General features: G+C 44.1%; 1 protein-coding gene across 5 annotated transcripts; it reads left to right on the forward strand.

Moving 5' to 3' along the window:
- The first annotated feature begins 69,196 nt into the window (after nucleotides 1–69,196).
- On the forward strand, nucleotides 69,197–203,343 carry FBXW11 (F-box and WD repeat domain containing 11). Of its 5 annotated transcripts, XM_014606561.3 has the most exons (15): nucleotides 69,201–69,341; nucleotides 79,827–79,906; nucleotides 93,281–93,382; nucleotides 143,940–144,002; nucleotides 147,893–148,118; nucleotides 170,246–170,432; nucleotides 171,639–171,729; nucleotides 187,452–187,589; nucleotides 188,128–188,246; nucleotides 189,880–190,129; nucleotides 191,373–191,491; nucleotides 192,708–192,818; nucleotides 194,047–194,125; nucleotides 197,282–197,470; nucleotides 200,845–203,343. In XM_014606561.3, the coding sequence occupies exons 3-14, from the start codon at nucleotides 93,332–93,334 to the stop codon at nucleotides 197,441–197,443; spliced, it is 1,596 nt and encodes a 531-aa protein (XP_014462047.1). In that variant the 5' UTR covers nucleotides 69,201–69,341; nucleotides 79,827–79,906; nucleotides 93,281–93,331; the 3' UTR covers nucleotides 197,444–197,470; nucleotides 200,845–203,343. The 5 variants fall into 5 exon arrangements, with proteins under 5 accessions (XP_014462046.1, XP_014462049.1, XP_014462047.1 ...); XM_014606560.3 differs by lacking the exon at nucleotides 79,827–79,906 and having other exon boundaries at nucleotides 69,197–69,341; XM_014606565.3 differs by lacking the exon at nucleotides 93,281–93,382.
- The last annotated feature ends 85,015 nt before the right edge of the window (nucleotides 203,344–288,358 follow it).

Raw genomic sequence — 288,358 nt, forward strand, 5'->3', positions numbered from 1 at the left:
GCCTCATGAAGACTCTTGTGTCTTTCTTAATAGCCTGTTTTTCTTTATGCAAGAGGCAAGGATTTCTTAAGGTAATGTCTTTTATTGAACCAACTGTGGTACAGTTAGACAAGCCTACCAGGCCTCCCTACCCTGGCAAGGTACAGTTTTAGTGGTCATGCCCAGGACATGGGGCTTCCTCCTTCCCCATAGCCCCAATTCCATACCTCCAAGTTTGTCCTGGCAGGGGAATGAACTCAGCAGAGACATGTTCCCCTGCTGGCTGGTGATGCAGTTGGTGCCCCCTCCAGCTGAGAGTGGGGCATTACTTGGCTTTTCAAAACCTCTAAAAAGGAAATTGGTGCAGACGGAGTGAGGAGGGTGGCGCTCAGTCTGTCTGCAGGTAGATCTTGGGGAACCCTAGTAGCAGGAGGTTCACCTTTAGGAACACCAGCTGCTCCATCAACATAGGATCCAAGCAGGTGCAGTGGGGTGTCACAACATCCCCAGCAATGCTGAACACACTCTTGCTTGGAAGACTGGTCAGTGGACAGGACAGCTATTGCCGGGCAACTGTGGCCAGATCCTGCCACATCTGGCTGCGGTTTGCCCAGTAGGCCAAGGGGTCGCAGTCCAGGGGCTCTACATCCTCAGCAAGATAGGTAGCCACTGAAGCCTCGGAGCTATGTGCCTGAGGCTGGGGTTTGCTGCATTTGGACCCCAGCATTGAAGCCATGCCTATGGCCCACATTAGCAGTGGCTGGCGTGGAGGAGACTAGCTGGTGCTGGGAGTGCTGGCACAGGAATGTGGATCCCCCTCTTCCACATCCCCTTGCCTCTGCACTTTGGCCTCCCTGACTTTGTTCACCAGCACCTGTGTCTAGTGATCAAGGGTTTTGGGGCTGCCAGTGCACATGCTCCCTTTCATCCTCGGGTTGCACATGCCCGCCATCATGTGGACCATACTGGGTCACAAGAAATCCAGCCATCTCCTGATGCCCTCCTTCAGCTGCCTCACCAGTGCCTGCACATCTGGTGACAGCGGTCTGCCCCAGCCAGGAACACTGATACCCTGGAACTTCTCCATTTAGTTCTCAAGTTCCCTTGCTAGGGGGATCACCTGCCTGAAAAGGGCATCGCCAGCACTAAGGGTCTCAGTGGCCTCGAGGAAGGTCTTGAGGACCACCAAGATCTGGGAGATGGTACCCCACTCAGCTCTGTTCAGTGGGGCACTGATCCCTATCTCCCCAAGCAAGGCCATCTCATGGATGGCCTTCTGTTGCTCCACCAGGCTCTCAAGCATCAGGCATGTGGAGTTCTACTGAGTCTCCACATCCTGCATGATTTTGTGCTGCGGGATGCTGAGCTCTGCCTGTTTCTCCCACAGCATCTTGCCCCCCTTGATGCTGCAGTGGAAGTAGCCTGCCACTTTCCTGCATTTCAAAATCAGCAGGCTTGTAGCAGTGCTGGTGGCTGCGCCGTCACCAGCAGCCCTGTCCCCCTCCAAGGCATCCCTCACTATTAGGTGCAGCCTGTGTGCCACACAGCAGATGCCAACAAAGTTGGCATCGTGGACAGCCTTCACCATATTGGCCCTGTTGTTGGTGACCATGAACCCACAGGTGAGCTCGGCCTGCCCAGTGAGCCATCCCTGCACCATGCGGTTCATGACCACCATGATCTCCCTTGCCATGTGGGACTCATCCAGCACCTTGGCTTGCAGTAGAGCCCACTGATGGCCTGACTGATTGCACCAGTGCCCCGTGAGGGAGAGGTAGGCACGATCGCCACCCTGGCTGCTCCAGATGTCAAAGGTGAAGTGCAAGGCTACCTGTGGCCCTGTCTTGTGCAGCTCCTCCCTCAAGTACTCCCTGCATGCCTGGTACAGGGAGGGCACCACCACTCTGCTGAAGGTGGTGCATGCAGGCATTTTGTAAAATGGGGCCAGAAGTGCTACGAACTGCCTGAACCCTGGTCGCTCAACTAGGGAGAGGGGCTGGCTATCCAGAGCAAGCATCTCCCCAATGCTCTGGGTGATCTTGTGCGCCTTGGGAACGTGCCCCCCTTTCTGTCCACCTTTCCCCCACTGGTCCAGGGTGGCCTGCCTCTGCTTTGGGGGGAAGGGGGCTTTGGAGTGAGCGGGGGACTTCCCTTTCAGCACACTCACACTGGTGCCAGGCTGAGCAGCAGGAGGACGAGCATGGGGGCAGTGCCTCCTCAGATGCAGCAGCATGGCTGTGGTGGAGAAGTGTCTCACGTCCTTGCCACGGCTCATGTGCAGTGCTGGCAGTGTTGGCAGATGGCAAACCTGGGATCATCTGCCACCTCAAAATGATCCCACACTACACTACTCCCCCACTTCTGGGTTGAGGGTGAGGATCCTGCCTTTTCCCCCTTCTCAGCAGGCTGATGCTGAACAGCAGGAGCAGCTGCCTCAGCTGAGCCACTTGCCTCCACAACCTCCTCCTCCTCCAAGGTGCTGCTTTCTAGAGGAGACATGTGTCTAAGGGAAATGTGAGGGGTGTGGAGCACAAACTCTGATTCCCCATCAGTCCCCAGAACTGCCTGAACCAGCGCACTCAGCATCCCTGGTTCCAGCTCCAGCTCCTCCTCTGGCAGTGGGAGGCTCACGCTGAGAGATGACATTGGGGTGGAAGAGGCAGTGATTCCACTGCTGGAGCCCACTTCTGGACTGAGAGGAGGTGGTGCAGGTGCAGGGACGTCAGGTGCAGACACTGCTCCCACCACCTGGCTTCCACTGGCAGCACTGATGTCATGGCTGCTTGGGAATAGAATGTGTCTGTGTTTGGGATGGGGGGAGGGGGGCTTGCAGCTCTAGCTCTCCCCGTACCCCCTCTCCCTCCCCTGCCAGCAGACCTGGCACCTGCCTTTCCAGCACGCTTCATATTGATCTTTCCTGTGCTGCAAAAGGTCTGTGTGTGTGTGAATCCTTTTGTATATCTGTCTGTCTTGTTCTGCTGTGAATATCTGTATCTATCTTCTGCTGTGAATGAAATTATTTGTGTGTCTTCTTTCTGGCTCTCACCATATTGTCTATCTTGTGGTGTGAATGAAATTATTTGCGCGTGTTCCTGTGTCTCAGTATATTATCTGTCTTAATCTTCTGTAAATATCTGTCTATCTTCTTCTGCTGTGATCTTTTTCTATATTCTGGGTCTCTGTGTATGTGCATGTGTGTGTGTGCGTGCGTGCATGCATGCGTGTGTGCAAGCAAGCAATCTGTGCCTCCCTGCACAGTGATAGATAACACTGGTTGGGAAAACACAACTGTCTTTTTGCAAAGTTTCCAAAACAAGTTCCCCAAAAAATAATTCAAAGAAATAAATTGAATTGTAATACTACTAATAATTTAATTGAATAGCTAAGCTAAGCTAAGCTAAATCCTAACCAGTCCTTTATAACATGAAAAAGCAGGAGGCAGGTCTCAGTCACAGCGTTCCTCTCTCTCTCAGCTGCTGACAGGGAAGGAGCTGCCAAAGGCACGGAAGGGCTGGAAACAGGGGCTTTTATACTTCTTTTAGTCCCACCCCACCAATGCTGCCTTTGGAAAGGTAGCCAGGGAGAAATCCTACTCACTGGCTACTTACAGATGTCAGTCTCTTCCCCCCCCCCCCCCCCCCCGCGCTCCTCCTCCCTCCCCCACTCCCACTCTCCATCCCTCCCCCACTCCCCTTTCCTCTTCTAATTGCCTCAAAATGGCTGAAGCGGCTCCAAAGCATCTGAAGCGGGTCCAAACCACTTTGGATGCCCCCAACCCGCTCCAGACACCATTACTGGTATCCTGCTTCAACCCAGAAGTGCCGTTTCAGATGCTGAAGCATCCAAAGCGGGTCCAGATCCGAAGCGGGATCTGAAGATTTGCACAGCCCTACTGACTAAATGGCACTCAGGGTGCTCTTCAAGGAGGAGTTCCTGACCAATCAAGGCTGGGATCTGTAATCCTGCTTCACGAATTTAACTCATCAAATCTATTTTATCTTTTCAATTGTGTAATTAGGTCTTACACAGTTCTTCTGGCTCTGAGCCCTAGAAGAACCCATGCATTTGAATTCACACAGTCTCTCTACTTCTGCTAAGACCTTTCCAGTATGAAGAACTCTACATCTGGTAATCAGTGCAGTTTGAATAATTAAAACAAATGAATGGCTTCAATGATACAGAACAAAAGTTAGACTCCTTATGGAACTCTTTAATTTGCATTGCATATATGGGCTATCACAGCACTCAGAACATGGGTCCTTTTCTTGGCTGAGAGGTGCAGGTTCTCTGCTTAAGCAGATATGCAAGAAGGTAACCCACCTGAAGAGACTGCGCTCAGACTGGATGCAGGACAGGCTGCTCAGAAACACCATTGCACTTGTAAACTGCACACACTCTAGAATTGCTTAAAGGCAAATGCAGGTGAAAAAGCTTTACAAATCCCAATCTTCAGGGAAAAATTGCACTTCAAACATTTAATTACTGACAACGCTTGACGTGACTTCAGTTCAAACTTCTTGGTATTCTAATCTATTTTTAAACTGAAATTTTGCAGGAAAGATGTGTGTGAATAATAGAAACGAGCATAGTGCTGGTAAGTTTAGAGGTACTAGACTGGTGGCATGTGTAATAAATGATAATTGAGGGAGGGCAGAAAGCAGTTAATTCTTCTTTTGGGGGGATGAAGGGGGGAAAGCATATTACAATTAAGAATTATAGCATTGCTGTACAGGTGGCTGAAATGTTGGCAGCCCATGACTGGTACCCAGGCACTGATTCCTTGCAGGCAGAGTGGGATGGTAAACAACACCTCACTTCTGACTACCTGGTCTTTTCAGCTGCCTTCCCTTCAAGTTATGGGCCATTTCCCCACTCCTGCTATGTGCTCATATGGTATTTCTTGCTTTTGAGACTATGCAGGACTGGAACTCAAAACTCATATCAATGGTGATTACCTCAGCAAACCTTATGTGTTCTGCACCAACGAGTGAGGCTGTATAACAGATTCTCTGGCTATATGGACTGGGGTAATTAGGTAACAGCTACAGTCTTTGTGCTGAGTTATGACCAGGATCAGTAAAAGTTTGGTGTCTTTAAATCTTTCTGAAATTCTTTCAGCAGCAATAAATGGTGGCAGTCCTGCTCTGGTCCTACATATAAACTGTTTCTGCTTCTGTACCCACTCTGAGATTGTAAGAAAACCCAAATCAACAACAACATTTACATTACAACCTCTGCCCTGCAGCAAAGAAAGCCATACCCAGACTCACAAATAACCAAGATATAATCATACATAGGCTGATAGTGTGGGTCTTGCCATTGTTGCCTCAGACAAAGCAGCATACATACAGGAAGCCAAAAGACACCTTTCCAACACAGAGTTTTGCAAACTCCTGACAGGGGACCTTGTGGCACAATGCCAGATAGAAATGGGTAAACTCTTACAGGATCAACCTTGAGAAATATAAGAGTGGACTACTGCTTCTACCTCCCAGGTGCTCAGGCCAGGAAACTTTTACTTATTACCCAAGACCCAGAACCATGGCAACTCAGGAGACCCAATTGTCCCTGGCATTGGCACCATCACGGGGGGAGTTTCTGGCTACATTGACTCTACCCTATTCCCATATGCCACTTAAGCTGCCATCTATTTGAAAGACATCATAATTTTCTTAAAGAAATTGGCCTCCATTGATAAGCAGCTAGCTAACAGCATATTCACTACCATGGATGTCATGTCTCTGTACATAAATGTCCCCTTGGTGACACATTACAAACCAAAAAGAACACTATCCCCAGCAAGAAAACTGCTTGTTTCCATTACAGTCTCCTGCTTTGTCCTCACATACAGCTATTTCAGGTTTGGGGATTCCCTACAAATGAACGGCACTGCCATGGGCACATACGTGCCCTCCCCTTATTCTCGGTGTACCACCAACATATTTATAACATGCAACTGCATTCATCTGCGATGGCCCCCTCATCCGCTCGATCTACCTGAGGTACACTGATGACATCTTCACTATATGGATACATGAGAAGGCATCTCTGGAGAAATTCCACCAGGACACTAACAATGTCCACTCCTCCATCAAGCTAACTCTGGGACACTACACTCAACAAATTTATTTCTCGGACACTGCACTGAAGGTATGCAGTGGCTACATTGCCACTACATTATATTGGAGACCGACTGACTGCCACAACTACATTCACCACACCAGCTTTCACCTTAAGCACATGACTAGATTCGTCCTCTACAGGCAAATTGTATGTTACAACTGTATCTGCTCTGATCCCGCTGACTGGGATATATGCTTTAAGGATCTGGAGCAGAGATTCCTGCAATTACAATACAATCCCAAAACTGTAGCCACTCAAATCAACAGAAACAGACTCAGACACCACTCCTATCTGCTATAATACCAACCCTGGGACAAGGACAACAGAGTGCCTTTGGCTGTCACCTACAACACCCAGCTTGAACACCTTAGACACATCATTAATGACCTCCAACCCCTCCTGTAAAAGTAGTCATGGGGGACAAACTTGTCCTGACTTATAGGCAGCACCCCAACCTCAAATGGTGCCTCTTGAGCACTAGACTACCTACCTTCCAGTTTCATTTGAGACACCAGACCTTGCAATGGATGCAAATGGCTTCTGTGCACCAACATCAATACAGACCACATCATCACTGGACCAAATAACATAGATTATAATTTGAGGTCCATTCACTTGCAATTCTACTAATGTTAGCCACTATCACCTGCTTGCAGTGCCTGTCTGCTGTCTGCATTGGACAGACTGGATAATACATGAGAAAATGAATTAATACAATTCTGACATCAGCAGCAAAAAGACACTTGGGCCTGTGACAGAACACTTTAATCTCCCTGGACATCTCATTGTCAACCTAAGGGCAGTAGCCACTTAAAACATGATTTGAATGGGAAACTGCTGAACAAGAAAGCATCTACTGACTGCATTGTGTTAAGTACAGTTTAAATAGGGACTACGGATTCTTATCACGTTACCTGGCTAAGCTTTTGTGATTCCTTGTGCTATATATATGTATGTATATAATTGCATACATACACGTACATACACTTTGGTTAGTCCATAAGGTACAAATCTACCCTGCCTCCTACTTGACTTCAGACTAACACAGCTAACTAGATCTCTTTGCCCATTTATTAAGAACTCGAGAGGAGTGGGTTTACATGGCCTGCTTTAACACCCGCTATTTAACGTCCAGATAACCTGCTTCTCTGAGCAGTAAGAAGCCTGTTGGGATGCTGATCTCTACTGGATTTGCTTTGCATAGATTCATAGATGATAGGGTCGGAAGGGACCTCAACAGATTATGGAGTCCGACCCCCTGCCTAGGCAGGAAAGAGTGCTGGGGTCAGATGACCCCAGCCAGATGCCTATCCAGCCTTCTCTTAAAGACCCCCAAGGTAGGGAAGAGCACCACCTCCCTTGGAAGCCCATTCCAAATATTGGCCACCCTTACCGTGAAGAAGTTTTTCCTGATATGTCGCCTAAATCTACTCTCTGTCAGTTTGTGACCATTGTTCCCTGTTACCCCAAGAGGCGCCCTGGTGAACAGAGCAGCTCTGATCCCTTGCTGCATCCCCCTAATGAATTTGTAGGCGGCCACAAGATCACCTCTCAGCCTTCTCTTGCGGAGGCTGAAGAGGTCCAGGTCCCTCAGTCTCTCCTCATAGGGCTTGTCCTGTAAGCCCCTAACCATATGAGTGGCCCTCATCTGGACCCTCTCAAATCTGTCAACATCCTTCTTGAAGTATGGTGCCCAAAACTGTACGCAGTACTCCAACTGCAGTCTTACCAATGCCTCATAGAGGGGAAGTATCACCTCCTTGGTTCTATTTGTCATGCATCTGCTAATGCATGATAAAGTGCGGTTAGCTTTGCTGATGATTTTGTCACACTGACGACTCACACTGGCTGCTAGGGACTGAGCCCCGGTGGTAAGGACATGGAGGGCGGCCACTGGGGACCCTGCCCCAGTGGTGCCACCTGCCCTGGGCTCCTCTGAGGTCTCCACCCAGACAGAGCCTGTGGTGGGGTTGGTGGCCCCCTGCCCCCCTGTCTGTAGGGGCTGTCTGGAGGGGACCCAGAGGCCATGGGTGGGGGAGGGGTCTGGAGTTTCCCTTGCCTGTCCCTCATGTGCCTGACTTTGGGCCCTGGAGGAGCAGGTGAGGGAACTTCAGGCTGAGGTAAGCAGGCTACAAGGGATCAGGGCTGTGGAGGACAAAATTGACACACATTCCCATTCTCTGCAGGATCAGTCTTCCAGCAGACAGACCTCCTGGGAAGGATGCACAGCAGAGGAATGGCAGAAGGTGACCACCAGAACCAAGGCTGCTTAGGCTAATGTGGTGGCAGCTCCCCAGGTACAACTGGGGAACAGATTCGAGGCCTTGGCAGCCTTGGAGGAGAAGGTCGAAGTGGATGCCTCCAGCAGGGGATGGTGCCACTCTACGCATGGCACAGTCTGAGCAAGGACCAAACACCGTGAGGAAGAAAAACCGAGTCCTCATCATCGGAGACTCCATCCTGAGGGGAACAGAGGGTCCCATCTGCCTACCTGACCCCATGGCACGTGAGGTCTGCTGCCTACCTGGGACTCGGATTCAGGATGTTACAGGCATGATCCCAGACCTCATTCGACCCTCAGACCAGTACCCCATGGTCCTAATCCATATGGGAACAAATGACATGGTAGGGGGCAGTCCAGACCACATCATGAAGGACTACGAGGCCCTGGGGGCCAAGCTCAAGGAGACGGGGCGGGGGGCAGGTGGTATTCTCCTCAATTCTCCCAGTAAGTAGATGTGGATGGTGCCATGAGGCCTGCATCAGAGTGGTCAACTGGCGGCTTCGGAGTTGGTGCCACCAGGCAGGCCTTGGGTTCCTTGACAATGACCCACATTTTCACACAGGTGGCATGCTTGGGTGGGATGGGCTTCACCTTTCCCTTAAAGGCAAGCTTGTCTTCTCTTCCATGTTGGCTGATCTCATACGGCATGCTTTAAACTAGCTTCACCAGGAGATGGGGCTACAGGGGGACACGAAGACACTTCCCAGCCAAGACAGGTGACAAGCACAAGAAGTACCCAGGTAAGTGACAGGGGTCTAGATAGACCTGGGATCGGGGGGAGGTGCATGCACCCATAGGAGGCCTTAAATGCCTCTACACTGATGCTCATAGTATGGGGAACAAGCAGAAGGAACTTGCCCTCCTGCTAGCTAACACAAAACTGGACATAGTGGAGCTCACTGAAACCTGGTGGGATTCAACCCATGATTGGGCAGTAAGCATCAAGGGCTACAGACTGTTTAGGTGGGATAGAACAGGGAGGAAAGGCAGGGGTGTGGCGCCCTACATTAAAGAGCAATACACGTCCTCAACAAACAGCACTGGGTCAGAGGAGGGGCAGACTGAAGTGCTTTGGATTAGAATACAAAGGGGTTCGGGGGAAAGAGACTCAATGGTGGGGGTCTACTACGGACCACCCAACCAGGGGGAAGAGCTGGACCGGGAATTCTCAGGTCAGTTTCCAGAGGCAGTTAGGTCAAGGGACGTAGTCATCATGGGTGACCTAAACTACCTGGACATCTGCTGGGATGAGCAGTCAGTCAGGTCTGACTGCTCGTGTAGGCTCCTAGCTGAGATACAGGACCTCCACCTAACCCAGGAGGGGCACAGTCTCTCCAGGGGAATTGCCTTGCTGGATCTGGTCCTGGCCACAAGCGACGACCTGGTGAGGGGACTGGGTTCTCGACCACCTGGGTGATCATCGCCTACTGGAATTCACCATCCAGCACAGGGTGTCAAAGGCCTGCAGGAAGGCAGCAGCCCTTGACTTCAGAAGGGCTGATTTCAATGAGCTAAGGAGATTAGTTGGGAAGGCACTGATGTCCCGGAGGGTAGAGGAGTTGGGAGTCCAAGACAAGTGGTCATTCCTTAAGGAGATGATCCTCCAAGCCCAAAGGGTGACAGTCCCAATGTGAATCAAAGGGGGCAAGAGTGCTCAAAAGCCCCCATGGTTCACCAAAGGCATTCAGGAATGCCTGAGAGCTGAAAAGGAGGCATATACCCAATGGAAGGGAGGGGCCATCACCAAGGAGGACTATACCTCCATTGCTCAAGACTGTAGGGGGGCTGTTAGAAAGGCTAAGGTGGAGACTAGCAACCAGGATCAAAGATAACAAGAACTCTTTTTTTAAATACATAGGGAGTAAAATGAAAGCACTGGGTAACGTGGGGCCCCTGCAGGACACACTTGGCAATCTGGTGGTTGCGCAAAGCTAACCTATTTAACAATTTCTTTACCTCCATTTTTCTGAGCAGGGACCAGGACATCCCCCCCACCGGGATTCCAGACAGATTCAGGAGAGGCACAGCCAGCCCTGGGGTCAGAGACAACCTAGTTAGGGAACTTCTGGTGAGGCTAAACGTGTTCATATCAGCAGGTCCAGATGATCTCTATCCAAGGGTGCTGAGGGAATTGGCAGGGGTCATTGCAGGACCCCTGGCATGACTTTACGAGCACTCATGGTGCTCTGGCCAGGTGCCAGAGGACTGGAAAAGGGCCAATGTGGTCCCCATTTTCAAAAAATGGAGGAAGGAGCACCCAGGAAACTATAGGCCCATTAATTTTACCTTGGTTCTGGGGAAGCTCTTAGAGAAAATTATCCAGGAGCACATATCTCCAAGGGACCAGCAGGGGAGATTATGCTTAGGAGCAATCAACACAGGTTCATTAGGGGCAGGTCCTGTCAGACCAACCTGGTTGCCTTCTATGATCAGGTCACAAAATCCTTAGATGTAGGTGTTGTGGTAGACAGTCTTTCTGGGCTTTAGGAAGGCCTTTGACACTGTCTCTCACCCCATTCACATTAAAAAATTAGGCGACTATGGCATTGATGCCTACACAGTCAGATGGGTTGCAAATTGGCTGGAGGGCCGCTCCCAGAGAGTGGTAGTGGACGAGTCACTTTCAACCTGGAGGGACATGGGCAGTGGGGTGCCCTAGGGCTCAGTCCTCAGGCCTGCACTGTTTAACATCTTCATCAGTGACTTGGATGAGGGGGTGAAAAGCACCTTGTTCAAATTCACAGATGACACTAAGATGTGGGGAGAGATGGGCACACTAGAAAGGAAGGACAGGCTACAACTAGATCTGGACAGGTTACAGGGGTGGGTGGATGAGAATAGGATGGGATTCAATACTGACAAGTGCAAGGTGCTGCACCTGGGGAGGAAGAACCAGCAGCATACCTACAGGCTGGGGAACTCCCTTCTTGTCAGCACGGAGGCAGAAAGGGATCTTGGAGTCATTATTGATTCCAAGATGAACATGGGATGCCAAACCGAGGACGCAGTCAGTAAGGCTAACCGCACCTTGTCATGCATCCACAGATGCATCACAAGCAGGTCCAAGGAGGTGATCCTCCCTCTCTATGCAACATTGGTCAGGCCGCAGTTGGAGTACTGTGTTCAGTTCTGGGCACTGCACTTCAGGAGGCATGTGGACAGCATTGAGAGGGTCCAAAGGAGGGCCACTCACATGGTCAGGGGGCAGCACGGCAGGCCCTACGAAGAGAGGCTATGGAACCTGAACCTGTTCAGCCTCCACAAGAGAAGGCTGAGAGGGGTTATGGTGGCCATCTATAAACTTACCCAGGGACCAGCAGGGAACAGGAGAGTCCCTGTTCCCCCAAGCACTACCAGGAGTAACTAGGAATAATGGCCACAAGTTGACTGACACAAGTAGGTTCAGGCTAGACATCAGGAAGCACTACTTCACAGTCAGGGCAGCTAGGATCTGGAACCAACTTCCAAGGGAAGTGGTACTCACCCCTACCCTGGGGGACTTCAAAAGGAGGCTAGATAATCACCGAGCCAGGGTCATTTGACCCCAGCATTCTTTCCTGACATGGCAGGGGGTTAGACTTGATGATCTGCTCAGGTCCCTTCTGACCCTACCAACTATGAAACTATGACTCATGTTCATCTTGGAATCCATTATAACTCCAAGATCCCTTTCCGCTTCTGTGCTGCTGAGAGGGTCACTTCCTAGCCAGTAGATGTGCTGGATATTTTTGTGCCCTAGGTGCAGCACTCTGCACTTGTCCTTGTTGTTTTGCATCCTGTTGTGTACTGCCCGCTTTTCTAACCTGTCCAGTTCTGCCTGCAATCATCCCCTACCCTCCACAGTGTGCACTTCACCCCACAATTTAGTATCATCTGCAAACTTGGACAGAGTATACTTCACACCCACATCCAAGTCACTGATGAAGATATTGAAGAGTACAGGTCCAAGGACCAAACCCTGAGGGACCCCACTACCCGCATCCTTACAGGTCAATACCAACCTGTCTACTACCACTCTGGGTGCAACCGCTAAGCCAATTTGCCACGCACCAGACAGTGTAAACATCTATGTCACAGCCTTTTAATTTATTTATGAGAATGGGATGAGATACTATATCGAAGGCCTTGCTAAAGTCCAAGAAAATTACATCCACCTCTACTCCTGAGTCTAAACATTATGTGACCCTGTCATAAAACGAAACCAGATTGGTCAGGCATGATCTACCTGCTATGAATCCATGCTGGTTTCCCTGCTGCATTATTTTTCCTGCTGAACTCCCACAAATATGATCTTTCATAATCTTTTCATGGAGGTGAGACTGACTGGCCTATGATTACTCAGATCCTCCTTCCTCCCCTTCTTGAGAATAGGGACCACATTGGCCTTTTTCCAGTCCTCTGAGCGCTCAAACAGCCGTGCCAGTTGTTCTGCTATGACACCGGCCAATTCCTTCAGTACTCTCAAACGCAGATCATCTGGGCCTGCTGACTTGAACACATCCAGTCCATCCAAGTGACTCTGCACCAAGTCAGCATCAACAGTTGGTGGGCTGGTGTCCCTCTGATGCCCATTTAAGAACCCATTAGAAGACTTACCTTGAGCCCTATTCAGGAACACCAAGGCAAAAAACTCATTGAATAGCTCAGCCTTGTCCCCCCTGTCAGTCAGTAATTTCTCCTTCTTGTTCAGTAGGGGTCCTATGCTGCCCTGCACCTTCCTTTTACTCCCTACATACATAAAAAAAAAGACTTTTTGTTGTCTTTAATTTGTGTTGCCAGCTTTAGCTCTGTAGTCGCTTTGGCTTTTCTAACTGCTTCCCTGAAAGCATGGGCCAAGTAGGTATAACTCCTCCTTGGTAGCTTCCCTTTGCTTCCACTGCCTATATGCCTTCTTTTTTGCCCTTAGGCTTCTCTGGATTTCCCTGTTTAGCCAAGGAAGTTTGTTGGCTCCTTTCCCTCTTTTCCCTCGTACTGGGATAGTCTCCCTCTGTCCCCGAAGGATTGCTTCCTTTAGAAACGACCACCCTTCCTGAACTCCAATCTCGCAAATACTGTTCTCCTGCAGTGCGTCATTGACTAAACTCCTAAACACACTGAAATTAGCCTTCCTAAAGTCAAGCACTTCCACCCTACTAGTTATCTTACCCATCCTATGCCATATGGTACATTCGATTGATTGGTGGTCACTGTCCCCAAGGTGACCATGAATCTGCAGCTCCCCTACCAGGTCCTCCCCTGTAGCCAACACCAAGTCCAGTAAGGCATTTGCTGTAGTTGGACCGTATACCTCCTGCATTAGGTGAAGGTCCCACGTGCAGGTTAAGAACCTATGTGAACGGTTGGATTTGGCTGACTGCTCCCAGCAAATGTCAGGGTAGTTTATGTCTCCCGTGGCAACCACGTCCCTAGACTGTATGGCCTCTGAGAGCTGCCTCAAGAATTCCAAGTCTAGCTCTTCTTCTTCGTGGGGTGGTCTGTAGCAGACCCCCACTGCCAAGTCCCTTTCCCCTTAACCTGTATCCTAAACCACAATGCCTCAACTTTCTCCTCCTCTGATCCCATTTTGATTAGGGTAGATGTATAATGCTCCTTTACATAGAGAGCAACCCCACCTCCTTTTCTCCCTACTCTGTCCCTTCTGTACAACCTGTAGCCCTCAATGTGTACTGCCCAGTCATGGGTAGGGTCCCACCAGGTTTCCGTTAGCCCCACTAAATCAAAGTTATTATCTGCAAGCAGAAGTGCGAGTTCTTCCTGCTTGTTCCCCATTCTCCTAGCATTAGTATAGAGGCACTTGAGCCCTCCAAATGGGTGCCTTTTGTTCCCCCTGTTCTGATGCCCAAAGGGCTCCTTGGTACTTACCGGGGGCGTACTGCTGCATCTGAAGATGTTCACTGCCTTGTGTGTTGGTTGGAGAAACGGAGAAATTTAAGATGGTGAAAATAAATGGTAAATCCATGAATCAGACCTGTTTCTGGACAGCTAGGATATGCCAGGTTGCAGTATAATTTAGTCCATTCCTAAAACAGATCCCTGTTACAACACTGAAGTGGTGTGATATTGCACCAGGGGAATTGTGTCTCATTCATAGGCTGGGGAGAGTAAGCAACCATGGAAATGAAAGAAAAACTCCTAGAGGCAGAGACAAAAGTGCCTATGTAAGGCTTCATCATTCCTCCTACCCCCAATTCCAGCCTCACAGAAATTATCTCACGCTGATTCGTCTGTCTGAGCTGCCTACAGTTGCCATAAACTGATCTTTCCTCAAATACTTCTTCTCACTCAACAGCAAGTGCCCAGTGCTGACTAGCAACCACCAAGCTCATGCAGTTAGTGATAATGATATGAACCTCCAAAACCAGAGCAGGTATCCAGGCCATGGCCTTCTCACCAGAAGAGGGTTTGCTTAGCATATAGGGAAAAAGGTCAGGGCAGTACTGGGGTAAAACTCCTAGTTGTCACGTTTATCCACAGCTAGCTAAGTGGAGGGGACTTCTCATTTGTTATCCAGGTTGACTCTGGACAAACATCTCTCTGTGGCCTCTGCACTCAGGCGTAAAACTGAATTTCTGCTTGCTTGTGCATTCAAAGCTCCTAACAAGCTATCCACCTGAGAAAATGACATGTATCCCCATCTAGATTAGGAGCTACAAGAGCACTCAGTGCTAACCAGAGAGTCGCAACAGATACATCCCTGGGTGAAGGGTAGATACGTGCTTCAGTTTAAAACACAAGCCCTAGGTACCTGTGCCATGACTGATAGCTAAAACTAGCACAGAATTCATCATTGCAGGAAAAACAAACCCAAGGCATCTAGTTAAAAAAAAAGTCTATATTTTCAGCAAAACCACAACCAATAAGTTGAAAAACCTCCTGTAGTTTAGGACCCCTGGTTTGGGTAGTAGGGTATTTGGGTATCTGAGGCATCCTGTGAGAACCAACTAAAATAGAGAGCATGAAGCCAAATTCAGTTTATAATCTATAGTAATTACTTATGTACACCTGTAGTACAGTAACTCCATGAGTGAACTCAGGGCCCTCTCATGTAAGGTGCTATACAAACACTATAAAAAGTATAGTTGGTACCCTGAGGGCTTCAACTGTTTGTGTTGCCATTTGTGAAATTAATCATCCCCTTATTAGTGATCTGCTATTGTATCTCTGATTGCTGCCAGTGCTTTCATGTTATAATTTAATAGGTGATCCATTGAATTTGGCCATTATGTAAAATTGTAAATAAACTATTGTTCACTGGAACATACTTGAAATGTAGCCTGCAAGGCACCAGAGGGAGTGCTTTATGTGTGTAGGAACATTCAGAACTACAATGTTCCCTGCAATTCACTGGAAGGACATATTACCACCTGATTATTTTCCTTAATTCTAGTAATCATCTATGTAAGTTTTTAATGCTGGTGTTTCAATTGAGTCTAACTCTTTAACCCTCTGTGCCTCTTTTCCATGTCTCCTATAGATAGATTAGCTATCTGTAGGTACTGATTAGTTGGGTTTTGTTTTAGTCTCATTTCTAAAGCAGCTTAGCAAACATACTGTACCAAGCAGAACAGATAGGAAGCTTATAGGTTCCTTGCTCATATTAAGCTGGCACATGGCAGGATGCACAAGTGATACTTTTTACTATCCTCAGTAGGTCAGATGACTGCTCCCTTTTGTGGACAATGACTCCTCACCTCCTGGTCAGACTGGAGCTATGCAGTCAGCTATCCCGAATAGATATTTTTCAGTCTGTAAGAAACTCAAAACTAGCGCAGAATATTGCAACATATCTCCTCAACAACCTGGGCTACTTGTCCTCTCTACCCCACATCTCTGTTTGATCTTGATTGTTATACCACCCTCATCATAATGTTCTCTGAGTAGTCAGAGTGCTAGGTGCACTTCCTCGACTTGCCATCCCCACTACAAATATGTAATATGATCCTACACTGCCAAAAACACCTACACTACAATATATATTTCTTCCTGATGAAAGACTGCAAGTCACTCTTATGCTTGGCTCTTTTTTGCTCTAAAATTCAAAATGATGAGCAAGAAGATACGTTATCAACATTAACAGAATATGAAGGCTGAGTTCTCTCTGCAAAGAAACAAAACCAATTTAGGAATAGACAAAACCAAATTAACAAATGAAGATCAGGCTGTTAATGTTGTCTTTCTAGCAGGAAAAGTTATTACAGGAAAATTTGAATCTGGGTCCTGCAGTACTGACAGGCTGTTCAGATTCTGGCATGTTGGTAAAATGGATCACTGGCTCTGGAGTGATGCTTTTCAGAGCAAATCAAAGAACTTTGATGCTCTACTGACTCTTTAATCCTCATAAAAACATGCTCCCAGTCCCCACAGGGGAAGAGAAGGGAATGGACAGAAGGACACTTTAAACTGAAATTTAACTCAGCACTTCAGTTTTGACACGACCAAGCAGCTGAGGGCCTATATCAAACCACAGCTTGATCTGGATTCAGAAATGAGGTGGTCTTCCTCCTGACTCTCCTGTGTGGCTCAAGCTGGTAGTTCTCAGCGTACATTCACCGGACAGGATCATGCTCCTTCCTCACCACTGTCCTTCAAAAGGGTGGTGGTGGGGATCCTAATCATTACAGCACTTGTCCCAGGTGTGAGGGGAGAGTGTGAGATCTGGATTCAGTTTTTTCCTCAGCTTGAAGAGGCTCAAATCCATATCTCCTGCATCAAATGTTTTATCTGCCAGGTTACAACATAGCCTGGGTGAGGGCATGCTACAGCCTCCAGCTGAAGCTTGGTGACTATGCAAGAAAGAACTCAAGATTCCTTGGAGCAGAGAGAGTACACATAAGAGAGACCCTAACTGTAGCTTACTGGATAGGGCACTCAACAAGGACACTGTTGGTAATTTTTACAGGAGTCATTAAATAAAACGCTAGTGCCACCTCCTCTATCACTGTCACATCCTCCTCTTCTTGCTGTACTGTAACAAATGAGACTGAATGATGCTGAGAGACTGGGCATCTGGGTACTCATCAGGAAAGGGTTCCAGCTTTTGGATCCTCCCTGCAGCTCTGACGGAGGCACTTGGTTAGTAGTATTTAAAATTCATCCTTAGAATTTCCTGTCTGCAGGTGTGAGGTGGCTCCTGTTCAGTAGGCCTGTGTGAATTGGCAGGGATCTGATCTGGCTTTGGATCCAGCCACTTCGGGTGGCCGCGATCCGATCCAGCTCTGGGTCGGGTTTCCACCTTGATCTGTCCGGCCCAAGCGGCTCCGAAGCTTCGCAGCCGCCTGAGAGATCCGGCCATAGGGTATAATGGGGAATCAATTAAATATCTATAACTTTGTTGTTTCTTGTCCGATTTGGATGAAACTTGCAGGGGTGGCAGCCTCTGCTGAGAGTATAAAACCTGCCAAGCTTCAAGAAGATCAGTGCAGGGGTTTGGGGGGAACTGTACCCCAAATTCTTGAAAACCAAACTCATGTCACGGCTGTGTGTTACACCACAGGGGGGTGAAAACTGCAGGGCTCGTAGCTCTTACTGAGGACACAATGCCTGCCAAGTTTCAAGAAGATCGGTGCAGGGGTTTGGGGGGAACAAGCAAAACCCATGCAATGGGTGACACTGTGTGTTAAGGCACAGCGGGGTGACAGCTGCAGGGATGGTGGCCCCTGCTGCGGCCACGAGCCTGCCAGCTGTTGAGGAGATCGGTGCAGGGGGCTTCTGGGGCCCTGTATCCCTAGCTGCTGACAAGCAAAACTCCTGCCAAGACTGTCTGTCTTGATTCTTTTAGCCTGGTTTTGTAGGTGCTAATTGATGCTCGTTAAGTCGTTATGTAGTAGCTAGGTCCGGTGTATTGAGCTGGTCCCTGAGTCCCTGGTTCCTGAGTGAATCATGATTGATTGATTGGTAACTGGTAACACAGTAGCTTAGCAGCCCGGCCTGCAGCAGTGTCTCCCCTCCCGCCCCAAGACAGTCCCACAGCACCAGCTTTGCTTGTCCGCAGCTTGAGGGGCAGTTGCCCCCAAGCCCCTGCACCGATCTTCTTGAAACTTGGCAGGCTGTGTGGCCTCAGCAAGAACTACCAGCCCTGCCGTTTTCACTCCGCTATGTTGTAACACATAGATGTGACAGGAGTTTTGCTTTCAAGAATTTTGGGTACAGTTGCCCCCAAACCGCTGCACCGATCTTCTTGAAACTTGGCAGGCTTTGTGGCGTCAGTAAGAGCCACCATCTCTGCAGTTTTCACCTTGCTATGTTGTAACGCCTAGACTTGACATGAGTTTTGCTTTCAAGAATTTGGGGTGCTGTTCCCCTCAAGCCCCTGCACCGATTTTCTTGAAACTTGGCAGACTTCATTCTCTCTACAGAGTCTACTACCCCTGAAAATTTCATCCAAATCGGACAAAAAAACAACAACATTATAGCTATTTAATTGTTTCCCCATTATACCTTATAGCCGGATCTCCGAGGCGGCTCCGACGCGCTGCGGGAAGCCGAACGAGGCGGCGCTTGGACCCGGACGTGCTGCTTCCGACCCCGAAGCGTCCGAAGCATCTCCGGATCCGAAGCTCTGTCCGAAGCCTCGCACAGCCCTACTGGTCAGTCTTCCTGGCTGCTTCCGACGCCGTGCTGAGGTGCCAACCCCCCCCACCCCCACTCCGCGCTGTGCGGGGAGCCCGAGTGCCTAGCACTGAGTTCTGGGCTCCACTCAGGACCAGCCACTGTGCAGTTAGGCTCTGGAAACCCATTAGTCCTTTGTTACAGTTAACCCTTACTGCTAGTCAACATCTGGGAAAAAGGATGGGGTTCACATGGTTGATTAGTTTGTTCTCTGAAGATTACCAGTGAATGAATGCTGCACCGGCCACCAGTTGCTCATGAAATCCTTGTGCAGCAGAGTGCAAGCAGATCACTTGCAGGTTCAGGAAAGCCTTTCCTCCCTCTTGTTTCTAATTGTACTGCTGACTAGCCACAGCATGGGTTATTGCTGTTTTTTGCCTTCTCCTGAAGCAACAGACACTGAATCTGTGTGGTAAATCTGAGGTTCCTATGTAACAGAATTGTTTTTAGATTGAATGGTTTCCATTAGCTGGTCTCACAGAGGAAGCATTTCTTGTGCTAGTAGGCAATTTTTGAGCACTTAATTCATTATACTGCATTCCCTAGGGTTGCTAAATTGGTCCTGGACTCTTCGCTGAGATGTAAAATTAGAGGCTGTATGACTGGTAGATTTTGATGGATTAAGCCACTTTAGAAAGGCTCCGTGACGAGCAGCAGCAAGAATACAATTAAATGAAGGGGCACACAGACAGCTGAGGCCAAAACTCGCACTCTGAAAACAAGGTAAATGTGTAATAGGAATGCAGAAGACAACCAAAGAAGCCCCTCCTTCCCCAGAAGTGAATGCCAGTCCTACAAGGTTCCCATATATTTCTATGGTGTTGTAGTTTCTTTGGCTTTGCAAATATGGAGCAAGCTGAACCCTCCAAAAAGCAGGTGCAGCTCCTCTGAAATCAATCAAGAAGAAAGAAGGCACAACTTTTTAGCCTATTTGGCTACAGCTTGTGTTAATATGATAAATGAGGTGACCTCCTTACTGACCTTCCTTTTGCTAACTGCTCTTCTGACAGCTTTCGAAAAGGCAGGGGTCCCTTGTGTACTGGTGAGGAGATTGGTTGTTCATGTAAGAGATCTCACTTTGGGGTAAGATACCTAAGCAGGTCTGGGCTTGGGGTTTGTGTTGTGTTGTGGCCCCTTTGTGTGATTTCAGGGGTGGAAAGGGACCAGGTAACTAGTGGCAATATTCTTGGTGCCAGGAGCTTTCCTGGATGGTGAGAGCTGCAGGAATTCAGTCTTTGGTGTGTGATTGCAGGGAGCAGGTGACTGGAGCATATTGTACTCTGGCTTTCCTTGGCCAGTTTGACAGCCCCTAGGCCCAGGGGTTGAATAACTTTAATCCCCATCCCTTATTAGTAATAAGACTGCTTCAAATGTCTCTGGGTAGCACCTTTATCACTGGCAGTCCCTCATGATTGAGGATGACCACTCCCATGCATCAAGTAAAGGGTTGTAAATGAGTCTGTTGATGGCTAAGGCCTATCCTAGAGCCACAGATTCTCTGGCAAATGCCACAGGTAGTAGTTAAAAGAACAGACATCTCTCGGTTGTGTTACCTTCCTTTTAGTTTCTGTCATTTTTCTGCCTCCAGGGCAAGATGGTTTCCCTCAAAGTAAGATGCACTTTCTCTCACAAGGTGTCGCCATGTAGCCCTGTCCTGGGCTAGCTTTTCCTAACGTGCGGTGTCAATGCCACACTTCTTAATGTTTGCCTATGTACGTATTCCTCAGGTGTACTGAAAACATGAATCACTGCTTAACTGGCATAGTGGCACTAGACCATCTGTAATGAGGCTAGGCCCGGTGAAGTACAGCGTGGGGAATTTAGGATGCTTTCCTATGTAAGCAGACCCAATCCTACCAGCTTCTGCAGAATCTTTGCTTTAATTATTCCTTACTTATGGTTGCAAACTAAAACTAATCATGTGACCCAAGTATAATCCAGGCTGTACCTTCTGGGCTGATAAGGGAGCTAAGCGGCTGGGCAGCGTAGCTATAGGGTAGCTGGGAAGCAGCTGCTCTTTGGGGATCCTGTTTTCTCCAAACTCATGCTGGTGTGTGGTGAGGTAAAGGTCAGAGTGCTTGTTTGCTCTGAGCTCCACTCCTCTGACCAGGCCTGTTTTCTCCATGACCCCTGCCCAGAAGAATTTAAAATCCAGATCATGGGCATCCTGCCATACTACAGCCTCCTCCTCCAGCCTAGCCCCAGGGACAAAGAAGAAGAGATCCTACCAACTTCAGTGGGTCCTTCCTTGAGCAAGGGAGTGGTTGAGTAGCAGAACCCACAGCTTCTCAGAAGCATTGTAGGCCTGGTGCATAAGGAGGACCTCTCAAAAGGGGAGTTGGGGGAAGATTTAAGGCCTGATAGGGGAGAGGAACTGAGGCAGCTAGAAGGCAGACCTGTGATAAGATGCAATAGTGTGCGGTACTAAGGAGAAGTTGAGGAATTGAGACCAGGAGATAACTGGTGAATTGGATCCCAAATCTCATGTTATTCACCCCCCTGCTCCCCAATTCAACTGCAAGGAGTATAAAATGAGCATACGTGACCAAGTGGGTTTGTCATGAAGTGTACAACAACAGAAATGTAAGCATCAGGCAATATTCTGTGTGTCATGCTGCATGTGCTCATAACCTTGCTTGTTGCACCAATTGTGCGTTTGTAAGTGTTCATGGTTTGCTATGCTAGTAGCTTTTTTTTTTTTTTTTTTTCTTAGCTACAGCATTTTTGTGGCAATTTTGCAAGGCTGATAGGTATCAAAATACTGTACATTGAAGCTTATTTTAAGTTCCACCCAAAGAACTAATTAAAGTTGTTTTCTAGTTGAAACTGGCTTTCAAAAGTCATATTTCTCCAGGATCTCTTCAGGATACTTAAAAATATGTTTTAAATACTTTTGCCTGTTGGAGGTGATTTTTTATGGTAGACTTTATTTTATTGAACCATCCTCCAGGGATTCGGTTGACTGGAAGAAAGGCCATTTTGGAGGCCTACCCAGGTCAGTTTGGTGGCCTTCTTAAAGTCAGATATGGTGGGGGGGAAGAAAGTATTGTTGCATTTCTTTATCACAGTCCTTTTTACTTCCTCCCAGTGTTTAGCTCAAACATGAAGATTTCAGCAGATGGTAGCTTTTAAATTTGTTTTTTTCTCCCAAGCCCTGTGGGTGAAGGGCGATGATTTGGTGAGCATTTCCCAAGCAAACATAGAGGGGGACCATCATTCTGAGTCTGATTCTAAGCAGCTGCCTCCACATTTCCTCTTGAACGTACGTGACAGAATATTTATTAATTAAAAAAAATCCAATAAGCTGCCCTGTTGGTTCACTTCCAGAACCATAATGCAAAGCACTGGATTAAGCCTCAACATTGCTCTTATCCCTTGTTCTACCTCATTTCAGGGAGAAGCAATTTCTCTGCCCCTGCCCCCTCCAGTAATATTCTCCTCGCCCCCCACCCCCCATCTGCTTTGTAACCTTTGGTCACAATTTACTTTATAATCAGTTCTTTTATTACTCATTTTCATTTTTTTTAAATATAAAAAGCTAACATTTCATGAAAAGGGTTGAAAAGCTGCTCATGGTTGGTGTGTGTGTGTGTGTGTGTGTTTTAAGCCTGATCTTTCATGGGAGATTTGTTTCAAGAACAAGTCCAGCAAGTGAACTGTTTAGTTCCTCAACAACTAAAGGAAAACTGAAGGCCATGTGTTCCTTTGGCTTCCTCTGCCAGAACATTTAGCATCTTGCAAACCTGCCATTGTTGTCTGAATGAGCTAAAACCGCTGAATAGGTGCAGATGGTTTAGCAACTGTCCCACCCAGAAGATCCGCAGTGGTGCACAAGTGAACTCTGAATGGAACGATGTTTTCCAAACCTTTGAAAAAAGAGTCCCTCTCTCCACTTTGGCTCTCCCTTATCCAAAATAAACATGTGTAAACAGTACATTTGTAAGTCTTCCTAATAGGAAGGAGAAGGAATAGCCCATATGTTTTGCTGAGCAGTGAAATGGTTGAATGCTGGCATTCCTGCAGGTTTTGCCAAGAGCTTTTTCTCCGTGGTGTAGAATAGAGGGTGTCAAACACCAAGATTTTCAAAAGTGCCTCATGATGATTGGTGTTCAGTTCAGGTGCATTAGAGAGCACTGATTGTCAGGAAATACTGAACACCCATCAGGTCCTTTAACATTGGGTCCTTTAAAGTTTGACATTGAAAATCGCTATTCACTTTTGAAAACCTTGGCTGATGTCCAGTAATCATCAGCAAATGCAGGGAGGATGTGGGGAGGAGTAAAATAGCTGCTGTTCATTTCCAGACTTTCAGGCTTCTGCTATAAAAAAAGTGAGGTATTTTCTTATGTTCTCCCTCCCTTGCTCTACCAACTTTAACTACTTCCTAACAAAGCTCTTGTTTATAAGTGGTCTCAAGAATGTAGCAGGCTAACCGTATACAGAGGCTATTCCTTGGTGTAATGTTTTACATATGGGTATTTTACTACACTTGAACTGTAGGAGTTGGAGAAAGATTGTAATTAGTTGGCTTGGCAGTGAGGTACTCTGAGGTTTACTGACGGGTCACTATAAGTTGAATTTGATTCAGCTTTGCAGTTACAAGCCAATAATCAAGTTACTGGTACAGGTTTCCCTCAATTTATGCAGTACATGTGTTCCTGGAGAAGGATGCATAAAGCGAGCCCACTTTACAATGTAACAAATAGGGATAGGTTCCCATGGTGGTGAAGGAAGGAGTGAGGCTGGGACTAGGGAAAGGGTCAGTGAAGGGGTGTTGCTCCCAGAGCCACACAAGGCAGCAAAGTAGAGGAAACAGAGCAGCACTTGCTCAGTCCTGGCTGTAGGGGCCCCACTAGCAGTCAGCGCCTGCTGCCTACAGCCACTAGGCTGCACCATGCTCCTCCTGTTGCCTCTACACCTGGGCCCTACTTATCCACGCTCACTTCTGCTCCTAGGCTGCTCCATGCCCTGGTGCAGGTAGCTGGTGTTGGCTGTTCCCAGGACTGCTCCTGCACAGGCTGGAGTGAATGCAGACAAGCGAAGCCCCAGGCAGCATGGGGTATAGTACCCACCTTGGCCCCAGGTAGTGGCTGACACCAGCTGCCTGTAGCGGCTGGGCAGCACTGTGCCCCAAACCCCCAGGGTTCTGCCAGTCCCCATTCACCCCAGCTCCTGCTGCAGCAGCCCTGGGAGCAGCCAATGCCAGCTGCCTGTAGCTGCTGGGCTGCACCATGCCCTGGTGCAGGCAGCTGGTGTCAGACGCTCCCAGGGTCGGAGTGAGTGCCATGCTCTGTGCTGCCTGGGGCTCCACTTGTCTAAACTCACCCCAGCCCATGCTGGAGCAACCCTGGGAGCAGCTGACACCAGCTTCCTGCACGAGGGCATGGCACAGCCCAGGAGCAGAGGTGAGTGCAGACAAGTGGAGCCCAGGCGCAGGAGGGACAGGTGGAGCAAGGTGAAGCCCAGTGGCTGCAGGCAGCTGGCGCTGGCTGTAGGCAGCTGGTGTGGGCTGCTCCCGGGGCTGCTGCAACCAGGGCTGGGGTGAGTGGGGCCACGGCCCTTCCCTCCCCTCCCCTCCCCCCCGACTTACCTGCTTGGGGGTGGGGGTGAAGGTGTCTATGCTGATTGCATAAGAGTGAATTTACCTCGCATATAATGAATTATGGGTCTAAATATGCTCATCGCATAAGAGTGAATTCGCACATAAAGAACCCGCATAAATTGAGGGAAACCTGTATTGGGTAGGAGAAAGATGATGAACCCAAACCTATTCTTAATGTTTATAAGGCCTCTGTGCTGCAGAGAGGTTACCACTTTGAGGTGTAATACTTGTGCTAGGGGAGTAGGAATGAAATCCTGGTTCTTCAGCATAATATGCAGACTAAAGAAGTACTCTTGAGAGGAGCAGGGGCTGTATTCTCTTTGTGCAGTGCTGGACACTGCCTGCCCAGTCCATGTGATCTTCTCACTTTGACACCTTGAAGGATATTCAAATGTTCACCTTTTTTCAAAAGTCAGTCCCTTTAAAGTGACCAAGGTATGCCATTTTGTTTCACCCACCATCTTCCCTGCTTTCTCCCTGTTGTCCTCTCCCATGCTCTTTCCATCCTAAGCCCAGGCCGTTCACCATCCCAGTGAACAAATTCCCCTTGCACTATCCATTCCCTGCCTGCTTCAGTATCCAACTAGCACAGTATCTCTCCTTCTAGCACTGCTGCCTGCTTCTGATAACCACAGACAGCAGCACTGGAGGCAACACTGCACAGCAACAGCCTTAGCTTTTTCTCTCCCACTCGGCCCTTGGCAGCCGCTGATTGCAGGAATGAGTGGCACTTCACCTGGGGGCTACTAGAAAATGTCTAGAATAATTCACTGAACAAAGAAGGGAGAACAGTCAACTTAAGTTATTTGCTTCTATTCTTCATAAAGGGGCCTGGTGTAGGATTAAAGTCATAAATAGATGATAAGGTTTACATTCCTTAGATGGAAATAATATGGAAAGAAACCATGACCAGATTGGAAGAAACCATCAAATTATATCCATTGTCCATGGTAGCATGTTAATTTATAGTATCAGGTCAACTAGTTGTGCAAACCAGTGGGTTAAGGTAAGAGACACAAATGCAGCTCAGCAAAAGGCAGAATTTCCATCCTGTGGTAAATCTTGACATTTAAATATTTGTTACACCCAGCTGGGGCAAAAAGTTAAAATCACACACACACACAAAAAAAATAACAAAGCTCTGAAATATGTTGAGTACTTAATTTTTCAAGAAAATGTTTCAACATCTTCCAAATGGAGATGTTATGTTCTGTCCCCAAACACTTTGTTTCATGTTTTTCATGTACTGCAAGATCCCTTCATGGTACATTGCATTTTACCAGTCCAAATATATTCCCCACCCTCCTTCCACACTAGAGGCAATGTACTTATAAGACAGACAGAAATGTTGCAACAAAATATTTTATTTTATTTCTGGAAACACACCACAACAATAACCACTGAATGGTTTAGTGTTCAGCCCTGATTGATCAGTGGCCTACAGAGCACCCTCTCCATCTGCAGCAGCCAGAATGTGTGTGGCCAGGCAATCCTGCGCAATGGCTAGATGACCAGCATTTGCATGCTGATCATCGGGGGCACTGTGCCCTGCCTGCCCACGTCTCTGTCTGGCCACTGCCTCCTGCACCTCCTCAGATCAGGACTCGCTGAATACCTCCCCACTGGTCTCGCAAATATTGTGGAGCAGGCAGGCTGTCACAATGAACACCATAATGTTTTCTGGCTTTACCTCAATCCTGTAGTTCAGTGACCTCCACTGCACATTCAACAGTCATTTGGCATTTGCTGAGGTAGTAGTTTTATATTGTCTTTTGCCAGTCAGTAACTTGTCCTCCATTTGGCTTCATAAACCAGGTCAGAAGGAGGTAAACCACATCCACTATGATTAGTGGAGGCACAGCAACACCCCATATCACTGCATCAGGGACCCTGGCCACATATTGTCCTTTTTCCATCATGCCAGGCAGTTTTGAAAGACATGCACGTCATGTGTGCTGCCCGCTCAGCCTGCATAATGTTAGTGAACCATCCTCGGTGATCAGCTACAGCCTGGAGGATCAACAAGACAAATCCCTTCCTGCTGGTGAATGACTGGCTCCCCTGGGATGGGGATAGGACTGTTGCCCTGTGGGGTCAGGCCAACTCTCAGGATCTCAATATTGCACTGTTAGACAGGAGGGTGTGACACAATTGCACGTATACAAATGCACAAATCAATTAGGTACATACACACACTACCAACTGGAGCACATACCCACCCAAACCAGCCTAGGCACATCCATACCCATCACCAATTCAAGCACATACACTCTACACCCCAAAAGTTAGACAAAAATCAATTGTTCATACCTGCACACTTAGTACACATGCACAGATCACTAATTAATATATCATGCACACACACACTTAAGTTCCTAACTTGGATGGTACAGTGTGTATCTGTGTGCTTGGGGTACCTGGGATACTTGGGGGAAGGTTAAGGTGAGAGAGAGAGTTAAAGTGTAGGGAGTGAAAGTTGCTAGAACCAGGATTAGAATCGGTGGACAAGAGAGAAGGTGGCTGAGGAACTGAGGCTTGGGTTTACTTAAGATCAAGTGGCCACAGGGTTACTCGAGGTCACTGGTGCAAGGGAAAGACCCCCCCCCCCAAAAAAAACCCCAAACAAACAAAAAAAAACACAAAAAAACAACCCTTGTGGCAAGCAGAAGACAGCCAGGAAAGAGGGAGAGAAACCTGGAAGCTTGGGGCTGAAAACTGAGACAGAAAGCTGAGATTTGGGGGGTGGGGGGCAAAGAAGAGACAGCCAGGAATGAACCTGAGGCAGAAACCTGGTTAGTCAGGGGGAAAGAAGGCAGTGGGGATAAGACAGTGGCAAAGAAACAGGGTTTAGAGGCAGAGAGGAGCTCAGGACAGGTGTTGGAGGTGGCAGTGAGCCAAAAGCGGGAGTAGGAGAAATGAGACAGTAGGCCTGTGCAAGTCAGCAGCGATCCGATCCGGCCACTTCTGATGCCTGCAATCTGATCTGGAGCTCCGGGCCAGGTTCCCACTTTGATCTGGCCAAAGCGGCTCCAAAGCTTTGGAGCCGCCTCAGAGATCTGGCCATAGGGTATAATGGGGAATCAATTAAATATCTATAACCTCATTGTTTTTTGTCTGATTTGGATGAAACATGGAGGGATGGTAGCCTCTGCTGAGAGCATAAAACCTGCGAAGTTTCAAGAAGATCAGTGTAGGGATTTGGGGGGAGCTGTACCCCAAATTCTTGAAAGCCAAACTCATGTCACGGCTGTGTGTTACACCACAGGAGGGTGAAAACTGTGCGGCTGGTATCTCTTAATGAGGTCACAAAGCCTGCCAAGTTTCAAGAAGATTGGTGCAGGGGTTTGGGGGGAACTACACCCCAAGTGGTGAACAAGCAAAACTTGTGCCATGGGTGACACTGTGTGTGTTCAGGCGCAGCGGGGTGACAGCTGCAGGGATGGTGGCCCCTGCTGTGACGCCTGCTAGCTGTCGAGGAGATCAGTGCAGGGGGGTTCTGGGGCCCTGCACCCTAAGCTGCTGACGGGCAAAACTTGTGCCAAGACTGTGTCTGTCTTGGGGCAGTTGATTGTCTGTCTTGATTCTTTTCTCTCCTTAGCCTGGTTTTGTGGGTGCTAATCGATGCTCGTTAAGTCATTATGTAGTAGCTAAGTCCTGTGTATTGAGTCCCTGGTCCCTGAGTGAATCATGATTGATTGATTGATTAGTAAGTGGTAACACAGTAGCTTAGCAGCCAGGCCTGCAGCAATGTCTCCCCTCCCACCCCAAGACAGACAGTCAGTCCCACAGCACCCATGGCACCAGTTTTGCTTGATGCAGCTTGAGGGGCAGTTCCCACCAAACGCCTGCACCGATCTTCTTGAAACTTGGCAGGCTGTGTGGCCTCCGCAAGAGCTACCGACCCTGTAGTTTTCACTCCGCTATGTTGTAACACATAGATGTGACAGGAGTTTTGCTTTCAAGAATTTTGGGTACAGTTGCCCCTAAGCCCCTGCACCGATCTTCTTGAAACTTAGCAGGCTTCATGCTTTCTGAAGAGTCTACCACTTCGGAAAATTTCATTCAAATCAGACAAAAAACAACAACATTATATATACTTTATTGTTTCCCCATTATACCCTATGGCCTGATCTCCAAGGCGGCTCCGAAGCGCTTCGGGAAGCCTAACGACGCCAGTGCTTCAACCCGGATGTGCTGCTTCAGATCCCAAAGTGTCAGAAGCTTCTTCGAATCTGAAGCTCTGTCCGAAGCCTCGCACTGCCCTATGAGACAGATGTTAGAGGGGCAAGGAGCAGAGATTGGAGCAGGGCCAAACCATAGTAAAGCAAAATCCAACTTAGGGATTCAAGTAACAGGTTTATTAGACAGCACAGTACACAGCCCCATGAAGTTATTGGTGTTCTCTCTCTTACACACACACACACACACACACACACACACACACACACACACACACACACACTGGCAGCTGGAGAAAGACTCAGTGGAAGGGCTGGAGTCCAGGTGGGGAAGAGAAGCAGAGTCCAAGTCCTTGGTTGAAGAGGGGGTGGAGGGTGATAGCTACCTATCCAGGCTAGAAAGAGGTCCTTGTCCAGTAGGTGTTGTCCAGAGGGGGGTCGCTGGCAGGGCCCCTGGGTGGATAGGTGGTGTGGCATGGTGCTGGTCCAGATAGAGAGAGCGTCCCAAGGAGTCAGTCTTCACTATCCCTTTTATGGGGCAGACTACCTCTGATCTCCTCATGTCATGTCATCTCCTTCATGGGAGGGCCTGTCCAGGTAAGGTCAGTCCTGTTCCAGAGGGTTCCAGGTGTTCTTACTGAGCATGTGCAGCTTGGCAGAAGGGTGGGTTCCCTCATCTTTTGTTTCTTGAATGCTGAGGGTGGTTCCAAGGGTTGAGTTGTTGGTCCAGGTATTGGTCTTGATGGTTCGGTTTTTCAGAAGGAGCTATTTTTAGACCTACTGCCATTGTCTCTCAAGCACCCTCATTCATTCAGGACCCAAGTTACACAGGAGGGGTAGGTGTGAGTCATAGGTTACACAACCAGGCATGGGGATAAGATGAAGGCTTGACATTATAAGATGGAAACTTGACATGGCTTATGCTAACATACATATATAGGCCTAAAACAGTAATCGCACAATATAAAAGCAGTAAAAATAAATAAATAAATAAATACAAACATAATAATTATCACTTATAAAACAGTGTATATCTATACCAAAATAGCAGGGCACTTATTAGCAAAGAGAGGAGAGAAAAATAAAACTTACTACCTAAAATAAAATGTTAAAGCTTATCCTACATCTTAGCTTACTTATACTTATCTATAGGGAATAGAGAGGGAGAGAAGAAGTCAGAAATGGTTGGGGAAGGGGAGGGAATGCATTTTAAAATGAATTTAAAAAAGGAAAAACTGGGGGTTTTGCTACAGGAGCAGGCTGTGTGTGCTGTCCAGTGTATCCATGCAGTTAGGGAACCCCATGGCCTTCAAGCCTTCTATAACTTCTCTGGGGTTATGGAGGCAGATTAAGCTGTTCACTGCAATGTCATGCAGCGGCTGGCATACCTCATGTATCGCCACTCCAGCTGTGCAGGGAGCCATGCCAAACTGGTTCCCAATGAAGTGGAGGTTGGTGGGGGTGGCCAGTTTCATGATGGCCATGGCCACCCTCTTTCTGTTGTGATGGGGTGATATATGACAGTGTCCTGGTGCTCAATGTGCAGCAAAAGCAGTGAAACTATGTGCACAAATGTGTCCTTGCTCACGTGGAAGCTCTTGAGCCACTGCTGATCATCCCAAGTCAACAGTACAATGCACTCCCACCAGTCAGAGCTGCTCATGTGGGCCCAGACCTTGTGATCATTGCGCTGTAGGTTGATCCACAGATCCCCATCAGCCTTGAGATCCATGGCTTCCTCTTGGTTCTCTGACTCCAGCTCATGGCTCATTGACTGGTATAGCAAGGTCTGAGCTGCTATCCTGTGTTGGCACCTTTGTAGAAGGTCCATCATAGCCTGCATTGTGTTCAGTAGTAGCATCTCTGCATTATTAATTGCTTCCATTCTCCAGTTGGACACTTCCAGGGCATCCAATGGCATCTGGTTCTCCTCACAGATTCCATCAGGATTCATCAAAACCATGTTGTTATGCAGTTACTGTTTGGCTCAGAGCACCACATGGTTTGCACTAAGGGGGTTTGTCGCAGGGCACTAAGGTGTGCCTGCTCCTTTAAGGGCAGAAACTGCCTAGAGAGAGGGTCCTGCGAGCCAGGCAGAACCACCCCACAGGTGCAGGTTGCTGTGGCAGCAGGCTAATGAGGGAATTAGCTAGCACCTGCATCTGGTCAGCTGACCAGAAGAAGGCAGGGTCCTGGGCACATATAAGCCCCAGGGCTGGGGCTGGAGGTAGTCAGTTTTTTGGCAGCAGCCAGGGGAGAGGAGTTAATGCAGAAAAGCTCCATGGAGATTCTTGGCTGCCTGTCCAGCTGCTGGTAAGACTAATGGGATATTGAAGCTCCTAAAGTACCTGGGAATAGGGGGAACACATTGCTGAGGGGGAAACTGGCTCTCTTAAAGGTGCAGAGTGTGGCCTCCAGCATCATTGGTTTTATTATTGTTAGGCTATATTTTTGTTGTTGTTTAATCTGGTGGACTGGGATGAGGCTATTGGGGAGGAGGAGGCCTCATTGGGACACACTACCGTGTAGAGCCCCAGTGCCAGAGGGTGCAGCAACAGGGGGTGAGGAGACCCCAGCACCAGAGGGCACAGTTACTGAGGCTAAGGCTTCAGTAACAACAAGAGGCTGCATTAGACTGAGGCCTCATCACAAGAGACAATATTTGAATACTATCTGTGAGGCATGGTAAAAGGATAGTTTTGGAGCCACGCATCTAGCCCATAAGGCTTGGGGTGTTTCTTTAGGCATCTGCTTAGAACAGGACCCAGCAAGGGGTCTAAGAACCCACAGGGCTTAGTGGGGGTCCATCAGGACTGTGACTGCATAGCATCTTGAGGACAGCCTCCCTATTTACTATCTTAACCAACAAGACATGGCAGGTGAGACTAAAAGGCACCCACAGGGTGAAGCAGGCATGGTCACAGGGCCCTAGGGGCATCAAGGTCATCCCTAGGGACCTTGCACTGTGACAGGGTTGAATAGGTAGGGCTGTTGAATAACATTTATAGCAGCCCTGCTGTTCACATTTCAATTCCTACACATCTTATGTTCCTGTAACCACCCCTCCTCTAAAAACTTGGTGTCCAATGACCTCAGAAACTTGTGATCCACCCAGGGCTGCAGATAATGGCACTGAATGGAACAATGAATATAGACCCACTTCAAAGTATCACCCCAGCAAACACACTGAACCTGGCAGAAGCTGGGTAAGAAATGTGGGTGTATGACCCCCATGCTCTTTTTGAATAGGTCCCATTAGCACATCAAGAGCTATACCAGACATCAAGGTGCCAGAACCACTAAGTAATATCACAGTCACAAATGTGGTGTGCCCTCTGTCTATAGTGGCCTTGGTGGGGAGGGGGGAGCCTCTCAGGGAGGAGAAAGGACCCTTTATTACTCAAGAGTCCCTTCTTTTGTAGCCTCCTTCCCTCCTGATGACCCTTCATTTGTGACAATTGCTGATTGGTCTCTCTGTGGTTGTCATGCTGTTTTACAGTCTGTTCTGTCAGCATATTCCAAGCCCATTACATGCATGCATATTAATTTGGTCTTTCTGAGCCTTCTTCTAATTTGGTCCATTCCCCCAAAACCCCCCAAGGACTCGGGGGTGGGGGTGTGTGAGGAGGGGGGCTCTTTGAGGCCTTGTGAGCTGGTGCCACCTTATCTCATGTTATGGAACAGTGTGGTACATGCCCCCAGTTTCTCAGATGGTGTCCTGGTTTGTTAGATTGCATGTCTGCTTTTGAAGGCTGAGAAAACTGTGCGAGACTCAGGCTTTTAGAAATCAATTAACTCCTGCTGCCCACCTTAAACCATTCTAATGTATATATCTATAGGCTAATTCCCAAAAAGCAAACCTTTCAATACCATTTTTAAGCCATCAGAGAGATGTACAATGAATACCTTAGTGGTCTGGGGAGACATCTGGGTTTCTGCATAATTGCCTTTTGCAGGTGGCTGCGTTAATTTGCCAAGTGGCAGGGATGCTGCTTGGCAATCGCCAATAGTCTATCTGCTACAGGGATTGGGGGCAAGATCTTTCATGATAAACACCTCTTTTTTTTTTTTTTTTTTCTTTGTTACCAGCTACTGCATCTGCTGGAAGGCAGGTGTTAGGGTAACTATATGGATTTTGGGGAGCACTGAGTGTGCAGCCGAATGAAGGCTTTTTCCTGTGTCTCAGCAAAAGTCTGCTAGTCACAAGGCTGGATGATATATTAAAAGAAACTAACTTTGCTAATGCTTAAGTAAGCAGATTCTTAACAAAAGAATAGGGTGCAAAGTGCATGACGTGTTGTGGAAAAATAGGATGCAGACCAACAACTATTGTTAGGGGACAAAGCAGAAGTACGGCCTTGGAGATGGTGCTGAAGTCAGCAAGAAAACCAGAAAGAACAAGCGAGAAACTGCAAGTGACCGAAAGAAGCAGAGGCCAAAGTCTTAAGCATGTGCTCTTAGCAGAGATTCATGTAAAAGAATGAAATGCATAGGCAATACCAAGCTAAGGGAGCAAACAGTAAACAGAGGCAGAGCTTGAGATGGGAGGAGAAATGGGTGGAACCGAAGGAGGGACATAGGTGGCGTAATTGTTAATGGGTATGAACCACGGTGTATAAAATGCGGAAAGAACTAATGTTCAGGGCAGCTCCCTGGTTTGTTAGTTTTTTGGGAGCTAGTCCGAAGCTGTCTCCATTCTGAATAAAGCTGTTGCGAGCAATGTGTGCTGGTGTTTGCTCCCTGCTTGCTTTGGCTAACGAGTAACAGGATCTATGAGCGGTTGGACTGTTGTCTCCCTAGTCGTTGGGTGCTGCATGGAGTCAGGGTCTAACAGCTGGGATGTGCACTCAAAGTGTGGACACCAGCATGGACTGGAGCAGAGTGAATGCATGAACACCATTGCAGGCAGCGATGGTCAAGAGAAAGTATGATGGAGGCTTTGGTGGAAGCCTCAGAACTGTGAGTATGGTCTGCAGATCAATGGTGGGATGACCTCTCTGAGCTGTATAGAAAGTTTGAAGAGCGAGAGATAGCAGCTCACCAGAAACTCATGGCCAGCACAAGGGAATTCCTTGACCTGGCTAGACAGTGCCATCAAGAAATTGTAGACAGCTGGCAAATGGACCGTATGTTTAGAGAGGAGCTCCTTAAATGCATGACTCCAGCCTCCATTCATGAGCTGCCTCTCCCCTCCCCTCTGACCACCCATGCGATATCCACTGTGTCCCCCTATCCATGACCTAAACCTTATAGAGACTCCTATCCATGATCAGCTCCCCAGAGTGAACATCTGTGAGAGGGGCACTGCTACTCTAGCAGGTCAAGCAGAGTGCCACTACACTTTAGGGATGAAGGGGAGGGTGAGACAGAGGGGACACAGTGGGGGGAAGAAAAGCCTATGATGAGGGGTGGGTTTCTAGTTGTTAGTGCTGTTGCTTCTGTAGGAAATTGGGGCTGGGCGTTGTGTTCCTGCATTCTCTTGGTTCTGGTTCAGTTACTGACAATAAAATAAATGAGTTGGTGAAATTAAAATGAATTTCTATCCATGTCTGTCTGCTGTAATGGGAAGGGTTGTAGAGACATGCATTGTGGGGAAGAGGTAAGCCAAACCAAAGGAAACCAGCCTTGTTTCAGACACGTTGCACTAATGACAGAGGACACCCTCACCTTTAGACTGGGGGAGGGGGGGGGCATTTTGGCTGGAATGTGGGTACTGTGGGGTTTGGAGGTGCTGCACAGCATCCATAGTATTTCCTCTGAGTGCACGCAGCTTCTCAGTGCTTCCAGGCCATCCCACCCAAGGCGGAACTGTGTGCGTGGGGGGGGCGGGGGGGGGTGACTTTCAAGGCCTGGGCTTTTATTATTGTGATCAGAGAAAGACATAGTGGCCAAACCAAGGCTGGGTGGTGGTAGGCTGGCCCATAGTTTTGTTAATGCAGGGAGCACTAATTTGGTGGGTGGTGCATACTTCCTCCTAAGCTGTGTGCACTCAGAGTTCATCTAGTGGTTAGCAGTGGAGGAGAACAAAAGAAATTCAAAACCAGGCAGGCAGGCTTGACTAACTGCTAATTGCTACTATTGAAAGACAGGTGTGCCCATCAGCAGCTCATGCAAGCCCCTCACCCTACAAGCTGAAAACCCCTTCCCCCCCCCCACCCTTCCACACTTCCCCTCTTACAAGGAATGTGGTAGTGCACCTTTGGTGCCAGCCACTTTAAGGACTAGAGCAGGCAGCTGTCAGGTTGCTGATTGCAGTGGCCATTTTCAAACGCAGGCCAGCTATGTTAAGAAGGAAGTTGGCTGCTAGCAAGGGAAACTGCAACATCAGCCAACTGAGCTCCTGCCTGGGGACCTCGAGGTAAGGGACAGGGCTATGGGGAGGTGGAGACTCCTTTTGTCCTGGGTAAGATGTGAAGCTGCACCCTGCCAGGGAAGGGTGGCCTGGTGGGGCTCCTAGTGGTGTGTGAGCCCCCAGGAAATGCTAGGCCAGTTACCTCCCCAGTGAAAGGTAGGAAGGGGCATCTTATAACCCCAGCCCCACATCCTTGTTGGTATTCCAGCAGGGCAAGCCCAAGCTCATTGGGAACCCTGATGTGGAGTCCAGGCCAGAGGAGGGAACTGGAGCCATGTCCAGGCAGCAAGGTAAAGCCTGGGGGCACGAGTAGACAACCTAAGAGAGAAGGGCGATGGATAGAGAGACCCTGAGATGGACAGGTGGCAGATAGAGAGGCCCTGTGAGTGGATGAGTGAGTAGAGGCCCTAAGAGAGGGGTATAACAAAGAGGGAAGAGACCCAGTGGGGGCATGGAGGCCCAGTGATGGGCCAGGAGTGAAGTAGGCTAGCAGTTGTAGAGTCACTCAGCAAACATTCGGATGATGGCAGCAGGCAATGCCCAACAGACCATGATGGGGCTGCTTGAGGCATGGAGAGACAAGCCTGAAGCCAGGTCAGGCCAGGTGGTATGAATGTGGCCTAAGAGAGAAGGCAGCATGAAAGAAGCCAGGTGAGAGCCAGCAGAGTGAATGGGACTTCAGTGAGAGAGAGGTGGCATGAGAGTGGCCCTCCGGGGTTGTATGGTAGAGCTACAACTGTGTTCCTGGTTTGCTCTGGACCTAGGCCAGAGAGGTGTAATACACAGTGGAACATCTGTGAGGCATGGGGCACGTATAGGGTTGGTCGGAGTATGCATTTATGGCCCTAGTAATCAGGGTGTACAAAAGATAGTCTCCTGCTCAAGTAACAGCTGAACTTTATTTTCATCAAGGCATGGCAGGAGAGTGGAATGGGCATTTACCCAGAGACGAGGAAAGACTGGAGGTGGAGACCTGACTGGCAAGGTAACCCTGTTAGAGGGAACGTGAAGTGAAGAATCGAACAAAGCAAGTAGAAACCTTTACTTACAAAACAAATATTAAGCATAATTAAACAAGCCACAGAACAGTTTTTTATAAGATAATGATACATAATTACTACAACAGAGAAATGTATTTTTACTACTGTAATGATGCATGATTTGTGGGGGGAAAAAAATCAATCTAAGCAATAATCATTTCTAATTAAGAGACCTTGAATCTAAGGTGGACTTTCCAAGCTTGACTGTGAATTGGTGGATGGCAAAGCACAGATTTATACTGGCCTGTCCCACTCCTGGGCAGGAGTGGGGCCACTGACCAGCAGGCATAGAATCATTGCAAGGATCCTGGCCATTATTTGCCAGTCCTCCCGGGTCTGGGAATGCCTCCTGGACTCGGAGCGATTCCTGTCACTCCAGATAGCCATGAATCTGCCAGGAGCCAGATGGATCTCTCTGTTCATCTCCCACAGCCAATACTTGCAGTCCCTGAGGGCGTTCACGATCTTGTCCATGCGTGCATTGGCAGCAGCCTGCCTCAGAAGCCTGTGTGTCCTTGGTGGTGGTGTTGCAAGCAGAGCTAAAAATCAAGAAATGCAGGAAATAGATTGAATGAAGGATGCTTGGAACTCTAAAAAGACTCACTCAGTGAATCTTGTGAGTGGATAAGAAGCAGTTGGCCCAAAATGACTGAGAAGGGGTGCCTGGCCATGGGTGGTAGCAGGCCCTGAGTGGCTGCAAACAAATTTTGGCCACTGATGCACCTTCCTGCTATGCATTGCCCTATACCTCCCTGCACTGCCCACTAAGTCCCAGGGTCTTTAAAGCACTGTCCTATACCATCCCCCTCCCCCTCTCCCCTCCCCTTCACCTCACAGCCCAGCCTAATCACAGCTGTCAGTTCAGGTTACAGGTGACTTAAAGGATCCCTAGGGCTTCACATACCAGGTGTGGAGGTCAAGCTCTGTGGTCTATCCTACTCCTCGGAAGCAGCAGGTAACATGACCAGGACCCTGCTGCTATCATCTCCACTGCAGCCCCTGCGAGTCAGTGGTGGTTGATGCCTCAGCAGGTGAGGACGCCCCAGAGGCCTCTGTCCCTGTGCATTAATGGTGATCCAGCACCTCCATTAGCGGCTGAAGGTATCTGTAATGAATGTATCTGCCACATCATGCAGTGGGGTGCCATGCCGTTGTGCTCTGGTGACATCCCTGAGGAAAGCAGCCCATGGCATTTTTGCCTTGAAACAGTACTGGACCACCGTCCTGTTGTGCCACTGCTTACCCGTTCTCCTGGCAACATCAAGACAGAGTGCCAATAGGCCTGTGGGCTGCAGATGAAATGGCACATGGCCTCAGGGTCCCCCAGCACCCACACCAGGTTCTTTGTTTCAGTGAGGGTCCAATTGGACCTAGATCTATGTGCCCCAGTCTGCTGCGTTGTCCCCTGAATGTCAGACATCTTGGATCAATAAAGAGTATCCTGGGGACCTGTGCACTCAACTTGTTAGTCTTGAGGTTACAGGGCCAAGGGAAGTTCACCCCCCCCTCCCACCTTGTTGTTGCTGGGCAAAGTTTGGATATCGGACATGCTGGCACCAGGCAATGGTAACTTTGTATCTTACAGGCATACTTGTTCTGGATATCTTTTAGCCCTGCTAGTTCTTTTAGCCCCGTGTACCCAGTGAGCCATGTACTGAGAGTTGGGCCCTTGATGGGTGCCCACAGACACCCTGTCAGGGCATGGCATAGCAGCAGACCACTCAGTGACCCATGTGTCAAGACATTGCTTCCAGTGGGACATGTTCTGAACTGCTGAGCAGTTCATACGTAGCTGATGAGGGAATGAATGCTGACCAAACTCACCTGCTATTCATAAAGTGGGCACACTTAATGCTCATACAGGCTGACAGAACTCCACTTGCTGGGTTTATATAAAACTGGTCAGTGAATTAATGGTGTTAGGGAGACAACTATGCCGCAGCCAGCTGAAAAGGGATGTTTTAGAGGTGCAGGGTAGAAGGGAGCAGGGGTTCCTCATGGCTGTTGCTGGGCAAAGTCTGGGGATTTTTGTTGGGCACACAAGAGCTATGCTCTGCAACTGTTGCAAGTTTAGGCACCAGTCAGCAGCTCCCTCCTGGTGTCCCCAAACATTAATTACACGCAAATACCTGCAAATTGTAGTGACACTTGGTGGACAAGGGGGCTCACTACACAAAAATTGTAGTGACATCTAATGGACAAAGGGGCTCACCACACAATTCAGTCAGCTACTGTGTACACATGACAGATTAATGGCTGCGCTGTTCCAAGTTGCTTTGTTGCAAATGAAATTTAATCAGGATGGGAATTAGTTTATGGTGATGCAAGCTCATTAAATCACCAAAAACTCATGTTCATGCAAAGTGTGATGCCTTCAAGCCACACAAAAGGGCAATTTTCATTACGTGTACAAATGTCCATTGTTACGTGTACAAGCACCCATAGATTCTCCCATGTACTGGCTGGGGAGACTTAAGAGGTGGGAGGAAGGTGGCACACAGATTGGCAGCAGGTCTTCTTGAATTTGTAGTGTTCTCCAAATTTACCTCCAGCCTATGCCCAATATTTATAAGTGGCTGGTTTTAGTATTTAAATAAATGATTGGCTTTATTTACTTTTCTTTGTTTCACTGAAGCTTTTGGAACTGGACTGAACCAAATCTTTTGTGGACTTGGAAGGTATCAAGGATCTGGGACTTGTATCCTTGGTAAAGATGGAGGGTTTCTTATCTCCTTTCCTTCCCCATTGTGGAATGTTTCTGTTTCTTCTTTACCTTACTTTATGGTCTTCTCTGACAGGATGTTTTGTTTTAGTTGTTGCTGTTGGTTTTTTTGTATTTTGTTGCATCAATCTCTACTACTAGTACTTTAAAATAAAGCTAAGATATATTGTATATGGATTATTTAAGGTATACTCTTCTCTGATCTCCTTTTAGGCCTCATGATTTGTTTCATTGTGTTTGATGGTTTTCTTTACTTGCTGACCAAGTTAGTTGTCACATCTGCAAAAGTTTACACTGCAGTTACTCAGAAACAGGCTTTGGGCCTTCTGCTTCTCAGCACTTCTGCAGCTTCAAGGCCTCTTGAAAATGGCCAAGGCTGGCAACCTTCAGTGCATAGGCAGGAGTATGGAGGAAAGGAGGCAGCCCAGACCTTCCATCTCTCATTGAGACAATATCCAAAGGCCAGACTGAGACAAAATGTTCAGTGCCTTGATGGCTGTAGTTTATATGGGTGTTTTAGATATCTAACCAAGGACTTATGTATGGCAGACAAGGATTCTACCACTGAACCACAACAGTGAGTGGGTTAACTCTGGGGCTTTTTTGAGCTGGGATGACAAAAAAATGCAGATTGTGCTTTACTTTTGCAAATTCCACTTGGGCAAGTCAAGTGCCTAATTCCTGTATTGTTTTGTTTTTTAATTAGGCATCTAATTTGTTTAGGTACTCTGGAGAATCCCACTAGGTGATCACTTGCATATTTTCAAAGGTATTTGGATATCTAAATATAAGGGGTGTGCGGAACAGGCTGTATTCAATTTGGATTTGGCCCAGATGGGGGACAGTGATTCAATTCGTTGTTTCGGACCACTGTTCCCAATTCGATTCAGCTGAATCCAAATCTGAAGATTTGATGCTGATTTTGGAGAATCAGCAATTTGGCCATGGACACAGCTTTAAATGCTTTTTCTATATACCTCGAGGTACCAGGTACAGCTTGTGAATGCTACGATGGTGGGGCAGATAGTGTCCCACAGGAGTGCAGGGTGGCCCCCCCTGCATGCTCAGTGGTAAACCTGGAAATGGACTGGAAGTACTTCCAGTCCACTTCTGGGTCTGCCACCAAGCACACAGCCCCCCTCCCTCCCCCCCCCCCCCGCACCTCCCTGGCTTGGCAATTGGCCATGGGGAGCCCCCAGGTGCCCCTCCAGACCCAGGAGGTACCAGTCGCTGAGCTGGGGAGTCGGGGGGGGGGGGGGGTGCTGCCTGATGCCCAGTGGACTTGGAAGTGGACCAGAAATGTTTCTGGTCCACTTCTGGGTTTGCTGCTGAACGCGCTGGGAAGCCCCACACACCCCTGTGGGACTCTCCATCCACTCCAGCATCACAGCATTCACGAGCTGCGCCTAGTATCTTGAAGTATGTAGAAAAAACATTTAAAGCTGTGTCTATGTCCGAATCTCCGAAATCTTCTGAATAACTTCAAATCAATTTGGAACCCTCCGATTTGATTTGGAGAGATTAAAGGGTCTCCTGATTCAATTCAGAGATTCAGCCACTGAATCAGGCCAAATATCCGCTGAATTGAATCAAGGACCAAGGCTTTGCACAGCCCTATTAAATATGGTCCCTCTGTGACTATATACCTTTGCTCACATGAATACCTAGAGCTATGAGAACGTTGTAATTCATTACTAACAAAAGGAAGCACTTAATTATGTGAAATACTCTTACGCAGGGGCAACATGTAGGGGGTGCACATGGGTGCATGTGCACCCCCTGCAGAAAGGTGCCACTGACACTGTTGGCAGTGCCTACGGGCAGTCGCTGCTCGCCACTGTCATCAGTGTATGTGGGTGGTCCATGATCACCCCTGGCCACCGCCACTGCCGGCGGCACCTGTGGGTGGTTGCCGACCCATGATTGGTGCTTGCCCCCCACCCCCAACAGTGCTGGTGGCATCTGTGGGAGCTCCCCGCCCACCACCACCAGGCTCCTGATATTCCCACTGCCACAGGCACAGCCATGCTCCCTCAGCTGCCAGGGGCACATGCTGTTCATGATCTTACAAGAACTTGTTTACCAATAATGGACCAAGTTAATACCTGGTATAATTTAATTAAGTCAATGTTGTTGCACCAGGGGGAAATTGGCTTGGTTCACTCCTGTAGTTATTTTGCACTCTCTCTGATTCTCTGTTTGTCACTCTCTTAGCTTCACCGCATGTTGAAATTGCTCTCTATTTCTTTGAGCTGCTTTTCACACTTGCTTGGTCATGCAAGCCTCTCTCCTCTTGTTAGCCCTTTATTTTTATTTTATGGGGATAGAGGTTGATTTCATTCTCCACAACGGAGCCTTAAACACTTTTCCCTGAGTTTCCTAGGCTTTATTAAATTCCTGTCAAGTTTCCTGAGTTCATTTTTCATTCCTTAAACATCTGCTTTCTTGTAGTCGTGTGTATGTATGTTTGGATGAGACTGACCTTTCTGCAGACTCTTCTTTGCATTTCAGTCTTGACGTGATCCTTGATGCTCTTCAACTTCTGTCTTGTTGAATACCTGGATCCTCTCCATGTACTAAACCAAATTCAGAGACTCAGTGTAGGGTGGTATAATTCAGACTCCCTTCGAAGAATGTTGTGCCAGTCCAGTTCTGGTGATGGTCTTGCAGCTCTTGGCCCAATTTGAAGCAGCAACAAAAACTGCCTAGGTTGTTTGGGTCATTCTAGTAGACAAGAATATTTGGGACCAGATTAGCACACCTATGAGTGGGATGTTACAAAGGTGGTTTGAGGCTACACTCTGACTTGTTCTAAGTGCAAGATGTGGAATTGTTCTAAGTGCATATCCTGTGGATATGCTCCCCACCTATGTCTTTCTATCTGTGTTGCTTAGTGCTTCAGATTCCTAAATAGTAACAGCATGTAACAGGTCTTGTTCTCAAGGGCATGCAAGAATGTGCTGACTGTCAAAACGGAGCAGTATGGTGTGTGGGGGAGTGTCAGTATAAGTGCCAGCCACAGTCTGGCCCTCAGTATGTTGGACTACATATTGGGAGGCAAGGCAAGGAGAGAGAAGAGTTAAGATCATAGGAAGGTAGGGCTGGAAAGGACTTTAAAAGGTCATCTAGTCCAGCCCCCTGCTCAAGGCAGGATCATCCCTGACTCAACTGCTCAGCCAAGCTTCTATTTAATCTGCTCTTGAAAATGTCCAGGGATGGAGATTCCACAACTTCTCTAGGTTGTCTAATTTAATGCTTGACTGCCCTCGTAGTCAGAGAGATCCTCCTAATCTCCAGCCTAAATTCCTGATGCTGCACCTTGAAGCCATTGCTCCTAGTCCTGTTGCCTAAGGCCACAGAGAAAAGCCCATCTCCATCCTCTGTAATCACCCTTCAGGTACTTGAAGACTGTTGTGAAATCCCCTCTAAGTCTTTTTTCCAGACTAAATAACCCTAGCTCTTTCAGCCTTTCCTCATAAGCCTTGATTTCTAGGCCTCTGATAATTTTTTGTTGCTGTTTGCTGGACTTGCTCCAATCTGTCTACATCCTTCTTCAAGAGTGGGGCCCAAAACTGGACACGGTACTTTAGGTGAGGTGTCACCAATGCTGAATAGAGCGTAAGAATCATTTCCTTTGATTTGCAGTGACACTGGTTATTACAACCCAATATATTGTTGGTCTTTTCTATTACAAGACCACACTGTTGGCTGGTATTCAACGCATCATCTACTGTAACCCCCACATTCTTTTCTGCAGTACTGCAACCTACCCAGTCATTCACAATCTGTATTTGTGCATGCAAATACTCACTCCCAAGAGCTGGACTTTGTACTTGTCCTTGTTGAATTTCATCTGGTTGACTGCTGGCTCTTTTCCAGTGTATTCAGGTTATTTTGGATCCAACCCTACCCTCCAGAGTGTTTACAATTCCACCCAGCATGGTATCATCTAGAAATTTACTAAGTATGCACTCAGTCCCATCATCCAAATCATTAATGAAGATGCTGAATAGTAGCAGACCTCTGGGGAACCCCACTTGATCTTTCCTCCCAATTAGACCTTGAGCAATCAACGTTGTAAATTACTTCTGCCAGCTGGGGATCTGGCATCCAGTTATTTCATTTGAGCAGAAACTCTTTTCCTACCCCTTTCCTTGGTTTAAAGATTGTAGGAAAGACCCAGGGTGCCAGAGGGTGATAAAGTAGAGTGGTGGTGGAGGAGATGGAAGGGGCCATTTACCAGCTACCTGAGTTTCTGGCCACTTCTGTACCAGTCTGAGCCTCATCAAAATTTGGACAAATCAGGGAGTTCTTTTAGCTAAAAATGGTCCTCAATTGTTGTCCTCCAGCTGAGGACTGCTGAAGCATACTGTTCTGTCTAGTACTCTGCTGACTGCTACTTATAGGCCTGCTAGGGACTCCCCACAGTGGGGAAATTCTTAGCTGGGGAGAGGGGACGGTAAACTCCAAAGAACACAGTGGGGGAGAGAGAGCCTGGACCAATCTGTAGGAGGTCCGTACCTCCTCTGCTGAAGCGCAGATCATCTAATTCAAAGGTGTATGGAACACTGAAGCTGTTCCAGTGTTCTGTGAATCTTCATCTCTCCCCACCCCCCCAACGAAACCCTTGCATAACCACATATATTTCTTAACAGCATTGTTCATAATACAGGCTGTTATTTACACAATCTTTTTAATTTTTAATTTCAATGTAAAAATTCACCCACTTAGGTAAAAGGAAACACAATTTCCTAATATTCCACCTGTCAGAAGGCAAGCTCTGTGTGCTTTTGGTTTCATACAAAGACAAGCGTAGATCTGACTTCTCAAGCTGCTTCAGATTTGTTTGGTTCAGTAGATGTTAGAAAGAGACTGGATGCATAGTTCAGGTGTAGTGCTGGCAACAGAAAGAATATTCTCTGGGTTTGGCTGAAGACTGCAGGGGTTGGAAAGTGTACTAAGATTTGCAGGGCAGGGGATCCCTAATCCTGTGAAGAGACTGCAGAGTTGAATATTGTCAACAACAACAACAAAAAGCCATTCTTTGTATTAAAAAAAAATAGGCTGGCAGTTTAATCCATCACATCCTAAAACAACAAATGCAATCTAACATTGTATCCTTTTTAGCATAGCATCTGAACTCCTCAAACTTCATTGTTTTGCTTTGAAAGTGGAACATGTCTAATGGATTCTCCATTGTGAAGAGCATTGGTAATATCCTTACAGCTTTTTTTTCCACTCAGTAAGCAGTGCCTTTTTGATCTTGTGGGTCACATGCCTGTCTTACTACATTTGCCTGGTACAGCATAGGGTTGAAAGATAAACAAGTCCATCTGTTGCCATTTTGCATTTTAGGTAGTAATTGACTTCAATGGATTTGTGCCAATTCTTTTCACTGAAGACTTTTTCATGCAGAATCAAGACTGCAAGATGATACACACTTTCCACTAGAGGGGTGCATAACAATGAGGATGCCCAATTACTCTAAAATTAATGGGGATCTTTTAACCTTGAATAGCCTTTGCTCTTTTTGTATGGAAGAAGCGAAAACATTTAAATTTGTTAACTGCCCAGCCCAGACCTGAAGGTGTTGCAACAAAATTACTGAAGACATAATAAATATAACTAGGCAGATTGCCAACATGGGATATTCTAGAGTGGAGGAAAAAATAATGTCCCACACAGAACACATTTCTAAGATAGAAAATAAATAATAGAACTACCATTTTTATTTACTTTTTTCCAGTGACTAGTAAGGTTGCTGAAAATGCAACTTGGGTCATCCTCAAACTATTTGTGAATTGTACCAAAACATTTCCAAAAGGTAGAGAAAAATATCAAGGCTAGATTGACAAATTCTGATTCAGGGATTTGGAATTGGGTGTCCAACTGCTAAACTAGTATATTCTGAGGTGGGGTTTCCTGAGTTTCTCTTGCTTGTATAAAAGAGTTTCTTTTTATTGTATAAAATAGAATAACTGAGAAAGAGATCAAGAATGACAAACTAGCCTGATGGTTAGGCTGTTTATCTAGGTGGGGCACATGGCTTTTAGTCCAAGATGCATGAATGTTTAATTACTTGTAGGAAACCGGAGAGCTTGAGAGCACCCTTTCCCCCACAGTTTTTTAAGACGTTATGGGAAAAATAACAACTTCCTTTCTAAGGTCTTTTGCTCATTTCTTTACTACTTCAGGTATTAATCACACCATGAACAATTAGATTTTAGTTTTTTAAACCACAACTGCAGCATACTTAGCTGAAATCCATATATTGGAATATTGCGTTCACTTCTAAAGCACCTTTTTGTTGCCTTCCTCTGGACCCTCTCTAACTTTTCCATGTCCTTTTTGAAATCAAGAGCCCAAAACTGTACACAGAACTTTAGGTGAAGTTTAACCAGTGCTGAGTAAAGCAGCACTATCACCTCTCATGTCTTGCATCTAATGCTTCTGCTATTGCAGCCCAAAACTGCATTTGCCTTTTGTGGGGACGTATCACACTGCAAACTCATTTTGAGTCTGATCCACCAAGACATCTGGGGGGAAGGAGGTGCAGTTGTAGCTCACCTTAGAATCCTGGTTGCCCAGGGTTTAAAAACCAGCTGCCTAGCAGTGCCAGCAGCATTTCTATTCAGGCAGCAGTGAGGGAGGGAGTCTGCTGACTTCATGGCTCATTAGAAGGGATCAGGTAGATTATAAACTCTTCACTGCACAGATGTTAATGACCCTCTCTCCTTTTTTCATGGTCTTGATGTTCCACCAATTAAACTATTTTTTCTTTTGCCATTCTGCTGTATACTGTTGGATCCTAGTAATGGAGCTTCTATTTCATAGCCTTACAGACGGTTTTAATTCTAGTTAGAAATGTTAACTCAAGTGAGCATTAACTCAGGTAAAGAAATAACTTTCAGTGAAGCACTGAATGCACTGGCAAGATGCTCAAGAAGGCTAGGTTCTTTTTATGAATTGGAAAAGGAGGTTTACATCTAATTCATAGAATCATAAAAAATAGGGTTGGAAGGGACCTCAGGAGGTCATCTAGTCCAAACACCTGCTTGGAGCAGGACCACCCCCTCAACTAGATCCTCCCAGCCAAAGCTTTGTCTAGCCAGGTCTTAAAAACCTCTAAGGGTGGAGATTCTACAACCTCTCTGGGTAACCTGCTCCAGTGCTCTACTACCCTCCTACTGAGGTTTTTCCTAATATCTAACATAAACTTCCCTTGCTGCAACTTGAGACCATTGCTCTTTGTTCTGTCATCTGCTGCCACTGAGAACAGTCCATCTTCTTTGGAACCCCCCTTCAGGTAGTTGAAGGCTGCTATTAAGTCCCCTCTGTCTTCTCTTCTACATGCTAAATAAGCCCAGTTCCCTCAGCCTCTCCTCACAAGTCATGTGCTCAGCACCCTAAGATTCTTGTTGCCCTCTGCTAGACTCTCTCCAATTTATCCAAATCCTTTCCATAATGGGGAGAGCAAAACTGGACACAGTACTCCAGATGTGGTCTCACCAGTACTGAATAGAGGGGAATAATCACTTCCCTTGGTCTGCTGGCAACACTCCTACCAGTGCAGCCCAGTATGCCATTAGCCTTCCTGGCAACAAGGGCACACTGCTGGCTCATATTCACCTTATTGTCCACTATAACTCCCAGGTCCTTTTCTGCAGAGCTGCTACCTAACCAGTCAGGCCCCAGCCTGTACTGGTACATGGGGTTGTTCTGTCCTAAGTAAAGAACTTTATCCTTGTCTTTATTGAATCTCATGATATTTCTTTTGGCCCAATCCTCCAATTTGTTTAGGTCTCTCTGAATCCTAACCCTACCCTCCAGTGTATCTACTACTCCACCCAGCATGGTGTCATCTGCAAATTTGTTGAGGGTGCACTCTATGCCAGCTTTTGGATCATTGATGAAGACATTGAACAAAACTGGCCCCATGACTGACCCCTGGGGCACTCCACTTGATACTGGATGCCAAGTAGACCTCAAGCCATTGACTACTACCCTCTGAACCCGATCATCCAGACAGTTTTCTATCCACCTTACAGTCCATTCATCCAACTTCCTTATCTTACCTGCAAGAATTGTGGGAGACCATAGCAAAAGCCTGGCTAAAGTCAAGATATACCACATCCACTAGTCTCACTGCATCCACAGAGCCAGTCAACTCATCACAGAAAGAAATGAGGTTGGTCAAGCATGATTTACCCTTGGTGAATCCATGCTGACTGTTCTTAATCACCTTGTTCTCCTCTGAGTGCTTAGAAATGGATTCCTTCAGGACCTGCTCCATGATTTTTCCAGGGACAGAGGTGAGGCTGACCAGTCACTAGTTCTCTGGATCCCCATTTTTTCCCTTTCTTAAATAGGGACACTATATTTGCCCTTTTACAGTTGTCTGGGACCTCCCCCAATTGCTATGAGTTTTCAAAGATGATGGTCAGTGCCATCAACTCCATCAGCACCCTTGGGTGCATCCTGTCCAGCCCCATGGACTTGTACACATCCATCTTTTCTAAATAGTCCCTAACCTGTTCTTTTGCCATAGTTGGCTGCTCACTTCCTTCCCAAGATGTGCTGCCAGGTGTAGTAGTCTGGGAGCTGACCTTGACTGTGAAGATTTAGGTGAAAAAGGCATTGAGTACTTCAGCCTCTTCTGCATCTTTTGTCACTAGGTTGCCTCCCCCATTCAGTAAAGGACCCACACTTTCCCTGATCCTCCTCTTGTTACTGACACACTTGTAGAAACCCTTCTTGTTACCCTTCATGTCCCTTGCTAGCTGCAATTCCAATTGCGCTTTGGGCTTCCTGACTTCATCCCTGCATGCCTAATGTCTACAGGACTAATGAAGCAATATTTTCAGTGATTTTTGCCTAGTCTGTTGTGTTTTTAAACATAATAGATGATATAGCATTTAATGTACATTTCAATAAAGTTAATTTAACTGGGACCCCTGCTTAACACCTCAGGACAGCTGGTAACCAACATTCAGGACAAAACTGAACTCCTGAATGTCCACTTTGCTTTGGTATTTCACTGAACCAAGGGGAAAAACAAGCAAAATAAGGCTTATAGAGGGCATGCCAGGAATGGCAGCCTCCCCACTGTGGATGCTGACTGGGTGCAATACCAACTGGAAAATCTAGACATTTATAAGTCAGCAGGACCGGATGGACTTAACCTCAGCCAGCTCCATCAGCACTCTTGGGTTATCACAGAATCCCTGGCAAAACTCTTTCAGAATTCATGGTGCACAGGGGAAATCCCTGAGGATTGGAAGAGGGTCAACATTGTGCCCATCTTCAAGAAGGGGAAGAGGGAGGACCTGGGTAACTACAGGCCAATCAACCTAACCTCTATCCCAGGGAAAATCCTGGAAATGCTCATTAAGGAATCTATGTGCAATACACTTGCGGAAGGTAAGATTTTGAACGACAGCCAGCATGGCTTTGTCTTGGGTAGATCTTGTCTTACCAATCTCATTTCCTTCTATAAACAGGTCTCTTGCCACCTGGCCATGGGAGACAAGGTAGATGTTACATACCTAGGTTTCCAAAAGTCTTTTGATCTAGTATCCCACAATATCTTAGTGGGAAAACTGGAAGATTTGGGGCTCAGCTGCTTGACAGTTCAGTGGGTGGGCAACTGGCTACAGGGTAGGACCCATCAACGGATCTGTGTCATGCTGGCATGAAGTGGCCAGTGGTGTCCCTCAGGGGTCCGTGCTTGACCAGTGCTTTTCAGCATCTTTATCAATGATTTGGATGGGGGAGTGAAAAGCTCACTGGCCAAGTTCGTGGACAACACCAAGTTATGGGGCAGTGTGGTCACGCCAGAAGATAAGTTGCAGATACAGGCAGACCCGGACAGGCTCGAGGGTTGGGTGGACTGGAACCAGATACATTTTAACACTTTTAAGTGTAAGGTGCTCCATCTGGGGGCAAACAGCCCTCAACATTCATACAGGCTCGGTGGGGACAGCTTGACTTGCACCACAGCCAAAAGGAACCTAGGGGTAATGATTGACCATCACATGAATATGAGCCATCAGTGTGATGTGGTGGCCAGCAAGGCAAATGACATACTGGCATGCATCAACTGATACATCTCATGTAAAACCAAGGAATTGGTTTTCCTGATACTCCCGCTGTACTCGGCACTGGTGAGATTGCAAATGGAGTACTGTGTCCAGTTTTGGGCACCACACTTCAACAAGGACATGGAAAAACTTGTGAGAGAGTCCAGAAAAGAGCCACCCATATGATCAGGTGCTTGCAAGGCGAGCCATATGAGGAAAGACTGGGGGACCTGGGCCTCTTTAGCCTAAAGAAGAGAAGGTTGAGAGGGGACTTGATAGCAGCTTAATATTATATCAGAGGAGTGCATCAGGAGCTTGGTGAATAACTGTTCACTAGGTCACTGTCACGGGATGCGGTCTCCAGAGATGGCCGTGATATCCCTAGGGCTCCTTGACCATGCCAATCCTGCCCAATGGGTACCCTCTCTCATCTGCCACGTCTTGTTGTGCTATAATAAGTAGGGAGGGTGCCCTCAAGTTTGTATTTTGGGCATGGTCCTGATGGACCCCACTGAACCCTGTGGGTTCTTGGACCCCCTTTTGGGTCCCACTCCAAAATGGATGTCTTTTGGGATACCCTCAACCTTATGAGCTAGATGCATGGCTCCAAACTGCCCTTTCACCACACCCCAGGCCTCACAGATGACATTCATGTATTGTCCTTTCTAGGCCTTAGTTTGCTTGGCCTCCAATCATCACTGGGCTCTCTGCAGCCCTGTCTCTCTCTTTCAGTACCCCCTGGTGCTGGGGTCTGTTCACCCCTGAATACAGCACCCACTCTGGCACTGGGGTCCCCATACTGTAGTGGGCCCCCAATGAGGCCTCCTCCTTCCCCAGTAGCCTCAGCCCAATCCTCCAGTTTTTATAAAACAGCAACCAAAAATATGAGTCCCTGAGCTAATAACATAACATAAAAAGTTCAGGTTGTGCTCTGTCCCTTTAAAAGAGTCAAACTTCTTTCCCAGCACTAAGGGCCTCATAGGCATGGGTACCTGGTAAGCTCCTGGATCCCCATTAAGTGCAGCATCTCTGGGCAATTCCTCCCTGGAGGCTCCTTCCCCCCTGACTGCTGGCAGGGAACTGCCTCTCTAGTCCCAGCCCTGGGGTTTATATGTGCCCAGGGCCCTGCCTCGTCTGGTAACTGGCTCCAGGTGCAGGCTAATTCCCCCCTTAGGCCTGCTACCATGCTAACCTGCACCTGTGGAGTCCTGCCTGACTGCTAGGGCCTTCTGTCTGTGCAGTTTCTGCCTTTGAAGGAGCAGGCACCTTAGTGCCCTGTGACAGGCATCCCTGGGGAAGACCAGGTGCAATGGATACAAACTCCTGGAAGGCTGCTTCAAGCTCAATTCCAGGAAAAACTCCTTCACAGTCAGGGTGACCAGACTGTGGAATAAACTCCTTCCAGAGATGGTACAGTCACCTACCCTGGTGGTTTTAAAGAGGAGACTGGACAGTCACCTCATTGGGGTCACTTGACCCCAGTTGTCTTCCTGCCCAGTGCAGGGGGACTGGACCTGATGATCTGCGAGGTCCCTTCCAGCCCCTAACAATCTATGAATTTGTTTTTGCTTTGATCATAAACTAAATAATATAGCCCTAGGCCCCTACCATATTAGTAAAACTTCTAGTTTATTTTTTACCTGGAGAAAAATATATATTGTTCTATATGTGATGATACACCACACTATCTGCATCTAGATCTGCCTGTGAAGACTCCTACATCTTTTTTCTGTAGTGCTGACATCCAGTCATCCAGTCAGGTGTCACACATCTTGTATTTGTGTTTTTGATTATTTCTCATTTACTCCCTAGCAAGTTCACTTTATATACCATAGCAACTAGCTATTCTGCCAAGGCAAATTAAAAAATTGCCTTCTGCACTGCTTGTAGTAAAATCTCCATTGGTTTCTCTGCCTGGTGTGAATGAAAGTCTATGAACTTTGGATTGTTTGTTTTCTAACTCCCAACAATCTTCCACTGCCCCTTTTCAAGATGGTCACCTCCAAATCTTGGTCAAGTGAACTAAGTCTGAAGGAAGTTTTTTGTGTTAAGAACTTATATAGAAACCACAAGTATAACTTAGGCAGACAAGGTTCCTTGGGTGAATTTGATATCTTTTATTAGACCAACCCAAATGGTTGGAGAATAGTTATTAAGCAAGCTTTCGGGTTCAAAAACCCTTCGTCAGGCTAAGGAAGCTTTAGCAGTTGGTGTGTGCTCTTCCTGGATGGGTTTTTGAACCTGAAAGCTTGCTTAATAACTATTCTCCAACCATTTGGGTTGGTCTAATAAAAGATATCAAATTCACCCAAGGAACCTTGTCTGATTATGTCCTTAGACCAACATGGCTACAACCCAAACCCCTGCAAGTATAACTTAGAAGTTTTGTCCCTGGGGCAAAATCCTGCTGGAGGTGGCAGGAAGTGTAGGTGTGGGTGGTCAGATTTACCTGCCCGGAGGACTCAAAGACCCTGGCTGGAGCAGATGCTGCAGCAGCATGGCATCCCTGTTCCTGACTGCTACTGCTGTTGCAAAGTCTCCTTGGCGATCCCTCTAAGTCAGAGCCTGAGGCTTGTGCCCTTTGCTTGCCCCTAGTTATGCTACTGGTAGGGACAAAGCATGTGACCTGCTTCTTAAACTGTGAATGTGTCTAGACTGACTTTTCAGCTTTAACATATTACATATACACATGGCATGGCCAGCATGGTCACAGACTCATTATCTGTGAGTCCTCCGCTACTAGAATCACCCCTGAACTTCTGCAGATAGACATCAGCTTCCGGACAGCAGTGCAGGATACCCTGGTATGGCTTCTCTGTAGCTGGGGCTCCTTCATGCTCTTGGCCTTCTATGGCTCTTATTCCAGCTGAAGCAGCTGGCACTTTCTTTCTGTTTTGTTCCTTGTGTATTTCTCCACTACTGAAATCCAAGTTCTGAGCTGTAACTTCTGTCCTTAGATTTGTTTTCAGAGGGGGAACTTGCAGGAGCTCCGTTAGACAGCAGTTAATGGGACGCAAAAGTGGCAAGCTTTGATTATTGTGTATGCTATCCTGTATGTTTGACATTTTCAATTCAGCCTTGTAAAGATAGGGAAAATATTGCACAGCTGCTTGCAGTTAATTTCCAGTCAAGCTGGAGCTTTATGGTATTTATCCTGGTGAGGTCCAATGCTCTTTTGATTCTTCCTTACTCTGAGAAATCTCTCTCCTAATCTAGTTACTTTATGACACATTCTGTATGAGAAATACCTGTTTATCCCTTCCTGTCTGACTGGAGTTACTTGAGCTATAATGAAGCAGTTTTAAGAAGAATTGTTATACATCTGTTCTCCCCTGCCCCCCAAGCTTTTAAAAACTTATCAGTCCAACACCACCATATTTCGGAGGAAGTAGATTTTCTTTAATGTAAGAATAAACACTTATGTGCTCACAGGACACTTGTCTCTGCTACAACAGTAACATTTATTATCCTCTCCCCAGCTATAAATTAAAAAAATAATTGTTTAACTGGAGTACTGGATAGGTAGCTGCCCTTGAATTCTGGGGCTGTAACTTGTTAGTGATTTGATTTCTATCCAGGCAGCCGTACAAATACAAATCCTGCAGTACAAATCATAGAATCCAATGTTTTTGAGGGTTAGATAAGTTAGGCTGAAATTTTTAAAGGAGCCAAATGGGGTTAGGCATCTTGCACACATTGCATTTCCATGAGATTAGGTGCCCAAATTTATGAGGGCTCCTTTGGGAAAAAAACCCCCAAACATTTAGAGACAAAACATGTTTTTTCTTTCTAAATCATCAGGACCTGGGTGTAAAGCCCACTGAAATTGATGCAAATCTTTCCATCAAATACAATGGATTTTGGATCAGATTCAGAAGGCAATTTCCTCTGATTTCTCTGGATATGAGGGCATTCATATTAGACTGTTTAAAATAATGCGATATCCACAAAGTGTGAGAAAACAGGTAAAAATTCCCTTCCCTCCCAGAATCTAACACTACTCTTGGGCTGTACTAATGACACACGTGCATTCACATGCCCAAAAGACAAACTTTAGAACCCTTAAAGAAACAAAATGTGTACAGGAAAAAAACAAAACAAAACAACAACACTTAAGTGAATATTCAGGAACAAACATAGTTAGGATGAGTTCTAACTGGGGAAATATCTCCTAATCATAGATCCTAACAACTGGTTGAAACTAAGTCAATCAGACATACATGTTGCTCTGACTTCCACTTTCTACCAGGGCAACTGAGATCTTCATTATGTTCACTGGAGAAAACCAAGGATCTGCATTTCCTCTCAGCACAGGTTGCTCCAAGATTAAATGTAAATGCCTCTGTTCTCTGCAAAAGACTTGCTAGGACCTTCTATAGTCCTGAATTTCCTACACACGAAAGCAAGTTAAACTTCTCTGTAATTCATCTACTTACTGACTGCATTTACATGAGACACTGACTGCGCAGTAGTCTGATACGACTGCGCAGTAGCATTGCATGGCAACAACGGTGATGTGACACTACTGCGCAGTAGTATTAGGTTACTGCGCAGTAGCGTCACAAAAAGGTGTTTGTTGGCACTACTGCACAGTAACTTGTATAATTTAGTACTTGTATAAACAAGTCACATGATCTAATAAAGTAGGTACTAAATGACTGCGCAGTAACGATGGCACAGTCAGTGTCTTGTGTAGACGTGGCCAGTTTCCAAATGTGTGCTAATGAGGATTGATGTGATAAACAGAAGGGACTACATGATAAAGTAGCCACATCCCTTAGGAATGATAAGTACTATTTTCTTTCCATTTGCTTCTTCCTTTCTAGAATATCTTCATGGAGTTCTGCCAACATTTTAGCTGCTGGGTTCCACCATGAAGTGATTTAGTAAAACTCTAGAAGGTTACTTGGTGGGCTATGCACCAGGGAAAAATGGCTAAGTTGAATCCTCCCCATTCCACATACTGCCTTTCATCCAGTTCATATTATCTGTATAATTCAGTGGGTTGGATAGTAGGTAGAAGTGAAGGACCAAATATAGTGTTGGAGGAGAAGTTTCCCAGCCTGTATACTAACCATCATAAAAACAGCAGAAGCCGACATTTAAAAGGTGATAGTGATTTGAAATAATGTTGCTTCTCCCACATGGTTTGAAATTGCAGTCAGCAGCAGCATGATTACTAGACCAGATGAGCCATCATGAGAAGAAGGGATGGATGGGAACTTAGTGTGGAGGTCAATGTGTGTGTGACTGGTCATGGACCCTTGTGCCCGAAACCAAAAATGCCTATACAGTTCTTGCTTTCACGACTCTGCTGGTCCCTACCCATGCTGCTTTCTCTGTTTTCATATTTATCCTCTTTGCATGCTTTGAGTATGAGGAGAACACAGGCCCTTTTTGTTTATGCTAAGAGAAGGTGCTGGCTGAATTTTCCAGGAGAACAGTATTTATTGGAAAATGCTGATGTGGTCAAAATAAAAACAAATTCATGTGATAAGGTCAATCTTGGGAGAAACAGACAGAAAATCACAATGTTTTATTTCAGGCACATCACAGTGCTATGTTTGGATTCTATCATTTCAATGACTATTATATATCTTGGTGAAGTGAACTCTGCTAAACACTCACCAGGCTCCCGGGTTTGCCCTACTTCACTGGATCCAAACGCTTTAAGCTTCCCTGGGTCTCAGTAGGCTGCAGCATCATTTCATCCTGTGGCCTCTGTGGCACATCTCTTGAACGCAGGCATTCTTTCTGTCATTGCTTTCAGAAGTAGGGCTCTGTGATCAAGACCTAGGGCTTCTCCCCATCAAAAAAAGCACCTTTGAGTAGTTAGATTCTATAGTGTTATCTTTAACGTTCTTTAGGAATTAATTTATTTGTGTTGCAGTTTAAAAGTTTTTTTTCTCTTGGGCTATCATAACTATTTTTTTTCCTGCCTGTTAGTTTATGCCCAGCATCTTGCAAGTCCTTTTGGGGGTTAGTTTCAGTATAAATAAGTTTTGATTCATCACTTGATCCCATGTCCCAATTCATCTACAGTCCTCAAATAACTAGATATTTCTGTTGCAGTGATCAGCAAGAAGACAAGTCAATGATGCTGATATTCAAATTGCTATTAGCAGACTAGGGTTTTACATGATGATAAGATAAAAGGAGCAATTCATTAGTTCTTTCTTTTTAGCTAATGATTGAGACAATACTGCAGATTCTCTGAATGTGCAATTTGACTCTGAAAAGTAACTAGGTAAAATAGAATATTTTGTATCAGTGGATCTTTGTTTTGTGTGTGTTCAGGGTTAGACTTGCTGACTTTTACTTCTGTTATCCCTGTAGAGTGTCCACATATCACAGAGATACAGGGCTTCATTTCATCTTCCATATCACAGGCAGAATCCCAGTCAGCTACACCTTGCAAATATGTTGAAGTCAATGGAATTATATAATATATAACACCAAGGGCATAATTTGGCCTGTAGGCTCTTAGTTACTGGTTGCAATATGTGGGTACCACTACATGAGATGCTTTACCGTGCAGTAGACTAATTGACTGCTTGGTAAATTGTCACTGTCTACATGTGCATGTGCTTACTGCACGGTCAATTAGTCTACTGAATGGTTAATTTGCTACTTGCAAATTAACTGTGCCATAGTTAGCGCACAGTAGTGCACCTGTAGATGTCAAATCTACAGGACGAGGAAGTAGAAGGATTGTGGGTTATGCTACATGGGGGGCAAGGAGAAAGGGATTTGGTGGTAGGGGTCTGCTACAGACCCCCACACCAAGGGGAAGAAATAGATTCGGGGCTCCTGAGGCAGCTCTCGGAGACCATAAAAGCTAAAGAGGTAGTAGTCATGGGGGACCTAAACTACCCAGACATCTGCTGGGAGACGCAGATGGCAAAGTCCCACTGTTCACGCAGGTTCCTATCCTGTGTACAGGACCTCCACCTGACACAGGAGGTACATGGTCCCACTAGGGGGAATGCCTTACTGGATCTGGTATTGGCAACGGGGGATGACATGGTAGGGGACCTACAGATCGTTGGCCATCTAGGGGACAGTGATCACCTAATAATAGAATTCTTTATAAAACGTTGAGTGAGTAAGGTAACTAGTAGGGTGAAAGTGCTAGACTTTAGGAAAGCTGATCTCAATGAACTCAGGCGATTAGTCAAAGACGCACTGCAGACTAGGAGTACTGAAGTGATGGGAGCCCAAGAAGGGTGGCTGTGCCTTAAGGAAATGATCCTTCAGGCACAAAGCAAGACGATCCCGATGCGAGGGAAAAGAGGGAAAGGGGCCAGGAGGCTTCCTTGGCTGACCAGAGAAATCCAGGGCAGCCTACGGGCCAAAAGGGGAGCACATAAAAAGTGGAAACAGGGAGAAATCACCAAAGACGAATATACCTCCTCTGCTCGCGCTTGTAGGGAGGCAGTTAGACAGGCCAAAGCTACCATGGAGCTGAGGATGGCATCCCAAGTAAAGGACAACAAGAAATTGTTTTTTAGATATATAGGGAGTAAAAGGAAGGCCCAGGGAGGAATAGGACCCCTGCTAAATGGGCAGAAACAATTGGTGACGGACAGGGGGGACAAGGCTGAACTCCTCAACGAGTTCTTTGCCTCAGTGTTCCTAAGCGAGGGGCACGACAGGTCTCTCACTGGGGTTGTAGAGAGGCAGCAGCAAGGCGCCAGACTACCATGCGTAGACCCTGAGATGGTGCAGAGTCACTTGGAAGAACTGGATGCCTTTAGTCGGCAGGCCCGGATGAGCTCCATCCGAGGATACTGAAGGCACTGGCCGACATCATAGCAGAGCCACTGGCAGGAATATTTGAACGCTCGTGGCGCACGGGCCAAGTCCCGGAGGACTGGAAAAGGGCCAGTGCGGTCCCCATTTTCAAGAAGGGGAGGAAGGAGGACCCAGGCAACTATAGGCCAGTCAGTCTCACCTCCATCCTCGGCAAAATCTTTGAAAAAATTATCAAGGCTCACATTTGCGAGACCCTGGCAGGACAAATTATGCTGAGGGGAAATCAGCACGGGTTCATAGCAGGCAGATCGTGCCTGACTAATCTAGTCTCTTTTTATGACCAGGTTACGAAACACCTGGACACAGGAGAAGGGGTGGATGTTGTATACTTAGACTTCAGGAAGGCCTTCGATACGGTATCCCACCCCATACTGGTGAACAAGTTAAGAGGCTGTGACTTGGATGACTACACAGTCTGGTGGGTGGCGAATTGGCTGGAGGGTCACACCCAGAGAGTCGTGGTGGATGGGTCGGTTTCGATCGTGGTGGATGGGTCGGTTTCGACCTGGAAGGGTGTGGGCAGTGGGGTCCCGCAGGGCTCGGTCCTTGGACCGATACTCTCTAATGTTTTCATCAGCGACTTGGACGAGGGAGTGAAATGTACTCTGTCCAAGTTTGCAGATGACACAAAGCTATGGGGAGAAGTGGACACGCCGGAGGGCAGGGAACAGCTGCAAGCAGACCTGGACAGGTTGGACAAGTGGGCAGAAAACAACAGAATGCAGTTCAACAAGGAGAAATGCAAAGTGCTGCACCTAGGGAGGAAAAATGTCCAGCACACCTACAGTCTAGGGAATGACCTGCTGGGTGGCATGGAAGTGGAAAGGGATCTTGGAGTCCTAGTGGACTGCAAGATGAACGTGAGTCGGCAGTGTGACGAAGCCATCAGAAAAGCCAATGGCACTTTATCACACGACAGCAGATGCATGATGAATAGATCCAAGGAGGTGATACTTCTCCTCTATCGGGTGCTGGTCAGACCACAGTTGGAGTACTGCGTGCAATTCTGGGCGCCGCACTTCAAGAGGGATGCAGATAACCTGGAGAGAGTCCAGAGAAGGGCCACTTGTATGGTTAAGGGCTTGCAGGCCAAGCCCTATAAGGAGAGACTGGGGCACCTGGACCTCTTCAGCCTCCGCAAGAGAAGGTTGAGAGGCGACCTTGTGGCTGCCTATAAGTTCATCACAGGGGCACAGAAGGGAATTGGTGAGGATTTATTCACCAAGGCGCCCCCAGAGGTTACAAGAAATAATGGCCACAAGCTAGCAGAGAGCAGATTTAGATTGGACATTAGGAAGAACTTCTTCACAGTTTGAGTGGCCAAGGTCTGGAACGGGCTCCCAAGGGAGGTGGTGCTCTCCCCTACCCTGGGGGTCTTCAAGAGGAGGTTAGATAGGCATCTAGGTGGGGTCATCTGACCCCAGCACTCTTTCCTGCCTGTGCAGGGGGTCGGACTTGATGATCAATTGAGGTCCCTTCCGACCCTAACGTCTATGAATCTATGAAATGGGAGCAAATTTGGTTCACAGGACTTGGAGCTTCTCCAGCCCCAGGGCGGGGGTGGCTTTTTGCCTGCCCCAGCTTGGCCTTTAAATCTCTGCAGTGACCTCGGGGCCTGTGTCACCTGCTGCCTATCTCTGGCCACGCTGGCCTCATGACAGCCACAGCAACCTGCCTGGACCCTGGTGCTGACCCCTGGCCCAGTCCCACCACCTGCCTGCCCAGGCTGTGCTGTCCCTCTGTGCTATGTGCTGCAGGGACCTGCCCAGGCCTGGCAGGCCCAGACTGTCATGTGCAGCCATTGAGGGAGCCATGCTGGCATTGTCCCCAATGTCACACACTGCCTCCTGGGGGAGGAACTTGTCCCAGGAGGACACTGCAGACCTTGTAGCTCTGTGGGGCAAGGCAGAGGTCCAGAGCCAGTTCACCCAGAGTAGGTGCTCCAGTGCCCGCATCTATGAGGGCCTGTTGGGTTACATGTGGGAGTGTGGGCATGACTGGTCGGTGTACCAGTAACTCATAATGGTCAAGGCCTTGTGGGCACAGTGGGTCAGCTTCACCAACTACAACTGCCGGTCAGGAGCAGCTCACAGGACCACTCCCTTTATGCAGCAGCTGTATCACATCCTCACGCCCCAGCACCCAGCTGGATCCATGCTGTGTACTCTAGTATGAGTGGTCTGCTGGAGCCTTCAGAGGGCCCCTCAGTGCACCAGGAGTCTGCCCCACTGTGGTCTCTGCCCCTGGCATCATCCAACAGGTCTGGCAGCCCAGGCCAGCACCTGCCCTGCCAGCTCTGGGTGAACAGCCCCACCCAGAAAGCCAGCCTGGGGATGGCACCACCTGCCCTCATGAGCTCCAGCTCCTCCCTAGAGGGGGCCCTTGCTTGGCCAGCCAGGCTCTGCACCTCTGCATCCCAGGACACCTCCAGGAGCCACACGTCATCACTGCCAACAGATTCATGTCACTGGGAATGCCTGCCACACCCACCCAGTAAGCCCCACACTGGACCCTCCCTGCCCTCCCACCCCACCTGGCCTGGCTTAGCTCCTCCCTGGGCCCCAGATTTCCCCCCTCCTCCCCATACACCGCACAGGGAGACAGGAGGCAGTGCAAAACTTTACTGAGTAGCCAGTGGTCCTTCAGCTAGGCAGGCATGGAGCTTTCACACATGAAGAAATATGCCAATGCTAGCAGCGATGTCCTCAGTTGTGGGGGGGCAGGAATGTGTAGCATAGGCACAGGTACTCCTCCAGGGGGTAGTGAACTTTGCAGGGAAGTGTGGGCTTGCCCACTGCACCGTCTAAGCTCAGGGTCCCATGCCAGGTTCTCAGGTGCACCTGGGGCACCATGGCGAGCAGCAGCAGCAGTAGGGTACCCAGAGAGGTCCCCTGGGAGGAAGGCAGGGGCACCACCAGCTCTGTGTCCCAGTCATCCAGGAGTCCCTCATGTCCTGAGCCTGGATGCTGTGGGCCTGGCCTGGTGGCAACAAAGGAGATAGCTTGGCCTGCAGGAGGAGAAGGGTGGGGAGTGCATCTGGAGCCACGGCAGTAGGTGCTGCCAGGAGCTAGGCCTGTCCCAGACTAGGAAGGGGGTGGGGAAGGCAGGCTGCTGGCAGCAAGCACCCAGTGGCTCACCTGCCCCAGTGGAGTGAGCAGAGATGGGGTGGGGGGTGGGTTTGGCCAGTGGCTGCTTGTGCCAGGGCCTGCCCGTCTGGCTTACTATGGTCCCTAGGCATCTATGCATGCATGCAGTGGTGATGCGTAGGGGATGCATGGGGGTGCACGTGCACCCCTTAAGAGCGCTGGTGCACCCCCTGACAGGCTGCACTCCCTGCTTAGGGCAAGGGGGGTAGCCGGGAGTGCTGGTGCCTGGGGGTGGGAGTGCCAGATGGAGCGCCGCATCCACTTCCGGGAATGCCGTGGGCACTTCCGGGAGCGCTACAGCTGCTTCCCGGTCGGCACAATTGGCCGCTTCTGCCCTGGTCACTAACTGGTTGCTGAGATAGGCACCTCCCTAAGGTGGCACCAGGTGCCTATGCGTGCATGACCCCTGATCTGAGGCTGGGCAATGCACAGCCCCCTAGCATAGTGCTCGTTATCTCAGAAATATTGCAAAGTTTTACAAACAGCCTCTTTCTCCTGGCTCTGCAGGTCTAGAAGCTGCATGTGGGGTTGAGGCACCAGGTGCGTATGGGGATGCACAGTCAAGGTCACTGTCAGTCTTGGCCAGGACCTCTGGTGCCCTCTGTATGCACCAGCTCTGGCAGCAGCAGACCCAGGACCAGACCTGGCTCTGGACCAGCTGGTCACCATGGCAGAAGAGTGGCTGGCAAACTTGCGGGCCTGGTGCGTGGAGAACATTGTGTGCCAGCTGGAGAGGGAACATTGTGCGTAGGCTGGCAGGTGTGGCTACCTTGAGCAGGGAGAGAGATCCTGGTGGACCAGGCATTCTGGGACAGGCTCCTGGCCCTCAAGGAGAGGCACCTTGCCCTTCTCAAGAGGAGAGGTGGAGGCCCAGGAACAGCAGCCTGCCATGGTGGCCAGGGCAGTGGAGGCCATGCAGGAGGACCACCAGGTGCTGGACACCATCCTGGCTCTGGCAGTCATCTTTGTGCCGCCCACTGCCCTGCCCCCAGCTCTCGCACTGCCTGGCCCCTGGCACTCGCCTGCTGCCAAGTCTCAAGTCCCCTAGTGGGCTGAGGCTTAGGTGCAGTGGTGCCTCCAGTGGCCAGGTCCTCCTATCTCTGCACCCACCCAGGGTCCCCTACCAGCTGCCCCTCCCCCTGGGTCCAACTCTGCCAGCTCCACATGCACCACGCACAGACCTTGCTCGCCCTAGCAGCTGCCTGCAGAATGGGGAACTGCCCACACCAGCAGAGCAGCATCCACCCTCCCAAACAGGTGAGCACCTGCCAACTAGCCTTGTCTTGGCATGCGCACTTGTGGTCGTGCAGCCAGAGGCTGGGTGCTGGGTGCTTGTCCCTGGGCTCTGCTCCTTAGGTGCCCCCACCACACTGCCCTCCACCCTGGGAAGGCACACAGAGCACATTGTACATAGTTTGCACAGGGAAGAGAGGGCTTTATTGGTGGTGAGCTGGGTAGTTGGGGAGAGGGGGAAGGGGCTCTATGGTTTGGAAAGGGGGGGGGAGATGGGGGTCTGTTGTGGAGGGAGAGGGGAAGGGGTTTGTGTTTGTGGAGGGGAATAAAGTGCTTTTCAGAAAACTGTCCACAGTGAGCATAGTGCTGAAAGTGCATGATGGGGTTGGGGTTTGAAGCTGGCTGCCCAGGTGGTCTACAGCAGGGAGTGCAGGGGCAGGTGGTTCACCAGTGCCTCTCGTACATGGTGCCCTGGTCCCCGCTGCCAGGTCTGTGGCTGACCTGGGGCCTTGGTGTGGGGGGGTCCATCACTGCTGCCATAGCTGTCACTTCTGGTGCCAGCTGTCCTCCGCCCAGGCCTCAAGGAAGAGCTCCCTGCAGGCCTCACAGATGTCATGCAGCACACAGGCTGTGATGATGACCCAGGGGATGTTGGCTTCCATAACCTCCAGGCAGGCTGTGAGGATGCACCAGTGTCCTTTCAGGCAGCCATAGGCACATTCCACCAGTATGCAGGTCCATCCCAGGCACCTGTTGAAGGGTGCCTGGCAGGGGTCCAACTGGTTGGTGTAGGGCCACATGACCCAGGGGAGGAATGGATAGGCAGGGTCCCGCATAAGAAGGGGCAGGACCACCAACTTGCCCAACCAGAGGTCCAGCACCCCGGTGTGAAGTGCCCACTCTTCACTAGGGATGGCAGGGCAGAGTTGCAGAAGATGTGGGCATTGTTGACGCTGCCTGCCATGGTAGTTGATGACAACCTGGAGCAGGATGGAGTGGAAGCCCCAACGGCTGTAGTAGGGCCAGACACTACGGGGCAGGCAGGTGAGGGGGACGTGGGTCCTGTCCAGGACTCTGATGCACTGGGGGAAGCCCAGGGCATGGAACCCCACCACCACCTCCAAGGGATCGTGCATCCAGTCACTGCATGCCCCCAGGATGGCCTCTCTGGCAGTTGCCTTGCCCACACTGAAGATGTGGCTGACATAGTACAGGCTGGTGACTGTGGCCAGCTTGAACATGGTGATGGCCAGCTGGGTCTCTGCAGGGAGGAGCAGCCTCATGATAGTGGCCTGCTGCTCCAGTTGCAGGCAGAGCTGGTTGAGGAGCTCCTGGAAGGTGGCCTGGGTCATGCAAAAGGACTCCAACCACTGCTAATCATCCCAGGTGGTCTGGACAACATGCAGCCACCAGTCCTGGCTGGTCAGGTGGGCCTACAGGTGACGGGTCTGAAGCCCCAGTTCATGGATGGCACTGGTTGAGGCGTTCATGGCAATGTCATCAGCATCCCTGCTGGGGTCTGAGTAGCAGTTCAGGGGCTGGGCAGCAGCAGTGCAGTGGCAGGAGGTCTCAGATGCTGTGGTAAGTCTGGCCATGAGGCTGTGCAACACAGGGGAGGGCAGGCAGGGCCAAGACTGACCTCGGCCAGGCAGTGGTTGCCTCGGTGGCAAAGTGCAGCAAGCAGGGTGGCAAGCAGGAGCCTGGGGCATGGATCATCACTCTTGGGGCCTGGGGGTGGAGCAGCCATCATGCAGTGAGCACAGGCTCTGGTGACAGGGTTGGAGGCCTGTGCCAGCATGCTGCAGCCTGCTCTGGGACAGAATTGCAGGTGGCCACGAAGCAGCGCACAGGGCTGACATTTAGAGAGGGTGCCTGGCCTCAGGTAGCTGTGGCTGACGCCTCCAGTGCCTCCTGGCTGCTGCAGGGGGACAGTGCAGGGCAGGAGGAGGCTGGGAGCAGCCTAGTGCCTTGAGGAGCAAATCTGCTCCCAAATAGCCGCACATGTAGATGCCTGCCCAAGGAAGCTTTACTCTGCAGTAAAAAACTGCGCAGTAAAACCATAAAGCACTAATTGCACATGTAGACACACCCTGTGAGAAGGCAATAGTTTAGCCTGGCTGGCAAGTCCCAAGCAGTTTCCTGCTCTGCGGTTAAGGGGAAAAAAACACATATTTCCCCTTGTAAACTGAGCATATATGGTCACTCTGCATTTATTGTGCCACAGGTTGTATTAACAGATGTGCTCAAGACTTGTCAGTATAAATGAAAAGGGGCTGTTGGCTACATGTTGTCAGGTTAGACCCTTTTGGACCAAGTTCTCAGCTTGGTTTAAAATAATACTAATATGAGGACCTTCAGGACACATAACAAGTAGGGCTGTGCAAAACAGCACTGTTTCGTTTCAACTTCCATTTTGCTGTTTTGAAGGGACAGTGTTTCGTTCTGCTGTTTTGAAGCACTGTTCCACTTTGTTTTGTCGAAACTGCTTTGCTGTTTCAATGCTGCTTTGACGTGTTTCGATGTTTCGCCCATAGGCTATAATGGGGAATCACAAAAATGCCTATAGCTTTATCATTTCTTGCCAGACTTAGATGGAAATTGCAGGGATGGTAGCTCCTTCTGAGGGCATGAAGACTGCCAAGTTTCAAGGAGATAGGTGCAGGGTTTTTTGTGAAACCACACCTCAAACTGTTCAAAGCAAAGCTAGTATCACTTGCTGGCAGTGGCAGCCTGCTGTCATCCTGCACGCAGATCCAGGGGCCCGCTCCTCCTGGGAGGAGTCTGGCACAGCCCTGCAGCCCTCCTGGGGGGACCGTGCCCCCTGGATCTGTGCAGGATGACAGCAGACTGCCACTGCTGGCTGGGGCCAGTGCCAACACTGGGTTCTTTCTGGCGCAGGCTGCACCAGGCAGACTTGGGTGCTGGTCCCAGCCAGCAGCGGCAGCATGTTGGCATCCACATGCTCCACAGCCAGTGTATGTAGCTTTGAAAAAAAAATAAAGGCCCCGCACTCACCAACTCTGGCAGCTGTGATGGGGGCCTCTGAGGGTTTGTGGCAGAGCCCCTCTAAGCAGCACAGAGCAATGGGGGGCAGCCAGGGTCACACCCTCCCCGCCTGGCACCCATGCAGCAGCTGTACAATCTCACATGTGCAGTACAGCTCGGCAGGGTGCTGTGCGCTGCCTGGAAGCTGGGGCAGCTCCACATGTCAGCCAAAGCTCCCAGTTCGATCCCCAGCTCTCTGATCATCAGGGATCCTGGTTTCCTCTGATAAAAAAACACAAATTCTCTGACAAAAAAATCACAAATTCTCTGATAAAACTCCCCAAATCCATTATTAAAATTAAAAGTCCCCTGCAGCTACCCCCCCCACCCACTGATGCTCCTCAATCACCCCCCAATGCTTCTCCCAGCCCTGATGGTGCATTTCACTGCTCTCAAAGACCCCCAGCCCTGCTGGTGCCCCTCACTGCCCCCACCCCTCAGCCCTGCTGGAGGGGGCCCCCAGCTGCCAGGGCAGCTCCCTGCCCCCAACAGCAGGCAGCTGCAGCAGAAGCAGCCCTGAGCTGGCTCCCCCACTGCTGCTGCCTGCTCAGGCGGGGCTGGGGCTAGCTCCCCCCAGCCCTGCCAGTGCCCCCGCCAGCCATGACCTGCAACCCCCCAGCCCTGCCAGAGGGGCCCCTGGCTTCCTGTAAGTCCCAATTACCTCAGGCTCCAGGAGCTAAGAGTGAAGCTGAACTGAGCGCAGCCATGGCTGACAGAGTCTCAGGCCCTGCCCTTCCCTTTCCCCCTCCCCCTCCCCCTCCAGGCAGGGCTAGGGGTTTCTCGTCCTGTTTGCAAACAGATTTTGCAGACTGGAGCTCAACCAGCCTGCAGAGCTCTTTGCAAAAGCAAGGAATCTGCAGGCTTTTCTGCTAAAAGGAGAAATCTGTGTTTTCTCTGATAAAAAGGGGAAATCCATGGTTTTCTCTGTTTTTCCATGAGAAACAGAAAACCAGGATCCTTGCTGATCATTCCCCCAGCTCTTCCTGGGGGACGCAGCCCCTCCTGGATCTGTGCACAGGGGTTTCAGCAGGCTGCTGCTGCCAGCTGGGGAAATAGCCCAGAGCTGCTGCCATCACCACCTGGCAGCAGCAGCCTGCTGTCAACCCACATCATCCAGGGCCTCATGCCCCACAGGAAGAGCTGCGGGAAGCGATCAGAGAGCTGTGGAAAAGATTGGGGAACTGGGGAAATCAAACCGAGAGCATTCTCCCAGCTCCCTGTCAATTTCCCAGGCTCCAGTTTGATTCCCCAGTCTGCGCTGAGCACCAGAAAGACTGCAGCGCTACTGCTGGCCTCAGCCTGCAGCAGCAGCCTGCTGAAACCCTACACACAGATCAGGGGGCTGCGCCCCCCAGGAAGACCCGGGGAAATGATCAGAGAGCTGGGGGATGTGATCAGAGAGTGGGGGAATCAAACTGGGAGCTTGGAAATCGAACCGGGAACTAGATGTCAGTATCAGAGCAGTCCTTTTCCCCTCCCTCTCCTTAGTTAGTGTCTAGCTCCAAGCAAGTCTGGCTTCAAAACTCAAAACATTTTGAAACTTTTGAAACATTTCACGTGCCCTCCTTTAATTTTGAAATTGTTTTGAAGCCTCATTTAGTTTAAATTTCACTGTTTCTAGCTCAAAATGTATTGAAACAGCTTTGAAATGAAGCACCTGTTGAAATTTAGCACAGTCCTAATAACAAGGTCCCTCTTTTGACACAGATATTTAAAATGGGGGTGGGGGGAGGGGAAAGGAAGGGGAGTATAATTGTAAGCAAGGGAATTGTTTGAAAGGAAGTGATATTTGCTGGACTTGGGACACTCTCTTAAAGATATTCTGAGTGCATTAATAGGTGCTCTAATTAGCATTTTTATGAGCCTAAATAAATAAAATTCCATTGATCCCAGTGAGCACTGAAGCAGGTTGCAGCATCAAAAGGAAAAGACGACTCTATATCGTATTTTCACTTGTTCGTGAGCTATATCTGGACCAATTCTAATTAGGTGGTCAGGAGACAAAAATTTCATCCTCAAATCTAACTGTTGGAAAAGTACTTACTAATTTTCACTCTAAGTCCCCTTTTCACCATGAGGACAGTATCATTAATGCTGTGCCATTACAGCAGACTTCTGTTTATGACATTTTTGTCTCTGATTTTCAGTGCTGACTAATTCACTCAGTCCCTGCTGCATCATCAGATTGCAGTCCATGTGACCTTGATAACCCTTGCCAAAGCACCTGAGATTTAATCATTACTGGTTCTTGTCTCCAGACTTATTAATGTACTGTTGCTCCAATAGTTTTTCTACAAAGTCTGCAGATGTTCAAACTGAATCTGTCACTCTGTACCACTACGATGCCGTCCGTAGAGGAAGAGGATTCCTGTTCTCTGCCAGCAGGCTGGCTGCCTCGGAATGGGATGCAGGCACTGAGGAATTTTGTAAATGTTTGAAAAAGCAGCTCACAGCTAGGAATGCAGATTGCATTCATTTCAGTAATGCTTATGTGATACTCTTACACTGTCAAGCATTTCAGTGTTTTCCAGTGTGGTTTGTTCCATGGTATTGCTCCTCATCTTTTTAGAGTTTTTTATGTTAGTCTCTGTAAGTCTATATTTAACGTTAGATTGAAAGTTTCCTGTGACTAGGACTGTTTTTCAAATGCTGAACACAGGCAGCACTTGGTGAATAATAATATTGTAACATATCTCTGGTCCCATAGATCTTAGGAACTGTCAGAATACTGCTCAGAATTTGAAAGTAGCAATAGGAATAGATTTTAGATCTCCTTATTCCTAAAGTACACGGTGCAATCCCATCCGCCAGAGGAGAATACTGTTGGGATGCTAGTAATATACAGTCTGAGATGCATCCTTAACAAAGTGTGATTACACCACTTAGACGGTACTGATACATGTGACCAATAGTCAGTATGTTATGTACTGCTTCACTTAGACAAGATTTGTCTTCAAGACCTGACATTTCATGGTAGTCCAAGTCTTACTTGGCGCAATCAGCGACAGGAGGCAAAAATAGCACCATATTTAAAGCTGCAGTTTTCACCTCTCTATCAGTCAGGAGTGAGCTGCAAGCAAGGCCCCTCCAGCAACCCATGGTGGGTGGTGGCTGGGAGGGGCACACAGGGGAACCTGCAAGGTTACAGGAGCTGCAGCGGAGCCCACTTGCACTATGAATTTGATGGGGCCCTACCAATAGGTTTCAGCATTTCTGCTGAACCACTCCTTTTCCCCTACACATTAGTTACTTTATGTGGTGCAAGTTAATAATGGAAGATAATTATTTAAAAAGACATTTCCCCTGTAGTGTTTGGAATCCCAAAATTACAACAGTAAGAACTTGAAACCCACTATAATCTAAAAAATGAAATTGGTTTTCGAGGGAGGACTGTAAACAATGATAAGTAATATTCCTTCACTTTTTTCACAGATTAAACTATGGAGAAAAAAACCCTCTATTTCTAAACAAAACACTGTCCAAATATATTGGTATGTTGTATTGTCTGTTGTATTGTCTCAACTAACGATCTTGAATAGAACTGGTATCTGCACTACTAGGATGAGAATATTAAGGTGCTAGAAAGGTAAAAGTAGTATTTTTTGGGGCATCTGTTATATGAATTAATTTTGTGATACGATTACCTAAAAACAAAGATTGTTACTGTATAGCTTTGACATATATACACACACTACCTGGTGTTTTACTTCTTGTGTCAAATGAATTTTCTTTTTTCCCAGTGGTTCTCAAACATCAATGTGCTAGAGAAACTGTGGCCTGGTTCTGAGTTACATTTACAGTTATGCCTTTACACAACCCAGGTAGTGCAAAGGGGTTTAAAATGGGCAAAAATGGCACTTGCATACTTCCTTGCCATATGGGTGTGTTACAGCTGGGATCAAGTTGCTTTCTGGCAGACAACCTAACCTGCACCTTCCACTCCAAATGTGTAACAGGGAAATGAGGAATTAGACCAACTGCCCATATAAATCAGTTATGACCAAAGTACTGGACTATTGAGCTACACGAAAATAAAATGGCCTCCCTATGACATCTATCAGTGAATAAGCTAATTTCGCTGTTCCACTTATCTGCTGGCTAGAAAATGTGTTGGCTGGGATATAGTGGGGATGGTCCTCCTTTGAGCAGGCACGTGGACTGCTTCCTTCCAACCCTCGTTCTCTATGGCTCTATACCTGTCCAAAAGTGCCGAGGAGGTGTTAGACTGGAGGGGATGAGACCAGTCCGAGAAGAGAGTATTGGAGAAAACTGGGTCCTAAATCCAGAGCCAACAAGCTGGTGCCCCTCCAGGCGCTCTTCCTTTCACTTCCCCAGCAAGGGCCTAAGGGGCAGCTGGACGCGGCCGCCTCCGCCTCTCTCCTTGCGGGCAGTCCGGGCCCCCAGGAGGAGGTGTTCGTGTTACGGGCGCAGGGCCCGGCTCGAGGAGGGGCCCGGGTGCACGAGGGACACAAAGCGCTGAGCAAAGAGTTTCACGTCTTGTCCTGTGATCGCGGCGCCGGGCCGGGGGGAGCGGGATTTCCCCAGCGCCTGCCCCGCCCGCGGCACGGACTGAGCGTCCCCAGGGCCGCGTCCGGCTCGGCTCGGCTCGGCGCGGCGCTCTGCACGGGGGTCCGAGACCGCGGCTATTGTGAGCGCGGCACAGGTCTGCGGCCGCCTCGACCCGGGGAGCGCAGGCGCGTCCCACCCGCCCCAAGACTGCAGGTCCCAGCATGCGCTGCAACCCACTCGCCTCTTTGGCGCGCGCTGTATGCCGGGAGCTGTAGGCCACTCCGCTTTTGCCGCGGGAGGGCGCCGCGGAGCCTGGCGGGAGCCGTAGTCTGCGCCCCTCCCCTCGCTGGGGGAGGGGGGCGGTGCTTCCGGTTCCGGGAGCGGGGCGCGTTACGCCGCGGCGGTTGCAGCGTGCGTGCAGACGTACGTACGTGCGTGCGTCCGGCGGGCGGGGGGAGGGAGCAGCCGGCGGCGGCCGAGGTCGGAGCGCTCGCGGGTTCGGTTCTGCGCTGCGGGGCGGGCGGGCGCGGGGAGGGGGAGCGAGGAGCCGCCCGCGCGGGGCCGCCGCCCCCGCCGCCGCTATGGAGCCCGACTCGGTGATCGAGGACAAGACCATCGAGTTGATGGTGAGTGGCCGCCCCTCCCCCCGCCGCCCGGTCCAACCCAGCCCGGTCCGCCCCCCCATCCATCCCCCCAGACGGACGGCCCGAGCCGCGGGCGCTGCCGCAGTGGGAGCGGAGCGGAGCGGAGCGGCGCTAGGCCGCGCGGCGCGTGGGGGAGGGGCTGGGACAAAAGCCCGCGGCGGGGCGGGGCGAAAGTGACACTCGCGGGGCCTCGCGCAAGGGGCCGAGGCGGGGCGAGCCCTGCCGGCGGGGAGGAGCCCGGGCCCCGCGCCCCGCGTGGGCTTCTCCGGGCGCCTCCAGAAGCCGCTCGGCCTCAGGCGGCTGCGGCTCCCGCCTCTGGCGCCTCGCACCCGGCCCCGCGAGCGATAACGGGTGGCGCCGAGTGGCGGCTCGGGCTTGTCGGCGGGCTGTGCCCAGGTGCGGCCTCCCGTCGGTCCCGTCCGCCCCGCACCGGGGGGACACCGGCTGTGTAGCAGGCCGGGGCTGCCACTTTCTGATCACAGATGGAGGAGGAGGCGGGTGGGGGCCTCCCCCGCAGCTTGGTCATGGTAACACCGCCTTCCTTAGGGGCTGGGAACCATCCTTAATATTCAGACCTGGAACTTGTCCCCTATTTGTTCCAGAAGCCCCTTTCCCTGCCGCTCCCTTGTTCTGTGTCGCCCACACGGGGAACGTCCAGTGGCAGCTAAGTGAACTTGTGTTTTTGCAGCAGCACCAAGGAGCTGGTTCAGGGCAGCAAGTGTCTTGTTCCCTGCAACTCAGCCAAATTCGTGCTGTAGTTGTGGCATGAGGCTAAATATTTATGCTTTGAAAATGAGGTCTGCAGGGTTGCTGTGGGGAAGTAGAAGGGAAGGGATTAACATCTCTGGTGCTGTGTTCAGTGTAGAGCAAGCTAATTTAAAGGCACCATTGAGTATTCGAAGCTAATAACGGGAAGAATAATAAGAGTGTTCTAGACACACGTTTTCTATGTACTGCTTTGTGTTTGTATTTTCTTTTAAAAAGAATGACGTGGTGGCACAATTAGAAAGGGAGATGTCAGTGCACACTCCTAGTGAACACTGAAAGTGCTGGGTACTGTATTGGCATAAGATAAAATGCATCTGAATGTTTTAAGCAGCTCTACATGCTGGTAGCTGTGTAGTCTGAGCAGACTGGTTTGGGGAACTTGTGAACTTTCTTTAAAAATTCTGTCATGGCTGAGTGTTATACCACCTTGTTCTTCTACTAAGAAGCAAACATTCAAGAATGTCTCTCTCTCTCATTTTATTATCAGGTGCTCTTTCTGCATTTCTTTAACCTGTGGATGCTGATCACTAAGGTTTCTGGATACAGCTGGTCTTAATGATTCCGTGATCACTGTCGATCCAGTGATCCCACATTTTAATGTTGGTGACATCAGAATCACTCATGCTAATGGATTGTAACAAGAGTCAGTGATATCTATGAAGGAATCTGTTAGAAGGGCCATCTAGTTAAGGAATTAGTTGTTTTTGTAGGTATAAAACCAAAATAGCATTACAAATCTGAAGTGTGTAAGCATAATTTTGCTGGCTACTTTGCTTTGAGTAATGGATGATTACATATGATGTTAGTGCTGCCTAAATGGAATTTAAGGTACTAGGTAGAGTTGTTTTGCGTATCTAGGTTGTTCCTTTGACAGTCTGTTCTTTAGTTGTATTAATAGCTTATCTGTTTCTTTACTACATTGCTAACTAACAAAAGCAAAGAATACATTTTAAATGACACAATTGTTATACTCCCTAATTCCTGAAAAATGGAATGGATAAACAAGTTTAATGGGACTTTTAGAAAAATACTCTAGAAGATTTTTTTGTATAGGAATGAGTATCAAAGCTGCTTTGTGTTGCACAACTGGAATATAAAAAAGTACAGTTACTTCAGCTAATGTGTATATATAAGTTTGTAGCACTTGCAGAGCTCATGTGGTACTGATCATCAAGCTTGTCAGAGCTGCTATTTTAATAAAAGTTCATAAATAACATATAGTGAATCAAATTAATGAGATGTATAACCATTTTCACAGAAAATTGCTTAGTAAAAATGTAGTTGGTAGTCATGTTTTTAATGCTGTTGAAGGCCTTTGTTAAAACAAACTTGCATCACTGTGAGCTAAATACTATATTCAGTTGATACAGACTTCATAAACCAAGATGTGACATTTCTTTAGCTACTTGACAATGTTTTTACTTTGTAAACATTTCCATGGGATGTTAGACTTAAGACTGGGTGAAATGCTGTTTACTGTAAAGTAAACACAAATGAAAGTACTATTGACAAAAAAGAAATGTGGCCAAGAGAGAAAAAAACTTGCCTTTGTACTAAAACTGTCAGCTGTTAGAAAGAATCTTTCAAATGGAGATCATTTTAAAACACAAGATTTATTTTGCTACTTTTTGCATTTTGCAATTATTTTTAAGTAAAATAAGCTATGAGCATTGAGGTTCTAAGTGCAGGCTCTTTTTTGTGCCCCTCTGGTATAGTAAATAACATTTTACTTGCTGTACCTTTCCTGCAAGAGTGGGGAAAAATAATTATGGGTGAAATTTTTACCAATGAATAAACTTATTAGTAACAACTGGAAGGGAATGCTGAATACTTAAACTGACAAGCAGGATATAATATAGAAACTCTCATGCAATTAACATGTTGCTATCTCTCATTTGTCCCTAAGTTTGATAATTTGCATTTATTTAAAAAAATCACTAGTGGGAAAAATATTGTTCTATACTTAAAGGTGAGATTTAAGTAAAATCTCGAATTTGTAGTCACGTTAAATGTGGGTCGTAGGCTTGGGTTTTAGATACCTTGTTTTACTTTTGTATGTTTTTTCTCTCTCAACTTTTTTTTCTCTTTAACCTTTGCTAAGGGCTGTAGTTCCAATGTAGTAAAAGTATTTTGAGGATTTCATTGGTGATGGTGGTGGCAGTGGTGAGTAAGAGTGAATAGCCTCTGATATAGACATGATGAAGTACATTGGCCAAAGGAAATATTTTCTGGAGATGTAAGGCTTGGAAGACTTAATGTGTTTCTAAACTGCAGCCTGTGTGTCATATCTTCTATGAAAATGAGTTTAACATGATTGTTGTTATTTTAAAGTATATATTGCTCAGTTTTGGTAAAATGTCTTGTATGCACAAGACAAATGTCTAGGAAATAAATAGTAAGGAAGCAATTCCCAACTGATGGAAACCCTGAGTAGAATAGCCCAAAAGCCTTGTACACTTCCTAACTTTTACAAGAACAGCAAAATAGCATTTTTGAATGACACTGTACAAAGTTAGGTAACCTTAACTTTTCTGTTCTTCTTGATTCAAATTCATCCATGGACTTCACTCTAAGATAATGATTGTTTTGTGTGTCATTTGTGATAAATGGTATTTAAGCTGAGAACTAGAAGCTGAACTCTAAATGGGCAGTAACGTACGGTTTCATCTTTTCAGCCAGAAAAAGTGTGTTTGTTTTGGCGGCAGGGGGTGGTGGTGATTGGGATTATTGCTGACAATTCATGTATTGTATTTTTTTTTTAAAGTTTCATTCATCCACTGCATTCATTCTGCTAAAAGACTCCTTAATCAGTAGCAAAAAATTTATTGGCAGCTTACAGTTTGCATTAGCGTGTTATGAAAGATGCAAAAGTGAGGAACATGCTATCTGTTTAATATGAAATCGATATCCTTTTCCTAGAGTGGAAATGTAAATCTTTGTTTTCAGGCTGTGGATCTATCCAGACACTTACCAGACTTGTTTATTGAGGCAGGGAGCCAAGCATGTTTAAAGATTTGCACATGTTGAGTTTGTTATCATAAATATTTCTATAACACACTTGTGTTCATAATATTTTTACGAATGCAGGTCACTGCCCTGACAAGCTTTCAGCCTAAATTCAACCTAGTGCGTGCTGTGCTTCGGGAGTAGAGTGAAAGGCTTATGGAAGGCCAAGGACTAGGAGGAGCAAAAGCTGTTTAAGTTTTTGAAAAGCATCTATGTACACTCAGCTTGAACTTATAATTTAAGAGTATGTTTATGAAATATCTCCTTCCTTATCAGTTACCTTTACTGTCTACCTAATAGAACATGCCCAGAGTTTAAATGTTTGGGTGAAGAACTGTGGTTTATACTCTTGTCAAAAAAACTGTCCCTTTACTCCTGGAAAAGCCTTATGATAAGCACTGAATGCCCTCAAATCCAGAAGGCAAGCAGATTGCAGAATCGGGTAAACAGTCTCCAGAATCAGAGAGTACTTGGGCAGCAGCAGTTTCTCTAGCAAGCCATGTGAATGTTAGCTGAAGTGTCCCGATAATTTGATAGTAATGGGAGGTGGCTGTCGTCTCAAAGCATTTAGAGGTTTACTCATGTAGAACTTGAAGCATTGTTGTAATGTTTTGTCTCTGCCAAGTACTGCTTATCAGGTGAGGAGCTGCATTTTGCACCAGCTTAAGTTTTCAAAATGGTTTTGAATTATGATTCTGTTTAGAGTGTAGTAGAGTCCATTTTGAGGAGATGAAAAATATGGATAATGGCCTTAACTAGATCTGAAACAAACAAGGAGGCACTGTCTTAACCAAACGTCTGTTAAAAATCTTGGCAGCGATTCTTAAATCTGTAAGCAGGTGAAGAAACTAACAGGACTAATAGGTTGTGGCTTAGTGTAGACTAGTGAGCATGCAGTCAGCAGGGTAAAAATGTACTAGTTTTGCCAATTACTTCTCATAACCTACAGTCATTACCTCAGCAGAACTGGAGAGGTCAGTAATATGAGGATTGAAATGGCATAGAGGGGTGGGATGAAAAGATGAAAGAACCAGCTATTGGGTCAACCTGAGGAATACTAGACAGCTCCATATATGGAAAAGAGATGGATTGAGGGCACTTCCTAGATGGAGGGAGTATCTGGAGACAGTGGTTGGAAGTTGCAAGATTAGAAAGTTTTGAGGCAGGAGGTACGAAGAGTGCAGCTACGGAGGCTGGGAAGGACAGGGCTCAGTATAAAAAACAAGATTGCTGTGATTTTTGCCAAGAAAGGGGAAAAGAAGAAGTTGGAAAGAACATGAATAAGATGGACCATTTAGATTGGAAAAAGTTGAGTGATGAAGGATTGTGATAAACTTAAGGGAGGTGAGCAAGAAATTTGGGAGACACGTTAGAGGACAGCATGAGAGAGTATTTGCAAAAGTGAGAAGGGTGGGATAAAGGCTAGAATTCAGATGGGGTGTGGGGTGAATCAGCATGTAGAGTAAGCAGAAAGGAAGACTGAATCCTTTAGGTATTGGCTTGTTCATTTGGGTTGTAGCCACACACAAGAGCAAAGGTTATGATGCATTCAGACCTTTACTATATTCCAGATATCCAGAACATTTGCTTGCCTGACTGTTTTAATTTTCTAAATGTGTGTGTTTGAGCCAGAGTCCTTTTAGATGGATGCTCTAAGGTCCAAGATAGGGTTGTTCAACTTGAAGCCTATGTGGGGTTTAACTTGCAGCCCTCAGGCTTCTTCCTGGCTGTTTACTGCTGCTGGGGTCTCCAGCCTTCCCCTTCTTCCTGTGATTTCTGCTTCCTGCCTCTGCCCCTGATGGTGGGGTGGCACTGCCCATGGGAGCTTGGTGAGTCTTGTGTAAGCTGTGCAATGCGTAGCCTTCGTCTGCTTTTAAGTTGGACAGCCCTGGTCTAGAGCAGTGGTTCTCACCTTTTTTTGTACTAGGACCCATTTGTAAACATCAATGGCGAGTCCCAGCCCACTCTCTCTCACTCCTGACCCTCTGCCTCCACCCAGGCCCCAGTCCCCAAGTGTGTGGGGTAGGAGGGTAGGTGTGAGGCATGCATGTGGGGGGCCCAAGCAGTCCCTTGAAGGCTGTAACTCTGCCAGCCTGCAAGGGAAAAGCCACCGTTTCCCACACTTTTCTCCTTTAAAGAAGAATCCATTTTATAAGTTGGTTGATCCATTTTTAAAGTCATTCATGACCCTTTCATATATTCTTGTGACCCACTTTTCGGTCGTGACCCACAAGTTGAGAAACACTGGTTTAGAGTAATGATAATGCATTTAGTGGGAAAGATGATCACTGCTACGTTGTCTTGCAACTCGGTGGACAGCTAGCATTTGTGTTGTCAGAAGTGGCTCAGCTGATTTTCAAAAACTGAACTGAACTTCGCGTACATCCTTTTGCGTATTTTAGTGTCAATTGTACCTCTTGAGCAGGATTGTTAAATAAATGTTGCAAATGTACCACTTGAGGTTTTTTGGTCATCTTTCCAGTTTACTTCAGTAAGATGGCTCAGTTTCGGCTGTGTCAAGGTTAAGACCTGAGGACATTCTTTGAAGATCAAATGCAGTACCTTTTTCCTTCCATCCCTTTCCTGCTAAACACTGCTTCAGTTGTTGTATGAATCTGATGGGTGTCCTTTAGTTCATAAATGCTTACTGACGTAGTGTCGTAGAATATACAGTTCATTGTTACACTGGCATATTCAGTGCGTCTTGGATCTCTTCTACATTCGTGACTGCTTTTAAGCATTGTGTAATAGTGTGTAAAATAAAATGGCATATGGGTTCAAAATGAAGTGGATGGCATGACAAAGATGCAAAAAAGAGGAAATAATGTGTATGGAACATTAAGAGAACATACCTATACGGGAGCATTGCTCTAGCCTACTAAAAGCCTACTCAGGAAATAAATAGGAAAAAAAAAAAAAAGAATGAATGCTGAGATTTGAAACTACCGTTGGTTAATAATTCTATTTAGTTTACCACCTTTTCTCCATAGTGGCATCCTTTCTTGTGTCTAGTGCAGCTATCTACATTTTATTATGTTTTCTAAGCTTGAAGTTTGGCCATAGTAGAATTGGGAGTGGCTTGCTACTTGTAGAAACTGCTCAGACTGATAGGGAAAAGGCTGTGACCATGGGCATAGCCATAATGATACATGTTCATTTAGTTCTATTGGCTGCACATAAATTTAGTTAAATGCACCCATGCTACCATCAAGGGTGTTTTCTTGAAAGAGATTTTATGGTACATATTTTGCAAGCTTAAGGCATAGCATAAATCCCCTGTTCCCCCTCTCCCCACATTTATAGACTCATTCTTGACTTTACTGGGATGATTACACTGATTCAGCTGTCTTGCTATATTTTACTACTTACTCTGTTAGATATACTGCTTTCTATGAGCTGTCCTCCTGTGTTTTAGTCACAAATGACTAATGCCTTTATGTGGTCACTTAAGGCCTGTCATATTTTCAAAAATTTAGTTCAAGAAAGCAGTGTTCGTATATTTAGGAAGGAAATTTTCTTCCAGTAAAAGATGGATTATCAGTGGGGGAAATTCAGGATACCTGTTTACATGTAAGCATTGTACTAGCAGCAGTAATCCAACCTTATCCACAAACCTATATTAGTGTGCTTCAACCCTGACATGCTGAAATCACTAAGATGTTAGAGCAGTGCTGGAGTACCCTGGGGTATGCCAGATCCTTTGTAGGGTGCCTGAGGTGTGGGGAGATCAGCAGATAAGCTCAGGCTTGCCTCTTTCCCCGCCCACCCACACACTGCCCAGCCTTTCTGCACGGTGGGAAGTCCAGTAATATGCAAATTAGTTTTGAATTGGGTTCTACTCAATTCATAAAAGTTATGGAGGGGTGCCTTGAGTCTGAAAAGTTTGAGAATTGCTGGGTTAGAGGGTCAATGTAGCCTTCAACACCCATTTGGAACAAAGGGTGATTAATCAAGTCTGCTGGAGTTTGGTAATTACCACACTGCAGCAGCCTCCAGTTTCTCATGTATCAATGTCCCCGCACTTCAAAATGGCAACAAGGTGCTTTTATATAAAGTGCCCCTGTTGCCATTTTGAAGCATGGGGACACTGATACACAAAATGCTCTGGGTGCTTTAATTAGAGTGGCTCTTGGAGCCACTCCTATTAAAACATGCCCCCCCCCCCCGCCCCCCCCCCCCGCATGTGTACAAACACCCAAATAGGTTTGCAAATTTTGGTGAACTTAATAATGTAGGCACCCGTTTCCTAAGTGAGCTGTTTTTCTATAAACCAATGGGTGGGGAAATGGGGGGCATCAATTTTAAGCTACTGTTTAGTGGGTTTTTTTTTAATGAGTGACAAAAGGTTCTATATCATGAGTCAATCCTGTGAGCTATATTGCTGCATCTATGCCTTTAGGCCTGATTATACTGTTTTCAAATTCTTGAATATTAAGTTTTGGTCAGTATATATTATTAGTTTTTATGACACGTGTATTTGTGGGGTGTGCGCTTGTCTGAGATGATGGCTAAAATTACTTCACTTTTCATGACTTTCTGACCTTTTTAAAATAAGATGATCTGTTAGTGTTTTTTATTACCTTGTAATCTGTATTCTGAATTTATCTTTGGCTCATAGTTTATCAGTTTTTTTTTTTTCAGTTGCAACTTGTAGCTGGTTAAAATTTTTAAACAGGAAGATTTTTTTGCCCAGGAAACTAAAACTAGCCAGGAGAACTTGGTCTCCATCACCCTTCTTCATCTCCAGAGTAAAATGAGATTAATTGAGATTTGCTGCAGCAGATTTCCAAAGAACTCAAGTGATGCCTTCATGGTGAATTGCTCCTTCCTTTTAACATACTTCTGACTGTTGCTTAGCGAAATAGTACATGCTGATAATGTTGGTGGCCTTTTTGTTACTAAGAAGCAATATATGAGTCATACATAAATATCTTGTTGCTTGTCTAATTACATTGGTAGCAGTCCTGGTTCTTTAAAATCAGAGATCGGACCTATTTTCTAATTTGCAGAGATTCTATCTCCTTGAAATGTTATTTTGCATCTGACTTAATAGAGCTATGATAAATGAATTAACACAGAGATTCAGACAGTCCTTTTGCTACTTAGCTCCAGGCAGTATCAGATTTGATCGAAGTTAGTGGTATGCACAGCTGATGAGAATGGCAGTTATTTTTTTTTTCTAACATCCTTCTTCAAAGTGCTTTTGCATTCTCTTGCCTGACTTGAGACTAACAGGGCTAACTACCTCTTTCTACAAAGAGCTTTTGTTTTGATATTTGCAGCACTCCTGCTGAGATCAGTGGTTTGGGTGTCAAAGGTTGATGAGGGGACCAGAAGGAATGGAGAATATGGTTGCAGTTCTTCCATGGACTTTGCATAACTTACATGTTCCAGAAAGTATTAGATGTTTCTTCTTCCCAGTGTCAGGGGAATTAGTTTCTTAACATGCCATTATTTGAAAATTGCTTGATGGGTTACGTATGAAGGGCTCTCTGTCCTTGAGTATACACTTTCCTGGAGTGGTATTACAGACAATACAGTAGGAACTCTTTTTGCAGTTTCCATCATCTAATGGTTATGTTCTTGATGGTTTCCTCTAATATATTTGCTATTTCACAACCTGAATGTACTCCTGAAAGTGCTCTGTGAACTCTCTTGATATTTGACTTCATCATTTGATGTTGGTAGTATAAAGAATCATTTTTGTAATCATTATTTGGTCAAGAGTGGCTTCCTTTATTTTGTGGTTTTTTTATTTCTAGATTTTAAGGAAGATAGCTCTACTGAAAATATACTGAATGCTGACATGATTCAGATTGCAACAGAGCCTTAGAGGTTATCTCTTCTTACTGCCCCCAGATAGGAAAACAGTTTTGAGAATTGAGAGGAGAGTCAAAGAATCATTTGTAGTAAATTTAATTTATAGTACAGTACAGTTGCGTCATACGCGCATTTAACTTGCGCGAATTCAACTTTACGCGGGGTGGGAAGGGGGCAGGGCTTCAGTTTGCAGCAGTTTGTGGTGGCGGCGGGAGGTTTTGGCAGTGTGGTGGTGGCCTGGCGGCACGCAGCCATCCACCCCGTGTTCCGCCACTACCGCCGGCTGCACAGCTCCAAGCATGGCTCAGCAGCGGCGGTGAGAGGTTTTGGAGGCAGAGGCAGTCGCTTATGCGTGATTTTCGCCTTATGCGATGACCTCGGAACCTAACCCCTGCATAAGTTGCGACATGCCTGTATGTATGTGGAAACAGCTATAGGGGAACCGTATTTTAATAGAGAGTGATCATATTGAAGGCTGAGGTGCATCTGTTTTGAAAACCATGTAGAAAACAATGGAACTTCTTTGTTAACGTGAATTGATGATTGATACTTTAGTATGTGCTTCATTCTTGGAGTTCTAGCTTCTTCTCTTAGCTCTCAGGCTTTGTAAAGCAAATAGTTACTCAAAAACATGTCTTCTGGATTGGTTGATTCAGGGCATGGGAAAGAACAATTTCTTGTCTGTAAATATAGTTTCTTTGTCTTAGATCCACCAATCCGGTAACCCCATTAATGTAGTTGCTGCCGGAACCATGGTGTGGCATGTAGGTTGCCTTGTCTTTCTAACAGCAATAGGAGTACGTAATTGGGATTTCGTTCAAGAAAGAAGTAGATACACCAAGCTGAAGATGATTGGCTGCTCTCTTTTAACAGACAAGTCTGAGAAGGAAACCCCATTCGAATCCCCTTTCATTCTGGATTGGTGGATCTGAAGCCCAGAAACAAAGTTTCAGGTAAGAAATCACCCTGTACTATATCTTATTGCTTCTGCTTAGTTGAGTTTTTCAGAAAACTAAATATCTTGCTTTTACTACATAACCATTTGAAATATCATAGGGTGACCAAATGTTAACTATTGATGTGAGTTTAGATTAAGAAAGGGTATGTTCAAAACATAAATGTTTAACTTGTTAGCAAGTTATCTTTTGCTCAGAGATACATATTTCAGAGAGTTAGGATCTCTAAATTTCTTATCTCTTGTGGAACTAGAAAGCAGTATCTATACATGCATGATCTTTTAGCTAGCTGATGGGACTAGAGGCAGGGGAAGAACTAGACAATGCATGGTTCCATTTATAACATCTTTGTGTTTTGTGGCTGAGAGAGATCACAATTTGGAGATCTTATTGATGAGGGTCAGTGGCATGACACTAGTCTTCCATATGATTTCTGACAGAATTATATACTTGCTACAAGTCATAGTTGGACACTTAGTATCTTTTTATTCTAGTCCACACCAGTTTCCAGATTTGTGCTTTAACCTGTTTAAATGCAGTGTATTCAGTTCTCAGTGTGAGCTTTTTAAACTTCAGTGAAACTTCATTAACTGAACGTTCTGTAGGGTTCATTCTGTTAGTTTTTACAGCTGATTCATTAGCATTTTAATATTTGGCTTTCAAGAACAACTTCCCATGTGTAATGGCAGGCTTATTTTAAGCTAGGAGGGCACGAACAGTCTACTTTTGCTTAATTGTACATGTCAGGTGACTTTTAAAAAGTATTTGTCTCTCTGGGAAATTTTGAAATGCTGTTGAAAGGCTGACTTGCTTAGAATTGGCTTTTTAAAAATAGCTCTGGAAGGTATTTTTATGTAGAAGGTATTTTTATGTACTGTTTACTAGGGCTGTGCGAAGCTTTGGTTGCTGATTTGATTCAGCGGAGATTCAGCCAAATTCGATGGTTGTCTTCAAATCCAAATCGAATCAGGAAACCCTTTAAACTCTCTGAATTGATTCGGAAAGGTTCGATGATTCTGACATAGATACAGCTTTAAATGTTTTTTTCTACATATCTCAAGGTACCAGGCAGCTTGTGAATGCTGAGATACTGAGGCGGATGGAACATCTCATGGGGGCGGGGTCCCCACCGGACTCAGTGGTGGACCCAGAAGTGGACCAGAAGCACTTCCAGTTTACTTCTGGGTGCGCTGCGGTGTGCGTGGGGGACCCTCCCGCATCCTTGGGCTCGGTGACTGGTGCCTCCTGGGTCTGGGGGGCACCTGGGGTCTCCCCGTGGCCAATCGCCAAGCCGGGGAGTTGCGGGGGTCCCCCGCATGCTTGGCGGTGAACGTACTTCTGGTCCACTTCTGGGTCTGCCGCTGAGCACGCGGGAGCCCCCACGTTCCTGTGGGATGCTCCATTTTCCCTAGCATCTCAGCGTTCACAAGCCATGCTGGTATCTCAGGGTATGTAGAAAAAACATTTAAAGCTGTGTCTGGCCGAATTGCTGATTCTCTGAATTAGCCTCAAATCTTCAGCATCAGATTCAGCCAAATCGAATTGGGACAGTGATCCAAATCAACAAATCAAATCACTCTCCCCCAATTCGAGCCGAATTCGAATCCAAATTGAATACGCCCTGTTTCACATACCCATACTGTTTACACCAGGGGTGGGCAAAATGTGGCCTGCCAGGCCATTCTATCCGGCCTGCGGGGGCCTTAAAATATTTAGAAAATTAATATTTATCTGCCCCTGGCTGCCTGTCATGCAGCCCTCAATGGCTTGCCAAAACTCAGTAAGCGGCCCTCTGCCCGAAATAATTGCCCACCCCTGGTTTACACATTCCCAACACTGTAGCTTCTTCTCTTAATGTGCAGCAAATTCACAAGTCAATCTCCTTTTGATATTAATAGAAGCAACACGAAACTTCTTGGTGTGCTGAAGATAATATGTTTCTGTAAGTGACCTAGCTAGTTTTTTAGCGTTCTTCCATTTTCAGTATTAGTCTCAATATTGACATGTGGTGTAATCTAATTAGCAACATCTCTACTTTTGGATGATCTCTGTCTGTGCTCTTTTGAAGAGAATTATTAAAGTGAATTCTTAAGAAGGTGCTATTGCATAATGTTGGCTTTATTCACATACAGTACTTTCTTTGGTCTGTAGTCTTGTGTGTGTAGGTGCAAAATTCTGTTTGGGTTTACCAGATTAAAACGTAAGTGGTTTATTTCCTCAAGGGTACCTTTAGCTTTTTAGCATCATTTTATTTTGACCTTCTTGGTTCTTTCCTGGTTAGCAGGAGGGAGTCCTGCATATGTTTCTCGCTATCTTCATCCTCTAAACTATGGAGAAGTGAAGGGAAACATTTATTTTAACTCTGATTTAAGGCACATGTGTTACAATTTCTCTTATATTCAACAGATTTGAAACTGATGTTTCATGTACCCTGAAGACTTTACCTGATGGATTTATATTGGAAAACGTAGACTACTTGTGGAATATTTGTTGTTCAATGTGATTTTTATCCTTGAAAATAATATTTCTTGAAAGATGAGAGAATTTTACTGGGAAAACGAAATATTTCTTCTTGCTATATGCAAACTGTTAAAAATGGGTTTTAATGCTATTTGGTTCTGTAATATATTGCTAATTGAAAACAAGTTAATCAGTTTGTAGGTTTTTTAAATGGTTTGATTTTTTTTTTTTATTGTTGCTTTTGAAAGACTAAAAGGGACCGATCCTGTTGAAGTCAACATGCTATTTGTGTGTGTAAAACTAGCATGTGTATAAGTATTGAGATGTTCAGAGTCTAAATTTTGTGCAGCATTTAAAACTTAAATTTTATTTAATAGTAATAAAAACTTTTAAAGCTACATGTGAGAGAATTACAGTTGACATGGAAACATCATTCATTGTTTGCAACCCAAACACTGCAGTGCTAAGAACATGAATTGAAACTATATATCTTAACATATGTAAAGTTGAGACTTTATGGCTGTGTCCAGATGAGTGTGGCTATGCAGTCTGGACACAGCCTGGCCAGTCTATGCATGTCTGTTGTGCTGCATACTACATGTTTAGTTGCGCTCCATGCTGCAAGAGAGCAGCACAGAGGGTTTTTTTGACCCCTCCACAGGTCAAAAAAATTTACAGAGAAAAAAGTAAAGCAGCATATGCATGAGCAGTGTGTGCTGCTCAAAAGCAGAGTTGGGCTGCCCGGAGCCTTGCTGTGGCTGCTGGCCACGCTCTGCATGGCAGAATAGTAGTTGCTGCAGCCCTGGGAGGCTCTCAGGACCCCAGGTAAGGCTCCTGGGGCCAGTTGGCCCCAGCTTCCCTTACCCCATCCAGGGTAATTTACTGTGCACCAGAGGTCACGTGGCATGCACATTCCCAGGGGAAACGTAGTGGCAACACAACGTGTGCCGCTGCTAGTTGTTTCTATAAAGCCAAATGTCCAAACCACTTGTGGACGTGGACTGTGGGCACAAACAGAAGTGCAGCTCCCAGCTATGACTTGGAAGGATTTTTGCAAAGTATTCTGAGTTACAACTTTACACCAAGCCAAACAGAAGTTCAGTCTTGGTTCCAGGGGAGAGGGGAGTGGCTGGGAGCCTGTAGTCAGGTTCCCATAGAAGTGACCAGGCTGTCTGCCAGTGCTTGCTGTTTTTAGAATGAGTGGGGAAAAGCAGCTGAGGGAGCTCATTCTTGGGGCTCCCTAGTTGGTGCTGAAGGGTGGGGTGGGTGAATTAGAGCCCTTGCACCTCGGGGGACGGAGGGAGAGCTGCAGTACATCTGCCCCACCCTGGGGGGGGGCGGGGGCTTGAACCCCCCCCCCCCCCAGACTGAACTCCCTCTCCTCTCTTTCCCCCCTCCCAGTCTAAAAACGGACAGGCTGGGAGCTGGACAGACAGAAGTTACAAAAGACTACATTTTTGTAAGATTTGTATCCCATACTTCATGCATTTTTTTTTAACCTGTTTGCAGCCGTGCACTTGTGTTTGGTCTCAGCCATAAACTGCTTTCTGTGGCCAGATCAGGTAAAAATTGTCACTTTTGTCTGCACCTCCTATGGTAAGGCAGGCAAGCTTAAGTATATATGCTCTGTTTGTCTTAGACAAATAGAGCATGCCAGCACATGTTGGTTGGCCCGCACATTTTAAGTACCCTTTACCTTATAGCTTGAAATACATCTGAGCAATGTGTATCATGATTTACTTCCAAGACAAGCTTCAGCAATGTTTACTCAGCTCCTGTGCTGTACACATGTAGTTTGTCCCATTGCAATCCCAACTTCAGTTTTCCTTTCCATATTTCATGTTGTTTTTTAGATCTTATACAGTATGGGGCACCTCTTGTGTTACTTCTGACAGCAAGAAGAAAGGATTTTTGCTTGTCTTTCACAATGTACCATTTTTATGTAACAGCCATTTTGCCAGTTTAGACAGGAACACAGTGGATTTTTTTTTTTTAGTTACAGGGGTGACAAGGGAGGTATATGTAAAAGGGATGCTAGATTTATTATAGATGTTCTTTGTATTGGAAAACACTACTTGATTTCAGTTAACCGTGCCTAAAGTGATGTGCATGGGATTGTGTTTTTTCTGAGTTTTCTTGGATCGTTATGAAAACAAGGTATTGCCTTGTATTTATCCCGCTGAACAAATTACAGTGGAGTAAGATTGTTATTACGCTTAAGAAAAATCATTTAAATATTGTCTCTGCTGAACCCAAACTCCTTTTGTAGTATTTATTTTGCTTTAGCAAATTCATGTATTGATCTTCAGGAGCAAAATGGGACTGCATTATTGATCACCCTCCCATTAATTTATGTTGTCCTACAAAGAACTATTGTTTGGTTATGTAGAGAGCTATCGTAATCTAATTACTTTCCACTTATGTCTTGCTTTGAACTTACTGATGTTTCATGCAAGATTCTTCCCAAAATTTAAGTAGATGGGCTGTGGGAGGCTGTATCACTGAGGTAACTTTTTTTTAATGCCCATCATCTACCTTAACTAGACTGTTACCCAATGACAGAGACTCAAAGATTGGTTTCACAATGTCTTTTTGTAAACAAAAAAAAAAAAGGAAAAAATGGTAAAAACTTTCATAAATAAGTCTTTAAGATGAGTTTGTGGATTATAATTGTATGTTTACCTTGACTTCTGAGAAACTCAGTTTTAAAGTGTTTTAAACTCATGTGCTAAAATTATGAAGTAAATCAAGATTTTTGCACAATGGCAACTTCCTTGGCCATGAATAAAATGAGAAAGTAGCCCTTTCTAAATGAAGCAGAATTTCTGTTTCACAACAGTGTATTTCAGAGATGTTATAAACACAATATTCAGACTAACCAGACACTGAAAATTGGATATGGCATTCCATTTTGTTTATGGAAACGTGGTCATAGGATGCTGCTGATCCAGAAAGGTAATTTCTCTGCTGCATGCATATGTGGTGCATTTCAACAGAAGATTTGCTTTTGCTGTGTAATTGTGAGGAGGATAAGGTACTATTGACCTGTCATAAGCTGGTTTGCATTTTAGAAAATTTTAATAAGATTTCCTGAAAGTTGGTATTAAAGTACATGGAACAGAGAATGTATTATCAAGCTAAACCAGGCTGCCATTTATGAAATACTTACTCGCGTAGCATTTGTCCCACACTATTTCCATTAAATGTTCCCGATCATATAGCTTACAGAACACTTGTTCTGAATACTTGCAGCACAGTTCTGCTTATGAATACATTAAGCAAGTCCTTTAAGGAGCTAAGATGTCAAGAAAAGTCTGGATGATGATACCTCAAACCCCTTTTGCTACCTGAGTTTACTAAGCAATTGTCAACTGCTCCATGATGCGTAGTAACATATTACTTACTGCCTTTGAATAGTGTTATTACTTGACAGTTTGTTCTGATATTCCTTTCTTTTAAGGAATGGAAAACATGAAGCCAAATTTAAATTTGATTTTTTTGTTTGTATAACCTTTTTCTTAAGTGGTAATAATACCTAATTTCCACTCACTAGGTTAGTGTTTCCCAAACTTTTCCTCAGTATGACCCCATTTCCTCAGGATGGCCCCTTATTCCCAACCCCCAGCCCTGTGATCCCATCCATTTAGGATTGTGACCCACAGTTTGGGAACTGCTGCACTAGGTCAAAATTTTACAAAGCTATATCTTTCTCTTTCTCTCTCAGACCTAGAACAGTATTTTAATTGTCAGCAATTAACTCTTAGTCTTAATCTTACAATACAAAGTACTTACGCAGTTATGCATTAGAGACTGGGGAAGGAGCTTCAGTTTCATTGGTGCCAAGGTCAGACCAAAACCTAGTGAGCCATAGAAAGTTACAGAAAATGGATAGCATACCTGATTTACAGCTATGAAACTAAGGGAAATTCAGTTCTTCCTTTTGTATCTTGATATTATAAATATGGATCCCGTTCTCTAGGGAAATCTAGACAATGAGCTATGCTTACTAATGGATAAATTCATTGGCACAACAAGGAGGAGGGTAAGGGAGTGTATATTGTAGACTTTGGCTTTTAAAGGTTTAAGTCACTGAATGAATTTTCCTTTCCTTTTCCATTTTAATGTCTATTTATACATAAAAAATAAATACATTCTAGAATGTAGATTCATGTGTATAGAATGGTGATATATCTTTAGTTTAAAAAGAATATCTTTTTTAAAAATAGCTGGTGTGAGCTAATGATCTCTAAGCCTTATTTAATTTGTTGCATTTTTTTCTTTTTATTAAAAAATAAACAAAGCTTGGGTGCATCTTGGACTAAGTCTGCAAAATCTCATTTTGAGAAAGGGTCTCAACATTGGGACAGGTGTCTAAAACCATAAATATTTTTCTGGATCTCATACTTTAAGACATGTAACTGATTAAAATATGCCTAGTTTAAAGAAAAATAATTCCCTGGTTGGTACCGTCACTATCAAGTCTTATCCTGGAGAGAATTTTTATAACGATAAAATCTTTAACAAAAAGGATTTATAATGCAAATGTTGATATTTTAAACTAAAGTAGCATAATATTTCCATTCCTAGATACTGAGTGTTGTAACTTTCCCTATGGGACACCATTTTTGTATAGAGGAATGTTTTTCAACCTCATTAGTCAAGGGAGCCCTTGGAAACTGTCAGGTTTTAGTTTTCAGTTGATTTTTTTTTTTCTTTTTCATTACACAAACATAACAGCAATTCTATGGCAAAGAACGGAGAAAGCTCAGAACAGGTCAAAATGTTTTTAACGTTTTGGGTTTCTATTTGAAATTTCTCATTCTGTCTTGTGAATCTTCTTTGCACACCGAACAGTGCTAATATTGTGGTATCCTGTAACACCCTTGGAAGGATCTCGGAGAGTGCCACAGGGTGCTGTAGCACCCTGGTTGAGAACTGCTGGTATAGAGCAGGGGTCAGCAACCCCCGGCACGTGTGCCGAGAATGGCACACGAGGCCATTTTTCTTGGCACGCGTTGTGGCTGGGGGCAGGAGGCAGCAGCTGTTTGCAGCCGGCCCCAGCTTGGGGTAGCAGGCAGCTGGGATGCTGTAAGCCCTGCTGGGAGCAGACTGGGCTCAGTGGCTATCAGTAGCAACCCAGAGCCAGGGCCAGCTGCAGCCAGGAGGCTACAAACAGCTGCTGCCTCCTCAGCCCTGGTCCCCACATGTGCCAAGGAAAACTGCCAACGCAGTGCTGGCACCTGCTGCTTTCCTGGAGTCTGGGGCTGAGAGACAGCTGGGGCTGGGAGGGCATAAGCTGTTTGTAGCCTCCTGGCTGCAGCTGGTCCCAGCCCTGGGTAGCTGGTGATAGCCACGGAGCCCAGGCTGCTCCCAGCAGCTGGCTGGGAGGATGGAAGCAGTCCTGCAAGCAGCCTGGGCTCTGTGGCTATCACTAGCTACCCAGAACCTGGGCCAGCTGCAAACATCTGCTGCCTCTCTGCCCTGGCCCGGGCTCCAGGGAGGCAGCAGATGCCGGGATGCTTCCCGCTGTGTTCCCCTTGCTGCTACTTTTGTAGAGCAGCCTTGGAACCTGGTGCAGCGGGACACAGCAGGGGGCGCACAAAGCTGCTGCTCTGAGCTCCCCACTGCCCTGGCTACACTTCCCCCGCAGGCAGGGGCGGCAGTGAGGGGCACAACTCTGCGTACTGCCCATGCTGCTCCTGTGCACACGGGAAGTGCGACAGGCCGTATGGAGCTTACAGCAGCAGGCAGTTTCCCTGTGTGGTCCCTCTGTGCACTGCTGCTCTGGGTCACACCCGCTGTGCTCCTGGCCCTGCTGCCCTCCCTTGGGCCCTCTGGAGTGCAGCGTGTGCGACCCGGAGCAGCAACGCACAGAGGAGCATCACAGGGAATCTGCCTGCTGCTGCAAGCTCTGTGCTACCCGGGTTGCACTTCCCCTGCATGCACGGGAGCAGCGTGGACGGCATGCAGGGTTGTGCCCCTCTCTGCTGCCCCCGCCTGCAGGGGAAGTGTGGCCAGTGCAGCGGGGAGCTGGGAGCGTCAGGCAGCTTTCTGCGCCCCCCCACCGGACCCAGCCAGCAGGACACAATGCTGCTCTGCAGAAGCAACGGCAAGGGCAGCACAGCGGGGAGCATCCCTGCATCTGCTGCCTCCCTGGGGCCGGGTCTGGGGCTGGGAGGCAGCGGGGGCTGGGGTGGAGAGGCAGCAGTTGTTTGCAGCTGGCCCAGGTTCTGGGTAGCTGCTGATAGCCACAGAAACCAGGTTGGGGGGCAGGGGGTTGGTTGGGGGCAAGGGGCATGAGCAGGGCATCCTGCCATGTACTCCCTGCCCTCATTTTGTTTTTCTGGCATACAGGCACTCCGGCACCTTCCAAGGTAGGCATTATGTGGTTTTTTGGCACTCTGGCCAAAAAACGTTGCCTACCCTGGTATAGAGCCTTCCTTGAGCTGTCCTAAAGAGCTAGGGGCAAGTCAGACGACATTCCTTTTGAATTACTCTAAATTATCATGTCTTTTGTAGAATAAAAATAATTTTTAAGTTTCAGTTATTCAAATGCTTCTATAGACTTTAATTTTGAGGGCACTGTCTCTCAGTATTTCTTGATTTATTAGAATACTTTTGTGCATGTGGTATTGCAGTTTTGTGAAACAGTTCCAAAGCTAGTGGCACTATAATCTACGTACCAGGGAACTAATGTTCATACTTGTAAAGGAGGTCATAAGAAATTCTGATGTATGTGAAAAAACATCATTTCCCTATCGTGACTCCTAGTCTGAAAAGTTCTTTTTGCATTAGCCGATGTTCCAGTCCTGCTGATATTACTCACTTGAATGGGTTAATGGGTAGCAAATTCTCTGTAGGTAGTCTGGTTACATATTTAAACTTTCTTGTTGGTTAAAGTAATTAATTATTAGCATAACTGACTGTAATCCCAGCAAAATGATTTCAGTATACCAGTAGTATCCGTGATGGATATAACAACCTGTGAAAGATCAGAGCAATGATTCAGCAATTTATTTGTACTGTCTCTGACAGTGATTGATACCTGTAATTTCAAAATACCTTGTAGAAAAGGAAAAGCCTGTCTTCCTACCTATATGAAATTCCCCTGCCTCTTGTACCTTAAAGAGTGAGAGAGGATTTGGTTTATTTTAGCCCGCATACTCCAAAGGTTGGTGTTGATATCAACTTCACTTATGCTTTTACAGTATTTGGTTGACCATCTGTCAGTGAACTGTGCAGATGGCCTATGCGTAGTTTGCAGTATTGCTTTGAATACAGAGTTTTCTGCAGCTGACTTGGAGTACTCCTGAGCATAAACGTATCTGACCCATTCTCTTACCTCATCTTAAATAATTCTGCTGTGATTTATCAAACTTCCCCCTTTCAGGCGAGTATCCCTTGATTTACCCAGTTCCTCCATACTTAGTAATTATTTTTATTGATCTCCGTGGAGCTTTGTAAATTGGTCTAATAGCAAACCATGTGAAGTGGTAATAAAAAATCAGTTTGGTCAGTAGTGAAATTTACTATATGTTCTGACTGGTGATCCTGTTTTTTTGGATGTTCAGTACTTCTGCTATTGTTTTTAGTGCTTCTCATCTAACAAATAGAAAACTAATTAGCATAAAATAAGGGGAACACAGCTCTTGTCTCTAGAAATGTGCTTTAACTTGACTTTAAATGTCACCCTCCCCCCCCCACTTTTGTCCACAAAAAAAAAAAAAAAAAAAGACTGACATGGTCCAAGCCAAAATGTCCAAATTTCATTTAATTTTTGACATTAGGAATTTTAAGATCTCTAGGAGGTAATAACTTTATGCATTACTTTATGCACTTTCTTCATCCTTCCTTGCTTTTACAGCATTAGAGTTGGATGAGATTAATTTAACATGAAATGTGGAAACTGTCAATGTACTGTCACATTTTTCATTGCCACCAGCTCTACCTGTTGCCACCCCATCCTTCCCTCCCCTTCCGCAACCCCAGTTATCAAAAATAACTCAACAAAGAAGCTTACAGGTAGCTACTTATTCCTTAGTGTGAACATGCCCTCTTTGACTTGCTTTTAGTACACAAACATAGTGATAGCTATGCGTCTCTGCCTTTCCTTTATTAATCCTTTTCTTAAGGTCTTTATAATGCTATTAAAAAAATCTCCTATTGTTTAAACTTGACACAGATATTTTGAAGTGATTTTGCCCATTGGATTTTAAACTAATTTGAAACTTATTTATGGGTTTTCTTTTGGTTTTACCTTTTCTCTGCCTAAAGGACATTTTAAAACCCCAGCTTGGTAGAGGATCTAGAACAGTGGTTCCCAGCCTTTTTTGTGCTGTGGACCAGCACGGGAGCAGCAGAGCAAACTGCCTCCTTCCTGTGGGGCTGCCTCTCCCCCCAGCTTTCACTCTGCATGTCACCACTGGCAACAGAAGCCTCTGGCCCTGGTGGATAGATGGGGTGCTGAGCGGGGGGTTCATGCCATGACCCAGCAACCACCGCGGCCCGGTGGTTGGGAACCTCTGATCTAGAAGCTTGACTGACTGACTGGGGCTAATCCACACATCTAATCCATAAAATAAAATTTTAGATAACTGCATATAGTGACATGCTACGTGATAGTAAATTAATAAGAATCAATATCTGATGGGTTGTTTCTCCTAATGGTATCAGGCAACTAAATCAACGAGAAGAAAATTCACCAGCCTGAGATTTTTTTGATAAGTCTTTGAGCCAGACAGTTCAATTACCAGTTGAATGTTGAAAAATTTTGGCATGTTAGGTTTGAGATCTCTCATCTTTAAATCTGAGTATTACAACATTTTATTCTACAGTTTTCTTCTGAAATGATTTTGCTTGACAATGTCTTCTGAAATTTGGACCTTGAGTTTTTTTCTGCTGTAGCTATGGATTTATTAATATAGTTTAGGGGATGAAATTTTGGGTGCAGATACAGTCGTGTATTACAAGAAAAATTACATCCCAAGACCCTGGGAGTTGGAGAGCGAGTGAAAATCAACTTCAGATTTTAAAAGTTAACTTTCCAGTAACTAGATGGTTCATGGTTATGCTTAGATATTGGATAAAAAATAATAGAATATTAATATTTGTAGTCTTGCATCCATATAAAATGTAAAGATCATTGATGTAACTAGCTTAAATACAACCATGGTCACTGACTTTCATAATATGGTAAAATCCCTGTTATCTGGTACTTCACCAACCGGAATACCTTATTAACCGGAATTTTGGCGCTGCATCAAAAGTGGCGGGATGCACACGGCGCTGTGCTGCTTTGCCTCCTGCTGGGGGGGAAGCTCACACGCGGTAGGCACTGCCACCTACCACCTTGCACTGCTGCTGCCACTGCGCGTGGCTGCTGCCAAACCCCCCCAGCGTGCAGCCGGAAACCCTGTGCCTCGGGTAACCGGCACTTTTAGCATACTGGCATCCCTGATTCCCCACTCATGCCAGAGAACAGGGATTTTACTGTACATCAAAAGGGAGAATTTGAATAATTCATGATATTTGCACAATTTTTGGCCTTCTTTTCTCTTCATACTTTCTCAATTTTATCAGAGGAATAATCTTGAACAGAAAAACAGGAAAGCTTATTAGAAAATAAGATCTTAACTTCTTCACCTGCTTGAGACCCCTTCTCTTAGTACTGGCACTAAGCTGCATTTCTTGGGTTTCCATTTGGAGTTGTACTGTTTTTGACTTCGTTAAACTTTTTTTTCTAATTAGCTTGATTTGGTGCGTTTCACAAGTGTCTGTAGCTTTGTTAATGAGAAAAGCTAGGACTGCCAGATTTTCAGAGTTGGGTATACCTGCTGCTTGGTTGTGAATAACTGAAATTACTTTTGGTTATCTTAACTCTACTACTATAGCCTGAAAAATGATCCTGTAAAATATGATGTTATAAGATTCTAAAGCTTCTTTCTAGCTTCTGCATCTAATTTCTTTTTTAAGTTAAGAACAAAAACAAAACAAAACACTTCTAACCTCCATTCCAACAGCCTGGAATCTGTCAATGGCTTTTCCTGTTACTCATGATAAAGATGTTGCAGGCCAAATGCTGCACTTGCATCTGTGAGGCAATGGAATTTTGTCAATTAAGTCAGTTAAGATAGCACATCTATAATTTAAGTGGGTTTGGGTCCTGAAATTGGAATGAAATACTGTATGTTTCTGAAGAAGAGTAAAATGCGTATCTTCTTGTTGTGCTCCTTTTTATTGGAAAATTAATATTGTCTTAGAACATCACCTTGAGAAATTAACTACATGATGATAAAGGAGCCTTTTCAGTTAAGCCTACAGTAGGATGCTGTAGATGTTTGATGTAACTTGGGTTTGTGCTGAAGGTGAAGCCTTGTTTATTATCATATTGTTTAACACAACTCCTCAAGATAATATTCTAATGGCCCCACTTTCTAGTGCATACAAGCCCATAGTATGATAGCAAAAGTAAAATGTAGTAAAATCCGTTACGCAAATATGTAACTGAATATACCAGCACACTAGATACCAAAGTAAAAAAAAAATCCACTTTCCAAAATGTTTTGACCATAATGTACCTGAATGCAAAATTCTGGACTAGTTTGAGAGCAGAAAACATTAGACATAAAATGAAGACAAAGTATAAAGTTATCATCTGGACTTCTCAAAAAGGCACCAAGAGCGAACAGTTGGGAATGGAGAAGCCAGGGCCTTATCCTTTGTAGAATGGGGGATGATGTAGTATAAAAAGACCTTCAAGAGTTATTTTACTGTTGGCCACTAACCATTGATTAACATAGAAATTAACACAAATAACTATCCACTTTAAAGTACTAATGAGTTGCCTGCGTTAAGTGATTCGTTGTGGCATCTAACTGCTTCTTCTCTTCCTTCCTTTTTGTCACCCTGCAGTGTTCTGTGCCAAGGTCTTTGTGGCTAGGCTGCTCCAACCTGGTAGAGAGCATGTGCGCACTGAGATGCCTGCAGAGCATGCCCAGTGTCAGATGTCTCCAGGTGCCTTTCTTCTTTCTTGTTGTAAATGTGTTATGCGTATGCTGTGAACATTGTTAAACTCTCTCAGGACTCTGTTTAATCAAATTGTTAAGTCTGCTAAATGTTTTTTGTGCATCCTCTGAAATCTTCTACTTTAACTATTTTGTAGGTGTCTTTGTTAAGAGGGTTTTATTTTATTTTTTTTTGTAAAATAGGGTTTTTCTTTGGGGGGGTGGTTAGTGAGCTGTCTTGCTGCTTGTCTTACTGCAGTTGTGATACAACTAGCATAGTTGTGCATGTTGCCTGATATGTTTTGCTTTGTTACTTTAATTTTAAAATTAGCTTTGCCAATTCTTTCTCTTTGCAATTGCAGTGTCCTTAATGGCCTGTAATCAAAATGAATTGAATTTTCATTTGAAGATGATGAGCTTGTTTTTACTAAGTGTGCTCCAGGTTACAGCAGAAATACACTATATTGTGCATGTTTGAATACGGGTCAGTGTTGTTAGCATGGAAACATGGAAGGGTTTTTTTGACTTACCTAGTTCTTGATCATCTTAAAATAATTGTAAACTAAGTATGTGGGCTTACTATAAAGATAAGACTATTACATCTCAAAATCCTTTACTGTTCATATGTAGTAAATGATTTAAATTGTAGGTAAGGAGGCAAATTGTTATTTCCATGTTTGGGGGGAGAACTTATGCAAATCTTACAGAAATTCAATTTTTTAAAGTAATGCTGCTTCATATTTCAAACACCCCAACCATTTGATTTTATTTGAAATATAAGTAATATAAATATAAAATATAAGTAATATAAAAGTCATTTTAACCACTCATTTTTCTGTATTAGAATTTGTTTAATGATGTTTTTTGAAGTTTAAACAATCTCGGTATTAGTGGGCTAACCTGTTTCACATGTACAGGAATGCAAATATACAATGAATTGCTTTTGTGAATGGAAGTCTTGTCAGTTTGTTTTCTGTTTGAACTTCAGTGCATGTCTTTGACAACAACTTTATTGTAAAAAAGCAACCCCTTCTATTCTGGCAGTTTCTCAAAGTTAAGTTTTCAAAATATTTCTATTAAAGAGCAAGGATAAACAGTAACAGAAAAAAATGAGGAACTAAGTTTTTCAAAAGGCCTACGTTTTGAAAGTGTTTTTAAGAAGCAAATTCTCTGATTCACTCTGTGTCCATGCCACAATGCCATGCCAAACACTGATTGAAATAGTAATCCTTACCATAATGATTGAGAGCATTGATACTGCTATTTGTTGTGATTAATATAAGCCAAGTGACCAGCCTGTTCCTAAATCTTTGAATGTAACAGTCTCAGAGGAGGAGGGCAGATTTTGTTGTGGTAGGGGTTCATGTAGTTTTACTGGTTGGGACCCCAAAATCAGCTGTAGTTGCTTGTCATCAGTGGCTATAAATCATGATAGAATTAGTTTCACAGTAAGAAATCACACTTCATTTTTTGAGGTGTGCAGGCAGTGCTGGTGGATATAATCTAGTAGGTGGAATCTGGTGCAATGGGTGGACAAGGCATGGTGGTAGATGGCATTTAGGAGATGCTCAACTGTTATAAGCATAAGGGGCTGTAGGGTTAAGGTCACAATGTTTTAAATTGTTCTGTTTGGGATAAAGGAAAATATGGGAGAGGAGGTGGTGGGTAAACATATTTGCTTAATTGCTTTTTTCTTCAATTTTGCGTCAACACCCAGTCACATTCATGATCTATTTTTGAGAACTGGGTTTTCAGAATGGGAGTGTTATTTTCAGCCACCCTTTCAAAAACAACGGTGTCTTTCAGGAGAAACAGTTTCAGGACAAACAGATGTAGAATTAACTTCTCAAAAGTGCAGTCAAATTAATTGGCCATATTCATGAGCTCAAGGAGCATACTCCTGGTGAGATTTGCTCTTGCTCATAACATCTCTAAGACTTGGACATTGTAAGACTTTCTTTACCATTGAATCTCATAGCTTTGAGATGTTATCACCACCCTATTTTATACATCAGCCCTTAAAAAGTTTCAGTCAAGTAGGTTTACAGTAAAATCAACACAGTTATTCCCCCATAATTAAATTTTCATTAAAGCAATAAGGGGTACACTGATAAAGCCTTCTTGGGCTGATACCGATGGCCAGTTGTGGACTAGCCATATTGGCCACTACCGATCCGATTGCTGATATGCAGCTTGGCAGATTAGAGAGCAGTATCCAGCTGGTAAGTCTGTGACGGAGAAGGGGTGTGGTGGGGGTAGATCGAGACTCCCACAGTGAGGGAGGGAGTGGGGCAAGGGTAGAGAAAGGGGCAGGCGCTGCACAGCTGGGGTGCGAACTGTGGCCAGCTTGTCCAGGGTGGGGAGGGGTGGAAAGCGGGGCAGCAACTGCTGCTGTGCGTACCCTGAGGGAGGCATTGAGGCATGTGCCCCCTGGGTCTGTGCATTGGGTGAGGGCAGGCTGCCTTCTGCATGCTTGGGGCTGGGGCTGTGCTGAGCTCTTCCTGGTGGTAGGGCCTTTGCGTGGACTGGGCAGGGGCAGGGCAGGCAGCAGCAGCACTGGGAAGAGGGTTTATGGGGGGGGCTACAGCCACCCCAAAGTTTGCCATAGCGCTGCGCCCCCCCCCCGTGCTGTTGCCACCTGCCCAGAGTGCAGCCCCAGCCTAGCCCCCCCCGCCGGGAAGAGTCTGTAAAGGGCAGTCCACCCTTGCTGTAAGCACAGATGGGGGGGGCACATGCCCCCCCATCTTCCCCCATGGTTTGCACAGTGGCGGAAGCAGCCTCCTCCCCACGCCTCCTGGATGAGCTGCTTGTGGCTCTGCCCCTACCAGCCCCACTCCCTCCCTCACCATGGGGGCCTTGATCTGCTGTCCCCCATGCCTCCCCCTCCCCCCCCCCCCCCCCGACTTAATGGCTGGACACTGCTCTCCATGCTGCTGGGCTGCACTCCTGGCCCCATGCATGCAAAAAAAAGCTGATTGCTGATAATGTCAATTTGCCTATTATCTGTGCTGATACGATATGGACCGATTATATTGGTGCACCTCTAAAAACAATTGAGGGTAGAGATAGATTACTATAAATGAAATGTCCAGGATTAATTATTTTTTTAGTTAAATGCCTTTTTTCATAGCTTGTGGCACTTCAGTAATAAAGGTGTTGTGCCCTCTATTTCAGTTAAAAAATCAGACTGGATGAGTTGGTACATTACCCCCCATCCCGACAGCTGAAGCCTGTTCAAGACCCTCCCTGCAGATACCTGGCTTCTCTGTAGTGAGAGTAATTTTAGGCATGAAAATATTAGGGAAGGTTGTAGAGGGCAATTGCATGCTGTCCTGGGTCAGTTCCAGTCTCTTTGCAGGCCATATCCAGCTCATGGGCCATAGGTTGTCAATCCCTGCCGTCTTCTAACACTATGGTGCATATCACTGAATGTGCTGCATAGGGCCACAGTTGAGTATAGAAACCTGTTGTGACATTAGTACAGCATCTAATAATTACCACCCCTTTCCCCCCCCCCCAAAAAAAAAAAAAAAAAGCAAACCGAACAACAAAATAAAGGCCTGTGCCTGGGTTTGTGGATTTATGTAATGCAGCAGGTCTGAGAACTTAAGTGTTGTGATATTTAGTATTAGCAAGCTTTGATATACATTTGTCACTTACAATTTAGCATAACTGCAGTGAAAAGTCAGTGCATCAAGAAGTAACATGCACAAGATATGTTTACTGTACCACCTAGTGTTACCAGGTAACTTAAAAGTTCCATTAATGTGTGAATGTTCAGCTTAACATATCAAATGGAGGCATAGTTTCGAAGTTGCTCACAGTGGTTTTAGCATTGATTGTATGGATAGAAAAATACATCGGGTTCTCACCTCTACCCATCTACTCCGTAGAAATTTCTCTGGCATTTGTAGTTCTGCAGGTTATAGCTCTTTCAGTGTTAAGTTTCACTTGATATATTCTGTTCTGGGTCAGCTCTCTTGAGGATTCTTGTAGGAAGGGAGTGGGTATGCTTTCATTGCATAATATTGTTTCAGATTTGACCCAAAACAAAGATTATGGATTTTGGAAAATCCTATTTATATAAAGGTATATATAACGGTGACCAATGGTGTATCTGTCCGGGACTTTTTAAATTTCAAATTGAAATGTTTTTAGATGAAATAACATCATGCTGGTGTCTGCAACCCAAATAAAGCCATGCTGGGTAGTCAAGGAAAATTGAAAGGGGTTTTCAGTTCCTTTTTTCATTCCCCAGTAGTAACCTATTACTTACCCTTTTCTAGCCTCAGTATTTCCAGGTTTAAATTAACGATCAAAAAAAGAATTACAGTTTATGTACATCACCAGCTTCATGTCCCAATAGCACAAACAGTCTCTGTACTGCATTTAACTGCAAGTTCAGAAGGGGAGTTAAATGGTCCCTTCATCCACAGATGTAGAGTAGGTTCATGAAAGTGAGACTCATTTTTATGTGCATTTAGGTTCTTTGAACTAATTTAATTGACCAGAATGTGAAACAAGCCAGTATTCAATAGATTCAGTGATATAACACTTCAAGAAGAAAGAATGATGAACTTATGACTGTTGAGATTAGATTCGTTTAGTTTCATTAGTAAGCCATTACATAGTAAGTCATTAGCATTCCTAATTAACCAGAACTTCTTAAAATTTAGCATAGTATTTGACAAATGTTATCTGATGCCAGTGAACTGGATTTCACTTTCCAAATGAGGGCTGACCATTGCTCATTGAAATAAAGATAACACTGAAATAAAGAAACATTTCTAGCTAACAGGCACTAATTCATATTTTTGCCAGTTGAATTTCATACTGCCCATTCTATTCTCAGTGCAGATAGCAGTTGTATATTTAAGCAGGGCCATAATTTTGTCATATTGGTGACAGAAACAGTGAATTCGAAGAAATTGACTGGCATCAGAGTGGACATCATATTGGATCATGGGAGGTGTAGTTCAGCAAGGTATACTGGTTTATGGGAAGGCCTGGAGGCATTGGCCTTCCAAACTTGCTGCTCCCATCAGCAGCATGGAACATACACCAAGCACTATTAAGTAATCTTTCCATGGATATTGCTTCTTTTTTCCCCTGTAACTTTATTGTGGAATTCATTAAAAATTATCAGGTAAAAAGCCATCATTGTTGTAAGTCACTCACCTAAAATAGATAGCATCATCTGGTGTCTAGATACTGAAATCAATATATCACTAATGCCTTAGTGCAGGTGTACTTGAAGACGCTATAAATATTGGGGCCCCATTTTGTTGACCACTTTATGAACTTAAAATAGATTGTCGCTGCTCCAGAGTGCATCTCATTAGAGGCATGGCCCTGGAACTGAATCTAAACAGGTTCAAAGGACCATTTACTTCAGTCCTTCTTTTGCTTGGCATCTGATTTCAAGTTCAAAGGCCTAAATGAAAGAGATGGATAAACTTGACTTGCTTGTGTTAAGAGACATTAGCTTTATTTCTGGCTGTGTAATATAGCATGGGTCATGTAAGAACATCTTTATCTTTTGGAGTTATCTCTTGACTTTGAATATAATTTAGATATATATGTGCTTTATCTGATGCGTATCAGTAAGGGCTGGAAATAAGTCATGCTGTGCTTTTCTAGTTGTGCTCCTGCAATGTAAAAGAAATATTTTGCTTAATTAACATTAATAAACTTATTTAGCATTAAAAAAAATAACTTGTAAGGTATTGTCATAGGATAGCAAAGATCGTGGGTATTGACGTCTCACTGGTATTTGAGTAGTATGCATAATAAAAGTTCATTTTAGAAAACTTTGGGAGTAAATTATTGGATGAAAACAATGAAATTTTTTCTCTTGTCAACCAAATGCTATTCAAATAATTTCTTGTGTCCCGTGCTTTTTTTGTTCTTTCTTTCCTTCTTGCCTTCATTTACATTTATTTTTTAGTGTAGTAGTTCATTGTTTAGCTTTTGGAGTTGTATTCAGGATTTATTTCCTTCCCATTCCTCTCCCCGCCTCCCATGAAGTACCATCTGTATTGATCCTGTAGTGTGTTTAGTTCATTTTGCTTCCACATTACTCTGTTTATTGCACCATTCCTCCCTCCCCTTTTCATGTCCACTCCTGTGCTCATTCACAAGGCTTGAAAACTGACATTTAAGATAACTCATCTCACTAGCCACAGCCAGCTAAGATACCTCAAGTGCCAGTGCCTACATAATAAGGTAACTTACCCTTTAAGATATCAGAGGAGAGTGCTAGATCTTTCCCGAGTGCTCTGTGGTTGCTTTTCAGGAGCTTTATCTGTCACATCAGTTGTCCACATTTGAAGATGTCCTTACCTCTTAGAGGGGAAATAAACCTGCAGTGCCTTCTGTACCCAGCCTCCTATCTGCTAAGAGAATGAGCTTTGAGACTTCATACTTTACTCTTCCCTCACCTTTTGACTTGCCAGAGAGGGTATGTCCAGTAATATACCTCTTTCCTAGCATTCATTTTTAGCTTCATTGCCTGCCTTTGATGTTACTCGGAGCTTTCCAGCCAGCGGCAGAGTACAACTGACCTGCTTCTTTCAGTTTTATTTCCTGTGGTTTGGGGAATGTCAGTTAAAACTGACAAGACCCTTGGGACATGTCTACATCTTGTTGGACTGTGCCATCACAAAAACGTGCCCCTGCCCTTTGCTCTTATTCTACGTGCACTGAATGCCAAAAAAAAGAACAAAGAAACAAGTGTTGCTGGGTGTGCCAGCTTGGATCTCATAAGCATGCATGAAACTTGGCATGATGCTGGGCATGTACCAGAAAGTGTTTGTTCCATGGTTTGGCACTTGGCAAATGATAGGCTGAGCAAGTGAGTAAGGCTTTCTTCATTGTAGCATTTTCCAGTACGGTTTGACGTGGTGTAGATGTGTCATTGAAATCTAAATGCAGCAGTATAAGGCTTTGGGGTAATTTACCATATTTACTCAAATAGCAGATGATCCTGATTCTAAGATGACCCCCTAACAATTACATTCTCTATATGAAAAATATATAAATTTGTTATAATTTTCCAGGTATAGAACCTAGTTATTGGAGGCTTGCAATTAATTTGTCTTCCTTCCAATACTATAGCAGGGAAAATAAATCTCAGGGAGCAGATAAATGTTTGCTTTCTGTTTCTTCCCAGCTTAAAAAGCTAGGGGGAAGGTGCAAAAGCAGTCCCTCATTGCCACAAGCCCTTGTTGTGCACTTGAGACCACCTCATTTGGGAAGATTTTCAGAGGCCAGCTTGTCTGGAGTGAGAGACAAGCTTCACCCTATAAGAAAATGCTAAGAACCATAGAACAAGAATAAAAGGCCATAAGGGAAATAGAGTGCCCGAGCGAGGGACTAATATAAGAGGGATTGGGGGTGAGGAGGGAAATGCAGCTAGGTTGCACAAATAGTGTTAGCTGTCTAAGCCCAGGGCTGGGAGGTGGGGTGAGGGAAGGGAGGGAGTTGCGATGCTGAGAGAAAAGAAAACGGATACAAACGAACCTGTACAAAGGTCTGCAATGGTGGAAGGGGTCAGTTGAACAAAGGAGTCACTCGGTCCATTGAATCCTATTGCAGGAGCCCTTGCTTGGTAAAATGGAGTAGCCGGTGGTTGAGAATAGCTCTCAAAAGTCCATCAGGTGCAGAGGAGGGTTCAGGTGCTTACACTTGATCTTAGCCAAAGAGGCTAGATGGTGAAATACAATATCAGCAACATCAGCTATATGTATTTGACTTTCTTTTACAGCATTGGTCTCCTTATGAACCTGACAGTTTTAGAAGGCAGGGCAGTGCACACAAACCTGACTTCCCTGGCCTCTTACATTCAAAATAAAAGCAGTTAAAACATGTTATCACAGTCAAAATGGGCTCAAAAGTTTTTTTTACTCCCTCGCTTATGCATACCAATGGAGGATACGCTGATAAGGGACTTAGTCCTTGTAACCCAACCTTGCATACCATGCAAATAAGCACCACAGAGGTGGTTACACAGCAGCTTGCCACATTTTCTAGACCTTTGATAACTTTTGGTTCTCTTTTCTAGATTCTTTTCAGTTTGTAATTTTTTCCTTGAGTGTTGTGACCAAAACTGGACGGCATACTCCAGTGAAGCCTCAACAAGATTGATATTGAAAATTAATGCATTTAAATTAGTCTGACAGAATATGGTCCTCAGGGCCATAATCAACCTAAAATTCAAAACTGAGGCCTGAAATCATTGCTGCACAGGCAGATATTTGACAAACTAAGTTAGGGAAGCATGCTACTGCGTTCCATTTACCACATTTCTACTACAAGATTTTGATCTTTAGGTGTACCTCCTGGTATCTCAAATCTGGTCAGATTTTACAAGTGGGTCATTAGGGTTTGTAGGGACCTCAGGATTTCATCTAGACCAAACCCCTCCTCAAGGCAGGATCATCCCTGACTAAACCATCCCAGCCTAGTATCTGTCTAACCTGCTCCTAAAAGCTTCCAAGGGTGGAGATTGCACACCTGTCTGGGTAGCCTGTTCCAGTGTGTAACCACCCACATAGTGAGCATGCTTGAATAGGGAAGATCGTGTCTCAATATGTGACTTGGGACTGCGGTCCTCAGCACAAGGTACCCTGGAGTATAAATTCACGGTAGATAGGGGCAATTTGTTTGGTATTCCTTGAAAGATTATTTGAAACATCACCCTTTTTTTGGACAGTAAAACACCTGTGACCTTTGGCCTACAAAAGAAAAATGTGTCCCAGCTCAGTGGGCCAAAACACTTGTACTTCATAAAGAAAAGTTCAGTTCCACAAAGAATTGATTAAGTGGACAGGAGATAGAGTGCTGAGTGTCCCCTAGGGAGACTTTAAATTGCTAATACAAAAATTCTTTGCTTCTAGTCATGCACCTCGTCATGTCTAAGCAGAACACCAGGATTCAGTGTATTCTACTTAGGCACAGGAACAAAGCAAGCAGTAACTCCATATATTTTCCCTCAATCCTGGCCCAGTGGTATTGATTTACGCTTTTCTTCCATTTATTGTCCTAGCCAAAAGTGTGAAAAAAGTGCCGAATTATAGTGACTCAGTATTGGCCTTGGATTTGAGACCTGCTGTTTTTCCAGCCATCTTTGAAAGCTGCTTTGCCTGGCTTTCCACCACACAGGAGCAGAGAGATTATTATAGTCAACCCATTAGGTGAAATAAGGAGAAAGCTAGTAAGTATAATCTACAATTTTCTCAAAATATAATTCATTTAATTATACATCTTCCTATGAGCAATTTTATAATTTTAGCTGTTAAATTATAGAGACTGGACATGATATTAAGTGGCACATGGGTATCTTGAACACTTTCCAGTCAGAATTGTTACCTTTAACACATTTTTAGTGTTTTGCTCAAAGCAGTGGGGTCTCATCTGTTACTTCTCTTGGGAGACTGTTTAAGAGCCTAATAGGGTGCGTTGTAAGGAAATTCATATTTTTGCTCCTAGTTTTTCCTTTTATAACTTTACGTTACTTTTTATTAATATATTTACATGATCCAAATAGGGGTCTGTCTAAACATACTATCTTATAGTTTTCTTTAATGTTTTTGCTGCATTTCTTCCAACCATCTATTTTAAACTCCATCTGGTTTGCTCACATTTTTCTGGGATTAAGAGATCTGGAACTAAATATAAAATTCCAGATGCAGTATCACCAGAGATGTTGTAGATGGATAATTACCTTCCTGTGCTGTGACATACCCTTGTTTATCTAGCTCCAAATTTCTTTGGCCTGTCTGTGACTATATCAGGTTGCAAACTCTTGTCTAATTAGTCTACTGCTGTCGTTTCATCCTTCCCAGTAGCATTTCCTAGGTTACTTCCTCCCAGTTGAGACTGATTTAAATCTTCCCACTGCTTCCCCCACAAGGTTTGCCTACCTCTTGAGCAGTGTCATTTTCTGTCTTTCTGTCTTTGTCTTTCTGTCTTTCTGTCTTTTTTTGACCTGTATTTCAGATGTCTGTTTTCACAATAGTTGCGGTACCTCTCTGTTAGATTCTATAAGTCTCATCAATATACACTGTATTCTGAATTGTTACTGAAGATGCTGAAGGTATCTGGATTTTAGTGATAACTGTAGTACACCACTAGACCACTTCCAAGACTAATTGCCATTTATTACTGTCCTTTAGAATTTGTCAGCCTTCATTTAATGAGTATTCTCACTCTAGAAAATGAGACTTAATTTTAAATGTAAGATTTGAGATCTTGTATCAATTGTATTATGAAAATCCAGGTATATGCTGTCCATTGCACTCACTTGCCTTTATTCATTTTGAATTGTTAAAACAGTTAAGTTTGATATGTGAGTGTGTCTGCCTCTGTTACTTACGGAAGTATAGTTTGTAATGTACACAATGCTAACTCCATTTCTTTATTGCTTGATAATTCATGGTTAGTGAGGTGTGTGTTTTATTGTTTGGCTTTGTTTGGAGCACCTGGGAAAATCACAAGCTACTAAGCATTGCCTCTTATTGAGGTTAGATTTCAGTAATAGTGTTTACTTTTAATACTGCATCTTCTGACTTGAGCATACTTTATGGTAAAAAAGGTTGATTGTCCACTTGTAGCTCTTGCAATTTTCCTTTTGTTTCAGATAACCTCTTAGGGTCCTTCTTTCTGTATGGCAGAATTTTTACCTAGTATGAACATAATCTGTTACTCCAATGTTGCTACTAATTTTAATAAACTATATAATATAGAACTAATAATCTCATAGTTTTGTCCTTGGGTTCAGGCAGTAGATCCTGCCAAGTGTTGTCATAAGCATTCCCTTCAGTGATTCTTTATGCACCTGTGATTCCTTTTTACTTATGGCTTCAATTATTTAAAATTGCTCAATTTTAAACAGAACAGATGAGTTACTTATCTAGTTGTCTTAAACTTTACCTAGTGTTTCCTCCTGCTCTAGTACCCAGCTGTGAGCCAAAACTTCCTCTAATATATTTCCTTGTATGAGGTCTTAAAGTTAGGAAGCTGTTGCCAAAACACTTTTAGTATAAATCTCATTTCCTGATTTCTTGTGAAGTGTTTCCCCAGTGCTCTTTAAGTTTACAAATGGGAGAGTGGCCAGATCTTGCCCAATATTGGGAGGTGGCTGTGTCAGTAATTTCAGAGACTACTGAAAATTCCATTTATTTTGTGTTGAATTAAGCCAGTTTTGGTACGTTACCTTCCTTAGCATGAAGTTACAGAAAGTGTAGATCTCCTGCAGCTTGCAGTCTCTAGTCTTTGCTGCACAAGTATCTTGCCAGGTGTACAGAATTACAGTGGCCTGTATTTATATAGGGTTTTGGCTGCTTGGCAAACTGCCAGCTTCTCTCAGCATCTGGTCAGTCTAGCTATGGCATGTGCTGTACTTAAAAACACTCTTCTGTTTATAATTGTATAGACAGATGCGGAGATCTTAGCTGGAATCTGCAGCCTACCTGCAGTTTTGAAGGTTAGAACCAATCTTGTCTAGGCCTTAAATCTCTCCCTTTAAACAATCTGGTTATTAGTTTTCTCCACCTTTTTATAACAGAGAGGTGTATCCACCTGCTTATTGCTGCTGTGAATTATTTTGAAATGTTAGTTACGTTCATTTGCCAATTTAGTACCTGTTTGGTTGTCTGCTCTAGTGTAGGGTTACTTTGTGTGGTTAGGATGAGATGGTATTTATCTTCCTGTTGAGAAATTCAAGTGAGCTATTGTCTTCTGTACCTAGAACATCTCAACATGGCAGACCAGAATAGCTGGAAAATAAAATCAGATTTTTTCCACTTCCTGCTTATCCTTTTTTTCTTAGAATGTTTGCAGAGGTTCGCTGTAACTTCCTATTGAGACACAGGGCTTCTGCTGTGTCTCAGACTAGAAAGGGTATATTACTGAAGGGAGGTTCTACTGAAAAATGAGTTATAGCCACTTCAGGTTCAGATTGGTGATCCATTCTTTAAAAGCAAGGCAAGTGGACTTATCCTGCCTCAGCATCCTTCCTGTCATTTGATTGCAGCTGCAGCAGAGGATTCTCTCCCTCAAAAGACTGTCGCATGGTCCAAAACCAGCCTAGTATACTCTGTAGTTATTGGAGAGGGGTCCTTGTGCCTGCTACCTCCTTGTATGTACACACCAGTAAGATGTCTCTTTGGCAGAAATATGCTGAATGTTACTCCTTTTGATCCTTATAACCAGAATCTAGATCCTCCTAGCATATGCGCAGACTTGCTCTAAAGGAGAAGTAGTTCTTAAGCTTGGATGAGGTGTAGGTGGCAAAATAGCATTTGGTGTTCTAGACCAAGTGCCCTTTTCTTGAAGTAATTCCTAATCTATAGCATTCTTTCACCCTTGCTTATAAAAAAGGGATATCACATGATATTTAGGAAAGACTCTCCACCTGAATTTGAAAGGGTCATCTCATATTATTCCAGTGAAAATAATAGCTTGATCTTGTATTGCTCTCTTTCACTCTAGCAAAAAAGTAAAGGGCTACAAAAAATATGGCATCCAAAAACTGGAGAAATAATTGCATGGTCAGCTGCCAAAAGAACTGGTATACTGTTTTATCCTTGGAATTCCAGAGTTTCACTTGCATAATTCAAAATGAACAATTTACCAAACCACCACCAAGAGAAAAAGGCAACTAAAAGTTAAGAAGTTGAGATCAGTTTTCTTTGTCCTTTGGGGTTGTGTTATGACAGACAATTCTGCAGGTTGCAACAGAGAAATAATAAAAACCAAAGGAATGTATTGTACATTGTTACTGTAGAAGGAAGTAATTTTTTGTGAGAGAAGGAAGAAATGCAAGACAGACTGTTCCCATGGGTATTTTAAGAAACAGTGTCCGGGAGATTTTCTCCTTTTCTCTTGGTCTGTATTTCTTGAGATAAACCAACAAGAAATAGGAAGGTAATATACAGCAAAATGCCGAAAGAACCTTAAATGGTTCAAATTAGACCTATATGGTACCCTGTACATGGTATTGGTAAATATACTATGAAAAGCACTGACAGTCCAAAAGGATGATATTTTCAGTCAGAAGAAATTACAGAGCAACCTGGTGGCCCCAAAATCTATAATAGTGTCTGCTGATGATGGTGTTAGATCAGGGGCAGGCAATTATTTTGGGCAGAGAGCCGCTTACTGAGTGTTGGCAAGCTGTCGAGGGCCCCATGGGTAGTTCCGCCCCTTGACTCAAAATGCAGTCTTACTTTTATACTGTGTGGGGTGTGCAGGAGTGTTAGGGGGGGTTGGGTGGGTGGGTGTGGGTTAGGGTGGGTGGGTGTGTTATTGTGGGTATGGGAGCCATGTGCAGAGCGGTTGGTGGGTGGGCAGGAAAGTGGGGAAAGTGGGTGTGGGGGAAGCAGACAGTAGAAGTGAGCAGCGTGCAGGACTGTGGGGCGGTAGAAGCATCGAGTGCAGGCTGGCAGGTGTCTATGGCAGGGGTTTCCAACCTTTTTATACTGCAGACCTGCAAACTATCTAATTTACATCTATAAATATAATTTACATGTTTCAATTTAATTTTTACCGGGGGGGGGGCGGGATTGTGAGAATTGGATTGGGTTGGGGCACTGGGGAACCCTGCAGGGGAGGGGGCTGTGTAGGTGGTGGCCCAGGGGACCCAGCTGGCACTGCCCAGGAAGAAGGGGCTCTGCTGCCTTTCCTGGGAGCAAGCAGCAGAGCCACCTCCCCATTCTCTGACCCGGGCATTTCACCACCTGCATCCCCCTGCTCTCAGCCATGGAGGGGGTCCTGCCTGGCCTAACCTGGCATGGGCCTCGGTACCTGGTGCACGGGCAGCAACTTGCTGGGTGCAGTCATGGAGCGGGACGGGGTGCACAGAGCCAGCTGCCTCCCTCTTGGGGCTGCCCTATGCTTCCACACGTGACTGCAGAAGCCATGGCCTGGAAGCCAACCTACTGGGCCGCAGCCTGGTGGTTGGGAACCCCTGGTCTATGGAGCTGGGCTAGGCTGTGCCACCAGAAAGAGAGGGGAGCTGGTGAAGCTCCATAGAGCCCTTGCTGGCTGGGACCCCGCACTTTTGCCGCTCTGCTCTGGGCCCCACCGGCACTGGCCCTGGGACACCAGCGTGGGCCCCACACTCCTGTCTGGGTGCAGCTGGCTTTCACGCTCCTGCTCATTCCCAGTTGTTGTCCGCATCCCCCCCCTTCCCCCCCCCCGCCCTGTGGTACAGGCGGGGATGAGCGTGAGCAGCCCAAACCCCGTGCGTCCTGTGCTTGCCTGTCCAGGTTGAGCAGCAGCAGTGGGGAACAAACTGGTGCTCAGTGTGGGGCAGAATCGCAGTCTCTCCCCCTCCCCCCAAGCCGGTGCTTCCTTCTGCAGCTGCCTGGACCCCCTGCAGGGCTGGATGGGTAAGCGCGGGGTCGGGGATGCTTATGCTCATCCCTGTCTGGGGTGGGGGTGATGGGAGTGAGCAGGCACACGGAAGCCAGCAGCAGCCGGACAGGAGTATGGGGCCCACGCCATTGTCCCGGGGCCAGTGTCAATGGGGCCAAGAGCGGGGTGGCAGGAGCGCGGGGTCCTGGTCAGTAGGGGCTGTATGGAGACGGGCCAGCTCCCCCCTCTCTCTCTGCTGGTGCAGCCCAGCCCAGCTCCATAGACCCCTGCCAGCCTATGCCTGGCACTTGTGCTGCTCGGCTCTGGGCCCTGCCGGCATTGGTCCGGGACACTGGTGCAGGCCCTGCATGCCCGCTTGCTTCCACTCCCTCTGCCCTTGCTGCTTTCCCCTCCCCCCCCTGTATTTTCTGCTCTGGTGCAGGCAGGCAAGAATAGCCCCATGGTCCCAGGCCAGAAGCTGGGGCTGGGTGGGCCTTGTTGTTTCAGGAGCCTGCCATGGCTTCCCCTGGGTCCTACTGCTCCTGGCTCCTGTCATCTTTGACAGGCAGCCAGAGGCAGAAAAGTATTAATTTTCTAAATTTTTTAGGGGCTCCGCAGTCCAGATAGAATGGCCTGGCAGGCTGGATCCACTCCTGTTATAGTGATGTTGCAGCCATGTTAGTCTGGGAATTAGGCAGGAAGCAAGAATTTCTTTGGATAATGTATTTTATTGGACCAACTGTATAGCTGGGATAGAGTTAGATTATTCCAACTACTCAGTTGGTTCAATGAAAGATAACACCAAAAGAAAAGTGCCAGCTTGTTATGCAAGAGCCATCCTCAGAGGGTCAGATACTTTCAAAATCCAAGAAATCCCAAAGGAATTAAAAAACAGTCAAATTTCTCTGGACCTCCTTTATCTTAATTTGCAGGTTGCACTGAAAGTCTCAAAAACCCTGCTCTGTAACACTGTCTTTTGTGGGCACATGTGGTTGAGGTCCTTGGAAAGAGGCATTCAAAGTTGCATTCATTGTTAAAGAAGAAAGGTGCTTGGGGTGGCATTAGTCTAAGTGATGGTGAAATCCTCACTCAAGTACAAGATGAGACTAAGCAGACTTTACAGTAGACACTGTATGTGTATTTTGGAAAATCATTGTTTTTAATAAAGAAAAGTCAACTCATTCCCCTGCAAAGTGTTTGTTTGTGTGGGAGCTTGGCTAGAAGTGACTATTTGGTCTTTTTCCAGCAACTGTTCCAGATTTTTTTCCTTTCTTTTTTGGTGCAAGCATGCTATAGTATACTGCGTAGGAAGTGGAATCAGCCTGTCCATTTACCTCTTACAGGCTTTCCTCCTACCACCGTGTATACATTTTAGCCAGTAACAAGGGTTTGAGTTCCTGCAGAAGTTACTAGATCCCTTGGCTAGTAGCTGTAACCTGGCTTTTTTTAGCCTGCAGTGATGGAATCAAAAGGGTCAGATGGTCACATGTCTGTTAGTCTAGAGTTGGAGAGCCCAAGCTTTTTTAGGGAAGGGGGCATGAGACTGGAAGAGGAAATTGTATTCACTTGCTGTACATGGTGGTAGCCTGTTAGCAGTATTTCACTGTGGAACATGGGGATCTACATGTGCTGAAGAAATTTGAATTTTCAGTGGGCATTGTGAGGGATTGTGAATTCAGTATGAATGTCCTTTCTTCATTTCTCTTAAGTCAGTAAACCTTCGTAGATCAGGCATCTTAGCTTTAGATTGTTAAGATACTTAACAAGCTAAGTATTTGATTTCTTAGGAAGTATTTTTTCTGGTAATGTTTGCCGATAGGTTTTGTATACCAGTGCTAACACTTGGGGTTTCTTATTAAGGAGGCTAGGATGTGTGTGCCTGGTAGTGCATTTTAGATCTGTTAAATGAGTAATGTATGTGTAGAGGAGGAAACATTGGGTGAAAAAGAGGACAAAGCAAAATCACTGTTTTAAAAATTAAATCAAATCATATCCTTTTATTTAGTTAAGGACAGTGCATCTATAAAGAGTCTGTAGGGAAGTGTTAGAAAAGTTGTGTTGGGTGATCTTATTTTATCTTTAGAATACTTTTATCTAGTGCACTTGGATTAGGATATTAAATGCAAATTATTTTACTGATTGATTAATGAACTATATAAGATTTCAAGAGATAAATGAGGACTTTCTTTTTATCTGTACCTAATGCATCTAAAAAGTTAAAATTTAAAAACTTAGCGAAGTGCATTTACACAGTTATAGAATTGGGTCAGTATCAGAACACCATTGTGTTGGATTTTTTGAGGGATATATATATATTCAAAGAGGGATTTTAATTGACAGAAATGTAGATTCTTAAGACTTCTTCCTTGTATAAAACACACAATTTTAATTATTAAATGACTTCCTTTCAGGAGATATTATGGAAGTCATTTGATAAAATATTTACTAATGAATAATGGTGGGTTTAAGTTCTCTAGTTGCATTAAATATTCAGGAGATAGTACTTAAAGGCCTATTCTAGTTGGGAAAATAAAACCACTGAGACAGCAGGGGCCAAATCCAGATACCTTGCCTGTTATGTGTGTGATTGTGATAACAGCATACGAACACAAATATGGAAAATACCCTCTGTCCGTACCATCTGTTGAAGACTCTTAAAACGGGAGATGAACACCAGAAGAATAATTGCTGTAATGTTGCAAGAATTTAAAAAGATTTGCTGGACAGTAAGCTTAGGCTAACACTGCAGATACTTGTTCTGATGGGCTCAAATGCAATTCACAGGAGTACTCATTACAGAAATAATGACAGCAATCAGGACAACTATCTGTGGTTCTTTTCCTGCCACTCTGAGATGGTCAAAGTAGAGCACACCTGAGAATCCCAGGAGGTTAATGCATCCAATTAGAATTGTCATCTCTTGTTCAATATTTAATAATCCAGGAAGTACTAAAGATCATCCTGCAGTGTCTAACTTCCCTTTTCTAAATATGCTGAACTGGAAATTGGCAAAGAGGCTCCAGACAAGCCTGGTAGGCACAGGTCAGAGCATGGCTGGTGACAGTTGTCATTCTTTTAAATGATAGCTTCCAGGTCATAAGCATGGGTCGACCCTAGGCATGTGCAGGGCCCAGGGCATATCAGCCTGCGCAGGGGAGAGGGGTGATGGTGAGCGGCTGGAGTGCGAAGCTGGTGGTTGTGTGGAGTGGTGGTGCCCTTGGCACGTGCCAATGGCGCTGTTTGCGGGACCTGTATGACACCATCCACAGGGCCCCACAAAGCACGGGGCCCAGGGCAGTTGCCCCGATGCCACTCCCCCGCCCTGAAGGGATGGCTTTGATGGGGAGTATATCCATTTTCATCTAACTTAAACCCTAGGTATTTGATACCGTGACCAGAAAGTGCTGAGGTGAATATAAGCACTCTGACATGGCTTTTGTCCTCCCCTTAAACTGTACCTAAAGGAATATAGCCCATCCTCTGACTGGACCCTGCATCTGTAGGGTCCAATAATATTTCTTCAATTCTCCCAAAAAGAATGAATGATACGGTTTTAAAGGTCAGTAGTATGCAAACATCCTTTTTCTGCTTTCCATGAAATCCAAACCATATATCTCCTCTCTTCCCTCCCCTCCCAATCAGCTGCTGGAGATTGGGGTGCATGTTTTAAACAATTGAATGCAATAATAGCTACTGTAGGGCAAGCCTCGGGTGGTGGAGGGGGAAGACGCAGATAAATTAATACATCATGGAGCTTGTGGAGTTCTCTAGCTGCCAGCTCTGGACAACAGGAGCCCTGCATGCTTACTGCACCATCCATTGCACAGCATTGCTTTTCTTCTTTTCAGGAATGTTGGGTTCCAGTCATAAGTGGGGGGCTAATTAGCAGATGGATCACGTGTGCAGGATATCTGGAGTACATGCATACTGAGCAGTGCTAAGCTGTGGGGTCACCATGGTTTGAAATGCTGTTGACTCTGCTGAGGCTCAGCCCAATGAACTATATGGTAAATCTTGAGCCTTTTGGCTTTGGACTAATGTCATGCATAGTTTGAACGATATACAAGTAGGTACTACTTAAAAATGTGTTTATAGAGTACCTAGGCTAAAACTTGCAGTAGTTTCAAAAAAGGTAAACTGTGTCAACTCTGGATGAACTAAGTCCATGGGTACGTGTAGTAATTTCCCCGTATGCAAGCTACAACAAGTATGCTTAGTTCTAGGTTAGTGTTTTCTAATTTGCTTCTGGCTTCCATGTGCTCAGGGAGCAGTCTGATGGTAAGGAAGCAGGGAAGGGTTTCAGGATAAAGAAGTTGGGGTGGTTAGCAGAGGGTAAGGGTGGCTACTTGACCCTCCAGATTTATTTTTCCTGCTATAGCAGTGGGAAAGGGACAAATTCTAGGAAAACCTCCAATAAGTAGATTCTATACCTGGAAAATTACAATAAATGTATACATTTTCCATATCTAGAATCTAATCATTGGGGGGGGGGGGGGGTTGTCTTGTCTTATTTAGGATCATCTTATATTTGAATAAATATGGTATCCCCAGTGGAATTCTTGTGGTGGAAGAATTGTTTTGCCACAGCACGTTCTTGATATTTAGGAATGCACATGTTCTGTTTTGAAAGCTTATTGAAAGATATATGAAAAGTAGATGAACCACAAGACATTGATTTATCAGATCTGTTTCACATTGGAGAACTGGGAATAGTACTTAATTCTTTGAATTTTGATTTCATTCAACTATCTGTATACAGCAGGAGTGTTGAACTCGATTCCTGCTCCATCCCAGATCTGGACTGCAGGGTTCCTTTTGGGCCAGATCCAGCCTAGGCCATGCAGTGCCTGTGGTGGCAGCTCCAACTTGTGCACATGGCAGTGGCTGCAACTCTGGTACCTACTGTGTGCTGTATGCCCCGTGTTGAAGCCAAGACTCTTGCTGCACCTGGGGTGCGTAATGGCTCCAGTTCTGGCTGTGGCATGGAGCATGTAGCATCTAGCAGGGAAGCTTGCCAAGAATGTAGGACTGCTTCATTGGCATTGAGTGAAGTGGTGGGAGGGTGACCGGGGCTGTATCAGCCTTCTCTCATCCTCCTGTCACTGATTGTCATGTCTACTGGGGCCCTTGGGCCCCAGATTCTGTAGCAGGCCATTCCCCTGTGACTTCCCTTCTCAGCTTTAGGTGGCCTGCGTATAGCCCAATGGGCCAGAGATAGTGGCTTCAGAGGCTAGATTTGGCCTGTGGACTGCATATTTGGCATTTCTGGTACATTGTAACTCTTTATTAAATTGAATAGTCTTATCCAACTACATTTCAGGAGAAGGGACAAGTGTGAATGCTGAAACTCAGTTTCATAAGAATTAACTATTATGTTAATTTCAACTATCCATAGCGCTTAGAGTTGTAGAATTAACGCTTGGCTTTATGTAAAACATTGATAGTGATATTGATAGTTTTGCAGGCTGAGGAAAATAATTATTTGCTTAGAAGATAAAGCTAGCTATCATCTGCAGTATGCTGGTTTTGTACGTGGCAGGCTTTAGTTACACAAACATAAGAGCAGTGAGTGTCTGAGTTTGATGTGCTGAATTATTGCTTGGAGTTGAAATGCAGAGAAACTGCTATAGTAGCTGCTGATGCAAAGAAAAACTGACCTGCTGAGAGTCCAGTACACTATTGTCAGTGAGTTTCAGAGATTGGCCATTTACAGCTGGATGCTTTTTTGGTACCTAAGACTTTTTTCTCTGTTGACTCAGGTCTTTTTTTAACTCTGTTTGAGCTGAGCAGCAGGCAGTGTGAAATATGTTAGAGCTAAGCCAAAAGTAACCTTGGATATCTGAATCTAAAGGGAACTTTCCTTTTGGGATTACGGTAATTCTGCACAAAAAACTCTTTTTGAGGGGCATGGGTTGAGGTATACAGTTTAAAAGGTAAATTTAAGGTTCAACAGAGAAGTATATGCCCAAATAGTGTGTGAGCACTTTATAAGTTTTGCAGGTCTTTTTGGTTCAATACCCAGAATGGTGCATGGATGATTCATCAACTGCTACAGTTACACAATATAGTTCTTGCTGTCCTTGTAAAATATATATGTTCATATGTTATTATGAAGACCAGCATCTTGTTTGAGTCCTGTTCTCTTTCTTTGCTGGCTACCCTGAATTTTAGGTGTCTTAAACAACAATTCCATCATGTTAAAAATACTGTTATGTATTACAAGCTTGATCTTGCAGACCTTATTCAGGCAAATTTCCTTTGGGGAAGTAATCAGAGACTTCAATAATGTTTAAGGGAACACTGACTATTTGAATTCTAATAATTTCAGAAACTCTGCATGTTGCTGGAACAACCAGATCCCTCTTTTGGTTTTAATAGTTGTACTTTTCTAAAATATGTTCTGTTCTCTCTTTAAATGCTTTTTCTCTTTCCTGAGGGGGGGGAAAATAACAGGGAAGCTATAAGCTAACTAAATGCTTAAGAGAAACTGAAGCTGCCTGTATATACAGAGTGCTGTCAGAAGAACCCCAGTTAATTTATTTTGCTCGCCTTTTAGTTGTAATAATTGTTTAAAAAAAAAAAATTGTCATAAATGGTTATGTCCCTTTTTAAGTTAATTACCCACATTTTTATTCTATCCTATTGTGTTTTGATATGTGTACTGTTATTGAAGTTCTGTAATCAGTAATTTGTTTCTATTAAAATGTTACTTTATAGGAAGGCATATTTTGTAGATTTCTAAGTTCATACTGCAAATCTGATTGTTATAATGGGATAAATAGTGTCAGAAGTCTGGGTTTGCGTAAAATTTTACAGTCCAGGGTTGAACATTTTTACTGAAATTTCTAAACTTAAATGTATGTAGGAGTTGGAGGTTCGTAACAAGCCAATGGATAGGTCTCATATATTTTTTGAAGGGTATGATTTCTCAGCATGAGGATTTTAGCAGCCAGGTAGGAACTCTTACTCCAATTGTGTGAACCTAACTGGCTCTACTGCTGAAAGCTTTTCATTCTTAATTTTTAAAGTGAAAAAATGGATGTGTTTTGTACCTGGGTAACCTGAAACTTACTCAGTCATTTCTTCCATATTGTAAAATTTTTAAAGATGTGTTTTATAAATGGCAGTTTTGAGCTTACTGCATGGAGTAAATGCTAAAATATGACACGGTGGACAGTGTAGTAACCTGTTTACAGGACTTCTGAAATGAGCAGCGAGGAACTGGCCATGCTACATATTATATTGGATCAGTAGTAAAATGTGTATATTTGCAGAATGTCTGCCTCTTATGTTAATTAGGTATGGCAAGGGCTTATGTTTTGAAACAAAATTCAAATGCTCGTGTAATTACCAGATTTCAAATCACTAATAATTTGAGACTGGCAACTGAACAAGTGTAAAACACCCATCCTTTCCCTTTTCAATCTGGGTGTTGGATATTTCTGCATGCTTTGAAAGCAGGGTCTGAGAGGTGCCACACTTGAGGAATTGAGTTCAGAAAGATGTGTTTCTTAGCTGAGAAACCTAGTGGCCAATATTTTCAAGTGACTAATGATTTTGAGGGATAATATCGTGTGCCTGGCAACTTCTTAAAGAAATCTAGTTTTTGCTGTGTCGGGGTTAACAGAACTTTTCTGAGAATCGGCTACTTTTAAGGCATCAAGTCAGGCACCCAAATCATTGGCATGTTAGAAAACCTTGATAAAGGTCACCAGCTTTTAAACAGGTTACCATATTCAGGTAAAGGTCAAAAAGGACCACCATGATCACTTAATTTGACCACTTGTACCAGATAAGATGTAGAATCATTGTCTAGTAACTTTTGTATGAAGCCCACGGCTTGTGGCTGAACTAGAGCATTGCATTTTTGAACGGTGTAGGTTGTAGCCATGTTGGTCTAAGGCAGGCTTGTCCAACATACAGCCCGTGGGCCGCCATGCGGACCGCCAAGCCATTTTCTGTGGCCCCTGGTGCTGTGATGGGAAATGAAGGTAAACACGGTTTACTTTCGTTCCCACCCTTTGTCCCTCCCCTAGCCCCTCATCAGATTCCTAATGGCTGCTGAAGGGCTGGGGAAGGGACAAGGTTCCCACACGCACCACGTCAGCTTGATGTTGCCGACGCGGTGCGTGTGGGAAGAGGAGTAGCCATGTGCCTCTCAGGACAGGATGAGCCTGGCCGGAGCAGCAGGGGTTCAGCTGCACTTTACCCCTACCTGTGCTGGTCAGTCCTGAGTGGCACACGGCTCTGCCGCCGCTTCTTCTGGCTGGTGCTGACCTGGGCAGGTCTGTCCCATCTGGAGTAGCATGCAGCTGAAGCTGGATTCCCACATGCTGCTGGGGACGGGAGGAGCCCGGCTGGGTCGGTACTGGCCAACAGAAGCGGCAGTGGAGCCGTGTGCTCTTCAGGACTCACCGGCCCAGGCAGGGGGAAAATGCAGCTCAGCCCCTGCTGCTCCAGCTTGGCTTGTCCTGTCCTGAGCGGCACACGGCTCTGCCACCACTTCTGCTGGCTGGTGCAGACCCGGCCGGGCTCCTCCCGTCCCCAGTAGCTCGTGGGAATCCGGCTTCAGCTGCATGCTGCTCCAGATGGGACGGACCCAGCTGGGTCAGCACCGGCAAGGAAAAGTGGCATGCAGCTGAAGCTGGCTTCCCATGTCCTGCTGGAGATGGGAGGAGCCCAGTCGGGTCTGCACTGGCCAGCAGATTGGTATAACGTGACAAGCCTATAGCTGGAGAGGGGTCAGGCTCCCTAGATCTGAGACCTGATATAGGCTATGGCACAGAGACTCACTCTGGAACAATGTGCTAATGAACTTGTGTCTATACCTGCCAGGAACCCAAGTAGCAGGTGGTTGTTGATACCTGGTAAACTCATGTGAGTAAAGACTGCTTATTGCTTTCTGTGTGGCCTTCAAAATGTTTTTATCCTACTAAAATTTGTCATACTTTGTGAGAGTCATTGCCTTTGTATGAGAAAACAGAATCATAGCCACTGAACTGAATTCACAATTCAGCAAAATGGGCAGGAAGGGAAAGCCAGAGTTCTAAGTGTGCACCCTAAAAGAGGCCATGAAAGAGTCAGAAGCACGACCTTAGAACCAGGACAGCTATCCAGTGATGGTAGTCCAGGAGGCATGATGGGAATCTTCTACTCTCATGAGATTTAGGAAAGCAAGAGGACATGAGAACAACATGTAGGCAGAGATAGTGTAGGGCCTTGGAGCCATGTTAATAAGTGAGTACAACTGTGTTCCCACTCTGGTCAGTGACTAATTGTGGGTACATCTTCACTAGCTTCAAGCCACTCAAACCTGCTGCCAAAAAATAAGCCCTTCCTACCCACTTACACTTTACCTGCTCTAAACTGGAAATGAGGCTGTACGGGCCCATCTAGGGTGGTCCAAGGACTGTAGAAGCAGATCACACACAGAGTGAGAGATGTTCCTAGAATGTTCTCACCACCACATTTCTTCTGAAAAGCAGGGAAGTCCTGAGGTTCATTTAATGTTTGTAAAATGCTTGGAGAGCCCCACATAGATGCACTGCATAGAAATGCAAAATATATTTTTACTTGTTTGGTTGGCACCTTGGGCTGAGATTTTCAAAGCTGAGTCAAAAGGCCAACTTCCATTAAAATGAATGGGATTTAGAGGGCTCCAAATCCTTTATGACAACTTTGTAACATGCCTTTCTACCCCTTTTTGCAAATCTCAGCCATAGTTTGGAAGCTCAGCCAAAGAACATAAGAGCATAAAAAGTGCCATGCTTGGTCAGCCCAATGGTCCTTCTAGGTCAGCATCCTGTCCCGAACAGTGGCAGAGGTGGATGCTATAGAGGGGAAAGCTTTGAGTTGGTTAGACCCATTTCATTGTCACTTCCTGCAACTTCATTGGTGTCAAAAGTCATGTGTTATCACTTCCTGATGTAATACCGTTTCCTGTGAGATCTTTGAATGTAGCTCGCTGGCCCACTGGGTGATAAAAAGTTCATGATCCGGTCCCACATTCAAAAAGGTTGTGGACACCCCTGGTCTAAGGACATAGACAAGGTTCTTTGGGTGAATCTGATATCTTTTATTAGACCAACTAAATAGTCGGAGAAAAATTTTTAAGCAAGCTTTCGGGATCAAAAACCCTTCGTCAGGCTAAGGAAGTTTCAGTAGCTGATGTGTGCTCTTCCTGGATGGAATGCAACCTCTGGCCTTTTTACTTTTCATTCCATCCAGGAAGAGGACACATCAGCTGCTGAAACTTCCTTAGTCTGACAAAGGGTTTTTGAACCCGAAAGCTTGCTTAAAAATTTATCTCCAACTATTTAGCTGGTCTAATAAAAGATATCAGATTCACCCAAAGCACCTTGTTTGCATTTTAGAAGACATTCACCTTCATTGAAAATGTCAAGTTATACTGAATTTATCCTATCCCTTGGTGAGTGTTTTCATGGTTACCCTTAAGTTAAAATAAATATTGTGCCTTATTTTCAGATTGAATATTTTTAGCTTCTACTTTTAATCATGGATCTTGTTGTACCACTGAGTTCTAGAATAGAGGTTCTGTATTATCAGGTGCTTTCTTTGCAAATATGAAAGAGAAATTGCTAGGCTCAGTCATGACTCGTTTGTATGATACTCCCTTGGTTATCCAAATACTGTCAGCTCTTTAAGTCTTAACAGCAGCATGCGGTTCTACTGCAATAGAATGATCTCTGCCAACCAATTCTGCAGGATGTTATACAGCTAGTGACTGTTTGAGCAAGGAAGTTCAGGCTAGGTCTAGTTCAGTACGTGTAAATGCCTTAAATTTATTTGAGATAAGAATTCTTGTGGGTAATACCTTTTACTGAACAGCTGCATAGTTGGGGTAGACCTAGGCAAACTTTCAGATATCGTAGTACTTTTTCTCAAGCCTTTTGTTAATCTCTGTTTAGACTGTCAACAGCTACCAGGTGCATGGTGCCGACCAAGGTTAAGGGAGTGAAAATTGAATGTTCATAAGAAATTAGGTTGAAGGAATTAACAGGTTTTTAATACAAACAGTAACTGCACAATGAACGCAAAATGAATCATCATAGCCAAAGCTATTCAGGAGTTGAACGTTTTAGAAATGATCTGGTCATTGACTTGTTTGCCATTCTCTTCTCAACAACGTTGCCTTCCCTTAGGCTATGGCTTCACTGCCAAAAAGATGGAAAGCAGAGACTGTCATTTTTGGTCTCGAGGTTTTTAATCCATCTATATTATTTGTTAATTGAATGTTGTACTATAGCAGGTAGCCGTAGAAAGTTTCTGACACATTCTCAACTTAACTTTCTGTTATGTTGGGATGCTGAGGGACATCAAGTCCCAGGATACTAGAACTAGGGAACACCCACTAAAACATCAGGAGGCAGGTTTAAAGCTAACATGAGAGAGTACTTTTTTATGCAGTACACAGTAACTTGTGAAATTCATTTTCTCAGGAGGTTGTAGAGGCAGGTAATGTAGCCAGGTTCAAAAAGGGAGAAATTCATGGATGACAGATCCATTATTAGCTGTTAGATGGAATAGCCAGGAATGTGTCTTCTAATATCCGTAAACCAATGGTGGTGGATGCCAGGAAAAGGTATAAATGGGATAGTCACTCTAGTTCCAAGGTGGCCAACTCATGGCATGCATATGTACCAGAGCTGGCTTGAGCAGCCACTTAGTTTGGTACACACCAGATCTAGCAAGGAGAACAGCGTAGATAAGGCAAGGAAGAGAGAGCACAGCAACAGATTATGCAAGGGAAGGGGGATCACAGTGGTACTGGGGTTGGGGGCTGGATGGACTTTGTGGCGTAATGGTCAAAAAGGTTGGTCCTCACTGCTGTAGATGTACTCTGTTCGTGTGCGCTGCCACTGTCAGAGATAGGATACTGGGCTAGAGGGACGGTTGTTCTGACCCAGTATGGCACTTAAGTTCTTACGTTAACTGAAATGATAAACAACATTTTCATGAAAACCTTTATTGCTACATGAAAATTCTGGGGAGAATTGAATTTTGCCAGCTGAAAATTTACAAAATTGAAATGATCAATCAGATTGGAATTAGAATGTTATACTGCCATGGGAAACAAGCCCTTTACTTATCAGTTTCCTCATGGCTGTAGTCTAAGTTAGATCAGGAGCTAGTATCTTTGTTTTTAAGGCAGTACAGCTCCTTCCTTCATTCTCCTTTGAATAACTTGTATACGTTTTATGTATTTTGATGCATCTGATGTTCTGGATCTTTTCTTATGTATTCTTTGTATTTGCAAAAGGTGCAAGTGTCCTAGACAGAAAAACAATTTTAGTCAGTCTTAATATTTCATACGCAAGAAGCTTTTGGTCTGGGTTAGTGGAGAAACCCTGATTAATTTGATTTTTTTTTTTTTTCACCCTACTTAACAAGACATGCCTCCACAGATCTTGAGGGGGCATCTGGTTAAGTGGAAGGGGCTAGGCAGGCTCTCCCAGGACTTGAGAAGCTTGATTTCATGCTGGGATTCCTGGGGTGTGTAGGATCAGGCCCTGCAAACAAACCTCTGAACTGTGGTCCAGGGCAGCTGGAGAATGCAGGCAGCTTTGACCTGCTTGCACTCTCCCACTAAAAAGACAAATAGACCTCCACCCCAATTAAGTGACACAAATTATTAATATCTACTGTAATGGCCACAAATTTGGCCATTTGTGGCATGACAGAAGATATGGACATTATTTATTTTCATGTTGTGCTGCCATAAAAATTTTTATGGCAGCACAGAGGTGATGTCTATTTCCACCATCTGTCTCTGGACAGTGGAACAACATCTAACTCTATCATCTTTATTAATCTTTTGGCCTAGTGAATTGAAACTTCTTGCTACTTAGGAGTTCTGTAAAACGTTGAAACTCTGTGGGTGCTTTGGATTTGTGTGTTTGGAAGTGGGGGAGGGGAATAAAATGATTTAGAAGGATATTGGACAACTGGTCATAGAGGAAGAAATAACAGCACTTCCTAGGGGGGAAGCAGGATAAGTATTTGGGAGTGAAGAGAGAGAGAGAGAGAGAGAGAACGTACAGAGGAAATGAGTATGGAAATCTAAATAGGAAAAGATATACCATGATCTAACATAGGAGAGAAGAAAGAAAAATTGCTGTGAAACTAGAAAGGGAAATAAGGATAACCAAAGCAAACAATATATATTATGCATGCAAGACAGTGTATGACAGAGAGCTAGTTAACAATATTGTAAGTATAAAGTTTTTATTTTTAATTGCATGTGGTATGGCAACATGTGCATGTTTTGCTTTCTTTTCTAGTCATCTGGCTAGTAGGTGACAGATCAAACTTTCATACCCATGTCCATCTCTTTAGTTTGGTATCACTTTTTTTCTTCTTAAGAAAGAATGAACGTCACATGTTCAAGTAACTAGTGCTGATATCTATTCCTTGTGTGCCAAGAAGAGCTTTATTTAGGGGTGCACAGATAGAGAATTTTTGGGCTGATACTGATGGCCCATTTTCTTAACGAGCCATATTGACTGATACTGATCTGATTGTCGATATGCAGCTGGTAGATAGGAGAACAGCATCTGGCTGGTAAGTCTGTTGTGGGGGAAGGGGTGGGAGGAAGGAAGGGGCATGGCATGGGCAGATTTGATGCTCTGCAGTGAGGGATGGAGTGGGGGAGGCACTGCCCAGCCAGGGCAGGGCACATGATGGAGCCATGAGTGGCTCGTCTGGGTGGTTGGGAGGGCGCTTGTGCCTCTGTGCACATCCGCAGGGGAGCTGTTGGGGCATGTGCCCCCGATCTGCGCATGGGGCAAGGGTGGGCTGCCCCTGCGAGCTGGGGCCAGGGCAGCATTGGGCTTTTCCTGGTGGGGGGCTGGGCTGGGCTGGGCTGTGCTCAGGGTGGGTGGTGGCAGCGCTCGGAGGGGGGCTACAGGAGGGGCTGCAGCCACTCCAAAATTTGCTGTAGCCCCCCTCCCAGTGCTGGCGCTGCCCCAGCCCGCAGCAGCAGTCCATCCTTGCCCTGTGCTCCCAATGGCTACCCAGGGGGTGCGTTTAGTGGCAGGAGCTGCCCCTCTCCCTGTGTGTGGCTCAGTCCCGCATCCTGCCCTGACTGGGCAGCCCCAGTCCCTCCCTCACTGTGGGGGCCTTGGTCTGCGCCCCTCCTTCCCCCCCCTCAAACACCTCTTCCCTTCCACCACAACAGACTTACCAGCCAGACCCGGCTGCTCTCCATGCTGCTGGGCTGTGCTCCTGGCTGCCTGCAAGCTGTGCAATATTTATCAGCCACATCAGCCAAAAAAAAAAGATAGATTTTCATAGATTTTCATAGACATTAGGGCTGGAAGAGACCTCGGAAGATCATCGAGTCCAGCCCCCCGCCCAAAGGGCAGGAAGTCAGCTGGGGTCATAGGATCCCAGCAAGATAAGCATCCAGTTTCATCTTGAAGTTGTTCAATGAAGGCGCTTGAACAACCTCTGGTGGCAGGCTGTTCCAGACCTTGGGGGCTCGGACAGTAAAGAAATTCTTTCTTATGTCCAGCCTGAAACGATCTTGTAGTAGTTTGTGACCATTTGACCTTGTCATCCCTTGGGGCGCTGTGGTGAACAAACGTTCCCCCAGATGCTGGTGGTCGCCCCTGATAAACTTGGAGGTGGCCATCAGATCACCCTTGAGCCTGCGCTTTTCCAGGCTAAAGAGCCCCAGGGCTCTCAGCCTGTCATCGTAGGGTCTGCTTCCCTGACCTCTGATCATGCGCGTGGCTCTTCTCTGGACTCTCTCAAGCTTCTCCACATCTTTTTTGAATTGTGGAGCCCAAAACTGGACACAGTACTCCAGCTGCGGCCTCACTAAGGCCGAGTACAGGGGGAGAATGATGTCCCGGGATTTGCTTGAGAAGCATCTGTGGATGCAAGCCAGCATTTTGGTCGCTTTACTAGCCGCAGCATCGCATTGCAGGCTCATGTTCATCTTGTGGTCAATGATGACGCCCAAGTCTCTTTCTTCCATAGTGCTAGCCAACACAGCACTGCCGAGCCTATAAGGATGCTGCGGGTTTTTTTTCCCAAGGTGGAGAACCTTGCATTTATCGGCGTTGAACACCATCAGATTCTCGTCTGCCCACTTGCTGAACCTGTCCAGGTCAGCCTGGATCACCCGCCTGTCTTCTGGTGTGGTTGCTTTGCCCCAAAGTTTGGTGTCATCTGCGAACTTGGCCAGTCCGCTTCTGACTCCAGTGTCCACATCATTAATGAAGATGTTGAACAGTATGGGTCCAAGGACAGAGCCCTGGGGGACCCCACTGGTCACAGGACACCACGATGAGTGACTTCCATCAATTACTACCCTCTGGGTCTGACCCTGGAGCCAATTTTCCAGCCAGTGGATCGTGGAGGACCCAAGGCGACAATTGGCCAGTTTCTCCAAGAGACGATCATAGGACACCAGATCGAAGGCTTTTTTGAAGTCAAGATATATGACATCAATCTCATCTCCCTTGTCCAGGTGATAGGTCACCTGGTTGTAGAAGGAAATGAGATTGGTCAAGCAAGACCTACCCGCAACAAACCCGTGCTGGCTATCCCTTAAGATGTTGGCGTTGGCCAGTCCATTAAGGATGGCCTCCTTAATAAACTTTTCTAAGATCTTCCCTGGGATAGAAGTCAGGCTGATGGGCCTATAGTTAGTCGGATCCACTTTCCTCCCTTTCTTGAAGATAGGCACCACGTTGGCCTTCTTCCAGTCTTCGGGCACTACACCAGAGCGCCAAGAGTTTTCAAAGATCCGCGCTAGAGGCTGGGCTGTGATGTTCGCCAGCTCCTTGAGTACCCTGGGGTGAAGATTGTCAGGGCCGGCTGACTTGAAGGTATCCAGCTTCTCAAGATGTTCCTTCACGAAGTCAGCATTAATGGAGGGCAGGGGATCACCCTCACCCAGACTTCCCGGCCCTGTAGCGGGCATGGGCGTCCCATGGGGCTGATGAAAGACTGACGCAAAGTACCTATTTAATAGGTTGGCTTTTTCCTGGGCGTCAGTTGTCAGTTGCCCCATCTGGTTCAGCAGGGGTCCAACGTTGCCCCTGCTTTTCCTCTGGCTCCCCACATATCTGAAAAAGGACTTTTTATTGTCCTTGATGCTCAAAGCTAGTTGACTTCAGTTGCAGCCTTGGCTTTCCTGGTCTGCTCCCTACAGGACCGGACTAGTGCAGAATAATCCTCCTTGGAGGTGACTCCCATCCTTTGTAGGCCTTTCTTTTTAGCCTCAGGAGGTCTGCTAGGTCCCGGGAGAGCCAGGGGGGCTGCTGTGCCCTCTGGCTGCCTTTCCTCCGAGATGGAATAGACTTAATTTGTGCATGGAGGATCGCTCCCTTGAGGAGCAACCACTCTTCTTGAACTCCCCTCTCCCTGTGGTCACAGTCCCTTAGGGCCTCACTGACAAGCCTCCTGAGCTTGTCAAAGTCGGCTTTCCTGAAGTCAAGGACTTGCGTGTTGCTGACTGACTTGCCAGCTTTTCGACGGATGGTGAAGGTGATCAGCTCGTGGTCGCTGTCACCCAGCTTCCCATCGATCACTAGGTCGCCGACTAGGTCATCCCCAGTAGCCAGTACCAGGTCGAGCAGCGCAGATGATTGCTGATGCAGTCAATTTTCCTTTTATTGGTGCCAATCCAATATGGGACTGATGTATTGGCATACCTCTAGTTTTTTTTAATTCGGGCATCAATGAAAGGTGGCTATACAATATAAACTAGCAGCAGTAAATACACAATGTTAAATTACAGCTTCTTTTCCTATGTAGAGGTAATTTGCCATGTCAAATTAGTCATGTCTCTTCCTGATTTAGTATTTTGCCAAAGGGGAAACATCAAAGCAGTGAATGTCCTGGAGATTGCCTCTTATGCAGAGGCAGCCTCTTAAGAAAAAAAAAAAATGTTTAAAACGGAACAAAACAAATTCCTGGGACACTTTTTCTTTTCCTTGTTTTCATACTCTTGAATTAAGATTCAAAGTGTTTGAGTTTGTTTTAGTCTCCTAAAAAGGGTAAAGGGGGCAGGCCTTTCTGGCCTTTTCCCCTGTGTTCAGGGAACTGTACTTATAAAGGATACAAATGTGTGCTTTAAAAGTGAGAGAGAGGGGTTCCTCATAAAGGACTCCTGAAGAGCTTTACTTTTTTCTAAGTTAAAAAAAAAAAAAAAGGAAATGCTCCACTAACCCAGAAAATGAATCGATAAATTCAGAACGTTGTTCAGAAATAAACTTAACTGGCAGAAGTAGGTGCTTATTGTTTTCTAAACTGGCATTATTCCACCACGTTAAGAGCAGCCTCTCCTATCCTTAAAGCAGCAACTCCAGAAGTGATGTGCATGCCAAACTGACGGGATGGGCTGTGCATCTGTAACTTGAAAAATTACATGAGCAAGCAGCCACATATATTTTGTGCCAAAATCTTACATACAAGGAGCATTAATGTTGCAAGGTCATATATTCAGCAGTTTGGAAATGCCACTATTAACCTGGCTTATAAAATGAAGTGGCGGTATACTTCTTTTTTATGATTCCTTGAAATAGCTTGCCAAGCATCTCAAAGGAACTTTGTGTCATGGGCAGGATGCGACTCCAGTTCTCCAGGATTGCCTTTTGTGGTTTCTATCGTAAGACTGTCTGTTCTCTTCTTTGCTGGTAATTCCTTGACTTGCTCACTTTATATTGTATAAGTTCTGCAACAAATGATGCTCTCCTACAGACTGAAATCCACCATACAGAACCCACCAATTAGTTCCCTAATTGTCCTTCATCCTCTGCATTAATTGTCACATGTGTTCTGTAGTGAAAAAATTGTGTGGTCAGGTAATTAAAACCTATATTGAAAAGCACATGACCAAGAGGCAAGATTTCATGTTGGTTGCCAGGGCAACTTAATTCTGCGATTTCCTAATTTTTGAGTGCTTGACTTTGCTATGTTAAAAGAACATTGAGATTTGCATTTTAAATGCAAGTTCTGCAGGGCTTTTTCTTAAAAGCACAATGAAAAACAAAACCTACTTATAAATACAAATCATCAGCAGGATTGGGATAGCACAAGCAGAGACCATTTAGTTACCGTAGCAGTAATAGTCTGTGTCTGCTAGGTGGATGTAACAACTATAGAGATGTACCATTTTGCTATTGGGATTCACAGCTGTCTGAAGGCATATTGAGATTCAGGCACCCTATATTCAGTTCCTGCAGGAGAATGATTTTGTTAGTAGTTGTATACCTTTTTTTTCCAAACTCCCGATTTTTTGATTCTTGTCTGCATACATCTCTCCTAGCCTAGCTGTTTACCTGTTTTATTTATTTTCCCCTATCTCTCTCCAGCTCTTTGAGTAGCATAAGTTGTTTCCTCCTTCTCTGTAACTGAGTTACCTAGTGAATAAGAATTGTGGGCCTGTGACAGAGTGTTTTATCTGTTCTGTGGCAGATGTCACAGCAGCTATACAGAATTGTTGCAGGAAAATGTCCTGCTTGGCCCAGGCAACTCTGGGATAAAGCATGCTTGTTCATTTTGGCAAGCAGCTAGAGGTATGTGGAGACAGTCTTTGAGAAGTGGGTCTGCTGGCCTTTACTGAACACATGCATATTGCATTTTCAGGGCATTATTACTTGGCAAACATGAGTGCATTTTATGAAGAAAGAGCATGCCTGACACCTGGATGGCCTTTCAACAAATTTCCAAACAACAAAGGAGATAGTGACTAAGCTGTTGAAAGCATTTTCAGTGGGAGCAGATTTTCTTTCCTAACGTGGTGTTAGGAAATAGCTGAATCATTTTTTACATATACTTTCAAGAAACTTTCAGTGTGAGGCAGGTAAGGGACTTGGAAACTTCAGTCAGAACAGTTTGTTTGGCTGAGTTTTAAATGGTCCAATATGGGGTTTCATGGTCAGAATTTTAGGTGACATTTTATATCAGCATGATTTGCAATTCTATACTAAAAACTGAATTAAAAAGTAGAGCAAGGATGAAAAAACACACACTCGAACTTAGCCAGCACCTTGATTCTGCCCCTTTGGTGTAAATACCACAGTAGTCTTTGAATGATTGTGTACTATTTTTTTTTTTGGACAGGTTCCCCTGACTCATCTAGTGCAGAGGATGGGTGGTGCTTAGGAAGTGTGACTGTATGGTATATTTTTTTTGTCTTACTTCATTCTTTTGAGGCATCACGGGTTATTATTGCACATCATCAAAGACTTGCACCACTATGAATTCATTTTTTTTTCCTGTGACCTTTCTGTCTATGGTAGATCTCTCAAATACTTTATTTCTTACAATACTCATGTGAGAATGTTGTCCCCTCACTAGAGCCTGTGGGGGACAGTTGAGTTCTTACCACTTCTAAAAATTGGGTCCCAGATGTTTCAAGTTAACGAAAGTAAAGAAACAATTAATAACCAAACCTGAAAATTTTAAGTAACTTGTCCAGCATCACAGAGGAGATCTGGGAGGCAGAGATAAGAACCAGATCTATGACTGCTACCTGCCTTAATTATTAAACCCTTCTTTCACTTCCTGCAAATGCCTGCCTCCATTTTCTTCTCTCCTTTCAGTTTCTAGAGCGGGAGAGATAGCGGTCTTAGATCAGAGAAGTGCATACTTTGAAGCCCCAGTTTGTTTGTTGAGCCCCATATATATCTTGTGTACTGAATGAGTCAGTGGTCCTGTAGAAAGTGAGATCATTAAACAGGAAGGCTGAATTCAGATTTCACAGACAGTTTTAATTCTAGTATTTCTCAGCCTCTTAAGTGTGATTTCCTAGCTGGTGCTTACAAACAAAAAGGGCATAAACCAGCTCTGTGCATCTGTAATAACACTGCATAAATCAACCTGGTTTGAATCCTGAACCTCCAGCTCTGCAGCCCGGTGTCTAGTCCTATAGCTGAAGAAGTAACTACATTCTGGGTGCATTTACACGTGAAATTAATTTGATGCAGTAAACTCTGGCCAAGTCCATGCTGAAGTTTATTGCTTCTGGGTTCACTGTTTACATGTGTACCTGGGATGGCAGCACATTGAGCTAGGGGAGTGTAGCCACGCCTGGGCAGGAGGCCTGGCGGAGCGGGGGTGTATGTAGCCTGCCAGCTTGGGGCTGCTCTTGCCTAGCTTAATGTGCTGTGGAGGGGGTGGCTGGGGCATGAGGGTGTTGAAGTACAGGGCTAGCTGGCAGGCAGCCCCACACTATAGCACCCTCATGCCCCAGTCAGCCCTGGTCACCATCTACATGTTGCAGCAGAGTAAATAACTCTACCATAGAATAATGCACATGTTGGGCAATACTATCCTGTGGCAGAGTTAATTAGTTTACTCCAGCCTAATAGCACTGCTCATGTAAATGGTGATACTTTACTGCAGAGCTTAGGCAACGCCACAGTAAGTGTCTCATGTAGATGCGCCCTGAGAACAGAGGAAGGCTGTTTTCCTATATAGCTATTATAGAAAAATGTATAACAAAATGAACGGGTAGCCTGTGTATGCATTGCAGCTAACAATGGAGTTAAAGAAGACAGGTGCTTAAGGGAATGGGATATTTGTCTGCCATATCTGTCCTTATTTCATCTAGAATTTCAGTGGGGTATGAGGCCTGGTTCAAAAAGGATTGTGTAGTTACAGAATTGTTAGCTCTAGTCATGAATCTAGAGCTTGCAGTTTTGAGTTTTCAGTGCAGTAAGCTTCCCTCTAGGGTAAAGGGTATTTTGATGGGATGCTGTAGTAGACACAGCAGCATTAGGTTATGGTTTTGTGTTCCTTTTGAGTGAGTTCTGCATGACACTTGAGGTGCTGAGTTGCAAAGAATATGTAGGTTTAGCATGTTGCCAAAGAGTGCCTCCTTTATCTCTTGGATACAAAAAATCATGGACTAAATATAGACATTGGATTTATGACGCATTATAACCTGCCTGACATCTGACTTCCCAGGTATCTCTCCACTTTTTACCTGCTACATTCATCCCCCTTCTCTTCCTCCCCACCCCTCCCCCCAGCCTCTCTCTCACCCACTGACTCCTCAGTTTACAACTTCACTGACTACCTGTCTTGCATGCATACCAGCCCAGTCTCTGGCTTCTTTACTATTCATTCCATCCAGGAACAGCTGCACACTAACTGCAAAGGCTTCCTCAGCCTGACGAAGGGTTTTTTAACCCGAAAGCTTGCTAAGAAATGTTTCCCAACTTTTTAAGTTGGTCTAATAAAAGATATCAGATTCACCCAAAGAACGTTGTCTGCCTATGTCCTTAGACCAACATGGTTAGAACCTACAGTCCTTTACCATAGGTAATTCATGGATTGTAAGAGCTGGAAGGAACCTTGCAAGATTATTGGGTCCAGCCCCCTGCACCAGGTAGGAAAGACACCTGGGGTCAGGTGACCCCAGCGAGGTGACCAGCCAGTCTCCTCTTGAAGATTTCTTGGGTAGGTGATTGTACCACCTCTGGAGGGAGAGAGATTATTTCACAGTCTGGACACCCTGACTGTGAAGATGTTTTAAGCCTGAAACTGTCTTCCAGGAGTTTGTGGCCATTACTCTTGGTTTTCCCCAAGGGTGCCCTGGTGAACAGCTGTTTGCCGAGCCCCTGATGTAGCAGTAAGGTGCTACCAAGTCCCCTGTCAGCCTTCTCTTTTTTAGGCTAAAGAGTCCCAGGTCCCTCAGCCTTTTCTTGTATGGCTTGCTGTGCAAGTCTGATCATATGGGTGACTCTTCTCTGGACTCTCTCAAGCTTTACCACATGCTTGTTGAAGTGTGAACTGAACTGGACACAGTACTCCAGCTGCGGTCTTTCCAAAACTGAATAAAGCAGAAGAATATCTTCCTTGGTTTTGCTTGAGATACACTGATTGATGCATGCCAGGTACGTTGCTTTTTAGATTTCAGATACCTGCTATAATCCAGGGAGACGCTGAAGAGTCGCAAGAATTTCTGTGATGTGAAATGTAAAGAAATCTGAATGTGTTACCTGTCCACTCCCTTTACAATTTGACTGACACTAAATGTTACGTAGTTTAAGGAGAAATAGCTAAATGCAAACAGGATTTTAGGACATTCTCTATTTCTTCATTCTTAACATTAATCTAAAGAAAAACACAAATTAGAAATCTGCCTACAGTTTTGACGTAAGTGTAAGATATGTTTTTGTACACCATTATAGAGTTAATTATATTTTCTCAGGTAATAAGACCGTATGTTCTATACATAGTCTTCATAGTCTTATAAATCACTCTTGTTATCAACAGTGGGTTTTAGTTAGGGTAATTTTAAATATTCTGTGTGATTATTTACAAACATATTTGGGAGGCAGATAACTCTTAAATTTTGAATTTAGCTGCAGTTCAGGTTTATGCTATACTTCGTAGTATGTGAGTGTGCGCGTGTGTAGTTTATTACTATGCCTTGTTGCATTCCTTCTCACATCTTCTCCCCCTGGCCTTTTCTTTTACTTCTCAGAATATTTCTCCATTTTTCTCTTCTGTCTAACCAACTTCACTTAGTTAATTTTATGATGCTATTAATCTGACCAAGGACACTCAGGTGCATGTTTCAGGTCATAGTGAATCTTAGAATGACTTGTACTCAAATTATTTTTTTAAGTGGCCATATATATATATTGCAGATTTGGAGATTTTTCCTTCTTTTGAAGAATGTACTACTTCCATAATCAAAATGGCAGCCTAGATAACCCAGTAGTCCTCTCTTACCAAATTTTGATTTTGCCTTCATAGATTCATAGAAGTAGGGTCAGAAGGGACCTTGTAGATCATCAAGTCCGACCCCCTGCCTTGGGCAGGAGAGAAAACCGGGCTCAAGTGACCCCAGCCAGGTAGACATCAAGCCTCCTCTTAAAGACCCCTAGGGTAGGAGCCATCATCACTTCCCTTGTAAGTTGGTTCCAGATCCTAGCTGCCCTGACTGTGAAGTAGTGCCTTTGGATGTCTAGTTTAAACCTACTGTCTAACAATTTGTGGTCATTATTCCTTGTTACCCCGGGGGGGGGGTGCTAGGGGGAACAGGGTCTCTCTCAAACCCTGCTGGTCCCCCCGGTGAGTTTATAGATGGCCACCAGGTCCCCCCTCAGCCTTCTCTTGTGAAGAGAAGGTTCTCTTCATAGGGTCTGCCTCTCTTCTGGGGACAGCAGGGCAGACCCTATGATCATGCGGGTGGCTCTCCTCTGGACCCTTTCAATGCTGTCCACATCCCTCCTGAAGTGTGGCGCCCACAACTGAACACAGTACTCCAGCTGCGGCCTGACCAGCTGCAGCCTGACCAGTGTTGCATAGAGGGGGAGGATCACCTCCTTGGCCCTGCTTGAGATGCATTTGTGGATGCATGATAAGGTACAGTTAGCCCTACTGACCGTGACCTCGCATTGTCGGCCCATGTTCATCTTGGAGTCAACAATGACTCCAAGATCCCTTTCTGCCACTGCTCTCCAGAAGGGAGTTTCCCATCTTATAAGTGTGCTGCTGGTTCGCACTGCCCAAGTGCAGCACCCTGCACTTGTCAGTATTGAAACTCATCCTATTTTCGTTAGCCCACCCCTATAACCTGTCCAGGTCCTGCTGTAATCTGTTCTTCTGTACTAGCATGCCCACCTCACCCCAAATCTTGGTATCATCAGCAAATTTAAACAGGCTGCTTTTTACCCCGTCTTCCAAGTCACTAATAAAGAAATTGTACAGTGCAGGCCCAAGGACTGAGCCCTGGAGGACTCCATTGCCCACTTCCCTCCAGGTCGAATATGATCTGTCCACCACTACCCTCCGAGTATGACCCTTTAGCCAATTTGCAATCTATCTGACTGTGTAGACATCAATGCCACAGTCACCTCGTTTTTTGATGAGAATGGGGTGGTCGACAGTGTCAAAGTCCTTGCTGAAGTCCAGAAAGACTACATCCACCGCGACACTTGCGTCCAGTGCTTTTGGGTCCTGATCGTAGAAGGCAATCAGGTTGGTCTGACAGGACCTGCCCCTAATGAAACCCATGCTGGTTGCCCTTGAGCATCATCTCTGCTGCTGGCCCATCACAGATGTGTTCTTTGATGATCTTATCAAAGAGTTTCCCCAGGATTGAAGTAATGGGCCTATAGTTGCCCAGGTTCTCCCTCTTCCCTTTTTTGAAGATGGGGACCACGTTGGCTTTCTTCCAGTCATCTGGGACCTGGCCAAAGCACCACAAGTGCTCGTAAAGCCGTGCCAGGGGCCCCGCAATAACCTCTGCCAATTCCCTCAACACCCTGGGGTGGAGAGCATCTGGACCTGCTGATTTGAACACGTCCAACCCCTCCAGAAGCGCTCTAACCTGGTCCTCCCTGACCTTAGGCCTGGTGGTGTTTCTCCTGAGTCTGTCTTGGAATTCGAATTCTGGCCTTGGAATTGGAGTTTTCAAAAATGCTGTCAAAATCCATTAAAATAAGATTATTTTGTTTTTTGCAGTATATGTCAAACCTTCTAAAACCTTTCCTTTCCATTTGTTTCCTTGAGTCCTTTGCTCTTATTGTTTATAGATTTTGTAGACATTAGGGCTAGAAGGGACCTTGAAGATCATCAAGCCCAGCCCCCTGCCCCAGGGGCAGGAAGTCAGCTAGGGTAAGCAAGATAAACATCCAAACATTTCTTGAATGAGTCCAAAGTAGGTGCCTGGACCACTTGTGGAGGGAGTCTATTCCAGGCCTTGGGGGCTCGGACAGTAAAGAAGTTTTTCATTATGTCCAGCCTAAAATGGTTATGGAGGAGTTTATGACCATTGGTCTTTGTTATCCCTTGGGGTGCTCTGGTGAACAGGCGTTTCCCCAGATCCTGATGTGCACCCCTTACGTACTTATAGGCAGCCACCAAATCCCCCCCCCCCCCGAGCCTGCGCTTTTCCAAGCTGATGAGTCCCATGGCTCTCAGCCTCTCATCATAAGGCCTATTCTCTTTTCCTCTGATCATGCGTGTGGCTCTCCTCTGGACTCTCTCAAGCTTCTCCATATCCTTCTTGAATTGTGAAGCCCAGAATTGGATGCAGTACTCCAGCTGCAGCCTCACCAAGGCTGAGTACAGCAGGAGGATGACATCCTGGGATTTACTTGAGAAACATCAGTGGATGCAAGCCAGAGTTTTGTTTGCTTTACCAGCTGTGACATCACATTGGTGACTTATGTTCATCTTGTGGTCAATCATGACCCCCAAGTCTCTTTCAGCCGTGGTGCTAGCGAGCATAGCACTGTTGAGCCTATAAGTGTGCTGCGGGTTTTTTTTTCCCTGCTGAGGTGGAGTACCTTGTATTTTTCGGTATTGAACGACATCGGGTTTATACCTGCCTACTTACTAAGCTTATCCAGGTCAGCCTGGATCGCTAGCCTGTCCTCAGGTGTGAATGCTATGCCCCAAATTTTAGTGTCTTTGGCGAACTCGGCCAGTGCGCTTCTGACACCGGTGTCCACATTGTTGATAAAGATGTTGAAGAGAACCGGTCCAAGGACAGAGCCTTGAGGAACACCACTGGTCACAGAGTGCCATAATGATTCGCATCCATCAACTACTACTCTCTGGGTCTGACCTTGGAGCCAATTTCCCGGCCATCAGACTGTGGTGTAGCTGAGGCCACGTTTGGCCAATTTTTGAATAAGGAGATCATGGGACACCAGATCATATATCTGGACTTCAAAAAAGCCTTCAATGTCGATCTCTTCTTCCTTGTCCAGGTGATATGTCACCTGGTCATAGAAGGAGATGAGATTGGTCAAGCAAAACCTACCCGCGACAAACCCGTGCTGGCTGTCCCTCAGGATGTTGCCATCAGCCAGCTTATCAAAAAGAGTCTCTTTGATAATTTTCTCCAGAATCTTACTGGGGATTAAGGTCAAGCTGATTGGCCTGTAATTCCCAGGATCTACTTTCCTCCCTTTCTTGAAGATGGGTAGCACATTGACCTTCTTCCAGTCTTCAGGTACTTCACCTGAGCGCCACAAATTTTTGGATATTTTTGCCAATGGTTGGGCTATGACACCTGCCAGCTCCTTGAGTACTCTAGGGTGTAATCTGTTAGGACCAGCTGACTTGAAGATGTCCAGCCTCTCAAGGTGTTCCTTTACAAGGTCTGCACTGATGCTGGGTATAGATACGCCTTCACCCTGGCCGTCCTGTGTCACGCTACGCAGGGCGGTCCGTTTGGGCTAATGAAAAACCGATGTGAAGTACCCATTAAGCAGGTTGGCTTTTTCCTGGGTGTTGATTATCAGTTGTCCCATTTGGTTCACCAGGGGTCCAATGTTACCCTTGCTTTTTTCCCCGACTCCCTACATATCTGAAAAAGGACTTTTTATTATCCTTGATGTGTGAAGCCAGATGGAGTTCAGTTGCAGCCTTGGCTTCCCTGGTCCGCTTCCTGCAGGCACGGACCAGTGCTGGGTACTCCTCCTTGGTGGTTATTCTAGCCTTCCATCCTTTATAAGTCTTTCTTTTTAGGCATAGGAGGTCCTCAAGTTCCCTGCTGAGCCAAGGGGGTTGCTGCGCCTTTTTCCTACCCTTCCTCTTTGATGGGATGGACAACGCTTGTGCTGTCAGGATCGCTCCCTTGAGGAGCAATCCCTCCTCTTGGACTCCTCTTTCTGTTGAGTCATAGTCCCTTAGGGCCTTGACAATGAGCCTCCTGAGCTTGTCGAAGTCAGCTTTCCTAAAGTTGAGGAGTTCTGCTTTGCTGACTGACTTGCCAGCTTTGCGATTGATAGTAAAGGTGATCAGCTCATGGTCACTATCACCCAGCTTTCCATCGATTCTTATGTCATTGATCAGATCATCCCCTTTGGCCAGTACCAAGTCCAGCAGTGCTTTACCTCTTGTTGGCCCGTAGACTACTTGAGTCAGGTAGAGCTTGTCCACGCATGTGAGGAAGCTTTGTGACTGATCGGATTTGGCGAAGTGCTCTTCCCATGAGATGTCCAGGTAGTTAGTCTCCCATGACAGCCATGCAAAGAGAGCATGCAGACTCAGCCAACTCCCTGGTGAATTCCTGTTCTAGCTCTTGTTTCTGGTTAGGAGGTCTGTAGTAGACTCCTACCATGATGATGTCCCCTGTGCCACATTCCCCATGTATTTTAACCCAAAGAGACTCCAGTCGTCCTTCCTGGATGCCAGTGTCAATTTGCAGGGACGTGTAGCTTTCCTTGACATAGAGAGCTGCACCCCCACCCTTTTTATCATCTTCATAGATTCATAGATGTTAGGGTCAGAAGGGACCTCAATAGATCATCGAGTCCGACCCCCCTACATAGGCAGGAAAGAGTGCTGGGTCTAGATGACTCCAGCTAGATGCCTATCTAACCTCCTCTTGAAGACCCGCAGGGTAGGGGAGAGCACCACCTCCTTGGGAGCCCATTCCAGACTTTGGCCACTCGAACTGTGAAGAAGTTCTTCCTAATGTCTAGTCTAAATCTGCTCTCTGCTAGCTTGTGGCCATTGTTTCTTGTAACCCCCAGGGGCACCTTGGTGAGTAAAACCTCACCATTTCCCTTCTGTGCCCCCATGATGAACTTATAGGAAGCCACAAGGTTGCCTCTCAACCTTCTCTTGCGGAGGCAGAAGAGGTCTAGGTGCTCTAGTCTCTCCTCATAGAGCTTGGCCTGCAAGCCCTTAACCATGCGTGTGGCCCTTCTCTGGACCCTCTCCAGGTTATCCACATCTCTCTTGTAGTGCGGCGCCCAAAATTGCATGCAGTATTCCAACTGCGGTCTGACCAGTGCCCGATAGAGGGGACGTATCATCTCCTTGGTTCTGTTTGTCATGCATCTGCTGATGTACGCTAAAGTGCCATTAGCTTTTCTGATGACTTTGTCACACTGACAACTCATGTTCATCTTGGAGTCCACTAGGACTTGAACACCTTCAAGATGAAACTGGATGCTTATCTTGCTGGGATCCTATGACCCCAGCTGACTTCCTGCCCTTTGGGCGGGGGGCTGGACTCGATGATCTTCTGAGGTCCCTTCCAGCCCTAATGTCTATGAAATCTATGAAATCTTAGGAACACTGAGGCAAATAACTCATTGAGGAATTCAGCCTTGTCCCCCCTGTCCGTCACCATTTGCTTATGGCCATTTAGTAGAGGTCCTATCCCACCCTGGGCCTTCCTTTTACTCCCTATATATCTAAAAAAAATTTTTTTGTTATCCTTAACTTGGGATGCCATCCTCAGCTCCATGGTAGTTTTGGCCCGTCTAACTGCCTCCCTACAAGCACGAGCAGAGGAGGTATATTCCTCTTTAGTAATCTCTCCCCGTTTCCACTTTTTATATGCCCCCCTTTTAGCCTGTAGGCTGCTCTGGATTTCTCTGGTCAGTCAAGGAAGCCTCTTGGCCCCTTTCCCCCCTTTTCCCTGCATCGGGATCATCTCCCTCTGTGCCCGAAGGATCATTTCCTTAAGGCACAGCCACCCTTCCTGGGCTCCCATCTCTTCAAAACTCTTACTCTACAGTGTGTTCTTGACTAAACGCCTGAGTTCATTGAAATCAGGTTTCCTAAAGTCTAGTACTTTCACCCTACTAGTTACCTTACCCACTCGGTGTCTTATGATGAATTCTATTATCAGGATCTCTCCTGTACAGGGTATAGCCATCTATACCTGTGGCCCAGTCATAGGTGGGAGTCCCAGCAAGTCTCCGCTATCCCTATGAGATCGTAGTCTTTCTTGCTTAGCAGGAGGACCAGTTCCTCTTGTTTGTTCCCCAAGCTCCTGGCATTGGTGTACAGACACTTACGTGTCCCATTGGAAGCCCTAGGCTTCCTTGCACTCCCAGGCAGACATTGTTTCAGGGCTGGGGTGGGTGTGGACTCCCTTGGATGCCCTAACCTTCTGGTTATGGAGTAGCTGCCTAGTGGGCTTGCACTGGCGGTTATCCACCCATCCCCCAGCAGCCTTAGTTTAAAGCCCAGTCAAGCAGGTCAGCCAGTCTGGCTGAGAAGAGCCTCCTCCCCAGCGGAGTGAGGTGGAGGCCATCTCTTCCCAGCAGACTGCTGCCTCTCTCACCAAAGAACGGACTATGGTCGTGGAAGCCAAAGCCTTCATGATGACACCAGAGCCGCAGTCTCTGGTTTATTACCTTGATCCTCCTCTCCCTCCTCAGCCCATAGCCCGAAACAGGGAGGATTGAGGAAAACACCACCTGTGCCTCCAACCCCTTAAGTCCCACTCCCAGAGCCTTGTAGCACCTCATTACCCAGCTGGGATTGCTCTGAGCTGTCATTCGTGCTCGTGGATAAGGAGCCATAGGGTAGTGGTTGATGGGCCAGATGAGTTTTGGGATCCTCTTGGCTGTGTCCCGGGTACGGGCTCCCAGAAAGCAGCAGACCTCCTGGGCTAAGGGGTTGGGGTAGTAGATTGTGCCCTCAGTCCCCCTCAGGAGGGATTCTCCCACAATGACCACTCTGAATGGCCTTAGGGAGAGCAGGGGCGGTAGCTGAGGATGACCCTGTGTTGCCTGCAGGAGCTGGCAACTCGGCAGGCTCTGCTGGGGTTGCAAGAGGTACGTACCTGTTGCAAAGCTCCAGAGGGGTGGGGACCTTGGTGCGGCGGGTCTTGGGGCCCTTGACCACCTTGATCCAACCCCCTGGCTGGATAGCATGGTAGATCCCCGAGTCCTCCCTTGTCCTGGAAGGTGACCTTGGTCTACCCTCTGCCTCCAGGGGGCGAAGGGCCTGGCAGTACGAGTCAATTTCCTGCTTGCCATCCCTTATGACACGCAGTCTCTGGACAGAGGAGCTCCAGGCTGCAATCAGGCACCTCAGAGACTCCAAAGTGGAGCAAACCTCACAAGGGGAGGTGGCCATGCTCCCGGACTGCTGATGGGACTGCGTTCCCTAGGGCTCACAGACAGGGCCACGGGCCCTCCTGCGCAAGCTCCTGCACTAACTTGTGCGCTGAGCAGACAAGCATGCCTGTTTGCGAGCCTCCAGTCGCATGGCTTCCTGTGGGCTAGGCGAAGTAGGGGACGGGGGAGGGAGGGCCATGTCCCTCTTCGACTCTGACTCAGCTGCTCTGCAGCTCCTCTCCTGGGAGTTCCAACATCAGTGAGATATAGTTCCTTCCTTCCATCTCTCCTGTCTTTCCTTCTTTCACACATTTTGATCCTTGCTTTCATAACTGTAAGGAGTTTAGAGCCTTGAGAATGTAGATGGCCCTCTAAAATTTGTGTTAGCTGTGGAGTGATAACCTCAGGGATTAAAGGGATAGATCGGTGAGCTCAGGAACAAAGCAGATTAGAATTCTGAGGGACCATGTAGGCATTTGATTTAACTCATACAGTCACAATCCCATATTCTAGCTGGTTAACTAGGTTTATGGACAGTATTGGCCAACTGGAAATGATGCGGATATTCTATGCATTGGCGATGTTAACAACTTTACTGGTTCAAATAGTTAACATATGCCAGAAGCAGATTTCTATGGATAAAAGGTGTGTTGTGAGAAAATTTGGTATTTTAAAAGTCTAATATAGACTAGGCAGCATATAATGTTAACGTGTGCTGACTGGCCAAGTTGTATCCCAGAAGCATTAACTTGATCTCCTCTACAAGCACATAGGAAAACATTGCTTGATATATATTAATGTTAACTTTCTCACAGCACACCTTTTTATCCCATTCAAGATAAATTTATGTGATAGAACATAGATGGAAAAATCAGCCAACAAGCCTATGTACTGATGCAGTGAATAAAGACTTCCTGTGAGCTAGGGAGAAAAGCATAGCTTTAACAGTTGAGTCACTTTAAGCTAAGAATTGTTTTGAAGTTGGCAGTGTCCTTGAAAAGGAGCTGTGAATTATTTCCTAGCACTGACAATGTGCTCTGCACTATACAAGACACAGGTGTCAAGATAGTCTGTGCTCTAGGGAATGTGCTGTCTAGAAGACTTACTCTAATGACAGTCATTCTTTTGATTGAATGGGGCTGGGAACCTCCTACCTTGTTTTCTGAAAGGAGAGAGGGGTCAGAGAATAGATCATCCTCTTAGTCACTGTTCATTTTTTCTGAGCAGTAGGGGGAGTAAAGAAGAGTCTCTTGGCCACTCATACTGAGGATGGGAAAACGAGCAAGTATCCATAATGCCCTGGGGCAGCAGCAGTTGAGTCCTGTGGGGCAGGCAGGGCGGAACTTTCATCTGGGCTGGTGGTAACTCATTGGACACATTTTTAAAGACCTGATTATATTGAAAATACTAATATATGCCAGACAAGCTAGACGGGTATAGGTTGTAGCCATGTTGGTCTCGGGACATAGGCAGACAAGGTTCTTTGGGTAAATCTGATATCTTTTACTAGACCAAATCAGATAGTTGGAAAAATTCTTCTTTGCATGTTTTCAGGTATAAATACACTTGATGAGGCTGAGGAAGCACCTGCAGTTGGTTTGTGCTTTTCCTGGATGGAATGAATAGTAAAGAAGCCTCTCCTACCAAACAACAGTTGTACACCAGAAAGAACACACACTGGAAATCTATCAAAGACAAGAATACCTAATTACCTGTGGGAGCACATTTCTCACAAGAAAAGCACTCTCTCTTGCTCATAGTCACAATCTCAGTTCTAATCCTCAAAGGGAATTTATAAAACACCTTTCACAGACAAGCCTATGAACTTCATTTCATCAACCCACTGGATACAAAAAAATCATGGACTAAACAGACGTTGGATTTATGGTACATTATTACCGGCCTAACATCTGACTCCCAGGTACCTCTCAACTGTTTACCAGCTACATTCATTCTCCTTCCCCGCCTCCTTTCTCTTACCCACTGACTCCTCAGTCTACATCTTCACTGACTGGCTTTCTTGCATGCATACCAGCCTTTGGCTGCTTTACTCTTCATTCCATCCAGAAAGAGCACACACCAACTTCAGAAGCTTCCCCAGCCTGATGAAGGGTATTTATACCTGCAAGCTTGCTAAGAAGAATTTTTCCAACTATTTGAGTTGGTCTAATAAAAGATATCAGATTTATCCAAAGAACCTTGTCTACACAAGCTAGAGGAAGGTCTCTCATTTGTATGCTCCTCTGGTCTTACAAGTGAGAGTTCTTGTCCACCTTGTTCATAAGTGTCATTAGTTCAAAGCTAACATTGTGCAGGTTTTTTGGTTGCTTGTTTACAGTTATTTCATCTTTTAAAGCAGCTGCAATGTTCTTGGGGTGCTGGTGGAGTTGGCTGATGTGACTGCAGAGCTGCTGGCCATTTTCTTTGAAAACTCGTGGTGATCAGGGGAGGTCCTAGATGACTGGAAAAGGGCAAATATAGAGCCCATCTTTAAGAAAGTGAAGGAGGAGGATCTGGGGTACTACAGACCGGTCAGCCTTGCCTCAGTCCCTGGAAAAAACATGGATCAGGTCCTCAAGTCATCCATTTCTAGGCATTTGGACAGGAAGGTGATTAGGACAAGTCAGCATGGATTCACCAAGGGCAAGTCATACCTGACCAACCTGATTGCCTTCTATGATGAGATGACTAGCTCTGTAGATGTTGGGAGAGCAATGCACATGATATACCTTGACTTTAACAAGGCTGTTGATATGGTCTCCCACAATATTCTTTCAAGCAGGCTGAGGAAGTATGGGTTGTATGAATGGACTGTAAGGTGGATAGAAAACTGGCTGGATCCATCAGGCTCAGAGGGTAATAGTCAATGGTACAGTGTCTACTTGGCAGCTAAGTGGAGTGTCCCAGAGGTTAGTCTTGGGGCCAGCTTCGTTCAAGGTCTTCATCAGCGACCTGGAAGATGGGATGGAGTGCACCCTCAGCAAGTCTGCAGATGACACCGCAGTTCAAGAGGGATGTGGATAACCTGGAGAAGGTCCAGAGAAGGGCCACTCATATGGTTAAGGGCTTGCAGGCCAAGCACTATGAGGAGATACTAGGACACCTGGACCTCTTCAGCCTCCACAAGAGAAGGTTGAGAGGCGACCTTGTGGCTGCCTATAAGTTCATCATGGGGGCACAGAAGGGAAAGGATGAGGTTTTACTCACCAAGGTGCCCCTGGGGGTTACAAGCTAGCCATAAGCTAGCAGAGAGCAGATTTAGACTAGACATTAGGAAGAACTTCTTCACATTTCGAGTGTCCAAAGTCTGGAATGGGCTCCCAAGGAAGGTGGTGCTCTCCCCTACCCTGGGGGTCTTCAAGAGGAGGTTAGATAGGCATCTAGCTGGAGTCATCTAAACCCAGCACTTTCCTGCCTATGCGGGGGGTCGGACTTGATGGTCTCTTGAGGTTCCTTCTGACCCTAACATCTATGAATCTGTGACACCAAGCTGGTGGGAGTAGTGGATACACTGGAGAATAGGGCTGGGATTCAGAGAGATCTAGAGAAATTGGAGGACTGGACTAAAAGGAATCTCATGATATTCAGTGAGGATAAGTGCAAAGTCCTGCACTTAGGCTAGAAAGTCCCATGCACTGGTACAAGCTGGGGGCTGACTGGCTGGGCAGCAACTCTGCAGAAAAAGACTTGGGGGTTACAGTGGGCAATTAAGTTGCGTATGAGGCAACGGTGCGCCCTTGTGCTGCAGGCTAACAGCATACTGGGCTGCATTAGTAGGAGTGTTGCTATCACATCACAGAAAGTGATTTTTTCCCTTTGTTCAGCACTGGTGAGACCACATGTGGAGTACTGTGTCCAGTTTGGGTCCCCAGTCCCTGTGTCATCGTCCCGTGTGTGTGTGTGTCCGTCCCCGAAAGGATTTGGATAAATTGTAGAGAGTCCAGTGGAGAGCAACAAGAATGGTTCAGGAGTGGGGCACATGACTTCTAAGGAGAGGCTGAGGGAACTGGGTTTCTTTATTCAGAGGAGACTGAGAGGGGATTTAATAGCAGCCTTCAAGTACCTGAAATAGGGTCAAAAGAGAATGGAACTGGACTGTTTTCAGTGGTGGCAGCTGACAGAACCAGAAGTAATGGTCTCAAGTTGTAGCAAGGGAAGTGTAGGTTAGCTATTAGGAAGAATTTTCTCACTAGGAAGATAATAAAGCACTTGAAGAGGTTACCCAGAGAGGTGGTGGAATCTCCATCCTTGGAGGTTTTTAAGACCTGGCTAGACAAAGCTCTAGCTGGAATTGATCTAGTTTGGGGATGGTTCTGCTTTGAATAGGGGGTTGGACTAGAAGATCTCGTGAAGTCCTTTCCAACCCTAATTTTCTATGGTTCTCTTTCAAAAACAGGTATAGGTAACTTCAGCTGTTGTTTTTCAATGATCTGTTATCATTTGATTGGTGAAAGACAGCAGTGTGCCAGTAAATCATGTCTGTTAATTTGAGCTCCCTCTGGTGGCTTGCCAGAGAACTGATTGTTCATGAAAGGTTGTTTAGATCGGTGACAGTGTCTACTGGAAAAAAAAAAAAAAAAAAAAAAAAAGAAAACAAATGAACAAACAAACTCTGCAAAATACCATCCCCACCAGATTCTAGTTTTAAAATGCGATGAAGTGTATAATTTTTGCCTTCAGTATGCATAGGCTCATCTCCTAGAAGTTTTTAAAAACATTAGCAGAATTTGAATTGCCTGTACCCATGTTTGGATGCCCTCTCTCTCTCATCTCCCTCCTCTTTGAGCTATTGATGTCTAGATTTTTATTCTGTTTCAGTTGATGCATATTTTGTAAATAGAGCACTTGGTATTTTTCTACAAGCATATTCATTTTGGTGGCAGGAGGCAGAATGTGTGATGCATGTTCCTCTGTAGTGGAAAGCTATACAGCAGGAGTCTTAGAGGTCCTAAAGTCAAGCAGGTGGCAAGTAGATTTTGAGGGGTAAAGTCGTCCCATTCCCCCCCCCCCCTTTTTCCTATTAATCTTCCTCGTTTGGTGTTGAAATGCATCTGTGATTCACTGTTATCGCATGTGGAGGAGGAAAGGATACCTAATGTTCTCTTAAGCTTACATAGTATTCTGGAAGGAGGGTTGACTCCTAAGGGATCCTTTCACAGTTAACATTGCAAAGATTAATACTGCAGAGATCATATAATCCAAAAAGATAGGTCAATAAAAAGAATACAAGGCTGGGAAGCAGGATACAGTATACAAACAAAAGTGAATGATGAAGCTCTTAGTCCCATCTTTAAAATTTTTTTCTAGACCAAGTGTTATGTAGCAGGGAAGATGAATAATGTTAAAATGGATTACTGTTATATAACTTTTGTTTATAAATACGGTTTTTCCTGACAAGTCCCTTCATTAATCCATTATCAGTTGGCCAATTTCTTGTAGGCATGAGTGATGGAGGGGGTGGGTGAGTGCATGGTGGGAAGTTCAATGACTAGTAATTATAAAGGTGTGGGGGAGAAGTAAGATGGAATGGATGATTGCTGTAGTCTTAGAAGCAGATTTGAGGGAATGGATGTGGGTAGATAATGGAGAAAAGATGGGAGTGAACAGAGGATAACAAAAATTGGGGTGAAATAGAAATGTAAAGATGAAGTATACTGACAGAGGAGGATTAGAGATTACCATAGAACAGGAAGGGAGAGGAGAGTGGTAAAAACCAAAATGGAAATGTAAAAGGGGAGAAGACAGAATTTTTGAGAGGAGGGTTTGGAGACACTGAAAGAAAAGTAGGGGAAAGACAGTAGCTGCTAAATCTCTTTGAGACATTAGAAAGTAATTGTCAGAGCACCTAAAGTATTCTGTAGACAACAAGCCTGCATTATTTCATTGAGCTAGATTATATGAAAGATTTCTTTTATTTATAAATGTATTATCTTATTGCATGTCTGTAAAAGGGTGTACTGAATGAGTTTTTATGATCTCAGTGTCTGTATTTTAATTGTACATCAGAAGCTCAGTTTTGATCACTTCAACTGTTGTGGCATTTACCTCAGTGAAAGAGACTTATTTTCCATTGAGATGAACTTTGAAGAGCTACCTGTGAACTACTAACAAAAAAAATTTGAAGAGGGGTCAAGAATGAAATTATCTTTATGGTAAATGGAACAAATAAACACTGGTACAAAGGAAACTTGAATACTTCCAGTGCCTAGGCTGTATGCAACTACAAGTTTCTGTTGCTGTGTTGTTGGGTTTTTTTGGCTGGCTAGCTGGCTTTTTTCTTCTCTGACCCCCCTCACTTCCCCCCCTGCACCCCCCCCAAATTTTTTACACAGGCTTAGAATAGTTGTATAAATTAAATGTGGAGGAAATTAAAATAACATTTCTCTTTTCCTTTAGAACACATCAGTAATGGAGGATCAGAATGAAGATGAGTCTCCAAAGAAAAATACCTTATGGCAGGTAGGACTGAATTTTCCAAAGAAAGGATGTAAATAATTGAAGTGTTCTCACTGTCTTACATTTATGAAGCTTCCAAATGCTTGCCTTTAGAAATGTATTGTCCCTTTTACACACATTTGGCTTAATCATCCTAAAAGTAGTTTGGCCTTCAGGAGGAAGACAAGTGACCAGTTTACAAAGTTGACTGATCTTTTTAGAATTTGCTTTTTTCATATCCTTTGAAATTAGATACAACTCCAGCTTTAAAACATACTTTACAGTGCAAAGTGCAACAGCCATCAATCGGTCCATTAATGGAAAGAATATGGTCCGAGACTATCCTACAATTGCAGGAAATGACTGTGGTATAGATTGTTTAACAGATGCCGTTCTGTAAAGTGAGTATCCCAGTCTCACTGCCCATATGCTATGAATTTCTGTTCATTCTTTACTCTGGATTAGGTTTAAGCGGTTATCTTCAGAAAGTAAAAATCACAATCTTCTATCCCTGATCAGATCAACTTGCACTATGGAAGGCTAGTCTAGAGTTGACTCAGTCCCTCTGATGACATGCTATGTATCAATAGGATGTTTATGTAGAAATAATATGTAGATAAGTTAAAATATAGAATCTTAGTAGTGAAAACAATTGTTATCCAAAATTTAGCTGCATATTGATCAGGTTATCTTTCAGTATTTTGCAGCTCAAACTTGACTCCAAAATCCAGTGTTTATCAGTTACTTGTCAGAATATCATATCAATTTCATTAATTTAACTTTGATATTCTAATGACAAGAAATAGAATGTGAACTTCTAATTCCATTGCTAAGAAGGGAAATATCTTCTTGTGCTGCTGTGTTTTGGACTTGCCTGATACCAACTGAAATTTTTTTTAATAAAAAGTTACTTGCCAAAATCCTACAGTTCATTGTATTTTTATTAAATTTCCTAATCTTTGAGATTTTTTGCTACCTGGGTATAGGAGCCAATTTCTTTTTCAAGCTATTGGGCTTCTGACTCGTAAACTGCTGGGTGGTGACCTAGCGAACAACTATATAGTTAGGCATGGCAGGATTCAATTTTTATCGATAAACAGTGATTTCACCTGACAGTCTGATGAAAAAATATTTTCACTGGCAATCATTGAAATTTACATACAGGAGACATTAAAAAAAATGAGGTGGAGGTAAAGAAATGGTGTTGGGGGGAGGGATTTGAGATTATGTACACACAGCGGCAGCTGTAGGAGCTGGGGGCTGTGCTAGTAAGGCTGTGCTGGAAGGGGGTTTGGAGGAGTAGAGCTGGTAGCAACAGGGAGCAAGCTGGTAGCAACAGGGTGCCACTGGCCACTCACTCTGCCCAGGTCCCAGCCAGGGAAGGGGCCAAACTCCTGTGGAGCCTGACCTGGCCCTTGTGTTAGGGGTAGGAGCCAAACTCTCATTGAGGTTGGGCTCCATGGGAGTTTGGTCCCTGTCCCGGCTGAAACATGGGCAGAATGATGGGTGGGCATCGCCAAGCTCCTGGGCGCTATAAGCCCTGTCCATCCTATCTCCCCTCCCCCAGCACAGCCTTACTGGTATGGTTTCCAGCTCGTGTGTGTGTGTATTACACATGATAAATTGATAAAAATTGAAAATTACACCCCTAATTTTGTGTAATCCTGAAAATGTCAATGGATTAAAAATAGGAATAAATGCTTAAAAATAAACATTGATTTTTAGCCATCAAAATGAATTAAAAATGACTTGTATTATAGTACTTTTAAGCATGGTTTAGAGCTAAGGCCAAACTTCTGTCAGACTTTTCCAGTGAGCACTAAAATAATAGAGAATGGATCTTTGTGTTTACAAACTGAAACTTCAGGAATGGTCTCTAACAGTCTCTAAAACTTGAAATTAACTTTTACATGAGCTGCTAGATTTTGGTTTGAAAGAACAGGTTTGATTTCCAAGGAAAGAAAGTTAGATAATAGCTTTTCACCTTTCTTTAACTTACCTCTATCTTGAGGTTTACCCATGCAGCACCTTGGCCTTTCATTGTTGGTCACTAGCAACATGTTGTAGAAACAAGTGTTCTTGTAACAGAAAAGTGAAAGGAAGCTGAAGAGAACCTCATTGTGGTATGGATGGCTGCTATTTTCTGCATCAATTTTATGTTTCTTTGTGCCTGAACATTAGACTTAATTTGCAATTAGTCACAAACTGTCATTTATATTATGTAGACCAATGTTTCTCAACCTGTAGGTTGACCCAAAAGTGGGTCGCAAGACTATATGAAAGGGTCACAAACAAACTTTAAAAATCAGTTCTCCTTTTAAATGAGAAAAATGTAGGAAACCATGACTCCTTCCTTGCAGGCTGACAGAGTTCTAGCCTTCAAGGGACTGCTTGGAGGACCCCTGCCCCATCCCATGCACTGCGGAGGCTGGGGGTGGGGGAGCGCGTTGGGTCTGGCCATTGATGTTTACAAATGGGTCCTGGTACAAAAAAGGTTGAGAATCCCTGATGTAGACCACATATATTTGTAGCTATATTACAAATCATGGAACTATAGTCATTCCTGATGACTTGAGCAAAACTCATACATGCACAGAGATATGCAAAATAATCCCCAGCAGAGGAAAAGCATAAAATGTCTTTGGTTGTAAGGTTTAAGATGCACTTTCTTAGTTTCAAAGGGCTTTTGGAAACTTGAATCCTGAAGTCAGTTGAAACTGACAGTGTCTCCTTGTCCTTTTAATATCTGCAGACCTTTTCAGAAGAGTTCTATGGATCAGTTGAATGCCCCTTTAAGTAGCTCATATAAAAAGTGTAGTGGGGTAATTTTATCATTTGCTTCTGGAGATTCTAATACATTCTAGAGTACATATAAATATTATCTTAGTCTGCATGCTGTATTTGTTAATGGAGCAGTTTCTCTTCCTGCCATCACTATTCTTGATTGCGTGGATATCTCATGGGTATAGGTCGCAGCCATGTTGGTCTAAGGGCATAGGCAGACAAGGTCCTTTGTGTAAATCTGATATATGTTATTAGACCAGCTCAAATAGTTGGAAAAATTCTTCTTTGCAAGGTTTTGGGTGTAAATACCCTTTGTCAGGCTGAGGAGGCATCTGCAGTTGGTCTCATGGCATTTTCTGTTACAATTTGTGGTGTGATTTCAAACACTAGGTGGCACTCCAGGCATAATGATGGTTAGAAATCCATGTTACTTCCATGATGCTTCTTGGTATTGACAGTATGGCCTTGAACTCCATTTTTTTTTTATTCCACTATATTTAATAGCAATATTTTAGTAACTTACATGGGAAGATCTGTTGGGTAGCTAAAGATCCGTGGCCCCATTTAATTGTTCTGTGTGTTTGTATCTGTACACCCCCAGATGGCTGGAATGGACTGACGGAAGGGAAAAACTTCAGCTTAAACATACATAATGTCAGTCTTCTGTGATGGGACATCAAATAAAAAAAAAATGAGACTTTTTAATTTGATATTTCTAACTAAATTAACAATACATACCTTATCTTTCCAGTTACTTTGTATAATTGTAAACATTGAAACTAATGGAACTTGCTTGTGGTTGGAGGATATACGGTAGAAACTAATGGGCTTAAAGATATCTTTGTCTTAAATTGAATGATTGTCTTCAGTTTTCTTAACTTCTTAAAAAGTAAGACAATTCTAGTCTTTCTCTAGAGCTAGAAGTTTAAATAAGTGTAAAAGACTTCCCATAATGCATTGAAAGCAAAATATCCAAGTTCATCATTCTGGCATAAATGATCACATTAATTTATAATGTGTTGATGTATTTCTCTGCATTTTCTCTCACTTTGCCTGAGTGTTCTAATCAGACTTTACTTAGAAATGCATATTTCTATAAGCATTAATGTTGATCTTTTTTCTAAAAATAGATAAGTAATGGAACTTCATCTGTGATAGTTTCGAGAAAACGACCATCAGAAGGAAACTACGAGAAGGAAAAGGACTTATGTATTAAATATTTTGACCAGTGGTCTGAATCAGATCAGGTTGAGTTTGTGGAACATCTTATTTCACGAATGTGTCACTATCAGCATGGACATATTAACTCTTATTTGAAGCCCATGTTACAACGGGATTTCATCACTGCTTTACCAGGTAATAAACATTGTATATACAAGAGTTGGATGGATAAGTACTTATTTTACTATCATTTAGTGGATACAGGGGTGTGTGTGTGTGTGAGAAATATAAATTATACAGACATGCATAACATTTTTGACAGTGTTCATGTTTGCATTATCTCCTGTAAATGCTCCATTGGATGAATATGTGCTAGGGTAACTTAAGCCATTCATTTCTGTGATTAATTGAACTGGCCACTGGATGCCAGTATTGTTCCACTTAATGCAGTTTAAATAGTGTGTTCTAAAGAGCAATCTCTTTTTAAATGAATTTCAACTATTAACAACAATTGCACCTTTATTGCAAACTAGATCCCAGCTTTTTTTCCCCATACCAAACCCATAGGCTTAGAAAATGCTGTTAGATGCATGGTTTTGATTTGGCAAGTCTTTACTTCATTTTCACTACATTTTCTGTTCTATCCTAGGTTTTCTAAACTTTTTTTAATTAACTCCTCCTTAAAAAGGTTTGGATCAAGTAGTTTAGACATTTGTCTGGTTTTTGCTACTGAGTTGTAATAAAATAAAGTTGCAGAACATTTATGTAGTCCAGCTGTCATTCCCTACTTCAGTCATTCAGTTCTATGTAATGTCTCAGTTTAGCACAAACCTTTATCAGTATTTTGTATAATATAATCCTTTTATGCCAGTTCCAATAGAGCACTACGCTTCTGGATTTATGTAATCTCCGTGTTTGGACTTTTTGTTTTTGTGAGATGTGTTCTGTGGAAACAAAATTCAGGAAAACAGTTCACTGCAAGGTTTTGCTTTTGTGATCGTTTTGATGATTAGATGGTTTTTCTCGCATCCAGTAACATTTCCTGCATTGATTCTACTGTATTCTGTATGTATTTTCCATATAAACAAAAATCATGGATATGGAAACCATTTGTCTCATAAAAATTCAAGGGGTTGCTTGGTAGAGTCATCTTTATTAATTTACTCGTTAGTTAAATAATAGGATAGTGTCCAGAACCAATTCTCCCCAGTCACTGATAGCCTGCTAGCTTGAATTTGGGACGTTTTGATGAAAGTTGCAAAAATCACTTAAACTTGTTTTGGCTGTTCCTGAAATAAGGTTAAGAATTTGCTTGTTTGTGTGCAAAATAGCTCAGTTTTTTTACAGGGTGTATTTGATTTAAATCATGATTTAAATCATGCTTTATATCACTGGTGGGAAGCCTCTATTTAATCATTGTTTTCTACAAAAAGTACATTCTTGTTGTTTGATATCCTCTTGTCATTTAATGTCCTGAAACGCTGCACTTTTAGAGAGGGGTAAGGGCTTTCCTCTGTGTATACAAACTTGCAGAGAGACAATACAGCTGATGGGTAGGTAAATAGGGCTGTTAATGCTCATCTTCATATACTGCTGTTAACAAGAATGTTATCTCTGGAGATGCAAATCCACAGTTTGAGAAGTGAAACTAAGCGTCACAGAGATGTTTAATGGGATCTTCTAGAGACTGAGCACCGAGTCCCATTGAGTAGAGTGGTTTTCTTTAATCTTTACTAAACTATAGAGGAGCCTCTGGGAACCCCATATGATTGGGCCCATAATATAGTCTATGGCCTGTTGTGACCTATTTATAAAACTTTTCTAAAAAGTTACATGAATATATTGTCTCAAATAGTATATAATTAGAAGTATATATAATTAAGAAGTTATCCTTGTAATATATAATTAGGAGTATTTTATCCTAATCCCTATTCTATGATTATATCTTTGAGCTTTAAAATATCTTAAATTAAAACTATATATAAGTTGTGGTTTTTTAAAAAAAATCTTAACAAAAAATACAATTAAATAAAACAATCTGATTGAAATAAAAATCTGATTTTTTTTTTTAATTGTTGATTTTTATCCACCCTAGTTTTTTACTTGGTAGACTTGCTCATCAGCCTTGTTGCATCTTTTCTCTGGCTTGTGTTTTGCTGTATTGTTCTATCCTCAGCTGTTTAAGAAGTCATATAAACAAATGACCAGAATATCCATATTGCCGTGCTCTTTGCTCTTTCATTTTTGGTCAAATATGACACCACAGCATATAATGACGTAAAATATTTGAAAGGGAGAGAAGCCTTGGCATAAGATACAGTGGGAGTCAGTTGGTGGTTTACATTGGTGTCATCCTGAGGGCAAACCTTTGAGGATATAGACAGATGTAACAGCTGCATCATTATAGCTAGGGACTAGGGCTGTGTGAAGCTTCAATCACCAATTGGATTTGGAGGAGATTTGGCCCGATTCAGCGGTCGAATCTCCAAATCTGATTAGAGTCAGGAGACCCCATTAAAAGGTCTGAATCGAATCCGAAGCCTCTGAATCGATTCAAAGATTTGGATCGGCTGAGGAGAGGCAGGCACAGCTGGGTAGCTGCAAGTTCTCCCACGGCTCCTCTGGCTGTGCCCGCTTCTCTAAGCAGGGGGAGCCATGGGAGAAGTTTCCCTGCCTGGTCCCAGCCCTCAGCACTTAAAAAAGGCCTGCACTCACTGGCTACAGCAGCGGGGTCAGGGCCTCTGGGGGCTCATGGCAGAGCCCCCCCATGCAGTGTGGGGCAGTGGGGATCACGTTCCCTCTGGCATTTGTGGGACAGCTGCCCCATGGCGTGGGTGGTGGGTGCAGTATGGCTCAGCAGGGCTCTGCTTGCTGCCTGGGAGCTGGGGCTGAGCAGTGCTAGGCTCCAGCTGACGGGTGGAGCTGCCCCAGCTCTCAGCGTGTGGTGCCCTTCCAAGCCACACTGCACCCGCACCATGAGGCAGCTGTCCCGTGAGTGCTGGGGGGAGTGATCACTGCTGCCTCACTGCATTGGGGGGGGCTCTGCCATGAGCCCCCAGAGGCCCTGACCCCGCTGCTGTAGCCAGTGAGTGCGGGCCTTTTTTAAGTGCTGAGGGCTGGGGCCAGGCAGGGCAGCCATGGGAGCTTCTCCCATGGCTCCCTCCACTTAGAGAGGCAGGCACAGCCAGAGGAGCCGTGGGAGAACTTGTAGCCATCCGGCTGTGCCTGCATCTCCCCAGCCCATCTGAATCAGTGCAGAATCTCTGATTCTGATTCAGATGAATTGAATGGGGACAGTGATTTGACTCACTCACTGTCCTCTGAATCAGCTGAATCCAAATTGAATACTTCCCTATTTGCACAGGCCTACTAGGGATCTACTGAAATAATGGCAGAAGTGCACCATGCTGTGGCTGTAATCTTGAAGTTTTCTCCATGCACCTCCCTGCCGCTGATTGGCAGAGGAGCCCTGCCGCTTGCCTGTTGCTCCTGATCAGCGGGGGAGGCAAAAACTGTGGTTTTAAATATGCTCTGGTTTTTGCCTCTCAGGCTGCCACTGGGGCCCCTTGGCCAATCAGTAACAGGAGGCAAAAACCATGCCATAGTTAGAACGGCAGTTTTCACCCTCCTGCTCATCAGAAATGAGTGGTGGGGCCCCTTCATTAATTGAGGAGGGGGGACCAGAGACTACAAGATTAAAGGAGCCACTGCATAGCTGATAATAATGTCTGATAATAAGGAGCCACTGCATAGCTGATAATAATGTCAATTTTCTTTTTATCAGTATCAATACGATATGGACCGATATATTGGTGCACCTGTAATATAGATGTATTTATTTCAACTCTTCATATAAGGAGCCACTTTCTAAGAAGGTCAGTATAGTATTATAGTGGCTGAAAGTCCCATTTGAGAGGGGTGCTGCATTCCACATACAGTACAGTAGGAGACGTTCTTACCCTGAAGTATTTGTGTTCTGCTTACCCTGAAGTCTGGGTAGACGCAATGGAGAAAATATGCATGGTGCCTACTTTAAAGAAGGATGGAACCGGCGGCTTAGGAATAGGTGGGGTCATGTTAGAAAATGGCCATGACAAGAAGAAAATGAAAAATACAGTTGTAACATCAAAATGTGGCTTGAATTTTATGCAAAGCTAGCTTCAAACATGACTTAGCTGTCTGGTTTCATTGTGATTTTAACTGTGATGAATTTCTAGGATTTTCTGGAGAGGTGGACACTTACTTCTCCCTTTTAGATATTGTGGATACTGTATTCTGTACCAATCTAGTTTTTCAAACTGAACATTTGATTCTGAGAAACTGTTCAGGTCTAACTAAAAAGGATGCATGATAAAAATCAGACTTCACTGGTTAAGCCATCATATACAATATCATTCTCAGTTAATTTGGTATAAATTTGCATTTACAGCTCCTTTGCTTTTCAGTCTGGAGCCTGATATGAACCTATTACCGATTAAATGATCTGGATCACGTCTATGTATAAGGAGCCATGTGATTCCTCATTTATATATACACACTATATAGTTTCTATTGTTTAGGTACAATAAAATATAAATACTGGGGGAGTTTTATAACTTCCTTATTTCCCTCATCATACCAAGATCACTGTTTTTCTAATTGGATAAAAGTATAATTTAGATGGCTCAGGCTTTTACTACTATCAGCTTCCACTGTCAATAAATGTACTATTTAAAAAAAAAAAAAAGTCTGGCTGTCAGATCAATTCTAGGATTCTGTGCACAAGAGGAATAATGTACCTTTTGGATCAAACTCTTGTTGAAAAATTCTTAACATTTTCTAAAAATAAAGGTAGTCATAACATAAAAAATGTTAATAAAATGCCTGTTTCAAGTCCTACTTATTTAGAGGTAACATTCCTCTAAGGGATTCAGTCTCTACACACTGATTGGCTTTGCATGGTTGCTCTTTTGTTTGAGAAATAATAGTTTCTGACAGCTGTTATACAGCTGTGACTTTGAATAAAGCTGCCTCACAGCATTAATTGGGACCCTGTCTTGGGTTTTAGCTTGTTTGTGATTAGAGAAATTCTCAATTTATTCATTTTTAGACACAATATAAACACTGAAAGCTGGAGGGGGATGAGGGACCAAGGGACAGATTTATTTTCCTTTTTGACCTTGAATATGACCTCCATCTCCTAGTTTCAGTCACTTTGCATATGGCATCTCATATAAGTTTCTAAATCAAAAGGCTGCTGCTTACATAGAAAAAGCAAAATAAAATTTTAAAATTAAGCAAACTTGCCTGTTTTATTTAAAAAAAAAAAAAAAAAAGTTCAGTATAGATATCAGGAAATCATATGTTCCCATTAATCTTATGTGGGGGAGGGGGAAAACTTTTCTATTATAAGGAATCTAGCTCAAACGGCATAGCAGATCCTCTGGTATACTTTTGGCTTTTTATAAAGAGCAATTTTCAGTTTAAAATATTTAATCCTAGCAATCTCTTAGGGCCAGTTCTATAGTAGTAGTTAAATATCATACCTTTACAGATTTGGCCTGTAGTTTTTTCTTGAGACCAGTTTAATCATAGAATGTAGAAATGTATTTACATGTGAAGATTATTAGTCAGATGTGTATTTTTTTCATTAACTTCAGATCATCTTTGGCATACATACTGTGTTCACTTTACCCACAGCTTTTAATGTTACTTTTTGTAAAATTACTAGGTGTGTGATATTTATGCAAAGCTATACCTTTTGATAACACCAAATGGATGTTCAAAATAGTTTGCTTTTACATTAGATGAGACTTCATTCTGCCAGTCTGTGAGCAAATTGCTATGTTCACATGGAGTCCCAGAGAAGTTCTGGAGTGTTGAGTTTGTAGGATTTTTTCCATGTATAAAAATTATAGAGCCTGATTCAATATACTTCTTTATTTGCTTGTGTTAAAATGTTGCCACTGTGCAGTTGTAATATTTTAGACTGGTTCATCTTGTGCTTTAAAAGTATAGATAAGAGCGTTGCCTTGGAAAAGAATTATAACTTCCTGTCTGACTCTGTAGTAGGTTATAATTAATCGATTTCATTTTTTCAAATACATTTTAAATCATTTTTGATAACTTTTGCAAGATTATAAACTATATGATATTGAATGCTAGGGCATTCAGGTGGGTCTCTCCCTCTAAACAAATTTTACTCTTAGATTTTAAATCTTGATTCAACTTTTAGAATTGAGTCAATTTATTTTTAAAATTGTGGAATTCTGAATATAGCATACTGAATATTTTAAGGCATTAAGTTAGTTTTAACTTTTTAAACTTTGAATACATGTTGGTTGGTTTCCTATGCGTTTGTTGGCATAAAGAAAGAATTATGTGCAGTAAGTAGTTAAATAAATTTATTTTGGGTCTTTGACGATGATTCTCAACCTTAAGCTTGAAGTTGCTTGAGTCCTAAGACTCAAGACAACATTTGGAAAATGCTATCTCTTAGTTTTCACTTGTAATTTTTTTTTTACTTAAAAAATAATAATAAAAAAAATAATAGAGGAGTTCCTCTAGAAAAATGATAGAGGAGTGCCTCTGTTGCAAAGAACTCAGATTACAACAGGTCAGAATGTATTTAAAGTTGTGGGTTCCTATTTGAAATTTCTGGGTTTGTCTTGTGAATCATGTTGGCACACACCTAACAGTGCTAACATATTATGGCACCCTTGAAAGTATCTCGGCGCACTCCAGGATGCCAGGGGACCCTGGTTGAGAATCACTGGTCTATGGTATACATTGCCAGATGTGCAGAATAGTTGTTCTGTTGCTCAGTTTGTAAACTTGGATCCTAGAAATTTAACAGTATCTAATAGAGTAAGCAGATACTGTTTGCTCTACAGTTAACTGCTCCATGTTTGTTATGGAAAGTTATCTTTGCATTGGGGTTTACTGTTCAAAACAGTATATGTGTGTTAACAAAATATGGAACAGAATGTTTGCATAAATGTAAAGATCCCTTTTATTGAGTATTTGCTATAGCATTTCCTCCGGATGCAGAGAGACTGAGAGATGAAAGTTGTTAAAACAAAGTAGTGCAGTATTTAGTGTAATCTGTATAAAGCATTTGGAGGCTCTGATTTAATCTCTTGTAAAACTCTGTGCTAGAATGTTTAATAGGTGTTTTGAATGTATTGTGGGAAGAGTCGTGTAAAGAGCAGCTAGTTGATTGTGCTGCATGTAGATGTGTTGAATGTCCAGAAGGTGTATTACTTTCTGTACTCAGTTTTGTCTCCTGATTCTTTTTTTTTTAAGGACACCTGCTACATAAAATCCTTCAGCTCTTGGGTTTCATTGTTTTGTATGCAACTGAGTCAGATTCATGAGTTCAGCTTTTTTGTTCGAGCAGAATGTTGTTGGAATGTGGTTGTTCGAAGTGCCCTAACTGCCACTGAATGATCGTTAAGGATACTGGTGTTGCTTGAAGTGCTCCCACCTGCTACTGAATAATCATAAAATAATCATAAAGGGATACTATACCATCAGGAGAAGGTATAGATAAAGTTGGAAAGATTTCTCTAGGTCTGGCAGAGGCCTACTGAAAGGACTTTTCATGAATCAAATGGACTACTTTCTTCATCTCTTGATCTGCCACACTTTTTTCATGCAGTGTCAGCTTTCACACTTGCACAATCAGCTTTGTATTTTTGTTACATTATGGAGGCTAGTACTCAATACCCTCTGTGGAATGTGAAGCACTTTTTTGTCTTCAGCTTCTATAGATCATGTTTAAGTTCGGAGTAAAATTAAAGTTTTATCTCTAAATGTATGAAACCCTAGATATCTGTAATGTGAGGTCTCCATTATGTATTAAAAGATCATGCCAACAGCGTAGATCCATAGATGTTAGGGCCGGAAGGGCCCTCAGTAGATCATAGAGTCCGACCCCCTGCATAAGCAGGAAAGAGTGCTGCATTCGGATGACCCCAGCCATATGCCTATCTAACCTCCTCTTGAAGACCCCCGGGGTAGGGGAGAAGCACTACCTCCCTTGGGAGCCCATTCCAGATTTTGGCCACTCTAACTGTGAAGAAGTTCTTCCTAATGTCCAGTCTAAATCTGCTCTCTGCTAGCTTATGGCCGTTATTTCTTGTGACCCCCCAGGGGTGCCTTGGTGAGTAAAGCCTCACCAACTCCCTTGTGCGCCCCGCCCCCATGGTGAATTTATAGGCAGCCACAAGGTCGCCTCTCAACCTTTTCTTGTGGAGGCTGAAGATGTCCAGGTGCCCCAGTCTCTCCTTGTAGGGCTTGGCCTGCAAGCCCTTAACCATACAAGTGGCCCTTCTCTGGACCCTCTCCAGGTTATCCCACATCCCTCTTGAAGTACAGCGCCCAAAACTGCATGCAGTATTCCAACTGCAGTCTGACCAGCGCCCGATAGAGGGGAAGTATCACCTCCTTGGTTCTGTTTGTCCTGCATCTGCATGAGAATTACTATTTTATTCTAGCATAAGAATTACTATTTTATTTCTGAAACTTTTCTTGAATTTCTTTGAACTCTTTGGCCAGGGAGACTGATATTGCTTCTACAGTGATGAAAATTTAGAAACATCAGTAAAAAACCTTTTAAAGTATATGGCGCATAAATAATTGGTATATACATGTTCCAGGCAATATAATCTGAACTGCTTTAAATTAATTCTACTTTTGGTTAAAATTACATTATAGTTTTTACATTTGTTAAAAAAAGTTTCATTAATCCAAAAATACTAAGCCCTTTTTCCAAATCTGAGAGAAATTTAAATAGTTCTTGGTTGCTACTGTCTATCCTGAATTTTACACCTGTGTGAATGTAGGGAAAATGGAAAATGTTTGTGGTCTCTGGCTTACTGCGTCTTCAGTGGAAAAAGTGATAATTATGGTATGCTTTTCTAAAAGCAGTGGTAGAATGTTTAGTCTACGGGGTTTGTTCTTACAGAGTGAGGTTGTGGTTACTAAGTACTGTTAAAGGAAAAATGACATATCATTCAAACGAGGGGCAAAACTACATAGGTGATAAAGGATATTGCCAAGGACCCAGTACTCTATCAGTTGTTTTAAACACCATTGATTTTTTTGCCTCATAGTTTTCAGACTGCATCAGGAAGGCTCATGGTTTTTCCAGACATGCTGACCAGATTTCTTTTAATGTGTCAAATGCAATTTCTACTGAAAAGACGCTAATTTGCAAATGCTAACTTAATTATAAGATTAATAATGATTTCACCTCTTTGCCGTAATACTTTAGTATATGTATTCCAAGGTTAACAGGATATTATGTAAATCATATTTTTTCCATCAACAACTTTGTAACTCTGACCTTGGTAACAATATCTTACGTCTATATTTTAAGGTCCTTTTTAGCAGCTGGTCTGTGAGTACTAAAGCTGGAGGAACGTTGTATGTTGCATTAAACAAGTAAAATTCTTCCAGAGGTCTTTGAAATTTATTTCTAAAACAATAAAAATCTGCAGATCTGCATGATCTAAGGAACTGTTTTGTATCTAGCTTGAGTCAGTTGCATGGAACTGACATCCCACATTTGGGTTGCATTTTCATACAAAGTGATATTTACACTTTGAGCTTTGAAATCTCTGTGTATTTTAATTGTTTTAATCTTTTATTGAAATTCAACCAAATCTTCATCTGGTACCTATAATCAACAGCAGCTGTACTTTATCACTATTTTCTATAAAACTACCAGAACCCTTTTTTTGGGAAGGGTGTGTGTGTTGTGTTTTGTTTCTCTGAAATGTATACTAATAAAGGCTTGCCATGCTTGTTAGGGGGAGAGTTTAGTTTTAAAGTCTCTTTCAGATCAAGTGTGTTTATAAACAGGATTAAAATAAATGTTAGATGTGTATTTGTAGCCTTTTTAGTGCACAGTAGAACTGAACTGCACATAAATGGAATAATGTGATAAAATCCTGCTTGCTGTCTGAGCTGATGGGCATATATATCATCCTGAAATATGTTTGGGACATCTATCTTAATGCACTTTTAGTAGTATCATGTTTTATTTTCTGCACTTTTAATTTCATGTAATGAAATCAAACATCTTTATCACTAGAAAAAGTGAAAAATCAAGAAAGCTTATTCCTGCGTGGCTACACTCAACAAGCTGTTTTCAAGACTGAAAGCAGATGTATTTCATCAACGCGAAGAGTTTGCAGTATCCTCACGCAGTTCTTAATGTTGCCACCTATTGGCTAAGTTGCAGACATTAAGGTCTGGGACAGACATTGTATAAATCAGTTTGACCCAGATCAGTTAAGTCTGATGCTTCATTCAGCTAGGTTTATCTCAGACTGGTTTCAGCCATTTTCAAACTGGTTTGTGTGTACTGAACATCTGTTCTGTTACAGGTTTAAACCAGTTTCTGATCATTTAAACCAGTTTATGTGTAATGGCTGTCCCTAGTGTAAGGGGTGTTAGGGGGAGGTTAAATCTATGCAAAATAGCTGCCTGATATCAGGTAAGTCAGGATGGTGGGTGGGGGCTACTAGGGTGTTGGGGGTCCAGTAGGCTGGAGGGGGTTGGGGGTCTGCTGGGAGATTAGGGGGGAGTGAGACCCACAGGTGGGGTGGGGGCATGGGGTCCCCCTAGTGAACCCACACCCCCATCCATCCTGTTCTCCTCTCCCTCCCCCTGGGACTTGCTTGCTTGGTTCCTGCAGCAGCAAACACTGATAAAAACAGCTGCACTCAGAGAAGCTTGTGAGATGGGGGTTGAGAGCACTGGCTGGAGGGGAGGGAGAGGGGGCAAAAAAATAGACCCGCATTGCAAGAAAGGGCAGTGAAAAGAACAGCCCCTGGGCTGGGGCCAGTGGCTGGGTTTTCCCAGCCCTGACTGTGCAGGGGATGTGAACAGAAGTTCCATTCACCAGTTTGACCTAAATCGAATGAGTCTGGTACTACGTAGATCCAGGTTTATCTTAAACCAGGTTCTGCAGTTTTTAGACTGAGCTGTGTGCATGGAACTTCTGTACAGTTTCAGGTTTAGACTGATTGACAGACACTGAAACTGGGTCCGTAAGTGTAAGGTCGACACCAGGCTACGTTGAAATCGGTGGCCATTTTGAACCATATTTAACCTCCCAAATTTTTGTACTTAGCCGTTATGTATAGATATATTTGACTGACATAATAAGCATCAGTGGCAATAAGCAAGCTTTCATTTGTATGTAGTAACATTTCATAAGAAGATTTCAAGATGCCACAGTATATGTTGCAAACCCAATAGCAGACATCCTAGGTATGATATGATTGAGTTCTTTCAAACACTTAAGATGTTTGTTAATGGACTAGTGACACACACTGGTTTATCTTAATGCAGGTGTTGGAAAGATAGAAGCTGGTTACAACTAGTTTAAATTAACAGGCCTTACTTTAGTTCCTTCTGTCTCGGCTGGCCAGAGCCGACTCGAGGTGATTTTAGAAATTACTCGTTTGCTGGGCGGGCTGGTGAATGGAGAGGCAGACAAAGCTTAATGGTTGCAAAAACTTTACTTACGCCGCTTGTAGCCGTGACGCAGATGGTCCGGTCGTTTGAACAACTATGTGAGTTGCTCCAGCTGGCAAGGCTCAGGCCAGCTAATCCGTCCACAAATTAAGCCGGTGGGGAAAGGGTACGTCGAGGATTGCGCTTGGCGACGGGGAGAAGAATCGATAGGTGATCAGTCTATCAATCAGCTCAGCCGCAAGTCGGATCTCTTTAGAGGCACTCTGCAGCGTGCTCAAAGTTCTCCGACTTGGGCGGAAGTCGCACGAAATTTTAAACAGCTAGCAAGCCAATTACTAGCCACCATGTAGGAATGATTTAGAACTGGCCAATAGCGGGACACAAATTTGCATTCAAATGGCGGGAACTCTCTTGCACTAGGGTTTTTCTGTTGCAACAGAAAACCTTTGCTGTGCAAGAGGGTCTCATGTGGCGGGAAAATTCCATCGTGCCAAGGCACCAAAATCACTGGGTTGTGACACCTTTTAACTTTAGAGTAAATCTAGTTTTGAGGCTAGTCAGTACTGGGATCATTACACGGAAGAGAATTCTTAAGAATCTGACTCCTGTGCCCCCAGGCTGCACTCCTGGTGTAACAGCTTCCACAGCAGCAATTTCCCATCTCATCTGCTGGACTACTCCTGCACTTAGCTATTCTAAAAGAAGTATCCTTTCCCCACAGCTTTGGCAGTACTAACATGTCTTTCTGCAGTCTCGGGAGCCCTCACTGCATTGTCTCAGATTGCCTTCGTGTTTTGAAAGCTATTTTTTAGCCAGAGCGCTTAGAAATGTGTTGGTATAACATGAAAACTAAGGTTTTGCAGAAATTACATGTAGCAACTTAGTGATGCACCTCTGCCTGCATAATCAGGAAGTTTTTTACATTCAGGTACAAAGATGAACAACTGTTTTTAACATATATTTAACAGTTCAACATCTTTTACATTTCACATACAGCATTAAGCAACTCTTTATTCAGAGAAAAATGTAATATCTAATTTCTTTTTAAGTGCATGGAGTTTGAGAGTGATAACTGAGATGTTATTTATTTTTAATCAGTTTTAGAAATGTAGCGTTTTTGTTGTTCTTTGCCCTGCTTCCTTTCCCTCTTTCCTGCCCTTTCTCCCAACACCCCCAGCAGCTTCAGATAATACTCTTTTAATTTATGTCGATTTGGTTTTGAAATATGTTTTGCCATTGAGAAATAAGCAAAGGTGGAGCTGGACCCTTTCCTTTGAAAGGCACTTCTAAATTAATTCATATTTAAACCTATTCAGTACTTTTTTTACCAAAAAGATACAGTGTTCTGGAATGGATTATGATATTTCCACTGGTTTAGCTCAGGATGCTGTTAACATGCAACTTTTTTTCAATAGATAATTTATCCATAGCTCTGTGCTTCATAAAGTAAAGATGAATTCACTAGTTTTTAGGGAAGATAATTATTTAGTTTGTTGCCAGGAGATGGCAGTAAGAGACTAAACTGACAAGCATTTGCTTGTGTGCTAACAATTTAAACCTTTGTAAATGTTTTTGGAATTATTTCTTTGTTTCCTTTATTTTCATGACATCTTTGAACAACCTACACTATTTTGTTGTGGACATTTAAAAAAAAATCTTCAGTCCTGTGGCTACTTTTGGCTAGATGTTTCCTATGTTGTTAAAGTATATGGTTGTACATATAATTACTTGGCAGAAGTCAGTTGTAAAAAGTTTAGTCATGACATTTCTAGCACCTTCCCCCCCCCGCCCGCTTATTCTTTTTGGTCAAAAAATAAAATAAAAATTAGTGATTCAAGTCCTATGTCCCTACAAGCCCTGTGAGGAGAGACTGCTGCACCTGGACCTCTTCAGCCTCCGCAAGAGAAGGTTGAGAGGTGATCTTGTGGCTGCCTATAAGTTCATCACGGGGGCACAGAAGGGAATTGGTGAGGTTTTTGTGCGGGCCGGGCCCCGTTCCCGCCGCCACGAGCGGGTTGGGAGGGGCGATCCGCAGCCTGTCTTTCGTGCATGCGGACTGTGGCCAGCAGCCCGGGCACGCGGGGTCGGAGAGAGCCGGCATCGAGCTAGAGTTAGTCACAAACACGTAGTGGTTGATTGAAAAGATTGTTTACTTACACCCAAAGATGGTATTGGTGTAGGCTGGACAGGTTTCCAGGCACAGCTCCCGCTTAGATCCTCGCTAGAGGACCATGACAAATTCGATTGCTCCCACGGAGTTGTTTAGGCTCCGCGGGTCCGGTTCGGTTGGGTTTGAAGGGTTCCCCGGAGTTGCTTAGGCTCTGCGGGTTCGAAGTTTACAGGAAAGGGATACGTCTGGGATTGCATTCGGCGATGGGGAGAGGCTAGAAGCGAAAGCTCTGTAGGTTCGGTTCTATTGCTGCGTTGGGTCCGCGAGGGTCCGCAGCGCTTGGAGATCTTCACGCAGAGTCTCTCTCTCTCCCTCCTCCTTTCTCTCCCCTCCGACTTGGGCAGAAACTACCCAAGCCTTTTGTACGGCTAGCAAGCCAATAGCTAGCTGCCACGTGTGCCTACATTTGGAATTGGCCAATAATGTGGCGCAAATCCAAATACAAATGGCAGGAACTCCTTTGCAACGTGCATCACTAGTATGCAAAAGAAATGCACCCTGCAAAGAAGCTGTAATTTGGCGGGAAATCCCCCGTTGCACCAGAGTTCTCTCTCGCAGCAGAGAACTCTATCGTGCAAAGAAAGCTACAATCGTCGGGAAAATAATTTAGCGGTGCCGAAGCGCGCACACAAACAAAAACCACAACTTTGGGTTGTGACAGTTTTATTCACCAAGGCGCCCCCGGGGGTTACAAGAAATAATGGCCACAAGCTAGCAGAGAGCAGACTTAGACTGGACATTAGGAAGAACTTCTTCACAGTTCGAGTGGCCAAGGTCTGGAACGGGCTCCCAAGGGAGGTGGTGCTCTCCCCTACCCTGGGGGTCTTCAAGAGGACGTTGGATATGCATCTAGCTGGGGTCATCTAGACCCAGCACTCTTTCCTGTCTATGCAGGGGGTCGGACTCGATGATCTATTGAGGTCCCTTCTGACCCTAACATCTGTGAATCTATGAAAGTGAGACTTTAAAATGCCTATGTGTGAACTGTATTTTTATATTGAATTAACTTTTATGAAATTACAACTTTTTTCTTAAACGTTCAGTTAGAGGAGACAATCAAACCAATATCTGTTCCTGCATGTGTCTTACTGTATTGCCCAGTGAGCTACAGGTAGAGATAAATGTTGCTTAGAAATGAAATTTTAAAAATGTGTTTGGTTATTGGCAGTCTAGGATTACATCCTGAAATTTATTTCACTTATTTTGTTCTTACTTGAAAATCAGTGATTGTTTGAACTAGGCATCACCTACTCAGTGTCAGCCTTACATAATTGATTGTTCTTTTCATACGAATAAATGTGGTTTCCTGATTAGGTGGCATGGGATAGGGGAATTTGTCATGGTGAAAAGAGAGAGTAGTGATTATTAATCAGAGTTTGAAAACTAACTAACAGTGTCATGTAAGAACTTTTCAGATGCATATTGCCAGTTTCTGCAGAATCCAAGTTTTCATTTACAAAAGAGTCTACTTGCTGTAGTTAAGAATACCTCCCACAGGAGGCTGGAGTAGCTCAATGCACTATCTTCCTGAATCTATAAGCATATTCTGTGCTTCTCTTTTTTGCCCAGCTCTAAGTGATGGCAAACAGGGTAATTGCTTCTGTAGCTAACTGTTCTCAAATTGCAGTTCCATAGTGTGCAAACTGGTAGTTCTGTTGATTTAAAAAAATTAGCATTGTTTGGTTTTTGGGAATCATTTGAAAACCAAACAAACCAGCCTTCAGGCAACTTAATCTACTTATACATGATAAATTAACTGTGGATTCTTGAAAACTTGTTCTGATGTGTTCTGATTTATTACAAAGGAATAAGATTTTTCAGTAAATACTGATATTTGTATATGCTATCTCTTAATGCCTGAACACACAGCATATTTACATCAGTATAATTTATACTGGTTCTGTACACGAAGATAAATTCTAGAGCATCTAGAGGAAACGCAGAGGACCAGCTATTCTGGGACAGCAGGTGTCATCTTAACATTAGATGGCATGGGTGCAGGTAGTATCTTGTTTATAGCAGCAGTTCTCATTTGGGGTGCTGAGAGAAGCTGCTTGGGTTGGTGTGATGTTGGCACTGCAACCATGGTGGGGTGAAATTGCCTTGTATCCCTCTGTTTTCAGGTGGTACATCAACTGAATTGAGAAACAGCTGCAATAGAAAGATGTACTTGTTTGCATTAGATTATGCAGGTAGCCATGTTGTTTCTGCTGCAGCTTTTCGTGATTTGGTTCCATTGTGTCTCCTGAACACAGAGGTGCGCAGGGAAGTTGTGCCTGGTGGCAGCAGCATTTACCTCTGGGCCACTGCTGCTGTGGGGTGAAACTGCTTCATGTGCCTGTATTTTCAGGATGCATGTTGGAGCCAAACTGAGAAACTGCTGCAGCAGAAATGGCGTACCTGCCTGCATAATGTAAAGCAGGCAGGCACACCTTTGCTGCAGCAGTTTCTCAGTTTGGCTTTAACATTTCTTATAGTTGGTATTATGGCAGGATGGATTTTCCTATCACAGCCAACTCCTCTTCAGTAGTGAAGGATTGACTCTGGTACTGAGGACTGAGAATATTGGCAAGAAAATGAGCTGGAGATAGTTGCTTGATCCATTTGCTTTTTTAATGCCTGTAATTTAACACTGTGATTGCGTATTTCTCTTTTCAAGGTCTGCCTCAGTTCCTTCCAAACTTCAACAGCATCAGCAGTAAAACAGTAATTTCCCTGCACTTTGTTCAAGGCTGCAGAAATATGCTTCAAGATAGTCAGCATACATTCTCTATTTCTCTTTAGCCCAATGTTGAGAACTTTGGCTATGACAGTGCTATTTTGTCATTATTTTGTTCACAAATTGTCATCAGATTAGTTGAGGTGCACCAATACATCAGTCCAATATTGGATCGGTACTGATCTAAAGAAAATTTGTTGCATCGGAAATCGCCCGATGGGGCGGATAATTTGGCCAATAAATGCTTGTGCTGTGCACAGCTGCAGTGCAGCATTCAGGCATCTCAGAGCAGAGCCAGCAGCTCAGAGAGCTGCCTGCAGCTGGTAAGTTGGTTGTGGTGGAAAAGGAGTGGGGAGGGAAGGGGGGGGCAGATCAGTGCCCCCGGTGGTGAGGGAAGGGGCAGGAGCAGGGTCCAACTGGGGTGGGGCAGGTGCAAGACAAAGCCGTGGCTCGGGAGGGCAGCTCTTGCTGCTGCTTGCATAGAGAGTGTGCCCCCCAGATCTGCATGGGGCAGGGTGGGCGGGCTGCAGCTATGGGCTGGAGCTGGGGCTAGGCTCAGAGCAGGCGCCAGCAGCGCTGGAAGGGGGCTGTGGCCGCCCCAAATTTTGCTGTAGCCCCGCTCCCAGCACTGGTGCCACCACGTACCCACCTGGCACAGCCCCAGCTCAATGCCCTGCTTCCACCCACGCACTGGGAGTGTCCCCCCCACTCGCCTTTTTTCCCCCTCCCCTTCCACCACAACAGATTTACCAGCTGGAGGCAGCTCTCCAAGCTGCTGACCCTGCTCCTTGCTGCCTTAGTGCTGTGGCCAACATGCCTTCTTAAACATCGGCCCCCAAAATCTCTGTCGGTGCACCCCTACAGATTAGGCCAGTTCTCAATATATCACTCAGAACGGTCCACTCTTAAGTTCCATTATATGTCTTGTGGGAGAATTACTTTGGTTCCTCCTGCTTTCTTCAGAGCAGCTGCTGCAAAGTGGTTGTTATGGAAGTATTTTGCAGTTTTAACATCAGCCTTTATTTCTGGAGCACTAAAGTTTTTGGCTAAGAAGTGCATCAAATGAAAACTGCAGCCATATATTACTAGCTTGGAGCTTTCTTCTAGATTTCTTCTTATCCTTGACGCATTTGCAGCATTGTCTGTGACAGCTGTGTACTAGGCATTTGAATTTTTTTCACAGTTTGTTATAGCTTTTACTGCTGCTACTTCTAAGTGTTCTGCTGTTTGTGCATTTGCTGATGTATCAATTGTTTCTGTAAGGTAGACAGTCCCTTCTTCTGTTGTCATGCAAGCACATATATTACTGGAACATTATGGACTTTGCTTCGCCCATCAAAACTAAGGTTAACAATTTTCCACTCTAGACTTCTGGCACAGTGTTCACTTTCTTTCTCATACACTTTATCCAGCAATTTGCTTACTATATCTGCTCTGTTGGGTGGACTGTATCATGGTCAAAATAACTGAACCATGTCAATGAAGCGTGTGTTCTCAACCATATGGAAAGGAGGGTTTGTTGCATGAACACACTGAATAATGTTTTCATCACTTACCTCTTGCTATAATCTGCTGGTTCTTATTACAGACTTATCTATTGTTGTTTCTGGATGATGGAGTTTTTTTTTTCTTTTTGCTACAGGTGATATACTATAGATTTGACTGGAACCACTGGTATCATTAGCAGATAACTCTGAAACTGTAGACAGTGATAATGATGTTGAAGATGGATATTCAGAATCCTGTATGTTGAGGATGGATCCTCCTGAACAAAAAAAGTCAATGAGGTCTCTACAGTACTGCTCACTTAGTACCGAGTGCAATTTCTACTTTAGAAATTAAACTGTACAAGGAAGATCTGCCTGTTTCTGCCATTATTTTATATCGCAACTGCATTAAAAATATGATAGTTCCATAAAGTAACAACTATATTTTTGCTCAAACATTTTTATTCAAGTAGTCCAGAAGTCCACCCAGAAGATATGGACAGGGAAGACAGGCAGTCCTTAAAGTATGGAATAAGAAAGTTTACCAGCCTGGAGATCCTGTGTGTTCAGACATGTTCCATTCATCATCTTCAAAGCAGCTTCCTCCTGAGAAGGAGCGCTTTTCATGATGTTGTTTCATTTGGGCAAACAGGTTTTGCATTTCCTTATTGCACTGTTTCGTATTTTGCACGCATGCCTGTCTTACCCATAGGTAGAGGAACTTCATTAAAATATTCCCAAACAGGGTCTCTTTTATGGCCTGCTACCATGGTATGTTTTCCCTTCTACCATACCATTCCCTCACTAGATCTCAAATCAGTGGAGAGGGTATATTTGGAAGCTTATCCCTCGAGACTTCTGGAATATTCTGCTCAAAATGTTTCTTTAGTTTCTACTGCCCCTCCCTTCTTTCATTTATCTCCAGATTCCTCCTCCTTGCCCGAATCTACTCCACTGCCAACATTTAACTTAATTAAATATTCATTTCACTTCTTGAAACTTTGCACTTTTACAGAGAGGTAGGGGCTTGACTTTGTGTACACTAACTTGCAGATAGACAAATAGGGCTGATGGGTAGGTAATCAGGTCTGTTGTCTCTCATCTCTATACACTGCTGTGCAGAAGGATGTTATCTCTGGAGACACAAATCTGCAGTTTGAGAAGTGAAACTAAGCTTCATGGAGATGCTTAATGGGATCGTCTAGACTGAGCACTGAATCCCATTGGGTAGAGTGCTTTTCTTTACTCTTTACTCATCTATAGAGGAGCATGGGATTGTTCCATCCTAGGTGCAGGACTTTACACTTTGTCTTCATGAGATTTGCTTTCAGTTCAATTCAGTCCAGTCCTCCAATTTCTCTAGATCTTTCTGAATCCTAGCCCTACCCTCCAGTGCATCTACTACTCCCTCTGCCCCTCCCCACCCCTGCAGCTTGGTGTCATCTGCAAACTTGCTAAGGGTGCACTCCATCCCATCTTCCAGGTTGCTGATGAAGATATTGAACAAAACTGGCCCCATGATTGACCCCTGGGACATTCCACTTGAGACTGGCTGCCAACAAGACATTGAGCCATTGATTAGTACCCTCTGAGCCTGACAATCTGGCCAGTCTTCTGTTTGCCTTACAGTCGATTCATGCAACCTGTACTTCCTTAGCTTGCTGGCAAGCATGCTGTGGGAGACCATATCAAAAGCCATGCTAAAGCAAAGTATATCATGTGCATTGCTCTCCCCACATCCACAGCCAGACATCTCGTTATAGAAGACAGTCAGGTTGGTCAGGCATGACTTGCCCTTGGTGACTCCATGCTTACTGTTTCTAATAACCAGGGATCCTAGTTTTTCATTTGCCACAGAAAAACAGCAGGGGGGAGGGAGGTGCACTGCTGATTGGCCGAGTGGCTAAAACTGTGGCAAAAATAAGAGAATGGGAATGGCACCACTTACTATGTGACACCCCCACAGTTTTTGAGTTAGTATTGAGGAACTTGGATAAACCTAATTTGATTTGCTTTCAGTAGTCTGCATCACCTGCAAATATGCAGGTCCTCTGATATTTCAGTGATTATTTTTTCAGTGGCAAATAATGCATTAATTATAATACACACATTCAAAGTTTGGTCCTGGTTCTTCTAAAGACTAGTGTAAATGTGTATTCTTGGACTATTCCCTAAACATGTTTTCTTTTGTGCTTTTGTTCAGCTTTAAGTTGATTTCTACCAGGATTGTAAACAAACTGTTCAGACTTAGGAAAGACACTTTAAAGGAAATACGTGAAATATTTCACTTGGCAAAGTCTAACACCCTGGTATATGAAGGGGGTAGGAAGCCAAATTGGGTGGATCTCTATTGATTTAAGTGGTATTGTACCTGCTTGTTTATCCTTGCACTGATTTATGGCCCAAGTGCTTACATTTTAGCATTGTATTATAGTAATTTAATATAAAAGCTATTTTAACTGATGTTGTAAGTTGTGACAGCTCACATGGTAGTGTTGACCTATATAAACTTAAGTAGGTGGGCTGGACTCTGCATGCTGTTGTGTTTTGGACTGGCACCAGAGAGTTGAGTCATCTAACAGGTATGTCCAAGTGGAAAAAAGTATTCTAAAAAAGCCTATTTATGATGCTTCTTTGTGATTAGAGCGTCCACACTAGAAGTTAATATTCCCAACTTTTTCAGAATCATTGTTTGCTAAATGTAGATAATGGCTTCAGGTATAACTAGAAAAAAACAAGAATCAGTAGGAAAGATATTACTTCTCAGTTAGTGAATAAATACATTGCCATCCTTGTTCAAGCAGTGATCTGACTGACAGAGGTGGCAACTTTGGAACTCAAGACAACAGGCTGAAACGTGGGCTTGGAATATATTTGCTTGGTACAGCTTCTGGCATTTCTTGCAGCCAAATAAAGGAGTTCTGTCAGTGGGTTGTCATTTGCTGAAATTTAATTGTTTTGCTCGAGTTCTTTCTGACTTCATTATTATGCAAATCGTGCCATTGTTAAAGTAATTCCTGGGCTCAGGAAATTTAGGTTTTGTCTATCTGGTGGTGAGTCAGCTGGATTTGCACTAATTTGCAGCAGAAGGGTATATTATATTGAAGGCAAAAAGTATTGACCCTAGTCAAAAGCAGACTTTACTGAACTAACTTGAAAGAGTTGAGACTAGATTTGAAGTGGTTTTTGTTTTTTCTATTTTACATAGATATTTAAAGTGTTAGAAGGGCTTTAGGAAGTCATGTTAAAGGTTTTCCCTTTACCTGTTTTGGTACTGTGTAAAGGCTAAGTGGTTATCTAATGATGTCCTGAAAATGTGTAGATCTGTATCCTTGGAGAGAGAATGCAGAGATTTCCATAGTCCCCAGGTTAAAGGAGATCAGATTCCTCAAAATTGCATTTATTTTTGATACACTTAATTTGGTTGCGCTGTTTAATTTTATTGAGAATTTTGGGCCATTTTTGGTTTGCTTTTGCTGTAGAGATGCCTTATGCACTGCTTCTAATAATTCAAATAAGCTGTTCAAGACTGCACGTTAGAGAATGAATCATGAACCAACATAGTTGTCTCAAATGTATAAAAGTAATCCAAAATAAATGGTTTAATGATAATTCCCATTTTATTTTTTCCTAATTTAAGGATTACACTTTCACTTCTAATCTATGTTCAGAAGTAAACTTGCACATGATCTCAAGTTGTGTAGCAGCTTTATAGAAAAGATAGGCCCGGCTTCTGAATTTAAGACTTTAGTGCAACATCCTTTTCAACAGATCTGACATGCTCCCATGGATGTCTGCATTTGCTCCAGTGGAAGCCCATTTCATACTGTGTTGACTTAATCTAAGTTGCCAGCATGGTTAATGATGGGAAGGAATAAAAAATACAATGTCTCATTCATGAGGTCACTTACTTAACCATATTTTGGAATTTTTAGTTCACTATTGCAGCCCTATACCCTTTACAGAATAAGCATGGAGCAACATGAACAGAAAAGATTCCTGAGCTGCAGAAGAACTGTTCTTCTATTTTATTTACTATGCTGAAATCTAGTTTACCCTTAGTCTTGCTGTCACCAGGGGCAAATCTGGTGTGCACATTACATTAGATAATAAAGAATTACAGACTTGTTGCTTTTGTATCATAAAAGTCTTAAACTAGATTTTCTTCTTTGTAGCTGGAGCATTTTTTCCTCAAGTTATTACTATTTTATTTATATTTGATTTGGTAGAGTGGACTCTGTGGCCTAGGAGGCCCCATCCAGTCCTGTTTTCGTGATCCCACCTTAGTACCGAAATCCTGTATAGTGCTGTGTAATGTATCCCTGATACATCATTGACTCAAGTGTTATTACTGCTCTTGTGCTTTGCTTTAAAGCTCAATTATCTTTTCACGATCTCCTACCCAGAGGTTGTTCCATAGTTTGCCATGAAGAGACTGACATTTTGAATGTCTTTTTTTTTTTCCACCCATCCCTAGAGCAAGGCCTAGATCACATAGCAGAAAATATCCTTTCCTACCTTGATGCTAGATCACTCTGTGCAGCAGAGCTGGTGTGTAAGGAATGGCAGAGAGTGATCTCAGAGGGAATGCTGTGGAAGAAATTAATTGAAAGAATGGTACGCACTGACCCGTTGTGGAAAGGGCTCTCAGAAAGAAGGGGTTGGTAAGTACCTCTGTGTACCAATTTATGCACTTCCTTCCTTTATAGGATTACCCATAACAAGTCTCCCTATATTTTCCCAGAAAAGTGCATTTACAGTTCCTCAGTATCATCAGTTTCCTTGGATTCCCCATGGCATTGTTTTATGGGTATTTTATTTAAAAATCTGTACCTGTTTAATCATAGAATCGTAGAAAGAAGGACCTGAAGGGACCTGTAAGATCATCAAGTCTGGTCCCCTGTCATGGGCAAGAGGTAATTGGGCTCAAATGAGCTCAATGAGATGCTTGTCCAGCCTCCTCTTGAACGCTGCCAGGGATTGGCGACTGCACCACCTCTGCTGGAAGTGTGTTACAGATTCTAGTTACCTGTACAGAAAAGAAGTTTTTCGTTATGTCTAGCCAAAACTTCCTCGATTAGCTTGTGCCTGTTGGTTCTCATCTTCATTCCTCTCTCTCTTGGTCATCATACTGGTTTTTCTTCTGGTTCCTATTCCTTTTCTACTTTTGGCTTTTTGTTGCATCTTCATTTACAGAGTAATTTTTGCATATTATTTCTGTCAGCTGTAATGGGCAATGTGGATTAATATGAACCACTCAGTATGCTTGTTAAGTTCTTTCCCAAGTGAAATATTGCCACTTAAACTTTTTAAACTTAAACTATAAAATGGCTGATTAGATTTCAGAAACCTGTTTCTCTTTCATAACAATTCTAGATTTGGAAAAGTTGGTTTTTAACATGTATGAAAAGTTGCTGTAGGTTCTCTGGTGGCATGTCTAAAATCACAAGACCTATAAAAGGTGGAAAAATGCTATTATATCCGGCTTGCTATATTGCTGCAAGTCAGGCAGAAGGCAAGGTAGATTTAGACCTTAAACTAACGAAATCCGAGAGAGAGCATAAGCTTTTGTGCTATGTCTTCTGCCTGATTTCAGACTAAAGCAGCAAGGTCCACTTTCAGGGAACACAAGGACAGAAATGAGTTTTCTTCCATTATTCAGACATTTAAATACAGCTGTCAGTATCTAAAGAGTTACAAACTTGGATGTCTCATACAGAGTACATTATTTTAATGTAAATAATTGACCGTATTACCTTTGAATGCTTGCTGTAGCTTAATGCAGAGTTAAGTCCCTGCAAGATGGAACTGTGTTTTGTATTAACATGTTAACCTGCAAAATATAACTCTCTTGTTTTGTTTTTTTTAAGGGATCAGTACCTGTTTAAAAACAGACCAACAGATGGCCCCCCAAATTCATTTTACAGATCATTATACCCAAAGATAATACAGGATATAGAGGTATGTTTTCTGATGGAATTTCTGCAGTGCAATTAATTAGTTTTCAACTTACTACATATTCAAAATTTAATTTTAGAAGTCTAACATTTCTTATCAATATGTTTTAAAATATGATGCATTTTAACTTGTTAGATTACAGTACTACTATTTTAGTGCTAAAATAACATAAAGTTATTCTGTTAACTTCATTATTAGTAGCATATTTCTTTGAAAGATTTTTGAATTCATCTGACATGAACAATGGCGTTTTAGCAGTATTATAGTAGTTAATGGTCTCCTGAACCCCTTAAAATCCAATATATAATAGAAAATTTGGTTATATATAAATATGTGCTTATGGTAAGTTTGAAAGGCTTCAGGTTTAAAAGCATTTAAATACTGTTTGATATAATGTCATTTTTCAACTTCATAAATATAGCTTTCATTGCAAGGAGCATAGGATTTTTTCTTGAATGGCTGATGACAAGAAAAGCTATAAAGTAATTATAGATATACCAGTGGTTCTTACAACAAAAGATACTGCAGAAGTGGTTTATCTTTGTTTAACAGTATGTAGCTGAAAAAACCCTTCCAAGTCAGGTTTCATTTGACTATTTAACATGTTTCTGACAGATCAGGGTCCTCATGGTATTTTGCCTACTGACTGAAAAACCTTGTCTTATTCAGTTAGCTGTGTATCCATCATAATATTGTGTAAGTTTATATCAAAAATTGTAATGTATTTATTTCATCCAGGTCCAAAATTCATTAGTGGAGAAAATACATGTTTGTAGGTTAAGGCAGATATGAACTAGTGGAATCATTCTGTTACAGCAAATGGGAGTTTGTGTGACTTGCACTCCAAGAACAAAATTATTCAAAACTCTAATCTGTCTGTGAAATGCAACTCTTTGCAGAAATCAACTCCAATCCCCATTTCAGATATCTTCTGTAAACCTCTACTGCACATTTATAAGGTTTTTAAAGCACAGATCTGAACATGCAACTCAGTTTATACAAAATAAGACCAACAGTGCTATTTGCATGTGTAGGCTGTGTACCATATATGCACCTTTTAAGTATCTTCATTTTAAAGGTGCTTGTCTTGGACTTTTCATTTCTATATTTGAATTCTGTCAGCATTGTTGCTTTCCTGAAATCAAGATAAAAGATTTATCTCTAGTATGACCTTAACCTTTCTTGCAATGACAAGGCAGTAGGTATTTGTCCTTCACTTCCGTCTTCATTTTTGTGGGAAGCCCTCTGCAATACCAGAGGCTACACATGTTCCCAGAGAAATCCCATTGTACACTTACGTTGACATAGTTCCTGAACCTGAATTTGCTACCAGTTGTGTATGTGATTCTTTAGCTTCGGTCATAAGATTTGGAGTCACGGATGGATTCTTAACTGGAGGAAGTGAGGACAGATCTTATAGAGTAGTCTAAGCAGGGAAGCATTCTGATATTGGCTGGGGTATAAGGAGCTGCAGTGACAGGCTGCATCTGAAGGTGAGCTGTTCTTTGTAAACAGCCATTTTAAGAAGGAAGGAATGGGTTTCACAAAAAAGTGATCACTATCTCTAATAGAAGGAAACTTGAAAAAACAATTTATCCGATCACATTGCTGGAGCCACCAAAGTAAGGACAGAACTTTTCCTAATAATATTCTTTGCTTTCTGCAGTTGTCAGTCTCTAAATTTAAAGAACGTTTTTCATGATAGCAGAAATGTTCTGAGTGCCCCCCACAGAAACTGCTGCAAGGACATTCAATGCCTTGATCCTGGCAACCTTGTTCTTTTTAATATGCATCCTTTGTACATCTTATTAACTTTGTTGAGCAGAGTTAGAAACAAACAATTTTGAAACAGAATTGCCTGACTGACAGTTAATTTATGACCATTTAAAGTCCCTTCCCACAAAAAGTAAAGAAACCAGGACATCAGTGATTAAAATGCAAACAAAAAAACACCCCTCTTTTTTAAGTGATCTTAAAAGTGAGGTACCACTGAAATTCAGCTCTTGTGGAAATGTTTGCTTGTAAACATATACATTTCCCAGAAAATTAAACTTTACTAAATTTTAAATTCATATCAGTGTCTTTAAACCAACTTTGAGAGACCCACTTACATGTAACAAACAAAAAAAACAAGCATTAATTTGCTTGGAAATTGAGAGTTCACATACACACATCCATGCGCATACATACCTGGTGCTTGGAAGACTTGAAATGCAAAGTGAAATAACTTTCTAAACTGTAATAAGTGTTTCCATAATTCCCATTCAAAATACAGCTTATCCTAAATTTGGATGTTTTATTACATGCAGTGTGAATCCTGTGGTATCTCCCTATTATACAGAGATCTGACCTTCAAGATTTCTTTCAGAATAGGGATAATCAAGGGTAATCAGGAATGTTTTGGGGATGTGTTCATATAATTGATGAGCTATTAGCATAGCTGGCTTTTCAAGGAGGAATTAAATGGAGGAAATCTTGCTTTATAAGCAGCATTTCTGTTGCTAATATCTAGTATTAATATTTACATGCCAAGTAGGGAATATTATTTGACCATATAGAAGTTAAAAAAAGGTTCCTTCATAAACTCAAGGAAGGGGGAATGAAGGTGGTTTTGGAAGAACATTCTACATTTCCATTTTTTTTTATCCTTTGGCCATAGTCTCTATATCTGTATTAAAAAAGCACGCGCACCATACCTTTTGATCTCTATCCTTTACTGGGAGTTAGTCATATTAAGTAAAATTCAAGGAACAACCTGTGAATCACAAAGTTCTGCCTGACCTGTAAGGCTGGATACATCACACTTTCCTCCTCTGATTAATGTGGCATCTATGTTTATAAAGGTACTACTATAAGCTGTTGCCCCTGGTATGCTCCTTGTCTTAAACCTCAGACTGCTTTACAACAGAGATATCATCTCCTTAGAAGACTGCACAAAAATGTTTTGTTTCCTGAATTTGGGCAAACTGGTGCCTCCAGAACTATTAGCTGAACTATCAAAGTGTTCTTAGTATCGGTCTCTTGAAGTTGCTAATTTATTGGGATAGAAACTGTTGATTGAAAGATTTGTGCAATTTAGAACTTGTAAATTAAATTATATTTTAAGATACAATTTATAAAGGACTTTTCTGAAAAGCTCTCAAAATAAGTGTTTTACTTTGCTAATCTAGAAAGGAAGCAGCACTAAAAGCTGACAGCAGCACTCGAAATCCTTTTTTTTTTCTTTAGTAGGTTTTGCTGTTTTTTAAAAAAAAAAGTTAGGGTCATAGGATTGGTAGTCTTTAATTTAATCCTTTCTATTAAAAATGTATTTTCACAATGTTACATCACAGGCTACTGTGGTGGCTGACCGGCTGCTGGGCCCTGGCCAGTAGCCCGGAACGTCAGGTGGGTACTTTTGACCGATGGAGCGGAATTAGGCACGGATGCGTATTGGTAACAAATAGATTGTTTACTTACGCCACTGATGTATGGGCGCAGGCAGAGTTGACTGGTTTAATTGCAGTTACAAACGAGTTACAAAGACGCTCTTAAAAGCGCGAGAGAAACAACGAAGTTTTCGTAATCGGCTTACTGCGGTACTGGGGCCAGGGTATGTCGGAGAGGTTGGTGACGGGGAGTCGCTGGTGGGTGATCAGTCCGCCAGGTTTCTCCGAGAAATGCATGGAGTTCTCCAACGTGGGCGGAAACTGCTTTAACTTTTATATGGCTAACAAGCCAATCACTAGTTGCCAAATATGAATAATTTATAACCGGCCAATGGTGGTGTGCGTGTTTGCATAAAGTTGGTGGGAACTTTTTCTAAACTGTAATTTTCCATTACAGTGGCATATAGTTATTGGGTTCTGACATAGCGGAATTTTCCACTGTGACCTAGTTACTGCCACCAGCAGAATTTTCCACTGTGCCATAACATTCAGAATGATTGACAGCAGAATGATTGACAGCAGGATGTTCCACTATGGCAGGAGATTCCACTGTGTCATAGGCATCCAGCTACTCATGGGTTCTGACAGCTACCAAATCAGGAACCATTAAGGGACTATTTGAACTTTGTTGTATTATGTGCTGCTTTTTGTTTATGATTTGTAAAATGAGTGGAGTTTCTTTTAATTCAGATCTTGACTTAGACCTGTGGTTTTCAAACTTACCGAAGTCAAGGAACCCTTTCGTATCACTTCTTCAGTTATGGACCATCTGCCCCTATTCTAAAGACAGACACAGAGCCAGGTGACCCAGCCTGGCCACGGCAGTGCACCCCAGTCTCTTTGCAGAACCTGTGACGACCCATTGTGGAACCTCAGGGTTCTGTAGAACACAGTTTGAAAACCACTGATCTACACCTATCTAGAACTTCAATGTGGCCTCTGTCAATTTTGGGAATGCTTCTCTACAATCCCCCGTCCCCCCCAGGACCTCTGAATTTAGTACCCACCTTTTAGGGCAAAATGTTTTCTTGGTTTCCATCTTATTAGCCAAAAAAAGGGGGAAGGGGAAATTTTACAAAATACATTTTACAATAAAATATTAATATTGTATTAAAATACTGAATGAGATTTTCAATATATGAAGAACAAACTAAATCCTATTTAAACTATTCTTAACCATAAAGGAAGTTTCATTAATTTATCACATCTGATACTAAATTGGGTCATAAGTATAGGGATAAGCACAAAGAAAGATAGTCTGTCTTGACTGGATTGATTGACGTAGTTTGAGTGTAGTCCAAAAACCAACCCAACATTTGGGATCAAAATGAGGCATAGTAAATAACTAATTCTTCCTCTTGGGTTCTATTAGCATTTGAGGTCAAAAGTTCATACAACCTCAAAGTGATATTAGCTTCAAGGTAACACAGACTGATCTGGCAATTTTGACGTTCTTTTAACTCTGAAAATGTATCGGTGCCAATATCTGTATATTCCCTGCCAAGCACATTTCAAGGACATAATGTCACTTCTGAAATCATTGGATTAGAAAATGAGAAGTATATTTAGAGATCTGAAACCAAATTCTTGGAGAGAGGCATGTAACACTTTCTACCTCCAGAGTGAGGAAAATGAGGCCAAATATGTAATTGGATTCTGTTTTATGAGGTGATCCAGTAATGTCAAGTGTCATAAAATCGGTTGTTGCTGAACTGCCCACCTAACTTCTTTAGGAGCTTGATTAAAGGGCGCGCTAGTTTGGGGATTGTCCTAAAAAACTAGAGGTGCGCCAATACATCGGTCTGATATCGAACGGGTACAGATATAAAGAAAATTGTCTATATCAGATATCGGCCCTAGGGGGCTGATAATTTGGCTGATAAACGCCCATGCTGGGTGCAGCCACAGCGCAGCACAGAGCAGAGTTGGCAGCGTGGAGAGCTGCTTCCAGTTGGTAAGTCAGAAGTGGAGGGGGGAGAGAAAGGGGGGAGGGGGGCAGATCAGTGCTCCCTGTGGTGACGGAGGGGCAAGTGGGGAGGCGCAGGATGGAGCCCCGGTTCATTGGGGCTCTAGGAGGGGGCAGCTCCCGCTGCTGCTTGCTCCCTGGAAGGGTGAGGGTGTGGGGGCATGTGCCCTCAGATCTGTGCAGCATGGGTGGCAGCTGCGGGGTGGAGCTGGAATGCGCATCTCTTCTTGCCAGGGGCCGGGCTCAGAGCAGACTCCGGCAGTGCTGGGAGGAGGCTGCAGCCACCCCAAATTTGGCCACAGCTCTGCTCCCAGCCCCGCACCACTGCCTGGTGCAGCCCCAGCTGAATGCCCTACCTCCACCCAAGCACCGGGTGGCACAGGGCTGGGAGTGGTGGAGCTGCAGTGAAATTTGGGGTGGCTACAGCCTCCTCCCAGCTCTGCTGGAGTCTGCTCTGAGCCCAGACCCTGGTGAGAAAAGGTGTGTATTCTGGCTCCACCCTGCAGCTGCCACCTGCCTCATGCCATACAGATCCGGGGGCACATGCCCCCCCACCTCACGAGTCACGGCTCTGTCCTGCGCACCCTCCCATCTGCCCTAGCTGGGCAGTGCCTGTCTTTGCTGCCTCCCTCACCGTGGGGGGTGTTTATCTGCCCCCACACCCCTTCCCTCCCCCTCCCATTCCACCACACTGTACTTACCACCTGATGGCAGCTGTATCGGATATCATACCAGTATTGGCTGATATGCCTCCTTAAATATTGGCTTTCAGTATCAGCCCCCAAAATCTCTATTGGTGCACCCCTATAAAAAAACCAAATCTAAGTTTGCAAAATTTTGTTTCTGGTCATCATTTGAAATAATCTATTTTATCCCGTGCTTGGATAGAATCCTAAAGTTGTGGTACAAGTCAGCTGTTTTAAGTAGATTGCATTAATAGGCATATAGCCAAATGGGGGAAGTTTAATACTTTGATCCTATGACTTCAAATCCCTGGATCTTTTCCATTTTATATATGAATCTGAGCCAATTACTTGGTTGTCCCTTTAGAATTTGCACAAATATCTATTTCTCATGATCAGTTAAGAAGACCATTTCATAAATATTCTTTATATCCTAAAACACATGGGAAGTTCTCTCATTTTGTTTCTATAGAAAATGCAGTCTGTTTAATTAAGATGAGATTTTTATAATTGGGTTTCTCCAAAGACAAGGAAAGAATGGAGCCAGACTATAAAATAGACTCCGTGTTTTTTTTTTTTTTTTTCTTTTTGCATTTTGTTTTGTTTTCTCAAAAGTTAGGGAAGTTCACGTTTTTAGATACCTTGGGCATGAGACAAAATGTGAAGAGGGAAAAGGCTTCTTAGTTGTAGTTATTGCTAAATGAAGGTAGGAAAGTTCTTCACCCTGTTTTTACCGAAAGCTCTAATGTCTAACTTCAAAAGAAATATACATTTTTGCAGCAGTGTCTTATTAAAATAGTGGAATGAAAACTGAACTTTGATAGGGAAAAACTGGTCATCTCTATACACCCAACCACACTGTTGATTGTCTATATTCCTACTGACAGTTTTTAATGGATGCTTTCAGCAAAACACTTGACTAATGGGGGGCCCCTCATAAATGCAGGAGGGGTACTTAATTTTCATAGATTATAAGACATGGGTTATGAACTTGTCCCAAAAGAGTAATATGAATGTGGAAACTTAACTGATTTCACATTACAGTGATGAGATCCATATAAGTAGTTACTTAAACATACCTTTACCTTTCTACCATATTTTTTCACATAATAGCCTGCCCCTTTTCACCCAAAACCAGCAGGGGAAATTTGGGCTTCACTTTTTTTTTTGAGAAAGGTTCCCCATGGGTCTGGAAATGTGACTGGTGGGGCAGAGCAGTGGTAGTGGTACTGCCCCCCCCCCCCCCCTTGTAAATTTCTGGACCTGTGCAAAGTCCTCCACCCCCTCCCTTCCCCCCCTCCCCAATTGCAGGCCAGATTGACACAAGACCCAGGGTTGGTCTGCAGCCAGATGCAATGTGCAAAGTCTCTCTGGACTCAACTCATGGCCCTAGCAGAGCTGGCAAGCTGAATTGGGCCCCATTTTGCAGCCCCAGACCACCTGCACTGGAGCCAGCATATGGGGTCGGACTTAGTGTGCAGCCCAAACCAAAGGAGTCAGTTCAGGCCATGGTTCCCATTCACCATGTGTGGCTGGCAGTTGCTGCTGTTACCAGAAAAGCCAGTTTCTTTTTTTTTCTCTCTCTCTCCTTTTTTTCCTTTTTCTTTAAGCTATCCTTCCAAAACAGGTTGCATACTATATTCAGGGGCATGCCGTATGCAAAATGTATGGTATTTCCATGACATTATACATGCTATCAGTTATTAAACCGTGGTCTTAATCTCAGCTGGAAACTAAACCATCCAATATATTCTGCTTTTCAACAATGGTGTACTGTCAGGTGTTCTATTTACTGTAGATGCCGGAAACGCTGCAGTAACCTTGAAAAGTCCTTTTTCCCTCCCCTCGCTGTTGGTTTATAACTTAAAAAAATTGTCATGATTTTAAAACACTGCTAGGATGGATTGATTTATTGCTCAACCAAAACAATCCAAAAGGATAAATCTGTTATAGATCTCCACTCCCTACAGTCAACAATACATCGGTTATTTTTGTGTATATGTTTGCAAAGTGACGTGGATTTAATATCCTAGTCAAATTGTTAAATGAAAAATTTTTAGGCTTCTTACTGGGAAGTATTTATCTTGATAGTTTTTTCCCCCTCAAAGGAGTAACTTGAAAGTCTCAGTTTTGCAACCCGTTGAGTAGGGGACTGGTGAAGGAAAGTGAAATCAGCTTTGTGTCTGCTATCTGCTCAGTAATGTAAAACAAGAATCCTATAAAAGGTAGTATGTTTTGGGGTGTTTTGGTTTTATTGTGTAAAATTCCCCTAAAAACAAAAAAAACCTAGCACCCCCCCCCCCCCCCCCAAAAAAAAACAAACAAACCAAAAAAAACCCCAAAACAACCCACCATGTTTCCTGGATGGAGGGTTAACATCTATCCTGTGTTTTTGTAAAGATGCTGTGAGATGGTTACTAATGTGCACACGCACATTGTATGCGTGTGCATCAAGGGGTTTTGTTTAGGTTCAGATAATATATTAGCTTAAAATGCATATAGATTGAGATATATAAATTCCTATTATTTGCTGCTTTTTGAAGCATTTAATGGAGTTTACCAAGGTAGCTGTTTCTAACTCTTGTAAAGGTCTTTAATCTGTCCACCTGAGTTCATGCTGCTCCTATGTTTTTGGTTTTTTGTTTTTTTTATTTAAATTTGTTCCACCAATGTTTTTCTTTTGGAAGTCATAACAGTGGAGGTATACATTTTTGTTTCTTCATTTGTTTTATTGGAAGAGATAATAAATAGCAATTAAAAAAATGGTCATTCTTCCTTCCCTCTCCCAAATTGACTGCAGCAGTTCCATGCAGGTAATTCTTCCCCCACCCCTTTTTTTTGACATTCTGACTCATTTTTTTTAGTTACTGAGCAACCTAAATTGAGTCACTTTCCTTTTGAGGACTAGAAATTGTCATCAGTTTCCATAGAATGTAAGGTTTTGTTTAAAAACTAAACAAAGCTCATGTACTTGTAAAGAGAACTTTGTGTGTGGCCTGATGCCATGCTTGTAATGAGTCTCTAGGCATACAGGTGTGGTGTCATAGCTGCTACTCCTATCTTTCCAAAGCATAGCTTAGTTAAATTAGCAAGTCTGGTTATATTTTACTTCCTGCTGCTCTTCAGAATCCTGTTGATTGTGATACAAAAAGATATCTAAATGCAGGTCTTCTGTTAGTAGAGCAGGACTCAGAGCCACACATGTAAGTAGCATCCAAAAAATTGAGGCTTGGTTAAAATAATGGAAAGACTCCTGCCAGTTGAAAGAGGTTCCTAAGAACCTTTCAGGTTAAGTGTCAAGTTATTAATATGGGAGTGACATCTAATGCCAGTTAGCTCTCTATTGTATGCCCAATGTAAGTAAGTTAGATATCTAACTAAAACATTTGTGCAGTGAATAAGTTGTGTTGTCTGTTGATCAAACCTGCCTCCTATGCATTTAATATACATGAATTGGTATGGAAGAAGGAGGAAACTTCTTTTTGAGCTGGAACCTAATGTCAAAAATGAAATCCCTGAAAAAGGCACAGAAATCTCAAGATATGCTCCTCATTTTTAGATGCAACAGAACTGCTTACAGCATGTCCATAGCTCTTCCTCATGGATTTTTTAATGAGATGTGGAATTTGAGGAGGGAAATGTTGACTGCCTTAGCAAGGAAACCTCACTATTATGAAAGGAAAATCCATGCACCTGTTACTAATGTTTAAAAAATAAACTGAAGGAATTTGAACCTGCTTCCTTGGGCAGGATCTCAAGGGAAGCATGAACTTAATACTGCCATATGCCCTGTAATAGTAAGTAAGTACCTATCAGTGTTCTGAAGGATACAGATTTCCCCATGTCTGTGAGGATGAACCAAGACCACTATTTTTACCACGACACAAATAAAGATTTTAAAAAGTCACGTAAAGCCATGTAACTATTTGGGAAAATCATGGGTGCAGAATTTAACAGTAAGCTAGTTAATGATTGTGTTTCATGTATCCAGTGAGTAACAAATATTTGGACACTAAACCCATCTCGGATCTTTTGATTCTGCATCCTTCCTCTGCTGTCAAACATTGCTTAGAAAATGAACAAGGCTCTGCCATCCCTGCCTGCCCTTGGCCACTGTTTGCCTGTCCTCTTTGGTCCAGTCTGGACTGTAGACCTTTTCATGTAGAAATTCTATTTAGTTGGCAAAACTGAGTACATCTGCACCAAAAGCTCCTTTGCAGTGACGGTAATGCCTTTCTGCCAGTAGTCACTTGAGCCAGCAGTGGTAGAGTAAGGCTTCTGCTGCTTCCCAGCATCTCAGGGAAGATGTGTAGAAATTCCTACAGCTTCTTTTCTGGCTCAGTGCTTCCCCAGGATGCACTTCATTCTCTGCCACAGCTGTTTTATGGAGCCATCTGTGTGGATGCCCTCTAGTGCCTGGCAGTTGGTCTCTGCTGCCAGATGTTTGTGCAGGTTGACTAAGGTAAATGTGGCCATAGCCTATGTCAAACACTAAGTTTTTCTGCTGAGTATCGTTTGGAGGGATACTGTGTCAGCCTGTCTTACACAAACCTCTCTATCTGTTTTGGAAACTGAGTTAAGCGTGATTGATTTTGATGCTTTACAGACATTTATTTTGGTCTTGGGATATGACTCTAAACTGCATCCAACTGGAGGGCCTGGTGTCAACGTGGTGGGGCTAGTTGTGGCAGAGTAGTTCCTATAAAATATCACAATGTTGAAACCTCTGGAGTAAGGCAAGTACAGGGTGCCTTAAAACCCTAGCCCCCGCTAGCTTGTAGGTCTTGGCTGGAGAATAGCTAAGGGACATCACCCTGACAGAAATGTGCCATTGCTGAGGTGTTAGGCAGTCAGCAGCAGTTCTGAGCTGTTCTGGCAGAAGCAACAACCATTGAGGCACTGAACATCTGGACATGGTCTGGTCTTTTGATTCTGTCTCATTGTTCTAAAGGGAGGATGGTAGGTCTTGCTCAGCCTTCACACTTCCATACTCTTGCCTAAGTATACTTGTTGAAGGTCTTGGTTTAATGTTTGCAGCACTCCATACAAGCAGATTCATCAAGCACCTGACTGTACCTCTTTCGTGTACTCCTTGGTCCAGAGGATCAACAGTTGCCTACTGGAGGGCATTTATTTAGGAGCTACAGGTAGCAAAAGGGAGAATACATTATGAGTAGGTTTGGTAATTGAAATATGCAAATGTATCTTGGGTTTCCTTGTTGCTGATTTCCTAATGTTTAGTTATAGTGTAGTGGCTCCTCCCTCCCACACACATTTATTTGCCTTACGTAGATCCTCTGCCCTTGGAGTACATTATGGAACTATTCATAAAAAGATCTGCTAGGAGGAGGTTGCAAATGAAAATCTTTATCAGTTGCACCTTTCAGTTATGACAAATTTCATATTGGCAAGAAGCTTTTTATATGGTTGTCAGTATTGTATTTAATGTGCTCCTATGTAGAGGGTCCTTTAGGTTGCCCACCCACTTGGCTGTGTTTAGTCATTTATAATAATGTTATTTTTCTTTACTCACACATCTGTTTTCACTCTATTACCAATTTAAATGCTGCTGTGTATTCTCTGTGTATTGTGGCTACTTTCCCAGTATATTGAAAATTTACGCAGTGTAAGGGGATTTTACAAGTTCTCAGAAAACATGAAATTTTCGCACAGTAGCCATACCACATAATGTCGAAATGACATCTTCTTGTACAATTAATGTGCACCTGTGTATGACTTACTGTTTCATAATGCCCTAGCATAGGTATAAATATTTTTTTTTCAATTTCTTTCATTTGAAACCAACATTTATTTATGGATAAGATTATTAAGTAGCCTCCACTTGTACAATTCGTAACTGCGAATTGAATTATCCCAAGCCCTTTAGTTGGCATAATTGTCTTGACTATTATTTTATTTGGTAATTTGAGTATGACGTACATCATCTCAACAACTTGTGAAATTGCCAGTGCTTGGTCTTATTACTGAAACTGTATGCCAAAAAGATGAGAACAATCAGCCTGCAAAGAAAGTGTATTGTTTTCAGTGATTTTGTTTTCTCATCTATTTTAGAGCATTGAACAATTAGTCAGAATAATCAAAAGCGCTAAATTTAACATGGAAATACTTATTTAAAGTGTGTCAAAAATATAATAACCCTGCTTCAGAGAAATTTTCTCCTTAAATCCTCTTTAAATTTACATGGTCACATGTGTGACATTCTGAATAATATAGAGGTTGTCATTTAAAGCTTATGGTATGTTTGGATATATCAGTTATGTGCAGTACTGTTGTGTAAGAATATACAATAATTATGTAATCCAAATGCAAGGATAAAAATATCCCCAAACCCCACCAATATTGACATTTAAGAGCAACAAATTGCAATTTCTTGCCTTAGAATTAACTGAATTTACAATTTTTGTTCAGGCCTTTCCAAAATGAATTAAAATAACTGTTCCAGTAGTATTAAGGGACCCTGTAGCTCATGTATCAATATTGCATTTTAACGAGTTGCTTAGTTGTAAGATGTCTAATTGCTGTATAATCAGTACTATTCAGTTTTAGGATAAATGGTCTCCTCATGTTTGCCAAAGCAGTGATGTGATACATGGTCTCACCATCGCGGCAAAAGACTTGGTAGTTGAGCTGCTGTTTGCCATGCACAGGGCCGGTGATAAATATATCAGAATGAGCAGAAATAAATAATGTAAACTAGCAATTAAACCCCCCCCCCCCCCCCCCCCCCCGCCAGAACACCTTAAACAAATACTGGAATGCACAGTCTGCTCTCTTCAAGGCAAACCTAGTGCCAAAACCACTGTATTGATCAAATTCAATCCAGACTATAGAACTTCATTATTTAATGCTCAACCTGTACGTTACAGGCTAGACATTTGAACTGGCAGGTGTTTTGATTGAAACAGAGATGTTAGGCAGAAGTCAGGTAGAAGACAAGGTAGAGATGCACATTACAGACTAAATAACTCAGAGATGTTTACACGTTTGTGCGCCTGAGGTCACCTCATGAAATATTGTGAAAGGATGTTTTCTTTCACAGAAAATAAAGGGAATTTTAAATTTAGATTTAGTTAGTTTTCAAGGTGCATCTCTACCCAGCCTTCTGGTCTGAAACTGACATGCAAATTGGCTTCCTGCTTTAATTGAGTTGTAAATGCGAGCTAATGGAAGTGGGGGAAATGGCTTGTAAGCATGCCTAATCATTTATCACTGTTTCTTGTAAGCCAGTGGTTGTCAAGTGGGTGTAAGCGTACCGCTAGGGGTACTTAAAAAGGTTGTAGGGGGTACGCAGACCTAATGTGGCTGATAAATGCTGTGTGTGTGCAGCTATGAAACTACTATGAAACTGTAGTGCAGCATGAAAGCAGCCAGGTTTGGCTGGTAAGTGTGTTGGGAGGGAAGGGGCCTTCAGGGGGCAGATCGAGGCCCCAGCAGTGGGGGAGGGAGTGGAGCTAGGGCAGGGGCAAAGGCTGCCCAGCTGGGGTGGGGAACCAGACAGCTGCACGGGGGTGGCTTCTGCTGCTATGCGCACCCCGGGAGGACGTGGGGGTGTGTGCCTTCAGATCTACGTGCAGGGCAGGGTGGGCTGCCTGCCACTGCGGGCTGGGGCCAGGACAGTGCCAGGCTGTTCCTGGTGGGGACTGGGCTGGGCTTTACCTGGGGTGGGCAGCAGCACTGGGAGGGAGCTACAGGAGGGGCTGCAGCCACTCCAGAATTCGCCATAGCCCTACTTCCAGTGCTGCGACTGCCTGCCCAGAGAGCAGCCCAGCACTGGCCCCAGTCCACAGCAGCAGCCCACCCTGCCTGACACGCGGATTGGGGGGCACACCACCTGTGCCCTCTTGCGGGTGCATGTAGTTACAGGAGCTGCCCCCGCAAGGCTCAGTCCCGTGCCCCAACCCCACTCCGTCCCCCACCATTGTGTGCTCAGGGCGAGCTGTGCTGACCCATCTGGGGGCACATGCACCCCCATGCCCTCCCAGGATGCATACATTGGTAAGAGCTGCTTCTCCTTCCCCACGCCCCCCAGATGAGCTGTTTGTGGCTCTGTCCCATGCTCTGCCATGGCTGTGCAGCCCCAGCCCTGTTTCCTTCCTCACCACGGGGTCTCAATCTGCCCTTTTAAAAACAAGAAAAAAATATAAAGGTTTACAAGAGCTGGAACTTTGAGAGAGAAGAGAGAGATTTGTTTAAAAAAAAAAAGAAAGTTGAAAACCCCTGTTGTAAGTCAAAGGTACCACAGTGGTACTTCAGGAAGTGTGTGTGGGGGGAGGAATTGTGTTCTTTCTTGAACTGTGTTAGATGGAAAACATGTTCCATCCTCCATGGAAAATTGTAGTTCCATAGAAGTGGAAAGCCAGTCTGCCTGGGACAACCACATTTTTTAAGAACAGGCAAACCAAATCCTATGCCAAATTTATTTCCCTTTGGCGCATTTTCTTCTTGGAGTGCTTTTCAGGTTCAGGGAACAAGAAAGATGTTCAAAATGGAGCGATGAAGTTCTGCATCAGAAATGAGGAGATGAGGTTCCTGTGGGTTTATATATATATTGAAGCTGACAGCATCAAAATAGCAAGTAAGCTCTCCTCAACAAAACCTCAGTTGATCCACTCCTGAAATTTCTGTTCACCTGTTTGCAGTTTCTGGAAGAGAAATCTATCATATGATTTATCTGCTCTGGTATACATTAACAGAAGCTGAAAAACATTGCGTTGCATCTGGGAATTCCATATGTTGGACTGTAGTTCTTGTGTGTTGATTCCACTGCATTGATTCTTTTATGATTACGGTTATACACTTTCTAACTGGGATCTCTGATTTCTGTGAAATGACTTCAACATTTGTCCTTTTACTGCTATAAAGCTGACTAAATGTTAGTTTAATTAGTAGAATTGATTTCTGTTTCTATTGTTACATTTTATACAGCCTGCTTGTTAACATTTCAGATCTGGTATATTTTACACAGAATGACACGTAGGGGCTTAAATTTTGCATATTTAAAGGAGAGCTTTAGGAAGAATTTTCCCGTAACTAACATATATCTGATCATATTGGATTTTATAAGGGCTTAAAGTGAAATGTTTCTGGTATACATGTCAACATCAGTTCCTATATTTTGCTATTTGATATTGCAATTGAAGTTTGCAATTTACCTGTGACCTCCATTTTTGAACTTTAAACAGTTCTGTCATGAGGCTCAGAATTGTGAGAGACAGCATCATTCAGTATCTGTCCCTAATACCTCTTCTTGTCTATATCTATGGTGGAATAAATAAAGGAAAAACTGCAGTTTTTACCACTGGGGCAAAAGTATCTTGCTAGGACAAAAATTAAGAGTTCCTCCTAATTTGTTTGGTTTTGGTTGATTTGTTTTCATAGACATGGTGTTGTTATGATGGATGTTATCTAGTTAGTTGTATTTTATTCTCCAGTAGCAAGTTTTTAGTTCTCTTTACATTCAAATTATGAATATAATGAAAAATCCAGGAGGACCAGTAATTTTGATTTGTGATACAATATTATTTCATGGGGAAAGACCTGGTTATGACTTCTTATCATGGAAATCATGGTCTTACCAAAGATAAGCAGCTTTATACATCACTTTCAATAGTTTTCCTCTTTTACTAGACTATAGAATCAAACTGGCGATGTGGACGACACAACTTGCAAAGAATTCAGTGCCGCTCTGAAAATAGCAAAGGTGTCTACTGTTTACAGTATGACGATGAAAAGATTATCAGTGGCCTAAGAGATAACTCCATTAAGGTAATCACTCTCTTTTTTTTTTAATTTCTTCCCCTTTATTTATAAAGGAGGTGCAGTACTTTGGTCTTGGCTTTAGAAAGAAGACTGTCAGGGCTGTTTTTGCTTCCTTGGGCATTTCTTTTCTTCATTGTGTGAGACAGTGTTTTGTGTGGCCCTATATAGTCCCACAGGGAAAAGTAGTAGCACCCTCATTTGTATTTTGCTCCAGGAATTCTGGGAACTTCCAGCCCTGGAATATGCGCAATGCTCATTTTGGCCCAACTAAAAGTAAAATGCTTGCAAAAATCAGGTTTAGTATAAGCAGGGGGAAGGGGGAGGGCATGTCTGTGCTTGAGTATTCCCTTTCGCTTTCTTAATGGATTGCTTTAGTATCAGTTCCTGCTCATTCCCAAACCCACCCCTGACAATTGCCAAATAATTTGCAAGCAGCATTGCTTGTAGGTTCTCTTTTGCCGACACTGGCCCTCTGCTCATAATGGGAAAGGTCAGAATTTGGACCCATTTGTCAGATCTTTGTAATGGTACTTTCTTTTAACAGATCTGGGATAAAACAAGCTTGGAATGTTTGAAAATCTTAACGGGACACACTGGCTCAGTTCTCTGCCTACAGTATGATGAAAGAGTCATTGTAACTGGATCTTCAGATTCTACAGTGAGGTGAGCTCTGTTAGTGTCAGTGAATTAAGATCAAGTCTGAGGCTCAGTACTTGTTAACTGATTTGTGAATACTAAAGTATAAGGGCGATTCCTGATGATAAATACAGAGCAGCGACACAAAGTGCTTACATGATTCAACAGAAAGCTGTACCTGTTAGCTTTTCCTGGTCCCAGTTTTCAGTCCTGTGCTTATAGAGCTTAAATTCCAAAAACTTTAAGAAATGAAATCCTTATGAGCCAGGGCAGAAGTCAAGGTCTGAATGGAACTGGAAGGAGGTTCTGATGGGCCAACTATTCTGTAATTGCCAATTTAAGATTTCTTGCACATTCCTCTAAAAATCTCCTGGTGACTGCCATTGGCGGCCCGCTGCTGAGCCACCTGGACACCTTGTGCGAAGACCATTCTTATGTTCTTACATCTATGTTCTTTTTGCGAATGTAATGCTCATGTAAAGTTGCATTGTTGATATTTTGTCATAAGCAAAATCCTCCTCCCAGATGCATCACAGCAGCACTGCAATTTTCCTCGAAGTGTTTTGCTGTGGCTTGGAGGGAGAGGTCATTCTCTTCATACACTTATGGTATGTTTTGGGCAGTGGATGCCATTCCTCTGAGTACTGAGTGGAGATGACCACATCTTCATTTGACATGAGGTAGTAGACAGCCAAAGATGGTGTAAGCTTTTGATTATTACAGGCTTGTATAGCTTGTATAGCGTTCTGGTCGCTAGTAAAGCGACCAAAACACTGGCTTGCATCCATAGATGCTTCTCAAGCAAATCCTGGGACGTCATTCTCCCCCTGTACTCGGCCTTAGTGAGGCCGCAGCTGGAGTACTGCGTCCAGTTTTGGGCTCCACAGTTCAAAAAGGATGTGGAGAAGCTTGAGAGAGTCCAGAGATAAGCCACGCGCATGATCAGAGGTCAGGGAAGCAGACCCTACGATGACAGGCTGAGAGCCCTGGGGCTCTTTAGCCTGGAAAAGCGCAGGCTCAGGGGTGATTTGATGGCCACCTACAAGTTTATCAGGGGTGACCACCAGTATCTGGGGGAACGTTTGTTCACCACAGCGCCCCAAGGGATGACGAGGTTGAATGGTCACAAACTACTACAAGATCGTTTCAGGCTGGACATAAGGAAGAATTTCTTTACTGTCCGAGCCCCTAAGGTCTGGAACAGCCTGCCACCGGAGGTTGTTCAAGCGCCTTCATTGAACACCTTCAAGATGAAACTGGATGCTTATCTTGCTGGGATCCTATGACCCCAGCTGACTTCCTGCCCTTTGGGCGGGGGGCTGGACTTGATGATCTTCCGAGGTCCCTTCCAGCCCTAATGTCTATGAAATCTATGAATCTTTGAATTGGCAACAGCGAGGTAAGAATTTTGTTGCAAAGTCCTTTAATATGCCCCCCCTCCCCCTCCACTTAATATGAGGTTTTTGTACATAGACCTTTTTTCTTTAAGAAATGCCTCCTATAAGGGAACTACAAGACAAAAGTAGCTTTGGGCAGCCAGGAAAATGAGGTGCTTGGAGACCTATTCATCAGAATGGCAGACCTGTGTGTTTCCTATTTGTAACATATATAATCATTATTCTTTCATTTTTAATTCTTTTTGGGTACATTTTTTTTGCAGAGTGTGGGATGTAAACACAGGTGAAGTTCTAAACACCCTGATTCATCATAATGAGGCAGTGCTTCATCTGCGGTTCAGTAATGGCTTAATGGTGACGTGTTCAAAGGACCGGTCCATTGCTGTATGGGATATGGCATCACCTACTGACATCACTCTGCGTCGTGTGTTGGTTGGCCATCGGGCTGCTGTTAATGTTGTAGACTTTGATGACAAGTATATTGTGTCAGCATCAGGTGACAGGACCATTAAAGTAAGTTGTCAGAGCCTATCTTTGAAGATGTTACACTTGGGAAATGACTAAATAAAATAAAATTGCTAACCTGTACCCAAAAGATTAAAATATTCAACTTCAAAATTTCTACACATTGCGTTTGTGATTAAAATCTGGGTCCCAGATGTGTTTGTGAAATAGGTCTGTGGCTATTTCTTTGCTATTTATTGCATCACTTCCTTTTATTAGGTGTTAATGTTTCTATGCAAATAACGTGGCTTGTAACATTTTTGTGGCTTCTATAGCTGTATGATAGAAAGGTTAAAGCCCACTCATGATGTTTAAACTCCAACTAGATCTTGAAATTGGCTTGAAAATTAAACATGGCATCTTTTGTTCCTTTTCTCAAATGATATATTTTTATTAAGATGGCTGTCTTGTCCTAGACATGAAATTTATCAGCAGTTGCCTTACCTACCACACCTGCTCAGCAGCTGAACCATGCTGTCATGTTTGAAAATTTAAAACGCTGTGTTTAAAGACTACATTACATACCAAGAGTTTACTTACCTGAAAATTACTAAATAACATGGGCATTTTTCTCCCTCTCTCCCTCCCCCTCTAGCCCCCACCTTTAAATCATAATTGGTTTTGACTGTGCCAAAGGTTCTTTGGGCAGAGTTGTCCCATACATCTGCTGAAGGTACTGTACACTGATAGAAAATAATCCATTGGGTTCTTTTCATTACAGCTTTAAATACAACTTTTAAAAAAAATTGCCAAGTTGGCTAAACAAATAATTTGACATTAAAAAAAAATAAAAATAAAAACAGCTTTGTCCCTTCTGCAGATAAAACTTCTAGTTTTCTCTTTAATCAGCAAAAGATGGTTGCCCATGTTTCATGGTTAAAAGAAAACCCAGCGCTAATGATAAAACTAGTCTGTCTATTTTTTCACTTTTGTCTCCTTTTCATGTTATTAGTAACAAGCCAAACTTAAGTTCCAATTTTTTTGTTACTGAATATGTACTAAAGCAGATTTGAAAATATTTACGTATTAGAGCAGTTCCCAGAAGTTTCATTTAGGATTAGAACTCTATTGTGCCAGTCCTTGCAGCAACTCAAAATATGTGGACTTGTTTTCCAGAGAACTTACAGGCTTTGCTTTCTTAGCAAAACTGGACCTCTACCCATTTTATTTAGGAAATTTAGCCTAAATTGTTTTACTTAACCCCTTGATAGGCCATAACTGTTAAAATGAAGCATTTTAATTTGTTCAACAGGTCTGGAGTACAAGCACATGTGAGTTTGTACGTACTCTAAATGGGCACAAGCGTGGCATTGCTTGTCTTCAGTACAGGGATCGGCTAGTTGTGAGTGGATCGTCAGACAACACTATTAGGTGGGTGAAAGGAAAGAGCTTCAAAATGTTACACTTTGCACTCGGAAGTGTAAAAAGTAGCAGTTATTTTCTGACCTTTGAATCTGTCCTGCCTCATTTCTCTATATAATGTATAAGGTGTAATAATTTCTTTGACATATTTGTCAGTATTAGAACAGGCAATCATTGTTGAAAACCTTAGGGCATGGATACACAATACTTAGAATTGTTTAAATCTGGTTGGAACTTGAAGAGGACAGACATACAAGCCTGCTAAACTGATTTAAATTTGCCTGAAACGGTCCAAAGTTGTACCTGGAAAATCAAATATTATTTTGAACCATTTCACTGTGAACTGGTTCAGTGTTGTTTGTTGACACCAAGGGCCCCTCTGGAAATTCATGTAAAAGTGTGATAGGATCTGATGCATGATCCATACAATTGTGCCTCCTGCCGTGCCACACAGGCAAAATTTGTAGGATCCAGCATCAGATCCAATCATGCCTCATTGCTGGTATATGGGGAGCCTGGGATCACAGTCCTTCCCTCCTCCCCCTCCCTGCACCAGCAAGTAACAAGCTTTTGTGGGTGGAAGTCCCATAGCTGATGGGGCTTGCAGCCATGGTAGTGCATGTTGCACCCCTGCACCTGGGAGCCTTGCCAGTTGATGGGACTCCCAGCCACAGGAGAGCACCAGTTAATCATGGGATTAGAACAAACCAAAGAAATATCACTTTTTGTGGAATAACTTTTGTGACTTATTTTTTGTTTTATCATGCCTTTCATGGATTGAATGTGTGGCTGCAATATAGCTTAAGATGCGATTACTGTATTTACTTGCATATAAGAAATTTTCCATATATTAAATCAGTATAATTGGGGGGTTGTCTTGTATTCAGAGTCATTTTATATCTGAGTAAATATAGTAACTGGTTAAGTACCTCTAAAGTGTAATGTGTAGATGGGACCCAAGTGTTTTGTGACATGGTCTGGTCTGTCCTGCAGGCATCCTGCATTGCATTACTCTGCTGTACTGATTGACTAAGAATGTATCGGAGTTAGTGTACTCCCTTCTGGGGACTGCATACAGAAACCTCAAGTGGATCTTGCACTCTTGCTTTGACAGTGCAGTCTGATTCTTTCTGGAGAAAAATTAGGTTTAAAAGATGGAGTAATGAGAGGGAAGGTTAACATTGGAACTGCGTTTCTCATAGATCTATTTTACTGTTTCTTTAAGGCTATGGGACATTGAATGTGGTGCCTGTTTAAGAGTACTAGAAGGCCATGAAGAATTGGTTAGATGCATCAGATTTGATAACAAGAGGATTGTTAGTGGAGCCTATGATGGGTATGTTTCAAACAAATTTTCAGGTCATTCATATATTCTATAATAAAGCACTCTTGAATTTCTTGTGTCTCAGACATCACATAGAAGGTGAATTTTCTTCAGATTTGTGTTTTGCTTTCTGTAAATGACCTACGATAGATAAATATTTAACCCAAGTTTTGCCTACTTTCTGGAGAATTAAACACCAAAGCTTTCAGTTGCAGGCTATTAAAAATAAAGTGTTTTTAGTAATGTATAATATGCATCATTTAGTCCATTTGAAGTACCTTCCAGTAACTCCTTAGGGCTCTGACTCTCCTCAGAAGACTAAGTTGGTAGTTTCCTACACAATCAATAGAAGTGTTTTACTAATCAGGTTTCTGTGACTTGTGCTATGGCACAAGTTGGTAAAATAGACTATTAATCTGTGTCAAGCAGCATCCAATGAGAATGGGCCATTTCCATTTTTTCCTTCCCTAAGGTGTCACTGACAAACCCCATGCTTCCCGAGAGGCCTTGGCTGCCTTTTTTTACTAACCCCGTAACTGTTTTGTTCTGAAACTGTATGCTGTAGAACTTGTAACATTTGAAACTGCAGTACTTGGACTGAGCAAAAAAGTTTTAAAGTTGGTGGTGTTTTATTGCTCTGGGAAGGCACCAGGAGCCATTTTATGAAGAGTAATGTCTTAATACAGTGAATTCAGGATAATTCCAGTCTATATCTGCATTCTGTTTTTGTTAACCTATCCTCTCTGGTATTTGTTTGTATTTTTAATTCAAGTGAATGTTATAGTCTTATTGAAGGAAGACCATGAGTGCCCTTCCACTCTTGTATGAATTGGTTCTACTAATTTTGATTCTCCAGCTACCCTGCAACAGTCTGTAATCCCAAATCCATTCTGGGGGACTGTTCTTCCGTGTGCTTTATGGGCAGTATGATAGAGATCTTTTCAGCTTTTCTATAATTCTAGAAAGCTCATATGCAAAATTTGTTTGTATATATGTATTGTGCCAGCTCCTAGCTGTTCCTTCTTGTACTGGGGGCTGTATACAAATAAACAAAAATAATCCCTGCCCGAAAGAATTTAGTTGTAGCATATTATCAGAGATGTTCTACCTTTTTCTTGCAAGTAAATGAGCTCTGGGGCAATTCCACCATTCCATTTATGTTGATGAAAATATTTGCAATACTTATGCTTGAGGCAGCATTTCTGTTACAATAACATAATCATCTTGTTTCACTTTGTAGCAAAATTAAAGTTTGGGATTTGCAAGCTGCTCTTGACCCTCGTGCCCCAGCAAGCACATTATGCTTGCGTACATTGGTGGTATGTAAACTTTGATACATTTGGGGTTTTACACAGTAATAAGGCTTTGTATTTGGTCAGAGTGAGTGTTTTAATAAATGTTGTTGCAAATCTGTCAAGTGTAATGGAGTAGGTAAGAAATTCAGTATGTTGTACAAGTTCTGGTCTGTTCCCAGAACTGGCAATGATGCAAAAGTACTGGGTATGTTTTTGTGTGCAATGAGTTACTAGTCTTAGAAGAAACCTTCAGCTGTTAAATTCTTCTAGCTTGGTATTTCCAAATGCTCTTAAAAATGTAATCAATTTGATAGTGTGTGAGGTTCATTTTGGTTCTTGGGGTGGTGTTTTAATATCTTATAAATATTGTACCACTGGCTTTAAATTAATTCTTGCTAAATGGAACAAACTTGGAATGCTGTCAGCCTTCCTTTAACCCTATTCCTGATTCCAGAATTGGGGAAAAATAGGCATGGGAAGGGAGTGGCCCCAGTCTTAAAAGGATTACCACAGGAACTCTAATCACTTCAAAGGCTATTATATTTTAAGTGGTTGCTTATTTTATTTTCTTTGTAAGAAGGGCTTTGATTTATGCAGTCATTTGACACATTTAAAAATGATTATAATAATACAGTGGGAGAATTGGATGTCTCAGTTGTTCTGAATACACAGAGTTCCACCACCAAATACAAAGCTTGAATATTGTCCAAGTCAGTAGCTGTTTGTTTTATGTGAAATGAGCTTTGCTTGTCCTTTCCTACTGAAGTACCCACCCTTATCAGTAGTCTTGACATAATAGATTAAGAAGATTATGAAGTATATTTTTATATGAATAAACTCTATTTCCATTACCAGCTCTTTATGTCTTCAAGAGAGAGACTTCAGCCTTGGGCCTATCTGTTATAGCCTTTGTGGCCAATACAGCAGAACCTTGAGTGAAGGACAAACCACACCACTCTTTGCTTTGGCTTTTATTTCAAAGGATTCTGCTTCTTCACTCAGCTGGAGTACTGCAGCAGTTCTACACAGCTCTTTGCTGTGGCTCTACATTCCACCAGTTGTTCAACCCTCATCTTTGCAGGGGCAAAATAACCTAACCCTGTGATTTATATAGTTTTACTGTTCTTGAAACCAGGAGTAGCCAGCTAGTAGCATGGTGCCACAAGTGGCATGGCACTCTGTATGCGTGTGTGGCACACAGCACATCTGGAAGGGGACAAGCAGCATCATGGAAGATAGAACATGAAGCAGAAAGCAAACAGCCAGGGAGCACAAGGAAAGAAGCAAAAATCTGATCAGTTTGGGAAAGGGGATCAGAGTAGCATTCAGGAAGGATATGGAGTCAATTTGTAGTACACCTAGCAAAAAAGTTGGCCCCCACTGCCCTAAACAGGCGTAGGCAACCTGTTCTGTTTGTGGGCTGGGACTACCCACCCTGTGTCAGAGGTGGGTAGGCAGTAGGTCCCTGCTGCTGTTGCTGCTTGTCACCTTAGCAGCAAAGGGAGAGTACCTGCAGCTGGCACATCTCTCAGTGACAACCTGGGGAGACTGCCTGCAGCCCCACATCCCTGGGTTGGACCCATAGGTTCTGCAAGCAGGACTGACCTGTGGGCTTCAGGTTGTCAATCTTTGCAGTTAAATCATCACTTCCAATAGTGGGGCTATCCTTTTTGGCAGGTATGCCATAAATTAGCCCCATATTCTCTCCTAGTGCTACTCTGATCCTTTCCCCTTGCCCTATCTGCTGCTCAACTTTCTGCTCCCTTACCCAGCTGCTGCTCTGCTTTCTTCTCTGTGCCTGAACTGCTCTTCTGCTTTATGCGCTCTGCCGCACCTGCCCCTGTGCTGCCTGTCCCTTCTGCAGTCAGCCATGTGCCCCACACACAGTCTGCCCTTGCCACTTGTGGCACCTGTGCTGCAGGTTGGCCACCCTTAACTTTGGAAGGTGAACTGGCAGGATGAAGTATAGGATGTTATTTGTCTTGTGGGAGAGTTAGCATCCTGGTGTCATTTGGTATGGTCTTTTCAGAAATTCCCTGCAATGGGCATTTTTACATTCTTTTTTCCCTCCTCCTTTCTCAAAGACATATTTAATAATTTGCTTACTTTCTAGTGAAGCAGACCTAGGCTTGCATTCCTCATAGTGAATATCATGTTTACCTGATTCTAAGATGAAATCCTGTGTCCCCTCCCCCATCCCCTTCATTTGAGGGTCTTATAATTATATCTGAGGGAGGTTGAGGGCAGGTGGTAGCTGTAGCTCTGACTCCATCCCTACACGGAGTCGGAGCTGTAGCCACAGCTGCTGCCTGCACCCTGCCATCTCCCCTCTGCAGCTGCTTCTCCCCATTTCCCATTCTGCCCTCCCCATACAACCTCTGTTCCCCTGCCAGTCCCTCTCCACCCTCTCCCTCCCCAGCTTGCTCTGGACTGTCAGGCTCCGTGCACACTGCAGCTTCAGGCATTGAGCACAGCCCCATAACAGCGGTGCATGGCTGCTTCAGGGGCAAGGCTGTGCTCAGTACCTCATGCTAGATCGGGGATGGGGCCTATCAGCATGGACTAAGAGTGAATGGGGAGAGGCAGGCGGGGAAGGGACTAATTTTAGATGACTGTCCAATAATGAGATTCTATACATGGAAAATTATAACAAATTTATAATTTTTCCATGAATAAAATCTAATTATTGGGGTATTGTCTTAAATTCAGGGTCATCTTAGGAAAATATGGTAAACTGCAGATGGGCCTTTGAAGTGGCTTTTGGGGACTGTACACTAGTTTTAAGTAGCAGGCCTGTTTAACATAATAGAATTTTATGCAACGGATAAAACCCTGAATGCTTGCCTATGCTAGCCAGTTTTTTCTCTGTTGCTTGCTTTAAGTTAGTAGTCCGTAAATCAGTTCTGCTGGTCCTTAATACTCTTCAACTCTTGCCTGTCCGCTCCATGGAAAACTTACGGTTATCACAATTTTTATTTGGAAACCACTGAATAATTTGCTGCTATAATTTAAATAGCAGTATTTTTTCTCAGACCTGCATGTAATTCCCACAAAACAGTTCTTGACCAGCATATTAAAATGTTCATCTCTTAATTTTGTATGTAGATTGGCATGTGAGTGTGAAGTTGGTGAAACTTGATCCTCCTCCTGTCCCGCTAACTAAGCTCTTACTATTTACAGGAACATTCAGGACGTGTGTTTAGACTCCAGTTTGATGAGTTTCAAATCATTAGTAGTTCCCATGATGACACGATTTTGATATGGGACTTCTTAAATGTGCCACCCAGTGCCCAGAATGAGACACGCTCTCCATCCAGAACATATACTTACATCTCCAGATAACAGTCTGCACTTTACTACCCTCATAAGGTAAAATTGTAAATCTTCTTTATGTTGAATATATTCTGTATGTGCATTTTACTGCTCTTCCTGTTGTCAGTTTATAGATCATCTCCTACTGAGTTTTTCTAAAGTTTTAGTGATCATTCTGCTTTTTTGCATCGTGAAATACTTGCATGGTATTGCTTTTTGGGTTCCTGGATACTGCGATGTTGGCAAGTTTATATTTGGCTGCTTGCATCTTTGCTACAGTTTGCACTGCCTCTGGTCCAATATTGAAGTAGTTATAAATTTAATTTTAAGTAGCTTTTTAATTTCTTGAGAAATAAGAGTTTATAACTAGGTTATTTTAAAAGACAGTCACTTGCTACATCTTGGCCTGAGAACGTTTGTTAAATCCAATATTCGTGAAATCACTACAGACACTTCTACAATTCAGAAATTACTGCAATTTTTTATCACTTATTACTTCGGTCAATACTTTGAAGTCCCTTGGATAAGCATACTTTAGTTCCTAAATATATATTTAATGGGAGGATGTTTCAGAGCCTAAAGTTTTAGAAATTGTGTGAGGAACTAGACCAAGAGTACCAGGAGTCAAGATGTAGAAGAAATCAGAGTAAGTTTATCATGAAGCATGTGTAAATCTTTTATTTGGGATGGTTTTGCTGACTCGCTTCTGAATCTGGGCATGTTATCTATCTTTTAGGTCAGGTTTCCACATTGGTTGAATTGACATTGTTCCTTGAGTAGGGCGCATCTTGTGATTAACGGATTCTTCTTTTTCTTAAGGAAGAAAATTTGAGATGCAAGACGAGGGTTTTTGTTTGTTTGTTTGTTTTGTGTTTTTGGGTGCCATGAGATGAGTTAGATGTTTAACACCTAAAAAAATATCTCTGTTTGGGAGAACCTACATAATGGCAGCATGCTTATAAAAACGACTGTCAGTGTTGTTATATTATTGCACACAGTATGCCTCAACACTGTGAAATAAGATCTTTTCAAGTTCATTTAGAGCTTGCTTTTCATTGAGGCCTTTATCCTTTACTTTTTTAGGGCTAACTGGCATTGCATGAGTCACCAGTAAACTGAAGATGTTTGCTGTTGTGACTAAAGTTTATCATAAGTGACAATTCCCCAGCATAACCACAAGTAATAAAAATAAATGTTTTCAAAAGGAAAAATTTCATCATGTCAGGAGACATGACATGACATCTTGAAGCTGTCAAAAGCAGCTTACTTGAACTTTGTGTTTTGTTTCCATTTCTCTGCAAGTCAACTTGATTTAAGTTTTCTAAATACTGTATATTGAGTAAAAACGCTGCTGTAGATCCATTTGCTTGAACAGTGGTGTCTTTTCCTTATGTCATTTATATCGCTGCCAACAGTTGCACTTCATGCTATAAAAATACCCAAGACTGCTGAAACCTGGAAACAGAAATTATCTTACCAGATCAGTCCAGTGAGTTCATCATCTGTTGGTTCAGTTTTCTGTCTGTGACATTGGCTAGTGCTGTGTCCTTCAAAGGAACTGAGAAATTACCCCAGAGAATAGTTCTGGAATAGCCCTGTTGAAAGAGGGATTTAAATTAAAAACCAGGTAGTACTTAGATTTTGCCCCCAAAGCTTAACACGTTTGCTCATGAAGTGTTTCCCCGTCTTACATAGCTGGATATTTTCATTGCCTCTGAATGTACTGGTATATTTCTGCTAAGACTCTTGGCCTCAGTGATAACTTGCAGAACTCTCTGCTATGATAGGGGTTTTTTGGTTTGTTTGTTTTTTTGTAGCAGTCCTTTAATATTCTGAAGAAGGAATGCTTTTCTGATTGAGGAATTGCTGCCTTTCTGCCTTGTCAACTTCTATTTTTCCTTTGAAGCATAAACTCTTAAAAATGTAGTTTTCCTTCCCTCACAGCAAGAATATTGGCATTGTGCCAAATTAATATCAGATTTGCAACCCTTTGAAAAATAACCAGGCTTATTCCCTTGCAACACGTTCCCTTGTGCTCAACGTCTAGACTCAGTAGTTCGTTGAGTTCCTCCAGCCTCAGTAGTGGAAGAAAAGAAAGGGAGCAGTGACAGGCTGGCTTTCCTAGGGTACTCTTCAGCTGATGTAAGTGTAGCTCGGGTGGCAGCAGTCTGTGTTGCAGGATTAAAGGCTTAGGGTAAAAGCAGGGTTGGAAGTGATACATTGTTTTTTTTCAACTTCCCACATATTTGAAGGACTTTTTATTGCCCTTGATTCCTGTAGCCCAGGGGTTTTTAACCTTTTGGGATCATTGTACCCCCTTGTGACTGGACACGAAGCAGCATACCCCCGGTGGGGGGGCAGGGATGACATGCAGCCAAATGCTGAGCAGGAGGAGCCGGGGTGGGGGATGCAACTGGACACGGAGAGGTGGTAGCTGCCATGTGTGAGTTTCCTCTGCCACCTGTGTCCGGCCAGGCTGTGGCAGCATGGGATGGTGCATGGCAGCACTCCATGCCTGCCTGCGCATACCCCCTGGGGCAGGGGTGGGCAAAATGTAGCTTGCAGGATGGATGCGACCCACCAAGCCATTCTATTTGGCCCGTGGGGCCCCTAAAAAATTCAGAAAATTAATGTTTTTCTGTCCCTGGCTGCCCATCATGCAGCCCTTGATGGCTTGTCAAAACTCAGTAAGCAGCCCTCCACCCAAAATAATTGCCCGTCCTTGCCCTAGGGCCTTCTCAAATACCTGCCCACCCACGCGTACCCCCCTCAAGACAACCCCTGCTGTAGCCAGTTTCAGTTCAGTTTCAGCCTTGGCTTTTCTTATCCACTCCCTACAGGTGCAGGCCAGTGCTGCGTAATCCTACCTGTGTATGAAGGATAGTTTGTTTTTATTTGATGGAAAATAAAACAAAAAGGTTCACAAGGAAGTTTTCCAGTGCACGTGATTACACTTGTGGTTTTAAAAATTAGATTTTGAACATGTATAAGGTACAGAAGATACTTACAGAGGAGCAGGAATTAGAGGATTGTGTTTCCTATAATGTCATGTGTAGGCTGAAGCCCCAGGAAATAGTTGTTTCAACATTCAGCAAGACCCACTGTGCCAACTGTTATTTCCCATTCCCTCCAGTTCCTGAGAAACTAGCAAAGGTTTTTGTTTTGTATTACACAAAAGGGAAAGATTTATTTAGTTCAGAGTTGCTACCCTGAATTTTCAAAAGTTTGCACAACCTCAAATCCCGCTCTTCTATACACACTAATTTAAAATGTGTTTTACATTCTGCAACTTGAAAAGCTAAGCTGACATCCTACAACAATGGTGGTATCAGATCCTAGTATCTCTTAAGCCTTTCAGGTATCTACAGATAATAGGTTATGCTTTACTCATTGTAGCTTCTGATTTTTTTTCACCTTCTTTGTCTTTTCAGGGTTCCACAGTCATGAACTACTGGATTTTGGCTAACACATGCCTGAAGATGTTGATTCACAGCTAAAGTCAGAATTGGTAATAGATGCTGTGTAGATGCAAAGCGGCACAATTCTATATTTAAATTTCTCAGTGTCTCCTGATTCCCTTCATTTCTGCAATGGTCTCTGAGGAATTTATTAAAAGTTCACTGACTTCAAGTAGATGAATTTCAGAAGCCTACCTTCCCTGCAGTGAAAAATCCAAAGCTTCTTCACATGTAAATTGTCCGTAAAAACTGAACTCTGATGGCTTGTTTTCCAGAAATAAATCAGATGTCAAGAAAGGACTTGGCCTAATTTATATTGCTTTGCACTTTTGTCTGACTTTAAAGAAAAACATTCTCCAATGAAATATGGGTGCCAAACATACCCAGAATGTACAGAGCTTTGCTTTCAAAGTCACCATTCTCCTTTAGACTTCATGACAAATTCAGAGCCTGTTTTGTTTGATAGGAGTGTACGTTGGACTATTAGAAATATTCTGAATTGATCGGTAATATTTTTGGATTACAGTTTACTTGTTTCTGCACCAATAACTTCTTTTAATTTAAAGATTACCTGTAACTCAGGCTAGGTTATCTAAGCTAGTTGTATAGCACTGTCTCTTTCTTTTTAACTGTGCTCTGTACTACAGCCGTCCTATGCTTCCTAATGTTTGATATAGTAAAACCTTTCCATGTGTGCTTGCCTCACTTCAAATACTGTATAAGCATGTAGATAAAATGTACATAACAATTTAACCTCCAGGTGCTAGGAGTCAGGATTTCCTGACACTACACACTAATACCAAATGTGTTAGCACTTGGCAGCAGGACATTCTAACTACTGGCACTGAAGGGGTTAATATGATTTACCTAGAACTATTTCTCTGCGAAAGGAGGTTTTCAGTATTCATTAGGACTTTTTTTTTAATGGGAACTACATATTTTAAAATGTAATTTCTAAACTTTTTAAAAATTAAAAAAAATGTTTAATTTATGTTCTGTATCTTATGTTTTGTGCCGCAGTATTTACAGAATGTCTTTTTTTAAACCAGTAGGTTGCCACAGATGCCTACTGATGTCTTTCCATAGCATTAGGTTGGCTGCTTAATGGAAAAATGCCATCAGCCCTTGAATTTATTTATATAAAATTTGTAACACTTCCTTAAGGTGGGTTAGAGGTCCCTGCAGGTCAATACTCTGATTGTCATAATTAAAGTTTTATATTTAAGTTTCTCATCCAGAGCTATTACACTATGACCGTATTGCGATGCCATGGTCAGTTTCTCTTTGTTAGCATGTCTTTATTGGGAAGTTTTAGTAGCTCTTTCTTATGCTGTCATAGTTCTCAAATTCATGTGGTCACATGTACTTAATCATATTTTTTTCTGTCAAAATAAGACCCTGATATTCCATCTCTAATATTGTTTTCAGATTGCCTTGACTACAGCTCTCAATGGTTTTCTTTAATGCTTAATTTGAACTCCAAGTGTAAAATGTACCTTTTTTTTCTTGGGGAAAGAAGTATGTTGACACACAAATGCACCCTGCCATTCCTCTATCATTGTATGTTGTGTATTTTGTCCTCTGTCGGCAGCACTTTTTTAGTTGAGGAGGTTAAGGAATGTCAGATTGACCAATTAATAATACTAAAATGCTGGTGGAACAGCTATGGTTAGATGCATCATCTTTCTGCGTGTCAGGCAAATTCAAAGTGAAAGTGTACATCAGATGTTGCTGAAATGTTACGAAAGTACAACTTAAGGCTTTCCTCTTTCACCCTCCAAACAGAGAGGTGTTGGGATCAGTGTTTGTTAGTTAACTCCCTTTTACATGTTACTACAAAGATATTTATTTCTCCAAGATTATCCACGCTCATGAAGTACAGAAGTGAACATGAGCATTATAAGCGTCCATAAGATCACCTTCTGGTAAGCTTGACAGTAGTTTGTGAAAGTGGCTTACTTTACCTTTTTCATCTAAAGCTTTAATATTAAAAGAACAAAAAAACTGTTTAAAAAAAAATCTGTTGCAGCCCTGAAGAAAAAGGTATTTGTTTATGAAGAATGGAGTCCTTTTTTATGCATGTGTAAGATTAATTTCATGTTTTCCTTGGGAGATAATGGTATTTGAATATACAGTCTAAACTACTTTGATTGTGCTTCGTGTAACATAACAGTGGACTTTGTGATCATCATCCAAGGAACTTGACTCTTGGGATTAATGGTAGTGCTCCTGGCTGCACTCTGGACTTTGTTTTGCTAACCATAATTGGGCAACTGAACGTTACTGCTATATTAATGTTTCAAAGCACTGGGATAGTCTAATTCTAACTTGTAATTATGTTTGCCAATTATCTGTTTGGAAAGTTTGTGTATGAACAGCTTATTGAAACTGTTAAATTGTACAGATATTGTTCATGATCTAAAGCTTTGTACTGTGGAATGTGCTTAATAAAAAAAAAAAGTTTGAACTACAGTTGTCCAATACATTGCAAAGTAATGTCATGTAACAATATATTGGTATTATGCATTAGTTAATTTAAGTTTATTGCACTGTTACTCCAAATATTAATTCAAAACTCTTGCTCTGAATAGTGTTTTTGTAGTTAGTTAATTTTTTCTAAAAGATTCATATTTTTAAAGAGTAATACAGTGAAGTAATAGTGATGCCATGGTGTGAAGCATAAGGCTGCAGGTCAAGTTAGTGCCAGAAATATGAGTTAAGTGGTGGCACAACTGCATGGCTTGGCGCACATTGAAGTGTTTCTAAAATAGTTGGCTAATTCTCGTTAGCTTAACAGCTGTAGAACAAAGTTGAATGATATAGTCCAGAATTTTCATTCCATGTCCAAGTTGATTTCACAGGCAGAGTTTACAGTATCCCTTTTGATCAAAAAGTAACTCATAATTTCTATTCTCTAAAAACCTGCTTGCTTCATGCACCCACAAAGTTGTCAGTTGGGGTCTCATGGTAGAATTTGTTGCAAGAGATAAATAGAATAAGCTTAATTTTCAGAATGGAGGGAGTTGAATAATACCAGCCTTTTCCTTATAAACCAAAGCAATTTAGGCTCTGTCTGCAGGTAGCTCCACACAGGTGCAAAGGGCTTCCTTTCACCAGGAAGTGACGTTTGTAAGGTAAAAACCTAAGGAGGTGCAAGATGTTTTTTTTTTTTTTTTTTTGCAGTGTTAGCAGGTGGAGCTTAAGTCTGTTATGGTTTCCCTTGACCTGTTAACTCCATGGTAAAACTACAAATTGCCATGTCTTCACTGGGATTTTAGTTTTTGTTAGTTATTGAGTATTAGTAAGCATACATTTACTGCCTTTTCCTGAATTAAAATGCATGCAGAGTTCTTACTGAAGGTTCAGGGTCATAATGTAGAATTGAAGATGTAAACTGGTTTTCTCCAGCACTTCACTACCTTCACTGTAGTCTTACTTGGAATTAAGTTTTTTATTTAAATGACAGTATATGAAGTAGTTAGTCAATCCCTAATGACAGAGTCTAACTGCTGAGTAGCTGGGCCATAATATTTAGCCAACTCTCATATGGTGGCATAAGCAGTTACAAGGTTAGAGTCTGTGAAATGGCAGTATATTAGCACTGTCTAATTGTGGTGCCACCCTGGCCAAATCCATCCCATTCAAAAGCGTTGTCCTGCAGAGAACTTATTAATTTAGATGATGAGGATTGATATGTATGAGGATATAGGTGAATGGGTTTTGGAGGTTATAAAATCACTCTGTGCAGTTGGATAATATGGGGCTGGTGAAATACTTATGGTAAATGCTTAGACACTTCATGCAGTTGATGTAATGCTCTGTATGTTTCCTACCTATTACCCATGGTACTGAGATCCACTGTTCTGCTGAATATGCTGCTTTGGGGCAAGATGTAGAGAAGTCCTAGTCTTAGGTGGTTATTAAGGATAAAGAGACCATGAACTCTGTCAGTGTTGTTGGCTAAATACAGATTTATCTATTCAAAACTCATTTTCCTTAGTTTTTCTCCCAACTTCAGTTGGGTAACTTGCTTTATGTTCCAGCCTGGCAGCTTTTCTCAAGAACTTTTGACTTCCTTCATTGTGAAATGCAGCCACATCTAGCATGGAAGTGATCCCTATGTACATAACCTCAAGTAGTTGAAGTTTTCCTTGAGTTTTCCTCAATGCTGATTTCTCTTTCCCTCCCTCCTCCCCCCCACCTCCCTTAGTCATGCATGTCTCAGTAAGTTCATGGAATTCCTATTGCATGCATCTAGAAGAGTGGTTCCTAAATTCTCTGAGTCATGGCACCCCTCCACCACTTTTTTTTTAATATGGCAATGTCCCTGGTTGAGAAGCTTTGTTGATGATGCCTCCAATTACCTCAGTACTTCTCAACGGATACTGCTGCCTCCAGGTAAAACTGCTGCATAACCAGCCTAGGAAGGGCTGTGGCATATGGTGCATGTACCTCCTGCATTAGAGTGCTCTGGTAACCCTAATGCAGACAGAAGAGCAGCCTTGGGCTGTAGCCCTTCCTAGTCCATCCCTCCATGGTCTTCCTGGAAACAGGCATGTGGTAGAACAGTTCTATGTGCCTCTCTTTATGAGGCATGTTGTGGGGAGTGGGGGGGGGTCAGACAGGGAAGGACTCTTATAACCTGAGAGAGTTCTCATTCTGGGTTAGGGTTATCAGAAAGCCCTTATGCAGCTGAAGTATGTGCATGCTCCATCCCTGCATGCAGGACACTTTTATTTGGCTAATGCTATAGCAGTGGCACCTGCATCATGGCACCCCAGGGTCCTGCAGCACCCCAATTGAGAACCACTGGTCTACAATGTGAGACTTTGGGAGGCACAGATCCACTCTAACAGGCTGCTTCTAGTTCTGACCATGGTGTCCTTTGACTTTTCTCTGCAGGCAGTACTGGAGAAATATTAACGTTCAGATACTATTTCTGTCTAGTTGTCAGTGGAATTTGATATTAAAATTATTGAGATGCATCTTTGCCGGGTGCTAACATACAAAATTGGCACTCCCTTTTTCACTCATACTTTTTTTTTATCAGAAATTAGGAGTTGTGTCCTATGCTGAACATGATGCAGCTCTACTGTGGGAGTTACAATGGGAATACTGGTCATCATGCAGGCAAAGCTGAGGAACATCCAGAAGTGATTAAGAACGAGCTTAAATACATTCTAACTTCAAGGTATGAGTAGTCTCTTATATTACTGTATTTACTCAAATATAAGAGGATTTCCCCCCCCCCCCCAAATTGGGGGGGGGGAGGGGAGCCCTTTCTCTTATCGCATACAAGGCAATCCCCCTAAATACATTGTCCATCATTAAGCTGCTGCCAAAAGCAGCATGTGTTTAGCAGTGGAAACCAACTATGAAGTTGATTTAAAAGCAGCCAATACTGAAACACATGATGAGAACCTACCACAAGAATAGATTCTGAATAAGATGTATGGTAATGCCCATTAAGTACAGTCCCCCTCACTTCTGACTCTTTCAACTCATAGTGAGCCACAACATTGCATATAGTTTACCCAGATTCTCTTGGTTGCTCCCTTTCTCAGCCTGGCACACAGTGTGGCCTTACCCTCCATGAGGTGAAGCTGAATGCTTTGGCTCTGTGCCTCATCTGCATATACATTTTTGGAGCATCCCTGGACTTGACAAGAACATCCAATTCCAGTCATGACTGGGGGCTAATTAGCACATGGGTCCCTTCTTGGGTGTATTTGGAGTACATGTGCATACTGAGTAGTACTGAGCTGTGGGATTCATCTTGGTTTGAAATGCTGTTGACTGGTGGGGCTCAGACCAATGAACTATGGTAAATCATGAGTCTTTGGCTCTAGATTAATATCATGCATAGTTTGTAGTGCATATAAGTAGGTGCCAAAGTGCTTTATGGAGTGCCTGTGCTAAAAGTTACAGTATCAAAAAAGGTAATATGCATCAATTCTGGATAAACTAGGTGCATGGATACTATATGTAAATTGCTACAGCCATGTTTAATTTCAAGGTTGTTTTCACATTTGCTTCTCCCTTCCCCCTTTGCTATACTGTCAAACCCTACTGTCCCTGAGCACATGGAAGGGGCTGATAGGGGGAAAAATTGGGGGGAAGCAGAGAGCAAAGGGCTACCTGACTACCCAGACTTATTTTCCCCACAGTTGCAGTGGGAGGAAGACAAATTCAAGGCATACCTCCAATAATTAGATTCTATACCTGGAAAATATAACAAGTCTATCATTTTTCTATATATAGAATCTATGTATAGGGGGGTCATCTTATAAATCAGGGTTGTCTTCTATTCAAGTAAATAGGTAAATTCACTCTAGAACTGTTCTTCCCTTTACTTTTCCCTATTTCTTAATGTGCTGCATTAGAACAATGACACTTCATGTCCTCTGCAAAAAGGAAAAGTACATTTATCCATAGTCTCTTAAATATTGACTTGATATAGTATCTAAATTGCTGAGACCTGTCTATGCAGAACTTCAGAGCTTTTTCTGGTGCTTCTAGCTGTTTCTACATGTCTAGAAACACAGTTGTTGCAGGGGGGAAAAGATAATGGGCAGCTTACTCAGAACTACAGGATACTGGACTTCGAACAAGGTCCCATCTTCTGAGTGTGCATACAAAAAAAAAATTGGATGCTTTTCTTCAGAGAGGAGGTTTTGCCCTGATATTTTTAGTCCCCCTGTTCCTCCTTTCCTTCTCAAATGTGTTCTGCACCAGTTTACCTGCTAAGCAGCAGCTTGACATCTTGGCTTTCTACATATATAGCAGCCCTACATGCATATTGTTTGGACATGAAAGCTTCTATGAATAACTAAATTTCTGTTAAAGATTTGCAGTAGTGTCACTGACTTTTATATTTCTAGTTACCTATTTCAATTGAATTCTCAACTATTTTCTGATGAACAGATATCTGTTACTGTAAACTCACCGAGTCCTGATCTAAAGATTTCAAGTGACAGGGAATACAAGGTTCCTTGGCACCATGATGATCAATGCTGGGTCCACCTCACTAAACTCAATCAGTTAGTGGTAGCATTAGGGTGGACTTTTCCTTGCGAATCCTACTGTGGGTATATCCTTATATTCAAATATGTGGGGTTTCATACAGAATTAAGGTCTAAAACTTTGCAGCTGAAATTGGCTTCATTTGCAGCATGATTGTGAGCCCTTACATAGAGAGCTAGTGTAGTGGTACAGGTTGCATGAATGGAGCAAACCAGTCTTGCAAAAGTAATACATAGGTATGGAATGAGAACTGCTTGCTCAGTCCTTATGCTAACAAGTCTTGAATGCCTTAGCTTTTAAATATGCTGAGTAACAATAAAAACCAGAGATGAGCAGCATGAGTCATAAGGAATTGATCACTTATCTTCTAGCGGCTACAAGAATTACAATTGCAAAAGGCTTGCAAGAGGAGTTTCACTTCTAAACCACTGACTTGGTTCAAAATGTTTGCAAAGTTTTTAATAATGGAAAATTGTCCCTTCTCTACAAAGGAGAAGAAAAAAAGATGCTTACTTAGAAATGTGATGGAAATTCTTGGAATGTGCTGGAAAATAACCTTATCCTGCCTGCAAACTAGAAAGTTTGAGAAACTTTTGAATATTGAAGGAAAGTGCAAGCTCTATTAGCTGACAAGGTTCTTTGGGTAAATCTGATATCTAAAAAAAACAGTTCTAAAAAAACAAAACAAACAGTTAAAATCTAAAAGTAGATATTAATGGAAGATATATTGAGCTTTGTATTTGCATATACAGAGTTATGAGGAAAAAGAGATGGTGAATTATTAAGCAGGTTACATATAGAGATGAAGCAATATAAAAGCTTAACATCCACCAAAACAGAAGAACTCTCAGAAACAATAGGTAGAGAAGAAAAAAAACAAGACTCCTCTGTGGACAGTGACTTGGATTAAGGGAGCACTGTTGATGGAAAATAAATCTCCGTCTGTGTATATTTTAGGTTATTGGATTTATTTTAACATGTTAAATTTGTTATTTGATAAGTTGGATTTGTTAATAAATAAAATTAAAACAGATGTGGATACTAGCATGGTATAGGACCCAAAACTCAGCTGCACTGGCATGAGTGATGGCAGGAAAAAGCAGCTACTTTCCAAATTACAGTATTTACTCAAATCTGAGGCAAGTTTGTGTGTCCCCCTCCTCTCCCCACCCATTCAGTATAGGTGCGGGAAAGCTCCTTGTTTTAGATTTGAGTAGAAAGGTGGGAGGGGGGTGAGACAGTGGCTGCAGCTCCAACTCCAACCCTGAACCTGGGCTGGGAATTGGAGCCACAGCACCTGCCCCCTATAGTCTCTGCCTCCTCCCCTGTATTCTTGTTCTCTGCTGCCCCTGTCCCCCAATCACTTACCTACCCATGGTAGGTGTTTTTAGTCTTCTTATACTCAAGGCACTCCTTGGAAAATGCCAGGTCTTAACTTTGCAGGGGTTTAGGTTGTAGCCGTGTTGGTCTAAGGATATAGGCGGACAAGGTTCCTTGGGTGAATTTGATATCTTAACTTTCACACTTACTGTCTATAGAAAAATAGAGCAATTCTTCTGTCGCAAGGAACTCAGAAAGACCTCAACATGTAAGAATGTTTTGATGTTATGAATGCCTATTGGAAATCTCTGGCTTTATCCTCTGAATCAGGTAGGTGTTTGTGCACCTAATAATTGTGCTGCACCCCTAAAATGGTCTCACAGCACCCCAGTATGCCGAGACACCCTGGTAGAGGATCACTGATTTAGTGTGTCCCAAAACAATAGTACGGGTCTGGACAGCTGGGATTGGTTTAAAAAAAAAAAAAAAAAAAAAAAATATATATATATAGAAAGAACTTGGTCAGTATAAATGTTATCTAGTGAAAGCAGCAGTGTCAGGCTAGGGTTAGGTATAAGCTGGTTAGTTGTAATGTTTGAGAAAAGTGTTATCTGGTTAGGAAGACCAACTGGTCAGCTTATACCTAACCCTACCCTGACTCTCTAGATAACATTTTGTTCAGAAGAATACACTTCCTAATTATTCAAACAGAATTCACATGTACGTTGGTTGGGGTTCAACTGAGAACCAAAATGAAACTGAACTGTATTATGGTAGTGGTTTTGTTTAATTTTTGCACACCCTAGATAGACATTTAAAGATCCATTCTTTATCTGGTTTTCACTATAAATTCATATCAAGTCAGCATATCGGGCCAATACATTCTATAAGGATAATGATATTCCCCAGTACAGTAAATGTAGGTAGGTACAGCTAAATTGGCTTTGGAAGCAATTGCTCTCTTTCATGAATAAACACTACCTGAATTCAAAAGCATGTGTCAGTTCTTTCTTGGACTAAATTAAGGATGCATCTGGTACAACCTGTTTGTCTTTCCTGCCCTGAACTTCGTAGCAAAGCGTGCAGACAAGCTTACAGGAAACATTACAAAACCTTCCTGTGCTGAAAGAATCTACAGGGCTTCCTTTTCATGTCACTCTATCCTCTTTGGTAAGCAAGGATCATAGCATTTCCAGCACTAGGAGTAAATGCTGTGATGAAAGGAAAATAATTTGGGTCATGGTGAGAGCAACTTGTAAAGGTGAACTTCCCTTAAACAACAACTCATGTATGCCAAGTAGAGTCATTTGGGATGTGCTTGTAACAAGAGAAGATCTAGGCAAAGAGCTGTAGTAGCTGGTTTCTGTCAATCATTACTATTTTTGAATTTGTGTGTATAGAGTTCTGCTTCTTGCTTGCATACATCTACTCTCGTGGTTGACAGGTTGTGACCTGAGAAAGGTTGGGATCACGTGGAGTGAGTCAGTCACTTGGGTAACTTGGGACAGTTTCATGGAAGAGCTTGACAGATGAGGAGTAAAACCTAGGCTCTGATTCAGATCCCCCAGGAATCTAAGGGTATGCTAGGGGAATGTACTCTTGGTATCCCATGTTACTGAATAAGTCAACTGCTGGGTCTGAACCAGGTGGGGGCTTTTAAGGTTGTTGGTTTTGTTCTTTGTCGTAGTGACCAAGCCTCAAGATCAAAAAGGTCTGGATCACATGGTCAGGCATGACTGCTTCAAGAGGGAGGGTAGATTTCTTGTGAAATTTAAGGGCATGTCTGGCATCTATGCCAGCCTGGTTAGTTAGAAGCAACAAGCACCATGGCTGTAGGATAGATGGAATCTGATGGCAGACATACTGAAGGCAAGTGAAAGGGTCTTCAAAGTGCTTTCCCTCTCCTAGTGATATCCTAATATCCCAGTTCAACCCTTGGCCTTTCATACAATAGAGAGAGGTAATTAGCTGTGTTAGTCTGAAGTCAGGCAGAAGTTGAGGCAGGGTGGCGTCTTGGAGAAACTGGCATGTAAACTGTCACCAATGAAAGCTTATGCCTCTCTGAACTAGATAAATTCTAAGGTGCCACCCCTGCCCTGCCTTCTGCCATTCAAACAGTACACAACATTAGGAGGCTTGAAGTTTGTAAATGGGATGTGACTCACAATTTATTTAGTGAAGGCCTACAGAGTGACAAGGGACTTATTTAACTCCTGTTCACACCTCAAGTGGCTCTTTGATGTTTCCAGGCTGTATCCGTGTGTTTGCCTCTCCCCCAATGTTGCTTTTGAGTAGTTTTATCTTTTTCCCTGCCACAGTTTGCTATTAGGTCAAACTCTGTGTATTTGTATCAGTTGTTTCAACCAGAACATGAGCTTCCTGAGGATGTAGTCAAAACACAGAGTAATCAAACTATAGCAAGAAGCAGGCCAGGAGGAGAGATGCATAGTCTCCTTCTCTGATGGTGAGTGACAAAGCCCACATGAGAGTAAGCCTGTGCTTCAAATCCAGCTGCTAGATGAGTTGCAAGGCCAGCTTGATCTGTAGGTTTATGAAAAGCAATTAATGTGGTGATGATGCACATTGCTTCTATCTCCTATAACAGCTCTGATGTGTGGCTCCAGCATTACATATTCCCACCCTTTCCCCAGGTCAAATCAGTAGACTGGAAATCAATGCTGAACAGCATGTGGGCAGTAGTCCATTTGGGGAAGACTCAAATGCAGTATCATTTAGATACCATATCAGTTGGCACAAAAGGTATTCTTATGAGAAACAAATAACCAAGCAGTCATGTTCTTTATTTATATAAGGGTAAGTGTGTTGAGTATGATAAACAAATTCTATTGGTACAAGGCATGAGAAAAAAGACTTAAGCCTAATGAAAAACCTTCCCAGAACAAGGTATATGAGAAACTATTTAGGTCACATCTGGAACACTGCTTCACAATGCAATATTAAAGACTAAAGATTTGTCTATCAGATGTCCCAGAGCCACAGTAAAGGAGGTGTTCTTGGGGTGTTTGTAGAAAGTGGAAGCATGCGCATGAAGCAGTAGGCTCTCAGGATATTGATGGAGACTCCAGGGTGACTCATGTCAGTGCATAGCCATTGATCAGGACAGCATGACCTCTTCTCTGATCTTGACATCTATGTTCAGAGAGATTGCTGGGATCTCTATAAAGGTGGTGATAAGTGGCAACTCGTAGTGGGTGCACAACTTTAAAACTATTTTAAGCATAAAATGGAAAACACTTGGAAATGCAACCTAGCAATGTGAATGTGGGTCAGGAATGAGAATGCCTGGTCAAACAGCTCTTGCTGGAGGCCTACTAGTAGTGCCTGCAGTGACCAAGGGTAGCAGCTGTAGCTGGGTAAAAGTTCTCCTGCATTGCTTAAGGGGTTCTAAAGCTCAAATTTACTCAGGAAAACTTCAGGTTTTCCATTTTTTTTTTTCTTTCCCAGTCAGTAAAATTGAAACACAAAATTATCTTGAGCTGTAATGATCTCAGTGAACATCTTGCATTGTTAAACCAAATAGTGTTGTCAAACCAATCTGAGTCAGATCAGTTCTTTATTAATCTGTATCTGTTTGAACCACTATATTGCCTCTTCTCCATTCTGCATTTCCCAAAATGTACCACAGTCTCCCTCGTGGTTGTTGAGCTCAACAGTACATCATGGGAGACTGAGTCTAGTCTAGGAGGTTGGTTCATACTGAGAAATGGGAGCATGAGGAATATGAATTCCCATGTGGTAACTCAAGGAGGGACATGTTTATATTCCCTGAGTGCACCCCCTGACAGGCTGCACTCCCCGCTTAGGCAATGGGCAAGGGGGATTCACATTCCTCACACTACACTAGAATGACACTTTAGAATGACATTTTGGAATGGAAACTTTTCAGAACTTTGTTCCACAAGTGATATCAATATTTCAGAAGCAAGGATTTTTGTGGGTATGATATCTTTTATTGGTCCAACCTGCATGGGTTGGATAGTTTTAGAAAAATTTAACACCATGGAAAAAATACACAAGAGATGTAGACGCATCTCACATTATTTGAATACAGGGCATTCTTCAGGTCATTGACAAAAATTCTTGCGTGCTTCTTGCACCATCACAGCAGTTCAATCATTCATCCCAGATTTGGGACAAAAATGTGAAAATATTGGAATTCCCTGTTGGAGTGGCATTTTACAAGCACCACTATTCTTCCTATCCAGTATCTATCTGTTGGAAGGTACTTGACCAAAAAAGTCATCCTCCACTTCTAATGCATGCTTAAAACCCACCCTTTTCAATACAGAAAGAATGAGATTGACCAACTACTTTTTTTACTGGACTAACCCCTTCATATGAATAGATGCTTGACAACTCACAAGGAATAACATGTTTGGGCATGATGAAAAGCGATGTATATTTTTGACGGTTTATTCTTGGCTCTCACTAAAGTGTTCCCAGCCATAGCAACAGAGGCAATAACTGAGTCTGCCAGTATGGAGAAGAAGACAGATGAGGGGGAGTGAGAGCTGCTGAGAGAATGTTCTCCCAATCTGGAAGGAAAAAACAAGCATGAAACATGTTCCCACTACTTGCTGTTGGATTCTTCCTATAGGCAGGGGAGTTGCCCAGCTCCAGCATTCTCGTGTGAAATATATCAATCTATTAATAATTTCCCTTTTATCCTGCAGTGCAAACAAGGTGGATTGCCTGCTAAGCTCCATAAACCATGTCCCTGATTTCTTCCCAGTGGCCAATATGGTAAGTCAGCCCACTGACTGGGTGGCCCTTTTATCTGCAGACAAGTCCCTTAGTGAAGTAGAAACAGCTTTTCCTTGTCTGAACTCTTAGAAGAACTGCTGGTTCATCTTTTTCTTGGCAAAGATTAATGCAAATAATGCGAGACGTGTCTGCATCTCTTGTCTATTTTTTCCATGGTGTTATATTTTTTCTTTTTTTCTTTTTTTGAGAAAATCTTTTAATTTTGGAGGTATTTTATTTTAATTTCTTTATGCTGTCTTCATCCTTTCTGTGCCCTCTTGTCAGGACAGGGACAGGAACTTTAAATTATGGTGGAATGATTGAGCATAAAAGCTCCATTATTATCAATTGTTAAATAAGGACAACATTTTCTTGGGTAAGGGATTTGGAGAGAGAGAGGGGAAGATTCAGAATATTTTTGTTGCACTACAGTTGTAAATCTCCAATTGGAGCACCCGTGAAGTTTTGTATGGTCAAATTTCAGAGGTGTAAAGGCCAAAAGGGACGGTTACGACTGCCTGTGTAATACAGGCCATTGAAGGTCACCTCATGATTCCCGCATCCAGGCTCAAAGTTGTGTGCCTGAGTGAAAGCCATCTGTATTAAGGAAAACCTTCAATTTTAAAGACTCTATGGCATCCTTGTTCCGGGTGCCCCCCTCCCCCCTGACCCAGGGGGCACCAGTTGCCAAGCTGGGGGGGGGTGGTCCCCATGTGCTCTGCAGCAGACCCAGAAGTGAACTGGAAGTACTTCTGGTCCACTTCCAGGTCCACCACTGAGCACACAGGTGACCCCCCCCCCCACTCCCGTGTTTCACTCCATCTCTCCCACCATCTCAGCATTTATGAGCCGCCTGGTACCTCGAGGTACATACAAAAAACATATAAAGCTGTGTCTGTGGTCGAATTGTCGAATCACCAACTCAATTCGGAGGCTTCTGATTCAATTCAGAGAGATTAAAAAGTCTCCTGATTTGATTCAGATTCGTCAGTTTGGCCACCGAATTTCTTCCAAATTGAATTGGCAACCAAAGCTTCGCACAGCCCTAGTACTCAGTTACTACAGTGAACTAGTATGAAAGAGGATACATAATTGGAGCCCATTCATGGTCATTTGACTATCTGTAATGACAATTTTTCCTTACTATATATCAGCAACAGCCTATTCTTGCCAGTTATTTATTTATTTACTTTGTCAGCCTATGCAACAGTGTACCTTTTTAATTCTTTGTTTTGTTTATTGTAGCCTACTCATGCAAGTGGGCTGCAGTCATTTCTGTTTGGATTCAACCTAGTGTATTCAAGGATTTTTCCATACTTCTGCTTTTCCCTGATGCTTTTTTTTTTCCCTCCCTATTTTTTTTTCATTGCACTGAATTTGTTGACGTAGGATGTTAAGTTATTTGTTAACTATACTAAAGCAGTCTTGAAGACGGTGCTTATGGGTTGAGAGAGACTTTCTTCTTGGACTTTTTGTAAAGTACAGCTTTTTATTGACTAAAACTATGTAGAATATAAGATAAGATAGGGACTGGTCAAGCTGGTAGACCTATTCATTGTATTGAACTTTTTGATTTGTTAGTTCATGAATTAATTTAATTTCATCCAATGTATTCACTGCCCTTTTCAAACATTCTTATTTTTGGCTATTCCAAAAATATTTCATTTTGATTCAGTATTCTGACATTTATATTTTAATGTAGGCTACATTATTCAATAGTCAAAATGGCAGACAAAACGAAATTGTAAATAAAACATTTTGATCTTATCAAATAATTTCCTACAATACTTCAACAAAATTTGTTACTGCAAAATGATTTGTTGAATAATTTTGTTGTTGAATTTTTTTAAACAGAAAACTGTTCCATTTCAAATTCTTCAACCATTTTAACTTAATAGATTCAGTTAAAGTGAGCTTAATGCATCCATGGACAGCCATGATATGAACTTCTACTGTGTAATATTATACAGTTTCTCCATCCATTTATTCATGACTTCCCATAAGCCATAGATTTAGTTTTGTCTCATTAGTTTTAACATTGCTTCAGTAGGCCTACTTCATTATAGAAGTATGGTGAATACTTTGGTGATACTTAGTTACAAAGGCATTGTAAAAGTTTTGGAGGTTGACCACCCTCTATCCATACATCATTTTTCCTATGTCTGAACACTGCTATAAAATCATAGCAATGCTCAATGTAGTGGAGTCCAGCTGTGCAAATAGTATAGGTTCTGGTCTGTGGGATTCTGGTATCAAGACAATAAATGTACTAACTGGCAGATGAGCCAGATGATCTTGCAGGTCTTTTCTGTCTAAATACCGTGATTCTCTGGATTGATTTTTCATGCATGTCTGAAGTGCAGACTAATTGTTTTGTACTTCAGCAATTCCTTTGGTCTTAAGATGGCGAAATAGGTTGAACAGGGGGTGGGGGGGGGTTAGGAGCACTAGAAACATCCACCATTGATCCCAAATCCTTCTCTATTGGTTTGGTGAGCTGTAGTCAAATACATTTTAATTGCTTCTCTTTGATGCACATACACATCCACTCATCTCAGCATATGCTCTTGGCTAGGACACAAGCCCTTGTCACAGTTAAGAGCAAGTGCCACAAGAATCAATACGTGAAAGGAGGGAAGTCCAAACCACCAGAATTTGGCTTGACACACAAACATTTGTTTCTTGATTGGGAACATGTCGAGTCAGGAATTAGGAAGCAGGATCCATGGCCAGGATGGTGTTGCTTCAAGTGTCTGCCTCCTGTCCTATTGAACAGAAAAATTCTCCTTGTTTTTGTGTATATGGAGCCTAGATACAGTGGTGATGAGCATGTGTTTAATGAGCCTCAGAAAATTCAAAGCACTGGTTTGGATGAGGTAAAATAAAATGAGTTTCCTGTACTCCCTCATAATTGGCTGCCAGTTGGTTCTGCTTCATTGGTATGGAACCTGTATCAGTGGGTGCTCATTAGCAGGTGCCTTTCTTCATAATAGCAAATTCTGGTTGGGTTTCCCACTCCAAGGGGAACACAGATAATGCAGAATTACCCAATAGTGAGCAATTGTCAGGAGGTGATGACTGAGGAAATGGAGGAGTGGTGGCATACTGAAGGAGAAGCACAATGATGGCAAATTAAGCCAGAGTGGTGAATTATCCCACAGGCAAATTAACTGGAGTTTCCTGTATTTGCATCCTGTCTGGGATTTGACCCCAGACCATTGGCCAAAGGAACTTAGAATCTAAGATATGACTTAAAACAATATAAGACATGGGTGGCAAGTGTTGGGGGTTTGCTTTGTAAAAATGTCTTGTCATCAGCTGCCCAAGAGGCTATGCCATATCTGATGCAGAACTGGCCTTCCGGACCCAAAAATTTCAGGGTTGATTTGCACAGTGCTCTTCATAGAGGATGGCGACTTGTCACCTTCCAGAAGTTTCCAAATGGAGCAGCTGCCCATGATCTGTCTGTCTAAAATCTAACCTGCTTTCTGGGCACCCAAAACACATCTGAGCTAGCAGTGTGACAATGTCTTACCCCGATCCTCCATTTGGAGCATTAACACCCTCTGCAGAGATGGACAGTGTAGCATGTTGGTCGGAATAGCTGAGTCTCAGCTCTATGAAGCAGTCGCTTCTCTCTCCAGGACTGTCATTGCAGCTGTGTTCATCCAGGTTGCAGAAGCCAATTGTGAGTTGCATAAGGCTCCCAAGTTTTGGAGGCGTAACCTTTCCTTAGGTTCTAGCCCATGGTTCTGTGTGTGCGTCTGTGCATGTTTGTAAACATGCACACTTTGGTTAGTCTGCAAGTTGTCAATGTTCCCTGTCTTCTACATGTGTTTCACCACTTTCAGAATTAAATGTGACGGCCCATCTCTTTAAGGCAGTTCTTGGGGAAGAGTTAATGTGTAGAAGGACATACTACCATTATGTGAGAGAAAGCTAGAAAGCAGTTTTCCCAAGGCAATGGCTGGCACTTGGATAAACAGTAATAGGAAGAGAGGCATTAATGGAGAGAAGTGCCAAGGCATGCTGTAAAAATGGCAAACCAAGGTGGAAAAAAATAAGCTGATTGGAAATTCAAACCTTTTCATTTTATGTCCAGGTTGGCTTTGTGTTCTGAAGACAAGAGATGGCTTCAGTGCCTCTGAACGGGCTCTCCTAAATTATACTTTCAATTATACCTTTGTTTCTTTGTCTGGCTTAGAAAACATAATTGCGTGGATCTGTGAAGACCCTTTTCACCTTTCATTTCATCAACCAATTCCAAGCCTAAATTGTCTGGGAAATCTCAGTAAGGTAAAGGAATGCATAGAAGGACTTAATATTCACTGTATTCAGATCCCTGTGGAGTCTTTCTCTGAGTTTACACTTTCCCTGCTCTAAAAACAGGAATCAGCTGGGCTGAGCATGTGTGAGCCAAGATGTGCAGCTGTCAGTATAATTGCACTTGGTCCTCTCAGAGTTAGATAGCTGCCAGCAGAGCTCTGGATTGAAATCATTCATATACATCAGAGCTGGCTTGGTGCAATTACACACCTTGAATAACAAGGATAAGGAACATAGCAGGCAGAGCGCACCACTCTTAAACCCAACTAGAAATGGTTTTATATCCTCTACACATGCCAAAGTGTAGCCCAGTTCCATGGGCCACAGTGAAATGTTGGATAACAAGATGGGCAAAAAGGGATTCTGATTTTTGCTGAGAACAAGCTTTCCAGAAGCCCAGGATGCTGTGCCTCTTCTAGGCTGCTTAATCTTCGTTAAGGTCACTCTTAGATCAGAATCGGGCCATTAAGCTGAATGGCCTTTATTTAGGCTGAAGTCAGCTATTTCTTCTTTAGGCAAAAAAACCATCTCATGGAGGATTCTTTGCTGCCCCAGAAGCTCTGGCATTTTAATTTTATTTCATCAAACAGGGAGGGCATGAAGGATATTTTGGCTATTTTCATTCTTCACTCTGCCCACCTGTCTTACCCTGACAGCTGTTTTCTAAAACCTCCCACTAACGACCAAAGCTGTTGCTGTTTTCATGACATGGAGCTCTGACAGTAGGAACTAAGCTGAGAAGCCAGCTGCTTTCTTCAGACAAACTAGCTAAGGCAGGGGTGGGCAAAATGTGGCCCAGGGGCCAGATGTGCCCCCCCCCTCCCCTCCCAGTCCATTCTATCTGACCCGCAGGTCCCCTAAAACATTTAGAAAATTAATATTAATCTGCCCTGGGCTGCCTGTCATATGGCCCTTGATGGTTTGCTGAAACTCAGTAAGTGGCCCTCTGCCCAAAATAATTTCCCGCCCCTGAGCTAGGGCTTTGTAACAATCTTTATGCCCAATGCTACAATGTGCAAGTTCCCGTTTTTTAGTTAGCTTGGCCTCAGCTGTGTATGATATGCCATTTTTGGTCAATGAATAGGAGTTAAAAATCAGAGACACAGATGTCTATCAGAGCTACTTAAAAGCAATCTCGTGTCCTGTGCCCAATTCTACAAGTGTGAGAAACTCTTGTCGGCAACAGGCACAGAAAAGTATTGCGGGGTGGCATTTTGTATATAAGCAAAAATATCTTCACCTGGCTGTAGAGTTGCCCAGTAAGAGCTCTGCGTGTGACCTGCCATGGAAGCCATGTTTTAGTATCATGTACTAAGCAAGTGTGGACTGAAATACCAAGGAAGAAGATGAATTGACTACCTATTCTTTCTGCCTCAGAGTTGTGTAAGGGCTGAAGTTCACAACAGAACCTGCTGGAGTGATCCGTTAGTGTTGTGTGCATGGTCCTGTAGAAGACTGCTTGTCCATGGAGATCCCCTTTCTGACAGACAATGCTTTTCTCACTAATCGCATTTCAGGACATATAATCCTTATTTCACACTTTTTCCCAGACAACATCTTTCCATATAATCTTAATGATTCCTGCTGCAATAACAAATAGGCAGCCCTGAGAATAACTTCACACTTAATTGTTCGTGCCAAGAATCTCTCCACTTGGCTCTTCTTTGGGTGTTTTCCCTCCAATCCATCTGCACAAACAGAACTCAGCCAGTTTTGTGCCTCAGGAATGAGGAGATAAAAAGGCAATAATTTATTTTTCCACCAAAGTTAGAAGTATTTTATAGAATTTGCTAAAGTTTTTGTTTCAGGAAATTTCATCATGTCTCCAGGAAAAAAAGAAGCCTAATTGGCCTCAGATTTTCTAACTCCCTTTTCATTTTTGTAATATGAGGAGGTCTAGGTCATCTCAAGGTCATTGCAGTGAGTGTTGGTTTAGTGCACCTCTGTGGATACCTAGTTTCTGCAATGGTTTTTCCTTTAAAAACAGCCCTAGCCTGCTGCTGTTACAGCCAGTTTCTTTGGCAAGCATTTGCATTCCTTAAACATATGGAAATATTTTTTAAAACACATACCAGCATATGTTGCTTATAGGTGAAACTTGCCATCAGAAATTAAACAAATGCTCCCAAAGTATTTTAATGTTACATATAAAAGCCCCTCCGTCTTTTAACAGAAAGCTGCCATTTCCCATTATCTCAAATGGCTTTTTAGTTAATGTCAAATAAAATGCTGGTGGTTATCAAATTAATAAAAATGTTTTGCTTGGGGAAAAAATTAATTTTACCACCTTCCCAAGACTTCCTGCTGCCTGTTCATGATTTACATGGCCTCCATTGAAAAATTTATTCTACTTCTGATTAGCTTGATTTTTCTGATTTTATTTAAGCACAGCTCCAGACCCCAAATTGTTTAAGCATTAATAATTATTATGTATAGTACCTAGGTGACACAACACAACATTGAGTTCTTGTTATGTGCTGTACAAACATACAGTGAAATACAGTCCCTAGGTTAAAAAAGTTATGTTCTAGACTGGCAAGAGAGAAAAAAGAAGAAACTGAGAATTGTCCCCTATTTTTGCATGTTGGAAACTGAGGCACAGAGATGTTAAATGGCTTAGCCAAGACCTTGCAGAGAGCCTGTGGCAGTCAGGAAATCAATCCAGAATTCCAATGCATTAGCCACAAGGCCAACCCTATCTAATCTGATACTAAAACTTAACTTTGAGCAGATCATTTGAATCAATGATTCAATCCCTATTCTGCTCTCATCAACAATGTCTGGAAACCTTTCATCTAGATTCAACCTTCTGTCTTCTCACAGCTCTCTCTCAAGCTCTTTCATTCCTCTCATCTTAAGCAGAATTTGCCAAAACTAAACGTATGGACGTTGATGAGAGCAGAAGCACCATTCAGAGTAGATATCAAGGTCACGTGCATATTTCAGGTAGGTAGGGATGAACATGATGGACAATACTTTCCATGTGTCCACAAATATTGGTGCTACCCACCTGGAATAGCCACAACCTGTCACAGATGGCAGGAAGTGCTACTGCTTATAAATTAAACTAGAGGTTGAAATTGGCAGTGATAGAGAAGGGGGCAAAGCTAGAAAGAGAGATTATACAATTAGAGGGGGGGATGGCCCCAGAGAGATCCTTGTTTTTTAGATATTGGCTCAGAAAGTAAGTGCTCCTCAAGCTCTCACAAACCATGTCATTCCCATTTAAAACATTTGCCTGACCCTGGAAGTAGAGATAGCAGAGATGTTTTCAAACTATGAGGCAACTGGAGACTTCACTCAGGATTGAACATTGCTGACTTAGTTGCAGACCCTTTAAGACAATGCACAGCCCTCTCTTATATCTTATTTACAAATGATGGAGAATGGATATTGAGGCATAGGGATGTGTGTCTCTTGTTGGCAAAGTGCAAAAAATATTATTGTTAAGCCAATAAAATTGAGAACTAAAAGTTTTTTTTAAGAGGCCCGAGAGCTATCAAAGTTGTTCCCTTCTAGTAAACCTCATCAAGCCAATGGCTCCATCCTGTGCTGAAGACCTGGGTTCTAAAGTGATCGCTGTATTGTATTAATGAAAGATCGGGATTGAAATTGTAATTACACAAAGGTCAAGGCATATTAAGTTGCTTTTTCTGCAGCTCTATCTTTTTTCTGCCATGTGCATGTTTAGTATTTATGTTTAATATATATGGTAATGATTGTTCTAAATCCTGTGGGCAGCGTAGCTGAAGTTATGTAGGAGTTAAGTTGTTGTGGGACTTCATGTTTTGGGCATGTAAAATTCCAGCAATAATGGTGAATTAACTTTAGTCAGTTAACCTTCATGGAACCCCTTTCGTTACTGATTATAAAGTCAAAAGGGAATGCTGAGATCATCTGGTCTGACCTCCTGTGTAGCACAGTTCTTGGGCCTCCCCAGAATTAATTTCTGTTTGAAGCAGAGCATGTCTTTTGGAAAAATATCCCATCTTGATTTACCAGTTTCTAGTAATTCCCTGCCTTCACTATTAAAAACAATCTGATTCGCAAAAGCAATAAGTTGTTGGATATTGTTTTACACTGAAGAAGGTGAAAATCATTTCCAATCACTTCCATCAGTACATTTCCCAGTGTTTGACTTAAGGGAAAATCAGGATAGGATGAAATTTACTTTGTACTGTATAGATGTTAGCATTTAAAATGCATCCCTGCTCTGAAAAGGCACATCTAAATTCAGCAGACCGCACTTTGTGTATTCAGCATCACATCTGCCCTCTCTGTTTATTCAAACAGAAAGAACAACAGGCATCTAGACCGAAATCCATTTTCCCAGCTTTTTAGTCTTGTTAGCCCTGCAGAGCCAGGACCTGCAGGAGTGAACTTGCATCTATCCCTGTGTAAGGACTGAGGGAGATGGCAGCGCTGCTTCTGCCATGGAGTTGCTAAAGTACCAGCCTGGTTCCTAAGGAGAATGGAGTTGTCCTTACATGTGGCCTACTCTTTTTACCCCAGACGGCTTCCTGCAGTCTCGCTACATATGGGGTTGGAGGTCTCTGCTCTGGGAGGTTCCCTGATGGGACTTTATTACTGCTTTATAGCTCCTTTGTGCTGGTAACAAAGGGGCTGTAGGACAGTGATGAATTTCCCCCCTGAGCGAGCTGCAGGTTCTGTTCCATTTCATACATCATCAACAGAATTGTTTACTAAATTCCAGTCACCTGCACCTGGGCAAACCCACTGCAGGCAACAGGACTGCCTAAGTGTCCCAGAGAGCCCAATTTGGCCTGCAGAACCTGTATTATTGGCAATGTGGCATGAGATGGAAAGAGCCCTGTTTCACTGTCAGACCCCAGTTGACTTTGCTGATTAGGCAGTTAAGGGAGGAAAACCCCTACAACCAAGCGCTTCTAACCTGGAAATAATTGAGAAGCCATAGCCATGGCAACCCACTCAGCACTTTTCACAGTGTCACTTCTCAGAGCTGCAGTAACTCAGTGTCTGCCTTCTCTGCCATCCAGCATGAACTCTACCTTGTGCTCTGGCAGCTTATTCTCTCTTCCTTTCTCCATCTGCCAAGATCTCCTTCTCCCACCAGCATTAACAGTGTTGGCCTCACTTCTGACCTTTGCTAGCAGCTCCTCTCCTTACCTCCTCATGCCTTCTGCTGCCTAGGTAAGCTTTACTTCTGGTCCTCCCAAAGGCAAGTCCTTCCAGGTGATACAGCCTCTTCCTTTAGTGCTCCACTGAGGTTTAAGCTGGCCTAGGCACTGTGTGTGACTTGTGGCAGGTGGAAGTGTTAAGAACCCTTTGCATGAGATTATGATTTGAAAATGTCCCCTTCCTGTCCCCCCGGCACCTTGATCTGCTCCTCAAATTGAAGGGTTTGGATCGAGCTCTCCCTGTAGGGCAAAGGCCACACACACTGCTTCCTCCTTCAGTGGCTGTGACATGAGTTTTCTGTTCTTGAGCAGCAACATTGTTCTCTGGCTGGCTGCCTGTTGTATTGTGAGGGAAAGAGTGTGGAGTGGAAGCTTGCCTGGCTCTTCCTAGGACCAGAGGAGCTCCCTAGAAGTCTTTCCTCCAGGAGAGTCCAGGATTGGGGAAGCTGAGAACCAATCAGTAGTTACAGCCTCCTGACTTTCTGAACACACATGCCAATGAGTGGCTTATCAGCTGTCCTATCTCATCTATTAAAATCCTTTGAAGGGGACACTGGAAGGAGACTGGCCCAGAAGAGGGTGAGGTCCCATGGTTTTAGGTGCAGAGTGAATTAAATGGCAAATTTACCATTGCCATTGGAAGTTGGTATTTGAAATCATTGTATCATTTGTATACAAAGTTTTATGGAAGAAACTGAGTTGCAGTTATGGCCTTAGTTGTTTGTTGCATTTAAGATATGATATAGTGCCCCTGCCCCATTACAGATGTGGTTGCCAGTCCCACCAAAGATCCGTTGTGAATGTAGGATAAAACCATGGGTTCGTTTGCCCCACCCCCATTGTGCTTGGAAAAAGTCACCTTTTCAGTATATGTTGATGGTTCTGTAAAAGTGTGTATGCATGAACATTCACGCACACATCTGCTGCATGCAGTAGGTTGAGAGAGTTGAACTTGGCAGAAAGGCAGTGAAGATCTATTCCTGCTCCAATACAATCATGTTTCACAGAGTACAGAAAGGCAATAAACCTCTATGCTGGCTTTCCTGACAAAGGTCAGAAACTAAATGAACAAGGGAAGAAAAATCATACATTTGTGGCAAGGGCTGCAATGAAAGTGATACCAGAATAGGCCCTGGATTGCTAGTAAGGTGAAGAGTGTTTTTTGAAAAGTGGATTAACTTTCCCCTCAAAACGATTTCTCAAGTGCAAAGAATTGCACTTCTCCCTTCTTACAGGGCCTGGTTCTCTACAGATGTAAATTACAACAGGCTTGGAATTAGAGTATGGTGGAGACGCGTACCTAGAAGTTTGGTGGCTGCTTCTGAAGAAATGGAGCAGCTTGGGTCTGCAACACTGGACTGCAAATTACATAACAGCATCGCCACATGTGCACATGCAGCAATATGCTCCCCTGTCCCAGCCTCACATCCTCAGTCAGGCTTTTCTTCGCTTTGCTTTCTTTGTGAAATAGTTTTTTAAAATTTCACTGGGAAAAATCCACTCCTGCTAGGAATGAGAATTCAGGAGATGTATCCAGGAGTGTCGACTCATATTTTGGGGCTAACTAGAACCTGAGTGTAGTGTTATTAAGGTAAGCAGTCCTAATGATCTGGCTTCAAGGATACTTTTGGATATCTGAAGGTTTAAGGCCTTAACATTAATTGATTATTGTCCAGGCTTATGCATATATTGTAGTTGTTCTCTGTGGTCATTTGAGTTTCTGAGTTTTATGTGCACCATTGCTCATAGAAGACCACTATTAATCTTTCAAACTTAAGCATTCACAGCAGAAATATTGTATATTATATAGAATCATAGGGCTGGAAGAGACCCTGAAGGATCATTGGGTCCAGCCCCCTGTATGAGTAGGGAAGACATCTGGGGTCAGGTGACCCCAGCCAGGTGACCGTCAAGTCTTCTCTTGAAGACCTCTAGGGTAGATGATTGCATCACCTCTGGGGAGAGCTTGTTCCATAGTCTGGGCACCCTAGTTGTGAAGAAGTTTTTCCTAATGTTCAGCCTGAAACTACCTTCCAGGAGTTTGTGGCTGTTGTTTCTAGTTTTCTTCCAGAGTGCCCTAGTGAACAGTTGTTCACCGAACCCCTGATGTACACCTCTGATATAGCAGTAAGCCGCAATCAGGTCCCCCTCAACCTTCCTTTCTTTAGGCTGAAGAGTCTGAAATCACTCAGCCTCTCCTCATGGCTTGCCATGCAAGTCCCTGATCATATGGGTGGCCCTTCTCTGGGCCCTCTTGAGCTTTAGCACATCTTTGTTGAAGTGCGGTGCCCAAAACTGGATGCAGTATGCCAACTACAGCTGTACCAATGTTGAGTAAAGTGGGAGAATCACTTCTTTGGTTTTACTGGAGATGCATCGATTGATGCTTGCCAGAGTTTTATTGGCCCTAGCGGCTACTGTGTCGCATTGCCAGCTGATATTCGTCCTGGGTCTATTGTTACTCCCAAATCCCTTTCATTTGTAGTGCTGGTCAGGTTAGTGATGCCCAGCCTGTAGATGTGCTGGGGATGTTCCTCCTTCCCAGATGCAGCACTTTGCATTTCTCTACGTTGAACCTCATCTGGTTCCGTTCTGCCCAACATGCCAGCTTGTCTAGGTCTGCTTGTATCTGCAGCCTGTCTATGGATGTGTCCGTGTGACCCCATATCTTGGTGTCATCTGCCAACTTGGCCAATGGGCTTTTCATCCCCTCATCCAGGTCGTTGATTAAAATGTTGGACAGCACTGGGCCAAGTACCGACCCCTGGGGAATGCCACTGCCCACATCTTGCCAGGACAATGCTGATCCATTTATTTGGACTAGGTCCTATCCTGCAACCAGTTTTGCACCCACTTGACGGTCCTGCAGTTGAGCTCGATATCTTCCAGTTTTCTGATCAGTACCTCATGGGATATCAAGTCAAAGGCTTTCGGCAAGTTGAGGTATACGATGTCAACCCCTTTTCTCTCATCCAGGTCACCTGATCATAGAAAGAAATGAGGTTGGTCAGACAAGACCTGCCCATGACAAAGCCATGCTGGCTGTCATTCAGTATCATGCCTTCTGCAAGTTTTTTACACACAGTCTCTTTGATGAATGTTTCTAGGATTTTCCCTGGAATAGAAGTTAAGCTAATTGGCCTATAGTTTCCTGGGTCTTCATGCTTCCCCTTCTTGAAGATGGGCACAACACTGGCCCTCTTCCAATCCTCTGGGATTTTTCTAGAGGCCCATGATTTTTGAAAGACCTTTGCCAGGAGCTCTGTGATTACTTTGGTCAATTCTTGCACCACTCTTGGATGGAGTTCATCCGGTCCTGCTGATTTATATACATCTAATTTTTTTAACTGATCGTACACACCAGTTCTATAGCAATGGTGGCAATGGTGTAAATACCACCCTGTTCGTTCTGTGCCCTACCTGCTGTGTTGTTCCCCTTGGTTTTGTGAAAGACCGAGGCAAAGTAGTCATTCAGGAGTTCCATTTTTTCCTGAGTGGTAGTGGCCAGGTATCCTGAGGCATTGAGCAGCGGCCCCACACTCCCATTAGTTTTCCTTTTACTCACTATGTAGCTAAAGAAGGACTTCTTGTCCTTGATTCTTGTAGCTAGTTTTAGTTCGGTTTCTGCTTTAGGTTGCCTAATGTGGTTTCTACAAGTTCAGGCCATTGTCAAGTAGTCTTCCTTAGAAGCTGTCCCAAGCTTCCATTGTTTGTACGCCTTTTTTCTTTTTCTGTAGGAGGGCTGCAACTTCCCTGCTTAGCCAAGAGGGTTTTTTGACCCTTCTGTGACTTTTTCTCCATAAAGGAATGGATTTTCTCCAAGTCTTAAGGATTGTGTCCTTAAGGAACGACCATTCTTCTCATGTTCCATTTATCTATGGTCCTTGGTCTCCCAGAGCATTCTCTACTAGTGACCTGAGCTCATTAAAATTTGCATTTTTGAAGTCTAAGACTTCAAAACAGCTTGGTATCTGTTTTGTCAGCTTTGCGACAGACTGTGAATGTAATGATTTCATGGTCACTATCGCCTAGGCTGCTCTCTGTGTTTAAGTTGGTCACCAGGTCATCCCCTTTGGCCAGGACCAGGTCAAGAAGTGCATTGCCTCTAGTTGGCTTGTGCACTTCCCAAGTAAAAAAAAAAAAAAAAAAAAAAAAAAGCTCTTCAGTGCTGGTCAGGAAGGATTGTGATCGATCCGAGCTGGCCAAGGATTCCTCCCAAAAGATGTCTGGGTAGTTGAAGTCATCCATGACAGCCATGTCCTGTGCAAGCACAGCCTCCATTAGTTCATGGGTGAATGCTAGATCAAGTTCCTCCCCTTGGTTAGGTGGCCCGTAGTATATACCTGCAGTCAGGTCTCTCTTGCCGCACCTCCCCCAGAGCTTGACCCAGAGGGTTTCAAGCTGTTCTATTTTGGGGCTGACACTGGCCTGTAGGGAGGTCCCTTCACATAGAGGGCAACACCCCCATCTCTCTTCCCTACCCAATCCCTTCTGTGAAGAACATAGCGCTTTATGGCTATGCTCCAGTTATGAGAGGAGTCCCATCAGGTCTCCATGATCCCTACTAGATCATAATGCCCAGTGGAAAGCAGGAGGATTAGTTCCTCCTGCTTGTTTCCCATGCTTCTGGCATTGGTGTACAAGCACCCTAAGTCCTTCTACTGAGGTCACTGGCTGCCTGTCATGTTAAAGGGGAGCTGTTTTCTCAGCTCCCGTAAGAGTAGCTTGCTTGATTTCATTGTCAGTGGAGCTTTCCTGTATATTGGTCCCCGGGTAGGCTCCAGTTAGTGTTTCCCCATCCCCCTGCAATCTTAGTTTAAAACCCTATCTAAGAGATCAGCCATCCTGGCCAAGAAAAGGGACTTACCTTTCTGTGTTAGGTGGATGCTGTCTCTCCCTAGGAGTCCTATGTCCTTGAAGTGGGTGCCGTGGTCATAGAGGCAGAAGCCTTCTTGGCACCACTGTCAGAGATGCTGGTTCACCTCATTGATGCATTCTTGTCTCCTTGAACCATGGCCTGCAACAGGGAGCACAGAGGAAAAAACTACCTGAGGCCCCAATCCTTTAAGCCTAGCTTCTAGAGTCTTGTAGTCGCTCATGACATGGTCTGGATTGCTTCTGGCCACGTCATTTGTTCCTACACGAATAAGGAGCATGGGGTAGTAATCTGTGGGCTGGACAAGCTTGGGGATCCTCTCTGTGACATCATCTGTGCCCCAGGGAGACAGCAGACCTCCCGTGCTATGGGATCTGGGTGGCAGATGTCTCCCTCTGTTCCTCTCACCAGGGAGTTGCCTACTATGATTACCTGACATCTTCTTCTCTGGTTGCTCTGTTGCCTCGCAGCCTGCCTGGTGGCAGTTGTGGGTGCAGTCTCCATTGCTGCACTCACTCCCAGTGATGCTAGGGCCCCAAATCGGTTCCCCAGCTACACTGGAGGAGTTGTTCCAGCAGTGTGAGGTCTAATTCTGTGTCATCTAGAACTAGAGGTGACTGTTTCCCATCCATCTGTGTCAGGTCCCTCTTGTGTTGCCATCCTGCCATTTGAGCGATCCTGCGAAGAGTGGAAGTACCCATTAATGTCATCCTCAATGACTGATCCCACGTAGCCTGCTAACCTCTGTCTGGAGTACCTTCATCTGTCCTTCCAGGGCCTCAATCTGGGCACATGTGGGATGGGTGAGGGAATTCCTGGCCATCCCGCTGCCCCCAAGGACCCACCAGGCAACCCCTGCAGGCAGAGGGCCTGGGTGCTGCTGACCCACCCAAAGGCTCTGGGTGGAGGCTTCAGCACCCTGGGTGGGAGGCAGCATCACAGCAGGATCCCTGGCTGCACTCTGAGTCACCACACCCATTAAAACTCCTTCACGTGCACTTACCTGAAAACTCTGGAGACTCTGTCTGAAGCCACCAGCTCCGACGCGTGGAGTCTCAGGCCCCTCCTGCTCTCCCCCCTGAGCAAACTCCCGTGCAAACTCCGGCATGCCCCTGAAGAGTGCACCTGTTTGCAGGGCCTGTTTGCATGGCTCAGGAGCGCAGCTCCCACCTAGCACAGCTAAATAGGGACAGGAGGGGAGGAACCCCCCACCCCGATTCCCTACAGCTGGCCCAGCTATGAGATGGTATAATGATTAACACAACCGCTGGGGAGGTACTGAATACTCCTAATGCCTGACTTAGAGCCCTGATACGTAATACTATTAAACAAGTCCAATAAACACTGACCCATGCTGTTTTCAGCTAGGACTCCTGAAGCATGCAGAATTCCTTTGCATAAATGGAACAAAAGAAAAATTAATATAGCCAATTAGTCTTAATGCAGTTTGATTACTACTGCAGTGATGTCTCATATTAACAGCAGAGAGGATGTTGAGGAGGACTCAGTGTTTCTAAATCTTTAGTTTCTTTCCTATGCTTCTTCACTTACTGCTTGCCCTTTGTTATTCTGAAAGATCATTGTGCCACTACCACGCACCCTATCTATGTCTGTCTATTTGAGTTCCCTTGTCTGTCTTTGTGTTTTTGGGTTATGGTATATAAACTGAAGTCTTTTACTGAACACTTCTTTGTCAGGTGTTTCTTCAGTATAAAAACAGCTATGATCAAATTTCCAGATGACACAGCCCAACAAGGTAATAAACATGATGACAGGAAAGACTGGACAGGGAGGAGCATCTCACCTGCCATTGGAGTTGTGAAAACTTCAGTGGTCTAGTAGGAATAGTACTGGCCTAGGAGTGAGAAGACTGGGTTCTGTCCAGGTTGGCTACTGACCTGTTTGCGTGACCTCAACTAAGTCACTTCCTTTGCCACAAAGGGGTCATGGTCTTGGTCACAGCTAATCAGCATTATAGAGTCATAGAATAAGAAAATTAGGGTTGGAAGGGACTTCAGGAGGTCATGTAGTCCAACCCCCTGCTCAAAGCAGGAGCATCCCAACCAAAGATTTGTCTAACTGGGTCTTATAAACCTCCAAGGATGGAGATTTCACAACCTCTTTGGGTGCTTTATTACCCTCCTAGTGAGAGAGTTTTTCCTAATATCTAACTTAAACTTCCCTTGCTGCAACTTGAGACCATTGCTGCTTGTTCTGTCATCTGCCACCACTGAGAACAGTCCAGCTCCATCCTCTTTGGAGCCACCCTTTACGTAGTTGAAAGTTGCTATTAAATCCCCCTCAGTCATCTTTTCTCTAGACTAAATAAACCCAGTTCTCTCAGCCTTTCCCCAGAAGTCATGTGCCCCAGCCCCCGAACCATTTTTGTTGCCCTCCGCTGGACTCTCTCCAATTTGTCCACATCCTTCAATACACATAAGGGAAATGTGACTTAAGTTCTCTCTCTCTCATGAGCAGGCATGTGGCCTGTATGTCTGCTGACAAGCTGAAATACAAAATGGCAGGAATTTTACCCCATGATCAGGTTGGTATGAACTGTGAGGAGTTTTGCCTTCCTCTGAACCTGGGGCTGTAACAGTCAACCTGGCATCTCTCGAGTGTATGTTAACAGCCTTTTACAGAAGCAGAATGCTGACTGCTGTGGTTTCCCTGCTTTACCTGTGGCAGGTTAGGGTGTTTTTGTTTTGTGTTGTGTGGGGGTCGACATTAGTTTTACTAAGAGGTTAGATTATGAATTTGTATAGGATGCTTTGGATAGGGATGATTCTGCTTCAGGCAGGGGTTGGACTCGATGACTGAGCCCGGGCTATCTGCTACTCGAAGATAAAGGCAGCCCAGCTAGGCAACACTGCAGAGCAGGCAGGGTACAGCAGCTGCCAGGGCAACTGGGCAAATGAAGCAGTTAGCATACACCTTTAAGCAGTTAGCTGACCAGATGTAGGCAGGGCCCTGGGAACACATAAGCCCAAGACTTGGGCTGGCAGGGGGGCCCTCTCCCTGGCAGCTGCTGGGGAAGGAGATCCTGCTTAGGAGGGACATCCAAGGATGCTTGGTTGTCTGTTTTACTGCCTACAGGAAGTAGTGAGGCCCTGGGAGCTCACAAGGTACCCTGACAGGGAGGCAGGCTATACTAGGGGAAAGGTTTACCTTCCTAAAGGGGCAGAGGGCTGGTTCCATTGTTACTATTATGTTATAGCCCAGGGGCTTATGTTTGTGTTGCTGTTCACACCAGTGGTTTGGACTAGGATTATAAGGGGTGGTTTTGGAGGTCCCATTAGTGCCTGCGAGGCACGTGATTGCCTGAAGCCCTCGTCAGGGGTGGGCTCAAGGACTGAGTTATTATTGATCCTAGTGAGAAGCAGCATAAGGTTACAGAACAGACGGGTGCCAGGGACCCAGCGCCCAAGAGGGGCTCAGTAAGATGGAGGGGTCAGAGACCCGATGCCCAAGAGCGGCATAGTAAGACAGGTGTCAAAGACCCAGCACCTGAGAGGGGCACACCGAGCCAGAGGACAGGAGCACAGTGCGCAGGGAGGGGCGCAGTGAGATAGGAGCTAGGAGCCCAGTGCCAGAAGAGCATGGCCCTCATGGGCCAGGCACCCTGAGAGTGAAGACAATAGATTGAAGCTAGTGCCTCAAAGCCAGGTCTGGCATAGTGGGCCTAGGCAAACTGGCCTAGCGAGATTGGAAGGGGTGGAGGCTGGGGAAGCTGAGGCCCTAACAGATGGCCATATATCCACATTTGGCTAGGCTGACCATATGGAAATCCCAGAAATCCAGGGGCAGGTCTGCATGCTTGGCAGGCAGTGGTGCCTGCCTTCCCACCTGAAAGGCTCTGCATGCCAGTCTAACTCCTGGCCAGACTGTGTTACATGCCCCTGCATTGCTGAGATGCCCATTTTAATTCCCAACAGCCAGCCGGGACCAGCCTCTAAAATCTGGGACTGTCCCAGCTAAAACAGGACATGTGGTCACCCTGACCTTTGGCTCTACCACTGAAGTGCTGTATGGTGACACCATCAACTTCCACTTAAACAAGAGGTCTAGTGGAAGGAGAATAGTGGAGTGACATTAGGGGCAGACTTTATTTTAGTCCATTTGTCTGTCATGCTTCAAGACCTGTGCAGCTGGTATGTGTCCTGTGCTATCTTTTCAGTGCTTTTATTCTCTGTCTTTTCATTTGTTGGTTCTCAAAGGTGTTCAACATTGACTAAACTCTTCTCCCATTTTAAGTCAATAATAAATTTCAGTGGATGATGTGTGGAGTCGGGCAGAAGACAGGGTAGATGTACACCTTAGAGCAGTGGTCTCCAACCTTTTTAAGGTGAAGATCACTTTTTGATGAAAAGGGCAATCTACAATCTATCATGCCCCCCATCCCGCCCAGCAGGTTCAGGGCTGGGGGGCAGATTGAGGCCCCCACAGTAAGGAAGGGCATGGGGCAGGGGTGAGTGGGGCCCAGGATGGACTGGGGTAGGGTCGGAGGCCAGATGCGCAGTGGGGCTCCTGCCGCTGCATGCACCCCAATGGAGGCCCGGGGGGGCACATGCCCCCCCGTTTTGTACACGGGGCAAGGTGGCTGCTGCTGTGGTGGGTTTTGTGCCCCGGTCTTTGCACCCCGAGCTGCAGCAAGGGCTCGGGGTGCAAAGCCCAGTGCACAGCAGCAGCTGCCTCACCCTGCACACAGATTGGGGGGTACATGCCCCCTGGGCCTCTGCCGGGATGACCCTCCCTCGACCTGGCGCAGGCCCCACTCACCTGGAAGCAGGGGGTGTGGCTCAGCCCAGCTGCATGCATCCTGCAGCACCTATGTCCCACTGGGGCTAGGCCCCCACCAGACAGAGGCCGATTGTCAGGGGCTCCCCGATCAACCTGCTGGTGACCACTGCCTTAGAGAGTTAATGTAGTCAACAGTGAGCACTACTGGGAAAAAAAATTGTAGCTTCTATGGCTATCCTAAGAATCCATTTAAATATGTTTACCCTTTGATACCTAAACTTATACCTTATAAATCCCAGCCCCACTCAACTATCTCAGGGCCTTCTTTTATTTTATTTTGGACCCTCTCACCCTTTAACAATTTTATGCATGTCTTTGCTCATTATTATCCTTTCAAGCCATATGTACTTCAGTTGTACTCCAGTTAACTCTTATGCACAAGCTTGATTTTCCTAGTCTCATTTCAAAGTGATCAAGACTAGATTTTCTAAAGGGTCTTGTGATTTTGGGTGTCTCAATTTTTGCGTGCTCAACTTTAGAAATTTCTCCAAGTGCTGAGCACCCACCCCCTTAAGCTACCGCAAATTGGGTATCCTAAAATAATTTCACTTAAAATTATTACTTCCTGTTGAAACTCTTATCTATCATATACTAATGCATTTTATCATCTTACTATTATCCGCATTACAGGAATAGGAGGAGGCCTAAGTAAAGTCAAAGACCCATTCGGTAGACACTGGATAGGTGTAGAATGAGAGATGGTCCTTGTCCCAAAAAACAAAGACAGGTGATGAGTTGGAAGGGAAGTTCAGGCTTACATAGTTGTTCTGTCTCTAAGTTCTATTAACTACGTAGTTGGAACCAGTAGCTTTTAGATATAGACTTCTTCCTGGGATTCATTTCATTGCACATTTTACTTTGTACTTTTTAACCATCTGCATTTTTTTTACTCCCTGTTGTTTTACTCACTGGTAATACACTCTCTTGGGTTCTGAATGATCAAAATCATTTGGAGTCTAGAACTGGGCTATTTCCTTGCTAGGGGGAATGGAGAGAGACTTTTTGTTCCTAATTTATTTTATTCTCAAGTAATTTTCACCCTCAGGCAGCATTTTGATGGCAAAATTGTGAAAAATAACAGGTGCAGATCTATTTTCAGGACTTCAGCAAGAGCAGCTCCCAGCCAGCAGCACTGGATTCTTTGCCCAAGGCATTCCATGATCCTGACACTCAGAGAGTCTCAACTCTCCCCAGAACACATTAGAGCCCAGTTGTAAGAACATGTGCTTGGCATGTAATTCAGAAATTGCTTTCCCCTCATGGTTTTGGCCACCTGGCTCTGGTGTTGACTAAATAGGTTGCTTGCCTTGCTTAGTTGGTGCCAGTCCAGCTGGGGTTGTTTGGCTGACATGGAGCAAGTGAGAGAGAGAGCTCATGCTTGAGAGGAATTCCTGTCATTTAGACAATCCAGGGCTGATTCTTCCCAGACTTTTGAAGGCATTCACACTGGTGCAAAAGGAATCACAGAATCATAGAAGTAGGGTCGGAAGGGACCTTGCAGATCTTCAGGTCTGACCCCCTGCCTGGGCAGGAAGAAAACTGGGCTCAAATGACCACAACCAGGTAGGCATCAAGCTGCTTCTTAAAGGCCCCCAGGGTAGGAGCCAGCACCACTTCCCTTGGAAGTTGGTTCCAGATCCTAGCCACCCAAATTGTGAAGTAGTTCTTACGGATGTCTAATCTAAACCTACTCTCCAACAACTTGTGGCCGTTATTCCTTGTTATCCCGGGGGGCGCTAGGGGAAACAAGGTCTCCCCCAAACCTTTCTGGTCCCCTCTAGTGAGTTTAAAGATGGTGACCAGGTTCCCCCTCAGCCTTCTCTTGTGAAGGCTGAACAGGTTCAGGTCCCGTAGCCTCTCATTGTAGGGTGTGCCCTGCTGTCCCCAGATCATGCGGGTGGCCCTCCTCTGGACCCTCTCAATGTTGCCCACATCCCTCTTGAAGTGGGGTGCCCAGAACTGGACACAGTACTCCAGCTGCGGCCTGACCAGTGTCGCGTAGAGGGGGAGGATCACCTCCTTGACCGTACTTGAGATGCACCTGTGGATGCACGATAAGGTCTGGTTACCCCTGCCGACTGTTACCTCGCATTGTCGGCCCATGTTCATCTTGGAGTCAATAATGACTCCAAGATCCTTTTCTGCCTCCGTGCTCTCAAGAAGGGAGTTTCCCATCTTATAAGTGTGCTGCTGGTTACTACTGCCCAAGTGCAGCACCCTGGACTTGTCAGTATTGAAACACATCCTGTTTTTGTTAGCCCACCTCTGCAACCTATCCAGGTCTTTCTGCAGTCTCTCCCTCCCTGCTAACATGCCCACCTCATCCCATATTTTGGTATCATCAGCAAATTTGAACAGGTTGCTTTTCACCCCGTCGTCCAAATCGCTGATAAAGAAATTGAACAGCGCGGGCCCAAGGACCGAGCCCTGGGGGACTCCGCTGCCCACTTCCCCCCAGGTCGAATATGACCCATCCACCACCACCCTCTGAGTACGACCCTTCAGCCAATTTGCAATCCATCTGACTGTGTAGGCATCGGTGCCATGGTCACTTAGTTTTTTAATGAGGATGGGGTGGTTGACAGTGTCAAAGGCCTTGCTGAAGTCCAGAAAGACTACATCCATGGCAACACCTGCATCCAATGCTTTTGTGACCTGATTGTAAAAGGCAATCAGGTTGGTCTGTCATGACCTGCCCTTAATGAAACCGTGCTGGTTGCCCTTGAGCATCATCCCCGATGCCGGCCTGTCACAGACGTGCTCCTTGATGATCTTCTCAAAGAGTTTCCCCAGGATTGAGGTAAGAATGACGGGCCTATAGTTGCCTGGGTCCTCCCTCCTCCCTTTTTTAAAGATGGGGACCACATTGGCCGTCTTCCAATCATCTGGCACCTGGCCCGAGCACCACAAGCGCTCGTAAAGCCATGCCAAGGGCCCTGCAATAACCCCTGCTAGCTCCCTCAACACCCTGGGGTGGAGAGCATCTGGACCTGATGATTTGAACATGTCCAGCCCTTCCAGAAGCACTCTAACCCGGTCCTCCTCAACCTTAGGTCTTGAGGCATTCCCCTTGAGTCCGTCTTGAATCACGATGGGGGAGTCCGTGTCCCTGCACAAGAAAACAAGGTGAAGAATTTGTTAAAGAGGTCTGCCTTCTCCTCTGGTGCGACCACCAGATTGCCCAGCATATCTAGCAGGGGCCCCACATTTCCCAGCGCCTTCTTCATCCTCCCTATATATTTGAAAAAGGACTTTTTATTATCTTTGATCTTGGACGCTAGCCCTAGTTCTATGTACCCCTAGGATGGGGTATATAAAATGCAAGTTTTATATACTCAAGTATAAAATGCAAACCTTCTAGTCCCATGTCATGTTCCTTTGCACAGGGGCAAGCGGCTCTACATGATGCAAAGAGATTTCAAACTAAATGGAATATGCTAATTTTTTTTTAAACATCCATGAAATATCTTTATATTTTTTGTTATATCCACCTATTCCTTTACTGCTATTTCTTATGTGCATCACTACATGGGGTTTAACATTTACTCCTCCTGTTGGCTTGGGTGAAGAGTTGCACAATAAAATATCCTAGACTCAACTACATGATAATTTTTTCTTATTTCACTTGCTGCACAAAATCAGGAATGTTGTGATTTTTTTTTAGTTAAAATGATAGAAAAAATAAATAGTTTGGCAGCTACAGTGTTACTATTTTTAAGCAACTAGTGAAGTTTGACTGCTTACCTGATCTAGTTTCTCCAGCTTGGGCCAGAAGACAACCAGAAATAGAGCAAAATATTAAATCATGAATGCATGCTTAAAGTAAAGTACAAAAAAATAGGACTGGCAAGACAAAATCTGGCACCTGATGGGAACATATCCTATCCCCCTGTCTACTTCAAATGATTTGTGGGAAGCAAAGCACTTTACATAGGGGATTGCACAACTCTTGTGGTGTTACATGCAATTACCTTTTACTGCCTAGACAAACTGTTGGAGCATTAACCCAAGGTTTTCCATATAGTGTTCCAGATGCATTTTCCCCTTGAAAAGGCCCATATTTCACTCATCTACAGTTGAGTGAAAAACAATGCCTCAGTAGAAGTCAAAGTTCACAGTTGTTGGCCAGGACAGCACTTTTAAAACTTGAGTTCTCAGCGTGTTACAGGATTGTGGAGAGGCCATAAGAGGATGGTGAAATGTGTTTCTTTTTCAGACTTGGCAACGAATTCCTTGACATCCCATTATAATTTTATGTGCAGGTTCAGTTGTCATGTCACATTAGTTCCTAGCAACTGCCAGCTGGGAGGGAGCACAAGTCTAAATTTACAGTTCTCTTGTTTGCAACATCATGCAAAAGTAGAGAAGTCTTTACTTACAAGTATGTGCAGGGATCTTTCAAAGAGATTAGTGGAATTAGGTACCCAAATTATATTGAAATTCAACCAGATTTAAGGACCTTAGTCCCTTTGAAAACTGCAGCAGTCAGCTTAATATTGGTGACATGTTGTTCTGCTTCTATGAGGAGGAAGCTTAAACAAATGAAAATGAGTAGGAGTCAACACCTGCATGTTGTGTAAATGATGGATTTCATGAATGGAAGACTTAAGGTAAGACTCAGCTCCTTTTGATTTAAAGATGAGGTACTCCATACCTCACCAGGTGAAGCTCCTGTTTTACTCTGCTGTGCCTTTTATGTCTTTTGTTAGCTGTGGTGTCTGAAGAGGAGCAGAAAACTAAGCAACAAGGTTCTGAATTGAGTCTCAAGTATCTAGTGTTATAAGAAGATCCATTAAAACAACGTTAAAATGTCTGACTATCTCATTACATTTTCACTTAAAATATTAGGTGCCAAGTGATTTTTTTTAATGATCAATTAGTGTTTAAGACCTTGATTTGATGCCCCATTCCAAAAAGTAACACCACCAGAAGTTCAGAGGTCATTAACATTAGTATCTTTTCACCATGAAGAAAGAGTGACATCTAAGTACTCAAACCCACAATTTGTAATAGCTTGGTCTTACCATGGAGTTATCCCTTGCAGATATGGACTGCTGATTTAGCTTATGCCATCAGAGTCCAAAATGATCTGTAGTGCAATGTCTTGCCCTTATAAATTAATTGATTCACACTTATTTCTTTTAAAAGCTTAATATATATACTTCATCTTCAGGATCCATATAAGCTGTATGTGATGTTTCTCTTCACTCACATCAAACAATTAAATGGAGAGGGAGAGAAGTTTCTATACTTTAGGTGCATACTGAAGTTGCATATGTGGCTTGTAGTCTGGTTTCTTTTTTCCCTGATTTATCTGAAAAATCAGCACACACACACACATACGTTTATGTAAGCAGGTCAGAAAAACAGCTGGTTAGTCATATAAAAAGATTGTACTTTACTCACTGAGACTGACTGTTCAAGTGGCTCTCATGTATTTACAAAGGGAGAAGCTAGATTATGTTTAAAAATGCAGGTGTATAAATAGTTCTGCCAGGTTTGATGGAATATTTAAAATCTCCCCAAACCACTGCTTTGACTTACTACTTTTCAGCATGTACAGTATTTTGCTCTGTGGGAAGGAACAGTATAATTCCTGGAGATGTCTGATGGTAAAAATTGAACCTGGAAAGAACATCGCTTAGTGTAAGTTCAGTCAAGCAAGGCTGATGAGAATCAAGCATATAATTTAAGTTTATGCCCACTCAAATGGTTGGTACTTAATAGGGGAGAAAGCAAAAGAAATTTGGGTTTGGATCCAACTTCAGAACCCCAGCTGGGAATATTCAGCCAGGGGTCTCAAGATGCTTTCACCAAAAGTAGGGCCTGACTGTTCATTTCTTGTGCTGCCATCCATGAAGGACTGCCTGACAATTGATGGTGTACATGGAAAACTGTCTTAGTCCTTAAGTCTGGACTTCAAAGATGATCATTATATTCAAAGTCTCAAAAACTCCAATGATCTTGGAGGGAGTGGTGCAATGGACTGGCAATATCTTATGCAAACTGCACATTCAAAAGAAATATTACATTAAATGTGTCCTAGCCAGTAGTGTGAATTGGTGAAGAGAGGGGTGGCAGGTGAGCAGGACATCAGCCCTGGGCACCAATTCAGAGGAGCACCAGAATGGTAGCCCCCTAGGGAATGTGTGCTGCCAATGCAGCTCGCAATGGTAGAGTTTGTACCAAAGCAGCAGCAGCCCATGCAGCCACCATCATCACTGCTGCAGTTGCATGAGGACGTAAGTACTCCCTTCCCAATGCTGCCTGGGCACCCAAAATTTACAGTTACACCTCTGCTCCTACCTGTGTTCTGCCTGTAGTCACCACTGCACAAGGGAAAAGTAAGCCCATCCATAATAATACATGGCAAATGTACCTCTGCAGAGCCTGTGGTGGGCCAGTAGGGGGTGCTCCTGCATTGAGCCACCCACCTCACTGCGCCCAACCACCTTCTAGGCTCCAAGTGCCTCCCTGGGGGTGCCTCACATTTGGCCGACCATCTTCCTGGAGCACACCCACAAGCCTGGGGGTAACGCCACCACCACCCAGGGTCTGGACTGATCTTGGCCCTGTGCCCCCTGGGAAACATGAGCCTAGTAGTCCTTGAGGGTACTTGACCCACTGAAAGAACTTGGGGTGCTTCCCTCAATCTGAAGCACAAATAGTAGTCTCCCTTAGTCAGTCAAACCAAGGGGACCCCAAGGCATAATCTAGGCCCTCTCCCAATGAGTCTTCCACGCTAGGAACAAAGGAGAACTTTATTGGTTACAAGGAGTAGGTTTGGAATAGGGTACAGGGTAGAGTAGTATCAGAGAAATCCCTTAGAGAAAACAGTGGCATGGTAGCCTTTGATTGTACATCTGAGTTACTGCAAGCTATATATCTAGTTAGATCTCAGGTAGCTTACTCACAAGTATCATCCAGAGGCAGGTGGAGATTTCCTCTGGAGGCAAGCAGTTCTTTGACCATGAGTTTTGAGACAGGGAGCTGGACCTTATGGCCCAGCTTCTCTGAGAGTTTTCATCATGGCTGCTGCCCCACCTCCTGGGCAGTCCTTAACTTATATAGACCTTATGACCTCATTTATCTGATCCAATGAAAGCCAGTAGCTGTTGGCTGCCAGCCAACCAATTTGAAATGCATTACTGGTTGCTAGGTAGACTGGCAGGATCTCTAGCCCCCTCCCAGTCATGATGACATTGCTTAGAACAATAGGGAGTTTAAGCCCCCACCCATGTGTATGAGGCCAGTCATGTAGGTAGAGGTAGCAAGTTTCCCCCTCTCTCAGGAATGTATCCAGCTCAGGTTACAACTCAGGGTTACCTGAAGCCGATGGGGCCAGGGGTGTCTGCCCTCTTCAGTGACCATGGTAACCAAATTGTCAGATTGGTCACCCGCCTGATAGCAGAGGTTAGGGAGAGACAGACATGGCATTCTGCCACAGAGCCTAGACTAGAATTATAATCTTATAGCTGCAGTATGCAGACGTTTCCCAGCTAAGCTTAAGGAAAATCTTTGTTGCCAATGGAAGTCCCAACCATTCCATATAGGGCAGCATTCTTACCCCCCTCCCAATAAGTTTCTGCTCTTTTTCCCGTTTGTACCAATAGAAGCAGGAGTAGTTCCACAATGAAGCCTATTAACATGTTTGTTTAATTATAGCCTAGTTTCACTGACTAGAGCTGATTGAAGTTTTCAAGGCAATGTGATGACATGGAAAGTTAGAACAGATGACAAACTGATTTTGAGGTGGAGGGATAAAAATAAACGCAAGATCTGTGTTAGAATTTCAAATCAGAGTAATTTTAATGACCTGCAACTCCAAAGCCAGTTGACCAATTTTCATCAGACTTCACAAACAGTCTCTGTTGCTTTCAGATGAAATCTGGCAATATTTGTACAAAACTATTTTTCTAAGGTAAAGTTACTAAGAGGAAAGAAAGGGAAGTTAAGGCTAGTGCTTTATAATGAAAATTGGTTGTAATCTTAATGGCATTCCATGGTAAACAATACTAGGTTAAACCACATATTTGATAAACAGCTTCTATGACGGGAGTAGAAATATCACGTGTACAAAATGACCAAGCTAATGTTACTGTAAGACAGTGGTCTCCAACCTTTTTGGGTAGGAGATCACTCTTTAAATTAACAAACAATCCAGGATCTACCCTGTGCTGTTGCCCCCCCCCCCCAGGTAAGTCTGTGGGCAGGGATGGGGGGCAGATCAAGACAGAGAGAGAGAATTATTTGGGTGCATGACCCCAGCAGGTAAGTCTGTGGGAGAAGGGGCCGGGGGAGGGGAAAGGGCTGTGGGGAAAATTGAGGCCCCAGTGGTGAGGGAGGGAGCTGGGCATAGGCAGGAGCAGGGGCTGGGGGGAGTGGGCCTGGCCAGGCCAGGTGGTGGGACAAGTGGAGGGCCGGGGGGTACATACCACCCCATGGAGGTAAGTGAGGGAGTGGAGCAGGGGCAGGCCCTGCACAGTTGGAGCGGGCGCAGAACAGAGCCGCAAGTGGCTTATCTGGGAGCATGGAGAGGAGGAGGCATGTAGCAATGGCGCTGGGAGCTGTAGGCATCTAAAATTTGCCATAGCCCCCCCACCCCCTTCCAGTGCCTCTGTTGCCACCTGGCCTGAGAGCTGTGCAGCTGAACAGCTGCAGTGGGAAGAACCTGGTGCTGCCCTGGCTCCAGCCTGCCCCACCCTGCATGCAGATCCAGCAACATGTGCTTCCCATGCCCACCCAGACAAGCTGCTCATGGCTCTGTCCCAGCCCGCCCTGTCTGTGTAGGGCCTGCCCCTGCTCCACTCCCTTATTGACCACTGTGCATGTGCTCCTCCCCACCCCTGCTGTAGGCACCAGAAGTCTGTGGCCAGGCTGCCTTGTAGCCCTACCACTGCCCCGCATGTGGGGGGGGGGCTAAACCCCATTAGCCCCCACTTCTGCTTCCTATGCCCCCGTACCCCCTGCCATTGGCTGAGTGGGGCCCCGGCCAGGCTAGGGGAGGGTCAGAGCCCAGGCAGCTCATCCAGGTGTGCAGGGGAGCTCCTGCCCTGCATGCATCCCAGTGGAGACCCTGGGGGCATGTGTTCCCCTGATCTGTGAGTGGGGCTCGGGAAGCAAAGCCCAGCATGCAGCAGCAGCCACCTGTGCCCCGTGCACAGATCCAGAGGGCATGTGGCCCCTGGGCCTACACTGGGGTATGGGCAGGGCAGGAGCCTCCCTGTACCCCTGGATGAGCAGCCTGGGCTCTGGCTCGGGATCTGACCCTTCCCTGACCTGGCCGGGGCCCCACTCACCCCTGCCCCATTTCCCTCCCTCACTGCAGGGTGATAGGGTGCAGAAGGGGGATTGCCCCACTCATCTGGCCCAGCCTCAGTGGCAAGGGGAATGTCTCAGCCTGGCTACGTGCATCCTACTGCCATCCTGTTCTGCATGTATGTCCTGTCACTCCCAATCACAGAGCCTCTGACAGTTGATCTCAGTCTTGGGGGGCTGAGAGAGTGCATGCTCAGCCCCCACAAACTGAGATCAACTGTCAGAGGCTCCACGATTGACTAGTCAATCGGGATCAACCAGTTGGTGACCACTACTGTAGGGCTAGGTACAGACAGTCAGAAAGCCTGAGGCTGAATCAATTCAGTCTTTGCAGGTTAGTTTAAATTGCATGGATTAAATTAAAACAGAAGTGAATAGACATTTACCTTTATTTCAGGAAATGCAGCCACATGCCTGCAGTGGCTCAGGCCAGAAGCCAGGGGGTGCTAGAACATGGCTTTCTGACTGTGTTTACTGTCTCTTCCTGCTGCCCTCAAGGTCTCTGGGATTTGCAGTCCAGACTTACAACAGCAGGACTCTGCAGGGTTGCTTATCACTTCCTCTTCCTGCTTCCAGGTGCTTCTGGGATTTGTAATCCACAGTTGCAGCTAGCAATAAGTTTGAACAGGAGAAGGCATGTTTAACCCCCCTCCCTGACCCCAGACTTCAGCTGGGGTTTGCCTGTGGGGTATCCCCTCCCCCTTGTAGACTGGGCTGCATCCCCACCCTGGCTTGCTCCTCCACCCCCTCGTCAGCCAGGGGCTGGGTCAGTCCTGCTCTCTGGATCAGACAGCCCAGCCCAGCTCAGAGCTGCAAAATGCTGGGAGGACTGTGATTTACCTTGAACCAGGAAGGCGTCTGGGACAGAACTTTGATAAATTGGTTTGACCCAAATCAGTTAAGTCTGATACTACATTCAACCAGGTTTATCTTAAAGTGGTTTCAGCCATTTTGAAATTGGTTTATGTGCATTGAGTTTCTGTTTTGTTACAGGTTCAAACCAGTTTCTGATCACTTAAACTGGTTGATGTGTAACTTCTGTCCCTAGCCTAGGAGCCTTAACTTATGCATTCCTTGGCTTCCAATTTTATTAACTGGGCCACTTTAATTCTGTATTGCCATAAGGTTAAATCTTGGTATCTGTGCTGTCTGTGTTAGTTAAGTATGTGTGATGTGTGTAAGCACAAGCTGCATAAGAACCATAATAAGGGCATCAGTGGCCAAACTCATGTTGATTTCAATAGGAGTTGGATGGTACCCAAGATACGTAGGCTGCATGATTTCTAAATTACTCTGGGCTGAATGCTGCTATAGCAAAATGAGAACATTTTCTCCCTGCTTTTTTTAATGGTGAAGGTATTTGTTAGCATCAGCTGGTATGCATTCACACTGAGATGCTTCAAAACAGAGAAGCAAATGGCTAACCAATGCAGAAGATAGAGAATGGGGTGCAGGGAGGATAGAACAGAGAAATACCTACTGGTAAAACTGTACTACATGTCAGGGCTGTACTTACTTTCTGTATCAGGCCTTGAATTACACATTACTTGCTATATATGGGGACTTGAGAAAGGAAGCGGCTGTCATTAGAGTTTTGCTGACAAACACTGAAGCAATCAAAGTTGCTGATCTAAATTCCATTCAAGCCGACTGGCTTTCAAGAACCAGAATGATAGTAAACAGCAGATGTTGGACCAGCCCCTGAATGTTCATCAAGTCATATATCACACCTACCATTCATTAAACTAAGAAGGAATGGCCACTAGATGTCACTCTAGTGTCACATTGATAAAGTTAAAATAATATTTTTCTGGCAGTAAATATTCTGACTCATAAGGAAGTTGGTTATAAAAATTACAGAGAGGTTGGATTCCTTCCAGTTGGGGAAAAATACACGTTTTTCTTTTATTAAAAATATTGGATGGAAGTTCAAAACAGTCATTTAACAAATAGCATTGCCTTTTACTTTAGAAAGGGAAAACACTTTGAAATTTTATACCAAGTAAGGAAACACAGTCTGTGGCTCTGTGAACAATGGGAAAAGAATTAGATCCAAAGTGCTACAATGTTAAAGACGAGACATGACTAACAGGAGGGTCAGGGACAGTCAGAAATACTCGTGGTCTCTTGCTCAACCAGAACGAGAGGCAAAAAGCCAATATGAAATAATATTAATGAATAATAATAGATTTATATGGAACCTTTCATCTCACAGGTTTTCAGGTGACAGTGTATAACAAGGTGGAGATGCCATCACCTCACCTACCACTGAAATGCAGCCACACCTGGGGAAGGCTGTGGCAGCTGTTAAACAGCATGTAGAAACTGTTAAGCCATTAAGTTTCTCCAAATCAAAACATCATGGGGACATGTTTAAAGCAGATAAAATATACTTGAAATGACCAACTGACTTTGTCCAGGTAACTGGACCTAATGCAAATCGTCTTGCTTTAAAGACCTGGGACTAACTGGAAATTTGACAGCTCCAACTGGGGGCTGCACTGAGGGGGCGCAGGCTCCATCTCCTGGCAAGCGGCCAGGTCCCACCGTGCACAGGGCGGCACACAGGCCCAAGCCTTGGGAGCCAGGGAGCAGCAGAGGCTGCTTGGGTTAGCCACGTGGTGTGAGGACAGACGGGCGGAGCCTGAAGGACCTGGCCTGTGCTAAAAGAGCCCTCGGTGCCAAAGCCAGGGCACAGGGAAATAGTAGTGCTGCAGCATGAGGCCCAGCACCCAGAAGCCAGCAGCGGTGGTGCAGCAACTAAGAGGAGCTGAGCCCTTGGTGCCCAGAGCAGGACACAGGGTGGGAGGAGCCCAGTGGTGCAGGAGAGGCCTGGAGAGGCACTCCAGCAGAGGAGACCCCATCAAGCTGCGCCCTGACCACCGCCACCTGAGGGAGTGAGAGTCATTGGGCCCTTGGGTCCCACAGGGGAAGGATGTTTGGGGAGGGCAAACCCAGAGAAGGGGTTGGGCGAGCAGCCCCCTGCCTAGTCAAGGCCCTAAGGGAGGGGCCCCTGGTGCTTCCTGGACACCCCTGCAAGGGACCCCATTGGAAGGAGGACTATCTCTTGCCATGGGTCAGGGACTGTATTAAGGAATAGATGATATTAAGATTGTTCCTGTTTGTGCCTTATATTTTGTAATTGAAATGTTGTACTTGTTGATGCTGCTGAAATTGTTTTATTATGATGGGTAAGTAGTGTTATTTAGGGTTTGACCTTGGTTATTGGTTAATGTTCACTGTGTAAATATATGTATATGATATTTAGTTTTATGATTATGTATATTATAACTCAATAAATTGTATATAGTTAAGACCTTTGGGCTTGGGCTAACTCTATGGAAGAAAGAGGGATCTGCTTGAAATTCTGGCATCCCTCCCACAGCACCCCCTCCTGTCTACCCATCCCATTCAGTTGAGAATAGGGCACACCCTTGGGTATACCAAAGTTACAGATTCCTGCTGAATGATGGTACCACTGGGGTAACTCTCCATCCTTGAAATCAGTTTGGAAGGCAGTTCAGAGGGCTGAGGCACACAAGAAACTAACTTTTTTGAAATGAGGAAGGTGGGAATAAGAAAGGAGGTAATATTTTACTTTCATAAGAATCAGCTGACTTCCATTGACCTGGATCCCTGCCCATAACTGATATGTGGGAAAACTTGTCCATACTTCTGGGCACGTCAGTAAACTGTGGGAAGGCATTAGAGGACTATCAGTACTTGACTGGTTTAGTCTGTATCCTCTGTACTGCAAAGTAGGTGGGTTACGAGCCTGAGTAGAAGCAGTCCTTGACTTATGTTTCGAGTTACAACATTTTGCACTTACAACGTTTATAAATTGACACCCTGTTTCAACTTTACAATGCCAGTTTCAACTTACAATTCTTGATCTGATGCAATACCATGCCAGTGAACAAGTTCGCTGCGTCACTCATTTCCCTGGAGAACATCTGTCCAAACCTCCTGGGACACTTTCGTTAAGAAAGCAGCCAAGACTCCTAAGAAGACTCCAGCCAAGAACCCTTCAAAAACTCCAGCCAAGAACCCTCAAAGAAGTCCTTCTAAATCAATATGATTGCTATTTACAATATAAATATATTAATGTAGCTATATTACTCGCCCCAGAATTTTGTACTCGATCAATTGTAGTTATTTTGGGGAAAATAGCGTATTGGGCCTTGGTTCAGGAACCAATCCCCCATTTATAACATTGTTTCTTATGAGAAAATTTGTTCCTAGTCACAAAGTTTTGACTTAAGACGCAGTTTTCAGGAACCAATTGCATCATAAGTCTGAGGACTGCCTGTGTAAGCAGTACTTGGGCTTTAGTTTGTATCCCAAGATGAATCGCCTGTAAGGCACCTCGTTTGAAAGTATGGCCAAATTCAGTTAACAGGTTTTTGTATGTGGGTAGGAGCTGAGTTACGTGCTGTTCTTAATGTAAAAGCTCAAATTGACTCTGCAGTAAAGAGCAGTGCTTTGTGATGCTTTCTATTCAAAGGGAGCTGCATTTTAATGTTAAAGTGATTGATATGTATAAATATGTAGTTTGGGAAGTATATTGGATAAAAGGTGTGTGCTTATGTGGGTTCATGTGCACGTGCACACTCTCTCACTTGCTCACTCTCGCTCTCTCTCTCACTGTAAATTGCTATTAATAATGAAATGTGTAATCCAGCACAAAAGGTATCCAAACCAGACTCTCATTGACATACTGCAAATAACAGTAGAGGGAAACTTACCCATAAAATTCAGTGGCACCGCTGCCCTCTCAGGTACTGCCTTAGAGATTGTAGGTTCTAGGTGTAGGTAAGACTCCAGCCAAAGAGAGAATGAGACGGAGAAACAAGGGAAGGGCAAGAATAACTCAGTTCCCTGGCTCAAGTTATGGACAAAAGCATGAAAGCCTCAACCCTTAGTATAAATTATGACCTATCAACTAGACTAGTCATAATAAGAAGGGAGGGATCAAATGAGTAAGGCAATAAGGGAAAAGTAAACACTGTGAGTAATGGCACAGAGAGGCTAGTTCCCTAGAAGTTGTCTGACCACATTAGATAGCACAGCTCAGTGCCTGAGTCTGGGCCCAGTGTCTAAAAAATAAATCAGATGGGTTTTTGTTGTTGATAAAATGTATTTTCTCCACAGCAGATGGATTTAATATTCCCTGGATCTGTAATATTCCAGGCTTGGAGTGGAGAGGCTTTTCCAGATTTCATTATCATGGGCTTGCCTTCCAAAAGATGCAAATGGGAGAGAGCTCTCTTAGGACCTGCTGCTATAATCTGTTAAGTGAGATTTGTTGCTTCTCCTTCCCCTATTTTCTCTTTCCCCATTTGTTCCAGGCCCTTATTGATTCCAAGTCTTTGCCCTGTACTTCTCCATCTTTTTTTGGTCCTAGTTTGTTTCCTACTTTTACTCTTATTTTTCTGCTCCCCACTTCATCTCTCTAGTAGACCTCTCAGCTGCTGTGTATTGCGGCAGTTGTGGACTCTGTTGGGGCTGACAGTGGAAGACGGACAGCAGCCAGAGTCTGGAGCTCAGAGCTTCTTCTCTCTCAGCCTCTCAATTGGTGTGCCTTATGCATGTTGATGTTTTTACAAGTGCACAGGTAGGAGCATACATGACTGCCAATTTTGTTCTCCCCCTCCTCCACATCACTCAGACTTGTGTTGCCCAGAGTAGTCTGAAATGCAGAACAGGGAGCTGGAATTGGCTAAAATGCATAATGTCCAGCAAACTATTGAGAAGATTCAATTTCATTGGGCAACACTTGTACTTCATAGTGATTCTTCTGTCCACACAGATAATTATCCTTCTGCATTGCTAAAGCTTTCCCTGTTCCTGAACACAACTTCCAAAACACGCAAAGTGTCATTTATTTAATCTAAGCTATGCCAATTTACACAAGCCAGGAGGCTGGACCCATACCTTATCAAGGGCTCCTAACTGAAACAAATCGGAGGCTTCTAGGCCAAGTCTTATTTGAAATGTAGTATCACCAAACTGCTTTCCCTGGAGTGAATTATAGTCTATGCATATACAACCTTGCCAGCTGGCAGAACTAAACTAGTAGTTATTAGGGGTATGCAAAACAGGTCATATTCGATTCAAATTCAGCCCGAATTGGGGACAGTGATTTGATTCATTGATTTAGATCACTGTCCCTGATTCGTTTCGGCCAAATCTGAATTTGAACATTTGATGCTGATTTGGAGAATCAGTGTTTCGGCTATAGACACAGCTTTAAATATTTTTTCTACATATCTTGAGGTGCCAGGTGTGGCTCGTGAACGCTGCGATGGTGGGGCGGATGGAGTGTCCCACAGGAGTTGGGGGGGGGGGGAGGGGGGCACCACATGTCCGGCGGTGAACCTGGAAGTGGACCGGAAGTACTTCTGGTTCTCTTCCGGATCTGCTGGGGAGCGCACTGGGGGTCCCCCTGTGACCCTCTGGCTTGGCAATCAGCCAGACTCAGGAGGCACCAGTCACCGAGCCGGGGGGTGGGGGAGGCCCCCCTGTGAGCTCCCTGGTGGATCAGGAAGTGGACCAGAAGTGCTTCTGGTCCACTTCCGGGCCTGTTGCCAAGCATGCTGGAGCCCCCCATGCTCCTGTGGGATGCTCCATCCGCCCTAGCCTCACAGCATTGACGACCCACCTAGTACTTTGAGGTATGTAGAAAAAACATTTAAAGCTGTGTCTATGTCTGAATCTCCGAATCTGTCCAAATCAATTTGGAGGATTCTGATTCTATTTGGAGAGATTAAAGGGTCTCCTGATTCTATTCTGATTCAGAGATTTGGCCACCGAATTGAGCCAAATCTCCTCCAAATTGAATCAGGGACTGAAGCTTCACGCAGCCCTAGTAGTTATGGTAATAAAAACTTCACTTATCAGTACCCTCAGGAAGATGATCAAAGCTAATCTATCTGAACATATGTCTCCCTCTACGTAGACAAGATCTTAAAAACTTACAGAGGTTAGGGTGTCTGGATAGGGATCAATGAATGAGTGCTGCTGTCAATCCTCGAAGGTGAATAGCATCAGTTTCTATTACTACTTGCTCTGAGTGCTAACATTCATTTGAAGTGACAAAAAAACTCAGTCATATGAAATAAAAATACAGCTTTGTATTTGGACAATGTATTTTCCTATGTAGATCTATGGTAAATCTGAAATCTTTCAAAACTCAGCTCCATAATTGGCACCAAATGAAGTTGGCAGAGTCAGAGTGGCTTCTTTGTAGAGTGCAAATACCATCCTAGCTCCTGCTGGGACATACGTGACAAGTTTGCAGAGTACTAATGCATGTGTTTTATTTGTTTATTAAAAATATGGAAAACAGGTTAGAAATCCAAAACAGTTTCCAGCTCGTAGTATATTTTCTATTCCACAATGCCCTTCATGTTATGTGCAGAGAGGTGATTGCATTACTTTTGAGGTAGCAGGGAGTTTATCTTCCAGAAAATTGCTTTCATTAAGCACAACTGGGTTTAGTTTCTCATTCAGGCCCCAAATTCTGCTTTCATGTCTCTATTCAGCCTATTTGCCCTCAGCATATCCTGTTATATGTATGTGGCATCTACAGGATGCTGCTATACCACAGTGATGAAGGTGTCTTGACTTACATTATGGTTTGATAATGAACAGAGATCAAGTTTGTTGCTAGCCAGTCCATTTTATAATTACAGACTTAAAGATGTAATTTTTTTTTTTTTTTTTTGGTCCTAAAATAATGGGAGATACTGTCTCTAGCTTTTCTTACAGTAAGGAGTCCTGGGAGATTTCAAAATATGGGCAGAAAATAACAGAATATCATTTATCTTGGAAAAATGCAGCTACTACATCTAAGGAAAACCAGAGTGATAGTTAGCAGTGTTGGCCTGAAGTCAGGCAGAAGGCAGGATAGAGTTGCAACTTTTAGACTAATTAAGGAAAACCACACCTATGTAATATAAAGGAAAAGCTGCGGAAACAGCAATCTTGAGGGAGAGGTTGGTGAGTATGGAAAGAAAATCAGACATAAGTTTGACTACAAATAAGCCTAAAACAAAGTATCTGGGCAGTATGTGTAAAAGCATCACTTCTCAGATTAAGAAGATTATAGTCCTTGTTTACTTGGTCCCAGTGTCATTGCAGCTGAGATATTCTACTTGGTTCTGTGACTTGTATCACCTGCATGGTATTCATGAAACAGAAGAAATTTAAAGAAGGGTGGCTGTGCCTAAAGGAAACGATCCTTCGGGCACAAAGCAAGACGATCCCCGAGCGAGGCAAAAAGAGAAAGGGGCCAGGAGGCTTCCATGGCTGACCAGAGAAATCCAGGGCAGCCTAAGGGCCAAAAGGGGAGCACATAAAAGTGGAAACAGGGAGAGATCACCAAAGATGAATATACCTCCTCTGCTCGTGCTTGTAGGGAGGCAGTTAGGCGGGCCAAAGCTACCATGGAGCTGAGGATGGCAACCCAAGTAAAGGACAACAAGAAATTGTTTTTTAGATATATTGGGAGTAAAAGGAAGGCCCAGGGAGGAATAGGACCACTGCTAAATGGGCAGAAACAATTGGTGACAGACAGGGGGGACAAGGCTGAACTCCTCAATGAGTTCTTTGCCTCAGTGTTCCTAAGTGAGGGGCACGACAAGTCTCTCACTGGGGTTGTAGAGAGGCAGCAGCAAGGCGCCAGACTTCCATACATAGATCCTGAGGTGGTGCAGAGTCATTTGGAAGAACTGGATGCCTTTAAATCGGCAGGCCCGGATGAGCTCCATCTGAGGGTGCTGAAGGCACTGGCTGACATCATTGCAGAGCCACTGGCGGGAATATTCGAACGTTCGTGGCGCACGGGCCAAGTCCTGGAGGACTGGAAAAGGGCTAACGTGGTCCCCATTTTCAAGAAGGGGAGGAAGGAGGACCCGGGCAACTATAGGCCAGTCAATCTCACCTCCATCCTTGGTAAAATCTTTGAAAAAATTATCAAGGCTCACATTTGTGAGAGCCTGGCAGGGCAAATTATGCTGAGGGGAAACCAGCACGGGTTTGTGGCGGGCAGATCGTGCCTGAGCAATCTAGTCTCTTTCTATGACCAGGTTACGAAACGCCTGGACACAGGAGGAGGGGTGGATGTCGTATACTTAGACTTCAGGAAGGCCTTCGATACGGTATCCCACCCCATACTGGTGAACAAGCTAAGAGGCTGTGATGTGGATGACTGCACAGTCCGGTGGGTGACGAATTGGCTAGAGGGTCGCACCCAAAGAGTCGTGGTGGATGGGTCGGTCTCGACCTGGAAGGGTGTGGGCAGTGGGGTCCAGCAGGGCTCGGTCCTTGGACCGATACTCTTTAATGTCTTCATCAGTGACTTGGACGAGGGAGTGAAATGTACTCTGTCCAAGTTTGCAGATGACACAAAGCTATGGGGAGAAGTGGACACGCCGGAGGGCAGGGAACAGCTGCAGGCAGACCTGGATAGGTTGGACAAGTGGGCAGAAAACAACAGGATGCAGTTCAACAAGGAGAAATGCAAAGTGCTGCACCTAGGGAGGAAAAATGTCCAGCACACCTACAGCCTAGGGAATGACCTGCTGGGTGGCACAGAGGTGGAAAGGGATCTTGGAGTCCTAGTGGACTCCAAGATGAACATGAGTCGGCAGTGTGACGAAGCCATCAGAAAAGCCAATGGCACTTTATCGTGCATCAGCAGATGCATGACGAATAGGTCCAGGGAGGTGATACTTCCCCTCTATCAGGCGCTGGTCAGACCGCAGTTGGAGTACTGCGTGCAATTCTGGGCGCCACACTTCAAGAAGGATGCGAATAACCTGGAGAGGGTCCAGAGAAGGGCAACTCGTATGGTTAAGGGCCTACAGACCAAGCCCTACGAGGAGAGACTAGAGAAACTGGACCTTTTCAGCCTCCGCAAGAGAAGGTTGAGAGGCGACCTTGTGGCTGCCTTTAAGTTCATCACGGGGGCACAGAAGGGAATTGGTGAGGTTTTATTCACCAAGGCGCCCCCGGGGGTTACAAGAAACAATGGCCACAAGCTAGCAGAGAGCAGATTTAGATTGGACATTAGGAAGAACTTCTTCACAGTTCGAGTGGCCAAGGTCTGGAACGGGCTCCCAGGGGAGGTGGTGCTCTCCCGTACCCTGGGGGTCTTCAAGAGGAGGTTAGATGAGTATCTAGCTGGGGTCATCTAGACCCAGCACTCTTTCCTGCTTATGCAGGGGGTCGGACTCGATGATCTATTGAGGTCCCTTCCGACCCTAACATCTATGAATCTATGAAAGCAGGATAATAATCAAAGGGTGGGAGGTACTGATCTACGAGAAATGAGTACACCGCTATATATTTAGATGATGGCTAAGTGAGGACTAACAATCCACAAATCTATGAAGACTGCAAACACAAGGGAGGGAAAAGAATCAGTGGACAAGATGCATGGGAAACGAGTAGGATCAGTGGGATGGAAAATGATAATTTAGGCTAAGTGGTAGGAAAGCTTCCTGGCCATGGAAAAGTCCTGGAAGGACACAATAGGAGCCCCATTCCTATGGAGTTTTAAAATTACATGGGTTAAAACATCAGAATGGGAAATACAAGGAGGAATCCTACAGAGGCAGAGAGAAGAACTGAGTGATTTAATTAGTCTTTTCCATCTCTAGTGTCTATGTGATACTTTAGTCCCATCAAACCACTGCAATATGAAGAAAGGTTAAATTTGGAGAAGTCCCAGGATGCTTTTCAGATCTAAACCCTTTCATCCTGCAAAACTGGTGTGAAGGCCTTGTGAGCTCCTAGCTGGGACAAAAATAGTGACTGCCCTTGAAAATGTTTTTAATGTGACGTTAAGTAAGTTAATTCAATATCTGCAGCAGTGACCATACCCTCACTATGGTCTTACTATGGCGAGTATCTTAGGGCTACTCCAAATACTGAGCTAATGTTCACCCATTTGGTTAACCAAGGCAAAATTGGAATGCCTTTCAAGTATAATCCCTGCACTGTGAGAACAGTTTTTCTCATAGCATTTTGGCAATCCTTGTTCTCCTGGCTGGAACTCAGAAATGTAGAGTCAGCTCAAACATATATATTATTAATAATAAAGAAAGTTAAGTAAGCTTTTGGGGGCCTTTAAGCTGATGATTAATATTGTTTTAACTCTCATTTTTTGTTGAACTGCTTTGCCCCACTCTCCTAATCGTACTGTGAATTAGACTGAAAATGATAACACTTTCTAAGTACTTTGGTTGGCTGGGAACTCTGCTTCACCTGAGGAAGAAGAAAGACAATTGGATTTATTCAGGAGCCTACTGTATGTTGGGAATTGTGCCTCATGACCTGCAAGCTTCCCGTCCTGTGACATTCTTAGAAACCGACTGATGGCAGACAGGAAAGTGAGAGTTCACTGAAAAACAACAAATCCTCATCAGAGTGGAAGGGTGCAGGATGCCAGCCTGAATTCCTGACATGTTAACATTAGAGTTGAAAGGAACTGCCAATGGCGCCCTGGCCAGGCCAGGCCAAACAAAAAGTTCCTCTTGCAAGTTAAATTTAGAAATCTGCTATTATTCATTTGAACATCACAATAGCAACAGTTGCTCATATGCACTCGGCATTCCACTAACAGGTTTAAGATCAATTCTTTTTTGGGACAATGCATGTACATAACTCTAGTGACTTGTCACAATCTTTCTGACTAATGGCATTGCTACACTGGTGCATTTGTAGAGTCTTTAACTCCAAAAGACTGATTGCTTTTATTCTCTTATGCTTTGAATTCCATGGGGATGAATTCTCATTTACATTAGGGCCTTTTTACATAGCATTGGCAAGACAGTGCAGGCTGCTAGTGAGTGGATCCCTTTTACTTAAACCCATTTCAAAGCTGCTGTGCACTGCCAGAGCAGTGCAAAAAGGTCTTTGTGTAAAGGCACCTCCACCTGTAGAGCTCAGCTGCAAATTTTGTTATGGGTTGTCCATGACAAGGAAGAGAAAGTGATGCAGACTTTGCTCTTCCCTCTTATTTTTGTTTTCCAGTCCCATCTTACTTGCCAGAATTCTTGTTTCTTTATGTGATGGCCCCACTGGTCCTAGACCACAGGTTGAACCAAGGCTCTTCAGGCATGAATCTCTGAGCTGAAAAACAAGGCTTTGCAGCTGAAAATTAACAAACTCATACCTGCTCAGTGGATTCATCACAGAGAGGGACACACAGACTAAAAGCAAAATATATGCTTCTGGTCTGCAGCTGACATTTACATTAAGTACTGTAAGAAAGAACAGGTCCCCTCGCACAGATCTACCTGTACTCCATATGGCTTGGGAACAATGAGCAGTAAAGCTCTCATTATGATTTGAATTTATCCTGGCTGGGGCTCCCTGCAGCTACAGATTTAAGAGCAAGCCTGATCTTGTCAGATATGATTGCAATAGGAGTTTCTGCAGTGGGGTGAGCTGATTTTTAGCTTTAGCTGCATCATTGGTTTGCCAGTGGCTTAAAGTGACACATGTGGAGATGTAGTAGTGCTGTGCCGCCTCTGGATTGTTCCCATAGTTCTCTCGTGTCACAGCTGCCTTGTTTTTGTACACACATGGTCATCCTATTCTTGCCATTGGGTGAGATTTCCAGATCAAAGAGGTTTATGAGCAGAACTTCCAATGTGTTTGAGGTTTGCCCATCACTGTATGAGACTTCCCAAGAGCATATTTGCTCATTATAAAGTAGCCAGACTTGTTCCTGACTGCGTGTCGGTTATTTTTGAAGACTGCCTCCAGAGTCAATGGGAGTATGCTCTTGGAAAGTACCACGAGAGATGGGGAAACCTCAAACATTTTGGAGGTTCAGCTTGGAAACCTTTTTGGTTTGGATAGCCCCCAAAAGCATATCATAAGATGGTTAGAAGTCTGGGTGGGGTTTACATCTGAGGAGAGAGTGCAAAAGTGAGGATTGTTTAGCTTGGAAAGAGTTGGAGGGTATTCAAGTGAGGTGTTTGAGAGAGATGCTGCGAGAACAGACCCATTCCTCAAATTTCCTTTGTCCCAATTTTACAGCATGACCCTTCCACTCATAGTATGTGGAAGAGAGTTAATTTTTAACGTGATTTTTACATCATCGAACAGGCAATCAGTCTGTACAAGTCATGATCTGAGGAGACTGAGGTAAGTAATAGCTAGTGGCACCATTGTTTAAGGGGAAATAGCACTAGTCTAAGAGACCTGGATTCCATTCCTTGGGCGGCCACTGACAAGGGGTGTGACCTTAGTAAAGTCACTACCCCTTCCCATGCCTCTGGTTCTGCCTTGACTATTTATATTCTAAATTTTTAAAGGAAAGTCCTATCCCTTACTATGAGTTTGTATAGCATGTAGCACAAGGCTCTGGGTCTCTGGGTGTGATCATAATACGAGCAAAGATACTAGTGCAGAACAGGCTGTACATTCACCAGCTTATACATCCAACTTGTAGGTGTGCCTGAGCTGTGACAAAGCAGCACCCTTCTGTAGTGCTGCTCTTCTGACATGCATTTTGTTTTTATAGAAAGTGTAATTCACTTGTGCCACTCTCTGGCCTAGGGTGTTGCTGGAAGGAATAAATTAGCTTAGCATGTTTCAGAAAATTGCTCTCAGGTCTGGAAATCAGGATCACATTTCAGGATCACAGACCTGTTTTTCAAAAAAATTAGGTTTGTCACCATTTGTTTTCTGTTTTAAAAGGCAGCTATTTTCAACCCTCTCCTTCCCCCCTCCTCCCCAGCTCCAACTCCCACAAACAACTAACCCCCCCCCCCCCAGCAAAAAGAAAAAAACCCCCAAAACTTTTGAGCACATTGTGAGCTTTGTGGCTCTTGCAAGGTCTCATGATGTATTTATTGACTGGTAATTCACTGGACCCGGCTCTTGTGAATTGCTTAGGTACTTTGGTTCAGTGTTTTTTCTCTTTGTTCCCATGGAAGCATCATCCTATTCTAGCACAATGGGTTTCCATACACTTTCCCTATCTATATAGATTTTGCGGTCACCATTTGTTTACTCTTACTTCTGGGTACAAAATTATATTATGCAAATAAGAGGGCAATAACATGTTGCACTTGCTTAGCGCTTTTTATTTATGAATCTCAAATTACATTGCATAGATAGATAAGTATCATCCTCCTTTTGGATGGGGAAATTGTGGTGTGGAGAGGTTAAGTACCTTGCCCAAGGGTTACAGAAAGCAAATAGCAGATCGGTAATCTGAACTCTAGGCCGCCACTCTAACCATGAAACCACATTGCACATTTTTCACCCTTATTAGGGCCAAGTGGCCTTTTCCTTCGTTTCTCTTTGGAGGTTTTTTTCAATGGGTGCCATTATTAATGACTACTGAGAGATCTGCCAGTCCTGTGTTTCTCTGCCAGTCTCCAGCTGTTTGCAGTGGTTACACAGCTATTTGTGGCTGTCAATGGGCCTTTACTGGCACATAACCAGGGAGGTATGTTTATACATCTTTTCAGACACTTGGCCAAAGATGACATCTGCTTGTTAGTAGCTTTCCTTGAGGGTTTTTGACCTTTTGAACTGAGCACTCTCTTCTGGTGAGAGGTTGGTATTGATGCTCAGAGCCTTGCACAAGGTTAACTTGCACAATGATTGTCTGGTTTGTCCTTGGTGAGAACATAATGAGGGCAATTTGAACTATTCATTTTCACAGTGCTTTATAAACAATCATCTTTAACATTTAACCTACTCACATCTCATCTGAAGCTGGGAGCTACAAAGAGCTAGCTGCCTTTACAGATGAGAAAAGGGAGGCACAGAGAGACAAAGTGGTCTGACTGATATGACAGAAAGAGTCAGTGTCAAAGTTAGAATTAGTAGATAGGAATTCCTGACATCCAGGCCTGTGAACTAACTTTAGATGAGATGGCTGCAACCTTCTCCTGTTTGCCTTGGAACGGAAGGCAGCCTGCTCTCAAGGAAAATGGCTATTTGGGGGACTTTGGAGAAGAGTTACAGGCATAGTCCTCACTTGCTTTTGTTATGTTGGCTGTCATTTTAGAAAATGATTTGACACCTCTCAGGTAAGCTAGTGAGCTTCTCAATATGTTGTCTCCACATAGGTTTTCTTTTTCAACAAAAATGTCTTACTGATCAGAATTCTTTATCTGTCTTTCCGTTTTTCAGCAACGGTGTTCCCAAGGAAAATGACAGACACTGTCTAAACATCTGTCGAAGAAGGAGAAGATTTTTTTTAATGTCTCTAACTTTATAACTGTACAATTCAGGAATCCAAAGTATTGTGAATAATATTCAAATATGTTCAGAGTTATCTTTTCCAGTGTCTTTGTCCACAAATGGTCTGGCTAGTGTGAGATGAGGTTACAAAAGTGCTTTTGTAATCATCCTCAGTTAAAAGGACAGTAATCCTGAAGCAGCCTGTGAGAATTATAACTAAGGTATCTTAATGCAATGGGCTGGAGAATAGAGGCTGTCAGCTTTCTGCTGGTTTTTCTTTTGCTGTTTGATCTTTGAAACATTATTATTACGCTTCAAAGGAAAGTGTTGATATAATTATGTCACCCTTCTGGAATAATGGTTTATTATAAATAAATATTGATATTAGGAAAAGGCCTGAAAGGATTAATTGGCATTGGAGTTTCAGTTAGATCTACATGTGGTTATTAAGGCTTTAGTGTAAGTCCTCTTCTCTGTACCACCAAAAAACTCATGTGATGTGGGATTATATAATAAATACAGAGGAACCTAAAGATGAAAATAGGTATCTATTGGGATTTTCAAAGGTGCCTGCATGACTAATTATTACCACTGAAATCTAATGGAATTAGATACCTAAATGCTTTTGTCATTCCCATCTGGTGCCTATCTTCAACTCCTAGCATCTAGAATACTGTATTTTCTCACATACCTGACTCCCCCAAATAAAACATGCCTTGTTTTTGGAAGGCAGAATGTAGAAGAAAAGATTTTTCTGGAGTTATGGCCAACTGTGTGGCATAGATTAAGTCCTCCTGGAAACACAGAGCATTCAGGAAGTGTGGCATCCCAGGAGATGGTTTGAGTGAGGTAATCGGAATGTCCTGGTGTGTCAGAACAGCAATAAGGATAAGCTGCAGATCCTTTGAAGAGCAGTAGCAAGACTTTTACTTTACTGTTACTACTTCTTAATATAAGTTCATGTAATTAATTAAGTGCTGTTTCCACACCACAACCCTCATAGCTCAGTGGTTCTTAGCTCAGTGGTTCTTCAGCCAAAAGCTACTGCCTCACTAACTAGTGGCCATGAGAGAGTTAACACTGGATTTTGCCTTTCTTGGTTGAAGTGCCAGGGAGAAGTGGCAGCTGTCTTGGCAGCCGTGAGTCACAGACCACTTACTTTCAGTTTCTCCTGGAAGAGTCACTGCTCTTCCAGGAGAAACCACAAGTGTGCACAGGTACAAGAGTTTTCTCTCAGAGAAAAAAAATAGCTGCTTTAGAAGAAAAACAACCTGGAAACAGCCAGGGTTAAATCATTCCTGGGAGAGTTTCTCTTGAGAGAGTGAACGTCTGTACATGTTCTCTTTTGAAAGAAGTCACAGCACAGTCCTCCAGTATCCCAGGGTGCTTTGCTCACACTCTTCCCCGGGAAAAAGTATGTCACTCTGGACCCTACTGCTCTACCTGAGCAGAGAACAGGACAGGCCCCCTTCACAAGTCCCTACTTTGTGATGCAAGGAGAATGCAAGCTGTCAGGGTTGCCCTGTTTGTTGCCGTCATCTGTCTCAAGGCAGGCTAAGGGAGCTTGCAGATGTGTGAATAAGGGCCCTGTGGCTCCCCAGTGTCAGCACTGCAAGCTCTCTGCTCTTCAAGGGTGCAGCATTCAAATGTTTGTTGAAGCAACTATGGGTAAGTTTTTCTACCAGGAAAACAAACCTGCAAGAATTCTTCCTGATCATTTGAATGGGTGTTTGGAGCCATAGTGTCTATTCTACCATACTGCTATTAAAGTGAAAAAGCAGCTTCTCCACTTAAGACATGCACCCCAAGTCCAGAGAACTGATTTTGAGAGTAAAGGTGTGTGTGGCATATGAGTAAATGTGGCATCTTTAAAATGTGTCCCATGGTCTGTCTTCCTCATCTGCCCATCTATAGGGTGGAAATACTAGCGCTCCCCAATTTCACTGGGATACTATGAGGATATCTCAATTAAAGAGTATGAGATGCTCAGGTACTAAAGGGAAAGTGGCCATGTAAATAACTTCTTTATAGATAGGTTGGATTGGGTGGTGTTCAAACAGAAAAAAAAAGGCAACCCAGGCTTTAAAGGTATTGGATCCAAAAAGGAGCTTTTGCTTCTTAATAGAACCATCTTATAGATATGATGTTTCTTGCCCTACTCTATTCTCAACTACAGTCATATTCTGAAGATGCTTGATACATATTTTGTAGATCTTCTCACATGCCAGCTGTATCAATGGTTTACAGAGAAAGCTGGAATTTAAACATGGTGAATGTCTGAAGTCCAATTCTATTCTTATTATCTATATACAGATGGGCCAATGTCCCTGTTACAGGGGGTGAAGTTCTACTTTGACACTATGATGGTATCTTACTTGTGCTTATGAGATTCCAGTTGTGTGGAGATGGCAAGGAGCATAGATGGGCTCCTCCAGAATCATTTGCCACAGCCTGTAGCATCCTACAACCTAAAATGGTTTTAGCTTATGTCATTGTAGGACTCTGAGATTTTTCTCCAGTGGGCTAGCACTTCTTTCTTAACTGTTTTTGCCTGTAATAGAATAAATTATCGTAAACAGAAAAATGTGTGATTTATTCATACATGGAAGTGAAAGGAGCCCAAAATTAGGTCAACACTGAAAAGAAGCGATGATTTAGGGAAGGCAAAAAGAGGATGGGTATCTTCAACATAATATTAAGCTAATTTTAGCACCTTAAAGTTACACAGCAGAGAGTCAGACCAGCGGATGATGAAAAAATGCAGAAGCGTGCGGCTCACTAGAAACCAAACGAGCAAGTACAGCTTTAAAAACCCCTGATGGGTGCAATCAGTTGGGATGCAGATAACTATTGGTACCTGTCCAGGAACAGATGGGGCTATGACTATTCAAAAAAGGGCTTACTGTAAACCCCCTGTGATGATTATAGTTGACCACTGGATGTCATTGTCTCCCTACAAAAAAGCAGCAGGAACTCTTTTATTTGGCAGTAAAATTGTTTTTGTTTTGTTTTTTTAAATTGGGAGCCTTACATATGGGATTTACAGGTGTTTGGCATCTTTTCCATTTGGCTTCAGTGAGCTCCAGAACCAAATTATGCTTCTTGTTTTCTTAGGGTGGAGAAGGTTTACAGTTGTGAGATAAATTTGGTCTATCCTGAAACTTAGTCACTGGGCCAGACCTTCAGCAGGAGTAAATTGTGTTACTCCACTGAAGTCAATGAAGCACTGCCAATTTAAACAAGTTGAGAATCTAGCCCATTGTCTCTTTCTTTTCACTCCCATTCAAATACAGCCAATTCTCTCCTCTTTTCTACTTCCTAATATATTGCTGTCCTCACCTCCATGCTCCTTCTCTATTCTCTTCCAATACAATTGTGCTCTTTATTCTCCTCCCCATATCAGTCCTGCTGCATGCTGGCCTTCTTATTCACATTTCAGTACCGATCACATCTCTCTCTTTGCTTTGGTTTTGGTTTTTATTCAGGATGAGCTCTGTTAAACTGGAAAGACAAGTTTAGGATGACATGCTTTATTAGAAAAGGAAACTAGTCATATAAATTCAGCCTTGGGCACAAATCCTGTCCATTCAGCTCATCATCAAGCTCAGATGTTTGGTTGGTTGTTGGTCTCAATTTGTTCTTTATTCAATCCCACTGCTTTTTATTTTTACTTTTTATTTATTTTTAAATTCTGGGAATGTGTCTGTGGCCCTTGTACCAAATAAAAGATCCAGAATATAAAAAGAGTCAAAGATGTCACCAGACACCCTGAATGATCGACAATCAGCATAGATCTCAGACTGTTTGGATGTCATCAGGACAGAGTAGCAAGTCAAGGGTAACCCACAGACATGACAAAACCTGAAAGATGCCAAATTATGTCCCCATCAGCACATTGGCAGAGATGATCCTATGGATTGCATAGTGATGATTCATGCAATGCCTCCTAATTCTGTCAATTTCTTTGGCATCTGCCCTCTTTAGTCACATAACAACTTCCAGTATTGCCTGCAGAAATTCATACTTACTTGCTGATAGTGTCCTTTGGCCTGTGTCTCTCAGTTTCATTAAATCAGTCAGTCAATCAATCTATCAAACAGTTGGTCAGTTCTGTTTAGATGTGGATAGCAGCAAAAACGGTCATGCAAAAGAAAAACAAGGCACCCAAACAACCAATTAGTTGCAATCACAAGTGATACCACCCAGCAGCAAAAAATAATTGTACCCAAACAATGAATCAGCTCAGTCAGCCAATAGAGTAAAGAAACCAACCAGCTCCTTTAGCCTTGCCTTTCTAGGGGTACATTGGTTTGTGCTGCTGCTATTATTATTATTATTATTATTAACAACAACAATGATATAATTATTAGATCACATAGCTAAACATAGCATCAGTTCAGTATATTTTGTTGACCTGTTTGATGAGGGGGGTAAAGAGAGCAGATCAAAATTCAGTCTCTCCAATTCTTTATACATATCCTGTCCCTTTCAGAGCAACTAAAACAGTCTGAACAGAACAGAACTAAAGGGCTATTCTTCTTATAAATTGGAATAAGGGATGGAGGGAAGAAAAATAAACTGTAACTAGGTTGGCTACAGTTTTTCTTCAAAATCAGTGCATTGCAGTCAGGCCATTTTATATTGTATAGCATCTTTCTTACCAGTTGTATTTTCAAAATGCTTTGTAGAGGCAAGTTACACATGACATAGCCATGCTAGCTGAGGTAGAGGGACTTTCTGAAATCACAGGGTTGGAAGGACTCCTGCTCAGTTACAGGATTTACCCCTCAACAATCCTATCAATCTTCTCCTTGAAAACTGCCAGCAAGGGAGTTTCTTCAGTTTCCTTATGCAGCTTGTTCAGTTGTCCTACTGCTCTTGAAGCTTGATCCAAATCTGCTTTGCTCTAGCTACTTTGCATTGCAGAATGACAATGAATGTTTTCAGAAGAGACTGGGAAAACAAACAGAGAAGAAATTGCAGGAAGGAAGGTTTCCACAGCCATGCTGGTAAGACTGACATCTTAGACTGATGCTGTTTCAAGATGGCAAATGTGTAGGAGTCATCTGATCTGCCAGTTACTGCACTGCAGATTTTGCAGAATTTTGCACCCCTCATTTGGGCTAGATATCAGGAAAAACTTCTTCATGGTAAGGGTGGCCAAAATTTGGAATGGGTTTCCAAGGGAGGTGGTGATCTCCCCTACTTTGGGGGTCTTTAAGAGAAGACTGCATAGGCATCTGGCTGCGGTCATCTGACCCCAACACTCTTTCCTGCTTAGGTAGGGGGTCAGACCCAATGATCTGTTGAGGTCCCTTCTGATCCTAACATCTATGAATCTATGCCACTGAATGGCCTGGACAGAAAAGAGAGGAGAATACTGCTAGAAAAAAGGAGGGTGTAAGAGAATACGGAGGGCATTTTAGAATGAATGAAAACCATTTTTAACTTAATGAGGGAGCGCTGGAATGTCTCTAGGTGTGGGTGACATGTTCAACATTGTTCTGCTTCATCCAGATTAGAAAAAGCTGCAACTTAAACCATGGAAAAGGAAGCATTAGTAAGGATAGATTTTACTTTGATAGAAGATAGAAGGAACTATTTCCTCTTTTGCAATTAAATCCCCAGTTTTCTGTTTAGAACTACTGGGTTATAGGGTAATCTTCAAACTAAAATTCTGAAGATAGATTCAGTGGTAATATTCTGAAAAGTGACAGTAACACCCCCCCCCCCCGTACCGTCTCTCCTACCAAAAGAGAGTGTTCAAGGTCATATTTGCTTAGTTTAATGATCAATATAAGTATTTTCCAGCTTTCTACTGCAGTTATACACTAGTTATAAAGATAGTGAGTTGGAGTCTACTCATATTTCTCATGAGTAATAAAGCCTGAAAAACCAGAATGGATGTAGGGGTCAGGCAGAGTGGCTGCATACCTCCAGGGATGGCAGAATATTATTGCTGAACACAGCAATGTGCATGGCTATTTGACATCATTTGAAGGAGTAGCCAATCCTGGAATACTACTACTGGTTCGGAGTCTAAGCAAGATGTGGGCTCGGGGGAAAATACACCTTACACAGGGTGGAAAAATCTGGCTACATAATTGTGATCAATAAAAAGGAAGGCAGATTGTAATCGGGGCTGGATTAACCCTTTAGTGGTCCTAGACAAACACATTCATGGGCCCCAGGCCAGTCGAGACCCCCCTACTCTCCACTGCGGTGCTGCTGCCCTTGGGGAGCAGGACTTGGAGCCCCCACTAGGAAGCAGCTGCCATGGTGGCGAGGTCAGCAGAGGGGAAGGGAGGGGAGGAGACGGGAAGGGAGGCAGATGGGGCTATGGGCCATTTGTGCTGCTGCCATGGAGAGAACGACCAGGCTCACCACAGCACAGGGCCTTAGGCATATGCCTAGTTTGCCTATGCATTATTCTGGCCCTGACTGTAATGTAGACTTTTGGTTACAAAGTAAAGGAGGCCACAGTTCTGCATATACTTATATACTTGCTTAAGTTTACTCACTGCAGCCCTGCTTAACATAGCAAGGCTATAGCTTTTCTTTTTTTTCAGTTCTTCTCCTTTGCCTATGCTGAGTCTACAGTGTAGCAAGTTGCTTTAATAAGTCTCATTACCTTACAACAGTTGAATGATAAGTAGATGTTGAGATGGCCTTTTGTAAGAGGCAGCCTTTAAGGGTGACAAAAATGACAGAACATGCATTTCTTTAAAAATCTTTTTCAAAATAATGTACCTGTTTGCTCTTGAGGTCAGTCTAAGATTTATTCCATCCCTATTTAGGGAATGTTGTTTTGTTGTGATTTTTATTTTTTAAGTGAAGTTTTTGATTTATATGAAACATCCACCTGTCATTAACAGACTTAAACAAGATTTGGGGCTGGTAAGGTAGTTATAACATGTTTCTGGATAGATGTTCAATCTACCATTCCTCAGCTCTTCAAATGTAAAAGTCAAACTTGCCTCAGGATGCCAGAGCACTCACTAGGGTAGTGGTCTTGGAGATAATTTATGTCAGCTATGATTTTGCAGATCCATGTTTTTTGGTCAATCTATATCTCAAAGCTTACCAGTCAAGCAAGATTATACAGGGAGTACTGTCAGAGAGATCACCAACATGCTAGAAGAAATGGGGTTATTCATTCAAAAGGTGGATGCTGAGCCCAACATAGACTTTGGGGCACTGGGCTGCTGAAGAGGCTGTTGCTTGAATGAGCTGTAAATCTAATACCTTGACCACTTCTCATGAAAGATCTCACAACACCTGTAGCAAAAGTAGATGTGTTAATGTTGCCAAATTACTTAATGCTTCTTTATATTCCATGCAGAATATAAATGGACACAATCTTCTGAATTTCATGACCTAAATTATCAACTAGCCTCACTTTCCAGTGCTGAACAGCTACATCCTACCTCAGAAGGACCTCACTTACAAATTTGAACAGAGAAAGCATAATGTTTCTGGGAGTCAAGAGCTTGCAGGAGAGTGGAAGATGGTTTACAGGGACTCTTGAAGAACCCTTAACATTCATGGTATTTGGAAAACACATTAAAATTTTCACTTATTTCTCAAACCGTATCTGAACTTTGGACAGTTATTCAAAGATCACCATATTGCCAATCTCAGACATGAAAAACAATGATTGGTTTATGAATCCTAAGATTTTTTTAAAATAGTAACTAAGGGGTTCTTCTTACTGTTTGTTTTTTGAGCCTGTGGATGAACTCTAGTCATGTTTTATATTTTCTTTGCAACCATTAGGATCAGAAGCTTTTAAAAAAAAAAATGAAACCTTACATTTTCAAGAGCATGATTCCAAAAGCTGAAACTTAAAGAAAAACAGAATATGATGAGACTCATGAAAAGCATTGTGTGAGTTGGCATCTCTGAGTTTATGTAAGATAATTCAAAGTCACTAAGAAAATTAACCTTTTTCCCCAGAAGTGTAGTATGGAAAAAAAAATGCATCCTGTGCTGCCATCTCTTTCCCACCTCCCTTCCTGCTACCTTCTTGATTACAGGCTGGATAGTCTCATGGGGTGCTTACACAAGTTACATTTTTTGCATGATCTGTCCCCTGAAAGCACTCTACAGGCATGACATAACACACGTTCATGGCTGCAGAACACTTTAAAAATGACTGATTGTGTGAAAAATTAACTCTTGATAAATCAAGCTGTTAGCTGAAGGCTCTCTAAAGCAGAGCATCTAAGGAAACTTGTATTTAGGATCCCTTGAGGGTTAATTTTTTTGCATGCTTGAGAGAAGCAGTTAAGGGCCATTTGTAGGTCCTCCTCATTATGTGCAATGACAGCCCAAAATTGGTGTACTGAAGTTTCACAACTGAGGCGATGTAACTTTGGTTTGGCACAGAGGTGGGAGAGATTGATAAGGTTCCCATCCATCCTATACTCGATGCCAGTGCCATGTGGCAGATCAGGATGAGCATCTGGATAACCGCGAGAAAGATGGAAAACGGAACTGGTCCAATCAAGCTGCCCTGTTTGGTACCAGTTCGAATGGCAAAGGGTTCCATTGCAAAGCATAGGGTGGAGGCAGTCACCTGGTCATGAAGGAGTCTTAGGATGGTGATACATTCCCCTGGGCAGCTAAACTTGAATAAGATCTTCTATATAGGGTCACGGTTAACAGAGTTAAAGGTTTTGATCAAATCTATAAAGGCCATATACAGTTCCTGGTGTTGTTCTTGGTATTTTTCCTGGATCTGCTGGGCTGCAAAAATCATGCCTGTGATGCCTCATGATGGTCTGAAGCCACACTGAGACTCAGGAAAGAATTCCTTGGCAAGAGAGCAGTTGGTTCAAGCAGAATTTGAGCAAGGATCTTCCCAGGAATGGAAGGGATGGTAATACCTCAATAGTGTCCACAGTCAAACTTATCTCCCTTTTTAAAAATGGTGACATTATTGGCATTTCTTAGGTTAGTGGGAATTTCCCTAGTGTTTCAGATTTTAAGAAACTGTGCGTGGAGCTTGTTGGTCATAGTTTCCTCACCAACTTTGAAGACCTCAGCTGGTATGCCATCCAAGCCAGATGCTTTGTTGTTCTTCATCTGTCTTATCACCAGGTGGACTTCTTCAGAGGTTGGTAGACTGATGAGTGCTTCTCTTACTAAATGCTGCAGGATGCATTTGATAGTTTCATCAGTCACCATTGATTCTCAGTTCAGGAGATTTTGGTAGTGCTCCTTCCAGTGGTTTTTGACAGTTTTATTGTCTTTGAGGAGTGTACTGCTGTCCGCAGATCTAAGTGGGATGAGTCCACAAGAATTTGTTCCATATACAGCCTTGATTGCACTGAAGAAGCTCTGCAAGTCATGACTGTCAACAAATTGTTGGATTTCTTTTACCTTCTCTTCCCACCATTTGTTCTTGATTTCTCAAATCTTCCTCTATGCTTCAGCTTTAAGCTGTTGGAAAGTTCCCTTTTTCTGACTGGATGTAGGGTGGTTTTGCCAGTCACAGAAAGCTTTTATCTTCTGATCGAGAAGGGCTTTGATCTCAGCATTGTATTAATCATATCAGTCCTGATGGCATCGGGTGATAAAGCCAATTGATTCCATGCACGCATCATGGATGGTCTCTTTAGAGCTTACCAATCTTTCTCAACATAAGTGTTATCATTTTTAATTCAAAGGCTGGTCAGTTTCTTACTGAGATGTGTTTGGAGGGGTTTGCAATGTCTAAGGGTCTGAAGGCATTTGATATTGTACCATCTTCAGACTGATTTGGGTTTGATGTTTCAATACAACCCTGGTGGACCTGACTGATCACACTAAGTGATGATTAGTCCAGCAGTCATTGGCTTCTCTCACAACATGCATGATATGGACCTCTTTTAGATTACGCTCTTACAATGATGTAGTTGAGAAGGTGCCATTGCTTCAAGCAGGAGTGTTGCCCATATTGTTTTGTACCTGTCACATTGTCTGAAGATAGTGTTAGTAATGTAAAGGTCATGCTCTACACATTTACTGAGTAAAAGGATGCAATTGGAATTGGCCTTGTCTTCCCGCAATGGTCCCTCTTCACATGTTAAAATCTCAGCCAGCTCTTTCATTGATGTCTCCAAAGAGGATGATTGTGTCCTCTCTCAGGACGGTAGTCAGGATGTCCCAATGCAGTGATTAGCATTACCACACACTGGCTGTATCTTCATGAGTGGCGGACCGCACAGTTGTTACTAAATGACTGTGCAGTAACTGGCATAGCCAAAAATCATAAGATATTTTTAAAATAAGTTATTGTGATTTTTAGGTACCTGATACATGACTTTGAGCCTTTGGGGTCAGCCATGTGCAAGTATATGATAATGAACTACATCGCAAAGATATGTCTTTAAATTAAATTGTAAACCTTTTAGGAGGACAAGGAATGGCAGTTGGAGTTAACCAGCTAATGCTTTTTAGTAGCTTTTCTTTTTATGTTACTCATCATATTTTTGAGTGATTTATAAACAATCCATTTTCAGAGTGAGAGCTTGGTATCCACAAGATCTTCAGGCATTTCCTCCCCTTCACAGTGGGCACATCTATACAAGATGTCTTAGTTGCTTTCATAACCAAATACTAAATGACTGTGCAGTAACTAGCATCCTGGCACAGTAGCTTGTTACTACTATGCAGTATTATCACATCACAGTTTCTGCCCAGTGACACTACTGCACAGTAGTAACAAGCTACTGTGCAGTAAACATCTCCCCTAGATGCACCCAGTGACAATTAGTAGCTCAAAGGATAGTTGTCTGGCCTTATCCATGACAACAGTCAACAGTCTGGCTATTTCATGAGAAATTTGTTCTTAAGCATAGGGCAACACAAGTCAGTTTGACCCAATTCTTGTTCTTCCTAAAATTCCTTCTTTTCTTCAGTTAGTTGGATATGAGTTGGCCAAATTGTGTTTGAAATATCATGAATAACCTTTAGCTACTTTCTTTGCCACACTCATCTGTTCCCATGTGTCACTGGAAATTCCTCATTTTTAGGTTAGACATGAGGCAATCTTCAAACCTTCAGCACTAACTACCACATAAGTTTTTACCAATGCCTGCTTGGGTAGTAGTAGGACTGGAGTGTTGGAGTAGCCATGATGGTCCAGGAAGTGTGTGAGGGGCAAGGATTTTCTGTGATGTGTGTCAGTGAGTGCTGGATAGGATTGAAGTCCCCTAGCTCTTGCATCCAGCTGGTCTGTGCCTTGAGAGGAGGCTCATGGTATCTTTGTTGAATCTAACAGTGGTAATCACCCAGTCCTTGCCTGCCATATTTTATCGCAAATTATAGGTACTGGGAGGTGTTCTCTTGCTGGGAGTTCACTTCAAGGATATATGATGTTTGTCTTCTCTGGGGCTCCAACCTCTCCTTACATCCCAGCCAAACACCAGCCAGATATTCTGATCTCGCAGCACATATCAGTCGCCAACAGATGTTCTATTTCTTTATTGATCTTTTCTTTTCCATGGATCAGAATCTCCTTCAGTGTTATTGTTCAGATGGAAGACAACTGGGTGGACATAGAAGATCTGCTCACAGTTATAATGGACAAGACAGCTATAACTGTCACAAAACAACACTGCCCAGGTCAGTATTGAACAAAACCTTAAGTCCTGGGATGTGTTAAGCACTTTCTGTTTTCTTCTTTCTTCTTCTTTTTTTCTTTTTAGATGCCCATTTTTTTTCCCCATGGCCTCTGGCCTGTGCCTCATTGGAACAACCCCACCGGTATGCACAAATTCAATCAAAGCAACAAAAAAAAGAAATAAGAAAACATATACTCCACAGGTGGGCAGTGTGTTTGCTCACAGCTGCCTGATATCCTTTATTATCTGTTCAAATCTTCCCTCTCCTTTAGAGGGCTCGACTTCAATCAGTCTTTTCACTTTAAATGATATGTTAATATCTTAAACACAAAAGAAATAAGAAGGAAAAAACCAACCTTTTTCCTGTTGAACTGCTTTCAGCTGCTTCCTCCATCTCCATACTCTGGCACTCACTGTAGACAGACCTTGCCGCATGCCTGCTCAGCAGTAGGAGCTCCTCGGAGCTCTGACATTGAAGCTTGATCTTCTTCTCTGCCTCAGAAGTCTCCATCCCTCCTTCCCCGACTCCTGTCCAGACCACTCCCTTGTTTACTTCCTGCCACCCACTATCTCTTCTTGCAGGTTGGTTTCTCCAGAAGGGCATCTGGTACTGGAGATGCCAAACTGGAAGGTGTGGTAGCTCCTGAAAGGATGTTCCAGCAGCTGCATTTCTCCCTCCATCTGTTTGGCTTCCTGTTGGTCTGATAAGTTTTTCAGATCCCTCTCCTTTTTCTCTGAAGAGGCAGTGGAAGCCTCTTCACAATGTGTTATTAGACCAACTGTTTAGTTGGGAGAGTTGTTGGACAAGCTTTTGAATATCATGTGACCTGAGGATGGGCACGTAATGCCCCAAAATTTGTCTAACAGCTCTCCTAGCTATACAGTTGGTCTCATAAAGCATGTCACAAAAAAGCTATGCTCTTCTTAGGGAGTGTCAGGAGTCAGGGCAGCAAACAGGCTGAGGTGCCCCCAGCTTGCTGTGGTTATCAAGGGGTCCTGGCTGCTTGTGGCCTAACTATCCCCTGCTGTTGCCTGCCTGAGTGTGGCTGTCTGTGTATAAACAGCAGCCTTGTCAGTGTCTGGCAGACTACTCGTCAGGACAGATGCCTCTCTCTAGCCCTGATTCATAGATTCATAGATGCTAGGGTCGGAAGGGACCTCAATAGATCATCGAGTCCGACCCCCTGCATAGGCAGGAAAGAGTGCTGGGTCTAGATGACCCCAGCTAGATGCTTATCTAACCTCCTCTTGAAGACCCCCAGGGTAGGGGAGAGCACCACCTCCCTTGGGAGCCCGTTCCAGACCTTGGCCACTCGAACTGTGAAGAAGTTCTTCCTAATGTCCAATCTAAATCTGCTCTCTGCTAGCTTGTGGCCATTATTTCTTGTAACCCCCGGGGGCGCCTTGGTGAATAAAACCTCACCAATTCCCTTCTGTGCCCCCGTGACAAACTTATAGGCAGCCACAAGGTCGCCTCTCAACCTTCTCTTGCGGAGGCTGAAAAGGTCCAGTTTCTCTAGTCTCTCCTCGTAGGGCTTGGCCTGCAAGCCCTTGACCATACGAGTTGCCCTTCTCTGGACCCTCTCCAGGTTATCCACATCTCTCTTGAAGTGCGGCGCCCAAAATTGCATGCAGTACTCCAACTGCGGTCTGACCAGCCCCCGATAGAGGGGAAGTATCACCTCCTTGGGTCTGTTCGTCGTGCATCTGCTGATGCACGATAAAGTGCCATTGGCTTTTCTGATGGCTTCGTCACACTGACGACTCATGTTCATCTTGGAGTCCACTAGGACTCCAAGATCCCTTTCCGCTTCCGTGCCACCCAGCAGGTCATTTCCTAGGCAGTAGGTGTGCTGGACATTGTTCCTCCCTAGGTGCAGCACTTTGCATTTCTCCATGTTGAATTGCATTCTATTGTTTTCTCCCCATATGTCCAACCTGTCCAGGTCTGCTTGTAGTTGTTCCCTGCCCTTCGGCGTGTCCACTTCTCTCCACAGTTTTGTGTCATCCGTAAACTTGGACAGAGTACACTTCACTCCCTCGTCCAAGTCGCTGATGAAGACATTGAAGAATATCGGTCCTAGGACCAAGCCCTGCAGGACCCCACTGCCCACACCCTTCCAGGTTGATACCAACCCATCTACTACGACTCTCTGGGTGCGACCCTCCAGCCAATTCGCCACCCACCAGACTGTGTAGTCATCCAAGTCACAGCCTCTTAACTTGTTCACCAGTATGGGGTGGGATACCGTATCGAAGGCCTTCCTGAAGTCTAAGTATACGACATCCACCCCTCCTCCTGTGTCCAGGCATTTCATAACCTGGTCATAAAAAGAGACTAGATTAGTCAGGCACGATCTGCCTGCTACGAACCCGTGCTGGTTTCCCCTCAGCATAATTTGTCCTGTCGGGCTCTCGCAAATGTGAGCCTTGATAATTTATTCAAAGATTTTGCCAAGGATGGAGGTGAGACTGACTGGCCTATAGTTGCCCGGGTCCTCCTTCCTCCCCTTCTTGAAAATGGGGACCACATTGGCCCTTTTCCAGTCCTCCAGGACCTGGCCTGTGCGCCATGAGTGTTCAAATATTCCGCTGTGCAATGACGCCAGCCAGTGCCTTCAGTACCCTCGGATGGAGCTCATCTGGGCCTGCCAACTTAAAGGCATCCAGTTCTTCCAACTGACTCTGCACCATCTCAGGGTCTACGCATGGAAGTCTGGCACCGTGCTGCTGCCTCTCTACAACCCCCGTGAGAGACTTGTTGTGCCCCTCACTTAGGAACACTGAGGCAAAGAACTCATTGAGGAGTTCAGCCTTGTCCCCCCTCTTGGCCTTGTCCCCCCTTTTGACTCTTGGTTCTTAGTTCTTTGGTTCCTACCTCCGATTCCTAGTTTCCAGGCCCCTGGGTCCTGCTTACTTGTTTGTGGATTCCTGTTCCCTGGGTCCTGTTTGTTGGCTGCTGTGCTTTCTCCTTGGTCCTGGTTTCTGACTGTTGATTTCTGGTTCCAGACTGTAGCCTAAACATTCTGACTCACTGGTTTTTGACCCCTGTGCACCAGGGCCCTGTCTAGGGCCTTATGTGCTGACATCTGGCTCCTGACTTGGAATTTGGCTTGATTATTACCCATGTCCCAATCCCATACAGCTAAAGTGCCTACTCCAGACCCCCGCTGGTAACTCGTCTGGATTTCTGTCTTCTGTTCCTGACACTCCTTCTGGCTCGTGGTTCTACCCAAGGTGACAGCCTAGATCTGGTCCCTTACAGATCTTGGCCTCTTATCCCCTGACTCTACCTTGGGGCACTTTCTTCCCTTATTTTATTTGTTTCAGATCCCTTGGGTTGTGATCCTCAAGAGTCAAGCCCCCACTGCCAACCTCCTTGTCATACCCCTGACAGGTAGTCTGATATGGGGTATTTTTGCAGTCATTGCCCCTTTGCCTGGCATATCTTCCCTTTTTTAGTGTCTCTGTTTCTGGTACCTTATCAGTGAATAATTATTATTTACTGGAAATGTGTTTCAAACTCTATTGAATGCAAAATTAAATTCAATTAAAATGCACCCCCCCCCCCCATTATTTAAAAGTGTGTTTTTTATTTAGTGAATAACTACTTTAATATGTTGGATACATCAGAGGGAAAGTAAGTTGAACTAAGCATGTTTTGCATTTAAAACAGTTTATTAAACAAAGTGAGCATATGGAGTGAGGGAATTCAGTAGTTCCTGATTACTGTGTTTTTCAAACTAACATCTCATTTTCTCACACTCAGTTTTTACTCATACATTAGGGCTAAGTACAGACAGTAAAAAAGCCTGAGGCTGAAAGTATTTAATTTTTGTAGGTTAGTCTAAACTGCAAAGATTTAACTGATAAGCAAATGAACAGACATTCACATTTTTGTTCAGAAATGCAGCCCTAGCCTGCCCACCCTGCAAGGGAAAGGGGCTGAGGGGAAGGTGAAAAGCATCCTTGAATGTTGGGGGACTGTGAGTTAACTTGAATCTGAGGAGATCTGAGGCAGAAGTTCAATAAGACAGTTTAACTTACATCAGTTAAGTCTTATACTACATCCATCCAGTCTTATCTTGAACTGGTTTTGGCCATTTTGAAAGAATTTATATGCACTGAACTTTTGGGCCAGGTACAGACAGCCAAAAAGCCCGAGGCTGAATCGATTCAGTCTTTACAGGTTAGTCTAAGCTGTACAGATTAAATTGAAACCAAAGTAAACAGACATTTACCTTTGATTCAGGAAATGCAGCCAGGGCTGGAAAACATGCTGGGATGCTGTGGGGCTGTGATTTAACTTGAACCAAGAAAGGGTCTGGGACAGAAGTTTCATAAATCGGTTTGACCCAAATCGGTTAAGTCTGATTCAACCAGGTTTATCTTAAACCAGTTTCAGCCATTTTGAAAACTGGTTTATATGCACTGATTGTCTGTTCTGTTACAGGTTTAAACCAGTTTCTGATCACTTAAACTGGTTTATGTGTAACTTCTGTCCCTAGCTCTGTTGTATTACAGATTTGAACCGGCTTCCAATCACTTGTACTGGTTTATATGTAATTTCTATCCATACCCTAGAAGAGGAAAATAAGCTTCCTGCTTTTCCAGCCCCTTATCATTTTCTCAGTTATGAATGATATGGTCATTTAAATGAGCTAGCTGAATAAACCTAGTGAAGAAAATTTTCTCTCTGCACCTATGGAGAAAAGTCTTGTGAAACACTGAACTAGAGCAACGAGTCTCTTCCACTGGGTCAGTGGCTTTACTTTCTTTAAATTCTGGCAACAGAACTGTACTGCTTAATATTATAAACCATGAACTAATTTACATTAAAATAAGCATATCTGTTATCATTTAAAATTAAATTTACTGGGGGCAATTTTAAAGAGAAAGATGCATTTAAGTTAACTCTGTTTTAAACAGTCTCTATTTTTACATAATTGGTTTTTATCCACCCTGTACATATGTTAGTTATTCAGCAAGTTATCTTGTCTACTTTAATTATTTCCAATCTCTTTTAGCATCCTTTTCCATCATATGTAGAGAAGTACTTCTCCAGTGGTGTTTGTTGTTGCTTGGTTTATATTATGATAGCCTTAGGGGCCCTACCCAAGGGACTGGAGTTGTGTTGTATAGATTAGTAGTTCTCAAAAATTTTAGACTCGGGTCACCCCTCCATAGCTTTTTTGAATTTAGCAGCACCCCATTTCAAAAAAAAATTTCACTTATTTTTTGGCTGTGGAAAAATAATGGAGCAATTTTTCTATAGCAAAGAGTAAAAAGATCACAACAGATTAGTATGGCTTTGACACAATGGATTCATAATCAAAATATCTAGGTTTATCTTGTCATCTAACAGTGTTAATACTGCATGGTACTGTTGAAAAGATCTTGGGGTACTCCAGGGTGCTGTAGCACCTTGGTTGAGCATCACTGTGCTTAGACATTCTATGTCTACATAATTGGAAAGAGCCCATCTCCCAGCGATCATACAGTATAAACAAGGGATTTCAAAACAAGAGAAGGAATTTCTGAAGAGGAGGGGAAGCTCTAAGAGAATGCAGCTGCGGCTTACCCATGACAGGGAGATGAGGCAGAGCAGTGCTCTCCACAACTCCCCTTTATTTCCCTGTTCTTCCATCTCTTTAGTGGTGATCTCTGACTTGTTGGATACTTTAGCTTAAACCAGGGGTAGGCACCGTTTTTTGGCTGGAGTGCTGAAAAAATCCCAATGTCTACCTTGGAAGGTGCCAGAGTGCCGGCATGCCAGAAAAACAAAATGAGGGCAGCGGATACATGGCAGGATGCCTTGCTTGTGTCCCTTGCCCCCCACCCAAAGCCCCTGTCCCCCATCCCAGGCTCTGCGTAGTCACCACTAGCTCAAAGCTGATGCCAGAGCTGTGGAGCCCGGCACAGCTGTTTGCAGCCTGTCCACTGCTTGCTGCAGCTGCCCAGAGCTCAGGCTGGCTACAAACAGCTGCACCAGGCTCCAGAGCCCAGTCGCCAGCTCTGTGCCGGGAGTGGGGGAAAGACCAGGGTTGTGCTGCTTCAGGCCCTTCCCCCACTGCCCGCTCTGAGGCGCACATGCGTGCACTGGTATAGAGCTGATGCTGGGGCTCCGGAGCCTGGCACAGCTGTTTGCAGCCTCCCGGCTGCAGCCAGCCCTGGCTCTGGGTAGCTGCTGCCAGCCAGGAGCCCAGGCTGCTCCCAGCAGGCAGCTGGGATGCTGCAAGCCCTGCTGGGAGCAGCCCGGGCTCCGTCGCTGGCAGCAGCCACCCAGAGCTGGGGCTGGCTGTGGTGTGCCAAGCAAAATGGCCTCATGTGCCATGCTTGGTATGCGTGCTGGGGGTTGCCAACCCCTGGCTTAAGCTATTCACTTGTCCCTGGCTATGAATATTTCATAGTCTTACTGAATCAGCTCATCATTGTTTGTTGCATTGTCTTGTGTGTGCATATTTTTGCATGCATTCATATGGCTGTGTAATACTTGGCTGACTGAGAAATTAGGCCTAGAATAGCCTCTCATGCAGTGAACTTTAATTGGGGGAATGCACAGATATAGGACTATCTTTTGTTTTTTCTCTGTTCCTGCTCTGTACACAATATAGCTCTTTGACTACTACGTGATCTGCTGTCCCTTCAAAAACATGCCCAGATTCCCACTACAGGTACCTTCAAGAACTGTTCGTTCTCTCCTGCTTCATTTAATCCAAGTAGTTTCCATTATGCAAGTAAAATCTAGGGTTTATTCATGCTTATTTCTTTCTGAGATGATGTGTTCTCTCCTCCATTGCTACCTTTCCTCCTACTTTGTTTCCTTCATCCCTTCTCTAAACTTGATGCCCCCCCAATAATTTAACGTCCCTGTCAGTGTCTTGTTTTAACCATGTCTCTACTATTCTAATGATATTACGTTTCTCTGTTAACACATGTGATTCTAATTGAATAGTATTGTTACATACCAGCTCATAGCATTGGCATGAAAAACATTTAGCGTACAAGCCTTCCTTGCTCATACAGGGAGGGGGGAAACAGGAATGTACTACTCCTCCATTCTTTCTTCTGCAGGTGCATCTGCTGTCACCAAAAGCCTGGTGGTCAACCCAGAATTCTCAATGGGTAGACTGAAGAACCCACATTGATTACACTTGGCTGATATTCCACTTGGAGCAACATGGTCTCCCACCAACAGCTTGTTATTGACAGGACCATACTGTTACCAGATTTGCCCGTCACTTTGAGGTGTTCTCATTTATTAGGGGTATGTTTCTGGGGTCTCTGTAATTCTATCAATGTGTTGCTTGTGTTACTTGTGTTTCTATAATGACTGTATCTCTCCCTTCTGCAAGTCGTCTCCCCCAATTGAGCTATCTTGCAGGACTCAGTTTCAATGGGGCTGGGTTCCTCCAACCACTGAATCAATCAAACACATGTATGCGCATACACACACAGATTAACAGAGCACACCTGAGCCAGGCTGGGCTATTCAGCATTGATAGGCTGACCCCCTCATGTGCCTTGAACTCATTTCATCCCTTATTTCAGCAGGACAATAATAAGTGCAGTTAGACACACACACACGCATGCTAACAGAGTATGTCTGAGCAGGCTGGGTCCAATCAGCACTTTCAGCTGATACTCTCCTGCACCTCAAAACTGAGCATATCTCAATCTTGTGTCACAATGGTCCCAGTAGTAATTCCCTTGATGAGCAGACTCCACTGTAGTTTTGGACATTACAGGGAACTTTGGCTTAGGTAAAAGAAGCGTTGCTGCAGAACAAATGGGGAGGTCAAGGGGAAGGAAGGGTAAATGAGGTTCAGAGAGAGAGTATAGGAACCAGCTTGACCATAAAAGTTATTTATTGCCAGGTATATGAACTTATGATGATACCAGTAGTAATAGCCATACAAGATAGACAAATAAAACAGTTACAATATTACATAGTTTCAGTTAGGTATTTGGGGAAGTCTAGCTCAAGTTTGATCTGCAAAAGTTTGGTTTAGAAAGCTGCACCCTGGAGTAAGAAAGTTAAACTCAGGTTCCAGGAGTCAGAGAGAGAGTTGGGGTCTTACCACTCAGCAAAGCTTGAACCAGTCGAGGTTCCCAGGTGTTGTTGGAGATTGCAGACAGGCAGTCTTCAGCATGATCAATGGAGGGATTCCAGGCATAAAAGGAGTGGAACTGGGGCAGCTTTTGGATCCAAGCACCAGGACAAAAACTTGAGCTTGGGTAGGGGTTTTTGTAGTGAACTAACAATGGCTGAAGGGAGAACACTAGGTTTGTTTATGGGTAAACGATGGCTAATATGCTGGATAATAAGAACTGATGACTCCTGGCTATGGATGGTGTCTTGGCCGGGTGGAGCCAACCGAGGGAAACGCTGGTTAATTAAGCGAACGTCAGGCAGCCTGGTGGATGGAGAGGTGAGACAGCGTATTGGTTTTATAAAGAAAGCTTTACTTACACTGCCGATGGTCACAGTGCAGGGAGGAAACTTGCTTGAGTTGCAGTTGCAGACAAACAAACACAAGTGAGATCTCTTCCGAACCGCACCAAGATGAGTCGTCGATGTACGACTCCACGAACACTTTACACGGGGGATACGTCAAATTTACACTATGACGGGGAGTGGCTAGAAGCTGATCAGGCCCCTATATCCTCCTCCAAGACACATGCGGAGTTTGCTAGGCTCCACAGCATGCTCAGAGTTCTCCACGAGATGGATGTGGAGTCCTCCAACTTGGGCGGAAACTGCTCTAACCTTTTATACGGCTAGCAAGCCAATTGCTAGCCGCCACTTAGGAATAATTTAGAATCAGCCAATAATGGGGTACGAATCTGCATATGTGTGGTGGGAACTCTTTTGCACCAGGGATTTCTCTCTGCAGCTGAGAAATCCACCGTGCAAAGAAAGCTCCATGTGGCGGGAAAATTCCAATGTGCCGAGGCACTAAAAATCATTGGGTTATGACAGATGGCATTACTCTGAGGGAGTTTACAATACAGACAGGCAGATTCAGTGTTTTGGGTACCAATAAAGGAGTCATGACTAGAATTGGTCTGATAAATGCTGAGCTGGGTGTGTCCAGACATGGGTTGATTAGCATGTGGAACAGAGATCCCCCATCATGCAGTGTTCCCCTACTTCTTTGGTACTAGAGTTCAGTGCAGTCCTTGCCTTGGAATCTGTTTTCCATCCTGAATGCTAATGAAGGCGCTTTCCTGTCCCATCTTCCATTAAAATGAGTTGCCATCTAGTTCCATCTCCGATGTAAATGAGACCAGGGGAGTTGCTTCGCTCCTATCACCCTTGTCTAGAGGGGTTTAGGTGCATCTCCCACTGCATCTTCATTGTCTTTTGTAAGTCCTTCCTCTAATCAGTTCTTGTTCAGGCTGGGGGGAGAGTCCTTTGTGAGTCAGACAGGCTGTGTACTGTGCTAGGGTTCCCCGAGAACACAAAGTTGAGATGTAACAATACATACTTAAGTGCAGGACACACCATCTAAAGAGCAAGCCATACTCTCTTAAGGCTGATGCATTAGCCAGACCTCCTCTCTTAGTATCATTGAGCATTCTGAAAAACTCTGTTCTAGTTCTTGTTCTGGGCAAAAAGGATTCTTTAGGTCTCTTCAGCTTTCCTCTTGAAGCCATGACCTGCATTTAATACTAGACAGTATTAAATTTAATTTAGACATTTAATGTAGACAGACTACAAAAGTGGGTAGATGAGAATAGGATGGGGTTCAACATAGACAAATGCAGGGTGCTGCACCTTGGGAGAAGGAATCCACAGCATACATACATACAGGCTGGGGAGTTCCCTTCTTGAAAGCACAAAGGCAGAAAGGGATCTTGGAGTCACTATTGACTCTAAGATGAACATGAGCTGCCAATGCCAGACCGCAGCCAGCAAGGCCAGCCATACCTTGTCATGCATCCAAAGGTGCATCTCAAGCCGGTCCAGAGAGGTGATACTCCCCCTCTATGCGAGTTTGGTCAGGCCGCAGTTGGAGTACTGCGTCCAGTACTGGGCACCGCACTTCAAAAGGAATGTGGCCAGCCTGGAGAGGGTTCAGAGAGCGGGTGCTTGGTGAGAGGGCAGCAGGACAGGCCCTACGAGGAGAGACTGAAGGACCTGAACCTGTTCAGCCTCAGCAAGAGGAGGCTGAGGGGGGACCTGGTGGCTGCCTACAAGCTCATCAGGGGGGATCAACAGCAAATAGGAAGAGCCCTTTTCTCCCCAGCTCCACCTGGGGTGACAAGGAACAATGGTAATAAGCTGATGGAGAATAGGTTTAGGTTAGAGATCAGGAGGCAATATTTTACAGTTAGGGTGGCCAAAATCTGGAACCAGCTTCCCAGGGAAGTGGTCCTCGCCCCTAGCTTGGGCAAATTCAAGAGGAAGTTGAATGATCACCTGTCTGGGGTCTTGTCAACCCAGCATTCATTTCTGCCTGTGGCAGGAGTTCAGGCTAGATGATCTGTTCAGGTCCCTCCTGACCGTAGCTACTATGAAACTATGAATACTCATTGGATAAATAGATGTACAACAGTAGCATAGTGTCTGCCCCAGTTCGGGGCAGGGACTAGGTCCTGAACGCAGGGCACACTCACTTATCTCACAAAGTGGGAGGGCCACCCTCCTTTGGTGTCAAACAACTGCCACTCAAGGCTTTTCTGCAACTGAAGTTTTGGAACTTGCCCAGGGAAATGCATGTCTAGGTAACTTTAATTCACTTGGGCACCTACACAGCCAGAATGCATCCTACTGAGCAGGCTCAGAAGGGAAAATCAGAGTGAATGTAACTATGCAGATTCCAAATTGTGTGTAAGTGCCAAAAATTGCAGTTGTGGGGCTATGCAAGTGCCACTTAGGTGCACAAAAGTAGTAATAAGATTTAGCCCCTAGTATTTCCTTTGTTCTTTTCCCTTCTTTCCTTACTGTAGTTACCACACCCTCTTGTATTGTCCCATCTCCCTCAAGTAACTGTCAATCAGTTGCCCTATGGTCATCTCTCCTGTATTGTGCTTAATAAAATAAATGTCCTGACTGAGTCAAGCCAATTGTTTTTTCCACTGTTTATGCCAGTGATACCATTCATGACCTGACCAGCTCAGTTATAAAAGGCATCTCACCTGAAACTTCCTTATAATTGATCAGTCCCTGAAACTGATCTAAGATAAATAGTCCTTTCCAAATGGAAGGATAGTTGAATAAAGGTCCCATATTATATAGTGGGGATCCTACACTGTGCCCTAGCCAGAGTGTTCTGACTTTGAGAGAACAGGTATGTTCTCTTAAGACAAAGGTGGCTGAACTGAAACAGCTAAGAGAGACAGGGCGGATCACAGAGGAGGCTTTCAGGGACATTGTTGAGCAGTCTCACTTCCCCTGTAGCAGCCTGCAACCTGCTGAGAGGGATGAAAGTCTCAGGGAAAGAGGGCTTCAAACTAGGAAGGAGGGGAACAATCCCCTAGAGGGGATCCATCCTTCAGTAGATATGTTGTGCTCTTACACTGAGGTTACTCTGCCAGTGCAGGGAACTTCACAGAGGAGGGTGGAGCAGATGGTAGTAGTGGGAAATTCAGTCATTAGACATGTAGATAGCTGGGTTTATGACATCTGGGATCTGGGAGGACCACATAGATTCATAGATGTTAGGGTCGGAAGGGACCTCAATAGATCATCAAGTCCGACCCCCTGCATAAGCAGGAAAGAGTGCTGGGTCTAGATGATCCCAGCTAGATACTCATCTAACCTCCTCTTGAAGACCCCCAGGGTAGGGGAGAGCACCACCTCCCTTGGGAGCCCATTCCAGACCTTGGCCACTCGAACTGTGAAGAAGTTCTTCCTTATGTCCAGTCTAAATCTGCTCTCTGCTAGCTTGTGGCCATTGTTTCTTGTAACCCCCGGGGGCGCCTTGGTGAATAAATCCTCACCAATTCCCTTCTGTGCCCCCGTGATGAACTTATAGGCAGCTACAAGGTCGCCTCTCAACCTTCTCTTGCGGAGGCTGAAAAGGTCCAGTTTCTCTAGTCTCTCCTTGTAGGACTTGGTCTGTAGGCCCTTGACCATACGAGTTGCCCTTCGCTGTACCCTCTCCAGGTTATCCGCATCCTTCTTGAAGTGTGGCGCCCAGAATTGCACGCAGTACTCCAACTGCGGTCTGACCAACGCCCTATAGAGGGGAAGTATCACCTCCCTGGACCTATTTGTCATGCATCTGCTGATGCACGATAAAGTGCCATTGGCTTTTCTGATGGCTTCGTCACACTGCCGGCTCATGTTCATCTTGGAGTCCTAGTGGACTCCAAGATCCCTTTCCACCTCTGTGCCACCCAGCAGGTCATTCCCTAGGCTGTAGGTGTGCTGGACATTTTTCCTCCCTAGGTGCAGCACTTTGCATTTCTCCTTGTTGAACTGCATCCTGTTGTTTTCTGCCCACTTGTCCAACCTATCCAGGTCTGCCTGCAGCTGTTCCCTGCCCTCCGGCGTGTCCACTTCTCCCCATAGCTTTGTGTCATCTGCAAACTTGGACAGAGTACATTTCACTCCCTCGTCCAAGTCGCTGATGAAGACATTAAAGAGTATCGGTCCAAGGACCGAACCCTGCGGGACCCCACTGCCCACACCCTTCCAGGTTGAGACCGACCCATCTACCACGACTCTTTGGGTGCGACCCTCTAGCCAATTCGCCACCCACCGGACTGTGCAGTCATCCACATCACAGCCTCTTAACTTGTTCACCAGTATGGGGTGGGATACCGTATCGAAGGCCTTCCTGAAGTCTAAGTATACGACATCCACCCCTCCTCCTGTGTCCAGGTGACTTTCCTGCTGGGTGCAAGGGTAGCAGACCTCACAAGTTGTGAAGATAGCCTGCCAGGTGCTGCTGGGAAGAGCCAGTGGTCATGGTTCGTTTTGGCACCTATGAGGTAGGGAAGTGCAGCAGAGAGGTCTCTAAAGCTAGATTTAGGCTAATAGGTAGGAGGTTGAAGTCAAGCCCTCCACAGTAGAATTCCCTGAAATTATTCCCATGTCATGTGTAGGGCCAGGTAGACAGGCAGAGCTCCAGAGTCTCAATGCATAGCTGAAATGATGGTGTAGGGAAGAGGGGTTTAGGTTTATTGGGAACTGGAAAACCTTCTGGAAGGAGCCTATACAGGAGGAATGGTCTCCTTCTGAATGAAAATGGTATGAAACTGCCGGCATATAACATTAAAAACATGGTAGAACTGTTTTTAAACTAATAACTGTGGAAGAACAGACAGCTATGGAACAGCGTATAGTTTGGATTGACATGCTCTATATGGGTGAAGCCATACACAGTGGGTATAAGAAACAGGGTGGGGAGTACTCAGGTGAAATACATAGAAGACCAGCACAAACAAATAGATTTAGTGAATAAAAGGTCATACAGAAGTAGCCAACCAAGCAGCAATAAAACGTATAAGTGCTTTTATAGTAATACTGGAAATATAGGATCCAAGATGGGGGAACTTGAATGCTTAGCAGTAAATAATGATAGTGACACAATAGGTATCTCAGAAGCATGGTGAAATAAGGAAAATCAATGAGATGCTGTAATATCAGGATGGAAATCATACAGAGAAGATAGAATAAGTCATACTGGTTGGGGAGTGGCACTGCACATCAAAGTCTGAATTGAATCAAATAGGGTAGATTTTTTTAACTGATAAGATAGGTACCGTAGAATCTCTGTAGATAGAAATTCCATGTTTCAATAGGAAAAAAAGGATGTCTGGGGATGTACTATTGACCCCCAGACCAGGATGTCGGTAGCAAACTAGAAATGCTATGGGAGTTGAGAGAGGCTTCAAAAGTAGAAAACACAGTAATAATGGGTAACTGCAATTATCCACAAATAGACTGAGTCAATCTAACCTCAGGCTGGGTTGCAGAGACCACATTTCTTGACATTATAAAAGAGTGCTTTCTGGAGCAGTTAGTCATTGAAATTACAAGAGAAAAGGCCATTCTTGTCCTTGACCTAAGTCTTGTGCAGGATTTGGTGCAATGGGTAGGTGAGCTGCTCTGGAATAGCGACCACAATACAAATGAGTTTGACGCAGAGTTTGTTGACCTATCTGATGCGTACAGCACTGCCCAACACTGCATCATGATCCACATATTATACCTCATGACCAATGACTTAGATCTAAGCCAGATCATTCTTAGTCTCTTGGGGGCGTGTGTAGATGACATGGGCATTAAAGTGGTGTGCCTGAAAATTTTAACACAGATTTTATTTAGTGCAGTGCATTTGTGTTTGCATGACACAGTATTCATGTTTGCATGACACATCGCTTTCAAGTGAGTTGTGTTATTCCCTGCAGATTTCAGTAGGAGGAGTCGAATACCAATTTACCCCCTGTAATGTGTTTCCTGATGTATTACAGCAGGAGGCACACGTAAACCAACCAGCCTTCCCAGTCCCCACCCCTGGGCTCTCACTCGACAGTCCTGACTCTCATGGCCCGTTCACAGTCACCCCAAAAGTCACTTGCACTCACCTATGCTCAATTGGTCTGGTCTTTCTACATCAGTATGTAACCCCATAGACCCCATCCCAATCCCAAGGACAAGTTGCATGAAACCTTCCCTCCCATTCCTTTCCCTTCCCATCCCACCATGTTACAAATATGTGTTTTTTCTTTTATTTACTATAACTACTATGATAAATGCTATGATATCATAAAATGTTCAGGGTTTAGAGTAGCGGGTGGGTGGGTGTGTGGGTGTTTGTTGCTGCCTGGTTGATTGGCAATTGCTGTCAATGGTGGTGGTGGTGAGCTCTTCTGGATTTTTTTTTTCTGATTTTTTTTTTTTGTACTACATTTCCTACCATTCCCAAGCTCTCTGATCTTCATATGGTTTCCAATGGCGGCTCCCCATTTGGTTCCAATTGGAACCCTCCTGTTCCCTGCTCAGGTTTGCTGTCAATCTGTTTGTGTAGTGTGACATATGGCTTTTGGAGGTGTGTTGTGAAATGTTTTATAAATGTTTTTTGAATGTTTTTGAAAATGTGGGTTGCTGTTCTGCTTGGTCCCCCACCCATCTAGTCCACCAAGAAGAATAGTTAACCTTCTCACCCATGTGGGGAGGAGCTCATTCAGATGTAGGTGATGATGTGTAATTCTCTCCTCCCCCAAACCACTGACAGTTTGGAAGCAGCAAACCCCTAGTCCAGTCCACATTTCCTCCCTCCTCCCCGACTGTCTTCCGTTCCGCCCACCATCTGCGGCGCCTTTGTAAAAAGACACAGATTTAAAGTGTAAGTGAATTTATTTTATTTTTTATTTTAATGTAACCAAGAGAAAGAACAAAGCACTCCTAGGTGTTGCTGTCAGCAATATATCGTGCCAGACAATCATGCACAAGGGCTGCCTGACCAGCCTCTCTTTGAGGATATCTCCTCGGTCCCTGTGATGCTGCTGCCCGGACATGTCTCTGTTGTCTGGCCACTGCCTGTTGTGCTTCATTTTCCCATGACTCTTTGAAAACCTCTCCGTGGCTCTCATGGATATTGTGCAGCATGCAGGCTGCTACTACAAAGGCCATGATTTTTGTTAACCAGCCCCAGGGCAGAGCACTGGGATGTGAGTGCTGTCTAAAGCCCCCATGCAGTTTGGGAACCCCTTCTCATTGACTTGCTGCAGATTCACCAGGTGGATAATTTTGTTTCAAGTGATCTCCTTTAGCTGCTTGCATACCTCACAAGTTGCCAGCCCAACTGTACAGGCAGCCATGCTGACCTGGTTTGTGATGTAGCGGAGGCTGGATGGGCTGGCCAGTTTCATGATGGCCATTGCAACCCTCTTGTCTGGTGGGATGGCCTGATGCATTAGTGTCCTGCCTCACAATGTGGGGCCCCAGGATCAAGACGATATGATAGAAAGTCTCCCTTTCCATTCGGAACATCTCCAGCCACTGCTGGTCATTCCAAGTTGTCAGCACAATTTGCTCCCACTAGTCTGAGCTGCTCTCGCAGGCCCACACAGTGCAGATTCTGCTCCTCCTCCTCAGGTTTCTCAATAGAGTCTGGTCAACTTCCACTTCTTCGCTTTCCCCTGGGTATTCCAAGTCCCTTGGGTACCCGTATCTTCTTCTTATTCTGATTGCTGTTAAAGCAGGGACACACTTTACCACTGAATATTGTAGCAGAGTTCATCTCCTTTTCAAGTGTTGCAGCAGTAATCCCCAGGTAAACAGCATTTGTAGAAGCAGTACTGCCACCTTCTCTTGCTCCCCCATGTCCTCCATATACTCCATGTTGGAGGACTTCTCACTGCATTGTTTTCTATCATCACGCATTTCATCCTTATTCTCCATTTTGCCCTTCTCTGTCATCAGTGGCTTCTCACCCATCAACACCAAGTGGGGGGGCAGGGGCTGTAGGGTGTTCTGTGGTCTAGAGATTGGTGTAGCTGCTTTTTCAACACTTCACCCTGGCACCCTAGGGCACTGGGGATTTTGCACATCCTTTTGTCCTGAGCTTAGCAGCCATTGGTGTTCTGATCTAAATCAAGCTTGCAAACAAAAAATGTCTTCACAGATTTCACAGACATTAGGGCTGGAAGGGACCTCAGAAGATCATTGAGTCCGCCTCCCTGCCCCAGGGGCAGGAAGTCAGCTGGGGTCACAGGATCCCAGCAAGATAAACATCCAATTTTTTCTTGAAGGCGTTCAAAGTAGGTGTTTGAACCACCTCCAGCGACAGGCCATTCCACACCTTGGGGGCTCAGACAGTAAAGAAATTCTTCCTTATGCCCAGCCTGAAATGGTCTTGCAGGAGTTTATAACTGTTCGACCTCGTCATCCCTTGGGGGGCTCTGGTGAGCAATCGTTCCCTCAGATCCTGGTGAACACCCCTGATAAACTTATAGGTGGCCATCAGATCTCCTCTGAGCCTGCTCTTTTCCAGGCTGAAGATTTCCATAGCTCTCAGCCTTTCATCATAAGATCTGTTGTCCTGATCTCTGATCATGTGCTTGGCTGTTCTCTGCACTCTCTCAAGCTTCTCCACAGCCTTTTTGAATTGTGGAGCCCAAAACTGGATGCAGTACTCCAGCTGCGGCTTCACCGAGGCCGAGTACAATGGGCGAATGACGTCCTGGGATTTGCTTGAGAAGCGCCTATGGATACAAGCCAGCGTTTTGGTTGCTTTACTAGCCACAGCATCACAGTGAAGGCTCATGTTCATCTTGTGGTCAATCATGACCCCTAAGTCCCTTTCATCCATAGTGCTAGCCACTGCCTAGCTTATAAGGATGCTGCAGGGTTTTTTTTTCCCCCAGGGTGGAGAACCTTGCATTTTTCAGGGTTAAACACCATCAGGTTCTTGTCCGCCCATTTCCTGAGCCTGTTAAGGTCAGCTTGGGATCACCCTCCTATCCTCAGGTGTGGATGCTTTACCCCAGAGTTTGGTATCATCGGCGAACTTGGCCAGTCCACTTCTGACTCCAGTGTCCACATCATTAATAAAGAAGTTGAACAATATAGGCCCAAGGACAGAGCCTTGAGGGACCCCACTGGTCACAGGGCACCACAATGATTGACTTCTGTCAACCACCACCCTCTGGGTCCAACCATGGAGCCAGTTCCCCAGCCAGCGGATCGTGGTGGACCCGAGGCTGCAGTTGGCCAGTTTTGCCAAGAGGTGATCATGGGATACCAGATAAAAGGCTTTTTTGAAGTCAAGATATACAACATCAATCTCCTCTCCCTTGTCCAGGTGATAGGTCACCTGGTCATAAAAGGAAATGAGATTGGTCAAGCAAGACCTACCCGCAATAAACCCGTGCTGGCTATCCCTCAGGATGTTGCCATCAGCCAGTCTGTTGAGGATGGCCTCTTTGATTTTTTTTTTTTCCTCCTTTCCTACTCTTCTCCTGTTAGGCTACTCAAAACTTTTGCTACTTTAAGGAAAACAGGCTGTGCTTCTGCAATAAAATTATTTTGTACAAGCAGGCAGGTAGGTATCAATTTTTGCAGCATTCTGGGCCATTGAGAAGTCATCCCAAAGTACAAAGGCCATATTTACCCCATCACCAGGTCTTTGTTGGTAAATTGGGTGCTTCATCACCTTTGGGTGTTTTGACACTTACAGGTAATAACTTCACAATCCTTGGAATTTTCTCAGATGCTCATGCAAGCACAGCCTGAGTATAAAGGTTGCCCCCTCAAATTTCACCAGTCCACTCTCATGAATCACTTGTGCTGTTGGCTATGAATTGCTTTGCCATGTCTCAAAGCCAAGGCCAGCAGTATGGAGCCGATGGCCCAGGAGTCTGATGCTTCCAATGTCATAGTTTCATAGTTCGTAGGGTCGGAAGGGACCTTTACAGATCATCAAGTCTGACCCCCTGCCATGGCAGGAAAGAGCACTGGGGTCAAACGACCCCAGCAAGGTATTCATCTAGCCTCCTCTTAAAGACCCCCAGGGTAGGAGCCAGCACCACTTCCCTTGGAAGTTGGTTCCAGATCCTAGCCGCCTTGACTGTGAAGTAGTGCCTCCTGATGTCTAGTTTAAATCTACCCTCTGCCAGCTTGTGACCATTATTTCTAGTCACTCTTGGTAGTGCTCGGGGAAACAGGGACTGCCCCAATGCCTGCTGGTCCCCCCTGACTAGTTTGTAACAGGCCACTAGATCCCCCCTCAGCCTTCTCTTGTGGAGGCTGAACAGGTTCAGGTCCCTTAGCCTCTCCTTGTACAGCCTGCCCTGCTGCCCCCTGATCATGCAGGTGGCCCTCCTCTGGACCCTCTCAAGGCTGGCCAAATCCCTCCTGAAGTGCGGCGCCCAGAACTGGACACAGTACTCCAACTGCGGCCTGACCAGTGTTGCATAGAGGGGGAGGATCACCTCCTTGGACCTGCTTGAGATGCATCTGTGGATGCATGACAAAGTACGGTTGGCCTTTCTGACTGCATCCCCACACTGTTGGGCCATGTTCATTTTGGCATCAATAATGACTCCAAGATCCTTTTCTGCCTCTGCACTGATGAGAAAGGAGTTCCCCATCCTGTAGGTATGCTGCTGGTTCT

This window comes from Alligator mississippiensis, chromosome 9, assembly GCF_030867095.1.
Source record: "Alligator mississippiensis isolate rAllMis1 chromosome 9, rAllMis1, whole genome shotgun sequence".
Lineage (NCBI taxonomy): Eukaryota > Metazoa > Chordata > Crocodylia > Alligatoridae > Alligator > Alligator mississippiensis.

Excerpts from the sequence above, each read along its gene's own strand:
- FBXW11 (XM_014606560.3), top strand. The coding sequence starts at position 69,297 with ATGGAGCCCGACTCGGTGATCGAGGACAAGACCATCGAGTTGATG. Across the intron at positions 148,119-170,245 it reads TTTCATCACTGCTTTACCAG|AGCAAGGCCTAGATCACATA; the intron begins GTAATAAACATT and ends ACCCATCCCTAG. Across the intron at positions 170,433-171,638 it reads CTCTCAGAAAGAAGGGGTTG|GGATCAGTACCTGTTTAAAA; the intron begins GTAAGTACCTCT and ends GTTTTTTTTAAG.